Source organism: Stegostoma tigrinum, chromosome 18, assembly GCF_030684315.1.
Source record: "Stegostoma tigrinum isolate sSteTig4 chromosome 18, sSteTig4.hap1, whole genome shotgun sequence".
NCBI lineage: Eukaryota > Metazoa > Chordata > Chondrichthyes > Orectolobiformes > Stegostomatidae > Stegostoma > Stegostoma tigrinum.
Window position 1 is genome coordinate 44,033,466 of NC_081371.1, and position 285,177 is coordinate 44,318,642.

The following is a 285,177-nucleotide window of genomic DNA, read 5'->3' on the forward strand; positions in this document are numbered from 1 at the left end:
GGGCGACTGTCTGTGTGGAGTTTGCACATTCTCCCCGTGTCTGCGTGGGTTTCCTCCGGGTGCTCCAGTTTCCTTCTACAGTCCAAAGATGTGCAGGCTAGGTGGATCGGCCATGCTAGATTGCCCATAGTGTTCAGGGGTGTGTGGGCTACAGGGGGATGGGTCTGGGTGGGATGCTCCAAGGGGTGGTGTGGACTTATTGGGCCAAAGGGCCTGTTTCCACACTGTAGGGAACCTATTCTAATAGTTTCCTTACTGTTACCTCCGATTAATTCAAAAATATTTTGCATCATATTAGAATGTAGTAGGTTGTATTCTTTTATCAGTCAGTTTTAAAATTGAGTTAAGCATTTGCTCACTAATGTTCAACGCACCTTCAAATTAATACCCTGTAAATTAATTGGTGAATACTCAACTATAAAATTAATGTCTAGGAATTAAAGGTGGATATGAAAATTGGTGCCAAGTGGTTGTTTCATACCAACGTAACAGTCTGAAGAATAAATGCAGTCTGAGTCCAGAGTCAAGGTCCAATCTAACACCAAACTGAAAGCTTTTCATTCTACTTCATGCCTGCTTCTTCTGGCTCCACATTCAGATAATTTGTCAACAACAGGTTATAATAAAACAGAAATTTCCAGAAAAATTTAACATGTCTGGCAGCATCAGTGGAGAGAAAGCAGAGTTAACTTTTTGGGACCAGTGACCCTTCTTCAGAACTGATTGTAGCTAAGAATAGATTAGCACATATGCTGAAGAAGGGATGGGGGTAGGGGAGGGATTAAATGTTAGGTGGAGATCGATCCCAAAGAGAAAAAAGAAACAAATTAAGCAGACAAAGGAATAGGTAAAAAGGGATAGCAAATACCCAGTAGGACGTAGTGTTGGAAGAGAGGATGGAGTCAGAGAGAAGGGAAGGACAGAAAGGTTTGAGAAGTATGTGGATATGTCTAAGTTGTTGCATCTGTGCTCCCCAATGCCTGAAAGGAAAAGAAGATTTCTTGTTAGAATGTTGAATGAGGCAGAAGCTGAAGGGGAGTAGCAGGAGGCCAGACAGTTAAGACAGCATGAGGCAATGCTGACAGAGAGAGAGAGGTCAGGAGTGTGCATATGGCAGTGCAAGGCACTGACTGTGGATCTCGGGATACCCCGAGCACAACTGTTTGAGGACCGGGGAACAGAGTTGTGAGAGCATGGAATGCGTTGCCAGCAGCAGTTGTGGAAGCAAGGTCATTGGGGTCATTTAAGAGACTGCTGGACATGTATATGGTCACAGAAATTTGAGGGTGCATACATGAGGATCAATGGTCGGCACAACATTGTGGGCTGAAGGGCCTGTTCTGTGCTGTACTGTTCTATGTTCTATGTTCTATGTTCTATCACAGAGACACCTGCGATCCCGGGTGGATGGTGCTGGATGAAACTTGAGTTTAAGTGCACAATGGGTGAGACTGAGCCAGAGGCAGTCACTGAGGAACGTGTTGTGACTGTAGAAGCAAATTTTGGCAAATACCTTGTCAGACATCAGGAGTGACAATGAAAGCAACGACGATAAAACAAGAAAAACAGATTAGAACAGAAATTCTGTTGGACCAAGGAGCAGAACTTCTTCAAGTTGGGAATACCTGGGAGAGATATGGCAGTGAGTTAAATACAACATGGAAATGCCGATGTCAGAAATCAGAAACGAAAACAAACATTGTTGAAAAATCTCAGTAGGTCTGGCAGCATCTGTAGAGAGAAGGCAGAGCTAATGTTTTGGGTCTAGTGACCTTCAGAACTGCTCCTCTGATGCTGCTTGGCCTGCTGTGTTCATCCAGCTCTGCACCTTGTTATCTCAGATTGTCCAGCATCTGCAGTTCCTACTAGCTCTGTAGCTAGGATAAGGTTGGTTTATATTCTAAAGATGAGCTTGGGGTTGGGGGGGGGGTCGGGTTTAGGCTGGGTGGAAGGGGTAAGGAGTAAATGATAGGTGGAGACGGAGCCCAGAAATAGAGAGAAAAGCAGCTGGGAAGACAAAGGAATGGGTAAAGGTCAGCCTGGGAGAATGAATAGCTGCTAATGGGTATCATCTGTGGCTGATGATGGTTTGTTTGTGTTAGCAGTCCACGTGATAATAGGGTCTGGCATGTGGGGGTTGGGGTAAGGATATGGAAGAAGGTGCATCATGTCCTAAAATTGTCCGGCTGGATATTGAGTCCAGAAGTGTAGTGTAGTGTGCCCATGTGAAAATGTGTTGTTCTTCTAATTTCTGTCTAGATTGAGACAGTTTTTTAACACGCGTTTTGCACTCACGTTTCAGATCTACATATCGAAAACTGCTCAGAACTTTATACAAAAACAGAGGCTCTGATGAATTTCAGTAGTCTACATACATCATCAATGAGTGGAAAGCGTCTAATAATAAAAAATGTGAGGACTGCACAAAAGGTTAAAAGCAAAGTGAAGAGATATCCCTGAGAACCTTGTGCTAAATTACTTTGATAATATCCTGCAAACTATATCTAGCTAAGCTTCTCAAAAGGCAAAGACAGCAAGGCAAAATTGTGATAGTACAATTGAAAGATATGGGAGAGGAAAAGCCTTGGAGCCAGTCCAATGAAAATTGATTAATAGATTTCAGCACAGCTTAATGAGCAAACACCGTGTATAATTGTGGGTATAATTTTAAACCAAGGAGTTTTTTTTTGCTACAGTAGCTGTTGAATCTATGTAAGGTTGGAGAGGAAATGCAGAACAAAGTAAGGAGAAAGAGTTGATTTGTGGTTTGCAAGAAAATACTATTAATTTTAATATGTAAGAATTAATTTACTCTTTCAGAGACTGATATTAATGTATTTTAATGATTTAAAACAATCAAAGATTAAATTTACACAAAAATTAGAGCTTTTAGATTGAATCAAAATGATTTGCTTCTTTTTAATTTTGATATATATTTAATGGTAAATCATTAGATAAATGTAAAAGCGTAGCAATTTTAACAAAACAAATATTTCGATTAGTGCATTTTATTTATGCAAATAATCAACATATCTTTCTTTCTATTTTTAAGCTAAATCAAACACTCAGAACTCATGAGGTTTGACTCTGACAGGCTTTTATAGATGTCAGGATGATTTAAAAGATTGCTGGTGATTTGTGCAAGTAGGATATGGCTGTCTGATTAACTTGAGACCTAATTTTAGATGAATTGCCACAGGCAAATATTGAATGAAATGCGCAAATAAGCAAACAGGGGTGAGAAAAAAAAACTGTGCATTTGTGACCAGGGTCTCCTTCCTTGATAATGTCTGGAAATGAAGAAGCTTTATTATTGACACATGCAAAATATGATTTTTTTAAAGTAATTGCCTTGGGTACTTAGTGTATTTTTTTTAACAAAAGGAAACATTAAAAATGCAAAAGGGTGTTAGTTACAAATGTCTTCCAAAAAGCTGTTCAGTTTCCATCACTGAATTTTTAAACGTGTTGTAATGTCTTCTGCCAGAACACATTTGCGATTGATTTTTTTGTAGAAAATCAGTTTCAGGCTAGATACACTCACTTAGATCGCTTAACTTAATTAAATATCATGGTACAACTTATATTTAATAAAAACAGGGTTAAAGTGAATATTTGAGAAGAATAGGTAATGCACTGAATGCATATTTTCATGTGTATAGATTCGGAAAGTTAAGAATTTGAAAATGCACCTCATCACTTTGTGCTTACTTTTACAATCCATCTGAAAAGAATAGTGAGCTGTTTCTGCAGGAGGAATTTAACCTGGAGTGGTTTTCAGGCTTTTATGGGGTGCAGCAAGAGTGAAACTCCTTTGATTTCATCTAAGTGAAGCCCAGTCAATTTTAACTCCGGCACCTTAATTGCATCTGTTTGTTCAGCAACTGAATCTGGTGTGGGCGGCTTTAAAGTGGGATTTTGACGGGAGTGCCAGAAGTGTACTTAAAACATAACTGCAGTACTTCAAAGGAGTAAAATCCGAAAGAACCATTTATGCTGTAAATCAGAAACAAAAGCTGAAATTGCTGGAAAAGCTCAGCAAGTCTGGAAGCAGCTGTGGAGAGACATCAGAGTTAACACCTCAAGGTATAGTGACCTTTCCTTAGAACTCAATTCCTGGCTGGAAAATTGGTTTCTGACACTGCTGTAAAGGAATCTGAAGTTGCAAAGCAGACGCCAAACTTTCTTTGAAACAGGATCAAAAATTGCTGGAGAAACTCGGCATGTCTGGCAGCATCAGCGTAGAGAAAACATCAGTTAATGTTTCAAGTCAAGTGATCCTTCTACAGGCTCTGAAGAACCATTTTTGCTCCAGAGATGCTGTCAGATCAGATGAATTTCTCCAGCAATTTCAGCTTTGGTTTCAGATTTCCAGCACCCACAGTTTTGTCTCATTTTAGCTAGATATTTTCCATTGCCTGCCTAGAAGTCCTGATGGAAGAGGGAATGGTGAGGAGAAATGTTCTCTTTTGCCTCAAAAGGGAATACAGATTCAAAAATCAATGTCAAACAAAGCTGAGGAGAAGGGCAAGAGAAGGTCAGTTCCAAGAACATCACATCCAGGGTCCTGGATTCAATCCAAGAAATGGTTCAATAAGTTGAAGGAATAGCAATGGTGAGAACAGTCTGCATTTTACCACCAGGAAAATGTCCTTGTTTACTCTCTCTACACCTCTAAATCTTTACCTCTTCTTTGTCAAACACAAGGCTATGTTATATCATCTCATTTTTACATCAAGCACACTCTCACCTCTGATTGGTAGCCTTTACAGCATGCAGAAATAGCAATCTGAGCTCATATAAGGTAACAATTATAAAATAAGAAACTCCTTCAATGACTCCTTCCTCAGTTGACATGGCAGTTATGTTCTTCCCATACACAATTCTGGTCCTGCTTGCAACTGGCTTCTTCTCATTCACAAATGTATCCCGTCTGTGAAGAAGACGAGACCTTACATAATTCTTCTCAACAGCCATTTAATAAAACGCTCATTTTCTGTTTGCAAATGAAAACAGCTCAAGACATTTAAAGGGGAACCATGCAACATTCCAGTTCTAAATGTCAGAGAGTAGGCAGGCTTGCAGATTTAGTGGCTGTGAAATCTTTTAGAAGTGGCATGGCTGGGAGCTGAATTGAGGATGCCATCTGCCCATGGCTTGTCCAACTTCATTTACCTCAAAGAAACACATATTCAAACAGTTTGAAAATGTTGTGCTGCATGGCGAAATCTGACATTTGCTACTGTCTTACATATTTGCGTCATGCTCACCTTTCTGTAGACTCTGTTCAGCACCAATCACCAATCAAAGTCAACCACCAATACAGAGACTGGCACCCTGGGTGGACTACATAAGAAGCTAGAAGAATCTCCAACATAAAAGCAAAATATTACAGACAACGGAAATCTGAAACAAACACAGTAAATGCTAAAGTTACTCAGTACGTCTGGCAGCATCTGTGGAGAGCTAAATTTTCAAGTTCAATATGGCTCTTCTTCATAACTGGAGGAGTCTGCCCATGATAATGCACCAATATATGAGCAGGAGGTAATAAAATGGATAGTCTTAGTGACAGTTCACTGGTGAGAAAGCTCAATCCCATTTTTGTCATGGAAAACAATGTGATGAGGTCAAGAGCCCGACCTTTGAGAAAAAGCGCCATGAGGACATATGGTATGCAAAAAGGTCTGCTCAAGGTCTTGTGGTACAAGACAGTGGTGATGGAAGGTTGCCTTGCACACTGAAGGCCTGTGACCAGTAGCGTGCCATAAGGACCAGTGCTGGGTCTACTACTTTTTGTCATTTATATAAATAACTTGGATGTGAATATAGCAGGTATGGTTAGTAAGTTTGCAGATGACACCAAAATTGGTATAGTGGGCAGCCAAGAATGTTACCCCTGAGCAAAACAGGACCGTGATCAGTTGGGCTGGTGGGCCAAGGATTGGCAAATGGAGTTTAATTTAGATAAATGTGAGGTGTTGCATTTTGGAAAGGCAAATCAGGACAGGACTTTTACACTTAATCGTAAGGTCCTGGGGACTGTTGCTGAACAAAGGGGCCTTGGAGAGCAGGTTCATAGTTCCTTAAAAGTGGAGTCACAGGTAGACAGGATAGTGAAGAAGGCGTTTGGTGTGCTTGCCTTTATTGGTCAGTGCATTGAGTATAGGAGTTGGGAAGTCATGTTGCAGCTGTACAGGACATTAGTTAGGCAACTTCTGGAATACTGCATTCAATTCTGTTCTCCGTACTACAGAAAGGATGTTGTGAAACTTCAAAGGGTTCAGAAAAGATTTACAAGAATGTTGTCATGGTTGGTGTGTTTGAGCTACAGGGAGAGGCTGAATAGTTATTTTCCCTAGAGCATCGGAGGCTGAGGGCTGATCTTACAGAAGTTCATAAAATCATCTGGGGCATAGATATGATGAATAGCCAAGGTTCTTTCCCAGAATGAGGGAGTGGGGTTGAAAACTAAAAGGCATAAGTTTAAACTGAGAGGGGAAGGATTTTAAAAGAGACCTAAGGGGAAACTTTTTCATGAAGAGGGTGGTGTATGTGTGAGCTGCCAGACGAAGTGGTGGGGGCTGGTACAATGACACCATTTAAAAGGCATCTGGATGGGTATATGAATTGGAAGAGTTTAGAGGGATATGGGCTAAATGCTGGCTAATGGGACTGGATTAAATTAGAATATCTGTTCAGCATGGACAAGTTGGACCAAGGTTCTGTTTCCATGCTGTACAGCCCTACGACTCTATCTGAAGGTATGACAGAGTTGGCTTCAGGTAAAACAATGTATTTTCAAAGTCATCTACATATATTTAACTTCTAGATGGCAGAAACATATAGTTAAGAATGTATCTAGCCAGTGTAAACATAGAGCCAGAGACTGACACAAAATCCTCTGCAGGAACAATGAGTGATTTTAAAAGGGAGGAATGCTTTGTATATATTTTTGGGTACACTCCAACATTATCTTATACAGGTCCAGGATACTGCTCAGTAATGTATTTGCACAACATTGAAGAAGTTAACAGGATACATTTCTTAAAAAAAATGACAAATGATATTCACAATGCTTAATTGTACACCCTGATATGCGGAATAATTCCACAGAGGCTAGTATCCCATCACCAAGTCGCCCTTTATTTACATGTGGAGAGTTCTTGACACTGATCCAGCTCTCTCAGAGTCAGCTCTCAGAATGAATAGGATGTCTGACACTCCTGTTTCTATCTGTCAGCGATTGGACTAGGTGAACAGCCCCAGATGGGGAACTCATGTTCTATGAGGTCCATCTCACTGACCTCACTACAGTCACTACCACATGTACTCCTCCATATCATTTACAGCAATGAGAATTCCTGGTAAGAAAGGGAACACATCATAAAACTGCACACTAGCACAATCCATCAGGAAAGACAACACAATGAAAGATTTTATAGACAGATAATCCAGGCAACATTCAAAAGCAAAGTTTTGCAATCTAGAAACACGTTGTAATTTTAAAAGACAGACTCCCGAACAATGGAAAAAAATTGACCATCAAACTTAACAAAAACAGAGGAATGACTCAAGACAAATGGAAAATCAAGAACAGCCCAGTTTGTTAAGCCTGGATTCAAAGGCAATGTGATCTAAACTGTAGTAAATGGGCTAGTCATAATAAAGTAGTCAAATTCCATGCTCTATTATAACCGAGGTCTAGCCATCGCTTTGTATATGTTTACAGTTACTGCTTTGTTTTTACACTCAATCCTTCTATTCATAAAACCCCAAATGCTGAAGTCTTTTATTGGTTTATCTACCGGAACTCATATTCAATATGTTGTAGAAGTCCTTTACATTTTTTTCTCTCCAAAAACTTGAGTATTTTTCCATTGAGTATATGCTTTCCTTTCATCTGAATGATATGCTTTTGCAGATGTATTGTTAACCCATTTAAAAATAGAGACATGTCATTGCGCAGATTTGAAGCCTTAATCTGCTTTTTCACCAACAGTAATTGCAGCCTATGATGCTCATTGGCTGTCAGAGATGTTTAAATCATTACATCCTACATCATTAAAACAAAAACAAAGTGCTTCACAGACCACCAACACAGGGAACTGAAATGTATGTTCTCACAAAATTGCTTCTAGTCTGGGATTAATGCCCTATTATACTCCTACAGGTTAATGACAGTCTTCAGATTTCTCCATACATTACAGCTTGCTCTAATAAGGATGGTGTGAGTTCTGTCTATTTGTTTTAAAGCACATCCCTGGTGCAAAGATTTAATTGAGGTACTTAAGACAATTAAAAGAACTACAAGAGAGAAAATACATACCCTGTTTCTTGTGATAGGTGCAGTCCAGAGCTAACAAGTAGAAATAGTCTTAAAGTTCAAACAATTAGATAAATGTGAGGTGCAGCTTTTTGGCAAGGTAAATAAGGATAGGATTAACACACTTAATGATAAGGTCCAGGGGAGTGTTGCCAAAAAAAGAGACGTTGGAGTACAGGTTCATAGTTCATTGAAAGCGGAGCCGCAGGTAGACAGGGTAATGAAGAAGGTACAAAAATAAAATTGCTGGAAAAGCCCAGCAGGTCTGGCAGCATCTGTGAAGGAAATAACAGAGTTAATGTTTTGGGTCTAGTGACCCTTCCTCAGAGTATTCTGAGGAAGGGTCACCGGACCCAAAACATTAACTCTGTTTTTCTCTTCACAGATGTTGCCAGGCCTGTTGGGTTTTTTCTGCAACTTCATTTTTGCTCCTGATTTACAGCATCCGCAGTTCTTTTGGTTTTTATTTGTAATGAAGAAGGTGTTTGGTATGCTTGTTTTTATTGTCAGTGTATTGAATATTGGAGTTGGGAGGTCATGTTGCAGTTGTACAGGACATTGGTTAAGCCAATTTTGGAATGCTGTGTGCAATTCTGGTCTCCCTGCCATAGGACAGATGTGATACTTGAAAGGACTCAGAAAAGATTTACAAGCATGTTGCCAGGATTGGAGGGTTTGAGCCATTGGGATAGGCTGAACACGCTGGCGCTGTTTTCCATGGAGCGTCAGAGGCTGAGGGGTGACCTCAGAGATTTATAAAATCATGAGGGGCACAAATAGCGTGAAAAGGCAATTTCTTTTCCCTGGGTTAGGGGAGTCCATAACTAGAGGGCATAGGTTTAAGGTGAGAGGACAAAGATTTAAGAGAGACCTAAGGATCAATGTTTTTAAACAGAGGGTAGTGTGTGTATGGAATGAGCTGCCAGAGGAGATGATAGATTACAACATTTACAACATTTAAAAAGCATCTGGATGGGTATACAAATAGGCAAGTTTAGAGGAATATGGGCTAAATGCTGGCAAATAGGACTAGATTCATTCACAATATCTGGTCAGCATAGATGAGTTCGACTGCAGGGTCTGTTTCAGTGTTGTACATCTCTATGACATTGAGGTAATTCAGGATTAGTAAGACGTAAAGGAGAGTGGAAAAAGTGGCCCTTTATTCTCTCAAGAGGCTTTTGAGGTTAAGTCATCTGAACATTTCTGAACCATGATGTAGACATTTGCCTGATAAGGGGTAATGGCAGCCTAATGGACAGATAGAGTTGCGATAGATATTAACAGCCAATTGAATGGTAGAGCAGGCTGGAAAGGCTGAATGTCTGAGTGCTGTTTCTTGATTCCACTAACAAAGGAGTACAGACTTGCAATCGAACTGCAAATAGTATTCAAAACTGTTCCAAATACTCAGGCAGAATAGATCAATGGTCCATGAGTTTGGCAATGCTGTGGTAAAATAATAAGTATGCAGTAATAAGTTTTAGAATTAAGCCAAATTTAGTTCTTTTCCAACTCCACTCCCTTTGCTTAGTTCCCAAACCCGAACAATAAAAAAAAATGCAGTGACAAAATTGCTTATATGAAGCTAGCTAAATAAATACACCAAGGAACACCTCCCTACAGTTCAAAAATGTTGCAACATGCTCAAAGAAAACAAATCTTCATGTAGGTCAGCATTTGGTCATTTCTCATAAGATGCCTGGAGGAAAATAAATCTTTTTTTCAAAGTAACATTTTAATACCTGATTTTAATACCTGATTTGCTGTTCCAAATTCTTGGGAAAGAAATAAAGTCTAAACATCACAAAATACCAGCTCATTTAACTTTTCTGTATCATTTTTATCTGTAACTTACATTGGGAGAAAGTACCATCTGATGAATTGGGTCTGACAGCCTCAAGTTTCACATCCAACCACCTTGATTAATACTGTAATATGGTGAAAAAGTTGATTTTTCTCTTAAAATAAAAAGAAATTTACACCAGATGAAATGCTGCTTGCCTCAAGTCAATGGTCTACATACATGTGACTATTACTTACAAGCTTTTTTCACAATTCTTACAATGAGTTCTATAATTCCCAATAATGCCAGAGGATGATAGTGTAAACTGCTTTACCTTGTGATTTTGGCACTCATGATACTCCGGATGAGTAACTAAACATGTATGTGTGCATTTGCACATACTGTCCCTGTGGCTACTTGCTTCTCATCACAAATTAAGGTTCTTCAATGCATTATGGACTGTAACACTCGTTTATCTACTTCTGTGCATAAAAGTCCTCAAAAACAGCTCCTAAGTGCAACATGTAACATTTTTCTCTTTGCATGCTGCTCCTTCTAGAATGGGGTCTCCTACCTTACTGATATCAGTCATGTGATCTGTTACATCATCATGATTTCCATGAATCTCATTTTATCAGATCTTAACCCCGAACACCACCCCACCCCCACTAAATTTCTATCGATTTCTACGCTATTCCTGTAGTTTAGTTTTACTTCCTTACATAGTTCTTGTAATAATTTACTACTTTATTATCATTTTTACCATTATCATTGTTATCACTCCATTTATCAAAGTCTATATCCCATTGATCAAGATAATCTGGAACTGATTGGATATTCCAATTGGATTCGCTTGAACTCAACTTCTGAATGATGGAGTTGTACTTTATCTGGTAAACCACTTTGTACACTGCCTGATATATGTATGTGTAGGTATGGCCATCGCACATTCTGTGATAATCACACTCATGCTAATTTCGTAGCTAGAATAAGCCTAATATTTTCCTGTTCCTCCTGAATATTCCTTCAGGAATTCTGACAGCCAGAAGTCTCAAACTTCTTTCATCTAATAACTATATCTTCTGACTTCTCTTGCCTTACCAGACTTCCTGCCATGGCTGTAAGTTTGATTTTGAATTTTGAGTCTTGAGTTTTCATGCTATGTCTGCATTATTCCATCTCTTCTGCTCTTCGCTATGACTTTTGTTGTTTTACTTTCTGGCCAGCTTGAAATGTGTTGCTTGTCTTGAGTTAGTGTTCCATGACTGGTAAATCTATCCTGAATGTCTTTCCCATGAACTATTCAGCTTAAAACTACCATTATTTATAGGTACTGGTTTGTACTGAGTGGAGCTAATTCCCAGAGTTGATAAATGTGAACTAGAGAAGCACAGCAGGTCAGACAGTATCCAAGGAGCAGGGAAGTCAATGTTTTGAGCTGAAACCCTTCACCAGGACTGGTTTCAGCTCAAAACATTGACTTCCTTGTTCTTCAGATGCTGCCTGACCAGCTGTGCTTTTCCACCTCTACATTTATCAACTCTAGCTTCCAGCATCTTTCTGGCTCCAAGAAGCCATTCCCACACTGGAAACTTCATGTTGTGAGTGGCAGCCTTTATTTCAAAGTGAATGGTGTATAAAAATAGAGCACTTTTGCTCAAACAACACAAGGCACTAGACACACCAAATCTCAAATACAGTAAATGTTTTTGTCCCCCTTATCAAAGGAAAGTTATAATGGCACCGGAAAGATGTTACAGAAGGTTCACTACATAGATTCCAGGTATGGAAAGCTTTTCTTATGAGAAGAGGTTGGATAGGTTGGACTTGTATTCAATCTAGTTTAAGAGAATGAGAAATGATCTTATTGAAATACATTGGATTCTTAAGGAGCTTGACAAGATAGATGCAGTGAATTGCTCTTATTTTTGGAGATCTAGGTCCAGAGGACAAAATCTCAGGATAAAGCAGAGATGAAGAGGACTCTTTTCTCCCTCAGAGGATGTTGAATATGCAGAATTCTTCACTGCAAAGGCCAGCCAAGACTGGATGGCTAAATAAATTCAAGGCTCAGATCAACAGAATTTTAATCTGTAAGAGAGTCAAAGGTTATGGGGAAAAGCCATTGTGGTTGCAGATTATCGGATCAATGATTTCATTGAAGAGTGGAGTGAACTTGATGAGACAAATGGTCTACTTCTGCTTCCACACCTTATGGTTTTATGCTTGCAATGAAGTAACATCCTGAGCTTGTGTAATAAACGTATTCAGCAATCGTCACTCTAGGGCTCAGGGTATCTGTCAGAACCCTGTTTTGGAAGAAAAAATGTTTGTTGCCAATTCTGCCAAACTATCGCCAACAGACAAAATAGTTGGAATAAATTATTTCCCCTTAACTCCTTTGCTTAAAAGAGTGAGGTCTACACAATAACAGTCCTCCATCTATGTATTGCTGAGAAAGACACATTTTGCCAAAGCTTTTTGTTTTTTGAACACATCAACACAATTTGCAAGAATAATTTAAGGGATAGCCAATATTTATACTGCAAAGCAGGAGAGTTTGGTTGGCAAATATTCTGATTGACAAAGGCATTGCCATGGATTATACACCAATTAATGATGGTTGATAGTTAACAGCCAGACTATGTTTAATTTTAAAGCAGGCAATGTGACCCTGATTTGTCAAGGCATTGCACTGAGAAAAGAACCAGCAAATGTCTGTCACCTATTTTGTTGAGTTAAAACAAGAACGGTGCATATCTGCAATTTGTCTTGAGATTTGTCTTTGGACATTTTCCTTCCTCAGGATCTTTTGTTTGCTTTTTGCAGTGATGAAACTGCTACTAATTTACAATTTTTCCTAAGTGCCCAATTAGTCACACTAAGAGCACTCAACTTTTAGTGCTGAACATTCGATGCACTTGTGATTCTGTTTGGAAACACATCTTGTACAACCTAATATGGTCGACGATGTTTGCTCCCTCTCTTTTAGTGGGCTCTCAGGAGGATGGTGACACCTTCTTGGGGTTTAACTGTCCAAACATGTCAGAAGAATCCTAGATGATTTCTCACAGTACTGACTGATTTTAGGCCTTGAATTCTGCTTCTGTAGTGAATTGGTTTGCCTGGTTCAGTGCAAAATCCTCTTTGGATTGACGAAGGTCTGATAACATGTTATCCCTCACACCCATGATTAGATACTCTAGTCTTCAAAGTTCCATACCTGTACTAACCTGCTGGATGATAAAAATCTGTCAAAAAAGTCTATTGATTCTCCCAAATGCTGAGATCACTGATTAACTCCTGCTAGTCCATTGCTAAATTTCCTTTTGAGTTAAAGTATACATTGAATACTTTAACCAGTGCATAATCCAAGGTAGTACGGTCTTCCACACTTTGTCTTACCAGAACATCATCATATAAAAAGGTGCTGACTTGAAGGCACTGTTCCTTAGTGTACAGGTCTAATACAGTTCTATAGCACTGAAACCACTTGCACTTCTGGTCTCTCTGCACCTTCTGCTTTACAAATGGTTGAGATAATGGCAAAGTGCCATTCCTACAGAGGTTTGTGCCTAACCCACCTGGTTATGACACGGACTTTTCCTCCTCCTGTCATTTCAATCTCCACTAGTTGTCTGACAACTGTGATCTTCCCCTACTGTTTGAATAGACGTAGGAATCAAATGCCAAGGATTGGTAAGACTTAAATATGGGTTTTGTGTTTGAGGATATATCTCTGTACAGACACTGTTTAGTGTTATAAGCCAATGCAGTGACATAAGATGATTTCAAGTGACCAGGTATCGCATATAGTCAAAACATTGCATAATCAAAACTCCAGCACAGCCTGTAACCATAGCAACACTACTTTATACATCTATAGTTACAGTTGATGATCTCTTTCATTGAAATGCCTTCTATTTCACATTGCCATGCTGATTGATTTTATCTTTGCTGAATTGCCAAGAACAGACCTGCTCTGCCAAGATATTGGTTAAAAATATAAAACAAAGTCTGTCTCTGTAAGCTCGTTCCAACATGAAACAGATTGAATTCAGCTGGTGTAGCATTCCCTCTTGGGTGATGTTTTGGCATTTTCTGTTAAGTTTGGAGCTGTCCTTATTGTATGACATGAACAATATACAGTGAGATATTTTGTAACTGCATAAAGCTTTAAATAATTGCATTTGAGCTCTTGAGCAGATTGGATGGTGCACTGGTTCATCTCTGATAGCTGTAGTTGAATCCTAACCAGATTGATGACGTAGAATCCCTCTGTGATTTTTGGCTTTTGGGAAACTGAATAAAATTGATTGAATCTCAAAATATCACCCACTGGGCCCACAGCTTTAAACTACCTTGAAGGCAACTCTAATTGGCATCGTCAGTCAAATAGGCCACAAAATGGGCATTGTGACAATGGGAAATGTTGCATTAATGTAGGAAAGCTTTTCTCCTTGGTTTCATTCTGAATTTACTGTTTGGCAAATGTTAGCAAAATTTAACATCTTTTACTGTATTGATTTTAGCTTGCTATTTAACTAAAATGGGTATTGCCTGCCTAAAGATAGAATCTATATCAATGTGAAGCAATAATGTCAGCTTTGGCTGAGCTGGTACATTCATGTGGTTGCAGGTGGCTTCAACATTTACACCAGGGACACAAGCAAAAAAATCCAGTGTGACACTCTAGTGCAGGACCAAAAGAGTGCTGTGCTGTCAAAGATGCCCTTTTTCAGATGACGAATTAAAGCTTTTGAGTGGATGTAAGAGAATTTGTTGACTCTACTTCATAGCGGAGGAGAGGTGTCACTCATATCCTGGCCAACAGACATTATTCAACAAATATCAATAAGAATGGCACAATGGGTAGCATGACTACCTCACAGCGTCAGGTACCAGGGTTCCATTCCATCCTTAGGTGACTATCTGTGTGGAGTTTGCACATTCTCCCAGTGCCTGCGTGGCTTTCCTTCAGGTGCTATAGTTTCCTCCCACAGTTCAAAGATATTTAGGGTAGGTGGGTAAGCCATGGGAAATGCTGAGGTAGATCTGGGTGGGATGTTCTTTGTACTGATGGGCTGAATGGCCTGCTTCCACAGTGCAGGAATTTATAATTCAGTGGATATTCTGGTCAATATCACATTGTTATTTCAAGACATTGCTCTGTATGTTGCTGCCATGAATTGGTTACTGCATTTCCTTCAGTTGGCAACAGTGGCTACACTTCAGCAATGCTTCACTTGTTGTCAAATCCTTTGTGAAACAGACTGTATGAATGTCTTTTTTTTTATAAATAGAAGCACTTGGAATATTTGCACAAAGAGGTTTTCAAAAATAATTTTGTAGGAACACCTTCCATTTTATGGATATTCCACGGAAATAAGTTTTTGAAATAAACATAGCAACTAAAGGAGGAGTGGGACATTCAGTTTGGAGCTTTGTAAACTTGATATCAATATCATCAGCTAAATTCCTGTGCATCCTCTAATACATATTTGAGCATGTTTTTGGTAAGTAGAAATGTGTCACTTTTAATATAAAGGAAGTCTTCATATATCAGATGAATTCTGGTTTTGCCACCTACTAACAGATCTAAAATCTAACAGGATACAGATGTAGAATTAAGAAAAAAAAAACTTTGAAAACAAAATCATCCTCAAGCTTAGCATTTTAAATATTGTATAATCTCATGTTTGTTGTTGTCAAAATGTTATCATGAGAATAAAAACTGACATCTTACATTGTACTCTCTGATTCTTTTTTACTGACAAAATTAAGAATTGTACCTTGTCAAAGTTTACTTAGAAATATTCAAATAAACAAGCTCATTAATAAAACAGATCACTGGAGGCACTAGCTATAATTGAAGCTGGGTAATTAAGAACTTTCCTCCCACAGTTAAACGATGTGCCGGTTTGGTGGATTGACAATGCTATGTTACCCATAGTACCCAAGCGGTATCCAGGCTAGATGGATTAGCCATGGGAAATACAGGGTTACAGGAATGGCGATGAGTCTGGGTGGGATGCTCTTCAGAGGGCTGGTGTGGACTCAATAGGGCAAATAGCCTGCTTCCACACTGTAGAGAGTCTATTTACTGCTCAGGTTCCATTCATTTCTGACTGTGTGGTGCAAACCAGAGGATTTGGCAGATTTTTTAGATCAGTTCATGGAATGTGGGTGTTGTTGGCTAGATCAACATTTACTGTCCAAGCCAGAGGGCATTTAAGAGTCAACCTTGTGGGTTTGGAATCACATTAGGCCAGACCAGGTAAAGATGGCCGAATTCTTCCCCTGAAAGAAGGATATTAGTGAACAAAATCGGTTTGTATGACAATCAGTCGCTAGCGTTTCAGTCAAATTTCACCATCTTCCATATCGGGATTCAGACCCATTTCCCCAGAACATTAGCCAGGGCTTCTAGTCCATTAACATTACCACTATGCTACTGCCTCTCTTTAAAGGGGAGCCCAATTCAGCAGAGAGGAGTCTTGTATGTTTATAGAACTAAGGCCCCTATTTTACAATGGGATGCTGGGGCACTTTTAACCACAGCTTGAATAGGGAAGTCACTGTTGCTGTCCTATTGTATATGGGAATGTCTGCAGCTATTCTGAAGAGAAAAGTGTTTTTCCTCCGAATCAGAATGGTTGTTTTGTGAGCCAGCTAGGGTTAGCATGAGTGTCTGTCCAGGGCATCCCACATGGAAAGTGAAAGCCTCCCAAACTCCTCCCCTTCCCTCTTGGGAGATCCTCCTGAAATAATTTCACAATGGCTCAGTGGTTAACACTGCTGCCTCTCAGCACCAGGGACCAGAGTTCAATTTTGTCCTCAGGCAACTGTCTGTGTAGAGTTTGCACATTCTCCCCATGTCTGTATGGGTTTCCTTCAGATGCTCCAGTTCCGTCCCACGGTCCAAAGATGGGCAGGCTAGGTGGATTGGCCAGGCTAAATTGCCCATAGTCTTCAGGGATGTGTAGATTAAGTGGGTTATAGAGGGTTGGGATGCTCTCAGGGTCGGTGTGGACTTGTTGGGCTAAAGGGCCTGTTTCCACACTATAGGGATTCTATGATTCTATGATATATGATCTATTTTCAAGACCATGAACTGGAAGCAGGTACGTGATCTTCATCTGTCAGAAGCTGCCCATGACCCTTGTCAGCCCTGTTCTGAGCAAGAGATGGAGCAGTGGAATCTAACTGAGGCCAGGGAAGCAGTGGTCAATTGAAAAATCAACTTGTCCAAATGATTTCCCACCAGAAATCAAGTCTGAGTTAACGTCTGTTGCTCGAGTCTCCAAATACCTTGACATGGATTATTCCCTGGTAATATATTGAGCATTGAGTGCACTTCTGTAACAACTTGTCCCATTATAAATTGCAATGTCCAATTTCGCTATAGGCACTCATCACAGTGTAATTACACCTCAATTCTGCGTCTCCAGTTTCTACTGCAGATAAACTCCTGATTCAAGCTGTTCTACAATTGCTGCAAGTTTTCAAACCAATTTAAGATAAAAATATTCTATCAAAATACATTATTTAAAGTGGGGACAGGATTACATCTACCCAACACAGATCATTTCTCTGCGCCCCCCCCCCCCCCCACCCAATTCAGCTTCACTGGGCAACTAAATATGCCTCAATATGCATTCCCTGCCCCCCAACCTCTATCCCAAACATCACACCCCACGTTCCCCTGTCATGAAACGCCACAAAAGGTTATCTATACCTTTGTTGTTTTTTCTCAGGATTCAGATGTGTGGAACACTGAAACTGGCGTTAAATGTCCTCAAATCCATTTCCGCATCTTTATCTTCATCTTCAAGTTTGAAATTCAACTTTTTGATGTTTCAAAACAGGCAGTGCCAGATCAGCTGTCTGATAAACCCTATCACACTTGCCTTTTCATTGTTATAAACAGGTAGTTAAGACAAGATGCAACACTTTCTTTTAAGAGGCCTTATTTCATTGTATCTTTTGAGGCAGTTCTGTGGACCATATAAAGGTCAGTGTTCCTGCCAAGATATATGCCATTCCACTGTCTTGGTGCATTTTTGACCAATTAAGAAACCCTTTACTTTGTAATATTTAAGGTCGGCACAACATCAAGGGCCGAAGGGCCTGTACTGTGCTGTGATGTTCTATTGACCATGGCATAATGGATGGATGGTTTTACAAAGCTGGGAATTGTCTGCAACATTGCAATTAAATATTCATTTGCTCTTTGTTTCACATCTCCCAGGTGGACAAGCATCGTAGTTTATTAATCAGCAGTTTGATCACATTCTTTGTAGGAAATCAATCTAGATTTCAACTCTTTGACAAGAAATACAGCCTCACCAATGCTCATGAAGTACCAAATGATAATCAAACTTCCCAATGACAGATTCCGCAGTTAAATTTAATCTTAAATCTGTTAATGTCGATATAATTGAACAAAGTGAACGGGAAATTTCTTTTTGTGCACTGCCAGACCAATTAAAAGGTTTTGGGATGGATTTTTCAGGCAGAAGTCAGGAGCTTGAAGTTGTGACAGGGCCATATGCGGGGGTTTTGATTCTGATGGGGAATGGACGTTCCAGAGCAACATGAAGCTGGGAAGGGGGCAGGAGCCGGAGAAAATAGATGAGTTGTCATCAGGATAGATGCCTGGCTCTTTCCTGCCTCCATTCAAGTAAGTTCTGAGGGGAAGACCCACTCCACTTAAGACCCTTCACATTGTCAATGAACGACCAGTTAAGGAACATGGGCCTGTTCCTATCTGAGTTGCAATTTTCTCAGCTCCAGTTGAGACAAGGAGGAGACAACTCATTCAACTGGCAAAGCAACATGGGACATGTGTCCCTTATGTGTAGGCTGTGCTTCAATCTGCACTAATTTGTGGGCAATTGAAGTTTACAGACATTGTGCAGGGGTTGTCCACTGACAGCACCCCTGCTTACAATCCCCCTCCCTCTGTGTCATGCAATTCCCATATCCAGAAAAGCACATTATTCCCTGTGACTTGGTCATCCTGGTAGCAGTTTTCTCACTGGCGTTGGAGTGTAAGAGCTGCCAGCCTCGGACTGAGTGGCAGAAGACTTAGGCCCATCGCTGCCCTCCAAACTGTCTCATTCAAGGAAGGTCCAGTGTCTTGCTCTTAGGAGTCAGTACAAGAGTTTCACCAACTTTAGATGGTGGCAAAACACTGGATCCGTTGCAAAGTAGCCCCAAATGATACCTTTATTGCCCCTAACAGGTTCCCCGGTAACCACCTCGCCTGCATATCTTCGGACTGTGGGAGGAAACACACGCAGACTCGGAAAGAATGTGCAAACTCCACACAGACAGTCACCTGAGGGTGGAATCAAACCCAGGTCCCTAGCGCCAAGCAGTGCTAACCAATGAGTCATCATGCCACATCATGGAGTGGCGATATAATCCTGGTCCAAGCTGCAGCCACTGCACCCATCGCCCACCTCCAGACTGTCTCCATAGGTCGGACAAAATCCAGCTCATTATTTTTGTTTCTTGAAAAGAAAAATATATATCAAGCATAGTAACAAAATACTATGAGTTCTTTAGTGCTTCACCTCTTGTTTAAAACAGTGCATGCAGCTGAATAGCATCAGTACACACAATTTGTTCAATTTTCTCCACTATCCAAAGATTAATCTAATTTGACAATATTAGACTGTTTCTTACCTTGCGCACCACTTTAATCAAAACATCACTTCAATTTCGTCTGTCCTTTAGTAGAAACTTGAACAAATTTGCTCAGAGAATTTCACAGATAAGAATGACACCATATTCAAAATTTAAGGGTAGAAACTTGCTTGGGCCTATTTCTGACAGGCCTGAAGCATACCAGATGTTAGGCTTTGGGCCCAATGAGCATACTGTGTCAGCCATTGCTACCTCAGTGCATCGAAAAGTAGCGCATACATGCAATATGTCAATTGTCAGTCTATTTGCCTCGCTAACAGTGACCTGCAGTTAAGCCCCAAGCAAGGAATTACAGCAAGCAACAGTGAAGGATGGGGATGGGCTAGGGATAAAGTGAGCTAGATGACTGTGAAACATTGCTTCCCCTTGCTTCACAGCAACATTAAAACAAAACATCTTTGAGTGGGACAGTTGCTGGATAAACATAGAAACATGCAAATTCAGACTCTGAAACCTGTCTCGCTGCTAAATCTGAAAGCACGGCACATATTTGACACCCGATAAATGAACAGTTTCTACCTGTTAGTATTTGTTGAGTTGACTGATTTGAAGCGTGATGAAGGGTGCTACAAATAATTTTAACATGCTCAGTTTGAGGAGGCAACTGGTGAGGAATTTCACCGTCAGTGTTTTAATAAAATGTTTCTACCTGAAATATTAGTCTGTCTTTTCTCTTTATTGATGCAAACAGGCCTGGTGTACTTTTCCAGCACTTTTGCTTTTTCTCCTTCAGATTTCTAGCACTCAGATTATTGTTGATTTTTTTTAATTCACCCATGGGACATGAGTGTTGCTGGCTCCTCTACACTAATTGCCCACCCCAGTCACCTGAGGGTGGAATCAAACCCAGGTCCCTAGTGCCGAGCAGTGCTAACCAATGAGTCATCATGCCACATCATGGAGTGGCGATATAATCCTGGTCCAAGCTACACCCATCGCCCACCTCCTCAACAAGGTGGTGATGAACTCCCTTCTTGAACCACTGCAGTCCACATACTTTAGGTCAAATCATAATGCCCTTAGGGAAAGAAGTTCAGGGTTTTGACCCAGCGACAGAGCAAAACAGCAATATATTTTCAAGTGTCACTAGTTATCATTGCTGGACTCTTCTACTGCAGCAAGCATTTGGCTGTTCCAAGTTATTTATAAAAATGTACTTTTTTTTCATAATTTTAAACTCCTATTAATCCAGAGACCCCAGATAATGTTCAGGGGATCCAGATGCAAATCTCACCATGGCAGATGGTGGAATTTGACTTAACTAAAATATTTGGAATTAAAGAGTCTAACTAAGACCATGAATACATTGTCAATTATCAGAAAAACCCATCTGGTCCAATAATGTCTTTGAGGGAAGGAAACTGCCTTAACTTACCTGGTCTGACCTACATGTGATCCACAGCAATGTGCTTTATAGTTAACCTTCTCTGGATTGGGCTAAAATACTGACCAATCAGTGACCTCCACACCCCATGAATGAGCATATTAAAAAAGAAGTCAGGATGGTGATTCCAATTATTACACGATAATTCCATCTGATATGTGCCAACATGTATATTGAGTAAGAACATGGTTTGCCTGAGCTAGGATGCAGTCGAAAGTATATTTAAACGGTGTACAGTTCTGGTCGCCACATTACCACTGTGTACAGTTCTGGTCGCCACATTACCAAAAGGATGTGGATGCTTTGGAGAGGGTGCAGAGGAGGTTTTCCAGGATGTTGCCTGGTATGGAGGGTGCTAGCTATGAAGACAGGTTGAGTAGATTAGGATTATTTTCATTAGAAAGATGGAGATTGAGGACGGACCTAATTGAGGTCTACAAAATCCCAGAGTGGGGGTCTCAATTACTAGGGGTCATGAGTTCAAAGTGAGAGGAGGAAAGTTTAAGGGAGATATGCGTGGAAAGTTATTTACACAGAGGGTGGTGGGTGCCTGGAACGCGTTGCCAGCGGAGGTGGTAGACGCAGACACGTTAGCGTCTTTTAAGATATATTTGGACAGGTACATGGATGGGCAGGGAGCAAATGGACACAGACCGTTAGGAAATAGATGACAGGTTAGACAGAGGATCTTGATCGGCGCAGGTTTGGAGGTCCAAAGGGCCTGTTCCTGTGCTGTAATTTTCTTTGTTCTTTGTTCTTAACAAGGTTAACAAGGTGATTGAAATGGTGAACTGGGAGCTGTTGTGAAGGCATTTGTATCAATATCTAAGGCAGTTTGAAGAGCTGTGTGAGAAAAAAATGCATTTTTAAAAATAAATTGAGACAACATTACATCTGGTTACTGTACAAAATTTTATCAGACTTAAAATGCCATAATTTTTGTTTAAAATACATCAGCTATAGGTTTTCATTTAGAAAATCTACGATATCAATAACATGAAAAGGGCTAAATTAACATTAGCTTTTTACCTCTGTCAGTATCCTGTGGAAACACTTGTCAAGCTGTACTTTTTTTATTGAAAAAAGGTAAAAATTGGGTTTAACTTCCAATTATCATCGTTTTAAGCACACATGTATATCAGTAGGTTGCAAAAACTGATTCCCATGTCCAATTTTCCACATTGATTGTCCATAAGAGTCATTGTGCTTTAAAACATTTGCATAAGATCACACCATTTTGTTTCCGTACAAGAACATTGCAAAAACACAAAATTGGAAATTTTGAAAGCTAGCATGCTAGAATGCAGAAGGGACAAAATATTCATGCAGAAAATACATTTCAAATCATTCCTTTCTTCACATAGTGTTAATAACATGCACTAGTTGTAAAAACATTCTTTGTCCCACATAGCCATTTCCAAATTTAATAGCAGATCTTCTTTTCAAAGTCCTCCCAGCAGGAAGGAGTGATATAACCAATGCAAAAATCTGCACTGCATTTCTTCTTTTCCTTTCTCATAAAAGTAGAGAGAATTTTTGATTTAAATAATACAAATGCATCAAAGTACTTCATGCTATAAATATTGAAAAGTGTCACAAACTAACTGCTCAGGGATTTCCTGAGCCACTGAAACAGCTCGTCTTCAAAGAGGCCATGCCATCGAACATTTGCTTCCACAATTTCTACGGCTTGTGTGAATGAGGCATCTGCTCCCGCTCTGACATTCTTTATAAACTCCTTCAGCTGTAAAATTATGGGAGAAGAAGTATATTTTTATTTTATAAGTAAGTTGGAACTGCCAAATGCTTGCTGTGGTAGAAGTGTACAGCTGTTGCGATGTCCTTTACAGACCAGATGGATCAAATAAACAGTACCATTTGTCTCGTTTACGCCTTGCCAAGTTTGTTTGGTCCATTTTTATTTGTTATGGCATGGTCTTTTTTTAAAAAGCAGGGTATGGCATCCAGAAGGGAGGCAGATAGATGGGGAACTATCCACCAACAGCCCCACTCCCAATTGGTGAGGATGGTTCATTGTCAAGTTAGTGTCTTGGGAGACAGCTAACTCAGGCCAACTGTGCACCAACTGGAATTTTGAATGGGTCATGTCAACGGCTCACACTAGCCCAGATGACAACAAAGATGCCATGAATTCAGGGTCAGAGGTGAGGGGTTGTGGATCAGATGTGTCGATGGATCACAGAAGGAAACCCCCAGCACCATCACCAGCCAAAAACCCCCCAAACCAGCTGCTGGGGCACAGGTGCCACACCTGCCATCCCCTGGAAAGGCTGCCCCTACAGAAATACAGCCAGACATCCACAGCCATTTAAAGACAAAACAAAATGAATTTATCTGGTCTTTTCTCTCTTTTGTTGTGTGATGCTGCTAATCTCCATGCAATGGAAGGAGCATTCTTTGCCCTCCACTCCCTCGGCCTCACTGTCCTGATGAAAGGGGAGCTTGCTCCCTGGAGATCTAATTCACTGAAAACTGAAAATCCCAGTGGCCGTGCCCAAACAGGCTGTGCGGGGTCTGGAACCAGAATAAGACCCCATTTTCAGTGCTCCTCCCTGAGAAGAGAGGAAGAGATTTGGAGCTGCTCGGGTAATGGGCACAGAACTGACAAAATTGCCTGTATTACTTGCCCAAAGCCAACACTGAAGCTTGGTGCTGTTTTCAGAATGGGGACTTATTTGAAGCTGGGAGCTGCCACCACTGAATGGGTGGCCAAAGTAAAGCCGTTCCTTATAAGCCATTCTTTTAAGGATCTTGGATAGGGGTTCACCATCTGGCAGCAATACCATACTGATGGCACACTGTACCCGAAAACTACCAACTACGCCTCCTTGCAACCAGTGTAAGACCTCAATTTGTATTAATGGACAGGGCTCCTCTTCCCCCGAGCATGTGGGTGTACCGCCCATCAATTTACAAACAATTAAGAACTAAGGAACAGGCAAACTGTCCCGACTGTCAACTCCAGTTGAAACTCTCACCCATTGATGTCTGGAATCAGGGCTGCAGCATTTCAATAAACAAACCTTTTCTGGTTTAACAACAAGTTGCAAAATAGTTTGGTGCAGTGAGAAAAATTCAATCGACTTGCTTGGTTGTATCACAATTCAATTTGTTTTAACTGCTTGGAATGTTGTCAAACTGAGAAGTTCCATTGACTAAGAAGCATCTAATTGATCAATTACATGAAACATCTAATTAATATTAATCAGTCAGAAGGATTTCAGCCCCACTTGATCAAATTTATACGGTAAGTGTATTGTACAGTCACACTTAATGTGAAAGAACAGATCAATTAAAACAAATGGCTGATTATGATTAAAGCAGAAAAAAATACAACTTACGTTACAGTCATATGTTCTGCATGGAATTTCTAAGTTACAAATGTTCTGTAAAGCACTTATTATCAACAGGAAATTAAGACCCCTTTTGTATAGTGAACCACTTGACCTTTCAACAGATACATAATACCACAGTTTAAGAATTTTCATTAACATCAGTCTAGGTAATATAAAATAATAAACTTCAAGGTTCCACTAGCTTAAGGAGTGTAAAATCTTATGTAATTCAAGACGGACTTTTAAGCATCCTTCTTCAACCATCTAAATCTTAAAATTGCTCAGATTTTTTGTGGTTCAGTGTTTCAGAACTATATAATTTCATTAGATTGCTTCTGAAAATACATCAATAACTTTCATGCTTCAATGAGTCAGTAACTGTCCTGAGATGAATTAAATGCTGAGATAGTACTCTTGGGATTTTAGTCACAATATGGGAGTTGTTTATTGCTGCAGACCCTGCTATTGGAAAGCATTTATTGCTATTTTATGTTGACGTTTCTAAAAGGTGCTGCACTACAGTATCATTATAGGATTTTTGATCAATTGGAAGCCTTCATTTGCATTTCAAAGGGACTCTGTGGGTTAAGAGTTGCCCAGAATATAGAACCTCTATTATGTTCTCTCCCAAGGTCATAACAATCAATGCCAAGGAATGTTTAAGTTTGTTACGCTTTGGCCAATAATAGGTAAAACTATAATAATGATTTATGCAAACAGTTCTCTCCGTTAACTACTCATATACTCAAGGCGAATCCTTGGAGAAAAATCAAAACTTGAGAGGAAGCCTTGATAAATTGTCTGCTTGAAAACAATAAAATAAATGGGCGTTTTAACCTTGAAACGATTGGTGGTCAATTATGTTGTTATAATCATTTGAACTGGATAAATCTTTTTAACTATAGGTGTGCCTTGATCTTGCACATTTAAAATGCAGAATAAAGCATTGTTTGAAGAAATCAATAGTGTAGGAATTGGATATTGCTGCACCAATCCATATGGTCAGAAGGTACAATTTCAATGCCAGAAGTCCTGCGCTTAAATATTGTAGAAAAGAATTCCAACTTGATATCAGATTAGGCCATAATTTCAGAGTCCCTGATAAGTTCACAAAACATACGTTAACCATCTTTTATATATAAACCATGGATCAACAGAGTCATAAAGCACAGAAGAGCTTTATGGCCCATAGAGTCAGCGCTGGGCTATCTACAACAATCCCACTTCTTTGCATTTGGTCCATAGCCTGGAATGTTATAACATTTCAAGTTCACATCCATGTGGAAGGTTTCCCACCTCTGGTGCCCTGCCACGCAGTGTATTCCAGATTCCCACCACCTCTGGGTGAAAAGAAATTTCTTCAAATCGCCTCTAAACTTCCGGTCTTTCATCTTAAAATTTTGGCCCTTCATTATTGACCCTTCAAATAAGGGTCTATTCTATTCACCCTGTCCATGCCCCTCAATTTTATGCACTTCAATCAGGTCCCCTCTCGTCTTTCTCTGCTCTGAAGAAAACAAACTGAGTCTATCCAACCTCTCTTTATAATGAAAAATCTCCAAACCAGACAACATCCCGATGAATCTCTTCAGCATCTGTTCCATGCAATCACGTCCTTCCTATAAATGTGGCAACAAGAACTGCAGAGTCGTAGTTGTTACCTAAGCGAAGGTCTCTCCAGCTACAACATGACCTCCCTGCACGTATAATCTAAACCACTGCTGGTAAAGGGAAGTGTTCTGTAATGCTGTCTTAATCAGCGTACTAATCTGTCCTGCTGCTTTCAAGGATCTGTGGGCAAGCGTCCCAAGATCTCTGTCCTTCTAAGCTTTCTGGTGTCCCACCATTCGTTGATCACTCCCTTGTCCTGTTACTTCTTCCAAAGTGCATTACCTCACTATCACAGAGTTAAATTACAGGATTTGCCCATCTGACCAATCCATCTACATTCTCCAGAAACCTAAGACCTTCTTCCTCACTGTCAACTACCCAGCCAATCTTCACATCAGCTGCAAACTTACTTATCATTTCTCTCTCCCACCCTTCCCCCACCTCCACCCACATTTTTAACTATATTTTTATGTATGTGTACGTATACGTGTATGTTAACATGAGTGTTAAGGAAAGTGTATGGTACAGAGTAGGTGCTGAGTCTACTCTCCCAACTGCTCTTCAGGGACAGATCTTTTTTTGAATCTGATACTAATTGCCATGAATGGTGTAAAGGCAATCTCCACAGAATCCAAATCTGCTGCTTTCCAGCACTATCATTTGTCCCTATTATCAATCCACCTGCTCTGCTGGGACATCAGATCACTACTGATGGCACAAGCCATGTGATAATCATCGTGGTGCGTTGATACCAAATTTTCTTTAGATAGCTGAGCTGCCTATAGAGGATCAGCAGATGGCTCATACAAATCATATCTACGCAGCCTCAGGCCTAATTTTAGAACAGGCTTTAGTCTCTAGGTTAGAGTATCTACTTAGAAGGCTCCAAATTGGGTCTAAATGAATTTCAACTCCAATTTACTTTGTTTGAAAGATTTTCATCCTCTGATGTATTACACCATAATAAACAAAATATATGTAGTTTACTGCTAAACCTTGGGTTCAATATGCATGGTCAAATTAAAGTGAGGCTTTGATAAGAACTGTTCTTCTATGGATTTGTTGCCTTTTCGTATGTCACATTCTTAACGGTGATAACTGGAATCAAGCTCTAACGGAGAAATTCTTTGTGTGTTGTTGGAACCACTTACCTCTTTCAGTTCAGCTTCAGTACTGAGAAACTCGGTCACACCTTTAATTAGCTTGGAGTTCATAAACAAAGCTTCTCCATATCTGTTAAAAAATATTATAAAGCATATGTTCGGTGTCTAAATCAGACTTTTATTTTGGGCAGAACAAGTCTTGTATTTGTTTGTTCTATCAAATTGTTTTTGTTTTGTTTACCTTGATTTAAAAACACTCCATTTATCCTGGAAAAATTTCCAGGCTAAATCGCGTCCATTTGGATATTTTGCCACATGAATGATAACATCTATGGTAGTCTGGTCTGGAACCGTCTGAGAGTTTAATGACAGATTCAGAAGCCTGAAAAGAGAAATCAGTTATACTAATCCTTGAAATATTTTCATTTTATAAAAGGTTTTTTTTAAACAATAGCTTATTCACCTGTTCAACAAAATAGTATTTTTGCTGCACGCTAAAGCTTCCAGTAAAATTTTCTTCTCTGAAACAGCGGTTGAAGATTGGTATTTGGTCCAGATGAAATCCCAGACATTGTCATCCATGAGGGAAATCCCTGTGCAATAGGCAATGTCTCTAACATTTGGTGGTATTCTGAAATGCACCATTACAAAGTGTTAGTGTTTGTACAGTATCTTGTTCAATACCTTGAGCATCTGATTCCTAGCTGTTATGAGATTCCTAGGCTTCAGGTTAAGGTTATAAAGTAATAATTTATTCATAAAGGGTTATGAATGAAATACAATTTATACTAATGCACAGTAATATCTGAAGGTCTAGAAGAGTCTCAAGTTTTATAAAACTGTCTTGATTTGAACAATATTTTGTCAAATGCATAACTTACAAGAAGCTTTATAAATCTCATGTGCTTCTTGCTAGATGTGACTTTATGCATTCTAGGTTTCAGTCGTTTTCCCTATCATATATATGCAGTGTGTACAGATGTCAGTGAATGTGGTCAACATGAAGTAATTGGTTGAAACTAGAGATAGACATTGGGACAGATTTTCACTGACCTGAAGAAAAATGATGAATAGAACCCAATTCTGAGATTCTACCTCCGTTCCCAGCAAACCTCCATTTAATTGTACCCGGTGTGGCTTCCTCTACATTGGGGAAACCAAGCGGAGGCTTGGGGACCGCTTTGCAGAACACCTCCACTCGGTTCGCAATAAACAACTGCACCTCCCAGTCGCAAACCATTTCAACTCCCCCTCCCATTCTTTAGATGACATGTCCATCATGGGCCTCCTGCACTGCCACAATGATGCCACCCGAAGGTTGCAGGAACAGCAACTCATATTCCGCTTGGGAACCCTGTAGCCCAATGGTATCAATGTGGACTTCACCAGTTTCAAAATCTCCCCTTCCCCCACCACATCCCAAAACCAGCCCAGTTCGTCCCCTCCCCCCACTGCATCACACAACCAGCCCAGCCTGTCTCTGCTTCCCTAACCTGTTCTTCCTCTCACCCATCCCTTCCTCCCACCCCAAGCCGCACCTCCATCTCCTACCTACTAACCTCATCCCACCTCCTTGACCTGTCCGTCTTCCCTGGACTGACCTATCCCCTCCCTACCTCCCCACCTATACTCTAATCTCCACCTATCTTCTTTACTCTCCATCTTCGGTCCGCCTCCCCCTCTCCCTATTTATTCCAGTTCCCTCACCCCATCCCCCTCTCTGATGAAGGGTCTAGGCCCAAAACGTCAGCTTTTGTGCTCCTGAGATGCTGCTTGGCCTGCTGCATTCAGCCAGCTTCACACTTTATTATCTTGAAACCTCCCTTTAACTTTGCTGGAGCATGAAATGATCCCACACCCTGCATTCCCAATCTGGCCATTTTCATTGCGGAGATTGACAGCTCCCTCTCCCCCCTCCCTGCAATCAGGTAAGCTTCTCAAGGAATTGCGGTTCGTGGCTTCTCAAAAATCTATAGTCTGAAGCTGAAATCTTGTGTATGATAACTTCAAAAAGTTGTACCCATGTCCCTCTCACCAAGTCATGCCCCCAACCCACTCCTAACAGTACCTCAAAGCCTCCAAAGCAGCCCATGACACACTCCCACACCCAACAGCCCTCATTATTTCCATATCAAGCAAATTCCTCCACCCACAACCAACATTACATCATACCCTCCTCACACTTGCATGGCTTTTTGACAACCTATAGTATACAAACACACACTCAGCTTAGTATGGCAAGTGCTGTGCTCAAGCCCAAAAGAAATTACAGAGAGGTGTGAACGCAGCCCAGTCGATCACACAAACCAGCCATACTTCTGTTGACTCCTTTTATACTTCCCATGGCCTCAAGAAAGCAGCCAACATAATCAAAGACCCTCCCACCCTTGTTGTACTCTTTACTACCCTCTCCGAAAAGGCAGATGATACAAAAGTTTGAAAACACGCACTACCAGATTCAAGAACAGCTTCTTCCTTGCTGTTATCAGACTTTTGAATAGACCTTTCATATATTAAAGTTGATCTTCCTCTGTGTCTTCTCTGTAGCTGTAACACTATACCCTGCATTCTGTTCTATTACCCTGATGTATTAATGTAAGCTATGGTTCACCTGGATAGCACACAAATCAATACTTTTTACTGTATCTCAGTACATGTGACAATAATAGATCAAAACAAATCAAATGTTCAAAGGGACATATGACCTACTTCTGCCCTGTTATCTACATGCTTCCACAATTATAATTCAAAAGATACTTTCACCTGAAACAGAATCAACATTTTGATTTGAGATAATGGGAACTGCAGATGCTGGAAAATCCAAGATAACCAAGTGTGAAGCTGGATGAACACAGCAGGCTAAGCAGCTTTTGTGCTCCTGAGATGCTGCTTGGCCTGCTATGTTTATCCAGCTTCACACTTGCTTTTGTGCTCCTGAGATGCTGCTTGGCCTGCTGTGTTCATCCAGCCTCACACTTGGTTATCAACATTTTGATTTCATGCTTTGACAAGAGTAAGCATTCTGTGCAAAGACATTCATAGATTTATTTCAAATGAGGGTGATAGTTCCAGTTTTGAGATGTGCACCTGTTATGATCACTTGTCATCCATTCTGAAAGAAGCGACACAGCTTTCTCATGGCAGAGGGCAATGCCAAACTTACAAGCCAAGATAATGACCTTCCGACGTAGCTCTCTGCTTGAAAAGAAAACCAAGACTCAATGAAAAAGTTTTCCACTGGCGCAAAGTGCTGAAGAATTTTTAGTGGATCATTTGATAGCTGAGTTGTGTGTTCGGCAGAGATCCTGAGGTTTTAACCAACAGTAAAATTGTTTTTGCCATGGAGACATCAATTTGTGCTGCCAAACATACTCAGGCAATGTCTTTATCATAAAGCTCTTGCTGTCATCTGCACACTGCAGATGACAAGTCTGCTTATTTTAAAGATAAAATATGAATAATGTCAGCAATTTTACTTATTCTCTTTTCTATTAAAGTTGCAAATGCTTGATTCAAGCAAAACCAGCTGTACCTTTAAATAAGCTTTGTTTGCCTAGAAGTCTGTGTGGAGTTTGCACATTCTCCCAGCAATTGCATCGGCTTCCTCCCACAGTGCAAAGATGTGCAGGCTAGGTAGATTGGTCATACTAAATTGCCCATAGTGTTCAGGGACGAGTGGTCCAGGGGAATGGGTTCTGGGTGGGATGCTCTGAGGGTTGGGATACTCGGACCTGTTGGGCCAAAGGGCCTGTGTTTCCACACTATAGGGATTCTATGAAATTGACAAGGATTCATTCATTGATCAGTAGTTGCCGATAATAGAACTTCATTCCAATAGCTTATTACAGAATCTTTCCTGAACCTGAATCAGTGGAAGATGAAAACACAAAGGAAGGTCCTCAGCAAATTTTTTGAGATGGGGGAAATTCTCCAAGACACTAAGGGAGACTTTCACTCATTTGATCCAACTGGGAGAGAATCGATCTGACACTTATCTAACTTGCACCACTGAACCTCATGAGGATTCCCATTGGCAGAGTACTGATAATTTTCTTTTGGCGTGGGGCAAGATGGGAATTCATTGCTTCACTGTGCAGCAATCCTGCTTACTGCAAGTAAGATGCAGCAGAAAAGGAGTTGGAGTGAGTCAGTTTTTGTAGAGCTCCGGTTCTCAATACCTTTGAACCATAGTCTGAGCAAGGGGATCTTTTAAAGCTAAGTGCGCAAGGTCTTAGCAATGCCACCCTGGCACTCCCATCACAAACCCCACCCCACATGCCAGGCTATGCATCCCATGGCCTTATGTACCATCTAGGCCAACACACTTAAGAGAAAAATAAATGAAAATCCTGGCCATACTTTAAAATGAGAATACCTCTTCTATTGAAAAGGATTTTGACATGTCACTCTGATATCTATATGTAGTCTGGTATTTGAATGTCAGTATTTTGAAGTCCACCCTGTCATCAGATGGACAGAGATGATGTGCATTTTTTTTATCAGGAACCAAAAAAGGGTAATCTACATCAAGAGCTTCCCATTTCTTGTAGTTCTAAACAAAAATCAGGGTTGAGATTAACACTTTTCTCCCACCCTCTTGTAAAGCATTTCAAATAGTAGAGCGCAAAGTCATCTATTTTATGTGGAGTAAACAATAACCATTACATCTGGCCTCAAACTTACCTGCCGTCAATTGCAGATGTTGGAAGTTTATGGGAAATTAGGACACGGCAATCAGTACAAAGGTATCCAAACCTGAACAGATGCTGATTGAATACATTAAAGTCATTGCAAGCAAACTCAACAGGCTTCACTTCAGGTTTCAAACAAACAAAAACAGAAATTGCTAGAAAACATAACAGTTCTGGCAGTATCTGTGAAAAGAGAAACAGATTTAATGTTTGGAGTCCAGTGACCCCTCTTCAGAACTGGACTTGGTCACTAGGCTTGAAAGCTTCTCCAGCAATTGCTGCTTTGTTTGTTTCAGATCTCCAGCGTCCGTAGTTCCTTATTTTATTTATGAGTATAAAGTGAACTATTTCCCATCAGCAATGTACTGGTACAGAGGTGCTACTCATTTGAAAATGTTCACACTCATGATATTAGCAAATAGTCACTTTATTTCATACTCGGTGTTCCAGGGAGTTGTTTCATTACTGACAAATAAAACTAAAACCATTGCTAGCAAGTTCAATCCAACATGGAACCAATTTGCGAACGGACCAATAACGTTCGTCTAACCTGTTCGATATAAATTATGTCCTTCAATTTCCATTTTGTGACTCAATCAGTAAGTGTTAATGGCTCTCAGGCATTGAATACTGCAGTTGAACAGTGACAATAGTAATGGTCCATCAACAGCAGTGAAAATTGATTGAACTACATGCACTGTTGAATTTACTACCACAAGACCCTGTTTATATCAAGTCCCAGTATTTACCAAACTCTAAAAAGCCAATATATCTATAATCAGCTTATAAACTAGTCAAGTAAATGATTTAACTCAGTCTGGTATGATGCTTGAACGACAGTACTATTCACTGCGTCCTCTGGCCATCCCAATAAATTGTATGCTGGAGCAACTTGCTGCAGGACATATTGCTGAAGGAAGAAAAACAGTGAGAAGATTTGTAAGACTTTGTCAATGTAATTTCATAATTAATCTAATATTAGAAATAATATCTAACATCAGTAATGTACAAACTTGTAATACATTTTATAAACGGCATATCCCTTAGGACTTACTATCTTAAGCAATTATTGGACAAATCCACTTCTTGGCATCCAAATCCTGCATGTGAAACTATTCAGATTTTTACATGTGTACTTGGTTAGATGATTAGACTTTTTTTTCAGCAAGGCCTTAGGACCTGAAATTCTGATCAGGGTCGAAGGTAGAGAACTCAGCAAAATTCCTAGTGGGGATGGAATTGAAGCTAAAGCCAGGATTTGGCCCAGTATTTTATCTAGTTTAATACCATTGTCTGGAATGGGTAGGAAGGTATGGGATCTTCTGTCAACTGATGGCAGATATACCCTGGGAATTCAGCCCAGGTTGCATTCATACAACCTCAGTGCTGGGATTTGAAAAGGAGCTCTTTTTTTACATTAAATTGGGTTTTGTAGTTTAAAGATTGTAACTATGATCATATGCTACAGCTGTTGGGACAAAGTAGCATTTGTGATCTTAATAAAAAGGTATTCAGGACTTACCCAGAAACTATTTAGATGAATAGATAACTTGTCACTGCATTTCAGACCTCCACATCTATTACTGTGGGATGGTCCTATTCAGCTGAACTCAGTAAAAGATGTTTGCCAAGAATTTACATGTGGATGCAGTTGAATTTAGTTGCAGGCTCACTGGTGAATTACTGCATGGGGGAATAAACCTGAATATAATAGCGAGTTTTGAGAAGATTTGTAGCTCAGGTTGAGGTTCTGGATGTGAGTTTGCTCACTGAGCTGGAAGGTTAGTTTTCAGACGTTTCGTCACCATCATAGGTAACATCATCAGTGAGCCTCCGACGAAGCGCTGGTGTTATGTCCCGCTTTCTATTTATCTGCTTAGGTTTCCTAGGGTTGGTGATGTCATTTCCTGTTCTTTTCTCAGGGGATGGTAGATTGGCTCCAAATCAATGTGTTTGTTGATGGAGTTCCGGTTGGAATGCCATGCTTCTAGGAATTCTCGTGCGTGTCTCTGTTTGGCTTGTCCTAGGATGGATGTGTTGGCCCAATCAAAGTGGTGTCCTACCTCCTCTGTATGTAAGGATACGAGTAAAGATACACCCATGGGATCTCCGATATCAGGGTTCTTAGCAGAGACAGTAATGCAGAGACTCGAGCAAACAGCTCTGCCAATCATCCAACTCAAACTTTGGATCCGCTATGTGGATGACACCTTTGTCATCACTAAACAAAACAAATTAGAGGAAACATTCAAGACCATCAATAATACCCTTTACTGGCATAACATTCACAAAAGAGGAGGAAAACAGCAACAAACTGCCATTCCTAGATGTCACAGTAGAGCGAACAGTCAATGGGGAACTTCAAACCAGCGTCTACAGGAAAACAACACATACGGACCAAATACTGAACTACAGGAGCAACCATCCCAACACCCACAAACGAAGCTGCATTAGAACATTATTCCAACGAGCCACCACACACTGCAGCACAGAGGAACTACGCAGAGCAGAGGAAAATCACCTATACAGCGTATTCAAAAAGAACAGGTACCCTATGAACACAGTCCGCCGATTCCTCAGCAATAAACCCAAACAAACAGACAAAACAGGCTCAGAAACCATAACCACTCTCCCCTACATCAAAGACATTTCCGAAATGACTGCCAGACTACTCAGACCTCTTGGCATCAGGGTAGCCCACAATCCCACCAACACACTAAAACAGCAGCTAATGAACTTAAAAGACCCTATACAGACAACAAACAAAACAAACGTCATTTACAAAATACCTTGCAAGAACTGTGGCAAACACTACATTGGACAAACTGGCAGAAAGCTAGCCACCAGGATACATGAACATCAACTAGCCACAAAACGACATGACCCACTATCACTTGTATCCTTACATACAGATGAGGAAGGACACCACTTTGATTGGGACAACACATCCATCCTAGGACAAGCCAAACAGTGACACGCACGAGAATTCCTAGAAGCATGGCATTCCAACCGGAACTCCATCAACAAACACATTGATATGGAGCCAATCTACCATCCCCTGAGAAAAAGAACAGGAAATGACATCACCAATGCAGGAAATGACATCACCAACCCAAGGAAACCTAACCAGATAAGTAGAAAGCGGGACATAACACCAGCGCTTCGTCGGAGGCTCACTGATGATGTTACCTAGAATGGTGACGAAACGTCTGAAAACTAACCTTCCAGCTCAGCGAGCAAACTCACATCCAGAACCTGAAGATAATCTCAACCGTGCTACTCCTGTGGTCACAGCCAACAAGAAACAAGAGTATGTGTAGTCCAATTTGAAGTATTTTCGATAGAGGAGAAAGCAAATAGAAGGAGCTTCCTTATTAAGATAAGATTAACTGGGGTGGGGAGGGATGGTTGAATTCAGACTGGGTCCAACCAGGAACAGGAAAATGATCAAACAAATACTGGCATAGCGACATATTTCATCGCAGTATTTGTTGCAAGACATGATACTGAAACAAATCTTACGGACAAAGTGGCAGTTTCTACATTATAATTCTGTCCACATTGCAACTGCAATTTAGACAAACTAATTTATGAATTATCTTTGGGCCTCTTCCTTGGCCTACTTTTAAAGGATTAGAGAAATGCAGAAATGCAGGTACAATATCTCATGAGTTCATAAGATATTTTGGATGGGTACACCTTTCCAAGTCAGACTGACATCTAATTTGATGTTAAGAATACTCAGGCCCATTCCTAACATAAACTGCAAGGACCACTCATGGGATTTTACTTCTATCCTCCACTGAATGTCCAAGGGCTGGCTCAATAAAAATGGTCATGAGGCAGCTACATCTGTCACTTGGCAGTGATGTGGCACTGCCAGGTGGAGTTGCTGAGCCTATGTGCTCCTTGCACCACCTAGAGGTGGCGTTTCCTATGAAACACAGCCTCTCAAGTTAAGATTGTTAATCACTTGGCGAACAAAAGACTTAAATTGTCTGAATTATAGTGAGAACTTAATGTTCCATTTTAAATTGTCTTTTAGTCATGTCACTGACATTGCAGATATTTTTCCAACGAGGACACAGATTTTCCTTAACATTGAAGATTAAACTCATACACTAAAAATGTTGTACTCCTTATTCCGATCCACCAACTTGTCCAGGTGAAGTAGCACATTACTTGCAGCGTGCCATGGAAGGAACTCTTTTTCCTTATAAAGGTACCGTATAATCTCCAGGGGAATATTCTGTGGTAAATAGCCAGCTCTAAGGCAAACACAAAAAAAAAGTCAGAGACAAAAGAGGGAGGAAGGAAGGAGCTCATGAAAATCTGTGCAATATTTTCTAAGGATACTAACTGTATTAAACTAACATGGATTTGAAATCATTCTCATGCAAAAAAGGTGGTAAAGCAATAATGTAACAAAATTAGTAAACAGAGTCAATCTCAAATGCCTTGAAACTGCAGAGTTGGCCAGGGATCTTCCGCCTCCCTTGCATGACACTTATTATACCTTTTTATCTCTCACATTAGGGTGTAGAGAAGGATCGCATAGCACCGAGTATCCTGACAGTAGAACAGGAAGTATGTGGAATTTCTGCTAATGGGCAGGAAGGCTCAAGGTGGCCAGCTATCTAAATATTCATGGATGAATTGATTGCCAATTGTGCAGCAAGGGTGACTGCAGAATGGCAGCCTTGCCATTACCTCATGCAGTCAAAGGTCAAAGGTCTGCCTTTTAAAATGGGGTCCCTGCAAGCCAACAGTGGGTAAGGCTGCTACTACCTTCTGATCACACGGCCACTTTTTAAGAAGGAGCTAGATATAGTTCTTAGGGTGAAAGGGATCAAAGGGTATGGGGAGAAAGCAGGACTGGGTACTGAGATGGATGATCAACATGACCATATTGAGTGGAGGAGCTGACTCAAAGGGCCAAATAACCTGTGTCTGTTCCAGTTACTGTGTTTCTATCCCCTTTGCTCCACTTCCATTCATCCTAGAGCTGCAACTCATTCCCAATGAGCTGCATCCCACAGCACTGTGGACTTGTTTCCCACCCCACCCCCATTTTCCTTGACCTACCATTCATCATCAAACCACTGACAGTACCTATGTTAACCTCACCTCTTACCTCAACCCTTACGTGTGCAGATTATCTTCCATTCTCTGTGCCTGTCAAGCCTTCAGAGGTTCGCCACAACACATCCTCTGTCTCTCTGTCAACCACGTCCCAATCCCCTTACCTTGCCATTACCTAGTCTCAATGCATCAATGCCTGTGGAATACTATGTGGTATTTTGCTACCCATATTTAAGAAAGGATATGTTACATTGGAGACGGTAGAGTGAAGCTTCATAAAATTGGATCATCTTTAACAAGGTTCCGCATGGTAGACTGGTTAGTAAAGTTAGACCAAGTAGGTTCCAGGGAGAGCTAGCCAATTGGATACAAATTTGGCTTGATGGTAGGAGGCAGAGGGTAGTGGCACAGGATTATTTTTTCGGATTGGAGGACTGTGGCCAGTAGTATTCTGCATGAATTGATGCTTGGTCCACTGTTGTTTGTCTGACCAGTATGTCCTTGACTAGAAGTTCACACGCACTGATGGCAGAACTGATGAGATGTTAACAGCTGAACCAACCAAATCCTTTCCGAGGAGACAATAATCGGATGCTGATGACTAAATCTGTAGTCAGCTCTGTTAATCTAACCTTTTTTATGTTGACTTTAAACTCTGTAGTTTTTAAGGAAGAGTAACATATAAATGGCATAGATGACAGTGTGACGAATGGGATTAGTAAATTTGCGGAATAACGCAAAGATTGGTCAGATGGTTAACAGTGAGGTTGAGTGTTTTGGGCTACAAGAAGATATAAATAGGATGGTCAAATGGGCAGATAAGCAGCAGATGGAATTTAACCCTGTAAAGTGTGAGGTGGTACACCTTAGAAGCAGTATTCTGGCAATGAAGTATTCATGAATGGCATGAAGCTAGGAAGTTCTGTGGATCAAAGGGAACTTGCAGTGTTTGTCCATAGATCTCTGAAAACAAATGGGCAAACTAGTAGGGTGGTGAGAAAGGTATATGGGACACTTGTCTTTATCAATCAAGGTCTAGATTACAAAAGGAGGGAAGTCACGTAGAAGTTGTGCAGAACTTTGCTGAGGCCAGAGCTAGAGTAGAGTACAGTGTGCACTTCTAGTACCACATTACAGTAAGGATGTGATTGCACTGGAGGGACTGCAGAGTAGATTCACCAGGATGCTGCCTGGAATGGAAAACTTAAGTTATGACGAAAGGTTGGATAGGCTTAGGTTGTTTTCATTGGAGCCAGGGAAGGCTAAGGCGCAATCTGATTGAGGAACACAAGATGATGATTGGCATGGACAGAGAAGATAAAAAGGATCTTCTTCCCTTTGTTGAAGGGGTGGTCATGAGGGGTCAGATGTTCAAGATGAGAGGCGGTGAGGAAAAGCCTTTCTCCCCAGAGGGTGGTGACATTCTGGAATGTTCTGCCTGGGAGGATGACAGAGGCAAATTGCCTCACATTCAATAAAACGAACCCAGATGAGCACATAGTACATCATAATACTTAAGGCTACAGGTCAAGTCCTGGTAAATGGGATTAGGTTGAAAGTCAGGTGTTTTGCATGTGTCAGTGCAGACTTGATGGGCCAAAGGCCCTTTTCTGCCCTGTGTGATTCTGTGATTCTAGAGTTTTGCGCAACAAATTCCAAAGTGAAAAAGATTGAGACGCGAAGTCATCTTCTTAAAAAAGCCTTGGCAAGATTGATGTTTTGAACATGGAGGGTACCAATTCAAAGAGGTCATGCAATTAGACCATTGGGCACAAATGCAGGAACACTCAACACCATATTCTGAAATTAGGTGAACACCGAAACTGTAGCGAATCTTCAAACAAATACACTTAGTATTTCGACATCACATGGCAAAATTCAGGGTTGCAAAGTGATTCTGCAGTTCAACTGTAGTTTTCCTCCTAATAACAAGTATGTGACAACAGTATTGCGAATGATACTATGATATCTGAATTACACTTACTTGTTATATAACCCATCCTTAGTTGATATTACTCCTGAAAAGGTAGACTACAAAGTAAACCTTAGGCTAACTAATTGCTCAGTTACACTGAAAGAATTAGTACTGGCAAAACAAAAGGCTTCTAACAGCTGATTGAGATACGATATACAACATTCATGGTCAAAGCTGTAGACCCAGGGTAAAAATTGTGCTCCTGGTACAGTGGTACAGGGTTCAAGTCACACCTTGGGGTGTGTAATAACAACTCTGAACAAGTTGATTCAAAACAAAATAAAAGGTGTGTTCCAAACATCCAGTCACCATAAACATGCATAGAAGTGCAACGCCCAATGTAAGACGAGAGTTGATAGCCTAATTAGTTGCTAAAGCTTCAAATATTTATAGCATTGAACATAAAACCTAAAGGAGAAATAAGCCAGTTTATGTAAAATTGAGTCTTATATTTTAGGAAGAGTGCATGCTTCTCACATTCTAAATAATCACAGTGCTTAACATACAGGCAAGTACAATACAAAGTTCCTGCAGCAAAACAATCATTCTATTTGTTTTAACTCAGTCGTAAGTAAAATACTAATAATCCATATCGTACAGCACAACAAACAACACCAATGCAAACAATACAAAACCGACATGTTGTTTCTTGGCACACACCCCCACCCGCCATTAACAGATTTCAATTTATCGTATGTTTATGTAGTGTTTAGATTAGTATTTGTAATTCTGGTGTTTACAGAGTTCTCTGTTTTACATTAAGTGCAAAACATACCTGGCTAGATTAAAAGCATCATCAATCAGACCTGCTCGGTTGCCAACAGAGATCACCTGTCAGGTCAAACCAGAAGAAGAAACGATTTAGCGCTGAAAATCGTACCAGAAACAAAAAAAAAGCACCGGAATTCATTTTAATTTACCTCAGGATTGGTCATCAGCTGGTCAATTAACAACTTCCAATTCTTCAAATCATAGTTAACCCGAAAGTAGCCAGATTGATTAAGATTTCCGACAAGCCAACTATTGCTATCCAAGAAGCTGATTCTGTGATGTTCTACCAAATCGAAAATGAGACTCAAGATTAACTAATTCAAAAGTAGTATTCAGATATCCTTCATCTGATACTGCAATCTTGGTACTTTCAATGAAAAAGGAAGCACGAGAAAATAAACTTGTGAAGTATAATCACTGTTGTAAATAGGAAATGCAGCAAACAATTTGTATCGAGCAAGGTCCCTCAAGAGAAACCATGATCACGGTGGGGTCATCTGTTTTACGGATGTTTGTTGGTGAATAAACACTGTCCAAGACATCAGAGATAACTCCATTGCTCTTCCAGTGTCAGGGGTTCTTGTGCATTCACCTGAGAAAGCAAACACTGCAGTGGAGTATCAGGCCTGGCTTTTGTGTTCAAGTGGGTCGGAACAAACTAATGTCTTAACTCACAACAAGAGTGCAACCACCTAGCCATGACCGATGCATAAAATGTAAAAACAAAACATAGTATTCTTTATTGTTCCTTAGGACCTAGGGCAACTTAACAGCTCAGCTCTGGAACTAAATTAGTTAAAGGTCTGAAAGAATATGATTTAATAATTCATCATGGAGTATAGTCTAAATTCCAATTGTTATAGCTCATTGATAGACTGACTAAAATGATTTGAATATTCATCTTCACTTCCCAGCTGTACTTTTGGAATGATGTTGAATTAATATTTCGACATTGTTAAAGAGCGTTTAATCACTGTAATGTTAATGAGTTTTATTAAGGAGAACATTTTCACCTGAACCTAAGTGAAAGGATTTCCAACAATAATGGCAGAGTATTATGGAATGGGAGTTTAAACATAGATTGCATAATTAGAAAATAAAGAAGGAGTAATTCCATAAACTGTTAAAAGATTATGAAGTAGCTAGAGACAGGAAATAAGAACTGATTAGACATAAATAACATCTTTACATCAGCTCATTTTAAATGTTCAAAGTGGGTGGAAATAGGAGGAACTCAAGCCATTTTAACACCCAACCTTCACTTACATAAAGCAGGGTATTCACCCACCTTAAGCCATCAGCACTAATATCAAGGCTGATGGACTGAAAATGTGAAAAATTGAGAGCCAGAGGATACCAGCATGGAGAAACAGTTCGTCATATGTCAACTCAGAGTTGAGGGCTTTGGGTGCCCAAATTCAAGATGAGAGGAGGAGTCAAAACCAGGGTTGTGTAAGCCTGGACATTGCTTGCAGGCCCAATGGGAAACATTCCTCTTTGCTTCCAAGGATTCCACAGAGTGCTTATATTTTTGGAACTTCACACAACCCCTTCTGACACCATTCTGTGACCTCTGCCATGGTTTCTGTGCAAGCCACAAACTTTTCACTGTAAAACAGGCTTGTCCACTGGTTGTTCTTAGCCAAACTATGATGGTAGCAAGTGTATGAATACGTCGCTCCACCATCATTACACAAGCCATGCACAGCACTTCCAAGGGGGGAGAGAAAAGGTAAAAGTATGCTCCATTAATCTAACTTGCTGTCCAAATACATCACTGAATTAGCTCTCTCACAACTGAATACAGACGCTCATCAGCAACAATCGGTTCAGATAACCACTGGGGTTTAAGTAAATATTGCTGCACCTTACTTGTTGTCAACACAAGGTTAATCAATGCACGTATTTAATAGCTTTGATTCATGATCATATTGAGTAACATAATAGATCACAGTCTGGCATGACTATATTAATTACTATGATAAACCTCTTAAGAGTTTAGAGCTTTACAACACGACAGAAACACACTGAAGAAAAGGATCACATACAGATTTGAAGATGATGTGTTACTTGCGTGACAAAGACATAAAATGCACAATATCAGCATCAAAATTCCTTAGCAACAGTTAACAATATGCAAGCCTAAAATTCTGTCAGCTCAAAATACAGATTTGCACAGTGGAATAATACATTAGTAAATTGTAGCAATACCTGTTTTGTTATTAATCCATATCATTGTTTCTGATAAAATATGGCTTAAATTTCCTACAGCAACAGTTAGTGGTATCTCCCATAAATAGCTGGAAAATAAATACAAGAGGGTAGAAATGTTGACAATGTTATTATACAAACTCATGCCTAATTCTAATTACTGTTGTGTACAGAGGCATTGTCCCATTCACACAATAATATCACTGCCAATAATTTCTGTCCTAAGATCAGATATAGAAATCTGGAGTGCAAGACAAAAGCTATCTTCAACCGTCAAATCAAATAAAACATGGTTAAGTTTCAGTTAACTTGTTTCAAATTTGTTCACCATCTGAATATGGCTTTTAATGGCCATTTCAGGATCTTAGACAAACAGAAAACCACATAGTAGTCACTAGAAAAGAGAGACATGTGTTTTCCTTCACAGTTTGCTGTCGTGTATTTGATACTTGCTGGGAATCCAAGAATACCACACTATTCCAAACTCTAAAATGCCAACTGTAAAATTCCAATTCCTTCACAACAGAAGATAATTTGTGATCTTGCTGTGGATTTTACAAAACACATATATAGAGCAACATAACACATTATCAGCTTGTAAGACAGAAAATATTAACTGAACTGTAAGTGCTATTGATTGCTTTCTGTAGCAGAATGCAAAAAGAATTGAATCACTTTCAAACATTAAACCAAGTGCATGCTGATTTGAAGGTCAATTCATAAGACTATTAATTTTGCCATTTCAGATCATTGGATTGTGGTGTGAATTATATATACTGGCTTTCCTTGATGTTAGAAAAGCTAATATCCTTGAGAAAGTCAAATTTGTGATGGAAATGCCAATATTTATTTGTCCTTTTAATAGAGATACGTAATAGCATGTCAAAAGATGGTAAATAATTATGATGGATTATACATGTAGCCTGCTCTGTTCGGAAGGTTAGATCATTTTTCTGGAGGTACATGGGGCCCCTGCTGTATCTCTGGCCCACTACTTACAGGAGGAGAGAGAAGAGCAGAGAGGTCACAGTGTCTCAACGTTCCCTCACAGCAGTATCTATGACTATCCGAGGGATACTCCCAGGCAAATATTCCCAATTGTTTGCTCTCTCACCTGAAGGGCCTGAGGAATTAGCTGCTGGGTCCCACCAGCTGGTCTGGTGCTTCCACTTTGTGTAACTCCTTCATTCACCTCAGCAACATGCAATCATTTGCAGCAGCTGTGCTCGGTGTCCTTCACTTCAGGCACTTGCATGACCTCAGGCTGTGGTTGATATTCCTGGAAACGGCTCAGTAACTGGCCCACACTGTGAAGGCTCAACCCAAAGTCCCGCCACATGCCCACTTGGGTCCATGACCCAGGTATCAGCCTGAAGTTAGGCATGTGGCTCAAATGGGGACTGTTTAGATTATGTGGTTAAAAACATTCACTTTTACACCATGTGTCATGTTATCATCATAGTCCCCATACACAAAGTAAAATTGAAACTGTTACCTGTTATTTGAAAAAGCTGGATTGGCAGATTTTGCAGTGAGATCATAGATGAAATGTTCTTGGCTGATTGTTAAAGTATCACCATTGCTCTCATTCCTACCAATGGTGACAACCGGGTACCCCATCTGTAATGTCCAATGGTCCATAACTTCTCTGATGTTTATGGTTTCCCCAATTTTCTGCATTGTCTATATAAAAGTAAAAAGAAACTAGTTTCTGAAGCATCACAGATGTTTTTAGTTGAAAGTAATCTCAACTTCAATAGGTCAGTCAATACCCAATACAGCTGGGCTTGGATAATTGTTAAAAAGACTTTCTGCTTGGGTGACTGCAACACAACAGAAATAAGAAATCTGTTGTACTACACTGAAGCATGATACATTGACATTGACATGTAATAACTGGATTGTGCTTGAATTGACACTACCTGGTTTTACAACAACAAATTCTCACTGCAGTCATCTAGCACCTTTAACAACTGAAAGTGTTTCACAGCAGTATCATGATGCAAAAAGGATATTAGGTCCGACAGATGCAAACATGGAATACAGGGAGGTTTTACAGTGCTTGCTAGAGGAGGAGAGAGAGTAGAGAGACGAAAAGGTCCACACTAAAGTCCACGGAAATGTTACAGCAAAGAAACATGCCATTCAGCCCATCATGTATGCTTCAACTGGACAAACTAGCTGCTCCTTGTAATCCTAGTTTAGTAGCTGTAGCTTTGCAGATCACAATGCTTCCAGTGTGGATCCAGGTTCCTTTTAAATGTGCCTCAACTGGCAAACTAGGCAGCAAATTCATACCAACCATACTGTAGATGAGATAGTAGGAACTGCAGATGCTGGAGAATCAGAGATAACAAGGTGTAGAGCTGAATGAACACAGCAGGCCAAGCAGCATCAGAGGAGCAGGAAAGCTGATGTTTCGGATTTTCTTCAGAAATCATACTTTGGATGAAATGGCTTTCCCTCATGGCCCCTATAATCTTCAGCAAAGCACCTTAATTCTGCTAACTGACCTCTTGGCTGTGCCTTCCCTGAACAAGCACCTTACATAAGACACCCCCTTGGCTACTCTGTTCTAAGGCAAGGGGGTTGGTCATCTCAGTCGGCTACATGGCTGGTTTGTGGCATAGTGTGATGCTACAGTGTAGGTTCAATTCCTGCACCAGCTGAGGTTGCCATGAAGGGCTCATCTTCTCAACGTCTCCCCTTGCCTGAGGCATAATGATCCTGAGGGTAAGCCACCACTAGTCATCTCTCTCTCTCTCTCTCTCTGATGAGAGAGCAGCCCGATGGTTTGGTATGACTATGGAGACTTTACCATTCCCATTGAGGAAAACAATCCCTGGATGATCCAATCTTTTGTCAGGGCTACAATTTTCAATCGCTGGGAACATTCTTGAACATCTCCTCTGCAATTCTCTTCAGCATAATTATATCTTTCCTGTAATGTGATGACCAGAACTGTAATGAACCTCCAGGTGGTAGCCTAACCAGTGTGTTATACAATGCCAACATAACCTCCCTGCTCTTATATTGCATACCTAACCCTATGTCCCACAGCTGGGGTGGAGAGAGACCAGTTGACAATAAAGCGCATTGGCCCTGGAGGTTTGGTCAAACCCGAGGGCACTGTTTCTGGGCGGGCCAGGCTTCTTGTCAGAAGCAGGTTGCCTGTCCTTGCTTTGAATTTCCAAGCGTCAGAGGGAGGCAGGCAAAGTGGGGATGAAGGGCCTGGCCACCTCTGGAGAACTGTGTCTGTGTCTGTGTCTGTGTGTGTGTCCTCCTGGCACCGCCTGTCGCATTGTGAGGCGGGGCCACCTGGAATGTGGGTCTGGTTCTCCATTCCCCTGTCACCATGCCTTCAGTCCTGAGGCCCCTCGGCTGGAATGAGGGGATTCCAGATGCCTCTCCAGCAGATCCCGAGTGAGCTGAGCCCTGGCTCTCTCTGGCAGCTGCCAATCTGAAGGTCTTTACTTTCTTTTGGCACATGCTGGCCAATCATCTACATACTGCACTAACCGGGATGGACACCACTGAGCAGGCTGGCAGCGTCTGGTGGTATGACCTCCTCTGTAAGTGCTCCAGGAAGAGATCTTCTCTCCTTTTCATGCCCTGGTTATGGGACCTCCAGGTCCCTGATGGGGAATTGTGGTGCTATCGTCTTCTTCACTGCCAGGTTCAGATTCGGCCCATCAGTGAGCTGAGACCTTTGGAATGACAAGTCTCGCCCAGGGGCACAATGGCCTTTTAAGGTCAGGATGCCAGCCTTTCAGCAGATATCCATTGGGTGCTAAGTTGCTACAGAATGGTGCATGGTGAGATGAAACTAGAAGTGGCCATGAGGCAGGATAGGTAATTCCTGCAAAAGTTTGTCAAGTTACAGTGAGAGCTCACGATGTCACACAACAAAATCCCTCCAAAAAGAAAAAAAAAATGAAATTCGGACTTAGATGAAAAACAGCGGAAGATTCAGCCTAAACTTTTCCTTTCATTTTACAAAAAGACAAAGATGACTTTGGAAACCTTAAAACAGATTTAATCAAAAATGCAACATGAAATTGGCCATCATTGTTTATAATGATTTAATTTGACTGTGAATGAAGGTCGATGCTGACTAAGTGAATTTTACAGCAACCCAAACCATGAATCTATTAACTCAGTATAATTAGTTGTAAAGCATCCATTGTACTTTTTGCAACAACAATAGCTTGTTACTCAGAATTCACTGCTACACTTAAGATTTCTCCATCCAAATTTTCCATTGATTCTTCACTTGCCCCTTTGAGAATGCCTATTTATTACACCACCCTCTCAAATCTGCACTGCTGAGCCTTTTGACTTAATTATATAACAGTATTGTCTATCACAGTCTTTTTGACTTCCTGTGTCCACTAAGGCATGCGTTTATGTTTGTTTCCATGGCTAGATTTTCCTGGAACAAGGTGCCACCTCTCGCCAGAGGCTATCACTTAAGATGAGGCCCTGGCATTAAGCAATGTGAGCCAGGGGCCTCCCCTGCTTTTACCTTCATCCCCCTTGGAGTATTTGAAGGGCTTACAGTTTGACACATTATGAATGCATCTTCCATGGACATCAGATTCCAGAATGGAACTTAGTCCTGGAGATTTTAGAGAAACGGACATTGTGCCACAAGACATCCTGTTGACTGTAACACAGTGTTAAATTTAGTTCTTTGTCCAATTACATATTACACAGCAAAAGAACACTGCATCGAACACTGCAACAATATCAGACCCCATCGTCTAGCCAAAGTGAGATTTCAATAAAAAAACTTTCCACACTTCACGTATGAGATTAACGTACTTTAACATGGATAACTAGGTGACTAAATAGCTAACAAATTAAAGCCACATGAATCAAAAAGGTATCATGAATATGCTGGAACTTGCAAAATAATTTGTCACTGTGTAACTGATTTCACATTTGGAATCTCTTGCTGCGATCCGAGAGGTCAGCGTGTTCTGCCATCCATTAAGACTGAAAGAACTGGGAAATAAGGAACTCTGCTAAAAGAATATATAACTGTTTACGGCCAGTTAGAATGGTGTACATTATGTAAAATGACCAAGGTTAAACATTGTTTCAAAAACTACTTCCATACCAGAGTTGATTTTACATTATTTTAAATCAACTGTTTGAGCATGTTGTTATAGACCTCCAGGGCAGGTGGGGCTTCAGCTTGGACATTCTGCCCCTGTGGTATGGACCCTATCAACTGTGCTACTAAAGCCCATATCAGAATTGATGCATTGATAATAAAGTGCCTTTTGATGTAGATATGCATTATCTAATTGGCAATACCAAAGGACCCTGTGGTCATTGATACCAACGTTGTCATGCTAATGTAAATACCCAAGGAAGGCCCATAGAACATAGCACATGTAGCACAGCACAGGCCCTTCAGCCCACGATATTGTGCTGACTTATTATCCTACTAAGATCAAACTACCCTGCATACGCTACATATTACTATCATCCATGTGCCTATCCAAGAGTTGCTTAAAAGTCTAAAGTATCTGACTCCACTATCATTGCCAGCAGCGCATGCCACATGCCCACCACTCTCTGTGTAAAGAACCTATCTGACATCTCCCCTATACCTTCCTCCAATCACCTTTAAATTATGCCTCCTTGTAATAGTCATTTCCATCCTGAGAAAAGGTCTCTAACAATCCACACTATCTGTACCTCTCATCATCTTGTACACCTTTATCAGGTCACCTCTCATCCACCTTTGCTCCAATGAAAAAAGCCCTGGCTCCCTCAACCTTTCCTCATAAGACCTGCCCTCCAGTCCCTGGTAAATCTCCTTTGCACCCTCTCTAAAGCTTCCACATCTTTACTATAATGAGGTGACCAGAACTAAACACAATATTCCAAGTGTGGTCTAACCAGGGCTTTATAGAGCCGTAGCATAGTCTTGTGGCTCCGAAACTCAACCCCCTGCCAATGAAAGCCAACACACCATATGCCTTCTTAACAAACCTATCAACTTTGGTTGTAACTTTGAGGGTTCTATGGACATGGACCCCGAGATCCCTCTGTTGCTCCACACTGCCACGAATCCTGCCATTAACCCAGTATTCTGCATTCAAATTCAACCTTCCAAAAATCACTTTACACTTTTCCAGGTTGATTTCCATTTACAACTTCTTTGCCCAGCTCTGCATCCTGTCAATGCTAGGATTTATAATAATCTAGCAAGCAACAATTTGATTGGAGACAGTCAGCATGGACTTGTCAAGGGCAGGTCGTGTCTCACAAACCTCATTGAGTTTTTTGAGAAGGTGACCAAGCATGTGGATGAAGGTAGGGCAGTTGATGTGGTGTACATGGACTTCAGTAAAGCCTTTGATAAGGTTCCATATGGTAGGCTATTGGAGAAAATAGAGAGGCACGGGATTGAGGGAGATTTAGCAGTTTGGATTAGAAACTGGCTTTTTGTAAGAAGGCAACGAGTGGTGGTTGATGGAAAATATTCAGCCTGGAGGCAGGTCACTAGTGCTGTGCCTCAAGGATCTGTTTTGGGACCAGTGCTGTTAGTCATTTTTATAAATGACTTGGACGCAGGCATAGGTAGATGGGTTAGTAAGTTTGCAGATGGCACTAAAGTCGGTGGAGTGGTGGACAGTGTGGAAGAATGTTGCAGGTTGCAGGGAGACTTGGATAAATTGCAGAATTGGGCCAGAAGGTGGCAAATGGAGTTTAATACGAATAAATGTGAGGTGATTCACTTTGGGAGGAATAATAGGAAGGCAGAATACCAGGTCAATGGAAAGATTCTTGGTAGTGTGGATGTGCAGAAGTATCTTGGTGTCCATGTACATAGATCCCTGAAAGTTGCCACCCAGGTTGATAGTGCTGTAAAGAAGGCTTACGGTGTTTTAGGTTTTATTGGTAGAGGGATTGAATTCCGGAGCCATGACGTCATGTTTCATCTGTACAAAACACTAGTGCGGCCTCATTTGGGATACTGCGTGCAGTTCTGGTCGCCCCATTACAGGAAGGATGTGGAAGGATTGGAAAAGGTGCAGAGGAGATTTACGAGGATGTTGCCTCGTCTGGAGCGCAGGCCCTACGAAGAAAGGCTGAGGGACTTCGGTCTGTTCTCGTTGGAGAAAAGGATGCTAAGAGGGGATTTAATAGAGACATACAAGATGATCAGAGGATTAGATAGGGTGGACAGTGAGAGTCTTTTTCCGAGGATGATGACTTCAGCTTGTACAAGGGGGCATAGCTACAAATTGAGGGGGGTGACAGATTTAAGACAGATGTCAGAGGCAGGTTCTTTACTCAGAGAGTGGTAAGGGTGTGGATGGGCCTGCCTGCCAATGCAGTTAACTCAGCCACATTAGGGGCATTTAAACAGTCCTTGTATAAGCATATGGACAATGATGGGATAGTGTGGGCGAGGGGCTTAGATTAGTTCACAGGTCGGCGCAACATCGAGGGCCGAAGGGCCTGTTCTGCGCTGTATTGTTCTACATTCTATGTTCTAATGTCCCACTGCAACCTACAACAGCCCTCCACACTGTCCATAACTCCACAAATCTTCGTGTCATCAGCAAACTTACTAACTCACCCTTCTGCTTCCTCAACCAAGTCATTTATAATGATCACAAGGAGCACAGATAGTAGGAACTGTGAGTCTGAGATAACAAGGTGTGGAGCTGGGTGAACACAGCAGGCCAGGCAGCATCAGAGGAGCAGGAAGGCTGGCATTTTGGGTTTGACCCGAAACATCAGCTTTCCTGCTCCTCTGATGCTGCCTGGCCTGCTGCGTTCATCCAGCTCCACATTTTGTTATCACAAGGAGTAGAGCTCCCAGAATAAATACTTGCGGAACACCACTGGTCACCAAGCTCCAGACTGAATACTTTCCATCTACCACCACCTCTGTCTTCTTTTGGACAGCCAGTTTTGTATCCAGACAGCCAAATTTTCTTGAATCCCAGCCTACCATGTGGAAACTTATCAAATGCCTTGCTGAAATCCATACACACCACATCCACCGCTCTGCCTTCATCTTCAATGTGTTTTATATGTGAGATGTGTTCTCCAAAACGGGCTTTGGGAAGGGAAACAGCAATTGGATCCAACTTGCTCTACACCCACATCAGCGGTGCAGTCTCAATCAATGGGTAGGAATCCAAAAGGTTCCCGAACAGATCTGGAGTCAGGCTGGTCTGCCCAATCTCTCCGGCCTTGCTTATGCGTTGTATAAAGCCCTTTGCCAAGTCCATCAGGAATGATGTGAGCTCAAGACGGGTGAATGTTCCAGGCAGCAGAGGCCTGCAGGTCAAAGCCTTCCTGTACATGGATGACATTGCCAATTCCTGCTTGAATCCACTTTCAGTGCACAGACTCATGAGCATCTGCGACCAATTCGAACTAGCTTCAGGAACCAAGGTTAATCAAGGCAAGGGTGAGGCCATGTTCTTTGGGGACTTGGCTGACTGATCCTTCACCATCAGAACAGAATACCTGAAATTGCTGAGAATATGGTTCAGAGAGGCCAGGGTGTGCACCAAAACTAGGGTGGCACTTATCACCAAGGTGAGGCAGAGAGTAGACTTTTGGGAGCACTGTGCTCCCTCTCTCTCTCCATTGCAGATAAAAACTGGTCATCAGGTGTGAGGCATACTCTCTGAACATGATGCAGGTCTGGCCCATTCCCCAAACCTATGCTGTTGCAGTCACCCAAGCCATCTTCCACTTCACCTGAAGGACTAAAATGAACCTGACTGCACAGACACCATGTATGTAGATCTGGATAATGGTGGGAAAAAATGTACATAACGCCACCCTCTTCCTGATGGTATGTGTGGCTACGTCAAGCTGTGAGTAGACCCTCGGTATGCAAGCACCAAGTGTCACTATATACTGAAGTTCTACCTATCCTCAGCATTGTGAAGGATGGGACAAGTCTCACAAGTAGTTGGACCCTTCTATATCACATGTCTTTTGTTGAAATTTATAAAGAAAAACACCTTTGACCACAAGTACATCAGCAAGTGGTTAGCATGTAGCATCCTCAAGACCCTGCAGGAAAAGGAAAGGATGGATCTATTGAGTGGTTCCCTCAGCATGCTGTCAAAGTCATTCAGCAGAATGCCTCATCATCAGAACTTTCCAACAAATTGCAAGACATCACTTGGCAGGTGGTGTACGCCTGGGCTTTCTGCACCACGGCACAGTGCCCTTGAAGTGGCTGCAGAGGGGTGCAAGACTGTCACACATCTCCTGCTGGAACGTGCCTTTGCAAAGTAAGGCTGGAGGAAGATGCGGTCGTTTTGTCGAGGTTCATCCGAGCAGCTCCATGATACAGAGCTCCATGCTCTACAGTCTGTTCTCTGGGACACACGCCGAAACAAACATCGACTGTGCCTAGAGGACCATCAACTCAGTGAAAGACGCTCTTTCGTTTGCCATAAACTTTCTGGTCTTCCAGAGCAAGAAATTGACCTTGTTCGAGTGTTGCAGACTGGCATGTTCCAAGGTCCAGGACTATGTGCCGGGACAGACTAAAGATTGGGGCAGTTTTCGCCAAGTTGAAGTGAGGAAAGACCACCACCTAAGGTCTTTCAGGTGAACTTAAATGAGGTCCGTTTGGTTATCGGATCCTCCCGATTCCTCAAATGCATGTAAATATAATCTTGAATAATGCAGAAATATTTGGATTTTTGTTTGTTCTCAGAGTGCAAAGACTGGAAAGAATTGAACTGTTCGAATTACTGTGTATGTATATAAAGTTTTTTTAATGAATTAACTAAGTCTTTGAATTAAAAAAAAGTAGGTCATTCAAAACTTAATCTGCTGGTGTCACTACAATACATATTGCGGATAATTCCCTCAAAACACAATACTTTTCTTTTAAAAAGTTACCTCTGTAAGTTTGTTCCAAAGGTCATTTCTTCCTGCATTACCATACATGTGTTCCATCAGAAAGTCCTAGATTGAATAAAGAAAAATCTGAATTATGGGGATCTTTGGGGCACTGGTGAGCAAATAATTTACTCCAACAAAAGATGTGTTAACTCATGTACAGTTGGGAATTCAGTTTACTTATGGCCACAAACACTTCAAAATCATTCAACCAAGTCATCATATAGCTTGACACTGAAACTCTTACACAAAAAAATTTACACTGGAAATATTTACGTACATTTACCCATTAAAAGTTACATACAGTTCTGGTCACCCTGCTATAGGAAGGATATTAGTAAAAGATTTCCTAGAATGTTGCCAGCATTGGAAGGTTTGAGTTATAGGGACAGGCTGGATTTGCAAGAACATATTTCACTGAAGCACAGGAGGCTGCGGGGTGACCATATAGATGTTTATGAAATCGTGAGGGATGTAGAGAAGGTGAATAGCAATGGTCTTTTCCATCTGGTAGGGGAGGTTAAAACTAGAAGGGCATATTTTTAAGGTTAGAAGAAAATTATTTAAAAGGGACCTGAGAGGCAACTGTTTCACAAAGAGGGTGGTTCACATGTGGAATAAACTGCCAGAGGAAGAGGTAGATGCAGATACAGTTACAACATTTAAAAGAAATTTGGACAAATTGATTCACGAATAGGAAAGGTTCAGAGGGATATGGTCCAAATGCAGACAAGTGGGGACTAGTTTAGTTTGTGAAATTTGATCAGCATAGATGAGTTGGATTGAAGGTTCTGCTTCCATGCTGTATGATTCTATGAGTCTATTTAGCCAGTCCTTAAATACCTGTAATTTTTTTTTTATTCATTCACAGAATGAGAGCATTTCTAGCATGCCAACATTTATTGTCTCTCCTCAATTACCCAGAGTGTAGTAAAGCGTGAACTTCACTTCTGCTCATCTGAAGCCAAATGTAGACTGGGCCATGTAAAGATGGCAGTTTCCTTTCAGAAAGAGCATTAGATGGATTTTTACTAACAATCAGAAATTATTTCATTATCTATATTAAATTCTTAATTCCAGATTTTTACTGAATTCAAATACCATCATTTGACCTGGCGAGATTTGAACTCGTCTCTAGAACATTACCTGGGTCTCTGGATTAACAGTCTAGCAATAATATCATTATGCCATACCTCCCCCCTTTTAATATTTTTCATACCCTCAGACTGAATTAAATAATTGATGCAAAATCTCAAAGGCAAGGGCACTTTGAGGATCATAGTTCTGTAGAATATTTGGCAAAGAAGAGCTAAAGATAAGCCAATTCTACTGAACAGGACCATTTGAAATTATTTGGTGCAATAGAAAAGTAGGTTGTCCCTTCCAAATCCACAATGATCAGGAAAACAAAGAAAAGGCCGTACTCTGCAGTAGTGTATACTCAATCCAACTTTAATTGGCACTAGTAGTAAGCGCGGAGTCATCTAGGCAAGTATCAGGCTTATACCATGTTAGTTCCTCAAATGTGGCCTGACACTTAACACCAACCTCTACAGGCACTGACAGCAGGTAAGAGGCACAGTTTCTCTGGGGATAATTGCTGTCAAATCCTCTCAGCTATCACTGCCTGCACGCAAGTGCAACCATTAAATCTATGCTTAGCTAAGTACTGCTCTAGTCACCACATCTGTCAAAAGTGAATATCTATTCATAACCATGTCAGTGATATTGCAATAAATACCAACTGGAGGCAAACTTCACAATGAATTTTGCAAACTGTTACAGTTGCTTCTCAAACTAAGTTCTCCACTTGGAGATTCATGCATCCATGTATCAGTTTGTAAATTGTAGATGAGCTAATTTTGATAATAACTTTGACAATATAGAATAGCAGAATAGCACACAGTGGTGAAATATTAAGCTTTAACAAACTTCAACAGTCGCAGAAAATATGAACTTCATGTTGCCAATGTTAAATATGCTATTGTCCACTCTTTATAGTCCCAGCGAATGTTCCTTACATGAATGCTAATAGCTTCACTAAAATGTAAATTAGCACAGATAAAATTCGAAGCACATTCATGTTCAGCAGACTCCATTTTGGCATCCATAGCTGCAAAGATTTTCACAGTCAATGGTGTTCGGAGCACAGGTTACATTTCAAATGAGATTTAGTCTGCCTTGAGTAAATGTCTGTATGGCTAACATGAAATAAAATTGATAGTGGAAATCTGTAACTATGCATAGTCACAGTTCCTTAATTTTACTTGACACTCATCTTTATCATGCACATAACATCATCATTAATGCATTTTAATTAACATCTCAGTAGTTCCACGCATGCATGATCTTATGCAGGGCACACGGTTTTTATTTTATTAAAATAATCCCTACAGAGCTGGGAGAAAAGAAACAAATTGCTCACCATTATTTTAATCACGCTGCAAGTGAGCAACAATTCACTTTGGCTGATTGTTAGACATTTGGGAAAAATTAACAATTTATAAATTATATTCAGAATAGATTAGACATACCCATATTAACAATTGTGCGCTATCAACAACATTAATCACACTGAAACTTGCAATACGAGTAATAATGACACTCGCAGTACTCTCTACTATAGTAAAATAAAATCCGACAGTAACTTCTGATGTTCAGTAAGTGTAGCTAAATGCAGAAATAAATAAGTTGCTATGAGGGATAGTCTGCTCCTTATACACTCAGCATTGAAATTGCTGCAGCCCACCATGAACAAGCTTTACACTTCCACTAGATCCACACTAAATATGGCTGAACAAGTTCGGGTTGATACATTCAGAATTTGAATGACTTTTGAGCTATAATAGTGAGTGACAAATGTTGATGAACAGCCTCTCTGGCCCTGAGAATTTAAATTTACAACTGCGGAATCTTGTTTATTCATAACAAATTAATATTGCAAATTTTTATACATTTAATGTTCATCGCTTATCTCTCTTCCTTAATCCCATCTGTCTTTCCCAATCTTTATTTTGCTTTCCATACAGCATTTAAGTTTTAATGCCTGTTTTAAATTCCTATCTTTGTGTCAAAGTAAAAATTCTTCACTCCGATTAAAGAACATGACAATTATTTGCCTTGTTCACATGACAGATGTACTGTAGAGGTGAAAAGAACAGGGATTAGAAGAGGCTACCTTTGATAAATAAGCAATTGCTCCGTAGGCAGCTATCAGCAACGTAAGAGCTCGTCCACCATCTTTAAGGCACAAGCTTAAACATTCTCTCCCTCCATCAATGTCAAACACAGTGTACCAACACACAACCTCTCCCAACTAAAAGGACAAAGGCAATAACAAATGCTAATAAAAACACAAGTTGCAAATTTCCATCCAAGCAGTACATCATTCTGATTTGATCTTACATTGCAGTTCCTTATTTGTCACTGGATCAAAATCCTCGAACTCCCTAACAGCATCATTTACTGATATAGTACACTGGTGAACACCTCAATCTTTGCAAGTCATCTGGAGCTAAATCAAATGATTCCACTCTCCAGTGACAGGTCCATGATGCCAACAATCTTCAGTAAGCTGGTACCTAGGCACTCTTAATTACCTTAGAATACTGAGCACCCAATTGGCTAAAATGCAGGATGACCAAGTTTGCTGCAGACTTACTTTGAATTTCCCATTATTTGACACAATATCTTTGCGTTCTTGGATCTAGCAGAAGGTGCTGTCTTGAAGTCATGCTTTATGAACATATGTTCATATGTCTCAAGCTTGAGGGAAAGATAACCAGGCTTCCTGTTAAAAGTTGAGTTATATTGATCCTTGAGTTGACTCGAAGATCTGCATGTCCAACAGTGAGAAATTCAAAGCAATTCAACCATCTGAAGCAAATTTGTCATCCAATGACCAGTTACTGATGGTATTACGGGCTAATCACTGGGGAGTGGCATCGTCCTTACTTAACTCCAAATGACCTGCAAGGATTCAAATGTTCAACAGTACACTGTATTAGTAAACAACAAAATATTCTAAACAAAATATTAACGATTTAATCTCCTGTGCAACATACTCTTATCAATCTCTCATTCAATTTTCTTGGCTCAGGCAAGTTCCATATACGTCTCTGGAAAAAGATTATACATTTCAAGCGAAACAGGGCACTCAGTTGAGAGCATAATTCCATCACATTTTGTTAACTCAAAATTATTATAATTGTGCAGATCTTCCTTGAGATATTTCCATGTGCTGTGTAACTACAAAACTGAAAACTAAAATCTTTTCAACAAGACTTTCCATCCCATTGAGAAGGCTCCAGTCCTACCCATGTCCAAAAATCCACTTCAAAAACTCCGTTCATAATTTGACAGCTATGCCAAATGCAACCAAATCAGCCAAGGCAGCCCACGACATACTACAATTATCAAAAACATACTCAACACAATCCACAACATACTAAAGTAATTAATAATATAAACATCCTACATCCCAATGTTAATAGTAATTTGAATAATTCAAGAATCCAAAAAAATGAATCAGCTCTTCCTTGGGCCGTTACCTATCTGTGCTTCACATCTGTGCTGTCATATTGAAATTCACCAATTAGTTTTTAAATATATTGATTATGACACACAGATAAGCAAATTAATTGATGAAAACATTACCTCCATGCACCTTCAGTGGCAGAAGTAAAAATGGAAATACTATTGATTTCCTCAGTAGTTTGGTTTGGAGATTCTTAAAGATAGTGGTGTGCTCCAAGAAATTTCTGAAATGTAGCTGACTAAAATCGATCATATGATAGGTTTTAGCTAGTATCTCTACATGAATACAACCTGTACGGCAATATTAGTTTGGAAACGCCAGAGAGAGTTCATAACCAGTGCTAGTGTAGCGCAGAATTTGTTAAACAGCTTGACAGCAGTACAGAGTGTCGAGTTCATAAAAGTGAGAGAGTGGTGGAGAATCCATTAAACAGCGAGAGAGTGACGGGGCGTTCACTAAACAATAAGAAACTTATATTAGTAACATCGCCATAACATTGTAAGATGATCATAGGTAGCCAGACATAACTCTATCCCTTTTCAACACTTTTACTCACCTGTAATCCTATTTGAAATACATGCTGTCCCATAAAGTTAGCTACCATTCGAATCAGTGCAGCACCCTAGGATTTAAAAACAAAGACGATTTTCTTTGAAATAAATTACTAGGCATTACAAGTTCAAATAAGAATCACCTCAAGTATATTTTTATGCATCTGTATTCTTTAAACGAAAAACAACTGCCTGATACTGGAACATAAAATCTCTAATATTTTAATCTGCCCTCTTTCACTGTAAATTTCCATTTGTTCTTGGACTACCGACTGATCTAGTTTTAGGGCTCAGAGAAAACAATGCTATTTGTGATCAATCTATACTACCGTGCATCTCTGAGGATCCAACAATAGGAAGTCCTGGTGCTCTGTCTTCCGCTCATCAGCGTCTATGAGGAAGCCAATGGCCTTACGACTCGTTATGAAAAATGCATAAGTGCAATAGTGACTTGCCAAATCAGTGTGAATGCAGAAAACTGACTGATGTCACTGATGTCAACAGAAGCAGTTCATAAGGCAGAGGGAAAGGTGATAAGAGCATTGTTATCCTAAGTAACCAGCAAGCAAGCCCTGCTTGGGCTCTAAATTCTCACTTCACCAAGTGGCACAGGTAAGTGTTTGTCGCTCTCTGTTGAAGTATAGGGAAGTTCAGATATGATATTCTATTTCTGAAGGCCCACATGTTGTACAATCTCTTTTCTGTAGCCTATGCTTTTGCTGGCTTCCTTGCTCGTGCACATCCTTCTGATGACGCTGTCTCAAGAATTAGCCCACGTTTAGCAACTTCACAGCAATCACGTTTTAGAGAAATCACGGTCTTAAAGCCTCCTGGGAACACGCACTAATTAACAACTGCTTCAGGGTCTCACCCAGCAATGTCTTGCCTCTGGCAGGGGGTGAATAGCTGGGGTCCACGCATTGATTCATGCAAAATCCCACCAGTAACACTCTCCCACTTGGTAAAAGATACATTTATTTGATTCAGCCTCCTATCTGGCAATCAGTTCTCAATCCATGTCATTACATTACTCCCTATGCACCATCCTATGCACATTAATTTTACTTTAATCTTTTATCCCAGAATTTTCAAAATTCTTCTCAAAGCCAATGTAATCCACATCCACTCGTACCCCTCATCAATTCTAGTGCTTTAATCTTCAAAAAAAACCCAATAGATTGGTCAGGTATGGTTTCCCTTTCGTAAATTCGTGCTGACTCTGTCTGATCCTGCCAATGTTTTCCAAGTAGTTTGCTACAAAATCTTTTATAATAATATTTAGCACTTTCCCAAATGCCAATGTCAGATAACTGATCTGCAATTCCTTCTTTTCTCTTTATCTCCGTTTTTTTTTAATTGAAGTAAAATTAGCTACCCTCCAATCAATGGGAACTGTTCCATGTCTATAGAATTTGAATAATGGCCATCAATGCATTCATTATTTCTAAGGTCACTTCCTTAAGTGCTCTATAATATCAATTATTGGGCCCTGGGGATTCATCACCTTTTAAAGCCATCAATTTTCCTTCTAAGATAACAAAGTGTGGAGCTGGATGAACACAGCAGGCCAAGCAGCATCTCAGGAGCACAAAAGCTGACATTTCGGGCCTAGACCCTTCATCTGATGAAGGGTCTAGGCCCGAAACGTCAGCTTTTGTGCTCCTGAGATGCTGCTTGGCCTGCTGTGTTCATCCAGCTCCACACTTTGTTATCTCGGATTCTCCAGCATCTGCTGTTCCCATTATCTCTGATACAATTTCCCTTCTAATGCTGATTTCTTTCAGCTCCTCCCTCTCACTAGACCATGAGTAGCCCAATGTTTTATTTGTGTCCTCTATTGTGAAGACAGAACCAAAGTATGTATTTATTTGGTCTGCCATCTCTTTGTTCCCCATTATAGCTTGTCCTGTTTCTGACTATATTTATGCAAACTAACCTTTTTCTCTTCACTGTACAAACTGATTGTAAAAGCTTCTATAGATATTTCCTCACAAGATCTCTCTTGTAAACTGTTTCCCCCTTTTAATCATCTCGTTTTCCCCCTTTGCTGAAATCTAAAATGCTCCCACTCCTCAAGTCTGCTTTTTTATTGACGAATTTGTATCTTATACCTTGGATCTTATACTATCTCTAATTTCCCTTGTTATCCATGGTCTGGCCAACAATCCCGTTTCATTTTTGTGCCTGACAGGAATGAACAATGATTGCAGTTCCTCCATGCGCTTCTTAAATGTTTCCCGTTACCTATCCATCTTTGTCCCTTTAAGTAGAATTCTCCAAGTAAACAGCTGAGACTATAGAACTGCCAACCATCCAGCTGGCCAGCAAGCTCTCGAAAGCAAGACTTGTTCCTGAGGAAAGGTGGAACTCTCACCTTAAATTAAAACTGGTCCCCACATTAATTGCTTCAGGACTGCCTTTAGGACATTCGGTGGGTTGCCCCTGACATTTTTAGGCTGGCAGGAACCATGCTGCCATGTAAAATACAATACATCAAATACTACAGAAGGAGGCCTTTCGGCCTACTGAATCTCTGCTGGCTCTTTTGAAGAACTATACCATAACCCCACGCCCCGTCTCTTTCCAGAAACCTACATACTTTTTTCTCTCTCTAGTATTTTCTAATTCCTTGTTCAAGGATACCACTGAATCCATATTCATCATTTTATGAAGCAGTGGCTCCCTTGCAAATCCTAACTAGTAATACAGAGGAAAAAAAATTCTCATGATACTTTCAGTTCTCCCTTCAATCATATTAAATCTGCATCTTTTTGGATATCAATACATCAAACATTGCAATCAATCAATCACCTCTAGAACCTTTCTAGTACATCTCTTCCATATCCTGTCCAAAGCCTCTATATCTAAAGCAGGGTGTCCAGAAATGGACATATTATTGCAACTGGAACCTACATAGCGTTTGCAGTTTCCTGGCCCTCCATATCTCCACGCATTCAACAGAAGCTGAGTAAAAAATAACGTGAAGTTTGGGTTCAACATCCAGAAAAGACAATTTCAAATTGACAAGAAATATTAATCCCTAGCCTTGCAAAAACAAAATCGTGAAATAGTCTTCTGCTGCTCAAACAGAGTCAGCCACAGTACCTTCTTGTAAGCGATCCAGTCAAAAACTCTATCAATATCTGTGGCTTGCAGGACCTCCTGGGATATTGGGTGAGAGCTTGCCAGGCCATCAAGTAGCATCACTGCGTGAAGGTCATCTGTCAGAAATCGCTGTTTCTCCTGAGATGTTCACACAAATACAAATCAACTCTTTGTGGATTCACAGTCAATTGAACGAGACTTAGCAGCTTTTAAAAACAAATGTAGATCCTTGTCAAAATTATTTATATTGTTAAAGTAAAAGCATATTTTTTTTTAAAAAAACTGGCTAGAAATACCTAGTGAGTGGACTACAAGTGCATAAATTTGTTACTCTAACTCAAGGATCATTATCTAGTGAATGCCTTTGTTAACTAGAAATTACATAACAAGAAGCTCTCTACTTTGATAACATAAAAAAAGCAAAATTTAAAAAAATACTGAAGAGAAGATTCCAAATCTTATTGCAAAAGTTTAATATGGATGAATTTTAAGGTTAACAGTAAATTTCAACAAATCAAGGAATATAATGTCCATAATTATTCCAGCTGATGGTAATACTGGACAAGTTGTATCCCAGAATGAAACCTAGTTTGAGGGGTTATATGTTTAATTTCTGCAGTTGATTACCATGATGGTTAGTCTTTGGATACATTCACATAAGGCTGCCTTTAACACAAGAACATGAGTTTAATACACAAATGAGAAATAAAAGCCAAATATATGTGACAGTTTAGAAAGATTTAATCATAAATAGCAAAACAAGATTTCAACCATTTGCCCTGCAATGTCCATTACAGGTACTTAGTCCCAGAGAATTAGCATTTCAATTGCAACACTTAATTCCTTAATAAACTGTCTCATTCTAGTTCTCCTTCAATGGTAACTGAAACAATTTTGACTTACTTCCAATTCCTGCTGGCCAGCATCTCTTTTCTGTTCTGCTGACCTAAACATCTTTTTCAGTTTGACAACTTGAAAACATCTGTACAAACTCTCACAGATTGGAAGCTTTGCAGTAAAAAAAAGTCCTCTAGCTAGAGCAAAAACTGTTACCCTGAACCAAAGGTATCATTCTTCAGAACTGAAATCAGAATTAAACCCAGTGATAATAAAATGTGAGGCTGGATGAACACAGCAGGCCAAGCAGCATCTCAGGAGCACAAAAGCTGACGTTTCGGGCCTAGACCCTTCATCTGATGAAGGGTCTAGGCCCGAAACATCAGCTTTTGTGCTCCTGAGATGCTGCTTGGCCTGCTGTGTTCATCCAGCCTCACATTTTATTATCTTGGAATTCTCCAGCATCTGCAGTTCCCATTATCTCTTAAACCCAGTGACTCCTGTTCTGTTTTCTCTGTACGTCATAAAAGTCAGGAATGTGAATCATTCATCAACTAACACCACAGATATCCTGCTATGCACTTGACTAAATCACATGTTTTCATGCAAACAATGTTTTACACCACTGCCCCAAATGACTTTCAGACCTGCTAAACAAAAATACCTTCACAGACTTAAATGAAAATCCATCTGACTTTATCTTATGAATTCAAAATTTTTAAAAGGTAATAATATACATTAAACACCTTTATTACTATCTTTATTAAATAATGCTGTAAATACCCAGCAGGTCTGGCAGCTTCTGAGGTAAAAGAAACTGAGTTAACATTTCTGGTCAGTAATCTTTCATGCGTACTGAAAAACGTGTTGGCAGGCCATTTTAAAACATGCAACATTTTAATACAATGCTTTCCTTTCAAAAGGTACTCTTCCCACTCATGTTATGTGGGATGTTACGATACACTTCCATGGCAGGTGACTTGAACTCACACCTTCTGGTCAAGTCAATAAAATGTGAGGCTGGATGAACACAGCAGGCCAAGCAGCATCTCAGGAGCACAAAAGCTGACGTTTCGGGCCTAGACCCTTCATCAGAGAGGGGGATGGGGAGAGGGAACTGGAATAAATAGGGAGAGAGGGGGAGGCGGACCGAAGATGGAGAGTAAAGAAGATAGGTGGAGAGAGTATAGGTGGGGAGGTAGGGAGGGGATAGGTCAGTCCAGGGAAGACGGACAGGTCAAGGAGGTGGGATGAGGTTAGTAGGTAGATGGGGGTGCGGCTTGGGGTGGGAGGAAGGGATGGGTGAGAGGAAGAACCGGTTAGGGAGGCAGAGACAGGTTGGACTGGTTTTGGGATGCAGTGGGTGGGGGGGAAGAGCTGGGCTGGTTGTGTGGTGCAGTGGGGGGAGGGGACGAACTGGGCTGGTTTAGGGATGCAGTAGGGCAAGGGGAGATTTTGAAACTGGTGAAGTCCACATTGATACCATTAGGCTGCAGGGTTCCCAGGCGGAATATGAGCTGCTGTTCCTGCAACCTTCGGGTGGCATCATTGTGGCACTGCAGGAGGCCCATGATGGACATGTCATCTAGAGAATGGGAGGGGGAGTTGAAATGGTTTGCGACTGGGAGGTGCAGTTGTTTGTTGCGAACTGAGCGGAGGTGTTCTGCAAAGCGGTCCCCAAGCCTCCGCTTGGTTTCCCCAATGTAGAGGAAGCCGCACCGGGTACAATGGATGCAGTGTACCACATTGGCAGATGTGCAGGTGAACCTCTACTTAATGTGGAATGTCATCTTGGGGCCTGGGATAGGGGTGAGGGAGTAGGTGTGGGGGCAAGTGTAGCATTTCCTGCGGTTGCAGGGGAAGGTGCCGGGTGTGGTGGGGTTGGAGGGCAGTGTGGAGCGAACAAGGGAGTCACGGAGAGAGTGGTCTCTCCGGAAAGCAGACAGGGGTGGGAATGGAAAAATGTCTTGGGTGGTGGGGTCGGATTGTAAATGGCGGAAGTGTCGGAGGATGATGCGTTGTATCCGGAGGTTGGTAGGGTGGTGTGTGAGAACGAGGGGGATCCTCTTGGGGCGGTTGTGGCGGGGGCGGGGTGTGAGGGATGTGTTGCGGGAAATACGGGAGACGCGGTCAAGGGCGTTCTCGATCACTGTGGGGGGAAAGTTGCGGTCCTTAAAGAACTTGGACATCTGGGATGTGCGGGAGTGGAATGTCTTATCATGGGAGCAGATGAGGCGGAGGCGGAGGAATTGGGAATAGGGGATGGAATTTTTGCAGGAGGGTGGGTGGGAGGAGGTGTATTCTAGGTAGCTGTGGGAGTCGGTGGGCTTGAAATGGACATCAGTTACAAGCTGGTTGCCTGAGATGGAGACTGAGAGATCCAGGAAGGTGAGGGATGCGCTGGAGATGGCCCAGGTGAACTGAAGGTTGGGGTGGAAGGTGTTGGTGAAGTGGATGAACTGTTCGAGCTCCTCTGGGGAGCAAGAGGCGGCGCCAATACAGTCATCAATGTACCGGAGGAAGAGGTGGGGTTTGGGGCCTGTGTAGGTGCGGAAGAGGGGCTGTTCCACGTAACCTACAAAGAGGCAGGCATAGCTGGGGCCCATGCGGGTGCCCATGGCCACTTCTGATCAAGTGATGTACACTACCACAGCACCTCAAGATCTAAATGAGCGAATGATCTTCATCATCAATTTTACGTCAAACTGAATCGGGTGCAAACATTACAAAACCTATCCCATCCAATTTTTTTTACATATAGTATAGTGCAAAAGTTTCTATATTTTAATATATTTATCTTACATTTAAAAACTTTTAACTGTGAGCTGGAAATACAGCTTTCAGGATAAATGCTGGTACTATAATTTGCTTTGGGATTTAAAAATTAATAAGGCATCTCTTAAACATTATGTTTGTGCCAACAAAAAAGCACACTAATGTAATGTCTTTGAGAACAAATTTCACACTTGATGGTTTAAGTGATTAGAGGATAATACGTAGCAACACTTACATGCACAGCAGATTATACATTGGAGTAATGTTATAAATAGAGTGCACTTTGATTCTGACAGAATTATAGTTAATCAGTGAGGTGTGTAATAGCTCACAAAAACATTGGCTATGAACTTACCATGTTGAAGTCTGGGTAAAGGAAATCGGTGCCAACATATTCAAAATAGTGAGCAAATCCTTCCTTTAACCACACATCTTCCCACCAAATTGGAGTCACAAGGTCACCGAACCACTGAGAGTAAATAAAAGACATTTAGGTACAAAACAGGTCCAAAATTAGGATGCCCAAAAATCTCCACAAGGTTGGAAAGCAAACTTAATATTGTGATGACAAAATTGTAAGCCATTATTGTTTTGACTCAGCTTATGTACCTGATGGCAGATTTCATGTACCACAACCATGGTAACATCCAGTAAGTAGGGAATGGATGAAACTCCAGGATCTAGTAATAACCTTTGTTCTACAAACACACTCAGTCCCCAGTTTTCCATGGCAGCATATGGATATTTCGGTACCGCTAACAGATCTGTCATGAAAAAAAACAAACAATTTGTTTTTCTCTCCTCAGCTGAATTTTATTTTGCCAGGAATTATTAATGTCTGTGTTCTTACAAGTTGTTTCCAGTACATTGGTAGGACCAACATTAACACACGTCAAGTGTATTGGATTTAAGGCAGGATTGGTACCTCCTAGAAATTAGTGTGACAGGAGGTTGAAATGCACAATCTGTGGATGATACATTATCCAGTGGATAAGAGTAAGCACTAAAGCACTTCAATCTACTTTCTCACTCTTCTCGACAACTGCAGTTACTGCAATAAATGCCCAAGTTTTGAAGCTCCCCTCCTTCTAAGGTTAGTTTCCTCTCTTTACCTTCCTTGAGTTTATCTATCATGCTGCCTGACAAGATGGAAACCTCAGTTCCAACTCCAAACCAGCTCTATTGCAAAACCAGCTGCAGGGAGGTACATGAATGCTGTCAATTAACTTCTGTGTAACTTTGGACAGGATTGAAAAAAGCAGCATTCACTTCCATCCTGCCAATCCGTCCCCATCATGTTCATTTAAAAATTCAAACAATCAACTCTTCAGCCTTGCAAGTAACGAAATAACAAGAGACCTTATGAAGGTATCTGAGATGCTAATTAGAACACAAAATGCTCATTCTGAGCCAAAAACAGAAGTTGCTGGAAAAGCTCAGCAGGTCTGGCAGCACCCGCGAAGGAAGAAACGGAGTTAATGTTTCAGGTCCAGTGACCCTTCCTCAGGCCCGGACCCGAAACATTAACTCTGTTTCCTCCCTGGCGTGCTTAGCTTTTCTAGCAACTTTGTTTTTGTCCCTGATTTACAGCATTTGCAGTTCTTTCAGTTTTTATTTTGTTAATTCTGAGCGCTTTTACAATTCTCCCTGTGACTGTAGAGCAAAAGGACATAGGTACAAACTAGCAATACTGGCATCAAGAAGAACATCTTTAAACAAAGAATGATCAAGAGCTGGAGAAGACCTTTGGTTACAGCTGTAGAGGGCTTTAATACAGCGCAAAAATAAGCGGCAGCTGTGTGTTGCGATGGTAAGGAAGGGTTAGCATGGTCATCTTTGGGAGTGTGACATTTATGAGCCAAATGACTTCACTCAGCTTTGTGACCTTTGTTTTCATCCCAAGGTAAAGCGCTCCCAGTTTGTAACATCTCATAGGAGCATGACCGAGACAGGGAACTCCGCCTATAAAAAACTGCAAGAGTTATATTGGTATTCTAGCACCCTATGCTGCCATCTGGTCTTGCAGCACATTTTAGTCTAACTACGGAATCAGCAAATGGAAGGAAATCTCCCATTATTTGCAAATTTGCATGAGGACAAGTGTTTAGTGAAGCAGAGATTTCTACAGGTACATTGGTAAAATAACCAAAATGCCAGAGAAACTGAGCAGGTGTGGCAGCATCTGTGAAGACAGGAACAGAGTTGATTGATAAACTTCTACGTCATGTCACCATGGTGACAAGTTACCAGAGAGCAATTATTAGTCATTTAGACAAAGCTAACTCCACTCCCTCGAGATGAGGAGTTCAGCAGTTAACAAATCCTGTGCAATTTGCAAAGTTATGACCATAAAACTTGGCAATTCTTGCTGGAAATGTTTCACAATGCTGCCAGGTATGGAAGGTGAGTTATAAAGAAAGACTAAATAGGCTGGGACATTTTCCACAGTAACAAAGGAGGCTGAAAGGAGACCACATAGAACTTTATAAAATAATGAGGGCTATTGTTAAAGTTAATGGGAGTTGTCTTTTCCCTAAGATGAGGAATTTCAATTTTTAAGGTGAGAGAAGAGCGATTTAAGAAAGGCATGAGGAGCAAGTTGTTTACATGGAACTTCCAGAGGAAGTGGTGGATGTGAGTACAATTATAACATTTGGATGAGTACATGAATACAAAAGGTTTGGAGGGATATGGGCCAGGAGCTGGCAAGTGAGACTAGTTTAGTTTGGAATTATGTTTGGTATGGAAAGGTTAGACTGAACGGTCTGTTTCTGCGTTGAATGACTCTATGACTATGAATTTATGAAATCCTTTAAGTTACAAATGGCAAAGCCATGTTGTTTTTAAATTAGGAGGTCACGTTCCGTACTTTTCAGTTATAAAAGGAATTTTAAGCCCATATGTTATGTGGGTGACTTCTAGCTGCACTTTTGTTTTAGCAAATGTTCTAATTGCTGAGGCAGAGGGTAGATAATTTGCTAATCCACCCACATTCTCCAATATAGTCTCAGTGCACCTCAGAGCTGATGTCAACGATAAAATTAAAAATGCAACTGAGTTTACATGACAGCTATTAAAATATCACGAAATGATGCATGAACAATGTTAGGAAGAGACAGAGCTGCTTTCTTATCTAGAGTTTGCTCATTACAATTTCTCACAAATTATGCAAGAAACCTCCTCAGTGCTTTTTTCAAATGTACTCAGTTCACTCTTTCAGTGTACAGGTCTTTTCAAAAAACAGGAACGGTTGGAAGCTCTTCAGTTCCTTGAGTCAGGTCCATTACACAAGGAGACATGACAAATACAATTCTTAACTCCATCTACTCATGTTATTCATAACCACTGTCCAACAAAAATCTATCAAAATCAAATCTGACAACTATTTCAGGAAGAGAGAGATCCACATTTCCACAGAATCTTAATGGCCTGTCAATTGATATAAGTCATATGGAATTGATAAAGTTTGAATGGGGAGGATAATCTTAGACCCTGTGGGTGATGGATGTGACAGTTTCTCCAGAGGGTAGTGTTCAGCTTGTTGTATTTACCTTTTTGCATGAAGTTGGTTAGGGTTGGGTCCCAGTCCATCTGTATGGCAAGAAAGAGATGGACAGATAGAAAGTGCGTTCATGAGACAAGAGAAATCTCAGGCTTCAAAGCTCTGAGTCTGCCTTCCCAGGCACCAACTATACATCCTTACCTCACTCAGGGAGCACCTTCTGGCAGTGGCAGACTCAGAATCAGAGCAGATTATTGGCACAAAGGATACTATGATAACAAGCTACAAAGACATGGAGAATGCAATTTACAGGCACTTTATGGTGAATGCAGTTATTTAAACTAAAGTCAGCTTGATCACAAAGACCTACCATTGGCATGGAAAGTAGGGCTTTATGTCCCTCCCCATCATGGGGCACGGTTTGAGCAGAGACGCACGGGTCAGTTACAATTACAAGGGTTATTAGTTGGGATGGTATCCACAAGCTTGCCAACCCTTAGGCCTATAGGGAGCTTCAAATGCCATAATATATTGACTACTGGCAGACTGTGAGAAAGGCAAGGCCTTTGTTTTTAAACAACTATATCTGAAAGGTAGGAAGGGGTGGAGATGGGGAGGCACAGGAATCCAGGAGCTCCCACTGCACATTAAGGGCACCCCAACCAACATGTTTGTGTCACCCCATCTGGTTTCCAAAACCTGCCACCTCGTAACCCCTGGTATAAGATGCCCACCCTGAAACTCAGTACAAACCCAACTCTGGTATCTATCCTCAATCTCGTTGGGCCTCCTGGCAGACTCAGCAGTGCCCACGACTGAGTGTAGGTGCTGCCAGAACAGCTGGAGCTACTGGATAATCTCATTTGGAGTGGGGAGATGGGGAGATGGGGGGGTGTGGGAGATGGATTTCCTTCTGGGTGGAGTGTGGTAACAAACATCCAACTCCCATAGTGTCCAAGCTGCCCAGGCAGCTTCATCACAGGGCTGCCTTGTTTAAAATCGCTCGGCTTCAAACTCTGAAGAAGGGTCTGGGCCCGAAACGTCATTTTATGTGCTCCTGAGATGCTGCTTGGCCTGCTGTGTTCATCCAGCTTCACACTTTGCTATCTCGGCTTCAAACTAACTTTGCTTGTGGTGGGGGCAGGGATAGTAATTAAAAGATCCACCCCATCCCACCCCCAGTAATATCCAGCCTGTTATTCTGTCTCAGCACACATGCCATCTGAGTGCCTGAGCATTTCTAACATTTTCTATTTCTATATCAGACTTCCAGCATCCAGAGTTGTTTATGTTTGCACGTTAATTGTGAAGAATTCAAAGCCGTGTTTAGCCAGCTTTATGTATTTCCTAACCAACTTGCTCAGTGATGTTACTACACACTTCTGGAACAAGTGGATCTTGAATCTGGGCCTCCCGCGATCCAGGTGTAGGGACACTGCCACTGCACCATAAGAACCCTTCTAGCCAGCAATATACTGACAGGATAAGCAACACAATTGCGTGATAATAAGAGGCAGTACACCAAGTCCTTTCACTGTCTCCTTGTAATGCAGCCACTTCTGGAGTTCCCCAGCATCACAGATTCCAGTCTTCAGCCAATTCGATTCAGACTAAGCGCTATCAATAAACAGCTGAAAACACTGGAAATTGGAAAGCCTATATGCCCTGACCACATTCCAGTTGCAGTACCAAAGACCTGTGCTCCAGATTTAGCTGCAACCCAGCCAGGCTTTCCCAGTACAACTGTACCATGTGCATCCATCCAGGTAGGTGCTGTACACCAAGTAGAATAAATCCAACTCAGACAATCACCGCCCCATCAGTCTAATCCCAATCATAAGCAAAGTGATGGAAGAGGTCATTCACAGTTGTATGAAGCTGCACTTGATAATTCCAGGCTCTTTGCTGCCATTTGAACAAACAGATCATGTACAAAGACAGACTTTTGGTTTTCATGGGTGCTTAACTTCTCACTTTGAAGTAATTGCCGCTGCACTTCAGCAAAAGACTACTCACTGATGCTCACTTTGTTACTCAGCACCTGACCTCAAACAGGGGGAATAAATGTAAAATGAAAAAGGGTTAGCGTTAAAGAAAGTGCCTTGGCATGAAGGCCAGGAAAGAGTCTGGAAGATAAAGGTAAAAATTTATGTTTGCATTACACTGCAGATTTACAATCATGTCTACACGCCTTCTGCCGCCTGATTCAACATATCAATATTGCAGTGTAAACCGTGGTAGCAGAGGATTAACATTGATCTCTTCAGGTGGTAAGAAATAGAAAGTGGAAGGTTATTCCCATTTCCAGCAGAAGCAAAGCTTTTTAAAATGCGTCATACTGCAGGATCATAAATTATGATTTTCGACTGTACGTTTCCAGAATTAGAACTATATGAGCAGGGGAGGAATGTGGTAGACATAGGGATTCCATCCAAGAAGCAGGAAGGAATGGGCTTGGGAATTAGTATGGTGTGCTGCCAATTAAACTATTAGATCGTGCACACAGCCAGATGTTTAGTTTTGAAGAGTATTTAATTTCCCTCTTTGTACTAATGGCTGCTGCACTACAACAAAACTAAACATGTAGAAAGACTATTGTTTCCAGCTACCTTTGCAGGACACGTTGGGAGCTCTACAGCAGCACAGCGGATGGAAAATCACATTCCCTCTAATCTTCCCAGCCGCCTTACAAACATCCAAGGTCCTTCCGGAGCAGCGGCTGGAGAAACCAGAAATGAATGGGACTTTGGATGGAAGACTCTATTTTTAATCTGCTCTCAAAGTCAAAAGGTATTTGAGTTACAGGCGCATCTATTAGGAAAAAATTACTGAAAGACAATATGAGAGAAGAGGGGGAGCTTTAATAGAGTTCCAAACCAAGAAAAATGCAGGATTGGGGTGAAACCTCAACACAAATTAATCTCAGAAAATCACAGGGAATAATTCCAAGATGATTCCAGTATAACACTAAATAGCCTGCTTCAGGAATTAACCAACAATTATGAGTCAACTATCTGATACAATTCATGAAATGGATAGATTTGAGCCCTTTATTCCTTTATTCATTAACAGGATGAGGGTGTTGCTGGCTAGGCAGCATTTACTGTCCATCCCTAATTGCCCACAGGGCAGTTTGGAGTCACCATGTTTGTTGTGGGTCTGGAGTCACGTGTAGGCCAGACTAGGTAAGGATGGCAGTTTCCTTCCCTAAAGGGCGTTAGTGAACCAGATGGGTTTTCCACAGGCAATTAGTAATGAATTCATGGTCATCATTATAGTTCTAATTCCAGGTTTTTTTTATTGAATTCAAATTCCACCATCTGCCATGATGGGACTCAAACTCAGGTCCCCAGAACGTTATCTAGGTCTTTGGAGTAACAGGCCAGCGATAATACCACTGGGCCATTGCCTCTCCTATGCCTGGGTCTGCATATGGCAAGGAGGACAGCAAGAAAATATTGCATCAGCTACAGAAACTTAAGTCAGTCCTCGAGTGTCTCAGTTTCTGATACATTCAGTTGTGCCCTGCTAGATCGTGCCTGTATCACAGCAATGAGAATCATCGATTAGCTGGACTGGATATTTCCGTGCCCTGGACAAAGCAGACAAAAATAGGGGCATGTCTTTGAAAGCGTTGCTTACTTTTGATTCAGGGATGATAATTCATTATGCTTTTTTAAAAAAAGAGTAAATTTACTCTGTGAAATTTCATAAACACTGATGTCATGCTCATGACATACCATGTAACAACATCTCTGAACGGGTCAATTAGAAAAACAGAAGATCAGCTCTTGTGGCACAGTGGTAATATCCTTACCTCAGGAATAGACTGAATTCATGTCCCAGCTGCTCCAGAGAGTATCACAGCATTTCTGAACAAGTTGATTTTTAAAAAATGCTGAGCCCATAATGCACAGTGCCACCAAGTCTTGGACATCGACCCAGGTGCAGTAATATATGACTGCACTGCACTTGCATTCTACCATACAATGCATGGGAAACTATTCCTCCTCCTGGAGTCAGGATTTAGTTTAGATATATCAGAAAATAATAGGTTACCATAGTGTAAATATTTTAGTTGAAAGTTATACACCAGAAGAATTTGGTTGGAACCTTGAAGGAATTACTTGAAGCTGAGAAAGTCTAAGCTCAATTGTTGAGACCATTCAAGAAAAAGGCCCCCAAACTCATAAGACTAGGAATTGAAAGAAACAGATAAGTCAAACTGGTAGATGTGATTGAAAAGACAACTCTTCCCAGGGTTTTAAAATGTGAGGCTGGATGAACACAGCAGGCCAAGCAGCATCTCAGGAGCACATGAGATGCTGCTTGGCCTGCTGTGTTCATCCAGCCTCACATTTTATTATCTTGGAATCTCCAGCATCTGCAGTTCCCATTATCTCTTCCCAGGGTTTGAACTGTAAAGTGATGTTGCTGAGATAGATGAAGTGTGCTTTAAAATTTTTCAAATTAGGTTATACATAAAGTATTTGGTATATTTTTTTTTCATTTCTGTTGCATAAAAATTACTTGTATTATTAAAACCAACCTGCATCATTGCATGATCATGTTTAATTGAAAGATCTTCTCATTAAATTTAAAAAAGATATCTTTCAAGCCAGATTTTAGTGTGGGTTCTGACGTATCCAATTGTAACATCAGGTGGGATCATAACAGTAATTTCCTATAAATTTAAAATAAAACCTTTACAAATTTTTGAAAGTCTTTTGCCGTCTAAGTTGACAAATGGATATTGGTGTGTAGAACACTGACACAGCTGAGGAAATGGTGTAGAAGCAAGGCTTAAAGAAATAAATTGCCCTTGGATTATAATCGATGCACTTCTTTCGTTTTCATCTGAAAAGTTAAATCAGTCTAATAAAACAGGCTAATGCCACATCCTAGCTAAAACTGCACAGAGAGGGGTTTTTGATGACTATGTTAACTATCTGAAACTCAGTATTACCTGGCATGTTTTCATTGCCATTGTTTATTCAATACTTTCTATTGAATCAAAAAACTACCAAGCAGACACATTACTTTCCAGAAAGTAGTGTGATCATTAGAGTTTCCAATTTGACACTACCAGATTAGCACTATGGGATACGCCTCAGCTGCTCTTCTCATTTCAGTCAGTCACATTATATAATAGATGGGCAGTCAGAAAGTATCCATTTTACACTGGGCAAAGTTGAAAGTTCTGATATCTTTGAAAATCACTTAATAAAAGAGGACATTTTACCTCAGGTCACATACACAGCATTGGGCCTCACAGGACTGGAATCCTCAAATGAGAGAGAAGTCTAAAACACCAGGGGGTAGATTCTGCTGTCTGCTTTGCCAGGCTGCACATCATGGGCATAGATTTACAAAAACTTCAATAGTCATATACATAGTGATTTGATGCGTAGATTTAGGGTTCTGGCTGCAATAGTTGGTGTCATAAATTTATAATGCTATAAGTCACTCTTTCCTAAAGAGGCAGCTAAGTATAGATGAATCGATGAGTACAGCAGTGGTTGCCATGTCAACTGGGAAATAAACTGAAAGGTCATTATTTAGCAGTAGAATGAGACCGGGTAGAAAACATACTAAAGTACACACTGTGCAGCTGCAACGTATTTAAGTGTGAATATTTGCCTGCAAAGCTTGAGCATGGCAAATTCTCAAGAAACTGTCACAGCAGAAAACAGCCTGAAGGTATCTTATGGTAAACAAATGGAGCAGCATTCGAGTATAACAGCCACTAGGCTCTTTGGATGGGCGACAGCATTATGTTGGCTGAGCATCGAGTTCTCATTACATTTCTGACTTATTCAAATTGATGTTATTATAATGCAATGGCATAAAGCTTACTTTCACAATTTCAAGTATTCAAATATTGGCTGAATAAGCATGTTGACATTTTTTTTTAATTTTAGCATAGTCAATATCTCTTTCCAGAAGACCAGGAATCGATACTTACAACAAAGACTGGTTCATTGCCTATTCTACACCCACAACACTCACCTCCCCTCCAACATCCCACCAACATTTTACTTTCCCATTTAGCAAATTGAAAAGACAATTGCAGCATCTTTGCAGTCCCTGATCAATGTGGGCAATGGCAAGATCGGAAAAATGAAATTCTCAATGTTAAGACAATAAGTTTGATTTAACATTCAAGGTTTCAATGGAGAGATGAGATTTTCACTCATAAGCAGCTAAAGGCCTACTGACACCTCACTGTTACCTAATCTCACCTCATTTATGAAGCGTTTGTTATTTTACGGAAGAAATAGCAAGACATCTGGATACAAATTAGCCCATTGGGAACACCTAGAATGGGTTCATGAAGAGTAGGTCATGTTTAACAAATTTGGTGGAATTCTTTGAGGACATTACTTGCATGGTGGACAATGGGGAACCTGTGGATGTATCTGGATTCCCAGAAGGCAATTGATAAGGTGCCACACCAAGGGCTGCTACATAAGATAAAGTTGCATGGTATCACAGGTAATGTATCAGCATAGACAGAGGATTGGTTGACCAGTAGAAAGCAAACAGTAGGGGTAGATGGGTGTTTTTCCGGTTGGCGGTCAGTGTCTCGTGGTGTGCCTCAGGCATCAGTGTTGGGACTGCAATTGTTTACAATAGACATAAATGATTTGCAGTTAGGGACTAAGCGTGGTGTGTCAAAATTTGCAGATGACACTAAGATCAGTGGTAGAGCAAAGTGTGCAGAAGACACTGAAACCCTGCAAAGGTCTGGCAGATGAAGTACAATGTTGATAAATGTGAGATCATCCATTTTGATAGGAATAACAACAAAATGGACTATGTTTTAAATGGTAAAAAATTGAAGCGCGCTGCTGTGCAGAGGGACTTAAGTGTCCTTGTGCATGAATTGCTAAAAGTAGGATTGCAGGTACAGCAGGTAATTAAAAAGGCAAATGGAATTTTGTCTGTCATTGCTCGAGGGATGGAGTTTAAAAACAGGGAGGCTTTCGAGGCTATGTAGCTGTACAGAGTCCTGGTGAGGCCAGACCTGGAGTTGTGTGTGCAGTTTTGATCTCCTTACCTGAAAAGGGATCTACTAGCAGTGGAGGGGGTGCAGAGGAGGTTCACTCGGTTGATTCCAGAGTTGAAAGGGATGGATTATGAGGAGAGACTGAGTAGACTGGGATTATATTCATTGGAATTCAGAAGAATGAGGGGAGATCTTATAGAAACATATAAGATTATGGAGGGAATAGATAAGGTGGAGGCAGGGAGGTTGTTTCCGCTAGCAGGTGAAACTAGGACTAGGGGGCATAGCCTCAAAATAAAGGGAAGCAGATGTAGGACTGAGGTCAGGAGGAACGTCTTCACCTAAAGGGTTGTGAATCTGTGGAATTCCCTGCCCAGTGAAGCGTTTGAAGCTACCTCGTTGAATGTGTTTAAGGCAAGGCTAGATAAATTTTTGAACTGTAAAGGAATTAAGGGTTATGGTGAGTGGGTGAGTAACTGGAGCTGAATCTCAAAAAATCAGCCATGATCTTATTCAATGGCGGGGCAGGCTGGAGGGGCCAGATGGCCTGCTGCTGCTCCTAGTTCTTATGTTCTTGCCATGCAGTGGAAACTAGACAGCATCAATTCCCAAGAGGGTACCCGGCTACTCCAGCTTGTTTGCTTGCCCCCCCACACCTCCACATCCCAGGTTGTACTCCATGAGTGGGACTGCATGTATCCTCCACCTAAGGAGGTCAAACAAGCACCAGCCTCATCATATCATCTTGGCCCAACTCCAAACCACTTGTAACAGAGTTTGCCTTTTCACTACTGCACTGTGGAGTACAGCAATACCTGTCATCATACTGCTGCTGCTAGCCACTTTGTACACAGAGACAGGCACCAACCTCCTGTATTGAAACAGGGTGCATCTCAGGGCTCTGTGCTTGTTGTCTTCACGCTCGCTCACCTACTTGGATGCTCACTGCATCTCTGCCTTCCTTTGCAATTTTGTGCATTCCTACATTATTCAAAATCAACAGCCATCTTCGTATTTACATCATTCCTTACTTATGAGCACACACAGACTGCCAGGCAGCTGTCATGGTTTCAAGCAATGTCAATCATTGGGGCAAACATCGCTATGCTATGTCAGTCTCACACCTGTGACATGTACCAGTAGCCTACCTGGTAAACACACAAAGCACTTTAACCAAATAACTACGTTTCAAAGTTTAAGAGGAGTAATCCACAGCCAAGTCAAGTTGACTATTGTCTATCATAGGGTCCAACATAGCCAGTCAAGAGCATTGTCTGATCTCAGTATAGGGGCTTGGGCACATTCGATCAGCTGCATGGGATGTTTCAGGTTAGGGGATCTGTATCAGTGCAGTTCCTGGTGTGGGTCCTGGGCAATCCTACAGGGCCAGTGCATCAGGTTTAGTATTAAGTCAGTCAGCGAGCTGCACAGCAATCATTCCAGGGCTCTAGTCAGTCATCAGTGGAGGCTGTCATTCCAAGTCAGCTGGGGGACGTTCCACAGTCAGTCCTGGTGTTCCGTACAAGGAGGCTTCTCAGGGGTCACTGCTATCGTGTGAGAAGTCAGAATTGTGGGAGTTGGAAGCTGGATGCAGAGGGGACAATAACAATCAAGGAACACAACTCTAAATATAAGGCGAGACATAACACTGCCTTGGAGGACATGGATTACATAGCATGTGAGTGTTTGGGGGGTAGTTAGCAAGTCACCACCATCCTGGGTTCAACGTGGGACAGTTCATCAGGATGATCGGCATAACTAAGCTGCAGACCTGGGAGTCAGAGAGTAATGTGGGGAGATATGAAGATTTAAATTTTAAAAAAAGGGGTAAGAACATGGGGAAGCACAGAACTGATGGGGTTGACAGGACTACAAGGAAGAAAGAAAAATAAACATTTGGGTGGGGTGGAAGTGTCACACAGATGATCAGGCTGAGACTGTAACTTAATCTGCAAAATGCTTCCTGTGTTGCCTTCCACCCTCATCAAAACTGCAAATGCAAAGTGGAAATGAAAAGTGGTTGCCATCGTGCCCAGGGTGAAGTTGAGTATTTCTTTTCCCCAAGGAAGGGGGCTATGCTTGTCAACAGTGGAGGCCCATTAATTGCATTAATTAGCCACTTGCACGGTACTGGTTAAAGACACAAGAAGCATAGGATTCTCCATGTGGAACACATGCAGTGACCAACTACATTGAATCAAATCCTGGTCACAAGCAATCTTGACCATGTCATTGGTCATTACAGTTTGAGGACAGTCATCTCTGTGAATCCACAGTAATGAAAGATGACCTTAAAAGTTTCATCTGCGAGCCCCAATTCACAAAGTCAATCCAAGATCTCTAGGCTGTTCAAGGGCATAGATCTGATTTCCTCTCAACTGGAATTATTCACAATATTCATAACATGCTCTTGTACACAAAGCTACCTTTTTTGGGTGAGTTGTATGGGTGGGGTGGGACGCTGAGGTCAAAGTTTCACCAATCAGACCCTAATTACAACTTCCTGCTGTTTTTGTACTAAATGACCTGTGCTGCATACAACAATATAAGGGCCGATGGTGTCAAAGATCCATGTGGAGGTCCCTCCTTATTGGAATCCATCATGCCCACTGTATGCAGATCTATGCTAAACTACCACACTGTTTGTTTTGTGAATGCTGAATGCTCATTATATTAAGAGGTTGTTTTGTTTCGGACATTGCCATATTACTTGCCACATGAAACTGTGACAAATGAACCCAGCATAACAGCAATTTATCTTTAGTGTGGCTGCTGTGTGCAGAGAAATGGAGGATGTTCAAATGTACCAGAAAGACAGCAGCAACCTCCAGTGGCTACTGAACAGCCTCTACATGGAGAGGCCACAGTAAAATATGAAGGATGTACCGTAGGCCCAGAGGCTATCATCCAGAATGAGTGAGACAGTTTGCTGAAAAAGACCAAGGATGTCCCAAAACACCGTCACTGAACTGTGTCATTGGCTGCAGCAGGTTGAAGGGGTGGGGCTGCCCTATCCCAGGGGCTGTCACTACGATTACAACTGTGCTAAACATTTATACATTTGGCTGCTTCTTGAGGATCCACTGAGGTCGTGTGCACGATCTCTCAATCCTCCACACATCAAAGTATCAAGGCTCTGCTGGCACGGAAAGGAGGGTGGGGTCCACAGTGGGGTAGTGGGTTGAATCCAGTGAAGGGGGCAGGGATGTTACATTCCAAGTTTGGAGATGGGTGTCAGGTCCCAATAGACGACGAGAGGAGGGTGCTGGATTTGGTGTGTGTGAACATGTTGATATACTGGGAGTTGGTGGAGGTGGGAAGGGAATGAGGTAAGGTCAGGGGCTAGGGTCTCTAGGAGGTGTAGTTGAGGATATGTGGTTAGTTGCAAGTTAGTTTGGTAGTTATCCAGGAGTTATGTTTGATTTTTAGTAGTTTAACAAATGGATACCTTTGAAATGTTTTGGGCGAAGGACAATTGGCGAAAAGAATCACCAATTTGCCAGCAATCCCTTCAGAGTCTGCTACAATGCAGGTTCCACTAGCCTTGTGTATGCCTCTTCCATCTACTCTGCAAAAACAATAACCTGGTCATTGGAAATGTGGGTCTATTTCCACCATAGTACAACCTGCACCATGTAGTGGCTTGGCTCTCAGAAGCTATTCATCATTTCTTCCTCACATTTACTGTAAATGATAGTTCCTGGCTATACTTTTTTTATTCATTCACAGGATGTTGGCATTGCTGGCTAGGCCATCATTTATTGCCCATTCTTAATTGCCCAAAGGACAGATAAGAGACAGCCACACTGCTGTGGGTCTGGAGTCACGTTGTTGTTCAAACCAGTTGAGGATGGCAGATTGCGTTCCCTAAAGGACACTGGTGAAGCAGACTTGTTTTTGCAATAATTGACAGTGTTTGCATGGTTGATATTAGGCTAGCTTTTACTTCCAGATTTTTATTGAATTCAATTCAATTGAAAAATTCAAACTTCACCATTAGCCAGGGTAGTATTTGAACACATATCCCCAGAACATTAACCTAGGCTTCTGGATTACTATCCCAGTAGCATTAACACTACACCATTCCCCTGCATTTGATCTGATGCATGGCCAAGCTTTAAATATGGCACTGGCAGCACAAAGCCAGAAGTAGCTTTGCCACTCGTGAGCACACTGATGGCATGAACATGGTGTGGTAAGGGCATGGGACACATGAAATCAATTGACTAACTCAAACTCACTGACAGAAACCCTCCTGAAACTCATTGAAATTGACACTTAATTTTTGGTAAAACTCAACGCATTTGACAACTGAGTGCTGTTGTTGCATTTTTAATCAGTTGATATACCACTGTGCTGGAATTTGCATAGTGCTTGATGCTATTATCAGGGCTTCCATCCCACACATCCTGTAATATTAGCAGTGAGTATTAAAGTGGATTGTAACTTTGCTGTTTGAGCTTTTCCATGTCAATGCCGTTGATATTAGTGCATCACAGTTACAAAGTCGATCAGGAAATACACTGCTCCAATGTGCACCATTATAAATGAATATATTGCCTGCATTTCTGGTGGTGAAAGATAAAGCAATTGATATTAGTTGCATTTCCTCACTGATTTCATAGAAAATGTTAACATTCTGAAACACGAAAAGTGAGCAACTCTGATATTATTTCCAACTTTACAGGACTGAGCCTTACGTGTGAATGCATACAAGCATATCAATTAGAGGAGAAGTAAGCAACTTAGCCTCACAAATCTTCTCTGCCATTCAATAAGATCATGACTGATCTGAAGACTCCACATTCCAGTGCTCTCACTGATAGCCTTTCATCCCCTCTATTATCAAGAACGTGAACACCTCTGCCTTAAAAATCTTCCACCACATCTTGAAGAAGATGAGGTCCAAGGACTCACAACCTTCTCTGATAAAAAATTTCTTCTTATCTTTGTCTTAAATGGATGAGCCCTGATTTTTAAATAGGATGAGGTCATGCATCTCCTTGTGCCTCGTGCTACATCATAGACTCCGATAGAATGGAAACAGACCCTGCCATCTAACCAATCTATGCCGAACATAATCCCAAACTAAACTAGTCCCACTTGCCTGCATTTGGCCCATATCCCTCTAAACTCTTCCTATCCATGTACTTGTCCGAATGTCTTTTAATTATTGTAATTATACTTGCCTCTACCATTTCCTTTGGCAGATTATTCCATATATATGGACCACCCTCTGTGTGAAAGAGCTGCCCCTCAGGTCCTGTTTAAATATTTCCCTGTCATCTTAAACCCATGCCCTCTAATTATTGACGCCCCTAACCTGAGGAAATGACCTTTGCTATTCACCTTATTCATGCCCCTCATGATTTAATAAAGGTCACCCCACAGTGTCCAGTGCTCCATGAAAATATGTCCCAGCCTAAACAGACTCGGACTTATACTTAAACCCTGCAGGCTCAGTAACATCCTTGTAAATCTTTTCTGCACCCTTCCCAGTTTAATAACATCCTTCCTGTAGCAGGGCGACCGGAATTGTATGCAGTGCTCCAAAGGTGGCCTCTTCAACATCCTGTACAACCATAACATTATGTCCCAACTTCTGTATTCAATGCTCTGGCCAATGAAGGCAAGCATGCCAAATGCCTTCTTCACCACTGTCTACCTGTGAACTTTTTGGAAGAGCTATCCAATTAATCCATTGACTCCCCTTAGTGCTGCGACTTTTCTTTTCCATATAACCAAACAGAGGTCCAATGGTGTGTTCTAAAAGTTCCAAGCTCTCTGCATCCTGCTCCATCCATCTCCAACATGCCTGCAAAATTATGTGACTCACATTGCAGTATAGTTACATAAGTAGCTCCGCAACACCATATCATCAAAATGAATTCGCATTTATACAGCATTTTTACCATAACAAGATGTCCAAAGGTGCATTCGCTAGAGCATTTTGAAACAAAATTGTGCACAATACCCACAGAAGACAATATTAGGACCCAAACATCAAAGCATGGTCAAAAATATAGGCATTAGGCAGTGGCAGAAAGGAAGAAAGAGGAAGAGAGGTAGAGGCTATTGGGGAGAAAATTCCAAAGCCCAAAAATTGAAGGCTCCCCATCCTTTCCCATAACCTGTTCAGCACAGAATGAATCCAAGTTCCTGGTTTGCAAGTCTCAGCACCAGGTATTCGGCATTTCCTTCCAAAACTCAAAAGAGATTGTATAAGACTTTCCGTCATCAACAATTGAAGAAAAGGCATTAGCTTCTGAATATTTACACTTCAAATCCACCACCCCACAGCCTTATTCCAACTTAAAGCGTTTAAGCAGAAAATGTATTTTTTAAAAAATCATATTAGAATGAATGTAGCACCACTCACAGATGAATCAGTTGTTTTGATTCCTACATAAAATGTCAAACCCCTTCACCACTCCAAATTTAACCCAAATTTATTAAATGTTCAGCCCTCATTTGGATGATAAATCCTAGTGATAAAACTGAAGCAATAACCTTTGGTGGTGCTTGAATTGATGCTTATCAAGTGACACAATCTATTCCTTCTTTCCATTGAAATGTCACTCCATTACTGTTCTTATCACCTAATTAGGGCAGTGAAAGCTCTCCGAAACCCTGTGTCAGAACTTTCCAACTAAAATATCTGCTGCTCACTTCTTGATGGGTGAGATTAATTGATTTACAACTTCTTAAATATTATTCCAAACACTGTTTAGAGTTTGGCAAACAATTTATAAGGTGTATACAGAAATGTTATTCTGCTCAGAGGCAACATGGAAAACATCAGGAATATACTCAGAAATAAAGTGCCTTTCCACAAGATACAAGCAGGATTAATAGTTTCAAGTGCCACAGATGATGGTTAGTTTTGGCAGCAGATGGATTGTCTGCTGGTGCTGGTAACAATTAATAGTTCAGAATGCTGTCCCTTGTCTATACTAGCCCTTTCTCTTCTGTGATGCTGAGACAGCTGAGTGAGAGGATTCACAATCATTGCTCAGTAGAGATTACAATGAGAATTTTAAGGTTAAGTATTAATAAGGAGAAGTCAATTTATCACCTTGCATCCCACACTAATCAACACTGCAGACAAAGGCCAGCTTCCATAGGGCCAAAGGCTCTCAGTAGACAGCCAGAGTCAGACATAGTTAGTTTTCTTGTATCTGAACACCTGCACATTCTGCTGCTCTGTTACATGGCTTCATGTGACAGTATGAGTTCACCATCAGAACAAATTCAGATTCAAAACTTCCCTCGTGAGCGTTCACACTTCAAACTCAAATAGTCGTGTTTTCAGCACTTGTCTCAGGACTGAGATTAATATTTCTGCAGTTTCCCCTCAGCCTGTGCCATTTATCTCTTCTGCCCTTACCTCTTAACCCTTCAGCTCTTGCAAGGGAATTCTCACACTATTGAGAATTGTGCAGCAGTGTTCCGGGGGATGAGTTTAATCAAGTTGTTCCAGTACAATTACAACACTGGCATCTCCCTGACAAGGTGGAAAGTTGCCTGAGTATATCTTGTCCATAAAAAGCATGACAGATACAACCCAGTCAATTACTGTCTGATTGGTTTACTCTTGATCATCAGTAAAGTGATGTAAAAGGTCATCAATGGTACTATCAAGCAGCACTTGCTTAGTAATAATCTGCTTGCTGATGCTCATTTTAGTTTCTGCCAGAGCCACTGAATTCCTGACCTCATTACAGCCTTCATCCAAACATGGAGAAGAAAGGTGAACTTCCAGAGATGAGGTGAGAGAGAGAGCCCTTAACATCAAGACAATATTTGACCAAGTATGACATCATGAAACCCTTTAAAGTGTTGGCAAAGATGTGTCGCTAGGGTTGCGGGTGAGGTTGTTGACTTGCTCGCCGAGCTGGCTTGTTTTTTTTAAAAAAGACATTTCATCACCATGCTAGGTGATGTCATCAGCTGAGCCTCTGATGAAGCGAAGTTATTCTACTCCACTTGGAATTTATACTGTCCAGTCCATTATGGAGAGTACTGTCATTTCTGGTTTTGTGTATGGTATACAAACTCAGGCAAATCGAAACCGGAAATGAAGTACTCACCATAACAGACTGGACAGTATAAACTCCAAGTGCAGTAGAATAACATCACTTCATCATTGACGCCACTGATGATGTCACCTGGCATGGTGATGAAACGTCTGAACAAAAACGAGCCAGCTTAGCCAGCAAGTCAACAGCCTCCTCATGGAGCCTGAGCTAAACTGAAGTCAATTTCCATCAAGGAGGAAAAAAAACCTCCACTGCTGGAATCACAACCAACACAAATTAAGATGGTTTTTGTTGCTGGAGGCCCAGCACCTCAGTCCCAGGACATTATTGCACAGTTCCTCAGACAACTTTACTGTTTCTGCAACAATCTTCCCAAAAACATAATGTCAAGTGCACTGTCCTCTGATGACTGCACAGCATTCAGAACCATTTGTGATTCTTCTGGTGCTGAAGATGTCTATGTCCACATACAGCAAGACCTGGCTGGCGCTGATAACTCGCAAGTCACATTCTCGCCAGACAAATGCCAAGCAGTGACCACCTTAACTAATCAAACATTGACATCCAATAGTATTATCAATGCCGAATTCCTCCATGATAAACATTCTAGGGATTACCGTTGTCAGAAAACAAACTGAGCCAGCCATATAAGTAATGAACAAGAGCAGGCGAGAGGCTGGTAATTCTGCAGCAAGTAATTCATCTTGTGTTTCCCCAAAACATATCCACCATCTACAAGGCAGTGGTCAGAATCCGCTTGGCTAAATGAGTACAACTCCAATAACACAGATGAAGCTCAACACCAACCAGGGCAAACGGTCTGCTTGATCAGTTCAGTACCTACATTCACTCCTCCTACTACCAACACACAGTGGCAAGACTGTGTTTAATTAAAAGATCCATTACAGCCACTCACCAAAAAATCCTCCAAAAGCGCCTTCCAAGCTTGCCACCTAAAATTTCAGCAGAGGCATGCGGCCACCAACATCAACTAGTTCCCCTCCAACCATCCTGTCACGGATCTATTGCCATTCCTTCACTGTCACTAGGTCAAAATCCTGAACCTCTCCTTCCTAACAGTACTGTGAGTGCACTTGCATCACACGGACTGTAGCAGCTCAAGAACACAGTTTGCCACCACCTTCTTAACACAATTTGGGATGGGAAACAATTGCTGGACTAGACAGCAACACCCAAATCCCATGAAAGAATAAAACAAATGATCTGGAAACGTGGTCATGTTCATCTTTCAATCAGCGAAGTCGACATAACACAAGTAAATGATACCAGTCCAGCACCTACCAACATACCTTGGTCCAAATGATCTTTCAAAGTGTTTTTGTTGAGAAATCTAAAGGCTAGTCAGTGAACATTCTAACATACAGGAATTTAAATATAAATTATTAAATTAAAATATGCATTCAGAATTTGCAGATTTTGCTGGAGACTGAAAATTATTCAATGGGTGAATATAACTTGCTGAGCCCTGAACATGTCTTTCCGGATGGACCGTACTCTAAACAGCAGAGGTAGTAAATTCAGCATCATTACTTTAAATAACATCCTCAAATCTTCTTTGGAGAGCTACCAAGTTCAACATCAAAAAGCAATTACTGTTGTGCAAAATATCATGAAATTATCAAATTTGTTTTCAAGCTTTCTCAACGCTTTTGGTATAGATATATAGAACAAAAATAAGTAGAAATTCACTGAATTTTTATTTAACATTATAGCTATCTAACACCTTATCAGAAAAAAATCATAAACCCTTATTACATCCTAGTGTCATGTCAAATAATTTTTAAAAATGAGAAAAAAAGGGAGATGAGAGAGAAGGAAAGACAAGGAGAGGGATTATTTACAAGCAACATGATCGATGTCATGACAAAGAGTTACTTATTTTACTGTAAATTGGAACTATTTTCAAGGGAAAGTATTATATTTTTGTACTTTACTAAAATATATGTATACTTAAGGATAATGGATATGGAAATTTAAATACAGATGCACTTGTCAGCACACAATATTGACAAGCAAATGTACCTCACCTCAGTACTCCATAGCAAGACGTTAGTGCATTCATAATGCTTTTTATTGTCCAACATCTGAGAGAAAGACAGACTAATGAATGCCAGTTAGTGCAAAACGCCAGCCAATTTTACGCCCTGTGTTCACAGTTGAGAGCCACCAAAAAAATACTTGGCCTCTATGAAAAGTTGAATAAACTCCTGTGAAAGGAAGGGGCATCCCTTTTGGATTCAGAAACCAGTAGATGACACAGGGTCTGATTGGATAAGACAGCATCCAATATTCTGGGTCTCCCCTACAGCTGTTTGCAATCAACCGAGTTCTCAATACACATTCTAGCACAAGCTGATAGTTTGGGTTTCTTGTCAGATGTGTTTTTTTTTCCAATAATTCTAATTGGGCCTACAAAGTAGTGCACCACAGAAAGATCTAACAGCTGTTTTCAACTACAGTCAGAATAATGTCTACTAGGTGGGCATAAATGCATAGTAGCTGCTAGTTGAGTTTTCAAACCATTATGCTCAACTCTCTATGAATATATTCTGGTGAATGTATGACTTCTGTGCATCTCATACCTGAGAATTAATTGATCGAATGATTTAGCCATTCAAATTAATAGATTTGGCAAAGATGTGTCCTTGGCCGAAGGGTAAGGCCTTTCAATACAAAATACGAAAGATGTACTGAACATTCTTTTTTCTCTCTCTAATTCAACTTCAGTTAACGTGGATTCCCTAGGTCCCTGAAATTATGAATCAGTAGTTTTGATAAAAGTGCACCCATGTACTTAGTAAAAACCTTTTTGCCTCAGTGCAGGGTCTGTAATGACATGCTGAATATGATTACTTTGATTTTGCCCCTTCAAAGGAAGAAATGAATCAGCAATGTTGAATGGAAACACCTGTAATAGCAGGGCAATGGAACACAGGCATAGGAGGAGGATGGTTAATGGGAAGCAGAAAGCTAGAGGGGGAATGAATGACAACATTGCAGGTGACCAAGTCCAGGAACACACAACAAACATTGTTGGGACATGTCGATAGGAAAAATTCACAGCATTTGCAGAAATTATTACTCTGTCCATCTCACCTGTACCAGCTTTATTATCCAGTGCCAATCTCCTGTCTTTACCCCATAACTTTGCACATAATTACTATCCAGAAAAGCATTCAGAATAAAGTCTAAATCAGAAGCTATTTGACAACAATATAGCCTTGAGAACACTACTGACGACAGCATTCTGTAGCATATGAAATCATGTGGTACAGATTTAATGTAATATAGATCAAGAGAATCTCTTCCCCATGGCAGACACATCTAAGACCACAGGCCATATGTTTAAGGTGAGGAGCAAGTGGTTTAGAAGAGTTCTAAAGAAAAAAAAATCATTAAATCCAGAGGGTGGCGGAGATATGGAACATGCTGCCTGTCAGGGTGGTGCAGACAGGTACTCTAACAATATTTAAGAGCATTTGGATGATAATTTAAAATCCCAGGGCATTGTAGGCTATGGACCAAGTACACATAAATGGGATTATTATAGTTTAGCATTCGTCAGTTGGCACGGACATGGATTCTATGCTACAACAATATAGCAGAATAGGATTCCTTGTGTAAAACATGTGTTAGCTTTGAAGCATAGACCAAAAGGATAAGTTCACAAATGTGAGGACTGTGGTATTTTTCTTTATTAAGCTGCTCAGAAGCACCATCAGATTTCATAAGGTCAAATTTCACGTCTGGCATTTCCATCATAGCTGCAGCATTTTACAGCCAGTGGTCAGTAAAAATAACTCCCTTGTGATTTATACTTTGACAGCAATGACTGTCTCGATGAAGGAATTTTCTAGAGGCAGTACAAATTGTCTGCTTAAACTTCAGCACCCCCATTCCTGCAGCATTCTTGAGCTGGACAATCTGCAGCAAAAGTCATGATTTTAAATCGAACAGAATAGCAGCAGCAGCAGTATTTAAGAATACAGTGCTAGGAGCTTTATTTTAAGCAATGTAACATTGTGGTATGTCACCAGACTAGTCATCCAGAAGCCCAGGTTAATGTCTGGAGGCAGGGTTTGAAACCCATCACTGCAGAGAGTGAAGTTGGAATTTAATAAAAGCTGAAATTAAATCCAGTTAACGACAACCATGTAATCATTGCTCACCATCGTAAAAAGCCACGTGGTTTCCTCCATGTTGCTCCTTACTTGGGATGGCCTTCCTGTGACTCCAGACCCACAGCAATGTGGATGACACTCACCTGGCCTTTGAAATGGCATAGCAAGCCAATAACTTGTATGGAAACCACTGCATAGTCTACAGAAAGGAATAAAACTGAACAAACTACTTACCATTGAGCTAGTCATCAGAAATGAAAATGACAGACCCATCTCTGACACCCCTCTCAGGTTGTCCTCACTATCATCTGGGGAGGCTGCACTACTGTTAAAGTAACATATTGTGGAGGTGCTGGTGTTGGACTGGGGTGGACAAGGTCAGAAGTCACACAACACCAGGTTATAGTCCAACGGGTTTATTTGATATCACAAGTTTTCAGGGAGCTGCTCCTTCATCAGGTGGGGTGACGAAGGAGCAGCACTCCAAAAGCTGGTGATTTCAGATAAACTTTTTGGATTATAACCTGGTATTGTGTGACCTCTGACATTAAAGTAACAGTTCAACATAGTCATACTCATTGAATCATACTTGAAATACAAGATCCCAGTCACCACCACCACTATCTGTCTCTGTCATGTCCCATCAGCAGGACAGACCCAAAAGTGGCGGCAGCACAGTGGTATGTAGTCAGGAGGGAGCTGCCCTGGGAGCCCACAACATTATCTCTGGACCCAAAGAAGTCTCATCGTACCAAGTCAAACATGAAAAGGAAACCTCCTGTAGATTTCCACCTCACCTTCACCCCACCCACAGGCTGATGTTATCAGTTCTCTTCAATATTGAAAACGACTTGGAGGAAGCAGTGAGGGAATGTCCTCTGGATGAATGACTTCAATATGCGTCACCCAAGACTGCCTCAGGAGCACTGCTACTGACTGACCTAGCCAAGTCCTAAAGAACACTGCTGCTAGATTGGGCCTGTATCTGTCCACGACAGTGTCAACAGGAGTGACCACTGCACAGTCCTGTGGAGACAAAGTCCTAATCTCATGCTGAGTGACAGTACCACTGTGCAAAATAGGAAAAACTTTGAACAGATATAGCAAATCAAAACTGGACAATCATGGCACTCAGGGTTATCAGCAGCACAGAAATGCATTCAATTAGAATCTATAACCTCATGGTCTAACATAACTCTATTCAAACATTAGCACCAAGCCAGATGATCAATGCTGGTTGAGTGAAGAGTGTGGGAGGGCATGCTAGAAGTAGCACCAAGCAAGTTTAAACTTAAAGTGTCAGTCTGGGAAGCTACAATGATGGGAGTCCGGCAGTGTAAAAGTCAAAGCTAATCTATTTACATCTGCCATCAGCCCACAGTACTGTGTAGAATCCAATGCCTTCTCCTGGGGTCCCAACATCGCGATGACAGTCTTCAGTCAATTTGACCTGAACTAGATATACTCCTAGCCAAGTTATCCCAACACAGCTATAACGCTTCCACCTACCCAGAAATGTGGAAAATTGTCCGGGTAAGTCCTATTCAGAAAAAAAAGTGTACAAATGGAGACCAGCCAATTACTGCCCCAAAAGTCCAGTCTGGATCATCATCAACAGTACTTCTCACAACACTTGCTCAACAATAACTTGGCTAGGGGTATACATAGTTCTGGAGCTAAAGTCTTTAAGACTGTTTCTATAACATTGTCAGGTCCTTTTCAGTATCCAGTGCCATCAGCTGTTTCTAAATATCATGTGGAGTGCATTGAATTGACAGATGCTCAGTTGGGGTTCCACCAGGATCACATAGCTCCTGAGCCCATTACAGCCTTGATTCAAACATGGACAAAACAACTGAACTCCGAGGTAAGGGCAGAGTAATTACATTTAATATCAGGGCTACATTTAATCAAGGAGCCCAAGCAAAACTGGAGGTAATGGGAATTGGGGAAAAACCCTCTACTGTTGGAACCACACCCAGCACAAAGGAAGATGGTTGTGGTTGTTACAGATCATTCATTTCGGTTCCAGGATATCACTGCAGGAGTTCTTCAGGGTAGTGTCCTATGCCCATCCATATTCTGCTGCTTGATTAATGATCTTCTCTCCATCATGAGGTCAGAAGTCCAGATGTTTGCCAATGATGCACAATTTTCAGCCTAATTTGTGACTGTTCAGATAATGAAGCAGTCTGAGTTCAAATACAACCAGACTTGAAAACACTGCTGCCATTGCAGTTTGCACAATCCACAAGATGCACTGCAGAAATTCACCAAGGCTCCACACACAGCATCTTCCAATGCCCAGAATTTCTACCATCTAGAAGGAAAATGGCAGCAGAGGTAGGAAGTATCGACACCTACAAGATTCCCTAAGCCACACATCATTCTCACACTATATCACTTTTCCTTCAGTATTGTTAGGTCAAATCTTTGGAACTTTCTTTCCTGTGGTAATATGAGTGCTCCTACACCCCAAGAACTGCAGCAGTTTGAGAAGGCAACTCACCACCACTTTCTCAGGTCAATTAGGAATGGACAATGAATGCTGGCCCAGTCAGCAATGGCCATATTGCATGAGCAAATAGAAAAGAACTACATGGACACAGAACACAGTGATCTTGCTCAGTGTTTAATGAAGGTGGAACAGGGCTTGCCAGAAGTCCCACATCGCCTCATTTTGGGGAGGCCTGACGAGCAAAGCGCCATTCAGGAACTTAGCTGGCCAACACGAGGCTTACCTGGGACCTCAGACTTCAGTGGTTGTCTACTCACTGAAAGCCTCTAGCCATTCAGAGGCTAGGTTCTCTGTCCTGTTGTCAAGCCCTTCATTCAGGTAATGAGTGCCTGACAGCATGGGGCACACCCTGGAAGTCCAACAGCAAATTTGGCAGGGTTTAACTTTTGGCCTTCCCACAATGAGTCCCTGTAGGCCACAGGACAAATGAGACCTTCAGGAGGGCATTATTTGCCTGATTAGATGCCTTAATTTTCAAGGGGACGGGAAATCTCTCCATGTACCCTCTCACTAGGCCACTGCTACGACCACATCTGTAACCCTGAGCAATACTGGTAACCTTATTTAAGGAACAATGTAAATGCATCGGAAGCGGTTCAGAGAAGGTTTACCAAACTAATATCTGGAAATGGGTAGGTTGTCTTATGAGGAAAGACTGAACAGACTAAGCTTATATTTGTTGGAGTTTGGAAGTGTAAGAGATGACTTGATTGAAACATAGAACATAGAACATAGAACATAGAACATAGAACAGTACAGCACAGAACAGGCCCTTCAGCCCACAATGTTGTGCCGAACATTGATCCTCATGGATGCACCCTCAAATTTCTGTGACCATATGCATGTCCAGCAGTCTCTTAAATGACCCCAATGACCTTGCTTCCACAACTGCTGCTGGCAACGCATTCCATGCTCTCACAACTCTCTGCGTAAAGAACCTGCCTCTGACATCCCCTCTATACTTTCCACCAACCAGCTTAAAACTATGACCCCTCGTGCTAGCCATTTCTGCCCTGGGAAATAGTCTCTGGCTATCGACTCTATCTATGCCTCTCATTATCTTGTATACCTCAATTAGGTCCCCTCTCCTCCTCCTTTTCTCCAATGAAAAGAGACCGAGCTCAGTCAACCTCTCTTCATAAGATAAGCCCTCCAGTCCAGGCAGCATCCTGGTAAACCTCCTCTGAACCCTCTCCAAAGCATCCACATCTTTCCTATAATAGGGCGCCCAGAACTGGACGCAGTATTCCAAGTGCGGTCTAACCAAAGTTTTATAGAGCTGCAACAAGATCTCACGACTCTTAAACTCAATCCCCCTGTTAATGAAAGCCAAAACACCATATGCTTTCTTAACAACCCTGTCCACTTGGGTGGCCATTTTAAGGGATCTATGTATCTGCACACCAAGATCCCTCTGTTCCTCCACGCTGCCAAGAATCCTATCCTTAATCCTGTACTCAGCTTTCAAATTCGACCTTCCAAAATGCATCACCTCGCATTTATCCAGGTTGAACTCCATCTGCCACCTCTCAGCCCATCTCTGCATCCTGTCAATGTCCCGCTGCAGCCTACAACAGCCCTCTACACTGTCAACGACACCTCCGACCTTTGTGTCGTCTGCAAACTTGCTGACCCATCCTTCAATTCCCTCGTCCAAGTCATTAATAAAAATTACAAACAGTAGAGGCCCAAGGACAGAGCCCTGTGGAACCCCACTCACCACTGACTTCCAGGCAGAATATTTTCCTTCTACTACCACTCGCTGTCTTCTGTTGGCCAGCCAATTCTGTATCCAAGCAGCTAAGTTCCCCTGTATCCCATTCCTCCTGACCTTCTGAATGAGCCTTCCATGGGGAACCTTATCAAATGCCTTACTGAAGTCCATATACACCACATCCACAGCTTGACCCTCATCAACCTTACTAGTCACATCCTCAAAAAACTCGATAAGGTTTGTAAGGCATGACCTACCCCTCACAAAACATATAAAGGTCCTGTGGGCTCTCCTGTGGAGAGGTTATTTCCTCCTCTCAGAGAATCGAGAACTAGTGGTCACTACTTAAAAGTAAATCAGATATGAGGTAATTTTCTTTCTCTCAGAGGGTCATGAGTCGTTGGAACTCCCTTCCTAATAAGGCAGTGGAAACAGAGTCTTTGAGTAGTTTTAACACAGAGGTTTCTTGGTAAAAAAGGAGGTAGAGTTTATCGGGGTAATCAGGCATGTGAATTTGAGGTTACAATCAGACGATCCAAGATGTTATTGAGTGTAGGCGGCTCGAAGGGCTGAAAGGCCTCCTCCTGTTTTGTGTTTGCCTGTTTGTGTATTAAATGCACTCTCCTCCACACCCCCACCCCCACTGCTGCCTCCATCAAGAGCATTAGAGGAGGGCCCCAAACTCTCTAACTCCTTCGAGGAAACTTTAAGAAAGAGACAAAGTATCAACTAAGACACAGGTTGGTAAAGGAAAAGATTGTGCAATGATAGAACAGTGTGTGATCATCTGCAGCTACCTATTTAGTTTCTGAGTGGATAAAAAGACAAAATGTTAGTATAATTTTATAGTTGACCCAGCAGCAAACAGAGCTTCTACTGTAAGATGTCTTAAGACCATAAGACCATGAGACATAGGAGTGGAAGTAAGGCCATTCGGCCCATCGAGTCCATTCCGCCATTTAAATCATGTCTGATGGGCATTTCAACTCCACTTCCCTGCACTCTCCCCGTAGCCCTTGATTCCTCGTGAGATCAAGAATTTATCGATCTCTGCCTTAAAGGCATCTAATGTCCCGAATTTGTATTTCAACAAGGTCAGAAATCACATGACACCAGGTTATAGTCCAACAGGCTCATCCAACAACACAAGCTTTTGGAGCCTCAGGCTTTCTTCAGGTGTTAGTGAGAGGGGTAGTATCAGATCCAGAATTTCTACATATAGGATCTAAGGTTCGCACCATTGATGAGGATGTACTAAACAAACCTAAGATGTTGTTAAATCTTTAATGAGTTAGAAGGTTTTAATTAATTAATGTATATCTAAATCACCAAAAATCTTTCAAGTCACAGTCCTGAGAGAACTAAAGGTTTTATCAGTGTGAAGAAGAGGTGACATTTTAGGTCAGACATCCATGTTAGGGGTGAGGCCTTAGTTAGACTCTGTGTCTTAGTTTGAGACCTTGTTTAGAATCTGTTTGCGTTTTAGTTTGGAGTCAGGCTGGTTGTATTTCTGAAATAGCTGCTCTTGGCTGTCCTCAGCACATTCATCTGATCAAGGACTGAGTTGATTCCTTTGTGACCTCTTCTAGACCATGCAAAAAATTAAGTCAAACTGAAACTCACTGACTTCTTATGTAACTACAACTTAGCATCTTTAGTCACCTCTATGTGTTAAACATTCCCTGGTGAATTAACACATAGCAAGCCACATTTGTAGATTAACACTACGTGCTCATGTGAGGAAAAATGCATTGGATGAGGCTACAATGGATAGTTCCGTTTAAAAGACATCTTAATTTAGTGAATAGTCATGTTTATATTTCTCCTAGCTCTGGAGCTGTAGAATGTTTTTATTTATTAAATAATTAATAATAATAATACAATTGAGAGAGACGATGTGTTAACACTGTGCTCTCTCCAGTTCAATTTGCTTTGAAGTACAGTTTTCCCAAGAGGGTAGTTCAATCTACAGCAGGAATACTATTTAAAACATAAACAAGCCAGCATAAAATATCCCACCGAGCCCACAGTTTACGTCGTAGCTTGGAACCTGGTCTCCGGACCTCACGAATGAAGCACACAAGAGTATCATTAATCTGCATCATGAGAATAATAATCTACACTGCTCTGTTGGATCGCCAAATCATAATACAGGGAATAAAATAAAAACAAGCAAAGTATGAACCCCTCGAGTTACTGAGACAATACAGATTCACATTCAAACCTTTTTCAGAGTTAAAAAGAGATGATCAAAGTGCAATACACAGTCATCAGTAATGAAACACATCTATTTCTAAGCGACGCTTTTTTATTTATAGAACAATGAAGGCGTATTTGAGAATAAATTATCATCTGTTTATTGGTCTCCTATGATGTTGCACCTGGTAAATCTGAGAGAATGATCACTCTGTTGAAAGTCTGACAGCTTTCTGTTGCCATTGATTTCACCTTTCTAATTTCCTGTCTGTCTTGGGCTTCTCTCCCCATATAAATTCACCCTCACACCTTCCTCTATTTTCATCTTATTTTTGGGTGGGTAATATAACATGGGAAAGCAGAGAAAGGAGCAGCAGTGCAATCGGCTGCCTTTGGGGTAATGTTGTGTTCCAAATGAGGTTGCTCAAATCCTTCTTCCAAAACCCTGTTAATCCTGTCCCTCTCTCCCATCATGTCCTTTTCACCTTCCCACCATCTCGGTTTCCTAAATTCCCCTCACCAACTATTAATCCCCAAACCCCACCCGACTCTACCGACCGTACTGAAATACAGCTCAATAGTGAGAATTAAAGTGACATAGTTGAGTATGAGTCCAAACTTTTGGGAGAGGCAAAACTCTGAAAGCAAAGATGCAAAAGACAGTTTAATGAGTGAATTTGAACACGTATTGCTGAATGATTATTAGGTTTTGTCTAAACGCTTATTGTAAATATTAAAATTTTCTATGGTCTTGAAAATAAAATTCTATCAGCATTTTGAGAAGCTTGTTGAAACCAAACTAGCAAATTGAACAAAAAATCTGAATCTCATTACAAATTGAAAGAAGAGTTAAGAACTGTTCACTTTTCATCTAATTTTTACAAGTTCACTTCTTTATATTAATAACAATTGTGCTTTAAAGTTAAGGTTTTGACAGAGTTAAATCTGAATTAAAGGGACAGGCAGACATTTTGCTGCATCATACCTCAAATTGATTCACATAGGTTGCATGCTAAAGAATGGCGACTGAAAATATTAAAAACATCTACATCCCTGAATTCATCAAAAGTAGCTAAAGATATTTATTCAGAGCCAAACTTCTCTACTTCCCTACCTGCTCCAGCTTACCCATTAAAATGTTACTTAAATTGATTTGACCATGTCTCAATTTTCAACATATCTCTCTTGCTTTGGAAGCAGGTGAGGTGAGGTGAAAGTGACAGCCTTTGATATCAAGGCTGTATTCGACCGAGTGTGGCATCAAGGAGCCCTGGCAAAACTGGAATCATGGGTATCAGGGGGCAAACTCTCCGGTGGTTGGAGTCCTACCTGACACATGGGAAGATGGTCGTGGTTGTTGGAGCTCAGTCGTCTCAGATCCAGAACATCTCTGCAGTAATTCTTCAGGGTAATGTTCTAGGCCCAACCACCTTCAATTGCTTCATCCATAAGGTCAAATATGGGGATGCTTGCCGATGATTGCACAATGTTGAGCAACATTCGATGACTCCTCAGATACTGAAGCAGTCCATGTTCACATGCAACGAGATCTAGACAATATTCAGACTTGGGCTGACAAGCGGCAAGTGACATTTGCGCCACACAAATGCCAGGCTGTGACCATCAACAATAAGAGACAATCTGACCACCAGCCCTTAACATTCAATGGTGTTACCATCACTGAATCCCCTACTATCAACGCCCTGGGGGTTACCATTGACCAGAAACTCAACTGGACTCATCACATAAACATAGTAGCTACAAGAGCAGGCAGAAGCTAAGAATACTGCAGCGAGTAACACACCTCCTGACTCCCCAAAGCCTGGCCACCATCTACAAGTCAGGAGTGTGGTGGAACATCCCCCACTTGCCTGGATGAATGCAGCCCCAACGACACTCAAAAAGCTTGACACCATCCAAGACAAAGCAGCCTGCTTGATTAGCATTACATCCACAAGCATCCACTCCCTCCACCACTGACGCTCTATAGCAGCAGTGTGTACCATCTACAAGATGCACCGCAAAAATTCACCAAAGATCCTCAGGTAATACCTTCTAAACCCACGACCATTTCCATCTAGAGGACAAGGACAGTATACATCTAGGAACACCATCACCTCCAAGTTCCCCTCAAAGCCACTCACCATCCTGACTTGGAAATATATTGCCATTTCTCCACTGTCGCTGGGTCAAAATCCTGGAATTCCCTCCCTTATAGCACTGGGGGTCAACATACAGCAGGTGGACTGTAGCAGTTCAAGAAGGCAGCTCACCACCACCTTCTCAAGGGCAACTAGGGATGGGCAAGAAATGCTGGCCAGCCAGCAAAGCCCGCATCCCACAAATGAATAGAAAAACAGAATTATTTTAAGAATAGTCTATAAATACAAGTTGTTAGTGTTGCTGCAGCTTTAAATAGGAAGGTGAGAAATTCGAGCAAGAAAATTTCTTACCAACACTCTTGATCTTCCATACCAGCCAAAAGAATTCTCACCATGGATGAGGTTGTGAGAATATTTGAGCAAATGCTGCCGTGATGGCAACTGGCTGTTCTAAGTGTGCCAAAAATCAAGCATCAAGGAGTAAAAGGACGTAATTACAGAGTCAGAACTTTCTGTCAAATGTTCTCCCATTACATTGTCTGATTTGTCCAAGGATTCATCTGGTTCTGGGTAAATTAATTTCACTTTGTTAAGGAGAGAAAACATTCATCTCACCAGTCTAGGCCAGACTGGATGGGCTGAAATTTACATATGCTAACATTACAGATATAAGTTACAATTGCTTAATCAATAAAATGTGTACCACATGACAAAAATATTAGTTTCGAGGCTCTTAATTAGTTCCAGCATGTTAACTTCGTCTCCAGAGGATTTCAGTTATAAAGTGGTTATCTTTGGTACCATGGCATATGGTGGAACTTTACTGACACCTACAACTCAACAACAAACCTCAACATTTTCTTTCTCCAATAAAAAAATGTCAAAACTATAATTCAAAAAATGGAAAAATGGTTTCCACGCAAACATTCTCTCACAACGAGTGCTCTGAGTAGCAACCTCTCATTCAACCACTTTTCAGTTTCACTATGCAAACTCTTCCCAACCTGTCCCATTCACTCAGGAAGCATACATCGTTGTGGGGAGTGGCTGGCAGTTCAGAAAATAGGTCCACACTCTATTCTGCTTCTTTAACATACAACTTAATGTATTTCTGAATATCTTTATTGCTTACCTGGCAGGCGTATGGAGGTTGTCCCTGTTCACCTTCAAACCTGCCCAGTTAGATATGGAAAAAGGTGATATGCTTTTGGAGTTCTAACCGCACCCCCCCAGCCTAACTTTGAGGGGAGTTAAATCCCCGCGCACACCCAAAACAGCTCCTCTGTGCCTGGGAAAATCCCCCAATATCTATTCACATTTAGGATTTTGTAACACATACAGAAACCTGGAAGTCTGTTCACTTCAAAAAGTTGGTAAAGGTGCATGTAATTGATGAGTTTTGTGTCAGTAGGCACTTTTTCACATTTGTAGCAGTCAATATTAATGACTGACCTTCCTATTCCATGTTTTAACACATGGTTGGACTGGGTCTGTATTTGGTCTATTCAAACATTCAGACTCTGCCAGCCAATATGATGGAATCCAGTGTACAGATTGTTCTAGGAATTGTGTATGGCAGAAGCATCCAAACAGATGACAACATAGTTAACTAGCCCATACAATGGCCTCACAATTACGTACGTAGATGCCATGTCCCAAACTTGTTTTAACCCACTGTTGGAAAACAGAATTACTGCCTCCAGCCCAACGAAATTCTCCACCCGTCCTTCTGAAAGGCTGCATGTTATTTCGTTACAATGTTCGTAAAGAGGTAGGAACTGATCATTTTGAGCAAGTGCATTCAGGATGCCATGTTTTAATGTTGTACCGCGGTCAGGTGTTGCAAACAATAGAAGTCCACCAGGTAGATTCAGGGAACAGCAAGAAATCCACTCAATGAAGCTTCAGCATGTTGTGTCAAACAATGTGACTATTTTAAACTTCTGGGAATTACATGACAGAATAAGGGACTTTCAACTCCAAATTTCTTCTTTAGCTGCAAAAGCACATTGGAACATTCTGCGATCATGAAAGGTGCTACGTAAATACAACTTCTATTCCAGGTGACTTCCCTTTGTATCTAAGACCTAGTCCCTTCAGCTTCTGTCTTTTCTTGACTGCATTGCTCACTATCTCCTGCTTTGCACTTGTTGCTCTCTCTGTTCTGTGAGATTTACTTTTCACTCTCTTCCTCTCCTCACTTTTCTTCCCATCTTCCTCCATTTCTCTGTCTCTCGCTTCACTTTATGCGCTCTTTTTAACTTCTTGCTTTTCTCTTGTACCTCTCCATCCCCCTTTTTCCTTTGCTGCTCTCTTCCCCCTTTTTCAATCCTTCATCTGTCAGCATTTGCTCCTGCACCCCGTTGCCCTGGATCCTCATGTGTACCTATGTGTCATGTCAGCAACATGGTATCCCAAGACAAATAAAAGTGTTAAAACATTCCCCTGGCTTGCAACAGCAGAAACTGAAATTTGGAAAGAATTAACATCTTACAAAAGATACAGTTATTCAGATCGCCACTGCCAAACCGGATGAATATCTCATGCAGAACTACATCAGAAGTGAGGCTATCAATGTATGGATTTTTAAGCTCAGTCAGCGAATAAATTAATCATAGAACCCTACAGTCCTGAAGGAGGCCATTCAGCCCATTGGGTCCACACCAACCCTCTGAAGACCATCCCACCCAAACCCAGCCCCCTAGCCTATCCCTATAACTCTACATTTCCTATAGCTAATCCACCTAGCCTACACATCCTTGGGCACTAAAGGAGCAACTTAGCATGGCCAATCCATTGAAACTGCATATCTTTGAGCTATGGGCAGAAACCAGAGTATCTGGAGGAAACCCAGTAGATACGGGAAGAATGTGCAAATTCCCCACAGATAGTCATCCAAGCTTGGAATCAAACCTGGGTCCCTAGCACAGCTCCATTCTCCTATTAAAATAATACAATTCTGAGCACTTGAAAAGACCAGAGACTTGTACATCATCACAATGACACAGTGCATTAGTACTATCACGATGTTTGTGTAATACAATTCTACATCTCCGTCAGACTTAAATCACTTGAGATTAAAACATGTACTGGAAGCTTTTTACCAAAGGCAGTCTTTTAACAGACACAGAATATATTCTACTGACTCTAGTGTTATAATTGAAGAAGTTTAATTGTGCAACATACCTAACTTTGGTAGAGAATAGCTGACATTAAAGTAATCTTCATAAAATTCCAGCAGCCGCTTTGTTATATTTAAAGCATAGTCTCCAGATCCTCTTTGAATAGCATCCGGCCTGGCATATAGTCTCACCTTTAGAAAAGAGCAATAACTAATAAAATTAGTCAGAATAATCGTACTGCAAGAATATTGAACAAAATGTTAATCCACATAAAACCATTCCTTGGCCATTCATGCAGACACAGTAAAATAGACAGATAGAGATGGAATGTTTCGGGTGAATATTTGAGATAACAACTAAAGGATATAATTACTGATGATGCAGCTGGAGTCTGTCCAATGTCCAGTTAACTGGTCTGGTTATCATCCACTGTTTCAAGTTCAATTTAAAAGACATGATCTAAGATGATAAGAAAAGGCTGCAATCCTGTCGACGGGAATTGCACAGATGAGAACGCAAAAAGGAGGAATTGGTAGAAAGTGTAAATAGGACAAGAGTGATATTGCAATTAAAAATCTATCATCAGTCAATACAATTCCATATGGATTCAGGACTCCGTAGAAATTTGGATCCAAATAACCAGGAAGTGATATAAACTAATCCTCTAACTGATAGAAATCTACTTCAAATACAAAACTCCTCAGAATGCTCTGGATCACCTCCGGTTCCAGAGATATGAAGGTACAACAGTGTGAGGACAGAAAAAAAGGTCATGTGAATGGGGCATCAGAGAACTGTACTTCTTTTTCTTGCTAAAGTCAGGGCACAGTATTTCTTCCAAAGCACGAAGGACTCAAAACACAGTCTGTGTTATTTAATCTTTAAAGCTACACCTTTGTTGCCTTAAGTACAAGAGTATCCCATGTGACTGATGGAGAAGTGAAAATTAGCTGATTATTTATACATCAAACAGGAGAATAAAATTGATGTTGTTACTCTATCTTTACTGTATCACTGGACTTAACCATTTGTCCTGTCAAAATGGGAAATGGTGGGGGAAAGCAGCAGCAAAAATAAGAAGTTGGCTAATGAACTGGTATAAAGAAAGTGACAAAGCCTCATATTCTCAATGGAACAGGCCAAGTGCACAATGATTCCAATCCCTCAATCACCACTATTTCAATATAGGTCACATTTACACAGAGAGTTGAGAGAGCATGGAATGCATTGCCAGCAGTAGTTGTGGAAGCAAGGTCATTGGGGTCATTTAAGAGACTGCTGGACATGCATATGGTCACAGAAATTTGAGGGTGCATATATGAGGATCAATGGTCGGCACAACATTGTGGGCTGAAGGGCCTGTTCTGTGCTGTACTGTTCTATGTTCTATGTTCTATGTTCTATTTCCAGCTAAGGGAAATACCGGACATTAACATGCAGCTTCATGCCAAGTGAGTCATATTTCGACAGTTCAATCTGTTCCTCTCTTAAACCAATCTAAATAAGCTCCAATTTTCAGTAAAAAAACTTAGATGAAAAATCTTATTTTTTTCTAGATTTCCAATAAACTAGCACATTATGATACTTCCATTTTTTTCTTCAATTTTACACTTTCAATGGCAAACTCAAATCACCAACATAGAAAATACTGCAATTGAAGTGTATGCTGGAACACCTACGTTTTTCTGTAAGGTTGATGTCTGTGCTATGACATAGCCAGAACCAATTTCACAGAAGGGATGTGATATTTCATTAAAACTATCACACACCAAGCAGAACTTTCCATGACTGTCTTTCCAAGACTAGCTGTCACTGAACTGATGTTGGATCTTTCTCCTGCTAAGAAGACAGCACAGAGAAATGCCCCAGGTGTTTCTTGACCACTCCCAGTTACCAAAAGACACAGCAATTAAAAGTAAGGGACAAATAAAAGCCAAAGAAAATTCCCATTTAGCTCCTCGAGTATTTCCTTTTCATTATCTGCCTCTCTTGGAGAAAATTCACACATATAATTGAGCATGATTGTCCTTTACAACTTCGCTCTATGCTTTAATCAAGCTGGTGCAATCCTCTATTTGGTTGTAATGAGCGTTAAAGTCGCTCCAGGATTCCACAGGGGCATCACAGCTCATGATTAAAAAGAATCAGATTGCTTATTCAATCACTCTATAGACTGACAAAGTAGTGGGAAGCAGTTTGAAAAACAAGACAGATGTTGGAGATAGAAATAAAATGCAATAATTGGGAGGTTGGATGGTGCTTGTTCAGTTGCTGATGGACAGCTTTTCCTCTTGGTTAGTATTTGGAAGTGGTTTACAGTTACCCTGTATTGGGTCAGTAAGATATTTCAGCCAGCCAGCAGTTTTGTTATATATAACAACAGTGAGATGGAAAATCTTTGAGTCATGATGACAATGTTACAATGTAATGTTCCATACACACATGCTTTACGCAAGACATTTATACAGATGCATAATGGAATGAAACCTCCTCAAGCTCAATGGCAGATTCCTGGAAAAGGTTAGACACAAGGAGCCCAACAAAAGATGAAAATCCATGGAACATGGAAACTTTGGGATTCTGGCACCAGGACACCACATTCATACAATGATTTGGAACAAGCAGAACTTCAATCCAACTCAAGTAGGGTCATTTATGTCGACAAGACAGAATAATTGGAAAGATTGCCCATGCTAGATGTTTACTTAGCTCCAGCATTTGCACTGCTGGGCTTGCAGGCCAGGTAAAGGGCGAGGGTGGGGCCCCATCAGTATCTCCATACTGGAACACTCTCAAACTTTGGAGCTGAATCTTCGATCTGGGAAACAGGAGCCAGGAGAGTTTCTGAGTCCAAAACTGACCCTTAGGGTAAACAGTAACTTATTTTGATTTTGCCTGGGACCCCTCTCGATTAGTATGGTGACAGGAATTCCCATCCATTTAAGGGCAAATTAAGGCCAATCGACTATAATCAGCCAACAGCCTACAGTAGAGGGTAAGTAGCTGAGAGGATGCTTTAACATTTAAGTTGCCCACTCACTCACTTCTTTAAACAATCCAATAGAGGTATGTAAAGAGGCTAAGCCACCCCTGTGGTGGGTGAATGCAAAATCCCTCTCCTGTGTGACATAGGGCTGCACCAGCACCCCGGCAAATCTACAGCACATGGAAAAACCAATTCAGCCTCTTTTAAGTGGCTTTTAACAATCCTTTAATAAAGCTAACTTGCTGCACATCTCCACAAAATGGGCAGCTGGGCCTCAAACCCAATTTGCCCAGAACAGCTAGCTCCCGAATGGTGACAGGAAACTAATAATACCAGACAAGTGCCTATATTTACAAGTTCTGTCTGCATTGCTAACCAACTTCAGCAGAAAAATCCACTTCTCTGGTGTCTAACTATGCCCATTGGTCTTCCTCTAAAGTATCTGAACTACTAATCCATTGGCACTTATTAATGAAGCTCATCATGCATCTAAAGCAGCTGTTTCCCATCCATTGCACCAGCATTGGCAGAGGTATTTCTCCATCATATGATCACATGTTGATCCTGCACTAATCCAGAATACTATGGCATGATCACAGATCTCAACAGATCTCACTAACATGTCAGTTTGAGTCCAAGTAATTTCATTGCTAATATTCATTATCCTCCCCCCAAAAAAATCAAAACACAAGAAAAACGGTTTTGAAGAGAATAACTAAAATTGAAATGAAACCAATCAAATTGTTCATGGTGTAAAGTGGGATTATTTTCCATCAAAAGACAGGCATGAAACGAAATTCATCAGTATCTGGCAATCAAATAATTTTGGTTTGAGTTCAGGTCTTCCATCAAAACTTAACTCGCTAAGTTAAACATTTCTCCTTTTCCAATGCTGTTAGGAATACTGAATAATTTTAGTATTTTTGTTTAGTTTTTTATCGCAAAAGGTACATGATTGGAGTGTTTAAAGTTATGAGGGGCATAAATAGGGTAGACAGGAAGAGACATCTTTTCCCCCTTGATGGAGGAATCAATGACCAGAGGGGATAGATTTACAGTAATGGGCAGAAGGGTTAGAGGAGACTAGGAGAAAAGCTTTTTCATCCAGAGGATGGTGAGTATCTGAAACCCTGTAAGTGTGGGCGGGGACACTTAAATAGTGTTTAGGTGTACAGTTGCAATGCCAGGACATGCATGGCTATGGGCCAAGTGCTGGAAAATGGAATTGGAATACTTAAATGAATGATTTTGAACAGTGCAGACAGGATGGGGTGAAGAGCATTTTTCTGTTCTTTATTATTTTATGCCTGTATTTTCAGCAAGCTGTTTTTTCATCTCCATACACCATCACATATTATGACATTTTATATTTCTGTTTTTATTACAGATTTTCAGCATTCTTCATCTCTATAATACTATCACATATTTTGTTATTTAATGGCGATACCAGCTCTGTTGAAGTGCTAACACAAACTTACAGTAATGTCACTTTCAGTAACTGTCTCCTTATAGGTGAAGTTGCAAATTGCCCAGGCCAGATAGTACGTGGACATTCGAGGTGTTGGTGAAAACTGTTCTATGATCCATCCATCCTCCTCACGTATTACGGCATCGACTGGCATGTTAGATAGTGCCAAGTAAGGCTCTTGGTGTTTGATGGTGATTTTAAATGTGGCTTTGTATACTGGTTCATCCAAACATGGAAAAGTCTTACGGGCATGCGTCGGAGAAAACTGTGTCACCGCAAGGTAGCTGGAAAGAAGTGGAATAAGTTAATTAGGCACCTCCTGTGGGATTTAACAGCACAACCAAGCTGAAGGTTTATTTAAAAAGGAATTGGCACACAGCGATTTTTAAAAGGTTCTGATTCTAAAGTCAAGAGATCACAAACAGACTGATTAACCTAGCATGAAAAAATGCACTTACAATGAAACTGCTCACAATGTGGTCTCCTCTACATTGGGGAAGCGAAGCATAGACTGGACACCTACGTTCTGCTGGCAAAAAAAGACCCTGAGCTTCCAGTTGCCTGCCACTTTAACACACCAACCCTGTTCCCTGGTCAACATCTCTGTCGCTGGCTTACAGCAGTGTTCCAGCAAAGCTCAGTACACCTCATTTTCCACCTACAGCCCTCCGGATTCAATATTGAGTTCAATAATTTTAAGACCTAAACTCTCCCATGTCCCAGCCCCCCACCCCACACACCAGGCCTTGTTACCACATAGCCTGCCATTACACACCTGTTGTTAGTCACTAACAGTCCCCACTAACAATCTGGTAAGGAGGGTGAATAGATGTTATCAACTCCTTTGTCTGTCCAACTTCCAGCTCTATCCTTTATCCTATCGTTTACTCCCTACCCCTTTCCCCTCCCTATTTTCTGCATGTAAACTGATGTTTTCCCAGCTACCATCAGTTCTGAGGAAGGGTCACCAGACCCAAAACATTAACTCTGATTTTTTTCTTCACAGATACTGCCAGACTTTGAGCTTTTCCAGCAACTTCTGTTTTAGCACTTAGAATAAAACTGATTTACTCTTTAGCCTGTGAAGAGAGATTGGAAATCCAAATGCATCAAAATTCAAAGATAATCAAGATTAATAATTAAAAATATTAGCATTAATAAGGGAAAACAGGATGCTTACAGGAGAAGAAATAATCTACCTGGATCATGTAAATTTGCAGCGCGTGGCATATGTATCATGTGTCTCAATTTGTAAAGGTTACTTCACTGTAAGTGAAGAAAAGCCTTGTGACATTTATTTAGAATATTGCTTCAATAACAGTGATCTTGTACAGATTTTATTGATTCTGTGACGTTCTGGTTACTGATGATATAATTGGATGTATGCCTTACTGGTAGCAGAACACAGAGCAGCCAAATTGCATAGCCCCAGAAAACTGGTTGAGGGGATTACAGTGATCACAATGCAAACTACAGGACTGCTTCATGCTGCATGTTCAATATGCATTACCTCTCTGAGTCTGGCTAGCACTGCCCACAGTGTCCAATATTCAGAGTGGCTAGCAGAAGGTCCTCCCAGCCCCTGCCACATCATTCCTTGCAAACATTGTTATTTCACATAGAAACAAATCACTGAAAGCACCAAACTCCTGTTGAATTGTATCAATAAGTAACTGGTAAATAATGATCAGAGATAATGGGAACTGCAGATGCTGAAGAATCCAAGATAATAAAGTGTGGAGGTGGATGAACACAGCAGGCCAAGCAGCATCTCAGGAGCACAAAGTAAATAATGATGATCACTTTAAGTGGCACTTGTCAGGAGCATTCTTGCTGCTGAATGTCTGGTCAGTTGTGTGAAATTAAGGGATTGGCTAAAAGCTTTTTGCTCCAAAATGGTGTTGCTATTGTCAAATGAGCTTTGCACACACACAGCAACTGCATCAATAAAAAAAACTTGCTGGAAAAGCTCAGCAGGTCTGGCTGCATCTGTGGAGGAGAAAACAGAGTTAACGTTTCGGGTCCGGTGACCCTTCCTCAGAACTGATGGTGGCTGGGAAAATGTCAGTTTATATGCAGCAAATAGGGAGGTGGGTGGGGCAGGGAGTAAACGTTAGGATACAGCCCAAAGAGAGAGAAAGACAGTTGGACAGACAAAGAAGTCACTAACGATCAGGCTGGGAGGGTGAATAGTCATTAACGGGGACTGTTAGTGACTAACAACAGGGGACGTGCAGTGGCAGACTATGTGGCAACAAGGCCTGGTGTGTGGGGTGGGAGACTGGGACATGGGAGAGTTTAGGCCCTAAAATTATTGAACTCAATATTGAGTCCAGAGGGTTGTAGGGCCCCCAAGTGGAAAATGAGGTGTTGTTCCTCCAGCTTGCGCTGGGCTTCACAGGAACACTATAACAAGCCAGAGACAGAGATATTGGCCAGGGAGCAGGGTGGTGCATTGAAATGGTAGGAAACAGGTAGTCCAGGGTCGTTTTTGCGAGTAGAATGTAGATGGTCTGCAAAGCGGTCGCCAAGTCTACGCTTTGCTTCCTCAATGTAGAGGAGACCACACTGTGAGCAACGAATGCAGTAACTAGATTCTTGAAAGTGCAGGTGAACTGTTGCTTCACCTGGAAGATACGTTTGGGCCCTTGGATTCTGGGGAGGGAGGAGGTAAATGGGCAGGTGTTGCACCTTCGCTGGTTACAGGGGAAGGTGCCGTAGGGAGGTGTTGGGGGTGAAGGAAGTGTGGACCAGGGTGTCCCGGAGGGAACAGTCCCTGCGGAAGGTGGACAAGGGAGGGGAGGGGAATATGTGTCTGGTGGTGGCATCTTGCTGGAGGTGGTATAAATCGTGTCTGATGATCTTCTGGATGTGGATGCTGGTGGGATGGTAGGTGAGGATAAGGGGAACCCTATCCCTGTTGAGGGAGGGAAGAGAAGGGGTGAAGGCAGAAGTGCGGGAGATGGGTCAGACCCGATTGAGGGCCCTGTCAATTACGGAGCTGTGGAATCCTTAGTTGAGGAAGAATGTAGACATTTTGGAGGCTCCCTTGTCGAAGTTGGCATCATCTGAACATGTGTGACGGAGGCAGAGGAACTGAGAGAATAAGCTTTGCACACAGATTGATGTTTGGGTCTGCCTGCTCTACATACTGGTACACACCTATGATGTGCAGACTCACGCCTGCACCACGTGATATATCCAATGCAATTTAGCAGTTAAGTGTGCCAGCTCACTGTGGACCATAGCATCGGAAATCTAAGGGTATTGCTAAGCACCTAGAAACAAATGATAACAAGCTGTGTCCCTTGCCCAGATTCCTGCAGCACCTCCTTACAGCCTTGGACCTAAACTAGGAGTACCCACATGAATCACAAATTCTCAACATAAATATAGTTATACTTTTACTTCACTGAGAATACCATAGACACTATCCTAGTATCTTCAACTTACAAATAATTGTATGAATATTGTTCTTTCTCTACTCCACTGTTCACAGTAACTATTCTATAACCCAGTCATTCTAACTCCTCTTTGGACAACCACCGCCTTCAACTACCTTGTATGATCACATCTAATCCTATCATCCATCTCACAAGAACCTGTGTCCTCCAAACAGAGAGACAGCTTCAACAAACAGGCCAAGTGGCCTTACACATGCCGCATTTAGTTTAGCGCCCACTATTGGTTGTTAAAAAATATACCATTACACTCTCCTGCCTCATACAAGACTGTAAGACTAATGTGTTCCGGCTAAAAAAATACTTGGCCAGATTTGCTTACATGTTAAAAAGATGCATAGAATTAAGAATAAAGGAAAAATCAAGATATTTCAAACAAACGAGCTAAAGCCAATATGAAAATCTGTTCCAAATCCAATAAAAGGATCTAAAATCCTTGAGATCCTTTAAGACATTTCTAAGTTTCTGATGAAGTTGAGTGGGGGGAATACTCAAATCAAATTCACTTTCACACCATTCCTATGCCTTTCAAGCGACTCTATTTCCATTTAGGTTTAGAGAAACTCCATGAAACTGTTCTGAGTTAACATGGGGTCAATTAGTTGGATAACTGGTTTGCAATGCAAATGGATACCTACAATTGGAGTTCAATTCCCTATAGTATCTTTGACATTGTCCCTTAGGTACTTGTTTAAATCTTTCTCCTCTCACCTTAAACCTATGCCCTCTAGTTTTGGACTCCCCCACCCCTAGGTAAAGGCCTTCGATATTTACCCTATCCATGCCCCTCATGCAAAAACCTCTATAAAGTCACCCGTCAGCCTCCGATGCCCCAGCCTATTCAACCTGTCCTTATAGCTCAAACCCTCCAACCCTGGCATCATTCATGGAAAGCTTTTCTGAGCCCTTTCATGTTTCACAACATCTAAACTGCCTTCTTGGAGCTGAATTGTCACCAGCCAGTTATGGACATATCGAAGGTCGGTTTAGATTGAGAATCTGATTTTTCAGATCACAGCTTCCACCGAAACCCTAGCTCAACTACAAACTGCCCATTCTGGTTAAGGTTTTCGCCTTTCTGTATTCAAAGAATAACAAACTCTAGTTTCCCAATGCAGCAAGGAACAGGGATAAATAATGATGTGGTGGTCAAAATAATATGTCTGAAATGTAATAATAGTTTCTCAATTGAACAATGACAGAACTAATTCTCAGAGTATAACCACAGGTTTGTATAAATGAGGTAGATCTGTACATTTACTGCAAACATTGCCAATTATGAATGAGCATGTTTCACCCCCATCTAGCCGAGAGTAGTAAAGACACTCCAATCTCTTCTCAGTCAATTAACTGAATGAGAATGTTTTATGAATCCCCAGACGGGAAAAAGAATCAATCCTGTCCTTTCATTCTAATGTGCAAAGTAGAAAAGAAAGAGCAACCTTTCCTGACCTCAGGCGCACCAGAAATCTTTAGAACTACAGTTACAGTTTCAGCACAGGGAACATAGAACCCAATTTGTGAATTGCTAAATCCCACAAAAATTAGTGATAATAACCAAAATAACTTTATTTACGTTAAGAAAAGAAACATTGTGTTACGACCAAGGTTGGAAAGGTGCACCAAGACCTTTCTAGCTCCTCTCCTCCATTGTATGTATCAAATTTCAAACTTTAGCAGAGTGATTATGCAGAAAATATTAGATTCTGCCTGGTACTGTATTAGAGTCAATTTAGCCAGGCTTCTAATGTTAACAAAGAATTATTGATTTTGCTCTGATTTGTTGTTGTTACATGTACAAAGATATAGCAAAAAGTACTGTTTTGTGTGCTAACCAAATTAAACCTTACATAAGTACATCAGGGGAAACAGAACAGAATGCAGAATATAATGGTACAGCCTAGAGAAGGTACAGAGAAATATTAACTCTAATATTGAGAGGTCCTAGTGTTAAGTCTCATATCAACACATTCAAGAACAGCTTGTTAAGAGGTTTCAAACTTCCACATCTTCTGCCCAATAGAAGAGGGTGGAAAGAAAAGATAACCGTGGTGGGAGGGGCTTTGATAATGTTAGCTGCTTTCTCAAGGCAGCGGGAAGTATAAACAGAGTCAATGGAAGGAAGGCTGGTTTTTGTGATGGACTGGGCTGCATTCACAACTCTCTGTGGCATTTCTTGTGGGTCTGAGGCAGAGCGGTTGCCATACCAAGCTGTGATACAACCAGATAGGATGCTACCTATAAAAATAATTAGTAAGTTTATTGAAAAGAAAATTGTCTCACAGGGTTTTGACTTTACTGAATTCCCTTCTTCAAAAAGCAGAGGATTCAGAATCTTTAAATATGTTTAGGCAGTGGGAGATAAGATACTTGATTATCAATGGAATGAAAGATTATTAGGGCTTTACAGCAATGTAGTGGTATGGTTAAAATAAGATCAGCCATGGTTTTATTGAGTGGAGGGAGCAAGCTCAAAGGATGGAGTAGTATACTCTTGTTCCTTGTTCATATTACAAGTTTTGATATGACTCTTCTTCAAAACAGGAGATTGATAGAATCTTCCCAGCCTATGAACAATGAGGACACTGGCAAGTCATTTAGGAATATGTAATGAGAACAGCAGAAATGAGATTGCCAACATCAAATTCCAACTCAGCAACCAGGTTTTGAAAGTAAGATAAGAATCTCACAAGTGACGATCAAGAGGTCTACTTCCATGCATTAACATTGTTCTATTACTTAATCTCATAGCCTCATGGATATGTAATTTCCAATTCTCATACACACTGGAGAGAAACTAGACACTGACAATTCCAGACATAAAAGGCAGAGAGGGTGCCGGAAAACTCTGGCTTGCTGCTTGCTCCTCCAGCACTCCAGATTGGTCAGCAATCCTCAACGTCTTAGGGCACACTCCCTGGTCAGTGACTGCCCACATGCCCATGCATAGGTCATTGTATTGGACACAGACCAGCCTCTTCATACCCTCATAGTATATCTTCAATCCACTTACAATCCAATTCTCCACTTCAGCGCTGCAGTGTGGAGCACGTTTCAATGTAATGCTGTTTCCACGTTACATTGTGCACAAGGACAAGCCCCATCTTATGGATTGGACTTGGGAGCATCTCAGCACTCCTTATTTGATTGGATAACGCCATCAATGGGTGCCCTTTGCAACTTGATTCTAATAGGTGCAGTTCCTATGACTGTCGATCAGACAGGTGGTGATGTGAAGTATCTTTACAACTGTGCACTAGCATCTGCAATGAAGTGTCAGCTGTTCCACCGATGTGTGCTCAGAAATGTTTCCTTTTCACTCTCTTCGCACTGTGAAGGTCGGCTCCTGGCAGCAGCATGCGACTTGGCATGTGACCAGGCTTTAAAATGGCACCAGTACTGGGAATTCAGAGCAGTCTCACCAGTGGAGTGTGTTTCCACCATTGCTGGGCATAAGATAGTGCAAGTAAGGTGCCTGTAAAGGTGTGGTACACAGCTAATGAGGCAAAGAAATAACAGAGGGACACCCTTGCATAACTTGCTGAAATAGATAATTAGCTGATGTCTGATAAAATTCATCCCTTCAGTTCTCGCCTCAGACACTGTCAGACCTCTATTTTTCCAGCAATCTGTTTTTAATAAAGTGAGGTAAACATTGATCGCAGATAAACAATGGTTAAACAGCCCAAAGGCCAATAAATAGTAAATGTGATCAAACAGATCCCTGGGATTTCTCAGCAATCCCCTAAATGTTAGTGTCACTACAGAGTCACCAAATCTCATTCAAATTTAAAGGATGACAGTTCTTTACTTTTGATGATCTGACTAAAAGTCATTCCATTATGCACTGTCTTAACAACTTATCATACTGGTGCTCCAGTTGCTCTGATGAAGGGTCTAGGCCCAAAACGTCAGCTTTTGTGCTCCTGAGATGCTGCTTGGCCTGCTGTGTTCATCCAGCCTCACATTTTATTATCTTGGAATTCTCCAGCATCTGCAGTTCCCATTATCTCTGATACTGGTGCTCCACCTTGCTTTCCTAGGAATATCCCACCCTACACCATCCCCCACCCTCCCCCCACCCCACCACTCCTGTGGATTGTTGAAAACTGAACTCCAGCACTTACTCACAGGCACAATTCCAGCTTTTTCATAGACAGCTAGCTTCACCAAGCCAATACTGCCCTGAATTTGTCTCCTGATCTCAGTTGCACCAAGCAATTAATTTCTATGGGCTTTCAACACCCATTCTCTGCTGTGCTGAAGCATCAGTGACATACGGCCTCTTGAGACCCAATGGCTCTCAGGCTTTGTCCGATTCCTCACTACTCAGAGCTAATCAATTGCTCTACGATCTCCCTTAGCCCCAATAATTAACTTCTTTCAAGTCATTCACAGCTCGTCAGACTTTCCCAAGTCCTCACAACACAGAGCTATTCAACTGCTCCAGGACTTCTGAGCCCCAAACAGGCAAAATTTGGGTAGTTCAGTTGCCTTTAGCAACGCAGCCAATACCAGTCCTGTCTAACATAGTATGTGCACCTCTCTGTCTCTCTCCCTCCCCCTCTCTCTCTCTCTCACACACACAAATGCATGATCGTCTAATTTCATTACATGTCAACTTTGAGCTCTATAGTGATGCCTGAACTGTCTTGTGTGACTTATTTGCAATAGATCCCGACGCTGTTGCAAGATGTGGACAACAAATGCTGGCCTAGTCAGCATAGCTACATTGGAAAACTGAATTTTAGAAATAACAAATATTTTGAACCAGTCAAATATAGAACCCTTAGAACTGTCTGTACTTCTGAATGTTATGATGTTCACTGCATGTTAGCTCTTGCAGCACAAATTGATACAATGAATAATAAGTTGAGCGCAGTTGGCCAAAAGATAGATATCAACCACAAGTCCAAAAAGAATGGTCCTGTTTCTCTCTGCTCATAATGTATACAGGCAGGCACAGAGACCGACATAGTTTGCAATTTCATCTCAAAGACAGTTTCTCTCATAGTGCTGCACTCCCTCACTACTGCACCGATGTGTCAATTCATTTTATACAGTCATTTCCAAAATGGATTAGGAACACACTACCTTTTGCCAAGAGATGACTGTAGTGATTATAACAAGGTCAGCCAAGTGGATCTCAGATTATGAGATTCTTGATTGGGACAGTTAATCTGGTTTAATCAGGGAGCCCTGGCTGACAGATAAGAATAAGAATGTCAGACATCTTGCTCACTGAGCGCTGGCTTTGGAGGGAGCTGGATCAGTGTCAAGGGCTCTCCACGTGTAAATAAAGGGTGACTTGGTAACAGGATGCCAACCTCTGTGGAGTTATTTCATTGGCAGTAGAACCTCTCACCCAAGCTGACATCAACAGAAATTAAAATCCGGACACACAAAACTGCAGCTGAACTGATACTGCCAATTCTAAATAATCACTCAAAGTCAAAATTTCACAAGTTACCTCAAATTAATTCCTCTCTTCCAAAGCATGATAAAAAGACATTTTGGATTATATTCAGAGATAATGGGAACTGTAGATGCTGGAGAATCCAAGATAACAAAGTGTGGGGCTGGATGAACACAGCAGGCCAAGCAGCATCTTAGGAGCACAAAAGCTGATGTTTCAGGCCTAGACCCTTCATTAGAAAAGCATCATATTCATCATTTTCTTGTCAAACTACTTTCCAAATTATTTTTAAACATGGTGAACTTATCAGTGATTTCACAATTTCCAAAAAGCCTATTCCTGAGATACCAAATAGCCAGATTTGGTTAGGCCTCGTGGAATTATCACTGGACTGTTAATCCAGGGACTCAGATATCGTTTGGGGGGGTTCTGGGTTCGAATCCCACCACAGCAGATGCTAGAGTCTGATTTCAAAAAATATTTGGAATTAAGAATCTAAACATGACCTTAAATGCATTGTTGATTATCAGGAAAAACCCATCTAGTTCACTAATGTCCTTCAGAGAAGGAAATCTGCCACCCTCACCTGGTGTGGCCTACATGTGACTCCAGACCCACAGCAATGTGGTTGATTCTCAACTACCCTCTAGGCAATTAGGGATGGGAAATAAATGCTGCCTAGCCAATGATGCCCTCATCCTATGAATGAATAAAGAAAGAAAAAAAATTAACCTTAATAATCTCTATACTCAGACTAAAGCTGGGTCCAGGAAAACGTTTGGTAAACACCAAAGGAATCTTTTGATGTTGGGTTGAACATTACCTTTTTATTTAAACATTGTAAATATTAGCCATATACAGACGAAAGAATTGCCTCTGCAGCAGGACTACAAGATAGAAGCATCTCCTAGTAGTTATGTGATCGCACATCACTTCCCAATGATTTTTCAAAACTTTATGGCCATTGCTGGCTCAGTGATGTAAACATCATATACTCTCATTCAACCTTTACATTACAGTACATGAACAGCTTTGTAAGAATTCCTTAATGTCTACATTCTGATAGAGGGAGAAAGAATGGGATGATCTTTCCAAGTGCCAAGATTGGGGATGGGTGACTCAGAAATAACAGGGAGATGCATTACAACGGCTCTTCGCCACAGTACCAACAAAGGCAACCTTTCCCAGGGACATGAAGTGGGTCAGTTTCCTGATCTAAGGAGGCACCTGGTTTGCTTAGATAAAGCATCTATAGGGGCAATTTTTCAGCCTGTCCACTATTTCACCATGAGCAGCGTGCCTATCAAAGACCACCATTTCAGTGGAGGTGGCCACCGTATAACAGGCCAGAGGTCACAAAGAGGACCCGAACCAACGAGAGACTACAATAACAACCAAAACCAACCTATTGCTGGGGATTTTCTTCCATCAGAAATCACTTCCTGTCTGATGTCTCAGCTTTTTAAGTAGGATGGGCACACCAGCAAAGGGCACTAAGTGGGCAGGCAGTCACGGACCTGCATCAGTTGCCTCCAACTGCATCTCCCCCCATCTCCATCCCCAATTGGGGCTGCTGTGTCTCTAGAGCAGCCTGTACTCAGGTTGAACTGGCAGAGTCAACAATTTGCCTGCTGTCCTCATTAGGATGGGAAGTTAGGAGGCAACCATACACAGCAAGTTATGGAAAACTGCAACGCCTGCCTCGCTATTGGCAATTGCTGGCTCAGCATCCACCCTGCCATGTAGAAATAACAATGGGGTTCAAAGACCCATGGAAACATTCTGAGCGAAAAGACAGGGAACCGGAAAGCAAAACAAAGAAAGAAATATTGGCTGAAGCAATCAGGAGAAGGAAGTATCTAATTTCCAAGTCAGGGATAGAAAAGATTTACGATGCTAAATGGGCAATTGATCTGATTATCTGTGATTCGTTGTCAAACCAACACTGGGAATTTTGACGATTTAAAAAGTGACAAAAACATGGCAAATATAGTATTTTTTAGTTACTAAGTATCAGGAACTTCAGAGAAGGAAAAGCATTTGGGTGCCCAAGTATAACTCATTAAAAGTTACCACAACGGTAGAAAATATAATTGAAATGGTTAATGAAAGACTGGTCTCTCAATCAAGGGGGCTTGGATACAATGGAGAGGAAGTTTGGCTTCAGTAGTACAGAATCTTATTAAGACCCCATCTGGGATATAATGTTGCTTTCAAATCTGGGCACACATTTCAGGATGGAAGAGCACAATACACAAAGCTTAGGTCACCCAAAGCATGAAAATAATGAACGTGAATCAACACAATTCTGCAGGGAATACATTGCCAGTTGATACCAAAAAGGACTAAACTTTCAACTAAATTCTGGCGTGGGATTAGAACCTTGATAATACTCCCTGGTGCTTAATCCATTCAATTACACTTCGCTGGACACAGAGCTCCACTTTATCTAAGCATGAAGTCATTTGCATGAAAATATTGATGACTGTTATAGAATTCTTGAGAGTATATTGCATTATTTACATGTAATTTGGCTAGTATGGGTCATAGGCTGACCACTCCTGAGCATTTATCATTTTGAAGCCAACACATTTTGGCTGAAAAATGACAGACAGCACACAAATTGATAAATTAATAAAATCTAACAAAAGTAAAAGAAAAGAAAACTTAAGTCATTTTAGTCATGAAAATGCAGCCATGTTAAAGCACTGCATGATTCTGGAGAGGATTACTTTCAATACAAGTTAGCACCCTGGGAATCTGTGAGAAGTTGGCCAGTCAGGATCTCTAACAATTGACATAAAAAAAAGCTAAGAATTTTGGCATTGAAACAAAACAAAACAGAGAAGTGTCAGAATTGCAGAGCCAGAATATCAGCATTCAGAACGAAACCAGTAAATGCTTGAGATAATCCTTTGTCAAATCAAGTCCCACTATTGCCAGAGTCATCATAAAAGTTAACATTTTTTAAAAGAAATTTGCAGAACCCCAAACAGTTTTTCAGATTCAGATTGATAGAAAGCATGGATCCTGTACTTAGCAACAAGCACCATTTTTTTTTCAGATAATCATATTAAGCTAAATCAAGTAAACTTTACAAAGTGAAACTCTAAACCGTTTATAAACTTCCCCTTACACATGGGTGCACGTGTGTGCACACACACACACACACACACACACAACTGTTCACAAGATCAGTTGGTTGGTTCTTATTGATCTGAACAGCTCAATCCTCCAATTCCCAAATGCTTCCGCTGCTTGCAAGAGACACAGGATGGCTGTTTCATTTCTGAAAGATCTCTGAATTATCCTAATCTCTCCTTATCTAAATTCATCATTTGCAGCTTCTGTTGAAAAGGTATTCAAATTTTCTTCAAGTTTAAAGTGGCTTATTGCAGTGAACTAAGCAGCAGAATTTCTGGCTGCTGCAAACCTCTTCTGATTCAACGATGTTTTGTTTGCAGCCCAAGCTGTTCAACTAATTGACAAACAATCATGTTGCTGTTGGAAGGTAGTGGACCAAGGTCATTGATAATTGGTCACGAGTCCACAAACCAATGGGCTTCATTTCTAAACAATCCCTTGCTCCAGTTCGTCTGCACATTGGTATCACATGCAGGTCAGGATGGGCTAGGACTGCAGATTTTCTTCACTAAAAAGAGAACTATTGAACCACACAGGTTTTTTCAACTGTTAGTGATAATAGTTAGGGTTACTTCAACTAGGTCTCTATCCAGAGTGGATAATTAAATATAAATTCCACCAACTGCTGTGATGGAATTTGAAGTAAGGTTCCCAGAACACGAATTCAAGCAAATAAAAACCAAAATAACTGCTGATGCTGTAAATGAGAAACAAAAGCAGAAATTGCTAGAAAAGCTCACCAGGCCCAGCAGTGCTTGTGGAGAGAAATCAGAATTAACATCTTGGGTTGAGTGACCCTTGCTCAGAACGTTCTGACAAAGGGTCACTTAACCCAAAACGCTACCTCTGATTCCTCTCCACAGATGCTGCAAGACCTGCTCAGATTTTCCAGCAATTTCTATTTTTGCCTCTGGGTTACCAATCCAGTAACATTACTGCTACCACCACTTGAAATTTTTACTCCTATCATTATTCCAAGATCAGAATTTAAAACAAGGAAGATTACCTTGACCCATTAGTAACAATAAGTTGAAAATGGGGCCATGACGTAGGCATTTATCGAGGCCAGGAAGTTGCCTGAAGCCACTGTTATTCCATCAGTAGTGAGCAGTAATCAAGTTCAAACGTATAAATAGATTTCTGCCACACATGTCAAAGATATGGTGATAGTGTAAAAACGGGCTCAGGGAACCTCTGAGCCCAAATCCTCTTTCATTAATATGATCTGAAATGTAGGTCCACAGATAAATGAATTTTTTTTTACTCTCAATCTGCCTCAGTTCGTTGCACTCTTAACTTTGACACAGACAAGTTTTGGGTTCAAGTCCCATTCCAGGGTTCAAGCATAAAAATCAACACTGATATTCTATTACAGTATTGTGGGAGTTGTGCACTAAAAAAAGCCTCTCTTTCAGTGAGGTGTTGAATCAAGGCCATGCAGCTATCAGGAAAAATAAGTGGAGAATGGTTCCAGCTGGATTCCATAACACATGAATAACGAATGTTATAAAATGCATAACATGCATGATAAAGATGTTGAGGCATCATGCAGAGCTCAAGAACGAAAGCAAACAGTTCTAAATTGTGCTTTGAAAAGAATTCAGCAGTATTAATTAGTTATTTTATCTACTTAGACTGAAGATGAAAAGAAAGGAAACAAAAATTGAAGATGGCATCAAAGGAGCCTGAGAACTGGCACTAGACTGGGCCATTTTGATGTAGGCAGGTTGTTGGAGTGAAGTCTATATGCCACCAAAATTCCATTGATATTCACTCGCCCTAGTCCAAAATTTGTATCTTTCCCTTGTTCCCCTCTAATCTCTTCTGATGTCCTCTGAGCTCATCCTGTCGATAATCCCCTTAATTATCAAAGGAATCAAGGGTTATGGGGAGAAAGCGGGAGAATGGGGTTGAGGAACTTATCAGCCATGACTGAATGGTGGAGCAGACTCGATGGGCCAAATGGCCTAATTTCTGCTCCGATATCTTCTCTTATAAGACCCATTTCCTTATGAGCAATCCCATTCCTGCTGCTTGTCCCTAAAGTAGTCCATATTCTGAACAGTGATCTCTCTCTCTTCAGGTGCAATCCTGCCCTCCTTTAAATCTGCCATCATTTTCCCAGTCCTTAAGAAACTACACACTGTATGCACCATCCTTGCAAATTACTATTCAGTCTCCATCCACCTAATTTTCAGTAGACATAGTCTAGAGCCTCAGGTTATACTGCACTTGTGGTAAAGCTACATTAGCACAGCCAGACCAAATCAAAGGCAACTTACAGCCACTTACTTCACAGCACATTGTCCTGGAATATCAGAGGCCAAAATCAGAAACAAGAGGAAATTTGAAAACTTCAATGATGTGACCTGCACATTAACTCTGAATGCTATAGAAAGAGTTGTCATGGAGCAGGGAGAAAGTAACAGTTTAATCCATTTTGTCCCTTTTATTGGACTGATCTAAATGAGCATAAATAGTTGGCTTCATAAATTCTTGAAATGGAAAATATAATTTAGTAAATGACATGGTAAGTTATAATGCCTATCCAGTTTGCTCAATGGGTGATTTGATTAGAGATATCTAGAATATGTTCTTCATACACTACAGGTTTTATTTGTTGTCTTTAAAATTAAACAATTGATTTTTCTTTCTTACACACTCATTTGTTAGTATGTGTACTCAGTGTAGCCGGAGCCCCTACTCCATTTGTTTTAAATAATAAGCGCAGGTAACATACATTTTTACATGTTTACAAATTCAGGCTTTCACAGGCACATTCTTAACGTCAGTCACTCATGCCATAAATCCATCTTTCAGTTAAATAACAATGTAACTTATAGATTTGGTTGACTCAGTTGGTTGGATGACAGGTGTATGATGCCAACTGTGTGAACTCAGTTTCTGCACTGGCTATGAAGGGCTCTCCTTCTCAAACTTTCCCTGCCTGAGTGTGATAACCCTGAGGTTAAGCCACCACTAGGCATCTCTCTCCATAATGACTGGGCAATCCTACAGTCTGGCAGGAATCTAGCGACTTATACGCTTATACACCAGATTCCGTGGTGACTTTTCAGAGGTTAGTTGACAAATTTGATATGAGAAGGCCATATTTTGAATAAGTAAACAGTCTAATTTTATAGCAAGCGAACATTTAGACATGACCATACATTCTGTTTATATGCCACCAAAATTCCTTTGATATTCACTCATCCTAGTCCTCAATTTGTGTCTTTCCCTTGTTTCCCTCTAATGTCTTTTGAAGTCCTCTGAGCTCATCCTGTTTGCATAACACAGAATGAGCATTGGATCACAATTGTCTATTTAGACAAAGCAACTACTGGCATTCTCCTTCCGAGCCTGAAGTATGTTGAAAATGCAGTACTTCCTTCTCTGGTTTTTCATAACACTAAAAGAGTAGAAATATAGTATCCCAATACATTGGGTGTAAATCGATTGCTAACACATTGTTTTCATTAAAATAAAGTTTATGTGGGAATGAAATCAAACATTAGCTCATTAGCATGTATTTGCATGAATGTCATCAATTATCACTGGCCAGACCAGGATTCATTGATCATCCCTGATTTCCATTGAGAAGGCGATGGTGATCTTCCTCTTTGAATCACAGCACATGGTATAAGTAGACCTGTTAAGGAGGATTTTGTCCCAGTGGCATTGAAGTCAGTGTGAGAATTCCTTGACAGGATGGTGTTTGGCTCACAATCTGTAAGTGGTGGTTGTCCTGTATTTCTACTGCCCTGCCCTTCTAGGTGGTAGAGGTCACAGATTGGAAAGTGCTGTATAATGTCAAAAACAGATGGGGAATGGAAGTAAATTTAAATTAAAATTGATTTTCCAATACTTAAACCCAACTGTTCCATCTCACTTAATTGCGCCTTTCAGGCTTTGAGGATGCAGGAAGTAAGTTTCTTGCTGCAAACTTTCAAGTCTATAACTTGCTTTCTGAGCTACAGCATTTAAAGCTGGTCCAGCTCAGTTCCTATCAATAGTGACCACCTCCTGACATAGATAAATGAGGATTCAACAATGGTAATGCCACTGAATGTCAAGGATCGCAGGTAGGATTCTCTCATTTTGGAAACTATCATTGTCCGGTATTTGTTTGGCCCGAATGTTTTTGGCACCATGAGCCCAAGCCTGAACATCGTCCACCACTTGCTGCACTCAGGCACGGACTACTTCAGTAATTGACAACTCACTTGCACTTGAAAGATCAACTGTTTCTCTCTCCATGGATGACACCAGACCTGAAAATTTCTGTTCATATTTTCGATCAGGATACATCAATATATTGATCTTTGATGAAAATTAATACTTTACTTGCTCATCACCATTCAATTCCTCAATTGTCATTCCACGTGTCATTTGTGAAACAGAACGATAATAGAACTGTTCATCTAATTACTGTTAGCAAATTGATTTAAAACCACAATATTTTCCATTGCAGTGAACAGAAGCACACTTAATTGAGTGATGTCCTTAATAGTCCAGTTAAGTACATCAGTTACAAAAAGTGCAATGAACAATGTAAGTATTTGTTGAGAGCACAAATAGGACGGTTCAATTGCAGAATTGTTGGAATCACATTCAGTTCCAGTGGATGAGAAACAGAACGTATGACTTCTTCAGCAATGTCTAATTTTTTTTCATTCTTTCATGGGATGTGAGTGTTTCAGCAAGATCAGCATTTATTTCCTATACCGCTTCCTTCTAAAATTCACAAATAGCACTGTACGTTTCTGCCTGTTTCAACCCAACTGAACTTACATCTTCCTGTCTTTACCTATTTCTTTCTCCCCTTGTCCTGTCTCTTCTAACAACCTGTTACTTCACTAATTTCTGCTTCCCTTGGTCTAACTGCTTCCTTCTCATTATGATTATCAAATCTCTCTCATCTGGTTAATCTGTATGCTCTCTACTGCTTCCTTGAACAAAGGCCCATCTACTACCACTCTCCTTTGCCTGGTTGAACTTGTTATCTTGCCTCCTGGCCCAGTGGTAGGGATGCTAACATTGCACCACAGAATTAAAGACAGTTGTTAACAGCCAATCCTCATCACCCATTGGTTTAGATTTCAACTGCCTCTCTTTTCTCCTCTTAAGGATCAGGCAACACAGAGTCAAGCTGATTATTAATTACACACATGTGCTGATCACATGATCCTTTCTCCATACTCACTCCATCGAACCTACTCAGAAATTATTAATTCTGAAGGGTCTAGGCCAGAAATGTCAGCCTTCCTGCTCCTCCGATGCTGCTTGGCCTGCTGTGTTCATCCAGCTCCACACCTTGTTATTTCTGAATGCTGACTGGCTGCTTTCAGGTGTGCTAAGCGTATAGGAGCAAAGGAATATGGGCCATTCAGCCCATCATGGCTGCTCCACAAATTACCATGATCGTGGTTGATCAAACGCTTCAATGCTTTTTACCCACACTATCCTTATAACCAGTTATGCTATTGATAATCAGAAATCGTTAACCTCTACTTCAAGCATACTTTAAGACTGAGCTGAGAAAGCCCTTTAGATTGTGAATTTTGGAATTCTCTACCTTCTAACTAAATGATTTCTCCTCATCTCAGTCCTACGTGTTATCACCCCAATTAGGAAGCGTGATCACTTCCTAATTGCATCCCCTGGTTACAGACTCCCCGATCTTCTCTGGATCTGCTCAGTCTAACCCTTAGCTATTTGTTGATTCCAATGAAGTCACCTCTCACTCTTCAAAACTCTGGAGAACACAAGCCTAGATTTTCCAGACTTGTTACAGGACACTAGTGATGCCAAGAATAAGTCTGGTGCACTTGCATTGCATGGTGATAATATCCTTCCTGATATAAGGAACCAAAACTGCACACATTGCTCCAGGTGTGGTCTAACCAAACTTCTGTACAATAGAAGCAAGATTTCACTACTCCTTTACTCAAATCCTGTTGCAATTAATGTTACATTAGTATTCCTAATTGCTTGTCATTACCTGCATGTTAGCTTTCAACGAGGACACTTATGTTTCTCTGTACATCTACACTCCTCAAACTCTTAACATTGAAGAAATACTTTTCACATCTGTTTTTCCTAACAATGTGAATAATTTCACATCAGACAGGTCAAAAGTCTCAAGTATCTGTGTCCAATAATAGAGGGCTATTACATGCTGTTGTATTATCAGCCCAATAGAATTATGTCATGAATGTCATGGAAAATGTATCATTAATGCATCAAGGTAAAATGAGGTGTTGAAATCAAGACATGCAGTAGGAACACAGACATTGGTGACTTGTCCTTTCAGATGAAGTGAGAATAAAATGCTTCCCAAAAAGCTATACGGCTTAGTTTTGCTTTTACCATAGACAACAATGATAATTCATACCTGCACCAACATTAATTCAAACATGTTTAAATAATACAAGCATTGGTCCGAGTGAAAAATATACCTTTTTTGTCAGTGTTAACCAAAATAATATTTTATCCCATACTTAGGTATTACAGAAAACGAGGCAGAGAAATCATTGCCTTGTCTAATATAGACAGTGCTGAGAAATACAAAGTGTTCATCATAAGTTGTCAAAGGAAATTCAATTATTTTCTCACAGCAGATCTGACAGTAATGCTGAGGATAAGAAAGATATCAAAACCTGACCAAATGGTGGAAAGTGGCAGACCCAGGAAAGACGCTTCATGGTGGCCATGTCCCTACCGGTAACCCGCCTCCTATTAAAAACAGGAGCTGAAACTAACCCAGCCTCAATGTTGCTGAAGGTCTCTCTCAGTCTTTGCATTGTTGACTCTAATCAGATAGATCAAAGCAACCTAAATCTCATCACTGAGGCAGCTCACAATCAGATCTGGATAAAGTTATATCTAAACAGTAGAATTAAAGTGCATTCTGAAACAAAAATAGGAAAATGTTGAGCATATTCATCAGGACAGGCAGTATCTGTGAAACAAGAAGCAGAACGAAAATTTCAGGTTTGATGACCATACACTACTGAAACATTAACTTGCTACCCTTTCACTGACTCTGCATGAGCAATTGAATATTTTCAGAATTTTTTTTCTATTTCAGATGTGCAGCATTCACATTATTCTTCTGTTAAATGTATTCATTTGATTGTACAATTTGTTTTTCACTCACTCTTGCACAACAAATAATTTCTGCTTAATCTCCATCAAACAAACATTGATCTAGGCTTTGTACATTTGGCACTGCTGCACAACTCGGGCGCTGTGTTTCGCACAAAGAGTCACAAAATCTTTTAACTCACTTAACTGACATTTTGCCAGCTTATATATTTTTTAAAAAACCATTATTACAGTATCTTATGCATTGGCTACTTCACTTTTCTGATGCATGCAAATTTAGAAAAATCACATAGATCAGAGTACTGTTTTCACTGCATCAGTGCATTTTTCCATGAATAATATAGAAGATCAGTTAATAGCCCATTCCATGAAAAGGGAAACAATTGGGGCTAATGCTACATGGCTGAAAGAAACAGCTTCAATATTTACAGTGAATTTAACTTCCTCAAGGTGTCCCAAAGTTTTTCAAAACCAAACTGATTTTTTTAAAAATATGGTCTCTGCTCTTTTATAGTCATACACTGCAGCAAAGTCCCAACAACAGAAAATGAGACAACCAGTTAATCACTTCTGGTAGCAATGCGAGTGATTAATTTGACCCAAACACTGACAATGCTGAAGAACTCAGGTCTGGCAGCTCCTGTTGTGTCAGAAATAGCTCCTGGACCTGCTGAATGTCTCCAACTATCTCTGTGCTTGTTTCAGGTATCCAGCGTTTAGAGTATTTGGTCTTATAACGGACATTGAGCAAACCATTGACTCTTCTTGAAAAAAACAGTCTCCTCAGATACTGCACAATGTCATGCATCTTTTATATAAAGTAATTGGGAAGTAAACCTTTTTTTCATTTTTGGCATTATTAATTACAACTAAAATAATATTACTCATACCTACTCCCAGGTCTACTATGTCATAATCTGCTATATAGTAAAACTCCCTCAATTCTATTCACCCTCAAAGTATTGCTATCTTCTAACATGTTTAGGAAAGCTACCATGAGATTGTTCATTAAAGCACAACTTTATGCTGGCTTTGGGGCTTCTTGTGTATTAACATTAGAGTGCAAACAAGGACCTATTGAAGTGAGTTTGTCTTATTTTAAAGTAAAATATTGAAGTGCCAGAATTCTTCATAGGTCTGTGCTCCAGCCCAACAGAATTAGAATACAATATTATTGTTATTTAGCATTGCTTTCTGGAGAATTTTATGTTTTGATCCACAAGGAAGGGAGATGACATCAAACCCTATTCCAGGCATCTCAGTGCCACCAGAAAAATGAGTTTTTCACTCTGTCAAACTGAAGCGAAATAAAAATCTCAACCATCTTTGCGAAAGAGGTCAGCACAATTCAGCTCGACCTACAACGCTCTATTTCCTCATTATCATGAAGTGACTTATTTCCTGGAAAGAATGGACCTTTTCTTCTGCATTCAGAAGATGTAAACTTTGTTGGCTGGGCCAGCATTTACTGTCCATCTGTAGTTGCTCCTAAGAAGTTGACAATGACCTGCCTTCTTAGACTACTGCAATCCATTTGCTTCAGGGACACCCATAATGCCATTACAGAGGGAATTCCATGATGTTGACCGAGTAACACACAAGGGTCAATGATACACTCCCAGGTCAGGATAGGAGTGACTTGGAGGGGAACTTGCAAGTAGTGGTGTCCCCAAATGTCTGCTAATTTTGTCCTACAGGATGGTAGTGGCCATGGGTTTGGAAGGTACTGTCCTGCTGAATTTCTACAATGCAACTTGTAGGTGGTACACACAGTTGCTGCTGTATGTTGGTGGTGGGCATAGTGAATGTTTGTTGATGTTGTGCTAAGCAAGTGGGCTGTTTTGTCCTGGATGATTATTTACCAAATTTGTACTTCTCTTGTAGCTGTAACAATTGCAGAATAAATTGGAACTTGGTAATAATCCATGTTTAAACCATTTGAATGGAAGCTAACCTAATAATTTAGCAACTTTTTAATATAAACACTAGCCTGCCAGCACACTTTGTGCACTTGCAGTTTGTTGTACAGAACTGCCACATCCGAAGCAGAAAGAGCTGATTTTACATCTATATATTAATTGCCAGTTTAACTACGTTTTCTATCAATACTTCTTAAAAGATTTTCATGGCTCCAAGATTACTCCTGAATCTAATTTTAAATCAGCCTCAGAGAGCACAATGCATTTCTAGTTATGCTGTACATTTGGCATGTGAGAAATGTGAACCTTCACACCATTATTAATGTCAAATGCGCAGCGGAATACTGCTGTTTATTTCGTAGATATGAAAATCTGGTATCAATAGCAGGGCCACGCAGACAGGACACTGTTTCCCCATTAGCTCCACATTCAACGCACAGCGTTATGATTTTAAAAAAGTTTTTAAATGGATTTTGGTTCAATTGTCCCATTAATTCTGTCCAATAATTAGAAGTATTACCAGGAGAATGAGCCTACATAAAGAGTTCTGTGGATCTGTGCAAATTTAGTTACCTCATGTTCCTTGGTATGTGCAGACATGATTACAGCAGCCCCTACTGGCACTATGTTAACAAACTATATACAGGGAGCACGGGAATTATTAGCTGAAAGATCCAAAGTCCTTCTAGTTTGTCTTTTTATAGTCATATATGTGCACGGTACAGTGGTTATGGATGCTTCACTAACCATAACCATTCCTCTCTATTAGTTCATCTTCAACAGATCTACATGTGATCTTGTTGTAGCACCATTAGCACACAATAAGTCTGAATGTGGGACATTTCTCCTTGGTGCAGAGAGACTAATAGAATGTGTTGGAAGTCTATATCCAGCAACTGATAATGAGTATAAAACTACACTTGCCATTAACAACAGCAATTCAAAATTACATTAACTTTTAAATAGTTGAAGAGTGATAGTTAAACATCCGATGTGTTGCCAATTAGGATCATTGGTACATCTACAACTTTCCCTTTAAATTTTGTACTCAATGACACTGAGAAAATGGGTCATCCCGTAATATTCCAAAAGATGTTTTCGGTTAGCGCATATATTCCAGCTGCACTTTTGAGCTTTTCTGTGACTTTACAATCATCCGGTACAATTACTACTTTTCATATAAAGAGCAATGAAATTGCTCAATAATTTAATTCACATTTATGTTACTATTTTCTAATAACCTAAATTGCTCGTTAACCAGTCAACTTTTGGCAAACTTACCTTCTCTCTCCATTTGCCACATAGGAGCTCCGAAAGAAGCCAAGTAGTTCATCTGCTATTTTGGCGCTGTATTTTATTTTTGCGGTGTAGTGTTTCTGTGCTTTCAGCTCCCTGGTCAACATAATCACTAAAACTTGGTTCTGTGGATATAGGAAATATTTTCTAATTCCAAGATAGTCAGAGGTGTTTGCAACAGTGACCTCCACCCCTTCAACTGGCAGCTTGTCTGCATGCAGCACAATGTGTTTTGTAGGTTTTACACAGTACATCCAAATGCAGACTTCTCCAGTGAAAGTAAAGTTGTCCATGAAAGCAGTTATGTTCAGATCATAATGATAGGGTTTTATTGAAGTGGGCAGTCTCAGCTGTGTCCATGGCTTTCCAGCAGTTTTACTAGGATTGGGATTACTGAGGACCTCTCGAGTCTGGTTGAACTTGACCCCGCTATACACAGTGGCATTCCCTAACCTGTTGCCTCCATCATTAGAACACTCATCAAACTTGACACTCAGAAGCACAGCTATAATTGTGACTATGATGAGACCCAAGATAGAAATGGCAAAGCCCAGCACAAGCCTCCTGTGCACCGTGATGTGTCTTTCAGTGGTCCTTGGTCGTACCATCACAGAGTCAGCCCATTGATCTGACAGACCCCGTCCATTCCTCATGGAGTCCTCTTCGATTACCATCTGTGTGAAAGACATGCTTTTGTCTCGTTTATCCTCTAAGGCCATCACATACACTGCTGCTAGTCTTTAAAAAGGTGCTGGTTACAAGAAAGAAAATGGAGAAAAGAGTGCTTCCTTGGTTCACAATCTAATTCAGTCACACAGAAGGAGAGTTGATCTTTGCACTGATTAAGAGTAAAATCCAATTTTCTGTCAATGAGGGTTTTGTTCGATTGCATCTAATATTGGTCCGTAAATCAATAACAGAAAAGGGGGTTTAAAGAGATGCTGTTTGCCAAGCAACAGATTACATTCCACTTGTCTCCTTCACGTTCATGTTTTCTAATATTTCTGTCTCAGTGTTTTAAACTGAACGACCTGGCTGTTGCAGTGGATAGAGATGAGGGGTCTTGGCACTGGCAAATCACCATGTCGGGTCACTGAATAATCAAAATGTCATAGTCCTCGGGGCTCCTGGCCAAGCCTCCCACAGAAGTGCAGACCACCAAAGGGACAGCTGTCACATCTCTGCAACCTGTCAGAGAAAAGGCATTCAGTTAAGAGGATGAATGTGAAACTCTGGCAGAAGACCCTGGATTACCAGAGAATTGGACTGACGATCATCTTGCTACAGGTTGGTATTGGTCACGCCCATGTTTAATAGTAAATCAACGATTCTCCCTTTAACTTCAATCAGCACTCCTTCAGCCCTGACTCCTAAAACATAACTGAAGGGAAATAGTAAATAGTTGATGAATAGTCACGATGACGATTCACATTTGAACCAGCCAAGACCACAGTGATAGTATTGACTGCCGTATCTGATTAAAATGCACATCTAAAATAAATCGTAACAGCAATGAAATCACGGAAAACCTTGTCGCTATTATTAAGTCCTGTGCACATTAACACACTGGTGAGAAGGATGGCTCTACCAAACAGCCAAGATGTAGCAAAGTAAGCAAGAGATACCGTCCCAGGATCGTGTCCTCGGGATTCCAAAGTCTGCTCCCAGTGTCTCTCAATTTGCTACTTGCTTTGCAGACACCAAAACATAAATTTAACAACAACCCTGAGACCAAAAATCAAAATATATGGAAAATAGACGTTGCACATACTTTTGTCCCCCTTTAGAAAACTCTCATGCCAAACCGTTGCCCATGGCTGCGTGGTGGTCTCCGCACAATTGGAAGGAAGCGAGGCGTGCGGCTGGATGTGAGGGGACTGGACGCAGCAGGCTGTAACAGCAAGTTTGCCGGTAGCTGCTGGCAGCGCCGACTGCTCCGCTCAGTGTTCGCTGCTGCCGTCTGCCGTCCAGCGTCACTGATCCGCCGCTCCCTCCTCCTGCATTCAGGGCTCATTCCCTCTTCCCACATCCCCCAACGTTCTCCACTTGTCCCATTTGTTACAAACCTACTGTCGCTTGTGTATCTTCAGACAACTGCCGTCCCCCAGCAAAAGGCGGATGCAAGCTTCTCGAAAGGAAAGACTTCAAAAGAAACTGAAAATGTCACTCAATTTATTTAGTTTACAAATTGGTCTCGATGTGGTAAAATATTTATCAAAACATATAGAGAGAATAGAACTGAAGAGGTAAGTTACACAGAGCTTTGCAAACTACCTTATTTATTGATATTTTTGTAGTTTTCCTCTAGTAATGCATTGATAATACGAATATTTATGAATTTCGTCGCCTGCACCTCACACAGAAGTCAGTTTCATGGGGGTGCTCCAAGATCTCTCTTCTGTTCTGATATTTTCCTATCAACCCGTTCAGAGATGGTACTACAGACCTCTATTAGTAGGTGGGTCTTAAACCCAGCCCTCTGGCTCAGAGATAGGGTTCGCCGGAGCCTTTGATTCTCTTTTTGAGTTCTGCGTCGAAGAAGCTTCATTGGCCCTTCCTGTTGAGGGTCACTAACCACACAGCTTTAAAACGATGGGATATCTGGCCGGGTGTAGGAAATCAAAGCTGTTTGATAAGAGAAAAAGAAACGTAAAATTGTCTGTGAAATGCATGGTGGTTCAACTGTGTACAAGCCATTAGTCCATGTAGACTAATTTTAGCAAAACATTGACTAACGAGTTCCAAAGGAATGCAGCACATTCAATTCCTACTTACGCAAGTTTCGAAGTTATATGAGAAAAGATTTTCCAATGGCGGCACTTTTTTTGAAAAATCATTCATCGTGAGCAGCACAGTTGTCCACCTCATCATCTCTAGATTATGCTACAAGACAGTGAAAAATAACAAGGATGGTTCAGAATCAAAAAGGAAATCCAAAATATTAAATATTTATCATAATGCTGGCTTACAATGTGGGACTATTGTTAGGTGGGATTGTCTTGTTTTATCTTAATCAGAGGTGTCATTGCAGCAGGTTTGCGATGCAAGTTGAGACATGATTGCAGATTGAATAAGAATTTCTATGAAACAAAATGGGCGGAATTTAAAGTCAGCTTTGCTCTTTGAATGCTGCTTTCCCCATAGCCTACATACTCCCATAGAGCTATTTCAGAGTTTGACCCAGAGAGAGTGCAGGAACTGCGATATGTTTCTACATCAGTACAGTGTGTGATCTGGAAGGGGAACTTAGTGGTGGTGGATTTGCCATATGCTTGTTATTTGACTGGGAAAAAGTGGTTTCCGATTTGAGAAGGACTGTTGACAAAACATTGGTGAGTTGCTTCAATTTATCTTGATGATATATGTATCATGTATATATACTGCAGTCCTGAATGGTATTAAGCTTCAAGACATAGCGTGGAAACAGATCCTTTGTTTCAACTTGTCCACACTGAGCTAGTCACGTTTGCCAGTATGTGACCAATATCCCTTTAGACCCCTCCTATTCATATACTCATTCAGATGCCTTTTAAATATTGTAATTGTACCAGCCTCCACCACACTTGGTCTGGCAGCTTGTTCTAAACAGGCACCACTCTCATGTGTAAAAGTTACCCCCAGGTGCTTTTTAAATCTTTTCCCTGTCACTTTAAATGTATGCCTTCCAGTTTTGGACTCCCCAACCCTAGGAAAAAGATCTTGACTATTCACCCTATCCATGCCCCTCATGATTTAATAAACCTCTATAAGATCTCCCTTCAGACTCCAACGTTCAAGGGATAAAAAAAACCTCTGCTTATTCAGCCCTTCCCTATAGCTCAAACCCTACGATCCTGGCAACATCCGTGTCAACTTTTTCTGCACTCTCTCAAGTTTAACAACATCCTTCCGATAGAATTGTACCAATATTCTAACAGTGACTTCACCAATGTCCTATACAGCCACAACATGATGTCCCAACTCCAATACTCAATGTATGTTCAACGAAGGCAAATGTGCCAAATGCCTTTTTCACCACCCTGTCTAACCTTGACTCCATTTTCAAGGAATTACACATTTGCACCCCTAGGTCTCTTTGTTTGGCAACACACCCCAGGCCCTATCATTAATTGCATAAGTCTGCCTGAGATGCCTGACCAAAATTCAATATCTCACATTTATCCAAATTAAACTCCATCTTCCATTCCTCAACCTATTGGCTTGATTGATCAAGATCCCATTGTAGTCCAAAATAATCTTGTTCATTGTCCACTACACCACCTATTTGGTGTCATCTCCAAATTTATTAACTATCCCTCCTACACTCACCTCCAAATTGTTTATATAAATGATGAAAATCAGTGGACCCAACACTGATCCTTGTGGCACACCGCTGGTTACAGGCCTCCAGTCCAAAAGGCAACCTTTTACCGTTACCCTCTGTGTCCTGCCTTCAAGCTAATTTTTAATCCAACTGACTGGCTCCCTCTAGATCTCATGTGATTTAAACTTACTAGCCAGCCTACCATGCGGAGCCTTCACCAATACTTTGTTTCCTCTTTGCTACCTCTTCAAAAAACTCAGTCAAGTTAGTGAGACAGAATTTCCCATGCACAAAGCCATGTTGACTATCCCTAATTAGTCCTCGCCTTTCCAATTGCAGCAAAGCCCTGTCCTTCAGAATCCCCTCCAGCAAATTTAGGATGGCATGGTGGCTCGGTGGTTAGCAGTGCTGCCTCGCAGTACCACGGACTAGGGTTCAATTCCACCCTTGGGCTACTGTCTGTATGGAGTTTGCGCATTATCCCTATGTCTGTGCAGGTTTCCTCTGACTGCTCCAGCTTCCTCCCACAGTCTAAAGATGTGCAGGCTAGGTGGATCAGCCATGCTAAATTGCCTGTAATGTTCAAGGAAGTGTAGATGGGGGGATGGGTCTGGGTGGGATGATCTGTGTGTTGGTGTGGACTTGTTGGGCCAAAGGGTCTGTTTCCACACTGTAGGGATTCTATGAGCTTACCCATCAATGACATTAAGTGCAATAGGAATTTCCTTTTGTCAGACAGGCATTGACCATTGCAGCTGTGGCTTATGTCTTGCAGATTGGAAAGGCACTGGGAAGTCAAGAAGTGAGTTAGGGCAGTTTAGCATATTCTTCTGGCAAACGTTCTCCAAGAGCAGAAATCCTGTTTTCTTAAGATTCCCATCACAACCTTTCAATTGAAAAATAAAGGCAATGTGGAATGTGCTAGTACAATTCGGGTATTTCTTTCAAAAAGCAGCAGTAAAACTATGATGTGGAAAAGACTGACTTCTTTGCAGCATGATTCTAAGATGTAAAATTTGGTTGTTAGTCTTCCAATATGACTCTTAGATTTGCCTTGCCTTTTTTTTATAGATTTTAGTTCTCCACCTATGTTTGCCAATAGGGAAATGATCAAGGGGTCCAGATCATGAGATTAGCTGCAAGCATAAAACTCTGGTTAAGACTTGAGTTATGTGATTCCACAATATGGCTCAGAGGCTTTGGGCTTGAATTTTACAAATAATTAGCTCGGAGCACTTAAAATGCTCAGATGTATTTTCTTTGCCTGTTTTGTAACAGAATTATTAGTCTGATTAAAATGAAAGAAATGTTAACCTTTTGCCACAAGATTTTTAAAAAAGAACATTTTAGTGGATTAATGTCATTGGAGGCAAGTGCCAGGAAAAGGACTCAAAATATGGATGGTACAATCTTTATCCTGACACCTTCAGATTAAAATACTTTGCATTTTTGGACCTCAGCTCTGCTTCAGCAAGATGAAGTTTGTTTTATTGCACTATGTACCATGAAATGTCGTCACATTCACACAGTATTGTTTCAAGATCAAAGTCTTGTCAGGAGCTTCACTGTTATGCATTACCTTCACTGAAAAATGAGTGATTTTCGTGAAACAATTGGCAACTTATTGAGAAATGGGTAACAGCTGACTATGCAGAAACATTTCATTTATGTAAAGAATTATAGCAGATAGTGTGTGTGTGTGTGTGTGTGTGTGTTGTATGTGACGTTTTGTTAATTTTTTAAATTGTTGTTTATTTGCAGAAAACTATCATTACACCCCATCAGTTGTTATTTTATTTTATATGACAGCAGGGTTGCAAAAATTTATGGATTAATATAGAATATTGACTCAGATCAAATGATGTATCACATTGAGTACAGAGGTAAAGATATCCTACTGCAGTTATGCAGAGCACTGGTGAGAACACACATAGAGTAGTGTGTGCAGTTTTGGTCTCCCTACCTAAGAGTGGCCATAGAGGGCATGTGTTCACTAGATTGATACTGGGGATGGCAGGACCCTAGGGTGAAGAGAGACTAGTTCAAATAGGCTTGTATTCACTGTAGTTTAGAAGAACAAGAGGGATTATGCCTGAAACATAAAAGATTGTAACAGGGATAGACAGAGTAAATGCGGGGAGGATGTTTACCCCGGTTGGGGAGTCTACAAACAAGAGTCACAGCCTCAGGATGTGGGAAAGACATTTAGGACTGAGATAAGGAAACATTTCTTCACTGAGAGAGTGATCAATCTGTGGAACTCATTACCACAGAAAGACTGTGGAGGCTGGGTCTCTGAGTATAATTTTTAGAGATCAAAGGTATCAGGGGGTATAGGGAGAAAGCAAAAATATGATTTTGAGATAGAGGATTTACCATGGTCATACTGAAAGATGGAGCAGGTTCAGTGGGTCCAATGGTCATCTCCTGCTCCTATGTTTCTATTATGTATTTATATGTTTATGCATAAAATATATTCCTTGAAATATAAGCAAAATATGGCAAGACGGGGTTTATTACTCTTCTCTACTTGCCCTGAGACACTATCAATCAAAATATTGGACTGGGGTTATCTGTAATTCAGGAGCCAGGGGTGGAGGATTCTTTTCCTGAAGGTCTGTTTGACAGCTTCATTGCCATTTTTTTTTGGAGCTAGCTGTCAAATTACCCAATTACCCAAGTTCCCTTTACCATGTGTCGGCTACCCGAATCACCATACTTGGCTGCCATACTTCTCTGCATTTAGCAAAATAAATTTATAGAGTCCAACAACGGATCATCTTTTAAAGCAACTTACTTTAAAATAGGATAAACATTTTGAGCATTTCATCATAAAAGTTGTATTTAACAGAAACTAAAATTGAAACTTAACAGAACTGACCACAATGAAAGTTGAATGTAGATTGCTAGAGGAAGTTAACCAAATAAATCAAACCAACTTGCCACCCTGAAGAAGAGTCACACTGGACTCAGAACATTAACTCTGTTTCTTTCTCTACAGATGCCAGACTTGCTGAGTTTCTCCAGCAATCTTTGTGTTTGTTTCAGACTTCCAACATCCACAGTCTTGTTTCAAATAAGCCAAATAATAAGTACATCCAAAAATGCAAGTTTGGTTAAAAGAGGAAGAAGATTATTCAAATATGAAATTTGGAGAAGAATTAAATGTCAAATGTAAGGAATGTGTAGTATGTAGACTCAATCTTGCACTGCCAGAGTGCACGTGCTGAGGAGGCTGATGTTTTTATTTTTTTTGTGGGTGCAGATACAAAGAGTTCCAGAAATAGGTTGAGATTGAAATAGAAGCAGAAATGAATGGACTGAAAAGCTGGTATGCATGTCAGAATCTCGAGACTACGGTAATAGATCTGTGCACTCCATACATAAAGGAAGTCAAGATTCACAACACACAAATCTTTATTGAATAGGACTGAATAAGTACTACAGAGATTGATGCATTAAATAGCACTAGGAGGTAAGTTGAGATGTTGAACTGGCAAGACAAATGGATAAATAAGTATAAAGACGAGCTCAGCTCCAAATGCATATGTAATATATGACACAAGCCTGAGACATGAGTTGGATTGATCTAATCGGTGGCTCAGTGGTTAGCACTATTGCCTCACAGCGCCAGGGACCCAGATTCGATTCCACCCATGGGCAACTGTCTATGTGGAGTTTGCACCTTCTCCCCATGTCAGCATGGGTTTCCTCTCACAGTCCAAAGATGTGCAGGTTAGGTGGATTACCTATGCTAAATTGCCTGTAGTGTTCAGGGATGTGTAGATTAGGTGGGTTACAGGGGGATGGGTCTGGTTGGATGCTCTGTGGATCAGTGTGGACTTGTTGAGCCAAAGGCCCTGTTTCCACACTATAGGGATTCTACGATTTTCAGAATCTACTAAAGACTTCTCAGGTCACAGAGAGCAACTGGGAATAAATGTAGCTCTGCCACCATCTCCTCACATCCAGACTGCCTGAGTACTGCTTTTGACTGGCCAGCTGACTTCCACAACCTTGCCTTCTCTGCAGGACCTCATGAAGAAGCAGCACAACAACACTGCTTCATTTATTCAGGTTTTGCTGCAATGATTCTAACTGATCAGCAACTGGAACCTTCAGTTGTGACAACAAGTACATTAAAATAAAACATCTCAGGACTGTCAAAAAACAAGGAACATCACCAAACCATTTAAACAGATATAAAGTCTGTCAATCTAAAACTTAGTTCAAGAAATAGGTTTTAAGGAACATCTGACAGGACGAAAACAAGGTAGAGAGGCAGAGAAGGAATTCCAGAGCTTGGGACACATGCAACTGGCCACCAATAATGGTGCAATTAAAACTGGGAGTGTATAATAGCCAACAATTAGAGAATTAAGTGCAACACCAAGGTTGCAAATGGACTGGCTTAATCTCAGACTACTGTCAGGGAAAGTAAGCATCCTTTTAAGAGCTCAGGAAGGACAGTGCACTCTGCCTACTTCCTGGACTATGTACCAGGAGACAAGCTAAATTATGCAACTGGACTGAAGCTTAAGTATTGCAAGTTCACGCAACGATCAAGGAGACCCATCCAACCAATATAGTGCTGGACTAAATTATCAACCCTTAGAAATAATGAAAGGTATCAATTAATGCAGTGTTAGGTTTTTTGAAAAAAACATACATTTTATGGACAGCCATCCATTTAACAAACGAATGAATGCCGATTGAAAATAAAAGGTTTGAAACAGGACAATACATGGGTAATTCCAGTGTTAGTTATATAATATATACAAGAAGGATTTGGCCTGAAAAGCAGATAACAGAGTAATAATTTTTAAATTCATTCATGGGATGGAAGCATCACTGACAAGGCTCATGATTACCTCACATCACTAAGTGTCCTCAACAAGGTGGAGTTCAGTGACTGTGCTGTGCTTTTAGAGAATCCCTGGACTTTCACCCAGCAACAATGAAGTACTGGCAAAATAACTGCAAGTCAAAGTGGCAAGTGACCTGAAAAGGAACTTGCGAGTGTTAATGTTCCCAAGTGCCTGCTACGTTTGTTCTTCCAGATGGCAAATTTGCAGGTTTGGAGGGAATGTCAAGACTGACAAGTCCAGGACTTGTTGCCCATTCCTCATTGCCTATGACCTTGAGTGACCTGCTATATCATTCAGAGGGCAGCCAACAGTCAACAACAATTTTTGGGTCTGGAAATCTATATAGGCCAGACCAGGTTGACGATGACGGAGGGGCATTAACTATCAACAATGATTACAACATTACCATTTGACAAGCTCTAAATTCCAGGTACGTATTGAATTCCAATTTCATTAATTGCTCTAATGAGATTTGCAACTATATTTCCAGACCATTAGTTTCAGGTTCTGGATTACAAGTCTGGTGATATGACTATTAGGCCACCATCTCCCTTCCTTCCAAATTCATCACTGAGTTCAATAATTTCAGATCATAACCTTTGACCCTGTTTATTCAGATGATAACTTCTAATGATTCTGCTCTTCTCAATTATACTTTCTTTCAAACCTTGTTATGCCTTTTTATTTCATTTTATTTTTCTGCATTATTGATCAAGGGCTGAAATGGGAAAAGAATTACTTTCAAAACTGAGGATCATGGATGTAATAGCTGCACTTTTCTTAAAAAAAAGCATGCTCCCTGACACTCATTGTAAGATTTGTTTACACTGCTGTTTGTTCAAGCTGTGGAGAAGGTTGCTACAAATGAGGTGGAGCAAGGGGTGCGTGCACAAAGGGTGATTCAGCCAGCAAGAAGTCACTGATTGGTCTTGGGAATGGTAACCACTAATCGATAACAAAGGCTTTCTGCCTACCAACATTTACATGATCAGTTCCCAGGTGATTGAACAGCTTACAGGTGTGAATATTTGGTGAGAAGCCATTGGACATCCGAAAAGGAAGGTGCAAACTTAGTTTCTCCAGTAAACCAACTTAAAAACCTGAAGAAGGCCAATCTACACTCTCTTATCAGTTGCTGTAAGCTGTGGGTTTTAAACAATCAGTCAAGGACCTTATAATTTGTGAACCTGCTGCTCTGTGTCTCCTGTCAGTGAAAGTACTTGAAGAGAAAGACAGAGCAATGAACAGCTTAGTCTTGGCCAAACAAAAAGATCTTAGAAGCATAGAAAATATGAGCAGGTGTGCACCATTCAGCCCTTCGAGCCTGTTCCATTATTGAATTACAATCATGGCTGATTATCCAACTCATCTTAGCAAACCCTATGGATAGGAACTACTGAACTTCTTCGCTATCTTTCCCTCCACCTATAACACCTATGCTTTTTTTGGTAGATGTCTATATGTGAGAGTTGGGGAAGTTTCACAATTGGATTAAAGTTTTGACTGGAACAATTATATGTCGATGGTTCATAATGGTTTCTTTGCAGCTAGTGTCTGCTTATTTGTAATAATTAGTCATTGGTTAAGTTAGATAGTTTTACAGGACCATAAGGCTGCTGTCTCATTATAGAGAGATGACTGCTGGTGTTTACTGATTAATATTCCTAAGGAATGGTAGTGGCTGTGAATGGAATGTGCCCTTAAATAATCAATGTGGGGGTCCACACCACACCTCGGATGAGGGGAGATGTTGTGAAGGAGAGTCCTTCATGGTAATGTCAGATAATGCAGAAGCTGAACTGTTGCAGTTGGCATCACTCTGCACTACACAGCAGCTGCTCCCCAATCTCTTCTGTAGAAACCTGGTCCATGTTTTCTGTCAATCTAGATCTAAAAAGTGGATAAAATGGGAGAATTTTGTGTACTTTTATAATATGTTTAACTTTTATGATGACATCAGAAATAGTGGGCTTAATTTCCAGCATGCTACCCGAGTGAAGCATAATATTGTTACCGTCTCCGTCTGCTTTACACCATCATCCCTTATGATATTTAATCTTTCCTGCCTATCATTCTGTCACTGATCCTCACTCCTTTCTTTCCTCTATCACTTTTCCCTGCCTCTGACTTTACTGAAACCTGTTACATTGCTAACTTTTTCCAGTTCTGACAGAAGGCTGTCGATCTAAAGCATTAACTCAGTTTCCCTCTGCCTGAGAGCTGCCTGACTTTCTCCACGTTCCCAACAAGAGGTGATGCTGGGAGGACTGGAAGATGCATTGATCTGTCTATTCAAGTTAAGTATTAATGATCAGAAGCAAAATTACAAATGTGCCAATGTGAGACCATTTGGTCCTCAAGTTTACTCTGCTACTCAATAAGATCGTAACTGATCCGATTGTTGCCTGAACTTACAGTCCTGCCTACCCTGATAACTTCTGAGTTCTTTGTTAGTCAATAACCTTTGCCTTTAAAATGCTCAATGGGATCCTGTGTGGCCCACCATGGGATCCATACAGTGACCTATGGAGAGATCGTGTGTAGTCCATTGTAGTCCTGTGTGGCCCCCTGGGAGATCTTGAATCGCCCTCCAAGCTGCTTTTCAAAATATATCCAGATGTAACTGCAAGATTTCACCAAGACCAATGACAGAGTTTGGCCATGCAGAGGAGGAGGGGAGTATGGGTTCAAATCAAGCGGAAAATGAACCTTTCCTCCTCAAACACCTTTGACATTATTCAAGTTTTCACTATCTCATTGGTTCACCTTCCAGCACCCTCTTGTTGGCCATTCTGTCAGGACACTCAGATTGGTTATTCAAGGATTCAGGGAGACGTTCCATTCACAGCCACTACCAATCCTCAGCAATGTTAATCAGTAAACCTCCCCAGCCAGGGACACTGACTGAGGGGGGAGGAACAGTGCAGGGATGTGGCAGGGATGCTGGGGGCTTGGTAAGTAGAAAGGTGAGTGTGTTATGGGAGGTTGGCGTGGGTGAGTGACTGAGCGATGATTGACTGAAAGAGTGAGCAGGTGACTGGAGATGGGGTGGGTTGGTGACTAGGCAGATGGGTGTGAATGAAAATGGGACACATTATCCATGTTTTATGGGCGTAAAATGGGCACCTGAATGTCCAATGTGGCAAGAAGTATGCACCTGTTTATTCAGCACTGAAACTGTGCCATATTGCCAAAGATTCCTTCATTAGTTATGCAAGAGGTATGCCTAAAACAAACATTAAGCTCTTTGCATCTCTAAATGTAGAAGCTTATATCTGTATAAGCAATGTTTAAGAAGCATCTTATCTGATACATGAATATGCAGGGAATAGAGAGTTACAGACCGCACAGAGGCAAAAGATTTTCAGTTTCGAAAGGCATCATGTGTCGACACAGTCTTAGTGGGCTGAAGGGCCTGTTCCTGTGCTGTACTGTTCCATGTTCCTGTTACTATCCTGAAGACTTTGATCGGATCTCGCGTAACCTTCTAAATTTTTAAGCACCTGTTTGTGACCTTTTGAGTATCGATGCACCTGAACCTCAAGTCTCTTTGTGCAGCCGCTGTATTTAACCTCATACAATCTGGAACGTACCCTGATTTATCTGCATGATGCTACTTTAAGACTGTGGTATGCCACCAGTTGCATTTGACCCTGCACCTCATTTACACCAACCTCAAACCCTCCTCATGGCGCACAACTGGTTCTGCCCTAAGATGTTCACTGCTTCCTCAGGTCAAGGCCTGGTGAGCTGTCTCTGGGGTACGAATTGGCACAATCCACTTACTGTTAATAGGTAAATGAAACTAGCAGACTAATGTGCAGTGGGCCGGGCTGCAGCCTCTTTAGTCTCTCTCAACATCTCACTCAAATTTTGACATCAGACATCCTGCTACAAAGAAATCTCATTGGCAACTGTGTTTTGTCAAAGGCAACAAGAACATTCTTTTATCTCACAATGCATTCCAAAATGAATGGCTGTCTTGCAGCCAATATGCTGTCCAGTTTTCCTATAGCATTTCAAACAATGCTTATAGAACAATTTGTAATGGAAAAGCAAAATGTCCTATAGCATTCACATTGTATGTTGGATGTCTTCCTTCTTGGAAGTGCAAGATATGAATAAATTGTTGCAAGTCATCATTTTGGTCAGAATAGAGTTCTTCTTCTTTGTGTCTTGAGTTCTAATATTGAACAATATTGCCGTCAGTGCCTCACATCAAAATCAGATCCAAATGAAACAATAGCATTGAGAACAATGCAAGTCTGCTGTTTGTATTATGAAGGATTTCATCATTGGGAAGTTATCTCAAGATAAACATAAAGACCATGATTTTTATTGTTTCTAGACAAAGCATCATCATGATGTATCGATGACCATCACCAAGAAGTATTGTCATTTACAACCAAAACAAAGGAATTGACTGCAGTCACAAGCAGGTTGGATAATGTTATTTTAATTTTCACTTTTAAGTTTTATGCTGAGCTGCAGTTATACTTCTGATGTTAACACGCTGCTAATAAAAAAAGACTGTTTCTCACAGAAAGGACAAAGGAATATTCTGTCAGAGGTGTGATTACTTGAGCTCCTGTCACAATAAAGCAGTTTAAAGCAGGCAGTGTTAGGAATGCAAGTGGCTAAAACACAGATAAGTGAGCAATAAGAAGACACATCATGGTTGTGATCAGAAAAGAGCAAATGTAATAGAGAACCCATGTCATAGCAATTCTGCACATTTGGATCAACCATCTGTTTTGTACATTTTGATCATCTTAGCGCCAGGACTTATGAGGATCCTTTTGGTTTAGTGGTGTCGAGTTTGTTATTTATGACCCATGGATTCATGCCGTTGTTTGAGATAGATGAGGAGGAGTTGGTTAGCTTGGATGGCTGGTTTGCAATGCAGAGTGATATCAACAGCTGAGGTTCAATTCCTACACCTGCAGAGGACACCATTGTCCTTCTAATCTCATCCCTCGCCCAAGGTGCGGTGACCTTCCCGGTTAAACTCACTACCAGTCGTCTGTCTGATGAGAGAGCAGCCCCATAATGCCCTATGGGACTGTGGTGACTACAAATTGGTCAGCCAACAATGAGGCAGGAATATTCTGTTCAATTGATTCCCATTGTTTGATAAGTCAATTGCAGCATAGCTCAAGTTGCACCAAGTATCTGTTCTGAGGGCTTGATTTTGAATTTTCATCCTCAATTATCATTCATATTTGTTTGTTTCTTTGAACCAATGTCTGGAATAATGTAAACTGAGAGGTGGAGCAGAGAGAAATTAGCTATGCAGAGGAAAATTTCAAAGTGCAAAAGTAAAACAACGTGGATCCTAGAAATCCAAAATAAAACAAATACACTTGAAATCCACAGCATCTGTGGTTAGAAAAGTAGAATTAGCAGCGTTTCTGATGAAAGATCATTCCTGAAACATTTAACTGGTTTTCTCCTCTCTACAAATGGTGCTAGATCTACTGAGTGTTTCCAGCACTTTCCATTTTTGTTTCAGATTTCCAGAATCTGTAGTAGTTTCCTTTATACATCAAAAATATCGCCTTCATCATATAGGAAAGTTTCACATTAGTGACATTAGGAAATACAGTTCTAGAGTGCCACAGTCCATCTGTGCATGTACTGGGGAAGCAGTAACAAATAATTTGGGATTACACAGTGGCTCAATGTTTAGTACTGCTGCCTGGCAGTGTCAGGGACCCAGGTTCAGTTCTAGCCCATGCCGAGTTTGCAATATTCTCCCCATGTCTGTGTGGGTTTCCTCCGGGTGCTCTGGTTTCCTCCCACTGTCCAAAATTATGCAGGTTAGGTGGATTGGTCATGCTAAATTGCCCATCGTGGTCAGGGATGTGCAGGCTATGCGGATCAGCCATGGGAAATGCAGGGAGAGGGTGGGATGCTCTTCAGAGGATCAGTGTGGAATTGATGAGGTGAATGGCCTGCTTCCACAATGAGAATGCTATGAAATATAACTATGTTTATTTGAAAATAATTCATATTTCATAAATAGTGACAATCTAAGAAAGGTTTGATCATACCCTCAAACGATGTGTGATCGTTTACAATCATATAGGTTCAATTACGAGAATAAGTTTCGAGTGGGACATCCTTTATATTAAAGATTAACTTGAAAATATTCAAAGCCTACTTGTCTCATAGGTTAGAGATCATCAGTTATTACTGACATCACTTTAAATTTACATTGTTCAGTTGGTTACTTCTGCTAGTTTTCACAGAGAAATCGTCAGGTCAATGGATTTGTAACTTTCCCTTTCAAACTAGAGCCAGCCATTGATACTGAGATCATGCCCTGAACAGTCAGATTAGTCTCTTATTTTGGGCACTTCACTGTCAAGTTCATGCAGAATTGCCTGGGTTTTCCATCACACTCTTTGTGTCGTAAGGCAGTGGAGCACACCCAAGAGCAGCATAAGCTTTACTGAAACATCCAAGTAAGTTATTAATTACTCAGAGCAGGTTACATCACAGTATTTAGTGCCATTTCTGCAAGCAGCTTGTACACCAATATCAGCATTAGATCTATGTGCAGACAGTCAAATTCCTGAGTGTTTGTTCATTTTAGATAAAGCATCGCACACTGTGCCAAGATTACCCTGGATGTCTCGAACAACTTTTTCAATGCTTTTGGTATCCTTGAGGATTTCAACACTTTGGGTATACGGGTTGTAGAGTACAGAATATGGGCGTTTGACTGTCTTGGAAAATTCTCTGAAAGAATAAAAACGTACGACTTGTAACAAAGTTCAGACAGAATTGCATCTAAAACAGTTTCACAACAGAATATCGGATAACAGGAACGCGGGAAGTTAGGAACCACAGAGCGAGAAAAATGTAACATGTCCCATAAAGCCTAGTCCTTTCACAGACCATCCACAATCTATTCTATTGTGGACACTTTCCTCACCTGCTTAATCTTCTGAAAAAAGTCCCCAATTCCTGAAGATAATTTGACAAAAATCTACTATATATGCTTATTTGTATTAAATATATTTATTCACAGGATGTGGCAGGATTTATTACCAATCCCTGGTGACCGACTAGAAGGAGAAAGTGAGCTTCCTCCTTGAACAGCTGCATCCGTGTGAAATAAGCAAGGGAAAGTCTCGCCATTCCAGGAGGTGATGTCCTTGAACAACCTTGCAAATTTGAAATGCAAGCCAAAAACTTATATTGGGAGTCATCTGGATGGGTTCAAACCATCCTAAGATTTGATACAACAGTTAAAAAACGATGAAAACAATGTAAAATACAATTTTTAAAAATGTCCTGACAATGGAAAAATTGTTCAATAAAATAAGCATATACAAATAGCCACACATAAAACGACCAATGAAATGACAATGAACACTCACACGCAACTACTTCAGCACAGACATTGCACATACACTGTGTCCAGGTACTACAGCACAGTACATCATGCATATCGGTCCAATTTTAGGTTCTTTATTTGAGTTGGGCACTTTCATTTGTCTGATATTTACAGTTGTTTTTCTTCTGAAAACTGCAGATAAGTGGATTTTTGGTAAGTGTATAATTGGATCCTCGATGGACAAAATGCTGTGTAAATTGTTTTGAGAGTTCACAAATCGACATGGCTTCACTGTGTGCTATTTGAAAGGGACTTCCCAGGAATTTATTCAGCAAAGGTGAACATTCAATTGCTCTCCAATTCACCCTTCAAGGATACGAGATCCTTTGCCACAGGAGAGGGCAGTTGTGTCCCACAGAATGTTAACTTACCTCAGTCCTGAAACGCTACACCGTCTCAATTCTAAACAGGAAAATATCTACCCAAGGACCCTATCTTCCCAATAACTTAAAAACTATGCACAAACATAATATTAAGGAGATCTGTGGCATAGTCATTAGACTTGGAATCCAGAACCCCAGATGAACAATCTGGGGACATGGTTTGGATGCCTCCATAGCCAGCAATGAAATCTGAATTCAAGATAAACCCTGGAATATAAACGCTTGACTAATGGTGACCATGTAAACATTGTTGATTGCTGCAAAAAAAATCTGGTTCACTAATCTCTTTTAAAGGATCCATACCTTGTCCAGTCTTGTTATGAGCCCAAATCTGTAGGAATGTGATTGACACTTAAATGCCCTCTGGGCAATTAAATATAGACAATAAATACTGACCTAACCAATGACACCTTGATCCCATGAGCAATTAAAAAACAGCTACTCGAGGTCAAAAGCAATTGAAAGCCTTTCCTCCTCCCAAAAGACCATACCTTGACCACAGATTTTCCCCGATAGTGAGACGCTTTCTTTGCAAGCTACATTTTGCGAGCTGAAGATCACTGCTGTGTACCTTATGTCTGTACACATAAAGGGATGAGAGAGAAAACGTCAAGGAAAGAGTTGAATGAACACAGCAGGCCAAGCAGCATCAGAGGAGCAGGAAGGCTGACGTTTCAGGCCTAGGTACTTCTTCAGAAATAGGGAAGGGGAAGGGGGTTCTGAAATAAATAGAGGGGGGGGGGGAGGCGGCGGACAGAAGATGGATAGAGGAGAAGATAGGTGGTGAAGAGACAGACAGGTCAAAAGAGGTGGGGATGGAGCCAGTAAAAGGTGAGTGTAGGTGGGGAGGTAGGGAGGGGATAGGTCAGTCCAGGGAGGACAGAGGGGTCAAGGGGGCGGGATGATGCTAGTAGGTAGGAAATGGGGGTGGGGCTTGGGATGAGAGGAAGGACAAGTAAGGGAGGCGGAGACGAGCGGAGCTGGTTTTGGGATGCGGTGGGGGAGGGGAGATTTTGAAGCTTGTCAAGTCCACATTCATATCATTGGGCTGCAGGATTCCCAAGCAGAATATGATTTGCTGTTCCTGCAACATTCGGGTGGCATCATTGTGGCACTGCAGGAGGCCCAGGATGGACATGTCATCTGAGGAATGGGAGGCGAGTTAAAATGGTTCGCGATTGGGAGGTGCAGTTGTTTATTGCAAACCGAGCAGAGGTGTTCTGCAAAGCGGTCTCCAAGCCTCCGCTTGGTTTCCCCAATGTAGAGGAGGCCACAACGGGAACAGTGGACGCAGTATACCACATTAGCAGATGTGCAGGGGAGGTGTAGGGGCAGGTGTAGCACTTCCTGCAGTTGCAAGAAAAACTGCCGGGTGACGTAGGGCTGGAAGGGGGTGTGGAGTGGACAAGGGAGTCCCAGAGAAAGTGGTCCCTACGGAAAGCAGATAAAAGTGGGGAGGGAAAAATATCTTTGGTGGTGGAGTCAGATTGCAGATGGTGCAAGTGTCAGAGGAATCCACCTTGTCCTCACGTACCACTCCACCAACCTCCAGATCCAATACATCATCCTCCGACACTTCCGCCATCTGCAATCTGACCCCACCACCAAAAGCATTTTTCCCTCCCCACCCTTTATCTGCTTTCCGGAAGGACCACTCTCTCCGGGACTTCCTTGTCTGCTCCATGCTCCCCTCCAGCACCACACCTGGCACTTTTCCCTGAAACCACAGGAAGTGCTACAACTACCCCTACACCTTCCCTCCTCATCCCCATCCCCAAGACGACTTTCCACATCAAGCAAACGTTCACTTGCACATCTGCTAATGTGGTATACTGCATCCGCTGTTCCTATTGTGGCCTCCTCTACATCAGGGAAACCAAGTGGAAGCTTGGGGACCACTTTACAGAACACCCACACTCAATTCACACTAAAAAAAACTGCACGTCCCAGTTGTGAACCATTTCAACTCCCTCTCCCATTCCTCAGATGACATGTCCATCCTGGGCCTCCTGCAGTGCCACAATAATGCCATCCAAAGGCTGCAGGAACAGCAACTCATACTCCGCTTGGGAATCCTGCAGCCCAATGGTATCAATGTGGACTTGACAAGCTTCAAAATCTCCCCTCCCGCTACCGCATCCCAAAACAATAGACAATAGGTGCTGGAGTAGGCCATTCGGCCCTTCAAGCCAGCACCACCATTCATTATGATCATGGCTGATCATCCACAATCAGTATCCTGTTCCTGCCTGATCCCCATAACCCTTGATTCCACTATTGTTAAGAGCTCTATCCATCTCTTTCTTGAAAGTATCCAGAGAGTTGGCCTCCACTACCTTCTGGGGCAGAGCATTCCATATATCCACCACTCTCTGGGTGAAGAAGTTTTTCCTCAACTCTGTCCTAAATAGCCTACCGTTATTTTTAAACTGTGCAAGTACTGGGCTAATGGTAAGATTCTTAGTATTGTAGATGAGCAGAGAGATCTCAGTGTCCATGTACACAGATCCTTGAAAGTTGCCACCCAGGTTGGCAGGGCTGTTAAGAAGGCATACAGTGTTTTAGCTTTTATTAATAGAGGGATTCAGTTCGGGAACCAAGAGGTTATGCTGCAGCTGTACAAAACTCTGGTGCGGCCGCACTTGGAGTACTGTGTGCAGTTCTGGTCACCGCATTATAAGAAGGATGTGGAAGCTTTGGAAAGGGTGCAGAGGAGATTTACTAGGATGTTGCCTGGTCTGGAGGGAAGGTCTTATGAGGAAAGGCTGAGGGACTTGAGGCTGCTTTCATTAGAGAGAAGATGATTGAGAGGTGACTTAATTGAAACATATAAAATAATCAGAGGGTTAGATAGGATGGATAGGGAGAGCCTTTTTCCTAGCATGGTGACGGCGAGCACGAGGGGGCATAGCTTTAAATTGAGGGGTGAAAGATATAGGACAGATGTCAGAGGTAGTTTCTTTACTCAGAGAGTAGTAAGGGAATGGAACGCTTTGCCTGCAATGGTAGTAGATTCACCAACTTTAGGTACATTTAAGTCGTCATTGAATGAGCATATGGACGTACATGGAATAGTGTAGGTTAGATGGGCTTGAGATCGGTATGACAGGTCGGCACAACATCGAGGGCCAAAGGGCCCGAACTGTGCTGTAATGTTCTATGTTCTATGTGTCCTCCGGTTCTGGTCTCACCCATCAGCAGAAACATGCTCCCTGCCTCCAGAGTGTCCAATCTCTTAATAATCTTGCACATCTCTATCAGATCCCCTCTCATCCTTCTAAACTCAAGTGTTTCCAAGCCCAGTCGTTCCAATCTTTCAACATATGATAGTCCCACCATTCCGGGAATTGACCTTGTGAACCTACGCTGCACTCCCTCAATGGCAAGAATGTCCTTCCTCAAAATTTGGAGACTAAAACTGCACTCAATACTCCAGGTGCAGTCTCACCAGGGCCCTGTACAGCTGCAGAAGGACCTCTCTGCTCCTAGACTCAATTCCTCTTGTTATGAAGGCCAGCACGCCATTAGCTTTCTTCACTGCCTGCTGTACCTGCATGCTTGCTTTCATTGATGTGCAAGAACACCTAGATCTCCTTGTACTTCCCCTTTACCTAACTTGACTCCATTGAGATAGTAATCTGCCTTCCTGTTCCTACCACCAAAGTGGATAACCACACATTTATCCACATTAAACTGCATCTGCCATGCATCCGTCCACTCATCTAGCCTGTCCAAGACACCCTGTATTCTCATAACATCCTCCTCACATTTCACACTGCCACCCAGCTTTGTGTCATCAGCAAATTTGCTAATATTACTTCTAATGCCTTTGTCTATGTCATTAATGTACATTATAAACTGCTGCGGTCCCAGCACCGAACTTTGCAGTACCCCACTGGTCACTGCCTGCCACTCCGAAAGGGACCCGTTTATCACTACTCTTTGCTTCCTGTCAGCCAGCCAATTTTCAATCCAACTCAGTATTTTGCCCCCAATATCATGTGCCCTAATTTTGAACCAGCCCAGCCCAGGCCAGCTCATCCCCACCTCCCTAACTCGTCCTTCCTCCCACCTATCCCCTCCTCCCACCTCAAGCCCCACCCCCATCTCCTACCTACTAACCTCATCCCGCCCCCTTGACCTGTCCGTCCTCCCAAGACTGACCTATCCCCTCCCTACCTACACTCACCTTTACTGGCTCCATTCCCACCTCTTTGACCTGTGTCTCCTCTCCACCTATCTTCCGCTCTATCCATCTTCTATTCGCCTCCCCCCTCTCTCCCCGTTTATTTCAGACAACCCTTCCCCTCCCCCATTTCTGAAGAAGGGTCTAGGCCCGAAAAGTCAGCCTTCCTGCTCCTCTGATGCTGCTTGGCCTGCTGTGTTCATCCAGTTCCACACCTTGTTATCTCACATTTCTCAGTCACAGAAATTTAAGGAACAAGCTGATGGTCAACAAGACGACAGATCACAAACCCATTCAAACAAACTTGCATGTTTAACTTTAGTTGTGGGATATCAATTTCAAATAAAAACAAAATAGATTTGACTCCAAATGGTTTGTCAGATCTGTAACCACACCACCTGGTGGATTAAAAGGAAAGTAGCACATCAGTATCCACGAGAATAATTACACACCAGAACAATCCTTTCCCTCAGTGCAAAGATCCTGCTATTAGGAATAACCTCCGCTGGAGGAAGGAGAAAAATATATAAAAAAAACATAATTTTAATGATTAAATGAGCAGTTCCACAAAAAAAATTACACTTTTTCTTTAGCTGAGAAGTAATTTTCTTAAGTTTGAGTTGATCGGCCTGGTTATTTTTGCTGAATAGCTGATAATAAAATGTTTGCATTCTGAGACAAACAACACAGGAACCGAAATGGGTCATTTAGCTCCTCAGAACTGTTCAATTAAATCTTGCCTTTGGGCAGCACAACGGCTCAGTGGTTAGCACTGCAGCCTCACAACGCCAGGGACCCAGGTTCGATTCCAGCCTTGGGTAACTGTCTGTGTGGAGTTTGCACATTCGCCCCATGTCTGTATGGGTTTTCTCCGGTTTCCTCCCACAGTTCAAAGATGTGTGGGCTAGGTGGATTGGCCATGTTAAATTGCCCGTAGTGTTCAGGGGTGTGTGGGTTATAGGGGGATGGGTCTGTGTGGGATGCTCCAAGGGACAGTGTGGACTTGTTGGGCTGAAGGGCCTGTTTCCACACTGTAGGGAATCTAATCTAACTCCAGAGACCTATCTTTACTCCATATCCTTTAAGGACTGTGGATAACAAAATTCTCGGTCACAATTTTAAAATTAACAATTAATCTGACATCAATTGCCATTTGTGAAAATGAATTATAAACATGGATTGAGGCTTCCCAACCTGCTTTCTCCATGTTCTGTTTGTTTCCATTAATGTCTTGAATATTTGCCCCTTGATCTTTTCAATTCTGGAGAACATAAGCCTAATGAATATGCAATCTCTCCTTACTGTTCACCCCTGAAGCCTGGGTATCATTGTCATTAATCACTGCTGCATTCCCTCTGAAGGCCAATATAGTTTTTCTAATGGAAGGTGCTCAGAACTGCTCACATATTTAGCACAGGGTATATAAAACTGAAGAGTAACTCCTATCCCCTTATTTTGTACTTCTCTAAATATAAAGGACACCAATCCATCAGCGTTTTGAATTTTCTTTTAGAACGTGTTCACGCCATTGTAGCAATCGATGTACCTCAACTCCCAAGTCTCTTTGCAGTTCCACTATTTCTAGCTTTGGCCATTTTAGGGAGTACACCATTCTACCCATTTTAGGGCCAACTCACATTGGTTTACATTAAAATCCATTTGTCCCCAGTTTGCTCATTTACTTAAAGTACCGGTAGCTTTTTTGTAATTTAAGGCTGAGAGGTTTTTTTTTAAGTCTTGATCAGTCACTGAGTTTAATCAGGCTGGATATTTTCCATAATTCTATCTACAGTGACACTTATCTCAGTGTTTTCTGTAAACTTCGACATACGGCTTTTTCTTCCCCACCTTAGCCATTAGCAAAAACGCTGCTAATTGAGGCTACACACAGATCCACAAGAGCCGCACTAATCAGATCATGCTAATTATTTTACAATCCTTTTATACCTATTAATTTATACATACTCTGTCTCCATCTACTCAACCAATTTCCTGATCAGGTCAACAATTTGCTTTCAACTCCAAGGGCTTTAACTTTAGCTTTAAAAAGCAGGTGACCCATGTAACTAAAACCAAATCCATTAGCATTCCCCTCTTCCCAATAAAGGAGTCTCTTCAAAACATTCAATGAGGTTTGTCTTGAATTCGACCATTCTTTGACATGAAGCAACCATGTTACTTACTGTGTACAGGGTAAACAGGACTGAGTAGAAAAGTAATTATTGTCTGGAGTAGGGTGGCAGAAATGATATACAAAGATGTTGTCAGGGTTGGAGCATTTGAGTATTAGGGAGAGGCTGATTAAGCCTGGGCTATTTTCCCCGGAGAGTTGAAGGCTGAGGGGTGACCTTGTGGAGGTTTATAAAATCATGAGGGGCATGAGTACAGTGCATAGCCAAGTTTTTTTTCTCCCCAGGGTACGGGAGTCCAAAACTATTAGGCAAGTTTTAAGGTGAGAGGGGAAAAGATTTTTAAAAACGGACCTAAGGGGCAATTTTTTCATGCAGAGAGAGGTGCGTGTATAGAATGAGCTGCCAGAGGAAGCAGTGGAAGCTGGTACAATGATAACATTTAAAAAGGTGTCTAGATGAGTATACGAATAGGAAGGGTCTAGACAGATATGGGGCAAATACTGGTAAATGGGACTACGTTTATATAGGATATCTGGTCGGCGTGGTCAAGTTGGGCCAAAAGGTTTGTTTCCATGCATTACATCTCTATGGCTCTATGAACAGTGGCTCATCACTGCTTAATGATTAAAAAACAGCCCAGCAAATTCTCCAGTTACTACTACGCAGAGATGGCAAAAACACTTGGTAAACGCATAATTTCCAAAGGACACATAGCTAATCAATTGTTACATTAAGATGTGAAAACTCAGCTGTTCATCGGACTATTACAAATTCTCAGGTATATTAGACATAGACTTTTACACAAAGTATACAGAACGCAAGTTCTAAGTGTGCACATTGAAAATTCCAGCAAAGTCAAAGCATCCCATAAGATTTTTCAGATATGAATCATGTACAGATTCCTGATGTGTACTCCCAACATCCTAAACTCTGCGTCAAGAACTTACTTCAGAGTGCATATACCATTATGCAAGTGAGAGATCGTACTCTCATTTCATAAGTAAGGGAGGAAAATCTCTTCAAGTTGCTTCAAACAACAAAAGGATGCTCAAACAATTTCTCAGCTCATTTCAATTCTTATTCCTATGTATCATGATTAAACTGTTTCGTAGGGTTTTATGATTCTGGCTGTGAGTTTGCTCGCTGAGCTGGAAGGTTAGTTTTCAGATGTTTCGTCACCGTTCTAGGTAACATCTAGGTAACATCAGTGAGCCTCCGACGAAGCGCTAACCAGATAAATAGTAACATCAGTGAGCCTCCGACGAACCTAACCAGATGTCCCGCTATTTATCTGGTTAGGTTTTGTTGGGTTGGTGATGTCATTTCCTGCATCGGTGATGTCATTTCCTGTTCTTTTTCTCAGGAGATGGTAGATTGGCTCCAAGTCAATGTGTTTGTTGATGGAGTTCCGGTTGGAATGCCATGCTTCTAGGTTTTATGGTTATTATTGTAGAAGGAGAAAACAGTAAAAACATGTGAATGACACATACTGCTCCAAATCATCTTGTATGCTTCGAATTGGAACTTCAGCGTGACCAGTGTATTCATTTCCAAGTATGCGTGGTTTTTCACCAGCCTTCCCCTGGCGATAATGCTGAAACTGCAAGACTATGAAACACGTTTAGCAAGTAGCAAAACTTACAATGAGTCCATATCCAGGGATTGTCCAGACTGCATTGTTAATTATTCACAGGAAATTCCCAACGCAGTCTGGAGCTGGCTGAAGGTGCAAACTCATTGGAATAGAGATAAAAGCCTGATTTTACGACTGTTCCAAAAAAAAAGTGCAGAGACAAAATTCTGACTAAACAGAGAATCAGCACCTCAAAAGTACCTCTAGGTCAGCTTTGTTATACTAATTCCAGGAGCACCTACAAAGCAGGAACAAAAATAGAAGTTGCTGGAAAAGCTCAGCAGGTCTGGCAGCATCTGTGAAGAAAAAAAAAATCAAAGAGTTAATGTTTTGGGTCTGTTGAACCTTCCCCCTTCCTCAGAACAGTTCTGAATAAAGGTGACCAGACCCGAAACATTCACCCTGATTTTTTTTCTTCACAGATGCTGCCAGACCTGCTGAGCTTTTCCAGCAACTTCTGTTCTTGTTCCTGATTTACAGCATCTGCAGTTCTTTTGGTTTTTACAACAAAGGAGGGTTTTCCCTGATATTCTAGGAAACGTACTCTGCCTTGAGATATTACTGCAACAACTACACGCCAAAAGTAATTTATTGTATGACTGTTGGTGGCTGTGGAAAGTGTCAGATAAATCCAAGTCTTGCTTTCATTTTAGGCAAGTGATGGCCATCAATGAGAGCTAACCTCCTGACCTCCCCATCCCACCATTTTGATGCAAGAGTGACTCCTGCAGTCCTTCAGTGGATTAGTACCTGTGCAGGAGGGTGAGAGACTATATCAGCTAGAAAGCACACAAGCAAAAAACATGGCCACACATGGGCTCTTGATCCAATAAACTCTTAAAATACAGAACTCTCTATTCTTGTGTGCACGAGTGTACCGAACAGGTGCAAGGTGAGGCAGCTAATGGCCAAGAGAAGGTGGTGCTGTTGGTGTAGGCAAAGCTGCAAGTTGAGCCTGTGCCCTGACATTCTCATACACCACCATCACCAGCCCACAGAATACACCAAACCAGCGTTCAGACATAGTGTACTCTTCTCTCTCAGGATTTGCTTGGAGCCACACTTATCCTAGCAGACGGAAAGCAATGTATCACACTCTGTACTGGTGCCTTATACATGGTGAACAAATCAGTTATTCACTGCAGAGACCCCAGCTCTTGCAGTCAGTGTTTATATGGTTTGTATAGTTAAGCTTCTAATCAGTGGCATATCCTGTAGTATAAATATTACTTACCATTTCTCAGTCCGAGCCCAAATGTTATTCAGATCTTGTTAAATATAGTCAGAATATGGGGAGGTGTGAATGGCATTGAACACTGCGATAATCAGCTAACATGCCTCACTTCTGAATTTATGCTAAAGGCAATGTTACTAATTAAGCATTTGATAATGTTTGGGCCTTGGACATTACCAGAAAAGAAGTCCTCCAGAAATGTCCCAGGACTGAGACTGATGACCAACCATGTCAACCATCTTACTCTGTGCGCCGAATAAATCCAAGCAATGGAGAGTTCTCCCCAAATTCCAATTGACTGGCATGTTGCCAGGGCGCTTTGATGTCAAATTGTGTCAAATGCTATCTTAGAAGTGAGCATGAGTCAGACATTGGACTTACCATTCAATAGGTTCCTGAATCCAGACCATGATTCATGACTTCTGAGGAGCCATGAATCACAAGTCAAGGAGAAGCTGGCCTGACCCTATGAAAATTGGGGGAGGGTAGCAAATGCCTGACACTAGAATGGAACTGACTAGCTCAAGAGTGCTACCTGCAGCCTTATCATACAACAGTGATAATTGCTGGTGTCAGGAATGGAAGGAGAATCCTAAAGTCTGGAACTGCTCGCCATGTTTGGCTTTGGAGCTATTCCTGACTCGAAATCTGGCCATGTGTCTTTCACTAGTATTTTCATGTGAAATTTTCCAATCAATTCTGAAGATAAACTGAAATGCTTGGAGGTCAGAATAAATAATTAAACTGTGCAATTTAAAGGTTAACAAATAAACAAAAATAGGAACAGCCAAGCAACCTTTCATTTACTTACTCAAATCACACTTTCACTGTTTGAAAAATAACAAACCATATTGTCTGTCCTTCACATAGGCTGACTTCCTTGTATTTTGCCAGTATCTTAATTTACAATTTCTCACTGCAAAAAAAAAACTGACTTCCTTAAATTTAGCTTTGCACTGTGGGGTCCCTGTGGACACCTCAGTCTCTTGTTCAACATCTGACTGTCCAATGTTTCACTTTGTCCTGTTCTCTGTATCCAGGAGGATAGTAATGGCGACAACTTCCTTCCTGTTCAACTATTCACCAGTAGCTTTGTCAATAATTAAAACCAGCTTGCACCCTTCCCTTTAGAGATATTTTAAAATGGATATGGCTCACGGTTCTCCAAAAATACAGAGCCATTTAGGTGATGGGACCTGATGTAATAATACGCATTCCTGTTTTTTTTAAATTAGGCTATAGACTATAACAAACAGATTTGTTTGGTTTTATCTTCAAGACCAGTCTGAGCTTTTCTGACATTTGTATGAACTCACATTACTTTCAAGCACTATACTTATAAATATAATTCCAATCCAAACCCTTCACAAAAAAGGGAAAAGTAATCAAAAAAAAACAAAACATAACCAAATTGGATACACAGAATGTACTCCCCGTTCTATTAAGCAGAAATAGAATTCTACAAATGAACTTTCAATTAAATATCTCAATTAAGTATCTCTCCCAGTCATAATTCCCAAAATTGCTTACTCTCTCAAAGCCACACAAAGTAGTAACAGCTAATTTTAGTGTATTTTTTGTGTTTATGGTTTCTATTCTGAATTTCTAATATTCACAACTTTTTCCTTTTCAGTCATAATTGGCAGCCCTTGAAGTGCTCTGTGGGTGTTCTCACAGTATCTCTTTTTTGACATCCACTCAAAAGAGTCCACTAATTGTACCAAATTGTGGTTTGCCTAGCATCACTGAAAACTGTGTTTTCAGAAAATGAAATAAAACTGTGATTTCACAACAAATGTTTGGCAATCTTCAATGTCATTTTTAATCACATTGTGATCATGCCAAATAACTTTCAAGCCAAGTTTGCAATTGTGTAACATGTTGCAAACAAATGAAGGGCAATGGTTTTTGAAACTAACACAGAAAGCGCTGGAAAAGCTCAGCAAGTGTGGCAATGTCTCTGGACACAGAAAGAGTTAACATTTCAAGTCTGGTATGACTCTTCAGAGATTCTTGTTTTGTGTGAAGTTACATCCCTAAGAATAACAATTAGATTCAAGAAACTAAGGAGGTGCTAGCTAAAACTTATTGACAGAACTACAGTACCAACCATTTATATCATGCATACTTACTGAGGCCAGCCATCTAAATTATACAGTTAGCATAAATAATTTTCAAATAACACATATCAGTTACAAAGAAATCACATACTACATGATGAATAAAACAGATTTTTCAAGCAGTGGTGAATCTAATCATTCTGATATTGCAACTATAAAATGTATCCAGCTGACTCACTTCATGTTCATCACTCCAATATATTCTTAGACTTCAGTTGTAATTGCTTTCAGTCTGATTACCTTATACCACGTTAGCACCCAAATCCTTTGGTGGGCAAATTGTATTAATAGCAAAAATTGCTAGCAATGAGCATTAGAGTCTATGATAACAGACAATGTTCAACAGGTTTTATTGATATTGCTGCTGTTGTTAATCTAATGAATACTGATGAGTTTATTTTATCACCCTATTAATATAACAAAGGAAAGACCATATTAAATGCAGGTGTTGAGCATTTGTCTATTGATGCCGCTTAGTCAGTTGTAGATTTTATAAGGGCGATAAAAAAATGACTTGCCTCATTTTGTTTTTGGCCTCCTCAAAACTTTCTGACAAAAAATAAGCTTCCTGGAAGGTGGTGATGAGGCATTCCTGTGTGCAGGTTGTCTTTGGATCAAAGGGTTTCACTATTGCTTTGTCCGAAAGTGCGTGCTGTGACAGAGAGTTACAAATAAAAGTCAGTTGATTATCAGCTGCAAGCACATCTCACTGGAAATGGGAGAAAACATTTAAAAACAATTCTTTGCCTTTAGTTCTCCAATTGAAGACAGAAGTCCTGCGCCATAAGCTCGCAGTTGTCCATCTTGCTTACAAAGCCCGAACTCCACTGTGAAGAAGTAGCACTGCAGAACGACATGGTGACACATCAATGATATAGACTGCTGTGAATGCTTATAATTCCTGTTTAATCCATTAAAAAATTACTCTTGCATTCAGTAGTCCATCAACCACCTAATGAGTACTTCACTAGATTGTTTCTTAATATACTGCATAACATGAGAAGTACATAGTTTAACCTGCAGGCTGTTGTTGCGACTTAAGCAACTGGACATTGTGAAGTACATCACTATCCCACTGCTAGGTAACAGTAACTGTGGCAACAACATTCTCTGTCACCAACCAGCCTAATTATGAAACACCTGAACTGAAGCAGTTGATCAGAAGCCAGGATAATTATCAAGTTCTTTTAAAATCAAGCAAATTTGCAAATGCAGAGCAGTCAGACCTAAATTAACCACATCAGTTTATTAATAGGCAAGGATTATCAAGAAAACTATTAAAAATGCTATTATGAAGAGATTGTCTTGTAAACTAATTTATTGAGTCATGGCTTTTCAAAGTTATAATGCATTTTTCATTATTGATCTTAAAAATAGCAGCATGCAATAATCTTACTTGAATTCTTAATAATGGTTCGCAGAATCACAGAATTGCACTGTATAGAAAAAGGCCATTTGGTCTATCAACTCTGCATTAACTTTTTCCAAAAGGAATTCAGTTAGTCTCACATCCCTCCTTACAACTTGTTTTTACATATATTCACAGGAGCCGGGCATCTCTGACAGAGTGAGTATTTATTGTTATTGAGAAGGTGGTGGTGAGCTGACATCTTGAACCATTGCAGTTCATGTGGCATAGGGCCACCTATGATGCTGTTAGGAAGGTATATGACATAGACAGACCAGAACAGAAGCAACCCTTTATCTCAAATAACAAAGTGTGTAGCTGGATGAACACAGCAGGCCGAGCAGCATCTCAGGAGCACAAAAGCTGACGTTTCGGGCCCAGACCCTTCATCAGAGAGGGGAATGGGAAGAGGGTTCTGGAATAAATAGGGAGAGAGGGGGAGGCGGACCGAAGATGGAGAGAAAAGAAGATAGATGGAGAGGAGAGTATAGGTGGGGAGGGGATAGGTCAGTCTGGGGAGGACGGACCAGGTCAAGGAGGCGGGATGGAGGTGCGGCTTGAGGTGGGAGGCGGGGATAGGTGAGAGGAAGAACAGGTTAGGGAGGCGGGGACGAGCTGGGCTACCGCTACTGCAGTCACCGCCTCCACTTCCAGAACTAACTCCACATACATCACCCTCACCGCTGCTGCTGCCGCTCACCCCACTCCTCCCACCGCTGACGCCGCACCGCCCACTGCCGACAGAACCCCACCCACTGCTGGTGCCGACGGAACTCCGCCCACCAAAGACAGCGGCACTCTGCCCACCACTGACGGAACTCCGCCCACCACCGAAGACAGCAGGACTCCGCCCACCACCGACAGAACCCCACCCATAGCTGACAACCTCATCACTCCGCCCACAGCCTCCACAGCCAGCAACCCCAGAGAAATCAGCCACACCGAGCCCTGCCACATCTTCACCATCCCCCCCAGACCTCCCACGGACTGAGGACAGACAGTCAGTCCTAAGCAACGGGTTCACTTCTGTCCCCCTCCACCCACACATCAACGAATACCAGTCACGTTTGGACATCGAGCAGTTTTTCCACCACCTTCGCCTCCACACTTACTTCCTAAACCGGGAGCCTAACCCTCCCTCCACTGACCCCTTCACCAGCCTCCAACACAAGTCCTCCTCCTGGACACCACCCCCAGGCCTCCTACCCTCCCTCAACCTCTTCATCTCCAACTGCTGTCGAGACATTAACCACCTCAACATCTCCACCCCTCTCACCCACTCCAACCTCTCCCCTGCAGAACGGGCAGCGCTCCGCTCCCTCCGCTCCAACCCCAACCTCACCATCAAACCCGCAGACAAGGGAGGCGCAGTGGTAGTATGGCGCACTGACCTCTACATCGCTGAGGCCAGACGCCAACTCTCCGACACCACCTCCTATCGCCCCCTGATCATGACCCCATCCCCGAGCACCAAACCATCATCTCCCAAACCATCCACAACCTCATCTCCTCAGGTGACCTCCCACCCACAGCCTCCAACCTCATTGTTCCCCAACCCCGCACCACCCGCTTCTATCTCCTTCCCAAAATCCACAAACTCGCCTGCCCTGGCCGACCTATTGTCTCCGCCTGCTCCTGCCCCACCGAACTCATCTCCACCTATCTGGACTCCATTCTCTCCCCCTTGGTCCAGGAACTCCCCACCTACGTCCGTGACACCACCCACGCCCTCCACCTCCTCCAGAACTTCCAATTCCCTGGCCCCCAACACCTCATTTTCATCATGGACGCCCAGTCCCTATACATCTGCATTCCTCATGCAGATGGCCTTAAGGGTCTCTGCTTCTTCCTGTCCCGCAGGCCCAACCAGTCCCCCTCCACCAACACCCTCATCCGCCTAGCTGAACTCGTCCTCACCCTCAACAACTTCTCTTTCGATTCCTCCCATTTCCTACAGGCAAAGGGGGTGGCCACAGGCACCCACATGGGCCCAAGCTATGCCTGCCTCTTTGTAGGTTATGTGGAACAGTCCCTCTTCCGCACCTACACCGGCCCCAAACCCCACCTCTTCCTCCGTTACATTGATGACTGTATCGGGGCCGCCTCTTGCTCCCAAGAGGAGCTCGAGCAGTTCATCCACTTTACCAACACCTTCCACCCTAACCTTCAGTTCACCTGGGCCATCTCCAACACATCCCTCGCCTTCCTGGACCTCTCAGTCTCCATCTCAGGCAACCAGCTAGAAACTGATGTCCACTTCAAGCCCACCTACTCCCACAGCTACCCAGAATACACCTCCTCCCACCCACCCCCCTGCAAAAATTCCATCCCCTATTCCTTCGCCTCCGTCGCATCTGCTCCCACGATGAGGCATTCCACTCCCGCACATCCCAGATGTCCGCGTTCTTCAAGGACCGCAACTTCCCCACCCCTCGCAGGTCAAGAACGCCCTTGACTGTGTCTCCCACATTTCCCGCAACACATCCCTCACACCCCGCCCCCGCCACAACCGCCCCAAGAGGATCCCCCTCGTTCTCACACACCACGCCACCAACCTCGCTTCCCCAACGCATCATCCTCCGACACTTCCGCCATCTACAATTCAACCCCACCACCCAAGCCATTTTTCCATCCCCACCCTTGTCTGCCCTCTGGAGAGACCACTCTCTCCGTGACTCCCTTGTCTGCTCTACACTCCCTTCCAACCCCACCACACCCAGCACCTTCCCCTGCAACCGCAGGAAGTGCTGCACTTGCCCCCACACCAGGCCCCAAGATGACTTTCCATATTAAACAGATGTTCACCTGCACATCTGCCAATGTAGAACATTGTATCCATTGTGGCTTCCTCTACATTGGAGAAACCAAGCAGAGGCTTTGCAGAACACCTCCACTCGGTTCGCAATAAACAACTGCCCCTCCCAGTTGCGAACCATTTTAACTCCCCCTTCCATTCCTTAGACGACATGTTCATCATGGGCCTCCTGCAGTGCCACGATGATGCCACCCGAAGGTTGCAGGAACAGCAACTCATATTCCGCTTGGCAACCCTTTGTACATCTTGCAAGTTTCATAAGACATCCTCATTGAAGCAAGGCATTGTTGAAGAAAAATGAAGATTTCCAGATCACACTCTCAAAGCTACCAAACTACACCATTACAAGGTGGACTAGAACCATCAGCACTGTTAATGGGAAGCAAGCAAGAATACTACTTCCCATTCTACCCAAAAAGATCACATCCAAGGCTAAAGATCCAGTAGTATCAAACAGCTCAAAAGAGAGAGAAGTCTTCTCAAAAAGCAATAAACATAACTATAGCAGTAGGTCTCAGGCCAAGAACGAACCCAGCTGATCAAGGGATCGCAGATAAAGATATAGAGAAGTGTTCATTCAGACAAATGGTAATTAGTGGAGATTTAGTTAGTACATAAGTCAGAAGGTGTTACAAGAAGAAATGTGAGATTTTACTTCAAAGACATCACACAGCCACACATCTAAGTTGAACCTAAAATTCATGTTAAAACAGATCTTACAAACTTCAATAAATGCAATCCATTCAAGAAACAAGCCCATTTCAAATCTGGAAACAAATCAAATATGTGGCACTGATAATGGGAACTGCAGATGCTGGAGAATCCAAGATAATAAAGTATGAAGCTAGATGAACACAGCAGGCCCAGCAGCATCTCAGGAGCACAAAAGCTGATGTTCTGGGCCTAGACCCTTCATCAGATACAAATATGTGGCACTGTTTGACTACCTTTTCAAAGTTAGTGTACTCATCAACTACCCAGCTTGAAAGAAGCTCTCCGCAATTCTAATCTTAATGTTGCAGTCACAAGTGATTTAAACCTATCAAGGTGTTAAATACAGGAATGCAAGTGTGAGTATATGAGTGATGTTTTGGATATTGTACTAATGGTATGTTGGGTACTGTAGAAAAACAGTTTTGTTCATTTCAATTTATAAAGGAATGCTTTGGAATTAATTGGATTATACTTTTTCTGAGATTTTTAAAAATCTTTGAACTTATAGTGTAAGTAGACAGTTTTATTTATTCTATTTTATCTTTGTTTCTTTTCTAATGAAGTTGTGTTTTAATGTTAAAGCTAAACCTGCAGCATTGGGTGCTTAAGTTTTAGCAAAAGACCATTTTGTTTAAGCCAAAATAAATAAAAATATGATATGCCAAGCTATGTTCCTGTGTGGGATCTGACTTATCTGGTAATAACACCAACTGGGATCATAACACTTCCAAACCTGCAAACTCTACCACCTAGAACACATAGGAACAAGTTATCCTGACTTGCAACAATACAACTTTTCGTCCCTTCACTGCACAGAGATAAAATCTCAGAATTCCCTCCTCAACAGTACATACAACAGATAAACAAGAGTGGTTGAAGAAGGCTGCTCATCACTTCCTTCTCAAAGGCAATTAGATATAGGCAATAAATGCTGGCCTTGTAACCAATACTCACATTCCATGAATGTATAAGAGATAAAAATTAGATGAACTTTTCATACAAGCCGCCAATCTCACTGGGCATGGGGATGGGGAAAAGTCAGCCTTAACTAAATGGAGGTCACCTCACGATAACTCATTGGCAAAAGTCTTTCACTTGGTCAGAAATGGCAAGGAGTGATTAGTAGATGTGGTAGTAGCCCACAAAAATCTGAAGTGTAAAAGGAAGATTAACAGAAAAGAAAAACACAGCCTTTCATGTTATAGAAATGATCATATTGTTTGGCTTCAATCAATCCAAATCCAAAATGGTTTCCAGGCTAGACTTTAAGATTTTATTAAATATTACGTAAATTTATATCTGTTCTTTTTCATGTGTGTTGACATCACCAAGTTCTATATTGTTATTGTTCCACTGACCCAAATATTGTCGTCAAATTGTTGAAATCCTAATACCAGGATTTGAATGAGGCACAAGTTTCCTCCAATAGATCTATTGAGGCCACGTTCATCTACTCCAAGTCTCAGGCTGTAAACCCTGGATACTCAATACAAACTTAAGGCATTTTTGTTCATCTGTCACTCCCTGTACTTCATTTGCATGTAGCTACATTGCTGATCTTGTTTCCAAATCTGTGGAATGAATTTGATCTTATTTCCCTGAGTAGTGGTGGCCCTTGGTAGGGCAGCAATGAATAAAGGAGAGTTGGCACTGGGATAGAAGCAAGATCACAATGCAAAACAGGACAAATTCCAATCCACACAATTCGATACGGATAAATGAAAGTCACACGACCTCAATGAATGCAGCTGAACTGGCAATAAAGCTTGGTCTTGGGAAAGTGAGGGCAATAAGCTTTGGATGATATGGGCTCCGCACCCCAAAATGTTTGGGTGAATTAGACCATAGGTAACTTACAGTGGCTAACTTGTGAACATCTTCATCCGTTGCAGCGAGAGAGACAAGGCCAAGCTCTTGTGAAAACTCTGCAAAACTTGGTTCTGCCAGAAGAGGCACATGTCCAAGCAGTTCATGACATGTATCACTGAAAAATATATTTGAAAAGAGAATTACTTTGAAAAGGTATAATAGCTAAATAAATATATATGTAGGCCCCACCAGATATATGTGCACAATTATACACTGTACATAGACATATCAAGAAAGTTTTAAAAATTGTTCAACTACAATTTTATAAATGTAACACCATTATTTATGTTAGTTTTATTCCCTGTACAATAATTTTAATGGGGAGATGACCAAAAGACACGGCAGCTTAAAACACTGCCCCTTTGGGGCACGCTTCATCTTTTGATCCATTGGAAACAGGAATGCTTCAGAAGCACATAGGAAACTCAGAAGACCGCCAATTGATGTGGAGGAGAGGTTTGCATGCTCTAACCATCCTTTGAACAAAACTGTTGGGAGCACCCACATTCTAGTCAAAAATCCTGTAGCAACATGGTCAGGAGTAGGTGCTAAGCATTGTATAATCCATGAAGTCCTCAATAGCAAAACAGCGAGACTGTCAATCACAGCCTACAAAAATGGAAGAAGACCGCTGCAAGTCAGGTGGTTCTAGTAATTACAATTCGACAAATCACAGGAATTTGACCACCGACCCATCAGGACTATGTGGACAGAATGGTGCACCATGATCCTCGTGTTAAACTAATAAACATACAGCTGTCTACCAGGGTCCCTTTGCCAAGTCGAGTGGTGATGGTGAATTGGTGACAGGGAAAGGAGAGTACTGGTCAAGCCAACAGATAAATAAAATGGTCATTGGATATCTGTTTTGAGGGTGAAGGTTTGAAAGTCAAAATTGATATAGGTGTTAGCACCAACAAATTTACTGCTATGCATTCTTTAACAATTTTGCTCCAACAAATGGCAGTCCATTGTATAACCAACAAAAGACTATAGTATACCATATAACAGATCATAATTCTGTGCAGTGGTACAATCACAATGCAATGGCAGTGTGCAGGAAACATAAGTTGCACACCATGAACAGACTGAGTTTATACAGAAATGGCACCTCCCTCAGACTGCACATTTGCACTTCAGAGGATATAGTTACTGCAAGTTTGACTCACCGCATGGAATTCCACACTGCTGACCCACTTTCTACTATCTTTAGATACTGTCTACTCAACCTATTCTGAGATTTTACGATGCACATCTGGAGCAGGTGGGACTTGAACCCTTGTCCCTTGATCCAGAGGTAGGGACAATACCACTGTACAGCAGTACTCTCTGTAAGAAAGCTTGGCTTATTGGATTCAGTCCTGCAACAATCAAGAATGGTCAGGAATGGCAGACTCCTTTGTACCTTAGGAGACCAACTGTTACGTCTGTGCTCTCAGGCAGAGGCATCCAACCAAGGCCTGCAGCTGAGGACTAAATGGAGGGAATAAACATAAAGGTCTGTCACTCCAGCTCACTCTTTAAAACCTCCCAGAGGCTTATTTAGACAATGAACTCCCTAGAAAGTGAGAGATATGTGAAGTGCACAGCAACTGCTTATCCCCCTAATCAAGGGGTTCTTATATTAAAAGGTTCAAAAGTAGGGATAACACAGTGTGGAGTGGAGGAACACAGCAGGCCAGGCAGCATCAGAAGAGCAGGAAAGTTGACATTTTGAGTCAGGACTCTTCTTCAGAAATAAAACTATGTATTTATTTTATCATCAACATAGGATTATGTTGCTTTACGTTACTACTTTATTGCAGTGCTGGTATCAAATGATCTGTCCTACAACTACCAGTTGTAAATCCAACACCAGGACAGAACCTAACTCCAAGGAAGTCAAGTGAAAGTCCCCAAAGGAGGGATCTGGGAGCATTTGCCATACATTGTGCGACGTTAAAACACTTTTTATCAATCCTCCAATCGTAACCCATGATTTAATATTAGTCCTTGATTTAGAAGTGCAGCTGGAAATCAGATGATACTGGTCTCTAGGGTAAGACTGATATTTCTGTTCCTCCAATAGGAACTTGTTTCCCCCATGAATAGACGTACAGCTCTTTGAGGGCAATATAATAATGAGCAGAATCTGATCAGCTGTCTGCAGGAAGTGGAACAAATACCAGAAAAAAATCATTTCTTCAGCAATAGATACAGGACCGGCCTCGGAATATCAGATAAAGACAAGTTAAGGTTACAAACGAACGTGTAGTTGTAAAATTCCATATGCGTGTTAAATCAGAATCAAACTAACGAATACTTAAGAGATAGTAGGAACTGCTGATGCTGGGAGAGACTTTCTGAAGAAGGGTCCAGAGCCGAAACGTCAGCTTTCCTGCTCCTCTGATGCTGTTTGGCTTGCTGTGTTCATCTAGCTCTACACCTTATTATATCGAATACTTAGTATTTGCAAAATTGATGATGCATTGCAGTAATATTTATAGTTTACTACATGTTTTCATTGGAAAATGACTGAAACGTATTAATTCATAAAATAGCTACAAATTAAATTGCAGGTAAGTTTTAGAATGACCAAAGAGAGAGGCTTGAGTCTGGGAAACAGAAACTTACGGTTCTGGTGTGTAAAAAGGATCCGAACTGTGACGCACGTACTGAGTGCAATGGAAAACTCGAAAAGCCAAGCCAGCTAAAAAATCCCGAGGGGACAAATATCCAGCCACCGGTCGGACCACAAACCCTGATCGTTCTGAAACACGAAGCAAACGCATTTTCACTTGAATTCACTCTCTCTTTATGGAGGAGGGAAAACAAAAGGCATTTTAGTGTGCAATGGTCGTCATCTCAAATACCTTTCAAAAACACAGAGACGTCTTCCAGTTGGGGGATGTTATCCTCTCTGTAGCCGCAATGCTTTGTCAGAAGAGGGAAGTTTTTAAGGTACTCTCGACATGCGTGAGTTGGGTAAAGTTTTGTCAACTCTCGGAACACCGTTCCCCAGGTCTTAATTTCTTCTTCAGTGTACTCCACTCTGGGAATGGGTTGGCCACTAGAGAGCAGCAACAGGTTACATTATTGAACAATGAGATTAATTTCTGCTGCAATCTTTCACCGTCTGATTATTCGGAATATTAAGTTAAGTTTTTTGTTTTAAACACAGTCAACTGATTGTTAAATACTTCTGTGGTGACCCACATCTCACCCGTTAATCGGCCTTTAAAAAGACGTTGCGCAGTTTGGGAATCAGCTGTCTGCAGGCTTTAATACTGCTGGAATAAAGTCAGTCCTCATACTTCGGTAAAGTTTACTCCATCCTGAAACCTTTAAACTGACGCATCGACATAAACTGCTGCACTTTCAAACCAACAATAGGACGCGGAAAACAAAATTGAAGTGTGAAAATGATGGAAAGTTCCGGATTTAGTAAAAGGCATAACAATGCCAACATTAAGATTCTGTGATATATGGGATTTATGTACTGTTCACTTGACTGAAACACCTGTCCGAGAGAGATCTCAGACACAACACTACAGACCAATATTTGGTAACCTACTGTGCACAGATATAACTGAAGGCATGCCACTGGGTAACTGAAAAGGAGCACATTGTTGTCAGGGGACAGTGACTGTGCAGACACCCACATTTCAGAGAGACTCCAGAACAGTATGTCAATGTGTAGGTTACAATATTGGCTTAGACACAAGATAAAGCAAATACTGCAAAGTTGCAGAGACATTTTCAAATTCCCACCGGCCATTGGTCAGATAGCTCTGCTTAGTCAGGTACACGGTATCACTAAGTATGACAAGCAAACCCAAGACTTAAGGAGGACCAGTTTTTGTTTTCCATAAATGATCAAACGATAAATGAGCCCCCCATGAAAACGCTGCACGGTATGCATATTTCCCAGCAGGGTGCACATGATGTTTTCACTATTTGACAATTAAAGCGATACAGGTTCTATGTGGATTACTGGCTGGCTTCCAAAATGTATTGATTCTGCCACATACAGGAACTATTGCCAAGGACTAATTATTTTCAACTTGCTAATAACAGAGAGAAGCTGCAAGGAAAGTCCAAGGATCTCATTGGGTAAAATGTAGGGTGCTGAAGCAACCCTTTTAGGTCAGTCAACAGGGCCTTCAATTCTGCCCAGACAGGGTGCACAAAATTAAAATTATACCCTTTTGAATTCTGTAGGTATTTTGATTGTTACACGCCTGGCAAAGATTTCCCTGTGTACATTCAGGGTTTTCGCACAGATGTTTCATTCTCATTCCACATATATCCTCTGTTGTTACATCAACAGCCACCTGATTATTTTAGGGCTATTCTCCCACATCAGAATGGCTCTCATATATCTTAATTAAGTGATTCATTAACCATTAGGTAAATTGCCCTGTAGTGTCCAGGGATGCGCAAGCTTGACGGGTTTATAAAATCATGAGGCGTATAGATAAAGTTAAATAGACAAGGTCTTTTCCCCTGTTTGGGGAGTCTAAAACTATAGAGGCCATAGGTTTAAGATGAGGGGGGAAAAGATTTGAAATGGACCTAAGGAGCAACTTTTGTTTTTACACTGGGGATGGTGCATGCATGGAATGAGCTGCCAGAGGATGTGGTGGAGGCTGGTACAATTACAACGTTTAAAAGGCATCTGGATGGGTTTATGAATAGGAAGGCTTTAGAGGGATATGGGCCAAATGCTGGCAAATGGGACTACATTTATCTAGGATAGCTGGTTGGCACGGATGATTTGGACCAAAGGGTTTGTTTCCATGCTGTATATCTCTCTGACTCATTGCCCTGAGAAAATCAAATTAGACTGTCTCTTCTCATGGAGACGGAGTTTCTGAGTTCTGGTATTGGGATTGAAAGAGCTGCAGCAACAAAGGGCATGATTATTTACTTATTTGCAATAACACATTCAGTGTTAAAGTGCAGGAAATGGAGGGGTGAGCTAGCATGCCCTCATGAACACATCATCCATCCGTAATGATAGAAATTCTTACACATTTCACGCAACAACAAAAAGGAAGCTGGGCAACTCGAGGTGGAAAGCAAAGTGATGTACTTAGAATTTGAGAGTTGAATGACTCTCTGCTCGCCCATTATCCAATATCAAGCTTTCTCCCATCTCTGCTCAATGCATCTTATCAACTGCAGTGTAACAATTAACACTAATTTCCTGAAATCAGATTTGTGGAGCTTTCCTTGTAAGAAACCTATTGATTGTAGACCAATAGGGTAATGCTTTTGTAGCAGGCTTACAGCTTACGATGGTAAAGCTAGTAATACATGAAATGAGCTTTAAGGCAGTAATGGCTACAAAAAAATCATGGCTTATTGGAAACAACCCAATTCACAGAATTTTTATGGCAGAAATTCTCTTGTTACCTGGCAACACGTACATTTTGTAATTCATGGCAACATCCACAAAGTACTTCCTTCGACTTCGGTACACATCATCTTTAAAGCCCTGAGAAGAGGGAGATTACACCTGTGAAATAGCAACCCTAAACTGTTTTGCACTGACAGTGCTGTTAAAGTGTAAATGCAATCTAAGACAAAGGTATTTTAAAAGATTATTGTACAACATTGAATTGTTGTCAGAGCAGATAGCATGCCTATGCTAAAGAAAACAGAGCGCAAATTTATTTTACACACTGAAAACATTTTCAATTGCTCATGCATTAACTGCTTCATGGAGAAAGTCCAGATCACATGGAACATAGCAATGTAGCAACAGAAAACAGAAGTATCACAGATTTAAATTTTTTAAGCTATAAAAGTATTTTTGTTGCATAATTTCTCTGAAACTTTATAATTTTCCTGTGCTTCCCAAGTATATTTGAGCTTCATGTTTAGGTACACTCATAATTGAACACGATACTTACAACTGGAGCACCTTTGGAACTTCTTTTTAAAACCGATTATTTGAATGATCAGAAGCTTATGAGTAGCTCATGCTCAAATGACAGGCGAGTCCCTCCCCTCACAATAGAACAAAATCAGAAAAATTACTGTGAATTGACTCTTGATTTTGTTTATATTATGAGGCGTTTGAGATGCAATGTCCACAGGGGTTCCAGATCTCTCACCCAAAATATCAATGAAAGCTTGGTAGAAATTCTGTAAAATCTAGTGATCGTTCACCAAAATTACAGTGAGTTTGGAAAACACCTATTGAAATTCTACCTGTTGTATGATCTCTCATAGAATCATACAAAGAATTGCTGATTAGTTCCCATTCCCTGCTCTTTCCCTGTACCCCTGCACAGTTCTGAAAAGATTGGAGGACATTTATGTTTTAAAGTTAATTTTCTCTTCGTCTTTAGAAGCCTGCATTCATCACATCAATTTTATCCTTTTGTTTTCTTTCCTTCCCTTCATGAAATGTGAGCATCACTGATAAGACCACAATTATTGACATCTTTAACTTTCCCTGAAGTGATTTCTGCTGAGTCTATTCAGAGAGATGAGACACCCGTAATGATATGCAAGCAGAGTCACACATGGGCCAGACCAGAGAAGGATGACTGATCTCCTTCCCTCTGCAACAAGAGTGAACCAGGGATTTTTACAGTAAGCAATGTTATGGTCACAAATTTGGAGAGTAGCTTTATATTGCAGCTTTAATTTTATATTTAATTCATACCAATATTACTTTCCATGTCCCAGAGTGTGACTTCTATGTTACTTGTTCAGTGATATTCTGACAACATTCTGCCTCCCTTGCATTGTTGACCTGGAGAGGTAGGCAAGACCTCTGAATCTTAACACCTTCACGGCAATTTGTACCGATCATAGCCAAAGAATTTTTTTTTTGCAAAAGCTAATTTTTAAAATTCTGCAGGGAATTTGGTCCTGACTGTCAAAGTCAGTATTTATTGTCCAACCCCAACAGGCCTTAAGAAGTTTGAGGTGACAACTGAGAGTTTTGTTAGGCTGAGAGGGTAGTTAGGTTCTGCTATGTTGTTTACGGGTCTGGAGTCACACTTAAGCTAGACCAGGCCAGGACAGCAATGTCCTTCCCTAAAAGACATCTGTTGGGTTTTGACTGTGATCTGATCATTTCATGGGCACCAATACTAGTGTCAGTTTGTTCCAAATTTATTTAATTCGTTAAGATTAAATTCCCCATCTGGCATGGGACTGTTTAAATTCACATTCGAGCAGGTTACTAGTCAAGGCTTCCAAAATTCTACTCCATTAAATAATCACAGGAATACTGCTCATTGGAATCAAGGTGGGGTAGATTTTTGTTTTCTAACTGAGCTAAGCTAATTATAAAAGATTAACTAGACTTATTCTGTTAATCTTTACGATTTTGGACACAATTGCATTTAATTGCACAATACAGAATTGCATTTTTATCAATGCTATCACAAAGGCTAGCCTGAGATTAGTGGCAACTCCATTCTCCATATTGCTGTTTAAATGTAGACTCATTTTTGGTACTCACTGGGTGATCTGCATCAAGATCTGATCCATACATCAGGACTCTTTGGGAACTTTTATCCAGTTCAGAAATCTTTCTTGGAAACCAAGGGATGTCATCCCAATCTACACATTTAAAAGTACAAACACAGATCAACCATCAGCCAATTCTACATGCTACATAATTAAAATGAACAGAGTAATTTTCTAAAATGGGATAATTTTCCCAGGATTGGACCTGAAAATCTATGAATTAGTAATCCCAAAGTAATGCTGGGTTCACAATTTCTCTACAGTTCCTGGTCTGAGGTCACAGGAGGCTCTCCCCTTTGTATATTGGGCATCATAAGCTACTTGAAAGGTCTTCTTCAAACTGCATCTTTCTGCTTCCAAAATGTCTGGAAAGCATGTTACTTGATTATGCGGAGATATCATTTGGACATGATTGAGAGTAGGATGTCATCAACAGTGCTATCAAGTAGCACTTAGTCAGCAATAACCTCCTCAGTGATGCCAGTTTGGGCACTTCCACGACTGCTCAGTTCCTGATCTCATTACAGCCTTGGTTCAAGAGTGGCCCATCTCAGATATTCATTCATACCAAATAAAGTCTGAAAACATCTGACCATTGAGTTTCTGGGCAGGTTGTTATCCCTTTCTGGGATTTACATAAATTTATTCCTATAGTCCCTTTTGTAAAGTGGCTTTCTTTACAGAAGAACAATCAATCAATCTTTTACATCTTGCAAATTTGTTAGAATGGTATGTTCTTTCACAATATTGATTATAACTACATGGTAAGGACAATGCCATAATGTAATGTGTGTGTATATCTCACATAGTATTTGTACGCTAATAGAATTTGCATAATAATTGTATTGGTCAGCATGGCCCAAGAAGGACTGATAGCTAAACAATGACTGGACAGTTTCCTCTTTGTTGAAGTGGGCTCATTGCTACATTAAGTTTGGGTGACAAAATGAAGGAGCTTGTCATAATGACCACTTTAAAGTTTAGGTGAGCTGCACAAAACAGGAGTGGCCTGCAAAATAGAGGAACTCCAATTTTAACCAGGATAACTGTATCAACAATTTGGAACTAATTGTTCCAAATTAGTTTCAAATTTCATAACATCTTTCCCATAGCAGGGAGACCAGAATTGCACACAGTATTCCAAAAGTGGCCTAACCAATGTTCTGTACAGTTGCAGCATGACCTGCCAACTCCCATACTCAGTGCACTGACCAACAGAGGCAAGCACATCAAACACCTTCTTCACAGTCCTGTCTACCTGTGACTCCAGTTTCAATGAACTATGAACCTGCATTCCAAAGTCTCTTTGTTCAGCAACACTTCACAGATCCTTATGATTTAGGTGTAAAAGTCCTGCCATGATTTGACTTCCCTCACATGTATCTAAATTAAAATTTTAAGCTTTCATGTGTGGTGGAAACTGGAATTCACACAAGAGATAAAATTAATCCTCATGGGAATGAGTCAGTAATAATAGTAATAGTCATCACAGCTGATAAGTCACACATTAGACCACAAGAGTCAAGATAGCTGAGTGGTGACGCCATTAATGCAAGATAGAGTATCTGTCAAAAAAAAGGAACATATCTACAAGGTTAGATTCTCTCTTGGTAATAGTCTGGCACTTGTGTGGCACTTACCACTTGTCTGCCCAAATGTGGATATTGCTGCATTTGGACATGGGCTGCTTCTGCATCTGAGGAGTCTTGGATAGACTGGGCATTATGAAAACAAAAATCAGCAAACATCCCCACTTCTAACCTCCAATTGGAGGGAAAGCCATTGATGAAGAAGTAGTTGAAGATGTTTGGGGCCAAATAACTGACAGCAATAGCCACAACCATCTTCCTTTTTATCAGGAATGACTCCAATCAGAGTGTTTTCCCCTTGATTGCCATTGACTGTAACTTTGCTAAGGCTGCTTCTTGCTTCATTCAACTAACGTGGCCTTCATGTCAAGTCACCTCACCTCTGGAATTCAACTGTTTTGTCCTTGTTTGAACCAAGGCTGTAATGAGATCAGGAACTGAGCAGTCGTGGAAGTGCCCAAACTGGCATCACTGAGGAGGTTATTGCTGACTAAGTGCTACTTGATAGCACTGTTGATGACATCCTACTCTCAATCATGTCCAAATGATATCTCCACATAATCAAGTAACATGCTTTCCAGACGTTTTGGAAGCAGAAAGATGCAGTTTGAAGAAGACCTTTCAAGTAGCTTATGATCAGGCTCCACTGCTACTTTTTAACTCCCAAACAGATACTGACTAAAATGTGCACAAGCAAGGGCACCACAAAGCACTCTTTATATATCTGGGTCTAACATGTGTAGTTTGTGTGAAAAAGCCCTAGGAGCAAATGCAACAGGTAGTCCTTGATGAACAAGAATTGCTCCACCGCTCGTCTCACTGACATCTCACTGTAAAGGTGCCACTTCCCTTGGCACTGTAGTACAGCACTAGTATGTCATCATTACTTGTTTGGTGTCACTGAAGCCTACTACTTATTCTCTGTCCAATTTCACTGCACCTTCTTGGAAATGCAATTGAAGAGAGGTTCACACTGATGACAAATTAAGCAAGTATTTTGATAAGCAGTTCTCAAATCAACAGATCACTGCACTGCTTTCACACCATTACTTGCTGCAGCTCTCACATTACCTGGATCCAGGTAAAGTCCTTCCAGGGATCGTATATGCTTGACTTCAGGATCTTCAATTGCATCTTCTTGTTCAGTTTCATGTTCATCTGGTGAGCTGTCTCCAGCAGCCACATAAGATGCTAATCATGTTCTGTGATGCCTTCTTCCATCATGTTTCCACACCCATAGACCAGAACAACAGCTTCTGATTTGAGAAGATAGCTGACCATCTCATGCTGTCTGTATTGATACGCTTCTCGAGCAGTGGAAATGTCAAACAGCATGAGCAATCATCTGTACCTCCCAAATGGTGTTCAGAATGTAATTAGAAAGCTACATTTCATCCAGCTTCATGGTCAATAATCACCCTTCATATCAGGGGTAAGAATAGACGTTGCCTTATCAAGTTATAGTAAGGTACTTCAATAATTAGCATGGGGGTTACTTCAAACCTTAATTGAGATCCTTTGAATCTATGCACACTCTCAGTTTTCCCAAGTATTTTTGAGTGCTATTATGCTGCAATGTTTGAGGGGATTTGTGTCTGACTAATTTGATTGAGTTTTTTAAATGGAGGAGAACAAAGTGATGGATGTGATCTATTTGGACTTCAGTAAGGTTCCTCATGGTAGACTGGATAGCAAGGTTAGGTCACAGGAAATACAGAGAGAGCTAGCTATTTGGATACACAACTGGCTTGAAGGTTGAAGACAGAGAGTGACATTGGAGGAATACTTTTCAGACTGGAGGTCTGTAACCAGCAATGAGCCACAAGGATCAGTGCTGAGTCCACTGCTTTTCGTCATTTACATAAATACGAGGTGTGGCTAGTAAGTTTGTAGATGACACCAAAATTGGGTGTGTAGAGAACAGAGAAGAAGGTTACCTTAGAGTTCAACTGGATCTTGATCACATGGGCCAGTGGGCTGAGGAGTGGCAGTTGGAGTTTAATTTAGATAAATATGAGGTGCTGCATTTTGGAAAGTCAAATCATGGCAGGACTTAAACACTTAAATCATAAGGATCTGGGGAGTGTTGCTGAAGAAAGAGACCTTGGAGTGCAGGCTCATAGTTCCTTGAGAGTGGAGTCAAAGGTAGACAGGATAGTGAAGAAGGTGTTTGATATGTTTGCCTTTATGCGACAGTGCAATGAGTACTAGAAGGTCATGTTGTGGCTGTACAGGACATTGGTTAGGCCACTTTTGGAATACTGCATGCAATTCTGGTCTCCCTGCTATAGGAAGGATGTTGTGAAACTTGAAAGGGTTCAGAAAAGATTTATAAAGGGTGTTGCCAAGGTTGGAATGTTTGAGCTATTGGGAGAGGCTGAATAGGCTGGGGTTATTTTCCCTGGATCGTCAGAGGCTGAGGGGTGACCTTATAGAGGTTTATAAAATCACGAGGGGCAGGGATAGGGTGAATAGACAAGGTTCCCCCCAGAGGGCATAGGTATAAGGTGGGAGGGGAAGGATTTTGAAAGGGGCCTAAGGGGAAACATTTTCAAGCTGAGGATGGTGCGTGTATTGAATGAACTGCTACAGGAAATGATAGAGGCTGGTACAATTACAACATTTAAACAGCATCTGGGTTGGTATATGAATAGGTTTAGAATGAAGTGGGCCAAATGCTGGCAAATGAGACCAGATTTATTTAGGATATCTGAGCGAGTTGGACTGAAGGGTCTGTTCAATGCTGTGCAACTCTATGACAAAATGGGCCAGGAACAGGACAAGTGGGACTAATTTAGTTTGTGATTACTTTCAGTTCTTTAGAAAACAATTTATTTTGGATCTGGGAGAAACATATCCACAAGGGAAGGGATCATTTGTAAGTTAATCTTGTTGTAACCCCCAAAAGGAGGGGATGAATAAAGAAGGGCAGCCAGTTTGTCCCTTCTTACCCTGGACTTTAACAGTTTGAGGGATCCCATCTGGAATTGTAATGAATTGTGGAACCTCTCCTGGGATGTGGTGATAACAAGTCACTTACTGATCAATAGTCTCTCTTTCCCCTTGTGCTGATGTTGAACAAACACTTATTATGTAACATTAACGTGGAGTTCAAAGTGTATTTTCAAAGCTTTCAAAATTTCTGCAGTCTGACATTTCTGCTGTCATTGACATCTAGGCTGCAGTTTGGCGTGTAATAGTTTTTTTTAAACCCTAGCACTAATGGCAGATTTGCAACTTTTATACTTCGTTAAAAAATTAATTCTGTAGCTATTTTGTAATTTTTCCATTGAGAATAAAAAATAAATCCAATTCTGTTTCACATCTCCTTTCATTTCCACACCAGCATGGAGTAGAAAGTCTGTAGCCATTTTTACTCAATTAAACGTGCAACATTACTGACTGACGTTAGTTTCTCTCTCTCTTTAGGTCATTAGGTGTCTTCCAGCTCTGAAAATCTACACATGTTCACCTGGACATTCCTTGATGTCTTTTCCATAGAATCTGGCTCTTGTGCAGCTCTGAAAATCCAGTTATTCAACTGCTCCTCAGGAATACCATGCTCCAAGTAATGTGTGTTCAAAAGCTGTCACAGATTGCACACAAAGCTACAGCAGAGGTCACAAGACTACAGTAAACCAGCCACTATACTAAAGGCACAGTGGTATTTTTCTTTCGACACCCACTATGAATTTCAAAATAAATTTATCTTTCTGTTCTATAACTTCCAACATGAAATTCGTGCAATTTCATCCCTGTTATGTAAGGAAAGTTCGGAAGCATAATTCTTTTCCACCTGTTCATTCAATGACAAGTGTAAAGTATCCCAGAGCAATTTTGCTTAGCGCCCTCAAATCTAATAGAAATGGTCAATATGCAACAACTTCTCGTTATCGATCTGAACTGAAACAGAGAACTGCAGATGCTGAAGATTTGAAACTAAAACAGAAATTGCTGGAGGAACACAGCTGATCTGACAGCTCCTATGGAGAGGAAAGAGAGTTAATGTTTTGAGTCCAGCATCGCTTCTTCCAAGGTCCTGCCAGCCCTGCTGAGTTTCTACAGCAATTTCTGGTTGTCTTGTTGACATACATGCCACAGCCACTGACTGTGCTTTGGGTCCCAGAGTGTAAGGATTCATTTCTTACCACCATGCCCATTACAGAACAAGGTGTGGATTGTGACTCATACCTTCTTCCTCTGTCCAGTTGCTGGCCAGTGGATTCAGCGAAATAATGTTTGTGTTGACTCTTAGTAACTGAATCAGTTCATTAAAATCTTCTTTTGTGCTGCTGCAATCCACAAATATCTCAACTTCTGAAGCTCTCCTCTTTGATTTCCTGGACTCTATATGAACTAGGTTGATGTGTTTGTCCTGATAAAACAAATTAATTCAAAATTTTGGAACTTGCACAGGGAGACTCAAAATGAAGCGTGTGTTAAGCAAAAATGGTGTTAGAGTTGAGGCAGAATTAGACTAGGTTCAGTCATACTGTCTTCATTTTGAACAAACACTCAATGATTTAAGTTTAGGGTTAACTAGCAAATGTTGGCAAATATGGGTTACAGAGATGGGGTGTTCTCTGAAGAAAGATCATTGACTTGAACCTTTAAATGCTACAAATGCCACCAAACCTGTTGATTATTCTCAGCAATTTCTGATTTTATTTAAGATTTCCAGAAGAATTTTGCTTTCAAATTTGGGTTTCTCAAAAGTAACAGGGAATGGAGCTAAAGGGCAAAGTTACAGTACTACATTACTATCACAGACAGGATGGTGGAATTTTAAGCAAGACATTTTCACTTAAACAGTTTCCATTGCAAATGTGGGCATAGGAATTTATTGTTATGAGCATGTTAGCAAAAATGAAAAGGTGAATGCAATTAATTTTCAGTAGGTAAACGTGATATCTTCAGTTGTTTCTCTGAACAATATAAATCTTACCTGAAATATTTGAAGTGCTTTCACAAGCCCACCAACTTCATTTTTCAAGGCAAACAGAATTGTTGTCCTGGTAGTTTCATTCTTGCCATTTTCTTTGCTAACTTTCTTCTCATCGTATTTATTGAACCATCCTTTATGTACCTGTAAGAAATGTTTCAAACACAGTTTTCCTTTAAAAATTGGTTATCAGATCAGAAGAATGTTTTTTAAGCAGTAATAACTATGTTCAACAGTGAAAATGAGAGGGCTGTGCTTGGATTTTACACCATGAAGTGATGATAATTTGTTGAATCTGAAGGGGAGATGTTTGGGCTTCCTCTTACTGGAAATGGTCATTACTTGGCTCTTGTGCGATGCGAATGATATTTGCCACTTAACAGCACAAGACTGGATGTTTCCCAGGTCTTGATGATTGCGGTTTGGGACTGTCACTATCAGAGGAATTGTAATAGAACTGATGCCTGTGCATTCTTCAGTCCCAGTTCTGATCTTATCTGATGTAAGAACAATCATTGACAAAGCATCGGCAGATTCAATGGGCTTTGACAGAAGAACCTCGAGCAAGGGATCATCCATCTAAGACAGATATTTCTAAGTTTCAAGGAAATGAATCTCTTCAGCAAAAGGCAGTGGAAGCAGAGTCTTTAAGTAGTTATAAGGCAGAGGTGGATAGATTCATGATAAGCAAGGAGGTAAACATTAATTGGGGCTAGGTAGAAATGTGGATCAGCCGTGGTCTTAGAGAATTGCAGAGCATGTTCAAGGGGCCGAATAGCCTATCCTTTCTCCTAACTCAGTTGATATTCAGTGAAATGCTGGGTTGATCTCAAAGGCAGTCTTCATACCTTGTTTCTACAATCCAGCTCTGAGACATTACTTGGCTTTTAGTGGATTGAATTGGCTGAAGGTTAATGCACATGATATTGGGGGCCGCAAGAGAAAGACTATTGGTTAGTAAGGGTGATGCATTTTAAAAATCTCAATTTGTAACTTCCCAAGTTTCTGATCATTCTTAGTTTTGGGTATTGCTCCACCCACCCCCAGGCATTACTTTCTGGGTAGCTTGGGTTTATTATGCTGTGAGATAATCCATATTGTTTCAGCAGCATATCAAAAGCCAGAACTGAAATTGTGGTCCTGAAATCACCTGTACTGGTTTAACATGATATTCTATCATCAATTTGAATTATGCAGCAAACCATTGCATATTACAGATTTATTTTTCCTCCACCTTTTACCTCCTTCAGCAGGAAACCCCAGAGCTGGTCAGGTATAATTATGTCCTGCTTGATAGAGGAATTTAGTTTGTTTCTATCGTGACAAGTCCTGAAAAGTAATCATTAACTTTTCAACTACTGAGGCTCCAAAGGCTTGTCAGAAACTGTCCTGCATAGATCTGGAAATTAGTTTCACATTTCATAATGGACAGACTGAAAATCCAGGTGTTTAAACCCTCTGTTGTGTTTAACCAGGAATGTATTTCTTGTTTTCTCCCTTGACTATCTGGCGTAATAATTGCAAGTTTCTTTTCCCCTGAAATGTATAGCACTTTGCAATTTCAACAAAGGACATCCACAGTTCTGGTAATCTTTTACTTTTCTGCCCCTACATAGAACAAAGAACAGTACAGCCCACAATGTTGCACCAAACATGATGCCAAATTAAACTAATCCCTTCTGCCTGCCCTCAGTCCATGTGCCCCCATTCCTTGCATATTCATGTGTTTATCCAAAAGTACCTTAAACACCCCTATGATATTTGCCTCCAACATCATTCTGTGCTCCAGACTCCTAGCACTCTGCAAAACCCTTACCCCTCACATCTCCTTTGAACTTTCCTCCTCTCACCTTAAATGCATGCACCCTAATATTAGACATTTAAACTCTGGGAAAAAGATTCTGACCATCAACAGCATCTCATAATTTATAGACTTCTATCAAGTCTCTACTTGTGGCTTTGCTTTTGATTGGGGTACAACTGTAAGCTCATGGATGTCGCCTATTTTATTTCATCTACATTTCCTTTCCCATCAGGTTAGTTTCAAATGATTTATTGTGTTTTAATGACTTCACTTTTTCCTGTTGTTTTCTATTATCGCAAACGTAGGGACAAGAATATACAGAAACTTTGCTGACTGTCAAACACAATCAGAGATCACTTCTTCAAGCAAGCACAATTCACATGATACTTTATCAAACACTGTAAAGCTGTGAGTAAATCATCTGCATTTTTCCCTTTTGTAAAATCTCTCAAGAAATATCTTTACCGTGTCGCAAAATCATTTCCAAGTTTTCCATCATCATTTCTTTGTATCCCTATACAGTATCCAGAAATGTATGCTTAAGGACACCTAGTAAAATAAATGATTACTAATGTAAGAAGTATTTAGTTAGTAACATTAATTATAAAGAAAAATGTGCATTCATCTAAATATTTTCGGAAGTCACATGTTTTATGAGGTCAGTTTGAATAGTGTTTGTTGTGAAGTGCATTTGCTTTGTTGATCAGACAAATACAATGTTTTCTTCACTGATAGACCAAACTGACCCCATAAAACGTGTATACAATGACTTCCTAAAATGTTTATGTGAATGTAAATTTCTCTTTTTAATTAAAGTTATCATCGCTGTAATGGTTGATCAATTCATCACTAATATTACATCCATTGTAAAGTATCATTGCCCAGGCTCTGTCAGTTATTCTGCTGACTGCAAAGGCCAAAACGAGAAAAATCATATATCTGCTATCACTTATCATATCATAGTATCCCTACAGTGTGGAAACAGGCCCATCGGCCCAACATGTCCTCACCAACACATTCCCCTATAACCCATCTAATCTCCACATCCCTGAATATTATGAGCAATCCTCTTAGCTTGCACATCTTTGGACTGTGGGACAAAACCAGAGCACCCGGAGGAAACCCATGCAGACACAGGGAGAATGTGCAAACTCTACACAGACAGTCACCCGAGGCTGGAATTGAACCCGGGTCCCTAGTGCTGTGAGGTAGCAGTACTGACCACTGAGGCACCGTGATTATTCTGACTGATTATTCAGTCATTCCCCAACCTGAGCTATATTGTGCAGTGTTTAATCATAATTGCTTTAATTTGTCATCTTTCTCTAAATTGTGTAAGGCTTTTATTGCTAACAATTATTATATTGTAGAAGGCTGCACACCCAGTATACCATTGCAGCTTCTGCTAGGGAAAAAAAAGTTAACCAAATTGAATTTTTCTGCATTGTATAAAATAATGAATTTGCGTTCAATTAAGGAATACTATATTATATTGTTGTGCAATGTTTAATTTATTATTAAAATAATGCGTATTTTTCTGAAGGTGGTCTAGGTCCAAAATGTCAGCCTTCCTACTCCTCTGATGCTATTTGGCCTGCTGTGTCCATCCAGCTCTACACCTTGTTATTCACAGAGTAGGTGGCTTTAAGGCTCCTTATAATGCTGATCAGTTGATTCTTTTCATCCTGATGTTCAATGAATGTATTCCAGTTTATAGCAAACTGAGTATCTCAACAAAGATAAACATATCTACCCTCAGTCTTGAGCTCAGTTATGCTGGCTTTGAGGTTATGATGCAATTATTTTGTTCTGGGCAGGGGATTCAGCGCAAATCTTTTTCAGAAGCTTAAGTGGCACAGCTGGTATTTCTGCTGCCACTGTGCGAAAAGGCCCAAGGTTTGAGCCCCATTATAGGACTTACTAGCCATAGAGGAATTCAGCAGTTGGTGCAGGAAAGCCAGTATGCATCAGTATCAATCCCCAACCCAGAAACATGGAAAGAGTTAACTGCAGAATGGACACCTGCCTATGAAGCCAAATCCCAAATGACATGCTTAATATTAAACGATGACAAACCAGCATTGTGCTGGGAAAAGCCACAATAGGTACCTTCAGTCAGTTCAGCTGAGGTAATTATGATATTATACATATAAAATGACCTAACTGCTGTACTGCAAATTTACTTATATACAGTAATGGGAAACTAAATTCACAGCCAAATAAATATGAGCTAATTTGCCTCAAGCTGTTTATGATCGGGCACCCGACCTGAAGTCAGTGAATTAAACTGGTTAATTTATGTTGTGAAATCAATACATGTTGCTTTTTATGTCCATATCGAATATAAAACTGGGATTTTGTTGCAATATTTTCACAATATAAGCACAGAGAAAATATCAAGCAAAATAATTACAAAAGATTGAAATAAGGAAGTCAAAAGCTGGCTAATGAAAATGTTCTTAATTTTGAAAAAATGCTTAAAATGTATACAAATCTACAAATATTTTGACAAATTAGCTAAATAACAACAGTTGTAAAATATTTATCAGCATGAAAACCGCAACAAACACATATTACTGGCTTCATACTCTGCTAGCAACTCAAACTTCAAAATACTAGTATTGTATGATTTTATCATTACAAAGAGCAAATTAATTCTGGACACCACAATGAGTTGAAAGAATCCTGAGTATTGATGTCTACTGTAACTGATGAACATTATTTTTAATTAAAATTTGTGTTGCATAAGTTATAAAATTTACTCAGGTAAGTGGCATTCACTGCAGTGACAAAAGCCATAACTGAGACTTCGATCTGAATAACTATATAATCACAAAGTCCGAAGTCACACAACACCAGGTTATGGTCCAACAGGTTTATTTGGAATCACAAGCTTTTAGAGTGCTGTCCCTTCATCAGGACTATAACTTGGTGTCTTGTGACTTTGACTTATTCCACCCCAGTCCAACACTGGCACCTCCACATCATATATAATCACAAAGCATTGTCCACCTTTAAATTTCTGGGTAAGTGCTATTGCCCATTCTGTCTGCAACTCCCAGATATCAGATTAAAATTTAACAAGAGGTAAACATTTTTACCTGCTATAGTCTGAACTCCAAATTGAATGCCATAGTTAATTATTATTTAATAATTTTATTCAATATTAGGTTATTGGTAACAAAAACTTTCTTCAAATCTTATATCAATTCCGGAACTGCACAAAGTAGCAAGTTTTGAGAAATTTGTAGCTCAGGTTGAGGTTCTGGATCTGAGTTTGCTCCAGCTCAGCGAGCAAACTCACATCCAGAGTAATAGATAGTGTTTAGTCAATAATCCAACAAGAACTTGTTGCAAACGTAAGTTCTATTTTTTAAAAAAATCTGGATATCTAATGTTATCATCAGGTGAGCTGACTGTGAAGCTATCAAACTGAAATAAAATCCCAATTGATTCACTAATGTCCTTTAGGGAAAGAAAGCTGCTTTCCTTACCCAGTCTGGTATACATGTGACTCCAGTCCCACATAAACATGGTTGACTCAACTGCTCTGTTAAGTAGCCTAGCAAGTTATTCAGGTGCCCAACCACCACCTTCTCAGGGGAACACATGCTGGCTTTGGAGGGATGCCAAATCTGAGAATAATAAAAAAGGAAAGGAAATATCGGAAGTATGTGAAATTTCACATTAAAAACATGTGGCCACTATCTCATAAGATACATTTATTTGTGGAATTCACAGGCAAGTTTTTTTACTGTGTGCCAAATATAATGTCTTCAACTTGATATCACTATTATTCAGACCCAAAAAACTCGATCTTCAAATAGAACATTAAACAGGTTTGGCCCAAGAATTTAGTCTTCACAACAACATTTAAAAAAATGTAAATATATGTTTCAGAGATAGTAGGAACTGCAGATATTGGAGAATCTGAGATAACAAGGCGTAGAGCTGGATGAACACAGCAGGCCAAGCAACATCAGAGGAGCAGGAAAGCTGACGTTTCATCTAGGCCCAAAACGTCAGCCTTCCTGCTTCTCTGATGCTGCTTGGCCTGCTGTGTTCATCCAGCTCTACACCTTGTTATCTAAGTAAGTACATGTGCTTTATTTATGTGCCAATGCAATAGTTTTCAATGTGACAAGAAGTAAGCTATGAAAGTCTTATCAGCTGTAACATGTATAATGGAGCATTACTGACCCATTTAAAACTTGTGATTAGTTAAAACAAATGCGACTTTCCTTTTCTCACTGTTATCCTCCCTGAACTTCTGACTTCCCTCAGCCTCAGCATTTCTATTGTCAAGCTGTGCTAGGGAATTTACCTTCAAGCGTTTGTTAACTTCAAGCAAGTACTCAATCCGTATTTGAGCTCGAGCTACTATATTCACTCAAAGGTTTTAATCTTCAATAAGCTTCATTGTGTTCCAGAATACATCAACTTTCCTAAGTATACACTTTTCTCATTGTTTATTTGAATTTCTCCATCAGTAAAACCATTTACAGATAGCATTCTAAATGTGTGAGATTCTGGTTCATAGGACGAGTCAATTCACAGAAATTCTATGATTCAACGAGCTCGTGCAAATCCTAAATACAAAATATTTCCTAATTTCAGCAAATAGTATATAAAACCTAGATCTACTGCTACCAGTTTAACAAAGTGTAAATTAGGTGCCTTTTAATGGAACTTAATATAAATCTTGTCAAGGACAACAAGGGGTGTTTAATAAATGTTAGCGGTGCCTGCATCTCTGGAACAATTGAAAAACCTGTTCTTTGACATTTATCTTGAAATGGTTTATTAGACTATTGCTATAATAGAAGAGTTTTAAGGATTGTTAAATAAGAAAAAGCTAAGAAACCGAAACCAACTAATAGCAACAATATGTTCTAAATCAGGGGACTTTCTGAACTCCCATGTGAATATAATTAAGTAATCAGTTATGAAAGGTAGTTATAATTAAATGCTTGGTGTTCAATTCATTACAGGAACCTTACAACATACAAATGACTTAAGTGGTTCAACAAGTCCAACTTGGTGTTAACTCGCCATCAGCAATTCGCACTGACCAGCTCTGTGCTCAATTGCCTTCAGTCCCCTTTAACCCCCATCCCATTTCACGTTCACTGATATCATTTCTGCCTCAGTCGTCAATCCTGGTTGTGGATTTCACCCTGAAAGTCAAGTCTATGTTAAATGGCCTCCTCTGTCTTCTGTTCTAAATTTCTCACTTTTAATCCGGAATCTATTATCCCCTACCATCAATTCTGTCAAGACCAGGACAAAGCCCAACTGTGAACCCACCTGGTCGCTTACACGGTGTTGCCTCGGCAAGCCTGAATCCAGCGACATTCCTCGCTTTGCCCAGTATTTATTTCCAATCATCATCTTGGCAACGTTTTTAGGGCCAAGGCTTTAGAGGACTGGAAAGGTAGGAGTGTGTTCTTCGCTCCGACTGCGAATCAGCCTGGGTGATGGTCTGAGGCGGTTCAGGGGTCTTTAAATACACTGCCGAGCTGATGGGAGGAGCATCGCTTACTCACTAACCTGCACTCTGGGCTCCTTCAGGCTCTGGTTGCACAGTTTGATATCTAGGGCGAACTTCGGAAAACTTCCTTGCGCCTCACCAAAGGCAATGAACTCCAGCTGTAAGGTTATTGATTTACATTTCAGCCTCTTGTTCCCATCGCAATGTTGAGAGCCAGTTGATAAAAAGGGGGGTTTTACACAACCGTTTTGAGAAGGATGCGTTGAAATATCCGACCGTTGATGCATCTAATCTGATATTATTTTCATGAAATGGGATTAAAGTAAAAATGAAACTATATTTTTCTTTGTACAGAGTGTAATTAAATGCAAGTTGCCATTAGACTAAAATAATAAACTGCCCTTCCTATTGGTAGCCAAATATTTCATTGCAGAGAGGGTTTTCTGACTCTTAACACATGCATCATATATTAATAATGTGCTCGACAGTTATCTCGCTCCTTCTCCTTTCGCTGGTTCTTCCCAGCTTTAAGAGGCCGCCCAAATCCTTGGTTTGATGATGAATCGTTGTTTGAAAAAAAAAACTTCCAACGCTACCAAACACAAGAATGAAAGGTACGACCTCTCAATTAAATGCACAGACAGTATCTCCTTGTCAGAATCCTCAACAGTAAATGTATCAGGGAGAAATATTTGTTTTCTCTCCCTCCGGTTCAATATGCACTAGTCTTAAATAACCCAAAGGATTTGCTTTATCGATTTCATTGCCAGTTGGCTCCTCTTCCTACAAGATTTTCCCAATATGTTTTCTGCAATGGCTTCTGTGACAAAGATGAAATTCCCATCAGAGGACTGAACATTACAATATGAGACAAAGGGGTTAATGAGCTTATATCATGCTGACGGCTAACGCTAAGAGCGTTAATTAAAAGCGAAATACAGCCGATCCTGGAGGTCGGAAATTGAACCAGAAAAAGTGCTGAAGAAACTCAGCACGTCTGGCAGCAGTGGCAGAGCGAGAATCCTTTTGTAACCTCATTATGCCCTCTTGGCAACTTACTTTTCTACTTTGTCATCTGCAAAGTCAGCAACCATATATTCTGACCTCTGATTCAAATCGTTCACACAAATTGTACACACAAATTGTACACACAAATTGTACACACAAATTGTACACACAAATTGTACACACAAATTGTACACACAAATTGTAAATCTTATTTCCCCGCCCCACGGTACATCACTCGTTACATCTTGCCAACCAGCCGGAAGAGCAATTTATTCCGATTGTTTACTGTCCGATAGCCAATCTTCCACCTACATTAATGTCACCTCCTCCTATTCTATGAGCTTTTACTTTCTGTAATAATCTTTGATCTCGCATCTTATCAAATGCCTTCCAGATCCCTTCAATCCACACACCTCCTTAATCAAAAACCCTAATAATTGGTTAAACATAATCTCCTTTTCAGAAAACCATGTCAACTCTGCCTGGTCACCTTGATTTTTTTTTCTTTAAGTTCCCTGCTATAACATATTTAATCATAGTTTCTGAACATGTTTCCTATGACAATTGTTAAACTAACTGGTCCGTCACTAACTGATTTCTATTTGTTTCCACTATTTTCAAAATTAACAGAATATTCTCTGAATCTAGGAACATTGGGAAAATTCAAACCAATGCATCAACTATCACACCAGCTTTTTTTTTAAAAAAAAGACTCTACAACGGAGTCTATCAACATCCATTTGGCACATTATTTGCCTCTTGCCCAATTAAGTTCAACCACTGCTAATACGTCAAGGACAGGTGTATGAGAGTCACTCTAACTGATTAGATGAAATTGCATTAAATTACACTTTCACATAAAGTAGCATAGGATCAGAGAATGTTTCAGCACAGAAAGAGACTATTCAGCTTATCATGTTTGTGCTCACTCTTGAAGGAGAAATTCACCTACTTCCACTGTCCTGCCCTTTCCGCAGAACCTCGCAAGTTTTTATTTTTCAGATACTAAATAAAATTCCCTTTTAAATGCTTCAGTTGATCCAGACTTCTTCATACTCTCAGACAATGCATTCTCAATCCTAACCACTTGCTGTGCAACAAGGGTTTTCCACATGGTGCCTTCACTTTTGCCAATTATCTTCAATACTTAGATAACAGTGTGGAGCTGGGGGCACGCAGCAGGCCAGGCAGCATCAGAGGAGCAGAAAAGTTCACCCTTCTTCAGACCCAAACTGACCCGACCCAAAATGTCAGCTTTCCTGCTCCTCTGATGCTGCCTGGCCTGCTGTGTTCCTCCAGCTCCACACTGTGTTATTTCAGATGCCAGCATCAGTAGTTCTTACTATCTCTACCTTATATACCTTCTGGTCTTGAAAATTCCATTAATGGAAGCAGTTTCTCCTGATCTACCCTATCCAGATTCATCATGATTGCACATACTTCTAGCAAATGACCTCGATCTTCTTTTCCAGGAAAACAGTCCCAACTTCTCCAGTCTTTCTGTATAACTGGTGTTCCTCATCGCTGGAACCATTCTCATGAATTGTTTCTGCACTGTTTCTAATGTAGTCACATCCTACATAAAATGTGCTAACCAGAAATGCTGCAGTTGAGATCAAATCAGTGTTTTGTGTAGGGATAACAACCTTCCTTGCTTTGTAGTCAGTGTTGCTACTGATAAGTCCAGGCCATTTGCTTTGTTAACCACTCCGGCTGAGGTAATGAATCATTACATTGTAGACAATCAGATCCTACCTCAAGACACCATCCCTTAGCTAGCAGAAAGATAATGTACAAAAAGTAATTTCAACTCTCTAGATCTAATAATTACAACAGCATAATTTTGCTCAAACAAAACAAAAATGAGAAAACTGAGGGTATCATCATTGCCCAAGGCTCCAAATTCTACATTAAATGTCAAAAATATGGATGGTCCCACTGATGATTGCACAATGCTCAGAACCCCTCAGATGTGAAATCATTCCATCTGACATTCAGCAAGACCTGGACAACATCTTGTGGGAAAAGTTAAATAACAGTCATGCCATACAAAGTGCCAGGCAATGACCTACAAGAGAGACACTAATTGAAATTCAATGGCATTACTATTGCTGAATCTCCAACCATCAATATCTTGGGGATTTCCATAGGTGAGACAGAACTGGATAGCCATATAAATAATGTGGCTACAAGACCAGGTCTGAATCTAGGAAACCCATGGTGAATAACAGACTTCCTGACTCCCCATATCCTGTCTACCATCTACAAGTCAGAAATGTAGCGGAATACTCCTCAATGGGTTAGATGAGTGCAGATCTAAAAACACAACAAAATTGAGAAGCTCACCAGCATCCTGAGAGAAGCTGCCCATTTAACTCATCACTACCAACTTAGAAAAATCACCCTCTCTGTCTCTGATAAAGTGACAGTATAGTATACAATGGACTATAGTTTAGCAATGTCATAGTCCTAGCACATAGTCACCCAACCCCAGGCTAAAATGTTGGAGTGTGACACGAGTAAGTCAAGATCTTAATCAGCCGCTCTGCAGCAATCCTAAGCTGGGAGAAGTTTTCATGCTCTAAGATGGGAGTTTTGGTCTACTCTCAGTCGGACATCTCCCCTTAGAGAGCTTCTAGTCAATTGGATCAGTGGCAGTTGTGCTGGTATGGCTGAGTGTTTGGGAGTGTTGACCAATACTGGAACTGCAGACAGTCCCACCAAACTGAGAATGCAGTTTGCCTAGGATCAGAGGTCTTCCTGGGTCAAGACTGGCAATGGGAGGACTAAAAAGGTGGGTGGGAGATGACCATTTATCAGCCACTTAAGAGCCTCAAAAGTTTCACCTGTATGCCGATTTCATGACAACATCTTCCTGCAGACAGTTAGGTAACATATAGGCTACACGGCCTTCAGAACCAAATGCAGGGGAGCATGAAATCTTTGATAACACACTGATAATCTTTCTAAACCAACAACCTTCACAAGGACCAGTCAAGAAAGCTCCACTTTATCTAAACCTGGAAGTTGTCCTCTGTGCCACATGCCAATTTGACTTGGAACTATATCATTGTTCTTCTACTGTCACTGGGTCTAAATCCTAGAGTTCCCTTGATAACAGCATTGTTTATCTAACCAGGTTGATCACAGTTCAAGAAGTTAGCTCATCACCAAAATCAGATAGGGATAGCCAATAACGGCTGGCCTTGCCATCGTTGCTCAAATCCCATGAAAGAATGATGAAGAAGGAAAACATAGCATCAAACAAATGTTTACCAGACAGACAACAAAATTATGATCAAAACAGTTGAGAACCTCACCAAGGTATTAATTGTGGACTGCTTACCAAAAGATCAGTTTTGGTCAGAAGGAAAGGTCTCCCATGAGCACAGCAGTGACAGGCTACCAGTCTCTGTGTTTGCCTCAAAGTTATTGGTGAGAATGAGAGGGAGCACGTATGCAGCAAGAAAGGAAGTTAACTTTTTAGGCCAATGATTCTTGGCCAGAATAGGTGATTGAACCAGGTAGCTTGAGGTACATTGGGGTCACATTGCAAAGTAAGTGGCTAAATAGCAGGGGAGTGGTGAATAGTTCTGGGGTTTGCAGCAACAAGAAGGTATGTCCTGGAATTGAGGAGCATATGATGCTCTGGGGTTTGACAGATCTGAAATTATAACTCTTCAAACTGACACATTTTGATAAAAGACTACCTGACTTCTGGTCACCAATTCCAATTGCATAGATTATTTGCATTCACTTGCAAATTCATACACCAAATATTTCAGCAAGACTCATATTCCGATGCGATAGATAAATATTTTTATTAGACATATAAACATTTTTGATACCATGTAACAACTGATAATATCTTAAATAAGCATTTATTTTAATACTTTGCAGAGGCAATTACAGGATGCAATATCAACCCCACTGAATTAGCAATAAAAGAGAAAGCATGACTCATTCCTGCAATACCTGAGACCAAAATTCTGCCTGCTTTGTATAAGAGAGAAAAATGAGTAAGTGTTGCACAAGTGAATGAGGTAAAATTATAACCTTGTCAATCCAATTCTGGATGAGCAAATGTTTAATTACTTACTTTTCATATTAACCCCCTTATCAGAAAATATATATATAAGTGCTAGCTGTATGTGATTCTGAATAAAATCAGATTACAAATATTGAAAAAAGGTTTGAATACCTGAGATAACACGGTGTGAAGCTGGATGAACACAGCAGAAATTTCTGAAGAAGGGTCCTGACCTGAAACGTCAGCTTTCCTGCTCCTCTGGTGCTGCTTGGCCTGCTGTGTTCATCCCCCTTCACACCGTGTTATCTCAGATTCTTCAGCATCTGTAGTTCCTACTATCTCTGCATTGAATACCTGTTTTGTTTTGCAAAACATGCAAAGTGCAACAACAACATTAAAGAAAGAAGTGTCTTAGAGAGTAAGTGGTTAAGATTTTGGACATATTGTCTGATTATTGGATAGAGGCAAGCTGAACGTAGGCCCTCAAAATAGAGTTGAATAATTAGCTGATGAGAAATAGGTTGCAGGGCTGTGGGGCAAGGGCATGATTTTAGCACTAGCTGAATTGAGCTTATAGTGAACTGGCATGGACATGATAGGCCAAACAATATCCTTTATATGCTGTAACTTTCTATGATTCTTACCTGGCAATTTACAGAAAGTACAAGAAAAATACAACATCAAAATCAACAGTTCTCATGACTTCAGGTGATTTCTTTATCATTCATTCATTCTCATCCAAGTTACTGCGTCAGATTTCTCTATTTCAGATCCAAGAGAGGGTGGGTAACAGTTTTACCATACATAGAACATTTTGTTCTTTGCTACCAATTCCAAAGAAAACCTTGGATCAATACAATGTCTTCAACAGGATCAAACATTGTGCCCTTTTAAACACATTATGTGCTGCTTGATGGCTCAATGGTTAGCATTGCCTCCTCAAAGCATGAGAAGACCCAGATTCAATTCCAGCCCCAGGTGACTAAATGTGGAGTTTGCACATTCTCCTTGGATCTGTTTGGGTTTCTTCTGGGTGCTCTGGTTACCTCCCACAGTCCAAAGATATGCAGGTTACGTGGATTAGCCATAGTAAATGCAAGATTATAGGGTAAGGGAGTGGGTCTGGGTGGGATGCTCTTCAGAGAGTTGGTGTGAATTCAGTGGGGTGAATAGCCTGTTTCCACACCGTAGAGTTTCTATTGTATAAGTTCTCAAAAAGGCTGTGTTCAAAGCAACACATTTTCCTTGGGCAGTTATGGTCTTAAAATCGACCCCATGAGAACAGCAGCAACAATTGCAACAAGGCAAATTAAATCAACATCAGATCCAGTTTCACGATCTTTGACTAAGGCTAAAGTGAGGGTTAGTGGTTTAATTGAACATTGAAGTAAAAGCAGGATCTTGTATGGATGTTATGCTTCATGTAATTAACCATTACTTAAAATTGAAAGGAAGGACCCAGAAAATATGATGTCAAGAATGGAATTAGCTAGAATGCAGTTAGAAACAGGTGAAAAAAAACTTGTATTGGGGAAACAGGTATAGAGTTAAGATAATTTAAAATGGAAAGGGAAGAAGAGGACAAATAGAAGAATTTGGAAATGAAACACGAGCAACAAAGGGAGAACTTAGAGAATGAGTTGTCCAAAGGAAAACTTAGAGTAAAGGCATAAGGAAGAAATAATGCCTTGGAGATAGCAGGAACTGCTGATGCTGGAGTTTGACATAACAAGGTGTGGAGCTCGATGAACACAGCAGGCCAAGCAGCAGAGAAGCAGGAAGGCTGGGCCCTTCTTCAGAAAATACCTTGGAGGATATTTCTGATTCTAACGTGGGATACGATTGAACTAAATCTACATTCAGTGCTAAAATTTGCTAAAAATTGAGTCATTAGGTATTTCACCTCATTTGAGAAGGTAACTGGACAAATAGAAAAGGTCAATTGTTACTTTAATGTTACAGATCATTTTGACAAGTGTGGCAATGACTGAGTACACCGGCTTGTCAGAAGAGATAGTAAGATCTGCCGATGTTGGAGTCTAAGACAACAGTGTGGAGCTGGAGGAACACAATAGGCCAAGCAGCATCAGAGGAGCAGGAAAGTTGATGTTTCAGGTCGGGGACCCTTCTTCAGAAATGAGGAAGGGGAAGGGGGCTCTGAAGTAAATGAAGGAGGTTTGGTTGGGTTGAGGAAGGTAGGCGGGATGGTGATTGGTGAGTGCAGGTAGGTAGTGTTGGGGACTGGTCGGTGACGTGGGAGGAGCGGATAGGTGGGAAAGATGATGGACAGGTCACGGAGGTGGGGTGAGAGGGAGGGTTGGTCTTGGGATAAGGCCGAGGGTGGGGAGATTTTGAAGCAGGTAAAGTCCACATTGAGACCATTGGGTTGTAGACTCCCAAGGCGGAATATGAGGTGCTACTCCTCCAGTTTCCACGTGATGTCTTTGTGACACTGGAGGCGGCTCAGGATGGACATGTCGTCCGGGCACAAGTTTAAGATGAGAGGGGCAAAGATAAAGAAGGGATCTAAAGAGGCAACTTTTGCGTGCAGTGGGTGGTGCCTGTATGGTGCCTGTATTGTACCAGAGGTGGTACAATTACATTTAAAGGTAGTTGGATGGGTACGTGAATAGGAAGGGTTTAGAGGGGCAAGGGCCAAATGCTGGCAAATGGGACTAGATCAGTTTATATTTCAGTGGCGATCAGTTTATATTTCAGTGGCACAGACGAGTTGGGCCAAAAGGTCAGTTTCCATGCTGTACAACTTTATGACTAATGTAAAACATGGTAGCACTGTAACCAATTTTATGTTTAATTTCAATGTCACTTAGTGTTAATGTGAACACTGCAGTAATGTTAAGATAATTTTAGATTAGTAATGAAAACATTCATTTTCATCCCTTCCTGGGGGTACAAGCAACATAAGGCATGCAATTTATCTATATTTTAATACCATTTATTGCAAAGTTCAGATTTGAGCTATTGGAATATGGTTTTGGTTTGTGTCTGAAGGGGCTCAATGATTAACTAAGGTATTTCTCTTGCCATTTTCTTTTAAAACCGTCTGACCATTATAGTTTTTGGAGATTCTAAGAGCTAACAAGTAAAAGTACATCAGGATTTCAGTTCAGAAGGTGAAAGATTATTATTTTCTTTTTACTTTTGATTAGGGCAACACCGATGGCTTGGGAATAAACTTTTGGATTTCAGTTTGGTTGTTTCGCAGAAATCTTGGTTGAAGCTGAATGTACAATTTAATTTCTTCTGATTAATGGAGATGGTTTTGAATTCTTAATATGTTACCTCAGTGTAAGTAATTTCATTTGAAAGTTCCAGAGCAGAAGTATTTGACTTCAACCTGAAGGAATCATTTGAAGTTGAGAAATTCTAAACTCGGTTATATGAAGGCTCCAGGATGAGGTTATTGGATTCTCAAAGTGGTGAGTTAAAACCACAGTTAAATTACGCCTGTGGTACAAAAGAGAAAAGAATTCTCTCTGCCGAGTCCCATAAATGTGCAATTTTGGGATCAAAGTGTCTTGCACACAGTTTCAAAATCTTTAAATGTAAGTTACACACAAATAGCTTGGTTTATCCTTAATTTTAATAGCCTAATAAATTTCTGTTTTATCATTCAGCCAAACCTGCAGCAAAGCATATTTGTATTGCAGTGAAAGACCAGTATCAAGCTCAATATCAGTCTGGAATCTGACTCAAGTATTAACATCAGCTAGAAGCTTAATATTTGCTACTATCAAAAAAAAAGAGCTATTTTGAACTTTCTTCTCCCCCCTCACTTAATAGTTGACAGTGACAACATTCACAGTCAGCTTCCAGTATTAATAACGAAACAAAATTAAGTGGTACAGGTGTGCTGCCCAGAATTATCTATAATTGATAATGGATGAGAATCTACGGATGCAGGCAAGCTCATAAACAGTTAAATTTTATAACCCACAAATTAATAGATGCACTCCCAGGAAGGCATATATTTCTTTCTCTACAAAAGAACACAAGGTACTTACAAATGTCTGCAGAGGTTCTCTTTGTGAGAAGTCTTTACTTGTCATAAAATGAAGAAATACCTTCTAGGAGATAGGAGTTCCCACGTGTAATCATAAATCAGTAAGTAAAACCAATTCACAAATACTGTACCTTTATTAGTTCTGAAGTAAAAGTTTGAGGTTTCAACTGAACAGCATGAGGTTATTGTGAAACTCTGTTTTTTGCAATGGCAGATACAACTGATCATTTTAGTCTACAATATTATCAATTCACATTTTACAATGTGTGAAACAATAAATTGTTGAGATAAATGCAATTTTATGTACATAACTAAAAGGACAGCATCCTACAGAGACAAAATATTCCATGTCAAGAATTTATGGCACATTTTTAATAAAAGCAGTTTCCTTATAAATGGCAGAAAATGTATGTCATAGCTATTGAAATACTGCACAATAAATCTTTTTAAACCAATAAGAAATTTGGAGAAAGCAAATATCACCAACAGAAGAACAAATGTGAGGCATAAACTGAACAAAAGATGAAGTTGATATGTGCTAATTTCCTGGGCAACAGGAAATTAAAGCCTTCAAAGCATGCTAGTACTCTTCTTGAACTCCCTATAATTGTGTAAACTAAATAAAATTTCGGCAAGTGTTTAAATGTTTTCTCTTAGCACAAGGAAAACTTTCATTAAAAAGCTTTAACAAAAAATAAGCTTTAAACAGTGTACCTATAAATGGAAATGGATTTAATTTTCAATGTAATAACTTGGTTTAATGCAATTTCAAGAAAACAATGCTGGGGAATCAGTCTTAAAAAAAGTTTAGTTGGACCAACTAAGGATTTATAAATCAATAATAGACATTTTTTTTCCATGAGGAAGGAAACTATTTGGTCTGTAGTGCCAGTTCCTCTGACAGTTATCCATTTAGTTCCTTTAACCTCTTCTGCATATACATTTTAAAAAAGGAAAGAAATAAAGTATCTTTTGTGTTTCATATCTCCATATCATTCCAAATAAATTCATATTAGTTAAGTGAACCAGTCCAAACCTTAGCCAGATTTAATGCTTTGGCTAAAGAAGAGAGAACGAACAGCATTTTATAACATTCAATCAAGTCTAAGATTACAGCAATTGTAATATCATTCATCCACAGAACATGAAATTTTCCATACAGGGATAATTTTGCTTCAAGATTAGAAGGAGACAAGATCTACCTTCAGGAACAATTGTGAAGTAACTGAGAAGAACCGTTTCCAGTATTTACCTGTCATAATGTCTACTGTATGGGTATCCTAACAGACTGGCAGGCAGTCGCCACATCCTGGGAGGGGCAGATTCGTTCCAGCATGGTGGTCACCATGTCCCAGAGGGGTGGTCTCGGTTTGGCAGTCTTGTCCCAACATGGAGGTCTTCTTCAGTGGCAACATCCAGGTATTCCATCATTCATCATTTCAATTGGCCTTTCCTGTACTGAAATGGATCCGATATGAACTTGGCCTTAATTTTTGCTTTATTTTGCTTATCCGTGATTTATGTCATGAATACAGGTGCTGTGGCATGGCACCTCATAAAACTTTTCACGACATTTTTGTAAAAATACATAGGACAAAAAACTGCTCTTATCTATGTATGGCCTTCACATGGAAAATATTATATTATGTCTCATTATTGTGAATGATGTACAACACCAAGATATGCTGAGTGGAAGCAGCAGGCAATAAAGAAAACACCATCACTCATGCTCCTCAAATGCAGGTCAAGATCTTAACTGATGAATACCCTCAGAAAAGGTGTTAGATGCTTCTCCAACCTGCCTTACTATATTGTCCCAATCCATGGTAAATCACTTTATGTACTAAACAAGGCATATTACGCACAGAAAAATATATAGAGTATATTCTAAGAAAGTATAGATTTTAAATATTTTAAGCATCAAGGATGTTGCAATGGTTACCAATGTTCTAAGTTTAACTCAAAATAAGTAGAGCTAGTACCAGAGCTGAAGCACCAAGTAGTGTCTGCTCAGTCAACGGCATTATTATTGTTTAAGTCAGAGCTTTTTAGTCTGTGAGATATCATAGTAACATTTTCCAGAAACTCAGTTTGAACTAAACTCTTCAAGAATGTTTATTTCAATTTAAAAGTTCCTGTGTTACATTTATATTATTGGGTAACGTACAAACTTATGTAATTTTAAGCCTTTCTTCCATGTACTTGACTTTAATGCCTTTGTAAAGTAAAATGATCGAGTCTTCTGTAATAAAAAGCAGTGCAAACAGGGATTTCCTTTGCAACAAAACATATTTGTACTAAAAATAGTCCCTTGTGAACACACAGTACATTTGTTAGAAAGGAGAGTTATATATTACATTTACTTTTGTACACAGTCAAAATACAAAATTTCAGGCTTTATACAACTGTTAGAAATCGTGCCTCTGTACATTTCTTCTTGTAGTAAAAATCAAAGTAAATCAAGTTATACATTTATTGAACAAGCTTTAATTATTAACCATACATTAGAGTATGGATGGGAGATGCAGTAGCTTAAAAATATGCTTTTCAACATATATTCTCAGTTGATTAGAAGATTATATAATTTTTTGTTTTGCATTTTGATCAGGGATATTTGTCCACTAAGCATTCCATTAAATGCAATAAAAATACCTTACTTGGCAGTTCTGACAATCTCTAGCAGAGCTAAACCTTTACAGAATCCCTGAAAAGAACGCTCCTGCCATCAACTAACTTCAGGTTTTGTACTCTCAGATTTAATGTAATAATGTGGTGAATATTCTTTAATTAATACTGCATATAATCACGTATCACAGCAGCGAAATTTGTAAGCAACTTCTTCCTCTAGAGCACTGTACAATACAATATTCGGTTGCTGAAGTCTCATTTGCAATATTCACAGGTCATTTTACAAATACTTGCAATCAATTTTGTTAGCGCTATGAAAATCTGTAGAGTAGCTCTAAAACATTAGATTTCTTTCAAGAATAAATTTGTCTGGTGAAGCTTTGTGAAGACTTAACCAATAGCTGACCATTATCCAAAACCCTCCACCCACAATGTTTGTTTTCCTAAATCTTGATCAAGATGAAATATAACATCAAGTGCTCATTTTAGACAGGCATTAAGCACCTATTTGGATTGGACAAGCTAATTATAAATTTTATTCAGACCACAAAAATTTCTTTGATTTCAGAAGCAATTTTTGAGAGAAAACCCTCTTTCAATAAAATCACAGATACTAATTAGATATGCATTCATGAATTAACAAAGTAATTGTTATTTTCTTAAAATGAAACAAAACCTCATTACCATTCTTCAACATTCATGCTTGACATGAGGAAGTATGAAAAATGCATTTCCATATGAAGGCCCTCATGGTTTTAAGTAAATAGAAAAAGTACACTTTCTTTGCATTCGTTTTGTAAAAACATTTGGAATTACAACAGGGGAATTTCCCCATACTAATCTTGCACTTTCTTGTCTTAAATATATCAAGACCCACTGATCGTTCCAAATACTGATATGTTATCTACGAAGACTTTTGCAAAAAAGTAAACAAATTGTGGCATGTCACTTGGCTGGGGTTACAAAATTTCAGATTTCAGCTTCAATCTACAGCGGTTGTCTTGTGCCCATTCTGAGCAGCGTCCGTATGTTCAGCTAAGTTTTCGTTTGTCTGCGTAAAGGAAGCCACTGCAAAATCTGAATGGTTTGCCCGCCAGGAATTTTTGGGAACCCCTGTATCAGATGCACTAATTTCCAAATCAGGGGTTATAACTGTGCTATCCTTTAGGCCAAGAATTTCTCCAACAGCCTGCGGCAAATCCTACACAATACACAGAATAATTTAATTAGAAAGAAAGTTAAGTTTATTTTCAAGTTATTTCTATTCTACATAAAATACACTCATGGCTTTGTAATTTTAAGCTGTGACCTTGGCAACGACAGCATACAGGAAATTGGAATGTGACAGTCAAAGGTTGCCATGGAAAACCTTTTGTTACTTTGCATTTTCTCCATATTAACTGATAAGTCTATGCAACAGCAAAGATGATTAAGTGAGTTTTTAAAGTATGCATTCAGAACTGACATGAGTATTTGAAACTGAGCTGATATGCATTCATGAGTGAATTGTACATATAATTTCAATTAGATGGTACAGACACAACATAACACTAGTAAAATTAAACAGATGTTTTTAAATATGTTTGTTTAAACAAATGTACTACACAATCTAATTAAACTGTATTGATAGTTTGAATCATTTATGACAACATATTACAGCTACTTTCACTGGTCAAAATTATAAACACTAATGAATAACTTGAGAAGATCAACTTTATTATAATATTATCTACATTAACATTTCTCTATGCAATAAAGGCATGTATACTTGAATTAACAGCTGGCATAAAATGCACCTGGTGATCCAAAAGGCTTGTCATATTGACAAGCATAGTTAATTACTGAGGTTAAACACTTCATGGCACACTCACCTTACATTTCATCATTTGACAGTAAATTGCCTCTGCTTTACAAAGTACTTCTTCTACATCCAACTTCAAAGAAAGTTCATTGATGTGCTAAGAATACACAAAATAAGAAGTCCTCAATGTAGATTTCAGGAGCGGGGGGGGGAGCCAAATCCTGCAGTATATAAAGTGTAAGGACGATTAAGCCTGCCTGTGTGCCTAAAAGGTTCAGGAGAATGACATTTCTCATCCCGAGGTATGAAGAAAGAATGTTTTCCTTGAAGGAGGTTGGGAAGAGATCGGATAGAGATATTCAAAATCATAAAATTGTCTGGATGTATTACATGGGGTTGGGGGGAGAAACTGTGCCCATTGGTAGACGGATTAAGAATTAGAGCCTGGATTTTCCATTTACCAGGGATTCATTATTCCAGGCTGTATTGGAATTGCTTATGGGGACTCTGAGGAAACCCCATCATAGCAGATTCTAAATTAATTGTCTGGAAAATTGTAGGTTTCACTGGGCAGCTTCTCTGAGCTTGAAAATCTCCAAAAGGCTCCATTTAAATCCAATACTTCAGAGGGTTTCAATGAAATTAAATGAATAACCACTCCGGAAAAGTTAGTCTATTATAGTCTTACTCCCAAGTAACTATTTAACTGACCCCAATGTGACCACAGACCCACCTCCATCTCTGCCCCTCCCAGACCAACCCAACTCCAAACACGCCACTGCCGGATCTAACACACATCCTTGTCAACCTATCCCAAACACTGCATCATTTACATGGTTCACTTGCCAACTTGCACCTACCAAATGAACACCCTGTTCCCTACCTCTTGGCAGCTACTTCATCTGGCAGCCTACCTTCCCAACATCTTACCCTCTTGGAAGCCGAAAATCACACTTACCTCGTGAACTTAATTTTTAACACCAGCTGTCAACATGCTCTCTCGACCTTTACATTTCAGAATACAGCAGCTGACCGTTGTGAAATAGGGGCATGGCTTGCCTTCTGCTGACTGGTCTACATTATCAAAGAATTGTCAGAATAGAAGTAAGATCTGCACTTCTGGAGAAGCCTTGATTAGAATCTCCATTCATAACTGAGGAGCCCTGTTCTTCTGTAAAACCTGGAGCAGTAACCTGTGAGATTGCTAGTCCCCAGAAAATCCAGGCACAGATGGCACAGATTTAAGGTAATGACAAAAGAAGCAACAGCAACAACGAGGAAAAATATTTTCACTGACTGCATGGTTAAGATTTGTAATGCAGAGCTTGACTGCTTCAATCAAGGGATTCAAGTGGGAATTCAATCATTACTTGAAAAGGGAGAGGGTTCCGGTGTAGGGAGTTAACACAGGAAACGGCAACCAGGTGAACAGCTCCTTTGGAGACTCAGCACTGACATAATGGCTGAATGGCCTCCATCTGTGCTGTAACTAACTGCTTGATTCTGATCTGAAATATTGACAAAACATGCAAATCTACATCTGATCATTTAGTGTATAAATAATTAAGTACCTTTAGAATTTCATTAAAGCCATAATGGTCTTCCATTATCTTCTGTTTTTCAGAGTCTAGTATAGCACAGCATATCAACAGATGAAAATTCTGGCAAGGTAATCCAGTCCACATAACCTAGAAAACAAAGAGGATATTTTCCACCCCCACAAATGTTAGTCAGAATTTAATTTCCTCCATTCTTGTGATTTGATTATTACTGTGATTCTTTCCAGAAACAGGAAGATATTAATATACTTGGTAACAGTTCTGGTGTCAGCACTTCCAAAAATTAATCTTCAAATATCTTCACAATTTAACTTTTTTTTTGTTTTTTCCCCCACCTGGTTATGTTATAATTGTTCCATTTATTCTTTTTTAGGTGGTGTATCCAGCTGAACATGTAGATGAAGGCACATTTTTAAAAAATATAAATACTATTCACTTAGTATTGTCAGGGGAAACTAGAACCCCATTCTCTAAGTTACTCAACTCAAAAAATACCAAATGGGGGAGAACCAAATGATGGATACCTAGACAAAATTTCTAGCCCTCCTTCTAGGAGCTACAAATCAAGTTTAGATATGTTCCGAAAGACTCTGCTTTGAGTATATTAATGCAGTAATACTTGTTCTTTTTCCCAATGGCAGCAAGGGCCTAATATTGTTCAGACAAATATAACAAAGAGATGTAGATTTTGAGAAGACTTTCAATAGAACTCTATATTTGAAACTCCTAGATTACGCATCACTTTTTCTGGCTTGCATTTATAAGTTTGTATCTTGGAATATGAAGTAAACTTTCAAAATTAGCTGATGATACCAAACTTAGAGGAATGGCACACAAATTATTACAAATTGCCTGCATGGGAAATCTATACCCAAGTAGAATAGGCAGACAGGTAGCAGAAGGTACTTAATATGGAGAGTGAAGCGTGAGGTGATGTGTTTCCTAACCAGCTGCTATTTCTTCCCCATGACGGTGGTGAATGCAGAAACAACCAATGATTTTAAGGGAAATTTCTACTTGCCAAGTACAGCAATTAAGATTTAGATCTGAGGGTACAGACAGCCCTACTATATATCAGTGAACATTCGTTCCATATTCTTCTAATGGAAAAGGCTTTTGCCCCTTTTGTATGACAGGGTTATGCATTCCACATTCCTTAACTTAAGCTTCCGATTCAGTACTTTTATTCCTTGTTTCAAACAAAGAGATTTCTTTATCATAATTAGAGTTTTCCTCTGAATTGACAGGCACCTTTGTTCCATCAATCAAAATTTCCTTCCAGAGATCGCTGCTGACTTTATTATTACAATAACTCCTTGAACGGGTCTCTAAGTCCTCAAAAGGAACATCCCCTGGAAATCAGGTTGTGATGTGCATGATTGAGGGGATAGACTGGTGCCTCACTTTTACTTTCAGTATTGGTCCTACCCATTGTACAAAGACCGTACTAAATGGCTCTTCAAAATCTGGTACAGGTATTAAAGGTACCAGTTTGATGACACGTTGAGGTTTACGAACTACCTGACATTTATGACATGTTTTATGGGACTGCATCATAACCTTATATTTTATTATCCTCTTCCAGTTGTTTGAAAAAGGAAGAGTACAAACCAAATTCAAAACAAAAATGGAAAATATAACAAAATATCTATGGGTAAATATGATTCTGCAGTTGGGCAGAATTTGCTGAACAGTCCTGAATACACCAAGAGCAATAGTAACAACCAAATTAAGATACCCAGTTGAGCTTATAGCATTTGGACATTGTAGTGATTAGAACCATGGCCAGGTAGGTTCAATACAATGTTCCATAGAATCCCTACGGTGTGGAAACAGGCTATTCAGCCCATTGAGTCCACACTGGCCCTCCAAACAGCACCCCACCCAGCCCTATCCACCTTCTCTATCCCTGTAACCCTGCAATTCCCATGGCTAAAGCACCTAACCTACACATCCCTGAACACTATGGGTAATTTGGCACAGCCAATCCACCTAACCTGTGCGTCTTTGGACTGTGGGAGGAAACTGGAGCACCCAGTGGAAATCCACGCAAAGCTGGGGAGAACATCCAAACTCCACACAGCCAGTCGCCCAAGAGTGGAACTGAACCTGGGTCCCTGACGCTGTAAGGCAGTAGTGCTAACCACTGAGCCACCATGCTGCCCTAGTATTACCTATGAGATCCTTCACTGGGGTTGTTAACCTGGGCCAATCAGGGAGCCCTGGCTGACAGATGTCAACAGAAGATTCAGAAGGCCTCTTCACACTATCTTTACACTGGCTGGTCACAATCCATGTATCGTGCACATGTAAAGAAAGGGTGACTTGATAACAGGATACCAGCTTCTGCACAGTTATTTCAAATACATTCTCTGCAAACAGAAGAAACACGTTCAAGGCTTATGTCATTTTCAAATTTCCCAGAAACATTGGGAATGTATAGTTCTTTGTTGTTTTCCCCCTAGCATTCCATCAACCAGACTCAACTTCCCAGCCAATTTTTCTTGTAGGATAAATTGTTATTGGTTGAAATTTGGCATTCTGGCACCTGCCCTGTTGAGGGCAAGATGAAAATTTTCAGCAACATGTCTTCTAAATCAGCAATATTTTGTTCCTTTAACTATTAGCAGAGTTATTGCAAAGTAATTCTCCCAACTTTTCTTAAGGATCAACCAAAAATCAAAAACACATTCATCTGTACAATATGCATGAAATGATTCTAACCTCCCAGAGTCTAAGAGTATCTTGAAAGCTGAACTCTCTTTTGAACCGAATCAGAAGCCATCTGAAGCAGAAGTACAGATATCCAGATTCTTGAGATTCTAGGAAAACAACTTATCTTGTTAAAAATCCTCTTATCCAGTTGAGTAGGGCTGTCTAAAATACTCTGCAGCATAGTTATTTTGCTCATATTTATATTTAAATATCAAAGCTTAGATTTCTGAAATGACTTGAAACAAAAGTTTCTTTTATTTAAAACTAATAACATTTGCAGGGGAGTGCAAAGCATTTTACAGTTCTTAACATTTTTAACATGTAACATGTATGGTTATTTAAAGAAATGTGAAGAAACAGCTACAGTAATTATGTCCAACAACACCTTTCAATAGAAAAAGATAAATGGCTAGCAAGTCTGTTTTCAGTGCTGAGTGACATTAGTGAAGGCATCTGAAGAATTCCATTGCTCCTCTTTGAAGCAGCACTTTTACATTCACTTAAGATGATAGTTGGGGCTTCAGATTTAGTTTGCTTTCATAAGGCAGATGAGAATGAAAAAAGCATTCTGTGAACAAGTAGAAACTGAACATTTTAAACTTGTTTCCAAATGGGATGCAACCAAATTAAAAATTTCAGAACACCACCACACATGCTTCTTATAGCCTTTCAAATTAATAACAAATAAAAATATTGTATATTCAATTTATTAATTGCAAAAACTGATTAAATATCTGTTTTATGATCCTGCAATTACCCTTTTAGTTTTTTCTTTAAATGTAGTTCTCTGTTTAAAATATGTTTTCACTCTGCAAATCAAAAAATTCTGACTTCCCATCACAACTGTGTTTTTACAGAAAGCATGGGGACAGTTGTCAAGTTGGTATTTAGTAATGTGGAAAAAACAGCACCTAACAATTTGCACAACAGTTTCCAAGACTGTCTATGCTGATTCATTCAATCGGCACGCAACAATTATTAATGGTGCCCACAATCATAAAACCAATTACCTTACAGGAACATGAATAGAGCGCAAAATCTAGTATTTTAGATGGACACTTACAAAGTAAACTTACCAAGATAATTCCAGAACCCAAGGTCAAGCAACTTTAATAATGTACTAAGCTGGGATAATTCTGTTTTCATGCCTTGCATTTGCTCCTCAAAATTGCAATGCTAAAATAAAGGTATTACACAAACTATATTAGAACTTTACGAAAACCAAAAATAATCATTTTGATACTTTTCATTTGATTGTGAATGCAAAGTTGTACTTAATCGCAAACTAGTTAATCCATGTCAAGAATCCACCAATTAATACTGTTCATCTGTTTTCCTTCTGCTGATCAGTATCAGACAGTTAAAAGGTTCTGAATTCCCATATTCACTCTCAAACTCTTCCGAATTGTGAGATAAGCAATTAAACACAGCAAAATAGAAACATTAAATACAAGACGAGAAATAGACCACAAAAGGGAAGGGGGAAAGAAATATACAAAGAAAGGAAACAGATGAAGAAAAATAAAAAAAAAGCAAAGGAAGAAGGTAGATCTAGAAGAATTATGGCAAATAAAAGGATGCAATGATTACATAGGAAAAGAAATCAGATGCAAATACACATAGGAAGGTAGGTAGACAAATAGATGGAATTGAAAGATCAAAATCAGAATTGAACTGACTCAAAAAAGATTAATACTTCAAGCGTTGGAAAATTATTTTTGGTTATATCAGACACAAAGTAACTTTTCTATTCTTAAATAAGATTTATATAATCATGAAACATGCAACTAACACAAATTCATCAATTTTTAAAATTAGGGTAAGTTTGATTACTCAACAACATGTAGTTATATCCAGTGTTACGTGAAGGGAGTAACATTGTAATGTGGCACTGTCAATTGAAAATCCCTCAACTGCTGGACATTATGAATAATGGCATGAGGATACATATTTGTTTTCAAAGATGGCTTGTTTACATTCCTAGCTTTAAGATTTCTTAAGGAAAGAAAACAGTAATCGCTTCATCACTATTAACAATAAACCATCCTAAACTCAACAGACCTTTGGGATTTTGGGTGGCACCCTCATCAGTACTTTGTCTTAGGATCAAAATTGCACTCAAACAACAATCATTACATCACTTAAAATTGTGAAACTATGATATTATGTAGGCAATAAGAGACATCATCTGGCAATTAGATGATATAAATGGAGTGTCTATTTAAATCTCAAAGGAACTTACACATTGTAAGTGCACTGTAGAGAAATTTAGTTCCTTTTCCTTGTGAACTAAATTCTGAACTCAGTACTCTATGGATGTATAACTTTTAAGAAAGATTGGGAGATCATTTGAGGTGCTTGCAAAACTTAAAATTCAATATTAGCTCATTTTAATTCTTACCATTTGTTCTATGAAAGCAACAAAGCACCAAAACGCATCCACTTCATTTTCCATGACATACAGTATGGGAGAAAGCAAGTCACTCATTCCTTGAACGTACCCTAAAGGTTAAACAGTGCCTAATTAATAAATAATAAAGTCACCTATTTGACAAGCAACTGCAATAACTATTAAACTTAATTCAAATTAGTAACTTAATAGCAAATGTTTATTTGCTGTCACTATCTATATACACACATCTTTGCAATACTTTTATTAAAGCTTAAATTAATGTTACAAAAATACAATATTGTATCATAATTTATTCGTACAGTTAAAGCTAGAGATTTACAAAATAATAAACATTTGCCTAAGTAAAACTGAACATGGTTTTCACAGATCATCATACTTACCAAGATCAAAATCATACATGCAGTAGGTCATTAATATGTCATGCAATAAAATCAATCCAGGATTTTCATGCCCTTCATAAAAAGGATTTGTTCTATCTGTTCTGTTGACGTCTTTCTCTAAAAGAGATATTTGTTTTCAAACAAATTAAAATTTTCAAATAATTTTCTGAAATTAAAGAGAAATTACAGCATTTGTTCTTTTCAAAGATTACATTTCTGTATTTGAACTAAGTTTCAACCAATGTCTTCATGCATGGTTTTCTTTCATTGCTCTTGGTCTTTAGTGGATTACTTCTTCCCCTCCCAAGATGAAACACATTAAATCCACAATGAAATACCACGATCTTTAAACTGTCAAGGTGCTGCACTGAAATCCCTTATCAGAATGAATAATTTATATACTGACATTTCAGTAAGGATCAAATAAAGCAACATCAAAGAACAAAAAATAGTAAGCAAAATAATTTCAAGACGTCTGCAGTTTAATAAATGAATAATTGTCTTAACATTTAAAAGACTGACTCATTTAAAGAAAGACTGATTTAACAACACAAAAGAAAAAGGAGCATGAGTAGGCAATTCAGCCCTTCAAGATTTCCGTGCTATTCAGTACAATCATGGCTAATCTCATCCTGGCCTCAACTCCACTTTCCTGCCCGCTCCCCATAATCCTTTAACTCATTACTAATTAAAAATCTGTCTGTCTATCTCCTCCTTACATTTATTCAACGTTCCACTGAACTTTGAGATAGTGAATTCCAAAGATTCATGACACTTTGAGAGAAGTAGTTCCTCTTCAACTCTCTTTTAAGTCTGACACCCCTTATTCTAAAATTATGATCTGTTGTTCTAAATTGCCCCACAAGGTGAAACATCCAGTCTACATCAAATTTGTCAAACCCCTTTAGCATCTTATCTATCTTAGTTACATCTCCTCACATCCTTCTAATCTTTAGCAAGTGTGGGCCTAAACTGCTGAATCTCTCCTCATAAGAAAAATGTTTCACTGCTGGAATTAATTCAGAGAGCGTTCTCTGAACTGCCTCCAATATAACTGCATTCTTCCTCAAGGGGACCAAACCTGTATGCTGTACTTTTGATGCAGTCTCATTAATACCTTGTAATTTGTGCGCAATTTAACTGCTTGACACTACAACTCAGGTTTTAAGATGAAAACTTTAAGGTGAATGTGATGATAAAAGTAGCAATGTAATTTGAGATTCAAGCTAACAGTCTGGCTTCTAAGTATACCACAACAAGGTTTGGGAGAGAATGTATCTAACCAATGAGTAGCATTACCTAAGTTTACTGCGAAACTGCATCTTATAAATTTCCAAGTTGTCTGAAGATTTTGAAAACTTCCTATGTGCTTGTTTAATGTTATGACAGAAGAGCCATCCATTCTCTCAAAAAGTTAGATATGAACATCAACATAGCAACTAAGATTACATGAGAGCACTCCTTTGTTCATGTGGTGAATGCAATTTAGAGTAGTAAATATGACCCAAGATGAGCCTGCTACATACAAGGTATGGATACTGGTCTGAGACTAGAGCCCATTATAATAATGGCAGTCCTTGAAAAGTCTATAATTTACATTTTAAAAGGATGTCAACAGTTGTCAAGACAAGGCAAATTTAACTTTTTCAATTCTACATGAAAAGCCAAGATGGTTAAATGAAAATTTAAGACTACAAAATGAATATGATAAATTCTGGACCTGACAGTTAACAGTTTTACTGCTTTCTATCATTAAGCCATACCTTAAAATATGCCTCACTCTAAAAAAACAACAAATAATAGCTTGAAAAGCTTCATCTAAAAATATCTTAAGTGGAAAAAGTGTTAAGAATGGCCAAAACAGTGAAACAATTTATTAAGGTGACAGGTTTTTCCATATGGTTGCAATTACAATATTTTTCTGCGTAATAATTTCTTCAGGGGTAACTAAGAAAATAAGAACATGTCCCATGAATTTGGTATTGCTATGAGATGCAGGATTTGGAAGAATTGCACAAAGAAAACAGCCAAGTCAGAAACATTATACAGCCTAGACCCAACAATAGCTTGTCTGGATATTCTTAATTGTTTCAGCCCCATGCGAACCATACAAATCACATACAATTACCAAGCGAGGAAGCTGAAAGCTGACAACTGAAAACTTTTACTTAATACAAAAGAGGTACTTAGACAGCACAATAATCACTGAACAATTTAAACATTTTAAGAAACAACAAACAAAAACCGTTTTTGTGAAGACACAGACCAAGCATAGAGTTCAGTGATAAGATATGCATTCAACTTTTACAATAAAAGACTCGAAGATCAGTTCAGCAATGATAAAAGGTAAAGTATGAAGGGAGCCAACTCCTTCGGCTTAAGCAGTTGCATAAGGTAGTAGGCTCGATGTGAAGTCTCCAGGTCAGCTCAGAAATACGGGGCAAAGATTGGAGAGTGCTACATAACTGATTACTCAAATTCAACAATTTAATCATACATAACATAAATAAGCAATGAGAGATTGTTCATGTCACATCAACTTTACACAATTTGTTAATGAACTGGTAATGGCCTGTGTTAGAATCCACCCTCAACTGATGAGAAGGTTCAGAGCTGATGAATATTTTCACTCTTTGATGGTTGCAGAGTTGTGAACTGAAACTGTTTTGAAAGTCTTTGATCAGAACAAAACTACTCAGAGCTCTGCATCTAGAGTTAACAATCTTACTCTGAGGACAAGTGGATGGCAGGAAATGAATTTTAGTGTTTTTGACTGACAAAGACAGAACATTTTTCCAATGCTGAGGCAAAAATGTGGGAGGTGGAGAGAAGCACAGAAGGGTTAATTTCTCATCTAGCCTAGTATGTATTTTACATAGGTAAAGAGGACCAGAAGTAATTAAAAACATTATTCTTATCTTAGTCAGAATGAAATTTCAGATTCAAAGAACAAGTAGAATTTCAATTTGAATGTACGCTTTTACTACACTCAAAATTTTTTAAAAAGACTTGTTTACCTATAAGACTCTTGTAATCTTTCAATCTGGTATTTCTTTTCTCTTGTTCTTTGCTGACTGATTTCCATTGAAGCTTCATCCTGAAGTACTCATCTCTACACAAGTGAAAAATCAGCAAAGTCTAAAATGGATTGTTTGGTGCCTTAGCCACTGCAACCAGATGTACTGTTTATTTAACATCACAACAAAATCAATTCTAAACACATTAAGCTGGTAAATGCTTTATTAAAAAAGTTATTTTTAAATATTGCATAAAATCAACTACAACAAATAACATACAGATTTCCTTAATTCCGATTGATATGCCAAACTCTGGGTATTAACCATGAACTCACTTCCCTGCTCATTACAACAAAACAAAGTAGGACACTGGGTATTAACAGAAATCATAATATTCTTGCATAGTCCTTGTAAGAGAACAGTAAAGGTCTAGAAAAATGACACAGTAGCAACTGCTTTCTCAAATCTATGATACCTGTAGAAGAACAAAAAGAACTCACGTTTTTCTTTTGGCTAACAATCTTCTATCTTCTTTTGAACTATCCCATGGGAAATAATTTAGAAGAAATTTCCAGGTCAATCTTCTTACTGCATGGCAAAGACCCTAACAGAAGAAAATATTTAATACTTGAACTAAATTCCACAATTGTGAAAGGAACCAATCCTTGTGACAATTTAACATTGGTTCACCTTTCAATTTGATTTATAGTTCAGCAGAAAATAATCAAGGCTAAATTTTATACATATACATACCCCTTTCTCTGTTCGGCATGTATCTTTTATGATTCCTAAAAGGTGCTGAAATTGGTTTGCAGTGAGGATTTCTATTTAGAACCTCCCCAAAAAGTCAAGCTCTTCATCATTTGATTATTTGTTTTCTGAACAGACACAGCTGTTAAGATGTTTTTATGTGCGTTAGCATCTGCCAGCATCGTTCCATTTACGTGTGATAACAGACACACAGCAAATCCACTGGCAATGGAATAGTTTTACCAGGTGCACTTTTCACTGATGCTCTGAAGTGATCAATCTGAGATAAGGTGCTATCACAAGTGTTGCCCAAAAGGTTATCAGATGTCATTGTGGGACATTGTTGTTGGCATAGGAGCCCGCTGTCAAGTTCCCAAAGACACAGATTGAAATGGTGGCACATACCAGCCCAGAGTTAATGTTGTCTTTTCCTTCCACTGTTGATTAGTGTCTCCCATGTGTGAAAATCAATGTTTAGGGCTTCATCTCATACATGCATGAATTGTCATGGAGTTTTTAGTTCTGGCTTTCTCCCCATATCCTTCAGAATCCATCAATCTTCATCCTGTAAACATCCTCAAGCCAGGAGTTGCCTCTGCTGAGGAATGTAAACATACTTTGGGAGAATTGCTTCTGACAGGATTCCTATATTTGTGATTTTCTTTTTCCTGGAGACACTGAAAATCACTGCTGACAAAAATGACAATTGTCCCTTCCCAAAAGCTGCAAGTTGGCCTTGCTGCACAACCACATAAGGTGATGAGACATGGGTCCTCATCATCCGACTCATGGGTCACAAGAGTCAGATTGTTATTTTGAGAACCAGATTGGGTACCTGCTCTTTGTGCATCAGTGTTTTAGGCCAAGAGTCATATTCTCTGCCACCACTGATCCAAGGTAGTAGAATTTGCCAGCCAATTCCAGTGGCGTGTTGTTTACATAAGAATAGTAAGCCATTCAGCTGGTTGAGCCTGCCCCACTATTCATATGATCGTAGCTAAATGAGCATTTCAATGCCTCTTATCCACACTTTCCCCATAACACTGGACGCCACTAGGTGAAATCAATCAATTTCCACTTTAAACATACTCAAGACCTAGAATTTCCCAGCTCCCAAAGTTTTCAATCCTCTGAGTAAACAAATTTCTCATTTCAGACCAAAGAGATATGAACGTTATTTCTAGATTATGCCTCCTTATTCCGGACTCCCTTACCTACATCTACTCTGTCTATCCCTTTAAGTATTTTGTAATTTTCAATGAATCACCCATCGTTCGTCAAAACTCTAGAGAATACAAGCCCAGTTTGCCAACCTTCTTTTAATAGGACAGTCCCGCCATGCCAGGAAAACATCTGGTGAATCTTTCTTGTATTGTCTCCCTAGGTAAATAATATTAATATCCTGAGATAAGGAGACCAAAACAGCACATAGTACTCCAGGTGTGGTCAAACCAAGCTCCTATTTGATGAAGCAAGACTTCATTACTCACATTGACAAATCTACCTGCAGTAAATTCTAACATTCCATGAGCTTTCCTAATGGCTTGCTATCCCTTACTGACAGGACACATAGGTTTCTCTGTACATTTACAATTTTCAACCTCCCACCATTTAAGAAATACCTGCTCATCTGTTTCTCCTACCAAAGGGGACAACCTCACACTTTTACACATTATCTTCCATATTCTTGCCCATTCACTTATCCAAATCTCCTGAAGCCGCTTTACGTCCTCCTCACGACATACATGCCCACTTAGCTTTGTTTCACCTGAAAATTTTAGACTATAATTGGTCCCAAAGTCCAAATCATTGATATATACGTGAATAGCTCGGCCCCAAATTTTCAATGTTGCAACAGCCCACTTGTCACAGTTCCAACACAAGAACGACTCATTTATTCTTACTCTGTGTTTACTGGCTGATAGCCAATCATCAATCATTGCTAGTACATTATCTCCTGTCTCATGTTTTTTAATTTTTCTGACCAGCCTCCTGTTGGGAACTTTATCAAAAGCCTTCTAAAAATTGATGTATACTACACCCAATGATTTTGCATTATCAATCTTGTTTGTAACATACTCAAAGAAAGCTCCAAAAAATTCAAACACAATTTTCTATTTGCAAATTCATGTAGGCTATAATGAAAGCAACATATTGCAGATGCCAGAAATCTGAAATAAAACCACCAAGTGAAAACTATTTTAAAGGAATGCATTTACCCCCTTGAATATCATTTTTTTCACATTGTCTGGATCTAGGACTTTTCCTTCTGCGTCCATGCATTGTGACCACCTCTCAATGGAAACTGGTTCTCCTCTTTGAATTTCAGGCCTTGTTCCAAGATCAATCTGAAATAGATGAAATTGAAATGAATGATTTTAACTTAGTTCTACTCAATACCACCTTTACAAGCAAACAACAGGATTACTAAAATACACATTAAAAGCTGAAAATTCTATAAAATACCCTTAACAAACACAGGTTTAAAGGCATTAAGATAACTCACTCGTGTGATGACTTCAAAACCTGGCTCCTCCTGATGGTTAATTTCCAGGCCCGAAATAGATTCAGTGAGATCTATTTCAGATGCAGGTCTTTGTTGGGATGTGACATCATAACCTCGAAATGCATACATAAGGTAGTTTGTAACTTTTGAAAAGCCTCCTAATGTTGTTGTATATGGATCCTTCTTGAATTTCTGTAAGATAAACCCCAAGAGAGTTAGCCATGCTATACTGCTACATAAACATTCCAGAAAAGATGCATTGCTTACCATTTACAACAAGTCAAATCCACTAATTTCCATTGCATCCTAGGCAACAATAACAAAGTGATGCTTTAACCGTACAAAGATCCTCAAATTAGGATCAACTACATAAAATGATTACCTTTGGAGAATATTAATAAACAAATTTTGTGCATTCATAATACTATGATGGTGGATTCTCCAATCAATGAATGTTCATTTTTAAATATGTTAGAAAGAGGATGAGAGACATTTTAACATTATGGAAATGTTCAATACAGTAGATGCAGAAAGAAATTTTTGAATTGTGGGGAAAAAAATCCAAAACCGGGCACTTTAAATACAAGACAGCCACCAAGAAATCCAGGGGAAATTACTTTACTCAAGACTATAGTGAATGTGGAACTCACTATCACAAACAATGGTTGCAACTAATAGCATAGAAATGAATAGCATTTGAGGTGAGTTAGACAAATATACAAAGGAGAAACCAATAGCAAAAGGTGCTGAGAAGATGAGATAAGAAAACACAGAGGAGATTCTGTGCACAGTGTGAGCAGTTGCATATACCTGTTGCCCTAAATCTGTTGGGCCCAGTTCTGCCGTAAAACACGATGTAATTCTATCTAATTTCAAACTACACCAAATAGAAGCCAAAACACATCTATTCTGGTTGTTCAGCGCCACCAATCAGATCATTAGAAAATAATTTAAATTCAATTCAATCACTTTGAAAGTTCCCCAACGCCTCTACTGTTTATTTAGTTTATCCTACTTTCATAGCATCCCAAATTGCTCCTCCTCTATGTGATTCTACTTCCTGGAATTCACTCCCTATCCGATTCACTCAAAATGTTCTTGTTCTGTTCACTGATGGTGAAGCCTGCTCCATGTTCCAGCCATGTCCAGTCCATTCTGCTGCCACAGCTGTAGTAGCATACAGTTTGACAGTTGTTTCCTACAGTCCTGCCATTAAATTTTTCCCTACTTCTACACAGTAATTTTCATCACATACTTTTGTGGAATATGGCCATGCCTCATAAAAGGATAGAGGATAATTAAAAGAATCTATGATAATCAATTTCATGACATATCTGGAAGAAGGGCAAATGTGGTGCAATGTCTACATGCATACAGGAGATCAGATTTTGAAAAATATTGTCTTAATAATGCTTGGGTCCTCCTATTAGGCTTAAAGATTCTCACTTGGTCATGTTCTAAAGTAGCATGTCACATATGTTTTTCAGTGCTGGCTAAAGAAATAATCTCAGCAAAATATTTAGTAATAGTAGCAAATACTACAGCACAATTTGAGACCTAGAAAATTGAAGAACATTTGGAAGTCCTCAAAATTAAAGGTCTAAACTAGTGATTTTTTGGGTTTGAATTTGATATTCATAGAGAAAACGGATATTACTAGTCCTGATTACTATTCAGAATTCATTTAAATATGTATGGTTGCACATCTGCACATTCTTAATTACCCTAAGCAATTGCTTTTACAACTGTGGCTTAAGAGGAATTCATTATTTCATCGCAGATAATCAACAAATTATTTCATTCATTGCAATCCAATTGTACTGTTCATATGGACAAAACATGGGTGTTCAGGAATCAATGAGTTTTTTTTGGCTTGAAACCAGTGTTGGAACTTAGAGTCCACAAGGTCAGCTTTTAGTATTGGAGGTTGTTCAAGTAATGTTTTCTCTCCTTAATAATGGGGTAAGTGAGATACAGTGAAGTGATCAAAATTGGTTTTAACTGTTACTTTGGTACATTCGTTACTTACGCATACAAACCTAATAATTAATTTCTGATATAATCTAAGATTTGACTCATTCTGTAAGTACTGGACAGCTACACACCGAAACATGATATCAATTCTGACCAAGTGGGTTCTATCCAAGCTATACCTCGAGAGTATACTATGGTCCAATTAAATATTAGGAATGATCGGCATAGTCTTATGTCAAAGACGTTCAAAACAAAAAGAAAATGACAATTTAAAATTGTACATCTTAAATATATCATGCACTTACTTGCACCAAGCCAACTGCGTTCTCTTCAAACAAGTTTTCAAAAGACTGAGAGAGTGCCTTACTATTGTATGCAACAAGGAGTACTCTGTCATCATGAGATGATCTATAGGAAAAGATCAAAAAGGATGATCACATATCGCAGAATTCTTTTAGTGTGGGTGGCTGTGTTCATTTGGTTCAAAGACCCATGTTTCTAAATCAAGTAGCCAAAAAAACTCTATCAATATTTATTTTTCATTTCAAAGACTATAATAATTATTTGACGTTCAAATGATCGGTACTGATATTAGTGCCGGTGAATGTTATACTTTTTCAGTATAAACATTAGGTACACGCAACATCAAATTCAGCGCATCTGGACACAAAGATCTTCCCAAACATCAGAAAACCCCTTTCCATTGAATCGGTGTGGCATTTTCTTCTACTTCCTAAAATACTAATCTAAATCATTCTGACTGACATTATGAATTAGCAACAGTTCTACACAAATGCTCACTGGGTTAGACTGGCCAGAATAATTTTTGCACAGCATGTGAACTGAAGAGACTTTTATGCTGTCAGTTTAGAGAGAAATTGAAGTGAGAAGAGTAAAAGGACAGAGTCTGTCTTATGCATGATCTAGGATACATTTTACAAAACAATACATAAAGCTTAAAGCTATTTTAGCATTCACCTAAATTATTCCTTTGAGCAAAAACCTGTATGACTAGAAAACTCAATTATTAATAGGTTTTAGTTATACAAAAAACCAAATAATCTGGATGCTGGAAAACTGAAATAAGAACGACAGTGTCACCATTTTAAGTCACTGACCTGTATCTGTTTTCAGCGCTTCTAATGAAAAGGTCATTGACCTGAAACATTAATTCTGTTTCTCACCCTGCCACAGATGCTCCAAGTTTTAACTACAACCTTATTTGAATACTGCAGAAGTCTTGGAAAAATCTCATTTTTGCAGTTTCATCATTATGTTTAACAGAAAGATTCCAAACTGATCAATTTGTGTTTTATTTGTAGCTAACTATGCTAATCCACACACTGCTCCAATTTATTTGTTTTTTGTTTTACTGTAGCTGAACAGTTATACATTAGGTTATCTCATCTCAGTTAGACCTAATCCACACATTTGTATTATTGAAATAGTGATAAGAACTTTAATAACTGAAAACCGTTGGCTAACAGGATGCGCTGGCTTGAAATGAAAAATGTGACAAGGTATTTCATTTGAGAGACAATCTGCTGCAGTGCATATGAGAAGGGGCAGCAATTCCAAAAAAAATCAATTTATAACAGACAGCTGGAGTCAAAGATGCAAACTGAAAAAATGAAGATGCTTTGTTAATCATTAGCACTTAATTGCTCTGCTGCTATTGAGTAAAAGCTCACAATTCACTCGAAAGCTTTAAGACTACAGTAAATGTAGCAGTAAGCTTCATAAGGAGCTGTCACTCGCATACTACAAACTGAAGAACATGTACAAGATTAACATTGATACTGATGATTTAAACTCAAATAATGTTCATCCTCACTTAAAGTTGAGAGTTTTAGGAGAACCACAACTTTAAGTCAATCACAAATTTCCATAGCGATCAATAATAAAAATGAAGTTTGGTTCCTTTGGACATTTTCTTGCCCAGAAAAAACAACATACAAGCTAAACACATGCTCACTCTGCATTCCCACTTGAAACAGTTTCCAAAATTAAGTATATCATTAAATATGATAGAAATAAGATATTCAAATTTATTTGAAAAATTTATGCAAGGGTTGTTTGATTTTTGTCATCACTACCAATTCTCTTGTGTCGTAGAAGGCAGTCCGAGCAGCCTTTCAATATTAACTGCTCATTCTCCACAGCCAGGATACTTTTATACATTCAATTTCACTACTAGGCTGATAGTTTCCCTTGCTCTCTTTGCAGCAGCAGGCTCACAAACACCTTTTGCTGAGTGTTTCAGGCTGACTACTAAATACTTTTTAAAGTATTTATATGCCTCAAGTAGCAAAAACATTAATGTCTTCAGTCACTCAGCCAAATCAGTGCTAAAACTCAGCCCAAGATAATAAAGTGTGAAGCTGGATGAACACAGCAGGCCAAGCAGCATCTCAGGAGCACAAAAGCTGACGTTTTGGTCTAGGCCCGAAACGTCAGCTTTTGTGCTCCCGAGATGCTGCTTGGCCTGTTGTGTTCATCCAGCTTCACACTTTATTATCTTGGATTCTCCAGCATCTGCAGTTCCCATTATCTCTAAAACTCAGCCCTAGCTTTGTCTCTTTCCTTTCCATCCCGATTCTATCATGCTTTCACATTACCGACTGTTACCCTTGCAAGAAAACACTTGATTCAATTTCCTGAGTTCCTCAACATGATGCCAATAGATCCCAATGTCAAAATGACTCTGGCCTGCAATGACTTGAAGCAAAATTACATAAAACTGGAAATGCCAACATATTTTGAACGAACAGGCCCTAAAACCAAAACGATATTCAAATAAAATGACATTAAAAGGAGGTCTTGTAAATAAGGACTACCTGTAATTAGAAACTTTGGCCAGTTCCATATTCTCAAGATATTAACATTTCTCTTCTCCCTTCCACAGCTGGTACATAAACCTCAACATACATTTGTTTATGGGGCATGGAAGGAGTGAATGAAAAGCCATAAGGATTAATTAATTGATGCTTTAAACTAAAACACTATTTTTCAAAAATAAGGAAAAGCGTCAATTCTCTGGTCACATCAGAGTCAAGATTAGAAGATGTGCATTAGGTGGAACAGAGAATCCATAGCCAATTCAATCCTCAACCTAAGATCACATTTTCCAACTTTTCTTTGTATATCTTGATATATTATTTGTATGTGAACAGTAAATGTGTATCTCTTGTACAGTAGCAACTGAAGCTGCAGTTTCTATTCATTATAAACAGACACTCCCAAGTCATCATAAATGGGGTGTAAAACTGCAGGACAGTTTACAATGGCAGGTTTCCATAAAAAAAAATGAACGTATGAAAAGCATGATAAAGGAATAACAAAGCACAGAAAGATGCAAAATATTTAAATATATTACAATTAATACAGATCCAGATTATCTACACAAGCATGTCATAGTGGTCTATAATGCTAGCCTCAGATAATTACAATATTCAATCAAAAGACTTCCTAACACCAGGACGAAAAGAGTCAAATATACAATTTCCTACATCAAAATAATTCAATAAATGTCATTAATGTTTATGTGCAAATGTTAAGATCACCCTCAAGAGCAAATTATGGCACGGGAAAATCTATTAAGCTTGATTTACATTCTAAATTTTACAAAAAAATTCTTATTTTGTTAAACTCAGTAATTAATATTTTAATGAAACCTCAATTTCTTGATTTATTTATTTTAATTTTTATTCCTAGATCACTGGCATCAAAACAGAGCCACACAAAATGTTCCTGGATCAGGCTCCTTTCTGCTCCCAACATGATCTAAAACATCAAATACTTTATTCTTAGCAGATTCTCTCTGATCTAGTGAGCAAGTCCTGCATTTTCTGTTTCTATTGATGAATTTTCTCCCCATCTTTAGTGACAGCACAATATGAAATCAAGACCTGCAGAGCTTGTTGAATCAAATCTGAATGGAAACTAACAAAGGAAATATAAAGAATGACTGTGTGCAAATTGGCTATAGACTGAAAGAAAATAAACAGCACAATATATTAAGAAAGTCAAACAATTAAAATGGTGCAACAAGGATGATAAACTACTTAGCTGATTGATAGACAGACAGATAGAGGAAATGACATACACAGATCAACAACGATCAAATCAAAAGGCTTTCACAGTGGCACAGAAAATACTGTACAAAGGAAAGATCTGTAAATAAAAATAATCTCAATTACAGGAACTGCAAGTAAGCACACAAAGCACAAAGAATCAGTGAGCCACAAGCAACAATGACAAGGAGTACATATAAAATACACAAATATTTACATCCTTACTGGGAAATGGAGATCATTTAGCATATTTGCAAGCTTAAGTTAATTATTAATGGCAAATATTTTAATAACTTACAGATAATTCGAAGTAACAACCACCTAAAATATTCATTTACAATTTGAATTTTACCCCAAGTATCATAACTTCCCATCTCTTACGGGTTAATTCCATCATTGGGCAACTGAATGGAGTTTGCACATTCTCCCTGTGTCCATGTGGGTTTCCTCTGGGTGCTCCGGTTTCCTCCCATAGTCCAAAGATGTGCAAGTTAGGTGGATTGGCCACACTAAATTATCCATAGTGTTCAGGGACATGCAGGCTAGGTGGGTTAGCCATGCAAAATACAGTGACAGGGTACGGTGGTCAATGTGAACTTGATGGGCCAAATGGCCTGCTTTCACATAGCGACTTTATGCTAGGAATAAGTTCAAAGGGGCAAAAACACTGACGTATTATGCCACATACAAGAAAACACAGTGCAGACAACAGTAAGAAGAAAGAGGATTGCCCAGCATGCACAGCCAAAGGGACATGACTCTCATCTCCCTTTCTGTCAACCCTGACATTATCAATAGTAAAGCAAACATGTGCAATATCAATTTTGATTTGGAAAACATTTCTGACAGCTAGTTAGATTGCTGATCACATTTTGAGATTACTTTAAATGAAAAACTGCCTTTCAGAACAAAATGTATTAACTATTGCTGATGGTGGGGAGATAAACAATGAAATACATGCATAAGCAGCATTTATTAAAACTAGAACAGTATAAGAAAACAAAATAATTCATATGAAATATTAGTAGCCACACGTCTTTTAATTGATGATGTTAAATAGAATCATTCTTCTGGTGCATGGGTGTGTTTTATTTTATTTGAATTAACATTTTGTAATTGAATTTTGTTTTAAAACCAGGTATTTAATTACAATTATTAATTGTAGCCTGGGGACTCAAACACTTCAAAAATTAACACTTGCAATCCCTCGTTAGAGATAATCAAGGCAAATTTTAAAACCAAAAGCAAGATTTCAAAGCACCCAAGAAATTTTTTCAAGTTAGTTTACAATACCAGTTCAAGAATGGTGACAACAGAATTAGTGTGCAGCCCAAGTTGTAAGCATGCACTCCCACGAAGATGAAAATGTGCGGGGTATTTGACCATATTTGTGCAGATTCCTCTTCATATGATAGAAAAACTATTTGTCATATGACTGTATCTGATGATAAACCAACTCCAGAGCTATACTGATACAAACACACCAATAACGTTATAGGCACAATGTCACTTTTGTCACAAACCATTTGCGCTAGACTTTTTAAAAGACCTACTAGATCCCTGAGATTTTGTAATTATTTTAAAATTTTATTTTCAACAGAATTTCAGTTCTGAAGGAGGAACATATTGGCCTTGAAAGTTAATTCTGTTTCTCTCTCCAGATGCTGCCTGGCTTGCTGAGTTTCTCCAAAATTGTTTTTGTGTGTTTTGGTACTTTGATGCTATTTGGTTAAAAGGACATTGACAGCCTCGAGTGAACAGTTCAGTGACTGACCACCATGATAACCAAACTGCAAAAATAAAACTTCTGGTACATCAAGCCAGGCCTCATTCTGGAATCTGACTTGACCATTATTACCATCAGCTGGGACCATAACAGCTGAGACAAGAACTTCTCAGCAACCATTATGTGCAAACTCCATATTAGAGCATTTAAAAGCAATGTAATAAATAGAGGCATCAAACCATATTCAATGATAATGGGAACTGCAGATGCTGGAGAATCCAAGATAACAAAGTGTGGAGCTGGATGAACATAGCAGGCCAAGCAGCATCTCAGGAGCACAAAAGCTGACATTTTGGGCCTAGACCCTTCATCAGAGAGGGGGATGGGGGAGGGGGAACTGGAATAAATAGGGAGAGAAGGGGAGGCGGACCGAAGATGGAGAGAAAACAAGATAGGTAGAGAGGAGAGTATAGGTGGGGAGGTAGGGAGGGGATAGGTCAGTCCAGGGAAGACGGACAGGTCAAGGAGGTGGGATGAGGTGGCAGGTAGGAAATGGAAGTGCGGCTTGAGGTGGGAGGAAGGAATGAGTGAGAGGAAGAACAGGTTAGCCAAGCGGAGACAGGCTGGACTGGTTTTGGGATGCAGTGGGGGAAGGGTCGAGCTGGACTGGTTTTGGGATGCAGTGGGGGAAGGGTCGAGCTGGGCTGGTTTTGTGATGCAGTGGGGGGAGGGGAAGAACTGAGCTGGTTTTGGGATGCAGTGGGGGAAAGGGAGATTTTGAAGCTTGTGAAGTCCACATTGCTACTATTGGGTTGTAGGATGCTCAGGCGGAATATGAGGTGATGTTCTTGCAAAACTTCACAAGCGTCAAAATCTCCCCTTCCCCCACTGCATCCCAAAACCAGCCCAGTTCTTCCCCTCCCCCCACTGCATCACAAAACCAGCCCAGCTCAACCCTTCCCCCCCCCACTGCATCCCAAAACCAGTCCAGCCTGTCTCCGCTTCCCTAACCTGTTCTTCCTCTCACCCATTCCTTCCTCCTACCTCAAGCCGCACCTCCATTTCCTACCTGCCAACTCATCCCGTCTCCTTGACCTGTCCATCTTGCCTGGACTGACCTATTCCCTCCCTACCTCCCCACCTATACTCTCCTCTCTACCTATCTTGTTTTCCCTCCATCTTCGGTCTGCCTCCCCCTCTCTCCCTATTTATTCCAGTTCCCTCTCCCCATCCCCCTCTCTGAAGAAGGGTCTTGGCCCGAAACATCAGCTTTTGTGCTCCTGAGATGCTACTTGGCCTGCTATGTTCATCCAGCTCCACACTTTGTTAACCATATTCAATGATGTTTCTGGCTTTCCAGTATGAAGATCGTCAGTACAAACCAACAGAGTTATAGAATCATACGCCATGGAAACTCAACCAAGACAAATGAAATAATTCTCTCACCAAACAGGAGACCTTCTAGGCCACAAATAAGTTGCTGCAAAATGAGAAAAATTCCTAAAATGTGAGCTGTCTTAACAGAATCACAGGACTGAATTTTACAGTGCACTGGATTCCCTAGGCCATGTCCTCCTCCTTTCCTAGCCCAGATACATTTACTAGCCAGATGGAGAAAGATGAAGCATTTTGTTAACTATTTTACAATTTTTTAGTTTGTGCAATTGGCCTGAAGTAAATGAAGAGCTGTGATTTTTCACATGCAAATGGTGAACATTTCTTTCCAAAAGAGATAGAGGCTATTTGACCTATCTAACAAATATTTCAATGGAAAACAAAATTTGTCAGCCACCTCCATAGCATACAGTTGTTTGAATGATGATTTGCTTATATGTCAGATTTGTTAATTTTGTATGCATATAGATTAAAATGTCACTCAATGGCAGTCACAATGTAATTTAACAAAATAACATAACTAATATCAGCCTTATGGTTTAATCCATTCTCTGAATCTCAAACAACCTTACAAGCTGGATCAAGGATCAGTCATGATCAATTTGAAAGGTGGAACATGCTCAATGGACTAAAAAGCCCGGCATTTGTGCCTAAGTACCATTTTCTAACTACCCCAGTAACAAGCAGAAAATAATAACAGTGCACTCATAACATTTAAGTCAATATCATAGACACATGGGATTCTATTCATTTGAACCTGTCGTTTCAGATTCATTCCATCCTACTTCAATAATTTATTCACTTTATATAAAACTATGAAAAGACATTTATTCACTTGACTGCCTAAACATATAATTTAAGGCATCCAAAATACTTTTAGAATTCGTCTATGATTTTAATGTAATCTACAAACTAACATACCAAACACCATAATTAATGTAGTGCTAGCACAACAATATTTTTAGAATTTGCTTTTATCATTTTTGCACAATCAATTTGTGATAACAAGAGCAAGTTAAAAAGATTCTGATACGAGAGTGATGTTCATATAGTTTATTAATTCATGTGAATGGTTTTGTGACATGCTGAAGCATTTCATAAAGAAAATCTGATTACTGGACAAACAACTTAGAAACATGAAAGATAAAAAAGGACCCAAATTGTGTGCCAAACAAAGACCAATTACTCGATTTGATTTCACTTGATTTATTATTGTCACATGTACTTAGGTACAGTGAAAAGTTTTATTTTATGTGCAGTACGGGCAGATCATAACATACAAAGATCACAGGGTGACTGATAACAGGGAGGAATACAAAGTTATGGTTGTAAAGAAGGTGTACAAAAAGCAAGTTCACCATTAGCTTTGAAATTTGAGAGATCGATTCAGAAGTTTAAAAACGAGGAAGAAGCTGCTCTTGAACCTGTTGGTATGTGCTTAAGGTTTTGTAACTTCTGCCTGACGGATGAGGTCGGAAGATATTCTGACCAGGATGGGATGAGTCTTTGATGTTGTTGGCTGCTTTTCCAAGGCAGCAAAATGTGTGGATGGAGCGAACTGTTGTAAGGTTGGCTTGCGTGATAAACTGGGCTGTTGTAGTTTTTTTTTAAAAAACGGTCCTAGACAGAGCAGTTGTTATGCCAAGCTATGATGCATTCAGACAGAATGCTTGCTATGGTATATTGGTAAAAGTTGGAGGGGGTCTTTATGGGCATGCCAAATTTCCTTAGCTGCCTCCTTTATGGTGCTTCTGGACTGTCGCATCAACGTGGGTGTTCTAGAACAGATTGCTGGTGATCGTCACTCCTAGGAACTTGATGCTCTCGACCATCTCCACCTCAGCCCCTCGAGGTGAATAGGGACTTGCCTTCCTCCTTGCTTCTCGAAGTCAATGATCAGCTCTTCGGCTTTGCTGACATCGAGGAAGAGATTGTTATTTTTACACCACGCCACCAAGCACACACTGCCCTGTATTCTGTCTCATCTTTGTTTGATATCCGGCCTACAACAGTAGTGTCAGCAGACTTTTTAAAAAAGTGTTATACTACAAAACGTAATTAGCTTTGCACTCATTGCTGGAGAAAGATGACAATTGAGCTTCTAATCTAATTTGTCACATTAAACACACAGAGATCAGTTTTTGGTTAGCTATCGAAGATTAAATTATAACCACATGCCATCTAGTGGCAGTACATTGCACAACTACCAGTTGACCATTTTTCCAGTATTTACTAATTTGTTTGAATTGTGGAATTTTAAGTTTGTTTTTCTTTGTGATTGCACCATAATAAATACTTTAAAATCAATTACAATTATCTCCTGGCAAGAGTGCATTGGGACTAATAACAGATTTAAAGTACAAATTAAGAATTCTCACACCTCTTTCAGTTATGGTCAGTTTCAGCCACAAAGTAGTACCTTGACACCAGAACATAACCTTCTGCAGAAATGCAGAATTGTTACTCATTGCCCAAAAACTATAAAAGCATCACCTGCATAGAGTGGGAGAAAGATCAATTTTTTTTGGATATCAACTAAAGATTTCAATCTGGATTAAATCCAGATTTTATTCACAAGTTTAAATGATACTGCACTCAGGTAGCTGCCTATTCCAAATTTGTCTTGGCTATGTCACCATGAGTGGTCATTGCTTTCCCTTACTTCAGGTGCAGTCCCAGCAATGTATAAATGTCACTCTCACAAATCAGGTCTCCCTGACCTATGGGCAAGGACTGGAATACTTGATGAGAACAGGAGATGGGGCTTGCTATGGGAATGGTCAACGGTATCACGTGGGCCTACAATTAGCATGTCACAAATCAGAACAGTCACAGAATTCCAAACATTCTCTTGAGAAAAATACTGTGTGTTACTTCAGCAGGAAAGAGTATGAAGTAATTTGTAACATGGGGAAATAAATGAACATAAATCAGAAAGATGAATTTAAAGTGCTGCCACAGAAATTACAGTAGTAAAACTGAATTTTATGCAAGCATTCTTCAATTACTCACTCACTAAGAAGAACATATCTCTTAAGGCACTGCAGCAGAATCGTGCTGCCTCCATGATGGAAATGAAGAGCTGGCAGAAAGGTATCATCCCAAAGACAAAACACCATGAATGACCAGCCCATGCCTTCTGAATTTTTTTTAATGGATTTCAGGTCAGTCAGATTGAAGGAGAATGCCCATTTACTTCTCTTATTCATGTTATATGTTGAATCATCTAAAAATGTAAAAATCAAACAGAAAAGAAATTTAGTTCTTAACTTAAAATGCATCCAAGTATCACAACAAGGTCTACTTAAACCTGGAACAATAAAATTCATTACCACTTGAAAAACAATTACAGAAAGATCAATGCAATGGACAACACTGAATAAATAACTAGAAACAATAGGTCCAGTTAACATTATATTTTTGTTTTATTATGGGATTTATTATTAGCATGGGACCTTACGGTTTCTGGTTAGGCCAGCATTAACTGCTCATCTTAATTGCCTAGAAGGCAGTTGAGTTAACCACACTTCTGTGGGTCTGGAGTCATGTGTTGCCAGACCAGGCAAGGATGCAAGATTAGCTCCCTAAATGACATGAGAAAACCAGGTGGGTTTTTCAGACAAAATGACAACGTCTATGTAATTGTATTGGACTAGGTTTTATACTGAATTTAACTTTTACCATCCATCATGGTGGAATATGAATCCATGTCCCCATAACATCAGCCCGGATTTCCTATTACCAGTCCAGTAACATTGCACTATGCCAATATCTCTCCAAACATGCATTGATAAATAAATCTAACAATGAAAGACAAATCATCACTGAGAACCTCACTCCAGAGTACTCTAAAGTTACTTGTGTCACCAATGACAACTTTCTATTTATTACTCTAAAGCAATGAGATTTCCAAACCCTAAGCACCTCTTTGCACCAAAATTATAGGAGGAAGTAATTCTTGAACAGAATTGCAAGTTTTTTTAAACTGTAGTAAGATGGCAAAGTGGCCGGCGATCATTACCATTTCAACTTTCATTAGATTTCGGAAGTTGCTGTCAGTATCAATCACTTTAAACATACAAATTCACACACTGATGCCTATAACTTCTTTTGTGCTATTCACCACAGCTGAAATTTTTAGACATCACATCAACTAATGGGTACATCCAGGTTATATGTAAAAACTCCAAAAAAAATTATGCCCTCCTGAATGAGGCATCCCTGGGTTTGTAAACAGCTAAGTCTTAATCATTGATTATTGCCTTTTCCGACCCAGAAAAATTAATTGCTTTATGTAACAACAAAATCCACCATCAGGATTTTTTTTATATTGAAAAATCTGATTTATAATTTGTTCTAATTTGCTGATTTTTTTTCCATGCAAACTTCCCAATGTTTATTTTGCTTCCTGTAAATTGACTATAAAATGAAGGATCATTCATTTTACCTTATGATGTTCTGAGAACTTGTTAATGTGATTGGTTGATTAGTCTGCCTGATGACATCACTGGAGCTAGAGACCAAGCATTCCTATCATTCCTGCCAGAACTGAGTTAACATTTATGAAGGGGAAATCCACGTCAAAGAGATTGCATATCTTTGTGGACAGTTTTCGTCCTGATCAGCAATGACCATCAACACTGCTGCTGACTCAATCTCAGGTCAAAGTAGAGATACAGTACATTTTTGTTTCTAAACAATCAGTTCAAACTTTTTCTGGTACTTGGAGCACTTCATCTACACATTTCATAACTGGCTGTAAAAGTAAACCTAACCCAAGCATTGCTGACACAGAGAAACTAACCTTTTATTAAACAGCCTTATTGCAAGGCTTTGAAAACTGAACAGAGGCCTGGGTTTTCTTACTATTCATCCCAATATTTCCCAACATCGTACTTGAAGTTTCATCACAGTTATACCAGGTTTAAATGCCTTATAATACATTGCTGAAATGTACTATGATGGGATCCATCAGGGTCAGTGAAGCCACAGAGCAAGTCTCAAATAATTTTTAAAAATCTTTTAAAGTCAACATTTTTATTGTCATTACCTACTGTCAAACACCTACTTTCTCTCTTCATAACTTACAGTTTTGAAAGGCAAATCTCTCCTACAAGTACCATTCTCTAGTTTCTTCCCACACACCTGCCAAATTCACCACTGAACTTGGTGCCAAAGTGGAAAGAATAGTTTGTCTTGACTATCGTGAAAGGGCCTTGACTCCACTCAACACTAAAAGTAAAGATCACACCTTACTGTCTAAAGAATATTTATAAACAAATCTTAAATATTTATGACACACAATTATGAGAACACTATTACCAGAATGCTACTTTAAATTTCATTCAATATGATTAATGATTTAATTGTAATATTTGGCTCATGCAGTGGCTTATGATATAAAAACAATCAATAATTTAGTCTATGTTTGATGCATTAGAATAAGAACACTCATCTTCATTTTAATAGCATTAAAAATATCAAGTACAGCAGCCGTGCCTTAAATTTATGAAGTAATGTTATAAATCACAATTAAGAATTTTACAATTCGAATTGCACTTGGTGCTGCTGGATGCATAAAATACCAGTTTCAAAACATGCACTCTTTAAAGTAATGAATTTATTGTAAACATTCCATTTAGTATATGTTACATACCATCACCATTTATAAAGGGTTTCTTTTTGAAAGTAACTGTATTAACCATGTCCCATTCAGCTTCACAACTGTTTTGGCGCATAGTACTCCTGGAAGATTTTTCTTTTGGACATTGGCTCCATTCAACAACTGAACTGGAATCCTAAGATAAAAGTTTCCCATAAAAAAAGTGTCAATTTGACATTTATTTGTAGTATTAAACAACAGGAAACTAGCACTCAATAAATCTAAGACGTAAACAAGGCAAATATTTCAGAACATGGCAAGTATGGTGTATCAGATGTTCAATGCAAAAAATTAGTCAAATAATGAGGATTGTATAATATTTTTCTCAAATATTTCAGCACCTATATTACTATTGAAGCCATATTTTTCAATGTGCAGATTTACTTTGTTCTCATGCTAGCTAATATTGAAAATGGTGAGATGTCCTCAGGTATTGTCTTCCCCACCCAACTGTCATCACCCCTCCCTCTAAGTATGCATTCTCTACCACTCAAGTCCTGCAAATCAAACTCCAACTTCAATTTCCTCTCCAAATGCCTTCAATGTTATTGATCTCCACACCAACTGCCAACTTTTCTATTCTCAAATCTCTACAAACAAATTTCTACACTTTGCACTAAAGTAGTCATTACCTTCTGTGACTGCTGTCTCAGCACAAACTGTTTAATCCTGCCACCATGACTGGCAACTCATTCAGGTCTTGATATTTTTTAAATCTGTTCGGACATGTTATGATGCACCTCTACAGCAGGTGAGACTTGAAGTTAAGTCTTCTGGTCCAGAGGCAAAAACGTGACCATTTTGCCACGAGTTCATTTTGTGGATTTACTCTAGCAAAAGCTTGTCATTTACACCACAGTAAAAGATCTACAATTCATAGAATCATAGCGGGCTACAGCATGGAAACAGGCCCTTTGGCCCATCTTTCCATGCCGCCCAGTTTTCACAATTTATACTAGTTCCATTTGCCTGCTTTTGGTCCATATCCCTTTTTCCCTCTGTCTGTCCAAATATTTCTTAAATGACAAAATTGTATTCACTTCCATCACAACCTCTGGCAGCCCGTTCCAGACATACACCACCCTGTGCCAAAAAAATTACCCCTCTTTCCCTTCTCACCTTAAACCTATGCTCTCTAGTTTTAGATTCCACTATCATGGGGAAAAGCTGTTGGCTATCTACCTTATCTGTGCCTCTCATGACTTTATAGACCTCTATAAAGGTCACGATTCAGAGATGAAAGAAAACTAAACACCCAAAATGGTGATCATCTAATTAAGACAGTGTTTCTTTGAAAAACTGTTTACATTGATCTCCCTACCAAAGTAAATTTAACTGGGATCCATTGTGGGGCCCCAAAGATGAGCTCCAAGCATTTTAAAAATACAGTTAACTTTAAATTAATTGCAAGGAGACCCGTTGGTAAAGCTAGAATTTTGGTGTGTCAGGTTTTGACAAAACAAAGTGCACCAGTAAACTATATCATGAAACACACACGCAGAAAATAACATACAATTAGGGTGCACATCACTTTTTAAACCGCTGCAAACATGTGAGGGCGCATGGATAGATATTAGCTACCCTCACTATCACATTGCACAAGTATACACCACAAAAAAGGTCACTATGCGTAAAAACAACAACATTGTCTGGTTACAGTTCCTGTCAATCTGCTCACATCATCAAAAATGTATTGAAATCTAACTACTCCATTTAGTTGTGGGATAAATTACCTTGCCTGCACAAAAAATGTTTGAAAGATCCAGAGAGTCATCCACTGGTGACCAATCCACAACAGCTCCTGTACCCTGAAAGACAAAGAATACAATATAACCACCATCAACCAGTTAACCAATATCAAAACTTTAGCACAAAAATGACTTTAAATTTGAATAAAGGTAATGGTAGAACATCCTGACAGAAATATTTTATGAACTCATTTATGCCAAAATTGATTGTCAATTCATTCAGTAATTAATTGTATTGTAGATTCAGTCTAATACAAGTATTCAGTTTAGATGATAGGAAAGCAATTCTACCATGAAAGAATCCTCTCAATTTCGACACTCATTAAGTAAAGCCAGCAAGTTAGTTAAGAGAAGCTGCTCAAGCAAGCCATTAATGATATTGTTCACAGGGAATCAGAGAGCACACACTATTTTATAACAATATAAATGTTTATATAGGACATAATATTAGTGCCACTGATTTGCTGACAAATACGTTAAATAATTTTTTTGTGAAAGAGTAACAGGCTTTCAAATATGTTGGTGTTTTGGCAAATTTCATTCCACAACAATCCATTATTTTGTAACAACGGTGAGTGGCTTGTGGTCTAAAATTGCCAGCTTTAGAAGACAAACAGCAAACTGATGTTATCAATATTAACTGTTAGGTGGTACCTCTCAGTGCTGTGCTGTGGGAGCAGGTTTAACTGTCCACCACATCAAGTCACCCATCAGTTATTCTTGCTGACCTACACTTGCCCAAATTCCAAAAATGAACAATTTCAAATTTTACATGCTGGGGTTTCAAATCCCTCCATGGCCTTACAGCTGCCAGGTCCAGGACCCTGAGATCCCTGCAGTCCTCCAAATCTTGCCACTTTTTCATCCCTGCTTTGAGTAAGCATATCAAGACCTTGCCTAGGCTTTTGGGAAAGGTTGAGGCTTTCAAGTTAAAGTCATAATAAAGATTTTGCAGGGCACAACAGATTAAATTTAATGACTTATGCTGTGAAATATGTATTTGTTTAAAAACTTAATTCCAATTACTGTGAAAATCTGCAAACAAAATACCTTTTGACCAATTCACAGGCTTTACATGGCTTTCCAACATAAATGGGTTTATATAACTTTACAAAGTACTATAATGACTACACAGGAAGTTTCTATGTTAAATATAAATTACAGGAAGTGCAGATATGAAATGGTTGCATATGGTTCCTCTTGTTCACTTTAACTTCTGCAAGTTCTTATTGCACCTCAATTCTGTAACTGTTGAATTTACCCAAGAATTGTAATTACTTCAGGATTGAAATCTCCAAGGCAAATTAACATTTACCTTATAGATCACCCAGCTGGGTTTTCAAGACACTGACTGCTATTTTTCAAAGATACTAGAAGGAAGCCACCGTCTTACTGTTGCTTGCCCCTTCCCTATTGCAATGAGTGTCAGATGGAAGCAAATCTGAACTGAATTTACTTAAAAATGCTCCCCTTGACATGACCTTTGGAAACTTATAGTATATTTAAATATTAAGCTATATTTTTAACTACACAGGTTTCCTCAAATCTCACTTCAAGATTACTTTGTACGAATTTAATCTTTCTGGGCACAACTACTGTATTCAAATAAACCACATCCCAAATAGATCTACATCAATCACCATCATCACATATCACTCCCAAACCCAACCACATCCTGTACATCCATGTCTGCCACATCACTGATGATCCAATGGTAAAGAAAATCCACCTGCTGATTCTTAGAATACTTCAAGCTATCTTGTTGTCTAAGTAATCCAAAATAACACAAACAACATTAAAAGGATCTAAATATTTAAACTAGGAATCACTGACAGATTGAACTGAATTGGAGACAGTAGGAAACAATCAGCAATAAGTGGAGTATCTTTTTAAATAAAAACCGAAATCTATGAAGGCAGAAGTTGTGAAACAGCCTAGCAGATCTGAAATTTCAGTGTAATGCCAATAAGGTGCACGATAAAGCTTGTGACAAATTCTTGTTATCAAAAGCTATCAAAAATTTTGCATCAAAGGAAAGTATACAGGGCTGGTCCATAGAGTAGCTACAATCTGACTCAATGGATGAATGATTCTATGTACAGTCCCACATATTTCCACAGCCAAATCCTTTGCCAGTTTTCACGTCAGCTTACACTTTGGCAGAATTAACAGTTGTTACTTGACTAAAATGGTGAAAGGCAACAAACTAAGGTTGAAATTCAGTTCTCGAATACTGTCCTTGGATTGTTTGGACACAGTCACGAAGATGAATCAAACCTTGGGGTGCACAAAGCCTCCCTTAGATTAAATATTTACATAGTATCGAGTACTCATTGCAATCTTTCAGAATAGACAAAATATGTTCAGATAAAAGCTCCACTCTCTTCCAGAGAATGCAAAAAAACAATGTATGGGAAATGTAATTTAATTCCAGGGAACGTTCCAAATGGATGTGACTTTCTAGCTAAAAACGTGTGACTTTTTTGCAGCATATCTATACCAAGATTGATTTAGCCAAAAATCATTTGCATGGTGGCAGAGACAGTACATGTCAAGTGCATGAATTCATGAATAATCACTGATTGAAGAAAAATCAATCTGGACTGTCAAGAGCCACAACCACCTCCAAGGATATTGGCGTTTAAGAGGAATAACAGTCAGTGGCAGTCTAGGGCTGGCAAGATGCAAGGGTATAATGTCACATTACATGGGTTCAGATTTCAGCAGTTTTCTCATCAAGTATACAGGTTACTCAGTGAAAATAATGAACTGGTTCTTGATGACTCTGATTGAAAGCTGCATAAAAAGAGTGAAAATTTAAAAAAAGATGGAAAACAAAATTTTGGAATTATTACAATCAGCACTATTGGATTTGGCATTGTGGAACGAAACTTAATGTATTCAAGATTTGTAAAGTTGCACAATTTCACCCAATTATTGTAACTGTCTTCCATTGTAAGGATGTGCAATAATTAGAAAACCAAATTCATTGGCTAAAATACCTTATCAATCAACCTCAGTATTCCCGGAAGTGTATCTTGTTCACCAATTCTTTCAGAGCACAAATGAATAAATACTCCATCTTGTTCATACACAACCTGAAATAACAAAGGTGGAACAGGTTTTACTTTAAAGTCTGGATTTGATTGCATGAATAGCATACAAATGAAAGGTTGCCCTTCAACTCCGCTGCTGTAAAAATGTCCAGAATTAAGCCAAATGTGAGTTTGATGAGATTATCAGCAACGTTGGTGGGAAATTAAACTAATATACTATTTGCCTGTCCAGAAACTCATAAAAGATGATATTGCAATATTCAAAGAGGGGAACAAGAATTCTTCCAACATTGTGGACAAAACACACCCCTCATCCACATCTCACAAAACAAATTAAATCATTATTGTTGTTTATGGAACCTTGCTGTTTGCAAACTCTTTACTGAATTTGCCTGCATAACAAAAACCACTACAATTCAAACTAAGATAACAAAGTGTGAGGCTGGATGAACACAGCAGGCCAAGCAGCACCTTAGGAGCACAAAAGCTGACGTTTCAGGCCTAGACCCTTCATCAATTCAAACTAAATTGCTTTGAAGTATTTTAGGATATCCATGGGCAGGTCCGTGGTTACCTGCTCACAAGTTGTAAATGTTAATTTATTTGGTTCATGTGAAACCTATTTCATATACTGATACATCAGCACTACAAATTACAACCATAGTCAAATTATATATTAATGTAATCGGTACTATTACACAACTGAAGTGGTTAAAGTACTAAAAGCAAATTACTGACTCCTTCCAATACAGCACTCAAACTACATTTCAAATAAGAAAAGGTGACTCCATATGAATGTAGCATACTAATCAGTTCACTTACAAATCACTAAGTATACCAAACAAATTCAGAAGAAATTTAAAATATTTTGAAAAGTACATTCAACTACATTACATATCCACTTATAAACAAAACTGAATTTGCATTATATTTAATCTAAACAGCTACATGTATAGAGATAGCTCTCCAGACTCTAAATGTTCAGTCCTTCTTTGCACAAAATCAAGCACAGCACTAACTTTGCAAATAATTCAATATCCAGCAAAAAAAAATGGAGCTCCTCATCATAATTCGAACTACCAACCGTAGAAATTAGAAATTTACAAAATTTCTACTGTCATAAGTCAGTAAAGATTGCCTTCCTCCAGTAAAAATAACAAAAATAGCGCAATTTAAAATTAATGATAATGGGAACTGCAGATGCTGGAGAATCCAAGATAATAAAATGTGAGGCTGGATGAACACAGCAGGCCCAGCAGCATCTCAGGAGCACAAAAGCTGACGTTTTGGGCCTAGACCCTTCATCATTTACATAGCACCTTTAACATTGTAGAATGTCCCACAGTAGTGCTAAATCAAAATGTAGCTGATCACAAAGGAGACATTACTGTAGATGAGATTAAACAGGTAGATTTTGTAGAATGCGTAGAGAGGCATGGAAGCAAAGAGATTTAAGAATGGAGTTCCAGAGCTTACATCCTTGGCAGCTGAAGAAATAGTCAACAGTTGTGGAAGAATTAAAGTTGAGGATGCTCAGGGAGCCAGAAATAGAGCAGCACAGGTTTCTGAGAGAGTTTGGAGGCTAGGGAGATTTCAGAGATAGGAGGGACCATGGCACTCGAGGGTTTCGAAAACACGTACGAGAGTTTTTACATTTTGATATTCTTTAACATGGACCCAATGTCAGCAAATGAGCACAGAGGTGACAAAGTTATCAGAAATTGTATAAGTCGAGATATTGGTAGCAGTGCTTTGGGTAACCATAAATCTATGGAGGGTACAATGTGGAAGACAAGCCTGGGATTAGGCCAGTCAAACATAGGGTAAACAACGGGTTTCAGTGGCAAAAACAGGAGTTGCTGAAAATATTCAGCAGGTATGGCAGCATCTGTGAAGAGAAATTAGAGTTAACATTTTGTTAACTGATTTCTACCACAACCTTAGGCAGCATGGTAGCTCAGAGGTTAACACTGGTGCTTCACAGCACCAGGCACCTGGGTTTGATTGCACTCTTGGGCAACTGTCTGTGTGGAGTTTGCACATTCTCCCCATGTCTGCATGGATATTCTCCGGGTGCTCCGGTTTCCGGAGGTGTGCAGGCTAGGTGGATTGGCCGTGCTAAATTGCCCATAGTGTTCAGGGATGTATAGATCTGGTGGGTTATTTTGGGGGGGTGGGGGGGGGGGGGGTGCCGCCAAAGGACCTGTTTCTACACCGTAGGGATCCTACGATTTGTGATATCACGTCAATGTGGGTAAATGCTTAAGGTGGCAGTCCTGGCAAAGCAGGCAGCGTTCAGGCTCCAGAGCCTGTCCACTCCAGGCAGGTATTTCCTCCCTTCTTCCCTTACCCTCTGTCTTTTTTTTCCCCTTCTTCTTGTTAGCAGCAGAATAGGGACATCACAGACAGGAGCAGACGGAGCGCGAGTCTTGGCAATGCGGCAGCCTGGCCTGGGCAGCAGAGCTCGGGACTCCAGACTGTGGTAAGCCTGGACTGGGGACTCCAGGTAATGGCAAGGTAGCTGCAACAGCAGAGTTGCAATGGACCCAGAGTGGGGACTTCAGGCATCAGCGAAACGGTGGCAGTGGTGGAGCCAGGAACACCTGGTTGTGGTACCCCCCGGAACAGGGACAGTGCTATGGCGGCAGCAGCTCCTCGTTGTGGTAGGCCCGGAGCTGGGTTCTCCTGGTCGTCGGCAAGACAGCAGCAGCAGCAATCTAGGGTCTCCTGGTTGTGGGGCGAGTTTAGGTCCAGCATGTGACCCAGCAACAACAGTTGGCGCCTTTAGGTTGGTGGCTCCTTTGTGGGTGGATCCAACTTGGGTATCATTGATTGGCCAACTCACATCTCAGGACTCATGATGGAGGCGGTGCAGCGAAATTGCGACTCACTTTCAGTTTTATATTTTTATTCCTGAAGTATTTGAATGGTACCAGGTTGCGGTAATAGTCATAGCTTTTCACTGTATTTTCCTGTGTTGCTCATTGTAGAGTACAAGTGACGGTAAATTATCGTTCATTCATTCACAAGAAGGACCAAAGGGTTTCTATGCTGTATAACTCTCTGACTCTACAAGGTGAGACAGTGTTGATACGATGGTTGAACTAGGCAATCTTAGTGATGGCATATAAAAGGTAATTCATAGCTCGTTTTAGGATTAAATACAACAAAAATCAAACCAATAGTTTAGCCCAGAATGTTCTTGGGAGGATAGAATGTAGGTCCATTTTTGGGAAGAGAGGTCCAAAGTCTTGCGTCCCGCAGGAAAAAAAAGTCTTCTATTTTAAATGGGTGACCCCTGATTTTTTTTTAGTGACTCCTCGTTCTAGATTGCCCCAGTAAGTGGAAACACCTCTCCAAATCTACTCCGTCAAGACCCCACAGGACTGCATATGTTTCAGTCATCACGCCTTACGCTTCCAAACTGCACTAGAGAAAAGACTAGTTTGATCAACTTTTCCTCTTACGATAACCCAATCATTCCAGGTTACAGTACAGGAAACTTTACTTGAATTGATTCCAACACTTTTGCATCCTTCCCCAAATAAAGAAATCAATGCTGTGGACAGTACTCCAGATGGGGTCTCATCAATGCCTTTTACAACTTAGTGATAAACTTTCGTAACCAATTCCCCTTGTGATAGATGATAACATTTGATTAGTTTTCCTGATCACTTCTGTGCCTGCCTACTAACCTTTTGTGATCCGTGCACAAGGACATTCAGATGGATCTGCAACTCAGAGCTCTACAATCTCTCACCATTTAGATAATGCACTTCCTTTTGTCAAATGGGCAATTGCACATTTTACCACATTATATTCCATTTGCCAGATCTTTACCCACTCAATCTATCTATATCACTTTGCAGCCCATCCTTACGGTCTGCTCATGACTTACTTTCCACCTATCTTTGCAATATCAGCAAAATTTAGCAGACACACCTTCTGTCCCATCATCCATTCTGTTTATGTAAATTGCAAGCAGTTAAGATTCCAGCACCAAACCCTGAGAAAAATCACCCGTTACTTTTTGCCAACTCAAAAAGACTCATTTATTCCTACTCTCCGCTCCATCTTAGCCAGCAAATCTTCTAGCCATGCCAATATGTTACTTTCTCCACCATGAACATTTATTTTCTACAATAACCTTTGTTTTGGCAGTTTATTTAATGTGTTCTGCAAAGCTAAGGACAATATAACCACCAATTCCCCTTCATTCACAGCCTGTGTTACCTCCGCAAAAGATTCCAACAGTTCAAACCTGACTTATCCTCACAGAAGTTGACTGTGACTTAAGTTATTCAAATACTTTAAGAACAACTTCTAACATTTCCCAATCTCAACTGTTATGCCATCTGTCTTGTTGTTTTCCACTTGACCTTTTTGTTTTAAAAAAAGGATTTTCATTAACTAGCTTCCAACATATTGGGGGCTTTCTTCAAATCAAGGAATACCACAAAATTACATCCAATGTATCATCTACCTCACTTCTTTTAAGACCCTAGAATGATTTCCATCAGGGCCAGACAGTTGTCAGCCCACAGTTCAAGTTAGTGAAGAAGCAGTGTATTTGCAGACTGAGAAGAAGATAATTCAGTCTTCGAGATGTAGCACATAGATGTGAAATAGTGGGGAGCAAAGGACACCAGGGGCATCAATATGAATGGGATCAGGTAACTGCAGTCCCAAACAGCCAGACAGCAATGGAGATGTTGGAGAAGCGACTGTATCAAAGGCTGCGAACACGTTAAAATGGACAAGGAGGGATTATTCACCTTTGTCACAGTTAATCGCGACTCCAATAAGAGCCACTTCAGGGTTATGACTGGGCAGAATCCAACTGAAATGATTCTGGATTCTGTAAAGTCACTAGGATTTTACAGACAACATGTTGAAGGGTTTGGAAAGAGATAAATGGTTGAAGATGGGATGGTAGCCTGTAAGACAGAGGTCAATGTTTGGGTTTAAGGAAAGGAGTGAAAGGAGAGTAATACCTGAAGACAGAGAACCATTAATATTAACTAAGGCAGGAGTCAAGATGTGAATGTAGTTGGTTGATAAGTTAGCAGGAATACGATTCAAGTATCAGAAGACCGATCTGGTGTAAAATTCCTGCTAGGCTGTGTGGATGTTTCGTCACTCAGCAAATTTGACGTTAATATGCAAACAAAGCTCCATGATAAATAACATGGTGCATTGTTTTGCCAAAATTTTAAAGGAAGTACACAAAAATTTGTGACCGACAAAAATTTAAAAGAAACAACAGAGTTTTGAGAAGGCACAAGGCAGTGAGGAGAGAAAGTAGAGAATGATACAAATCAGAACTAAGGGAGGTCCAAGTACAGAAAGAGCATCTAAGGGGAGATCCAGTGTGGTAGATTAGTGGTAGGAAGAGAAGTGGCACAGGCAGCAGAATTCGGGCAAGACCAAGTTTGCTGTATTTTAGCTTGTATGGTGCATACCAAGGACTATATGGCAGCATATATAAAACTTCCAATAACATACTAAAACCTTAACATCTCTAAACTTAACACATTTTACTGCTCTCTTTTAGAATTTATCAATTAGGAAACAGTTTAAAACTAATCATGTCCACAAATGTAAACAATACAAACAAGCTAATGTGATACATATGCAAAGTTTTCCATCAATCCATCAGTTAAATGAGCAGGATAATCTAACTTGGTAAATGAAATTATTGTGATCTTCATTGACCAGATTGTCAGATTTCAGGGCTCATTGTAGACAACAAGTAACAGTTTGAGTCCTCCAATCTAACCACATAACGTAGATATCATTAAAAACAGTTTGATAGAATTGTACCATAGTTATGTGACTGCAGGTCACCGCACAAAAAAAAAGTTTCCTGTTTCACATCATTCATGTCACTCTCATATTTATATATAGGGCAAGTCAATTCTCAAGTTTCTTCCAAACAATTTCTTGTGACTGTCATCCTGTAGCAAAAACAAATATAGTCATTCTGCTTTGCTGGTTATAGTTCTTACTAATTTTCAAAGCAGATTTTAATAGCTAATACCTTCTGAGAAGTTTACCATTTGAATATTTTAGCTATACCCTTGATTCAACCTATTTACCAGACAGTGGGTCTCTCCTTCCCTTTCTCAGACCTTGTAGTCCTATATACTTTATCCATTCACGGGATGAGGGCACGGTGGCTAGGCAACATTTATTGTCCATCCCTAATTGCCCAGAGGGCAATTAAGAGTCAACCACGTTGCTGTGGGTCTGGAGGCACATGTAGACCAAATCAGGTAAGGATGGCAGTTTCCTTCTCTACAGGACATTAGTGAGCCAGATAGGTTTTTCCGACAATCGACAATGAATTCACGGTCATCATTAGACTTCTAATTCCAGACATTTATTGAATTCAAATTCCACCAACTGCCATGCAGGATTCTAATCCAGGTCCCCAGAACATTATGTGAGTCTCTGGATTAATAGTCCAGTGATAATATCACTAAGGGAGCTAGGGTTTTTTCACTGCAGCGTAGAAGGCTGGGAGGTGACTAGAAAGAGGTTTAGAAGATCTTGAGAGGCATGGATAGAATGAGTCATCAGAGACTTTTTCCCAGGGTGGAAATGACTATCACAAGGGTGCATTATTTTAAGGCAAGTGAAGGAAGGTACAGAGGAGATGTCAGAGGTAGGTTCTTTACACAGAGTGTGGTGGGCATGTAGAATGCAGTGCTGGCAGCGGTAGCGGAGTCAAATACTTTAGAGACTTTTAAGCGACTCCTAGATAGGCACACGGAGGATAGTAAAATGTAGGGTAGGCAGCGTAGTTTGATCTTAGTAGGATAACAGGTCAGCACAACATCATGGGCCAAAGGGCCTGTACTGTTCTATGCTCTTAAACTACGATCCCACCGTACTTCATCTTACCCAAATAACTTGTGCTTTCTCTTTAACTTACCAATGCAAAACCTACATTTTCGATATAACTAGAGATACCAACAAAACATTCTAGAAAGTGAATGATCACTGACAAGAGAATGCACGGTCACAGTGGTGAGCTCCTCTCAAATGATGAAGCTCCAGCTTCATTCCTCCATCAGAGGGGCAAACAGTTCCCACTGTCGGTGCAGAAGAAGCACTGAGAACGATGGTAGTAAACGAGTCAGAGATAGTAGAAATTGCAGATGCTGGAGAATCTGCGATAACAAGGCGCAGAGATAGATGAACACAGAAGGCCGAGCAGCAAAGGTGACGTTTCGGGTCGGGACCAGAGTTAGGAGTGAGTGCCAGCCAGCCAGCTTTAAGCTGCAGTCAGGCCAGCAGCAGGTGCCGCACTCGTGGCACTTTCCCAACTGACAAGTTGTCAACACAGCCCAACCTCCTCTCATCTTTAAAGTCCAAACATTAATTTAAAAGAAAACCACAAACACTCACTAACCAAAAGAAGTGGAGACAGCACCACCTCCCCAAAAAAAAAACCCCAGAACGGTGTTGAAGACAAAGAACTGTCGGTTACAAGGCGGGTTTTAATGAAGTGGCCTCGGAGCTACCCATAAACCGACGAAACACAGACAACTTACCTTGGGCGCTGCCGCCATGTTGTCGCCGGTGACGTCGGCGCGGTCACGTGCGGCGAGAAGGGAAACAGTAAGGCTGCGCCCGCCGTCTACCAACGATCATCGCCAATGCAAGATGGGAGGGCCCGTGCTCCACAACAAGGAAGACCGGCCATATCGACGCGCCCTCTGTGGACGGCGGTGGCAGTACAGCTGGCTGAAGCGTAGTCCCCGGTCGGGGTAGAGTGATGAAGGGTCTAGGCCCGAAACGTCAGCTTTTGTGCTCCTGAGATGCTGCTGGGCCTGCTGTGTTCATCCAGCCTCACATTTTATTATGTTGAGGTCTGTTGGAGTCGCTGCATTTTGGGCGGTCAATCCGCTTTCTCTTTCCACTGGAGCTGTTCGACCTGCCGAGTTTTTGTCCGTTTTGGTGAAGAGTCGCTGGACTCGAAACGTTAATTCTTGTTTTCTCTCCACTAGAACTCCGTCCCCAATGGCACCGCGGGTCGACCTACAACAGATGGACTGCAGCAGTTGAAGAAAGCAGCTCACCATCAAGAGAAATAAAGATGGTCAATAAATACTGGCCAGCAATCCCCAAGTACCACGAATGAATTTAAAAAGCTGCCAGGCCTATGTTTCTCTAGTTATTTCTGATCTTGTTTCATATGGAGTCATACAGCACGAAAACAGCCCCTTTGGTCCATATATCCAGCACCTTAGAGATAGTAGGAACTGCAGATGCTGGAGAATCTGAGATAACAAGGTGTAGAGCTGGATGAACACAGCAGGCCAAGCAGCATCAGAGGAGCAGGAAAGCTGACGTTTTGGATCTTGACCCTTCTTTCTTTTCTTTCCAGCTTTCCTGCTCCTCTGATGCTGCTTGGCCGGCTGTGTTTATCCAGCTCTACGCCTTGTTAACTGCTGTTCTTAGTGTTTTTTTTATTAAAGTTAGAGCTTGGAGGCCATTCATCTTGTCTGGTCCACGTGAGTAACTCGTCTCCTTTCTCCCCTCCATTCATTAAAGCACAAGTCAGAAGTGTGATGGAATATTCTCTCCACTTAATGGACAAATGGAGCTCAAGAGGTTTACCATCGTCCAGCAAGACGCAGTTCACCTGATTGGCCCCACATCCTCCACCTTCAACTTATGGTCTCTTCACTGCCAATGGGCGGTGGCTCAGTGGTTAGCACTGCAGCCTCACAGTGCCAGGGACCTGGGTTCGATTCCAGCCTCGGGCGACTGTCTGTGCGGAGTTTGCACATTGTCTGCGTGGGTTTCCTCCAGGTGCTCCGGTTTCCTCCCACCGTCCAAAGATGTGCAAGCTTGGTGGAGTGGCCATGCTGAATTGCCCGTAGTTTCAGGGGTGTGTGGGTCACAGGGGCATGGGACAGTGTGGACTTGTTGGGCCGAAAGGCCTGTTCCCACACTGTAGGGAATCTAATCTAATACACAGGGTTAGTAGTGCACAATCAAACTAATCTTGATCACCAGTAAAGTGATGGAAGCTGTCATCAACAGTGCTATCAAGCAGCACCTGCTCAACAATAACCTGCATATTGATGCCCAGTTTGAATTCCATCAGGGCCAAACAGCTCCTACCTCATTACACCCTTGGTTCAAATATGGACAAAAGAGCTGAGATGAGAGTGACAGCCTTTGACATCAAGGCCATATTCAACTGAGTCAGGCCGCATTAAGGAGCCTGAGCAAAACCAGAATCAGTGGGTATCAGATGGCAAATTCTCCTTTTGTTGGAGTCATGCCTGGCACATAGGAAGACGGTTGTGGCTGTTGGAGGTGAATCATCGCAGCTCCAGGACAGCTCTGCAGGCGTTTCTCAGGGTAGTATCCTAAGCCTAACCGTCTCCAGCTGCTTCAACTTCCTTCTGTCATGAGATCAGAAGTGGAGATGTTCACTGTTGATTACAAGATGTTCAGCAACTGTTCAGATACTGAAGCAGTCCATGTGCAAATGCAGCAAGATCTAGAGAATATCCAGGCATGAGCTGACAACTAGCCAGTGACATTCATACCACACAAATACCAGGCAATGACCATCTCAAATAAGGGGCAATCCAATCACCATCCCTATTACATTCAATAATGCTACTATCACTGAATTCCCCACGATCAAAATCCTTGAGGTTACCATTGACTAGAAATTCATCTGGACTTGCCACAATAATACAATGTTTAGAGGTTTGGAACATTGCAATGAGTAACTCACTTCCAGACTTCCAAAAGCCTATTTACCATTTCTTGATTTCCCTTGTTAGGTTGGTGACAATGGTGACCTGTCATCTTGAACCATTGAAGTCCATCTGGTGCAAGTACATTAAGAGTGCTGAATGGAAGTGCTATGATTTTGACCTACTGACAGTAAAGGAACAATGATATACTTCCAAATCAGGATGTCTTTTGGCTTGGAGCGCATCTTATGAGTGATAATGTTCCTATGTATTTACTACTCTTGATCTTCTAGGTGTTGGAGGTTCTGAGTTTGGAAAAAGCTGTCAAGAGAGCATTGTTGAGTTTCTGGAGTGCATCTTGTAAATTGTACATACTGCTGTTAATGTACATTTGTGTTGAAGGAAGTGAATGTTTAGGTAGAGGGAAGGGGTTCTGATCAAGAGGGGTGCTTTGACTTGGCTGGTGTCAAGCTTCTTGAGCATTGTCGGAAATAGAGAATCACTCCTGATTTGTGCCTTGGAGATGGTGGACCAGCAATGGGATACAGGAGGTGGGTAACTCGCTGCAGGATTCCTAGCCTCTGGCCTGTTAATGTAACCACGATGCAGGTATGACTGATCCAGTTTAGTTTCTGGTCAATATTAACCCTTAGGATGTTGATAGTATTAGATTAAGTCATGGTAATGCTATTGGATGTCAAGGGGCAGTGATTAGATTTTCATTTGTTGGTGATGTCATTGCCTGAGCTTGTACAACACAAACATTAACTTGCCACTTATCAGCCCAAGCAGGATGTTGTACGTCTTGCTGCACATGAGCATGCACTGTTTTAATATTAAATGGCACTGAATATGATGAAATCAACCAACATCCCCCTTCTGATTTGATGATAGAGGGAGAGCCATTGATGAAGGTGCTAAAGATGGTTGGGCATAGGACACTTCCCTAAGGAACCCATGCACCAATGCCTTAAGGCTGAGATGATTGACCTTTAACAATCACTGTGCTATCTATGATTCCAGTGGAAAATTTTCCTCAATTCCAGTTGACTTCACATTTGCTAAGGTTTCTTGATAACTCTGGACTAGAGAGGGATTTGCAGAGGGGAAGGATGCAAATGTTGTTGTCAAAAGAAGATACCAAGTGACATAGGCAGAACTAAAACAAGTTTCTGTTGAGAAAGTAGGAGGAATTAGGACTAAATTAAAAATCAAAACCTCAAAATCAATAACCTCTGTATTAGCCATGTGCAAATTGGGTATGGTAAATAGGATTAGACATTTAAATGTGTGGCTTAAAGAATGATATGGGAGAAACAGGCTATGATTCCTGGGACACTAGCATTAGTACTAGGAATATTGGCAAAGTCTTCAACCGAACTGTGTGAGGACTGGTGTTCTCACAACTCATAATAATTAGAGTGGTATAGAGAGCTTTAAACTAATATTGGGGATGAAGGACCATGTGACAGAATATGTACTAAATTAGAAAGAGAAGACAAACAAGGGAACAAATCAGTCATAAGAGAAATTGTCATCAGAGTATACCAATAATCTTTTGGTGGTACAGAACTAGAGTATAGCTGAAGAAAGACATTTCATCAAATATTTTGTCTAACACTCATCAGGACAGTTTGCAAGAAATGCCAGTATAAAGGGAATCAACATCTGTATTGTATGAACGGCGAGCGCTGATTGGTTCACAAGTATACTACAATATAAAAGTTATTTCCTTTCATATGTTAGTTAAGTTAAAGATTATATTAGATCAAGAGAGGTTTCTTAAAAAGTTGTCAAACAAAGCAATAAGCCTGGGGATTTGGAGCAATTTAGGATTTAGCAAGAGAAGACCAAGAAACTCATAAAAAGAACAGATGACAAAATGGGCAAGTATTGGCATGTTACTTTGACATAATAGAGTAAATGCTATAATCTGTCATTGTTACAACCAGACCTCAATTCACTGTGAACCCAGATTAGGAAAAAGGAACTGGCCCGTTTTAACTTTTCAGTCCTGTGCCTCTGTTGATCATGACAAGTTTAACTTAAAACAAAAGTTCTTTTCTCTCATGGATGACTTTCCTCATTCCAGATAATTTATCTTTTTGTAAATGAAGAAACTAGCATCAAGTGAACACACAAATATGTGCAGAAAAGGAAACTGATTGCCAGCTGAACATCGAATTTCAACATGGAGCTTAGGGGTGACGCTTCACTGAGATTTAAGTATCTATATAGTTATCGGTAGGCTAAAATGTTTCAGACCTTTGTTCTAACGTTATACTAAATTTCAAATTGTTATATAGTGTAATATCATTCATGTTTTTCTTTTCTGTTATACGTTTTTGGGCCAAGTGTGTGGCAGTCTGTTCTGAATGTATTGAGTCACTGAACTTCACAGTAAACAAAAAGGGAAAAAAGAAAACATATGGTCTGTCAAGCCAGGTCTTGCTGTGGGATCTGACTTTTCCAGTATTACCGTCAGCTGAGTTCATATGGAAATGAAGAGTCTTTCTTACATGGAGGGATATTGGAAATGCTGATGTCCAACAGAGTCTAGAAGACCTTGTTCTTAATTCATTGAAAGCTAACATGTAATTGCAGCAACCAATTGTGAAGGTTGATGATACGTTAGCCTTCATTACAAGAGGATTTGATAACTGCAGTGAAGAAGTCTTGCTGAAATTGAATAGAGCTTTTTTTAATACCAAACACTGAGTATTGTATGTAGGTTTGGTCTCTTTTCCCAAGGTTGGATGAGGAAACTGAGCTTATATTCCCTAGAGTTCAAAAGAATGAGGGTTCATTAAATTATATAAAATTCCTACAGAGTTTGAAGTGTAAATACAGGAAAGAAATTTCCCCTGTCTGTGTTGTCTGGAACTAGAAAGGACAGTTTAAGAACAAGAGATAAGCATTTAGGACTGAGATAAGGAAAGAACTCTCCACTCAAAGGGTGATGCTTCTTTGTAATTCTCTCTGCCAGAGAGTTTTGTGGGCTAAGTCATTGAGTGTATTTGATAAAGAGATTGATTGTTCTCTAAGTTAAACATATTAAATGGTATGCAATGGTGCAGTAAAAGATCAATTGAGTAGAAGATCAGTTGAAGGCTTATTGGAGTCCCTATGCTGAATGGGCTATTCGTGTTCCCATTACCTACATTCCTATACAGGTGTCTTCAGCTATTTTCACAAAAACAAGATTTTCAAAAAATAATCAATCCAGTCATAAAAGAAACTGGAATATACAAGCTAACACTCAAGCAAGAAAACTGTTGTCATGACAAAGAAGACATTCCAGTTTGCAACAGCACAGTAAGAAAGCAAGTTGGAACATGTCAATCAATTCAACCATTTAGGAAACACTAACATCTGATGTTAAAAGCAGCGCAGAAATACAGAAGAAGGATTGGACAAAACAAAGGTGTTTTACAAAATTAAGCAAAAAAGAAATGTCAGTTTGAGTCTTGAGACATGAATCCATGTACAAGAATTTAATCCTTGATGGTACAATGAGTAGGGGTGAACCAGCTTCCATTTTTCTAACCTCTTCAATGAGTCACAACATAGGCTTAAGTTCTTTTTAGCACGAGCCACTCCTCTCCTCAACTAAAAATATTGTTGACTTTTACTGCAGCAGTAAGGAGCCAATTGCGACCTTTTCCTGAGATAAAAATAGGAATAAGTTTATTAACTGCTAGCCCCAAAAATAATAATAAAGATGTGATACAGCCTTTGTGCAGTCACTTCAGCCTTCATCCACACACATGGATAAAAAGGGATAGCGTCCACTACAAAGACAAAAGAATATATAGTTTAGAGTCCTTTGAGTGACCTTGAAATGTATGGTTTTAACCTGAGTTCATGATTGATTTGTTGGATTCTTGGACTGCTTGCAGTAGCAAATACCGCCGTTATCTTTCAAGTCCTTGTTTTCTGATGGTCTTTTACAGTCAGAGCTGTAACGAGTGCTTTTCTTGTTGACAGAGAGAGAGAGAAAGAGAGAGTCCTTTCCAGCTCTACAATGTCTCCTGTTCTGTCAAAGGATCTCCTCAAAATCTAAAAATATTGTCCTTTGGTAGAAATGTTAATATCAGCTCAGACTGACTTGTCTGATCCATGTTAGTTTTGTGAAGGCTTTTCTCACAGAACTAAACAGTATTGAAATAAAAATTCAGCTTGACTCTTGAATCTGTGTTCTAAAATGTGTTTAGTGTCATGATCAACTATAGTAATTCTCAGAATAACCAGGTTATGGCTGACATGGGATGGGGGAGGGTAGGTCATGGTGTCAGGTGATGGTTGTCGTCATTTAAGTAAATAATTTTGACTCCTTTTTAAAATCAAATCAGTCCACAATGCCTGGTCAACAGAATTCAAAGATCTGTAGTCTGTGTTTCATATCATTGTGTCACTTTCCTAACATAAGGAAATGGATGCAATCAATATTGCAAAAAAGGGTCAGTTTTGAGGAAGGGTCACTGGACCTGGCACATTAACTCTGATTTTCTCTTCACAAGATACTGCCAGATCTACTGAGCTTTTCCAACAACTCCTGCTATTGTTGCAATAAAAGGGGTCAGAATGAACGAACAGGGAAGTCTGTAGAATAGTTATATTGTTTCTGGACTAATAATGCAGAACTCACTGCTCATGTTCTGAGGATATTGGTTCAAATCCCACCATAGCAGATGGTGAACATAGAACAGGACAGGACAGGCACTTCAGCCCACCATGTCTGTGCTGACCATGATGCCATTTTAAATCAATCTGATTTGCCTGTGCATGGTCCGTATCCCTCTATTCCCTGTCTGTCGATGTGTCTGTCTAAATGCCTCTTAAATGTTGCTATCATATCTACTCCTATCACCTCTCCTGGCAGTATGTTCCACCCTCCATTTAAAAACATTGCCTCGCACATATTTAAACATGCCCCCTCTCACTTTAAATGTAGGCCCCCTTTGATTTGACATTTCCATTGCGGAAAGAGGAATCTATCTGCTTTGTCCATGTTTTTTGTAATTTAATGTATTTCTATTAAGTCACCTCTCAGTCTCTGACAATCTGGCAAAAACAATCCAAGTTTGTCCAATCTCTCCTTATTACTAATACACTCTAGTTCATGCAACCTCCTGTTAACAAAAACAGAAATTGGTAGAAAAGCTTAGGGTCTAGCTGTATCTGTGGAGAGAAATGAGAGTTAACATTTCAGGTCCAGTGACCCTTCAGAAAAGGTAAACCCTTTTGCATCCTCTGTAATGCCTCTGAATCTTTCCAGTAGTGTGGTGATCACAATGCTCCAAATGTGGCCAAACTAAAGTCTTGTAAGCTGTAAAATGACTTACCAACTTTTGTGCTCAATGTCCCAACCAATCAAGGCAAACATGCTTTATGCCTTTTTTACCACCTGATACCCCAAGATCCCTCTATATCAATGCCGCTGTGTCCTGCCATTTACTGTATATTTTCTTTTTGCATTTGACGTCCTAAAGTGCATCACCTCACACTTGTCTAGATTGAACCCCATCTGCCATTTTTCCAGGCAACTTTCCAACTGATCTATATCCTGCAGTATCTTGTCACAACATTTGCCACTATACACAACTCTACCAATTTTTGTGTCATCTGCAAACATACTAATCAGACCACCTCATATATATACAGTCCCAGCACTCATCCTTGTGGAACATCACTGGTCACAGACCGCCAGTCAGAAAAAAGCACCACCCCCACCATAAATACGCTCTAACTATTTTGGCAAGATAGTAGCAGAGTAAAATAACTCCAGTCGGAGCTGTACCTGTTCTTTTATTCCCATTGAATGGAGGATCTAGCAAGCCCCAGTGGTGAGTCCTGGAGCAGTGGCCGGTGTGGGGAAGCCGTCCTAGTGCAGCAGCTGGCGCATGCAAGCGGCGGTCCCAGTGCAACGGCCGGCATGGGCGAAGCAGATCTTGTGCAGTGGCTGGTGTGGGGAAGCAGTCCTGGAGCAGCGGCTGATGCAAGAAGTGAGTCCCAGGTGGAGGCCGGCAAGAGGAAGCAGGCCCAGAGAAAATGTACCTTGAAGCAGCTGAGAACCAGTGCAGAGTGTACTGGAGGCTTGGAGTGGAGCAAGGACAGTTGTTGGACTGGGGCCTGGTGTGGGCAGTCAGACCACGGATCGAAGCCCCTGCGCTCAGCAACTGTAATGTAAAGTTCATTTGAAGTTTTGTTATCTGACTGTTATTCAATCCTTTAACTATGTCTTATTTCTAACCTATTCATTAAACACTGTAATTTTTATTCCGGTTTTGTATCTAAGATTTTTACCGAATATGGCGCAATAAGCAGCAACATTGTAAAACTTTTCACTGTACTCCTGTACTTAAGTACAGGTGACAATAAAGGATATTCGATCTTCTATGACAAAGCTGACTTTGTATCCAATGTACCGTCACACCGTAGATACCATGTGACTTAATCTTTTGGACCTTCTGAAATGGTATGGATATCCCTAGTTGCCCTAAAGAAGGTGTGGTGAGCCATTTTCTTTAATGATTGCTTTCCTAGTGTATAGGATCACCCACAGTGCTATTAGGAAGGGAGATCCAGAATTTGGACTCAGTGACAGTTAAGGAACAGTGATATATTTTCCAAGTCAGAATTGTATATTTCAGGAGGAAAACTTGCTGGCGGTGGCATTGACTCATGCATCTGCTGTTCTTGTCCTTCTAGATGGTAAGAGGCCTTGGTGAGATTTTGCAGTGCATCTTGTAGGTGGCACATACTGCTCCTGCTGTATTTTGGTGCTAGGTGAAGTGAGTATTGAATTTTATGGATGCAGTGCCAATCAAGTGGGCTTTTTTGTCCTGGATAGTGTAAAGCTTGAGTTGTTTAGAACTGAACTCAACCTGCCAATTGGAGAATATTCCATCATACTTGTAGATGGTAGATAGGCATTGTGAAGGCAAGAGATGACTTTATTTGTTATAGAATTACGAGCCACTGACCTGCTCTTGTAGCCACAGTATTTTTTTTAATTTGTGGGATGTGGGTATTGTTGACTGGCTTGCATTTATTGCCCATGCCTCGGTGACCTTGAGAAGATGGCGGTGTATTTAAATGGTTTGTTATTATTTATATAGGTTGTACAGTTCAGTTTCTGGTTAATGATACCCACCAGGATGTTTAATATGGAGATTTAGCAATGGGAATGCGATTGAATGACAAGGAGCTATGGTTGGATTCTGTCTTGTTAGAGATTGTCATTACCTGGCACATATGCCACAAATGTTACCTGCCAGTTATCAGCCAAAGCCTGGATATTGTCCAAGTCTCATTGCATATGGACACAGTCTAAGTCAGTATCCGAAGAGTCACAAATGGTGTTGAACATTGCGTACTCATCAGTGAACTGAACTTCTGACTCATAATGGAGGGGAAATCATTTATGAAACAGTTTAAGATGATTGTGCCTAGGACATGCCTCTGAGGAACTCCCACAGAGATGTCCTAGAGCTGAAATAACTGGATAATTGATCTCCGACGATCACAACCAACTTTCTCTGTGGTGTGTTTAATAATAAGCAGTGGAGGCTACTCCCTGATTCCCATTGACTCCAGTTTTGTTTGCATTCCTTAAAGTCACACCTGGTCAAATACTGCCTTGATAGCAAGGGCAATCACTCTCACTTCAACTTTGTAGATCATTTCTTTTGTGCATGTTTGGACTGAGGCTGCAATGAGGTTAGAAGCCACGTGGCCCTGATGGAACCCAAATGGAGTGTCATGAGCAGATCATTACTTTACACATATGTTTGATAGCACTGTTGATGATCCCTTCCATCACTTTGTTGATGATCAAGAATAGAGTGATTCAGGTATTAAACATCTTTGTGAGATTTGTCCTGGCTTTTGTACACAGGACATACCTGGGAAAATTTCACATTATTAAATATACTCAAACAGCTTGTCTAGGGATGTGGATTGTTACAGAACTGCAGTCTTAAGCATAAGCAGTCGTGTACTATTGCTAGAGTGTTGTCAGAGCCCATTGTCTTTGAAGTATTTAGTACCTCCAGTCATTTCTTGGGGTGAATTGAGTTGGCTAAAAGACTGGGTCAGTGATGCTGGGGTTTCAAGAGGAAGCTGAGATAGATCATCCACTCAGCACTTCTGGCGAAAAGTAGATGCAAATACTGCAGCCTTGTCATTTAATCTGATGTGCTTTGCTTCCATATTGTTGCACTTACGATGTGGACATTTGTGGATATATAATCGACAGTGAAGTCCTCAACATTGACTCTGGGTCCCATGAGCTGAGGTCATGAGGTGGTGGTGGTCTGGTGGTATTATTGCTGGAATGTTAATCCAGAGATTCAGGTAATGTTTTGGGAACCCAAGTTTGAGTCTCACAATGGCAAATGGTGGAATTTGAATTCAATAAAAATCGCAGCCAAGGAAACATCTTGCTAGACTACCTACTGAAATCTCCACTCTCTCCCCATAGCTGATACGCATTCCTCCATGCCAACACCACTTGGAGGATGCACTGAGAGTGCTAAGGGTGAGGGATTTATGTAGGTATCAGTGAGACGCTCACATGCACCACTGCTGGGGCATATGGTGGTTCGGTGGTTAGCACTGCTGCCTCACAGCACCAGGAACCCAGGTTCGATTCCACCTTCAGGTGACTGTCTACATGGGTTTCCTCTGGGTGCTTCAGTTTCCTCCCACAGTCCAAAGATGTGCAGGCTAGATGAAATGGGCATGTTAAATTGCCCACAGTGTCCACGGATGTATAGATTAGATGGGTTATGGGGAATGGGTCTAGGTGGAATGCTCTGAGGGTCAGGGTGGACTTGTTGGGCCGAAGGGCCTGTTTCCACACTGTGGGGATTCTATGACAATCTATGACTGAACTTGACAAATTTTAAGTGGTGTAGCTGTTTTTCAGTGGAAGATGAAGGAACTAACAATAAGGAAAGAAAATCCTCACCAATCTATCTTTCGTATGTGTCTGTTCATCACAATATTGGTTGCAGTAACCACGTTGCAATCTTTGTGGAGAACCAAGTCCAACCTTTACATTGAATAATCATGTGGTTTGGCAGTATCACCTTGCCATATGGGAGAGACTGTAACAGATCTAGTAAGTCAAAACAATGCATCCATAAGGCACTATCGGCCATCAGGAGCAGCAGAATTACATTCAGCCACAATCTATAACCTCATGGCCCATAAACGATAACCCAATCCACGACCTTAACACATAAAGCTATATCAATAAAAAGTGCAGAAGGGCAAGCCGGGAGCAGCAGTAGGCATACCCAAAAATGAGGTATTAACCTCTTGAAGCTACAACACTAGACAATCTTTTTTACAGACATAAGATAAGTAGGGAAGCTAACGTATGAAACTAACATACTATGATTGATTTAGTTCCGTTATAATTCCAGTCAATATATGCATTGTTTAATCTGATATTATAGGGTATGCTTAAGTATAGACAATAGGTTAATCAGGAATTTAGGTTCATTTGACAAAGAAATGAAATATGGGGTTGTGAACAACACGAAGACAATAATCCAATGATTAACAGCTGTGAAGCTGAGAAGCATCTTTTTAGTTACAGATCCAGACTTTCAAGATTAGAGAGAGATAGGGCAGACCCAAGCTTGTTAGCCCTTATCAAGGAATCGTGAGCACAGCTATGCCTTTATACTAGAATATTAAAATATACCGTAATCGACTAAATGTAACCTTTGTCTTAATTAACTGTATAAAAATGCAAATTTGTAATTGAACATTCTTAGATTTTAACTCAATTTGTAGAAATTAGCATACTGTATTAACTTCTGTATTAAAGTAACAAAGTGTTTCCGAGTATTCAATAAAGCATAATTAAACCAGAAAAAAACAAACTAGTAGTCATAAGTAAGTATCTGATGTAATAGAAATCTCACCAGGTAAGTGAGGACAGAGACATGAGCTCAGCATATGAATCATTGAATCCAGATTACATATGCCTTCCTTTTCCCTTAAGGAAAGAAGCAAAGAATATTTATCTCAGTAAAGTCACAATAACAAATTTAATGAAGAGGATGGGCCCTTCAGTCTCGGTTAGGAGTGGCTCCCACACTGGAGGTACCATCAATTGATTTCCCCTCCTGGTTTGAGCTGTTTCAATTTAAACTTCCTTCCTTTTTCCTGGAATTCTCTTTTTTTGACTGATGAGATCCTAGTTCTAATCTCTGCTACTCCAATTCTAATTTCTCTCAGTGTCTGCACTTTTTAATTTCAGATGGTTTTCCACTCATTTTACAATTTCTGTTTTCCTGACTATTCAGTGTAACTTGACCATAAGTGCCTTCCAACATCTTTTAAGTATTAAAAGGTCAGTACCGGTAATTTTTTATCAGCTACCTTATTCTGTTCCATGAATGCATTGACATAAAATGTGGACTTCTTTGGCACTACGGTTTTATAGATCCAAAAAAATGCTTTTCACAGTGCATTGTATCATAGCTTTTGAAGAAATATTTTATCTTTCCACTCCGATTCTTTCAAATGACTTGTACAAACAATCCTGAACAACGATCTTCCAATGTAACAAGCAAGTGAAAGGGGGTAAACCAGCTTTCCACTTTCTAATCTTCTTAGTCAGTCAAAATAACTGTTTAGTTCTTCGTGGTCTCAGGCTATACCTTCTCCAGTTAAAAATGTCATTAACTTGGGAGCAATCACAGAGCTTTCAGAAGTTAAAAAAGAACAATTACCCACTAACCCCAACAATAAGCAACATCAAGCATACGCCTTTTGTGCTGTTATTTGGGCCAGAGAGAAAACAGGATGGTGTCAAGTGTCAAAGAAAGATAACATACACTTTATATTTCTTTCGGTGTTCTTGAGATGTAAGGTTTTAACCCAAGATCACATTTGGTTATTGGATTTTTGCAGCCACAAATATTGCAATAATTCTTTAAGTTCTTGGTTTCTTGATGTTTCCTTCCAAGCAGCGCTGTAATCCGGCAAATTTCATTTCAAGAGGCGGAGACAACACCTTGACTATCGTTTGATCAGTTCTGCAGCCCATAATCAAACTCTCCTGCTTTTCTAAAGAAAGCGCATTGATATATAATCAAGTTGCATATTCTGTCCTTGCAGAAGTTATGAGTTCAAGCTTAATTGCAGATGAGGCTTCATCTCCGGTATGTAAAATTTCAAACAGTGGTGTAAATCAAAATAGGAGGGCTTTTTCCATACCTTTCATGGAGCTGATTCATCTAATTCTTATTGATAAAATGTCAGTTTCAGCTCAGATTAACCTTTCTCTAATCCAAGTTCGATTCATCAAACTTGGCCATCTTGTGGGAGTCAGGTGAAACCAAGTGGCTGCTTAGGTCAGTGTTCTTTTTGGTTATTTTTAATAACTTTCAGACCATCAAAATCCTAAGTATTAAATCAGCTGATGGAATTCAAAGGTCAACAGTTCATATTTTATATCAAGACATTAGTCATTAATGAATTACAGATGTGGAGTTTGAAGCATTGGGATAAAGAAGTAAAATAAAATCAGAGATCTTCAGAACTGCCAATGTTGGAGTCAGAGCTAACACAGCAGGCCAGGCAGCACCAGAGGAGCAGGAAAGTCGACATTTTGGGTTGGGACACTTCTTCAGAAATGGGGTTGGGGAAAGGCGGCTCAGAAATAAATAGAAAGGAAGGGTGCGGCTGGGGAAGATAGGTGGGATGGTGTGAGGTGAGTGCAGGTATGCAGTGGTGGGGATTAGTCAGTGAGCTGGGAGAAGGAGATAGGTGGGAAAGAAGATGGACAGATTGTGTCAGGTCAAGGAGGCTGGGATGAGAGGGAGGGTTAGTCAGAGGATGAGACCGGGGGTGGGGAGATTTGGAACCGGTAATATCCACAGTTAGGGCAATGGACTATAGGCTCCTAGGCGGAATGTGAGGTGCTACTCCTCCAGTTTCCAGGCAGCATCATTGTGAGACCGGAGGCGGCCCAGGATGGACATGTTGCCGAGGGAGAGGCTGGAGGAGTTGAAATGGTTTGTGACTGGTTGTCATATGTCACAAACAGAGTGCAGGTGCTCTACAAAGCATTGTCCGAGCTTCCACTTGATCTCACGTACGTAGAGGAGGCCACAGCGGGAGCAGCGGATGCAATAGACTGCATTAGAAAATGTGCAGGTGAACATCTGTCTGATGTAGAAGGCTTTTTTGGGGCCTGGGATGGAAGTGAGGGGCCGGTGTAGAGGGCAGGTGTAGCACTTGCTGTGGCTGCAGGGAAAGGTGCCAGGGACGGAGAGTTATGTTGGATACGGATTAGTGGGGTGATATGTGAGGATGTGGGGGTTTCAGTCTTTGTTTTTGTTGGGGACAGGGGATGGGAGGGCATTAGTGTGGGAAGCGCAAAAGATGCAGGTGAGAATATTTTCAACCACCAAAAGGAGTAAGTTGCAGTCCTTGAAATAAGAAAACATCTGGGATGTTCGGGGGCAGAATGGCCCATCTTGGGAGCTGATGTCGCACAGGCAGAGGAATTAAGAGTAAGGGATTGCATTCCTCTAGAAAGACGGGTGAGGGGGTGTAGTCTAGGTAGCTGTGGGAGTCAGGGGGATTTGATGCTGTCACCAGAGATGGAGAAAGAGGGGTCCTGGAAGGAGACGGGTTGTCAGAGATGGTCCAGGTGAACTTAAGGTTGGGGTGAAAGGTATGAGTTAAGTTGATGACTTGTTCAAGCACCTTGTGGAAACGCGAGGCAGTTCCCATACAGTCATCAACGTAGCAGAGGAAGGGATAAGGGATAGTGTCAATGTGGCTGCGGAAGAGGGAGTATTCCACGTATCCTTTGAAGAGGCAGGTATAGCTTGGGCTCATGCGAGTTCCCATGGCCACCCCCTTAGTCTGCAGGAAGGAAAAGTTAAAGGAGAAGTTATTAACGGTAAGGATGAGTTCAGTTAAGCGGATAAGGGTGGTGGTGGAGGGGGACTGATTAGGCCTGCAGAAGAGGAAGAAGTGGAGGGCTTTTATGCCATCCACATGGGGAATGCAAGTATACAGGGATTGGACATCCATAGTGAAGTTGAGGTGTGTGGCGAAGGAATTGGAAGTCTTGGAGGGTGTGGATGGTGTCCCGGACACAGGTGGTGGGAGTTCCTGGATCGGGATGGGGGAAGAAAACAGAGTCAAGGTAAGCAGTAATAAGTTTGGTGGGGCAGGGGCAGGCAGAGACACTGGTTTGGCTGGGTTCAGTCAGGTTGGTGGAAGGGGATAGAAAAGGGCAGTGTGGGGTTGGGGAAGGATGAGGTTAGAGCCTGTGGGTGGGATGTCACCTGAGGTGAGGAGGTTGTGAGTGATTTGAGAGATTATGTTTTGGTGGCCAGGGGTGGGGTCATAATGGAGGGGGTGGTAGGAAAATGCATCAGAGATTTGGCACCTGACCTTAGCGATGTAAAGGTCAGTGTGCCATACCATTACTGTGCCTCCTTTATCTGCGGGTTTGATAGTGATGTTAGGATTGGAGCAGAGGAAGTGGAGGGCTGCGCCCTCCATGTGGGGGAGGTTGGAATGAATGAGGGGATGGAGAGATTAAGATGATCAATTTTGCGATGGCAGCTGGAAATGAAGAGGTCAAGTGAGGGTAGGGGTGGTATCCAGGAGAATGGGGTGTGTTGGAGGCAGTAGAGGGTGGGTTAGACTCACGGTTAAAGAAGTGGGCATGGAGGCGGAAGTGGTGGAAAATGTGTTTGACAACCAAGTGTTAACGAATTCATTGATGTGTGGGTGCAGGGGAATGAAGGTGAGTTCTATACTGAGGACTGACCGTTCGTTGGTGGCCTGGGGTGGGGGGGGGGGGGGGGGGAGGTGAGTGGTGAATACCCAGCAGGACTTGGGGCTGGGGTTGAGTATAGATCTGGTGGCTGGGTTGGAATTGGCTGTGGGGATGGAGTTAGTGACGTTGTCAGCCATATCGGTGTTGGGTGGGGCGGAAGTGGAAGAGACATCGTCCTTGATGGAGGTGGCACTCTCCTACAGACTAAGGGGGTGGCCATAGTAATCCGTACGGGCCCAAGGTATGACTGCCTCTTCACAGAATACGTGAAACAGTCCCTCTTCCTCTGTGACCCTGTACCGCCTTGCCTCGTGTTCCTGTGAAGAGCTTGAATAGCTCTTCAACTTTACTCATACCTTTCAGCCCAACCTTAAGTTCACCTAGACTATCCCAGATGCCTCCCTCTCCTTTTGAGACCTGTCTCCATCTTTGGTGACTGCCTCAAAATCGACATCAATTTCAAACCCATTGACTCCCACAGCTACCTAGACTATGCTTCCTCTCAGCACCTTCCTGCAAGAATGCGATCCCCTACTCCCAATTCCTCTGCTTCCACCATGTCTGCTCCCAAGATGGGGCATTCCACTCTCAAACATCCCCAATGTCCTAATTTTTCAAGGACTGCAACAACCACCTTTGGTGGTTGAAATTGCATCTCATGTTTCCAGCATCTCTACTCCCAACAAAAACAAAGACAGGATCCGCACCAACCTCCGTATCCAATGTATCATTCTCCGCCACTGCCCACACCTACAATCTGATCCCAGAACCAAAGATATATTCCCCGCCCCACCTATATCTGCCTTTCACAGGGATCACTCTCTGTGCGACTCCCTTGTCTGCTCCACATTCCCCAACAACCCCACCAACCCCAGCCCATTTCCCTGCAACTGCAGGATGGGAGACACCTTCCCCCACACTGCCCCCCGCCCCCACCTCCATTCAAGACACCAAACCTTTCACATCAGCGGTTCACCTGCACATCCATCAATGTGGTCTATTACATCCTCTGCTCCGGATGTGGCCTCCTCGGTGAAACCAAACAGCAGCTCGGAGACAACTTTGTATAGCACCTGTGCTCTGTTCATGACAAACAATACCACCTTCCGGTCACAAACCATTTCAATTCCACCTCGTCCCAATCCCACTCCCACATGGGTGACATGTCCAGCCTGGGCCTCCTCCAGTGTTACACTTATGACACCTGGAAACTGGAGGAGCAGTATCTCATATTCCGCCTTCGGAGCCTACAGTGGCCCAACTGTGGACTTTACCAGTTTCAAAATGTCCCCACCCCCGGGGACAAGTTCTCATGATCAACCCTCCCTCTCATGCCCGCCTCCTTGACTTGACACAACCTGTCCAACTTCTCTCCCACCTATCCACTCCTCCCACCTCACTGACTAATCCCCATCACTCCCTACTTGCTCTCACCTATCAACATCCCACCTACTCTCCCCTGCCCCAACCCTCCCCTCTATTTATTTCTGGCTCCCATCCCCCCACCCTCCTAATTTCTGAAGAATGAAAATAAAATCAATGGTTTAAAGTTTGGTGCTTAAGAAGGAATTCAAAAGTGAATTGATTTGAGTAAAGAATTGACATAGTATTAAATGAGGCTGAAGAACAAGAAGAATCTTAAAAACCAAACAGGAGAAAAATAAAGATAATAAAATGTGAGGCTGTATGAACAGAGCAGGCCAAGCAGCATCTCAGGAGCACAAAAGCTGACGTTTCGGGCCTAGACCCTTCATCAGAGAGGGAACTGGAATAAATAGGGAGAGAGAGGGAGGCGGACCGAAGATGGACAGAAGATAGGTGGAGACAGTATAGGTGGGGAGGGGATAGGTCAGTCCAGGGAAGACGGACAGGTCAAGGAGGTGGGATGAGGTTAGTAGGTAGATGGGGGTGCGGCTTGGGGTGGGAGGAAGGGATGGGTGAGAGGAAGAACCGGTTAGGGAGGCAGAGACAGGTTGGACTGGTTTTGGGATGCAGTGGGTGGGGGGGGGGGGGGGGGGAAGAGCTGGGCTGGTTGTGTGGTGCAGTGGGGGGAGGGCACGAACTGGGCTGGTTTAGGGATGCAGTAGGGGAAGGGGAGATTTTGAAACTGGTGAAGTCCACATTGATACCATTAGGCTGCAGGGTTCCCAGGCGGAATATGAGTTGCTGTTCCTGCAACCTTCGGGTGGCATCATTGTGGCACTGCAGGAGGCCCATGACGGACATGTCATCCAGAGAATGGGAGGGGGAGTGGAAATGGTTTGCGACTGGGAGGTGCAGTTGCTTGTTGCGAACTGAGTGGAGGTGTTCTGCAAAGCCGTCTCCAAGCCTCCGCTTGGTTTCCCCAATGTAGAGGAAGCCACACCGGGTACAGTGGATGCAGTGTACCACATTGGCAGATGTGCAGGTGAACCTCTGCTTAATGTGGAATGTCATCTTGGGGCCTGGGATAGGGGTGAGGGAGGAGGTGTGGGGGCAAGTGTAGCATTTCCTGCGGTTGCAGGGGAAGGTGCCGGGTGTGGTGGGGTCGGAGGGCAGTGTGGAGCGAACAAGGGAGTCACGGAGAGAGTGGTCTCTCCCCCTCGTTCTCACACACCACCCTACCAACCTCCAGATACAACGCATTATCCTCCGACACTTCCGCCATTTACAATCCGACCCCACCACCCAAGACATTTTTCCATCCCCACCCCTGTCTGCTTTCCGGAGAGACCACTCTCTCCGCGACTCCCTTGTTCGCTCCACACTGCCCTCCAACCCCACCACACCCGGCACCTTCCCCTGCAACCGCAGGAAATGCTACACTTGTCCCCACACCTCCTCCCTCACCCCCATCCCAGGCCCCAAGATGACATTCCACATTAAGCAGAGGTTCACCTGCACATCTGCCAATGTGGTATACTGCATCCACTGTACCCAGTGTGGCTTCCTCTACATTGGGGAAACCAAGCGGAGGCTTGGAGACCGCTTTGCAGAACACCTCCGCTCAGTTTGCAACAAACAACTGCACCTCCCAGTCGCAAACCATTTCCACTCCCTCTCCCATTCTCTAGATGACATGTCCGTCATGGGCCTCCTGCAGTGCCACAATGATGCCACCCGAAGGTTGCAGGAACAGCAACTCATATTCCGCCTGGGAACCCTGCAGCCTAATGGTATCAATGTGGACTTCACCAGTTTCAAAATCTCCCCTTCCCCTACTGCATCCCTAAACCAGCCCAGTTCGTCCCCTCCCCCCACTGCACCACACAACCAGCCCAGCTCTTCCCCCCCACCCACTGCATCCCAAAACCAGTCCAACCTGTCTCTGCCTCCCTAACCGGTTCTTCCTCTCACCCATCCCTTTCTCCCACCCAAGCCGCACCCCCATCTACCTACTAACCTCATCCCACCTCCTTGACCTGTCCGTCTTCCCTGGACTGACCTATCCCCTCCCTACCTACACTCTCTCCACCTATCTTCTTTTCTCTCCATCTTCGGTACGCCTCCCCCTCTATCCCTATTTATTCCAGTTCCCTCTCCCCGTCCCCCTCTCTGATGAAGGGTCTAGGCCCGAAACGTCAGCTTTTGTGCTCCTGAGCTGCTGCTTGGCCTGCTGTGTTCATCCAGCCTCACATTTTATTATCTTGGAATTCTCCAGCATCTGCAGTTCCCATTATCTCTGATACTAGGAGAAAAATAAAGTTCTTTGGATGTTATACAAAAAGTTTGACTGCCTAATCACTATCAGTAGGATTGACGGAAGAACAGACAGCTGGCAGCAAAGAGAGCAGCTGGACAACTTTAGAATCAGGCTTAAAAAGAGCTCCAGTGAGGTCAATCAATTGTTGCCATGAAGACCATAGTGGCTTCCATCCCTTGGCATGGCACTTAGACAATAAACACATTAAAGAATGTTTTAAAATAGATCCATGATTTTTGACTAATTTGATCTCTTGATGAAAAATTTTGCATTAATTTCCAAATTTATATTGGGGGTTAATTGTAATGGATAAACACTCACCAGATGTCAAAATTGTTCACTTTATACAACTAAGTACCTTTTATGATTTGACTTTGTGTTCCCTTCTACTATTCTTACTTTATTCCAGATTAAAGTTTCCTAAATTATTTATTATCTTACACCAGTCTAAGATTATTTTCTGGGTTTAGAGATCAGACACAAAACCCCCAAGCAAAGAATGAGCTTTTAATATTTGAACATCATCCTTGTTTTTTGGCATCCTCAATCACATGCATTACCCGAGTCACTGCCTGACCATAACACACTTCAACTGGACACATTCTTGCCTCCCAAAATTGCGGCCACCTTTCCCAGCATAATATATCTGAACCTCTACAGAGAGATCTCTGTCCTGCCACAGTACCAAAAGATCTCTTATTGAAATCACAAATGATTACTTAGAACATCTTGATGTGTATGCAGCTGTTTCTCCCCCATAAACCCCTCCAGTCATGCAATCATTGGAGGAATCTGCACTTGTCCAACTCCAGACTCTCAAGCCTCCCCGATTTTAATAACAACCTATTAGTGGACATGCCTTCAGTGGCCTATAACCAAGCTCTGGAATTCCCTACCTACACCTCTCCAACCCACACTTGCCCTTTCAGGAAATCCTTAAAATCACCACTATGACCAAGATTTCTAGCTTCTGACTGTATGTCTTATTTAACTTTACAGATCTCACGTGAAATACATTGGAACATGTTATTGTCTAAGTTTGCTGTTCAGGCACAGGTAGATATTCTAGACAAACAAGAGAGTCAAAAGTTATCATGGATAGGTGGGAAAGTGGAGTTAAGGCTACAATCATATCTTATTGAATGGCAGATCAGTGGTTGAAAAAGTTTACTTCACCCCACATTTGCCTGTCATATAAACAAGTGTTGCTCTGTTCATTTGGTTATTTTTGATGTGATAATGCTAAAGCTAAGTAAAAACAGAAAGAACTGCTGATGCTGAGAAGTTAATGTTTTGGGTCCTGTGACCCTTCCAGGACTCTTTTTCTGAGGAAAGGTCACCAAACCTAAAATGTTAACTTTGATTTCTCTTCACAGAATCTGCCAGAACTGCTGAGCTTTTCCAGAAACATGTTTTTGATGCTAATGTTAAGTACTGATAATCAATACTATTATTACACAGAACCAAAGAGATGCTGTAAATAGCCATGTTTATCACGCTTTTTGAAATAGATGCTCATACACGAGCCATTGTGCAAAGAAGTCATAATTACAATATTCATTAATTTTCTAATGATTGTTTGTCTTTTGAAACCCTCTGTCAGACTTCAAAGTTTTACCATCGAATTCATCTCAAAATTCAAAATTTTGACTGGATGCTTTTCAGCTGTAAAATCATTACTTGTATTTTCCCTTGCGATGATGCAATGAAATTTACTATTACATACTCATGAATTTCAAACCCTCTACAGCTTTTAAACATCTAAATACATTTTCTGCCACTGCTCTAATACATTAAAATGATGTTGTATTGTTGTAATTTGTTGATATGGATGCACATTTTTCTCAGTTTCCTTGGCTCCTCTGATCAACAGTTAAATCTAGTGTTAGTATAATATTGTATTCATTTAATGAGCCCCTTTTACATGATAAGGACCAAAAGAACTGTGGCTGCTGGAAATCTGAAACAAAACCAGAAATTGCTGAACTGCTCAGCACGTCATTTCTGAGGAAGGATCACTGGATCCACGAAGTTAACTGATTTCTCTCCACAGACGCACCCAGACCTGCTGGGCTGTTCCAGCAATTTCTGGTTTTTAAGGCTCTTTTTACCTTGATAATCTGTAAATATATTTTTCCTTTCTTATTCCAATAATTCACTAAATTCCTTTCAATTTCTTTGACAATCATTCAAGATCAAATTTGTCTGATCTGAAGCAGGTCCAGGATTATTCTTTTAAGAATGCTGCATTTGTTTTCCATGGAAGTATTGGTAAGCCATCCCTCCCCAATGCAATCATTTTAATACTTCCCTCGTCTCTTCTAATTTAGCCTGTGAAATTTATAAATCACACTTATGATCTTGGGTTTAATGGAGTGTCAAGTTTTTTTTGGTTAAATTTGATGGTTCTTTGGTTGGTTTGAAGCAATTAAATGGTTTCACAGGTTCCAAACATATCTACCTAAAAAAAAACACACAAGATTTAGTAGTAAAATGCTCAACTTCACTATAATTGGTTTTAACACTGGTCATAAAGATCAACGCTTACACTATAGCCATTGCACTTACCATGTTAACATTCATGTGTTCAAAACAGGTTAAAATACACTACAGTTCCTTAAAATGATATATTTATGAGAAAGGAAGCCAAAGTAAGGAAACACCCAGCACGGCTTTAACACAAATGGCTCTTTAGTGCATTTATTACATTGATTTAGATTTACAGGTAAGAAATTTTGCATTGCACTTTTAAACCATAATCCAAAAAAAAATTACATTCCTCCTCACATACACTGCACAAAAAACCCCAATAAATTGTACTTTTTCTCAGACCTTCGTTGTCAATTTGCAAGGCCTACTTCAGTTCCAAAATGTTGGTGGGGATATGGTCTCTGGGTGGTTTCGTTATCACTCTTTTCACACTACTAAAGACCAATTTTGCCCCTTTATTTCAAATTTTGTCAAGATAAATGTACTTTAATAGAAACAATGGCCCAGATTTTACTGTCAAAGTAACAGACTAAATAATTCTTCTCATTATTTAAGCACACAGATCAGACAACAAATTCAGTTGAGAAGCATATTCATCGTCAACGTCAATATCTTAAAATTGCTGTCCAAGTTAGTTTCGTAAAGTCTTTCACAATTGAGATGCTATGAACGTGCTTATTTGCACAGTGGATACAAACTAAAATTTGTCATGAAGTTAATTATTGTTATTACAAATGTAAGTATCTCTTAAAATATCTAATAACAGTCAAAAATTGCCATCCAAGATCCCAGCATTGAAAATTAACACTTAGGTGTGGAATTGTATTGTTTTGGGTACTAATTGAAGGTTGTAAAAATATAAAATTTTATTTTTAAAAAATGTATTTTTCCTTGGTTTCGCTTCTCTCTATATCCAATATTATTTTGCTCCAGTTAATTTACATCAAGTTCATCCAGTAATTTACACTTCTTTTTCCATTGTTCTTTTTTACTCCTCAATCCTTCAGCTTCATAAATTAAGAGACAGCTGCTGGTCTTGTTCACTTGAGGGCCAGGTGCCATACGTCCCTCATCCACAGCATTATCAACTACAAATTCCAGCAACTTGCCCTTCAAAATGGAAAATGTAAACATTGAGGAGTAAGTCTATTCAACAGTCAATGCCATTAGAACATCTGTTACAGCAAAAGCCGGGCCATTATTTAAATGCTTTCAACCCTCATTCACACTGGCTCTTATAAAAACTAAAGTTTATAAGATGTACGCCCTATAAAGTGGATAAAATATTTAGCATGACATTTCTATGCATGTTTTCACCATACTAAGAAATAGATGAATAAACTCATAATAGGGAGAGCCTTGTGCAAAACCCTGCTCAAACTAGAAAATAATTGACTGAATTTGCACATTTAATAATGTTCAAAAATAGTCAAATGTGTACTATTCAACATGTACATAAGTTATTAAATAATAGAGATTTGATTTTAAAAGGACAATACAACTGGAGCTTCTACATGCTAAAATGCTTCATGCAAATTATACAGCTTTCCAATTTAAAAAAAGGCAATTCTGAATAAGGTTCATGACAAAGGCCATTGATCATTGCTGTTCAGACAAGTGTAAAAAAAAAGGAAAAGCAAAACCTTCTGGTCACACATTCCACTTTGTTTTGCACTTTTAGTCCTTTAAAAGTGAGTTTTATCTTAACACACAACATTCGGCTGATAAGAAACGTGATGTGACGCATGGCAGTCTCCATGTCAAAAACAAAGCTCAACAGTTTTGGTTGGTTAAGAACAGCATCCTCCACTGCTCTGTTGTTGGGGATCATCATCAACTATCTGTACACCTCTTCTTGTGTTTGCAGATTGGCCATTGCCATTACCTTTTGCCTTTTCTTCGGCTTGAGCCGTTTCTATCATTCCTGAAAACAGGTCAAAAATAAAATTTATTTAGTTTAAAAAAAGTGGAGGGATAACATTCAGCCTATATTTAAAAAAAGGTTAAGTAACGTACACTTCTTGCACCTTGATTTAGAATTCTCATGAAAGCTCCGGAGAAGGTACAGAAGGGACTGAGTATTGCTAGCAAAGCCTTACGTCTTGCACTCATCAGGATAGATACATAAAAATACCAAATCTCAAAGGGAATAATAATTAACCTTGCATGAGGAGAGGGTGCAAATTACTTGGTAATTGGCACCAATTAGCAAAAACATTGCCATACAGAATGCATTGAGGAACAGTGAACTACCAAGCGTTTGTTTAACTTCTAAGCAGGCACATCAACTAATTGGTCCAGACATGAAAGAGGTTAGGAGAATGTTTTTTTTGCAGAGTAATGATATAGCAGATATTGATTGAAGTAGAATTCATATGAAAGGGTACTGGATATGAAGAAAACATATCTTAAAAGGTAATAGGACTAAACAGATTGAATTGTGAAGTTAACAGACTGAAAACATTTAATGGAAACAAACTGTCAAAATGGCGAAGGGAATGTGTCAAAACTTTGTTGCCATGTTTAAAACTGGTTGCAGTCATTCAACATTTCTGTATGTCTACTTAGACTTGCTAAAATAACATGAAATTAGGGAAATAACTCGAGTGATATTTCTGGACATTCAATTAAATTGAATTGCTTCCAAGAACAACATCTCTTTCCATTTTGTAACGGATTTTGAATCACTGATGATACATGTGAAATGTCGAGTCCTTTATTACTTCTAACAGTTAAATAGAATTTTAATACTTTTAACCAAATATTTAACATCCACTACATTTCACAAATAACAGACAAAATTTCACCCACTTTTACAAAGGTCAAGAAATAGTTCTTCAATTCCCTTGTTCAACTTAGCCGACGTATGGAAGTGTTTTGCTCCAACTGATTCAGCATACCTGTACAAATATCAGTTAATATCAACATAATTAAATTAAGGATGATTTTACAAGAGAAAAACAGAATTTTAGTGTACTTACACCTCTGCTTCTTCAACTGATACATGACGATCCTTTTCAAGATCTAATTTATTACCTGATGGAGAGCACAAAAACGTTAGAAACGGAGGTACAAGGCTTTCAAATTGGTTAGAATACATGAAAAGCCCACTAATCCTTATCATTATGCTCAATGACTTTCAAATCAGGATTAAATTCTATTTAATGCATGGTTCTGCGATTTCCACCATTCCTTCAATTTTTTTTTTAGAAACTGAAAACGAAAAACGTTCCCAATAAACCAAATATATATATAGGTGTAATCTCTGAGCATTAATTAAAATCCCACATTCTTAGATATCCAAGCTCTGGAAATAATACAGTACTTAGACGTTTTGGAAATTCAAAATTCTAAAGCAATCTGAGGTTTCCAACTATCTTGGTTTATGTTTAGACCAGTTACATGAAATTTTAAAGTTCCCTAAATCAACAACAAAACAAAGCATTCTCTGGTCAGTATCTAAGTTTTGTTTCAGGGCGTAGCTACCGCATTTCCGACACTATAGCGATGACTACAGTTCAAAAGTAATTTATTAATCGTAACATGCCAGGGGTCAGCTGGTGGTTGTGATAGGTACTATGTACATGTCTTTTATAGCATTCAATTAAAACACACATGCTTTTTAAAGGCAGATGCTGACTGATTTAAGTGTCTAAACCCAGGTGCGACAGTGTCAGAAAAAGGGTGGGGCCATTTAGTACTGTGATGAAGAGAAACTTCATGATTTCAAGGGTTGTGAATATTTGGAATTCTCTATCCAGAGAGCAGTGGATGCTCAGTCATAGGAGTATATTCAAAATTGAGATAATTGGATTTTTAGTTATTAAAAGATTCAGGGATAATCTAAGAATATGAAGTTGAAATTGAAGTAGATGATCAGTCATGACCAGAATAAATGGTGGGGCAGGCTGAAAGGGAAGAACAGCCTGCCCATGACCGTGATTAAGATGATGTATGTTTACAGTGGCCCATCAAGTTTTATGCTGGCTGTTTCTGAGAACAGTGAAAACTAAGCCTACTGCCTTTCTCTAATCCCCCCTGAGCTCAATATCATGTTCTACTTCAAATATTTCTCCACGTTTTTTTGTTAAAAGATGCATTAGCACAGTGGTTTCTACTTCAAACATTACCTGTGACAAAGCACCCAGCATTCTAACAATCCTCTATGTGAAGATATTTCTGCGAACCTCCTTTCTTACTCTTTTGCAACAATTTAAAAAGGCAGCTTCTTGAATTTAAGACGTCTTCTTGTCACCTCCTCTACCCTAAGAAATATGATCCCATCAAAACAGCTAACTTTAAGAACATCAATTTTTCTCCAAGCAACTTCTAGTGAATATTTTCTATCTCACCAAGATGAACGACAACAAAGCAGCAATGCAAGCTTCCCATCCAAGACAATGTCCCTTACAGGCAAAACTACAAACTTTAGGTTTGCATTAGCAGCATAACTGAATTTTAAACAGCCATCTTACTCTTCAACATTACATCCAATAAGCTAAACCATTGCAACAGGCTGATATTTTTGTTTTAAATCACTTGACCACTGAAATTATCCCACGGTATCATTTTCCAAACTGGATGTTTTGATTTATTTGTTCAAGCTAATGAGAAATTTAAAGAATTATTTGCTATTTGGACTCAGGCTTGGTGAGGTCAACGAACAACTTGACTGAAGACAACTGCAATATATGTATCAGTGATAATGGGAACTGCAGATGCTGGAGAATCCAAGATAATAAAATGTGAGGCTGGATGAACACAGCAGGCCCAGCAGCATCTCAGGAGCACAAAAGCTGCTGGTCCTGCTGTGTTCATCCAGCCTCACATTTTATTATCTTGCAATATATGTATAGATATCTTTATAAATAGACAGAATATTACTTTATTATACTCGATGTCTGAGACAGTTACCGTAAATCACTCCATATTACACTGCAGTATCAAATAGGTTTTGGCTGAAATGAGAAACAAACTCACCGAGGACATATCATGAAACGGCTGATCAAAATCTTGTGACTAAGTTGAAGTTCATAAACTGAATTTTTTCCTGGCCTTTTGCAAAATACAAATCTCATGATCATATTGGAATTCTATCGCTTGGACATTAGTGACACGCATTGAAAAGACGGAACTCATGACAGTAATCATTGTTTTGGGAACTTAATTTATAATAACTGTGACAAATTACTAGAAAAATAAGGCCAGAACTGTTTCCCTTGGATTAAACAGAAAAACATTACAGTATTAGACAATAACCTAATCTCCAAGCCTAGGAAAAATAACTAAATTCTGACCTTGCCATTCTTTGGATTTGATTTACTGTTGACATTTGATTTTATAAGAAAGACTACAACAAGAAAGACTACAACTCTTAAAGTATTATTAAAATATTAATCTCAAAGATTAAGGAAGTTTGAAAAGAACACGTTTATTAGTTTACTCACCTTTTCTTGAAAATAAAGGCATCACAGAAAGATGTCCTAGCCATAACATCAAATAACCTTTAAACCACTAAATTCCAATTTGAACTCATTACCTTTATCCAACCAAGTTTCAGACATTATTAATAATAATGGATAACAATTTTCAGCTCAAAATTGCACTAAAATTGAGAAAGAGGAACTTTTGTTTCATGTAAGTAGCATTTTGTTTGAAGGTCTGTCTCCTTGTCTTCCCACAGAGCTAAAAAGTGAAGAGGTGCCCCTCAAGCTTTGTAAATCAACTCTCTCTATACTGGAGAGTTTTTCATTGACTACAGCTAGTTACCAAATTACTAATACTTCTGCAGGTGTTACCTGGGTGATCAAAAAAAAATTCAATTTTATGTGGCATGAATATCAAGCTTAGCTTTTTTGTCTTTTTGTTTTGAAAAAGATCACTAAACCAATGGTGCTGAAAAATCTACATAGAGTCGAGTTGTACAGCACAGAAACTGACCCTTCGGTCTAACTCCTCCGGGCCAACCAGATATCCTAAACTGATCTGGTCTCATTTGTCAGCATTTCGCCAATATCCCTCTAAACCTTTCCTATTCATGCATCCATCTAGTGCCTTTTAAATGTTGACATTGTACCCAGCTTCACCACCATCTCTTGCAGTTTATTCCAAACACACACCACCTTGTGTGAAAACATTTCCCCTTCGCTCCATTTTATATGTTTTTCCATTCACATTATACGTATGCCCTCTAATTTTGGGCTCCCCTAACCTGGAAAAATAAACGACCTTGGCTATTCACCCTATCCATGCCCCTCATGATTTTATGAACCTCTACAGGATCAATCATCAAAGCCCCCGACTCTCCAGGGTAAAATGTCCCAGCCTATTAACCTCTCCCATTAGTTCAAATCCTCCAATCCCAGCAACGTCCTTGTGAATCTTTTCTGAACCCTTTCAAATTTAACAGCTTTCCTACAGCAGGGAGACCAGAATTGAACACAATATTCTAAAAGTGGCCTTAAAAATATACTGTACAGCTGCAATATGCATCCTCAATCTATCACAAACACATCCTTCCACAATAGTAGTGGTAAGAATAAACACTGAACAGTCCTTGCAAAGTCCTATTCCCTCACATTGAGAATATCCTTTATCATTCTGAGTGATCTTATCAACCTGCTAATTAGGACAGTTTTCAAACAGATCCACCAACTCAAAACAGGGCACTGGTGGTTATCAGCAGGAGTACTGCATTCAACCACAATCTACAACTTCATGACTTGATGTATTCCCCATTCCACCATTACCAGCAAGTTTGAAATCAAGCCTAACTCGAGAGTGCAGGAAAGCATGCAGGAGCAACATCAGTCATACCTCAAAATTGGGTGTCAATCTGGTGAAACTACAATACAAGGACTACTTGAATACGATACAGAGGGCTAAGTAATCCCATATATAACAGATCAGATCTAAGCTCTGCAGTGCTGCCACGTTTGGTCACAAATTGTAATTAACTGGCAGGAGTTGGAGATTCCACAAATAGTCCTAACCTCAATAATGGGGATCCCAGCATTTCATTACATACGATAGGTCTGAAGTATCTGCATGCATCTTTCATCAGAAGCGCCCAGTGGATGACCCATCTCAGCATTCTCCAACAACAGTACTGCAGAATTGTACTCCTGAACTTGCTGCACTCATGGCCAAGTTGTTCCAGTACTGCTATACTATGATCTGACAATGTGATTGTTGCCCAACTATGTCCTGTGCACAAAAAGGTCAAATACAACCTTGCCAATCACCACCCTATCAGTGTACTCTTGAATAAAGTCATGGAAGGACTTTTTATAGTTCAATCAAGCATACTTTCAAAGAGTCACCTGCTCATTGATGTTCAGTTTAGGTTGCGCCAAGGCCACTTCACTCCTAACCTCATTACAGCCCCACTCCAAACATGAACAAAAGGACCTGAATACTAGAGATAAAATGAGGGTGACATAATTTGACATCAAACCAGCATCAGACCAAGTAGGTCATCAAGGAATACTATTAAAACTAAAGTAAATGGAAATCAGTGAGAAACTCCACTGATTGGATTCATATTTAGTACAAAGGGTGATTGCTATGTTTTTGAAGGTCAATTGTCTCAGGCCCAGGATATCACTAGAAGAGTTCGACAGGAAAGTGTCCTGAGCCCAACAATCTTCAATGACCTTCTCTTCATTCTAAGGTCAGAAGTGGGGATGTTTGCTAACGATTGCGCAATGCTCAGCAGTATGCACAACACCCAAGACTTAAATGGTCTTGCTGCAGATGTATGTAGACCAAGACAACATTCAAGCCTGAGCTAATAGTGGCAAGTAATATTCATGTCACTCAACTGCAGGATATAAACATCTCTAGCAGCACGAACATAACCCCTTGATGTCCAATGGAATTACCATCACTGAATACCCCATGATCAATGCCCTGGGAAGTTAGCATAGATCAGAAATTGACTTGGGCCAACTATATAAATAATGTGGTTACACATGCAAATCACAGGCTCAGTAAATTACTCAAGTCCTGTCTCCCCAGTCCCTGTTCACCATCTATACAGCAGAAGTCAGGAGCGAAAGACAATAGCCTCCATATGCCTAGATGCGTGCAGGTCCAAAAACACATGATGCTTGATACAAATCAGTACAAGGCAATCTGCTTGACTCTGCCATAACTGCCACATTCAACAACCATTCCCTTCATCATTAATGCACAGTGGCAGTAAGGGTGCACACTGTTTACCAGATGAATTGCAGTAATGCGCCTTGGCTCTCCTGATAGCAATTTCTAAACCTGTGGCCTCTACTACCTAGGAAGATAAATGCAACAGATTCATAGACATGCCACAACTGCAAGTTCTCCTCCAAGCCACATAACATCCTGGCTTGGAATGGGCTAATAAATTTAAGGCATTTGATAGAAGGGAAATATGTATTCTCTATAGTACACTTGACAAGTTCATAAACACAGCTGTAAAAATTATTTCAAATTTCACTAAAAATATCACATATAAGAAATCTTCCTTACCGACTTTTAAAATACAAGATGTTTCTAAGTGTTTGGGGAAAAATATTTCGCTGACATAAAACAGAATCTTTAACCATTTCTTAACTTAGATGCTTCAGAATAATCTTATCTCACATATTCCCAAACAACCCTCCTCCGCCTTCATGATTCTTCAGTCCCATACCACCTCCTCTCCAATCACTATGAATCCTCCCCTCACTTACAACATTTTTCTCCCTCCATAAGTTAGACCTACCAGAGCATATCAGCTGCAGTCTTGTGGTTTAGGCTTTCCATCAAACAGACTGTCAGGTTGGTTGTGGGTGGGAAACTTAGAGAAAGAATTCAACATCTTGGAAACCTATAACATTTCCTGATCTCCAGTCAGCACAACTATCCTTGCGCCACCTCATGGGGATGTAATATGCTTCCAAGCTAATATTCAGATCATTACTTTAGAACGATATCAAATTCTGTAACAACATTATTCAACTCAGAAAATTACCTAAAAACACATCATTTATTTGTTGACAACAAGATGAATACTTACCTACAATACATAAAGAAATATCATTTCCTAACATTTTTCGCAATTCTTTCACCCAATTCTTCACCTAAAAAAGCATTAGATTTTGTAAATATTAACATATAGTTGAACATTCACTCATAATTTCACTATGTATTTCAAAACAAATCCAAGTGTCAGCTACGGTATGCTTTCCAAATTTGAAGATTAAGTTCCACCCAAGAATTTTAACACAGAACTCCGGTCTAAAGCTCAATGCAGCACTGAGGAAGTGCCACACTGTTAGAGCTATCATATTTTGGATTAGACATTAAGCAACATCCTCACCTGTCCTTTTAGTTGGACACAGGAAATTCCTCTGTACTATTTTGATGAACAGCAAGGGATTTATTTTAATGTCCTGGACAACTGTTCACTCTCAATGAATATCAGACCACTCTTGAACTCTGGTTACCATATTGCTGTTTGAGAAGCTGCCATGTATAAATTGACTGTTCAATTTCATAAATTACAATACTTCAAGAAATAAAGCACTCAAGAACATCTGGAAGTTGTGAAAGGTGTTAAATGAATACAGTTTATTCCTTTTCCATGATTCCTATAAATAAATTACAGATAGTTTCAGGGCAATATTAGTACGAGGAAGAGACTCACTGTTCTGAAGTATTCGTCACAGAGTATTTAATTCGTATGCCAAGTATCGCCCTATTATTTCTCTCACAAATCTTCACAGATCAAAGGAAAGGGTTTAGGAAACCTAACTCTTCAAGATACCTTACAGAAAAATTCAATTAGCCAAATTGATTTCTGGATTTTAGTCCATTTTCAGGGTAAATACAATCATAGGAAAAGGGGATAACAAAAAAGCTCGATCTAGGTCCCAATGATTTACGGAATTGCGTAAGAAGAGTGTTTATAAAGTGAGCACAGGTTAAGGTGAGAGGGGAAAGATTTAAAAGGCATCCGAAGGCTTTTTCACATAGAAGGTGGTGGGCATAAGGAGCAAGCTGCCAGAGGATGCGGTGGCGGCAGGTAAATTGTGTCATTTAAAGGCATCTAGATAGGTACATGAATAGGAAGGGCTGAGAAGGATATGAGCCAAATTGAGCTGGATCAGTTTACGATACTGGTTGGCATGGACAAGTTAAACGGAAAGGTCTGTTTCTATGCTTTATGACTCTTCAGACCAAATGATCAGCAATGCTATTTCCTTTAGACTCACCACTTATTACTGCATGAGCCAATTTGTAATAAGGACTACAAAATTTCACAAAACTTAAATGGAAGTTACGCCTTTCCATTTCTCTTCTGCATACTTGTCATTATGGAAAGCCGTGGAATCATGCAGTTTTAAGCTCAATTGTATCTCTAAACCCGAATTCTTTAAGAACTCACCTTCTGAAATGAGTCTTCATCTGTGATATCATATACTAATATGGCTCCATTAGAATCTCTGTAATATATCGGACCCAAAGCATGGAACCTCTCCTGACCTGCGGTATCCTGATTCAGAACACAAACGTTTGTTTTCATAATTACTTCTGTTGTATGTTCTACTACTTTCAAACCAATTTCTATTTATATGGGACTATTAAACTTAAAAAGTCCTAATTCTTCACAGATGGGCAAATAAAAATGCATGCCGAGTCAAGAAGGTGACTCAGCAGTTAGCACTGCTGCCTCACAGCACCTGGGACTTGGGATCAATTTCCACCTCGGGAAACTGTCGGTGCGAAGTTTACACATCCTCCTCGTGTCAGCGTGTGTTCCTGCTGGGTGGTCCAGTTTCCTCCCACAGTCCAAAGATGTGCAGGTTAGGTGGATTGGCCACACTAACTTGCCCACAATGTCCAGGGATGTGTAATTAGGTGGGTTACAGGAAAAACGATAGGGGTATGGGTCTGGGTCTGGCTGGGGTGCTCTTAGGCAGATCGGTGTGGATTTGTTGGGCCAAAGGATGTGTTTCCACACTGTAGGGATTCTAAGTCAAGAGACTGCCTCTCAGTAATGGATTTGGAGGAGGCTTAAAACAGAGAAAGTTGTAGAGACAAAGAGTTGCAACGAAGAGCACAAAGATAACTGAAGGCACTGACAATTGCAGGGCGTTAGAACTTGGAACATTCTGAGAGTATGGGAATGAGTACAGGTTTTTCACAAAAATACCAAGAAAACTACGGTCCTCCTCCAAGCAGTTCCTGCAGCCAAACACCTTCCCCCATCAATTAAGATCAACAGCAATGTCCAGGAAAACGTGGACCATTTTCTATACATTGAAATCCTCCTCTTGATAAGGGGAGTCATAAATAATGAAGTTAATCATTGCCTCTAACAAGCCAGTTCAGCCAACTGTTTAATAGACTAGTTGAGGATCAGGATCTCAAACCCAAGACTAAGGATATGGTTTACCAAGCAGCAGGGACACCACCCCCATTCCTGATTGAATGCAATGGACACTTTAAAAACCTACAACAAGTATCTCAAAACTCGACAGAAATACTGCCAGATAACGAAGTGTGGAGCTGGACGAACACAGCAGGCCAAGCAGCATCTTATGAGCCACAGCAGGCCAAGCAGCATCTTATGAGCACAAAAGCTGACGTTTTGGGCCTAGACCCATACTGCCACTGTTGCCTTCACAAAATCCTCAATTACAGGGACAGGAAACGGGATCCTCCAACAACACCCCTTCAAAGCCAGCACACACCCACCACTCAGGCACTAATCATTCAAGGCCAATTTCATTTGGCAGGACATGTCATCCTTATATCTGACTTCAGATTTCTTAAACAACTGTCTTACTCTGAATACAGTTGTGGCAGAAGACGCTTTGGAGAAGAGCGGAAACGCTTTCTAGAGATGTCCTCATTAAAGATGTCCCTGACTTGTAACCAACCAAAATGCAGAAAGTTTATTTGGAAAGGTGCTGGACACGAAAAGACTTTGACAAAAGCACACAAATGGTCAAGCCATTGGATAAAGTACAAAACAGGAAAACACTCATTAGCCCCAACCCTTCAAGCACCACCTGCCCTGCATGTGGCAGTGCCTGAGGATCATCCATCAGCCACCTGAGAACTCACTAAACCAGAGTGAGAACTCGTCATCCTCAAGCCCAAAAGACTGCTCAAGAAGAAGGCATGTCTGTATGAGAAAGGACAGAAACAGTAGACGTTCAGATGTGGGTCTGGCAGATGGTGGAGGATGGAAAGTCAGCAAAAAGAAATAATTGTTAAACCTGTAAATGGTAAAGGCGTGAATAGTGTGAGCAGTTAAAGAGGCCAGAAATGCAGTGTAAGGAAACTAGCATGATGAAATTTGAAATTCAATCACACTTGGCCACATCAAGATATTAAACTTTACCATGTGCCAGACAGTAACCAGGAGTTCATAGGGGTAAAGTTTGTGGTAAAAAGTTAAAAGTTATAAGTGATGGCTTTCATCTTTGTGACACTGGGTTAGTGGAAGAAGAAATTCATCAAGCCTCACTAACACAGTGACAGCCACAGAGGTCGAAAAATGCAGCTGGAAAGCATTTGCTGATGACAAAGCAGCTCTTTGGCTTACATATAGTGTTGCCAAGACACATTATATATGTAAGACAGAGAAGGCTGAGTGCAGATCCTTAAGGCACCCTGAAGGTAAACCTTTGGAGAAACAAACAGAAGCTATGGGTGGAAATGCACTGGCTTATGGTGTTCTATTAGGTGGGCATGGAACCATACAAAGGCTCAATTAGATCAATATTTTGGAAATAATTACAATGAAGTACTTTTCAAATAGCTTGTAAAAAGGACAAAAATGAGGATGACTATCACAACTAAAACAATTCATTACATTATTTAATTTTTTAAGTGAGAAAGGTGAAGAAAATTAATTTATACATAATATTCAACTGTTTTCAGGACACGTATAATTTTACAAATTTTTAAAAAATTTATGGTACAGTTCTAGCTTCATTACAGAATCAGTTCTGTTTATACAGACTTTGCATTTATCACATAGATTCAATGTGAATCTTGAATAAAAGCTAAATATGACAGTAACATGAAGTGGAGCAAAAACTTCCTCTTCACTGGGATTAGTCCATGTTTCAACAACTATTTTACAATCTACATGTTAGTGAAAAACAGGGATTATATCACATCAACACTAGCATCGATGTACCTCATAAAATGTTTATTACCAAATTAATTTAACAAATCTGGATACTTACCCAAATTGCAATATTCACTCTTTTGCCTCCGATATTCAGTTTTTTAGTCAAGAATGATGCCTAAAAATGGACAAAGACAACTTGTGGAACAGCAGATCTTTGGTGCAAAAGCTATTACACAAAGAATAAAAAAGAAATAAAGCAATAAGATCATGTTTATTTGAAATAAGTGGAGCATATCTGATGTTTTAAGTTTTGCAGTCTTTAATAATTAGCTCAATAACAATAAACATATACCTGAATTTACAGGCAACAAAACTGGTCAGCAAGAGAGAGAAAAAACACTGCACAGAGATGAAGCTGGCTTGAAGAGGGCCCACCTGAAATACTGGTAGCGCTTTAAGAAGGTCTATCAGCAAAGAACATTTGTTATAAAAGCAAGTTATATTTCAATTATTTGGTCCACTATTTCGTACTACCCACATTTGGTCCTCAAGTCGAAAACGGAGCAGTTGCCAAGTCCCAAGATTAGCAATTGCAGCATGTGGAGGGTAGCATCTAATTTAACAAATTCTAATCTCAGCCAAAAGGTATTACAATCTTAATTTTAGTATTCTAATCCCTTTGCTCTGTTCAATGACCTACACAGAGTCAGAGTCAGAGTCATAGAGATGTACAGCATGGAAACAGACCCTTCAGTCCACTTGTCCATGCCAACCAAATATCCTAAATTAACCTAGTCCCATTTGCCAGCATTTGACTCATTTCCCTCTAAACACTTCCTCTTCATAAAGCTACTCAGATGCCGTTTAAACGTTGTAATTATACCAGCCTCCATCACTTCCTATGTGTAAAAAAGTTGCCCCATAGGTTCCTTTTAAATCTTTCCCCTCTCACCTTAAACTTGTGCCCCCTAGTTTTGGACTCACCTACCCTGGGGGAAAAGGCTTTGGCTAATAACCTATTCATGTAACTCAGACAAAGACTCCATTTTATCATTTTTATTCTTATTTTGAAATCGCTCTACAAGCTCATCCTTCCAACTTCTGCTAGCCTATCAAGTTTTGATGTTTTCTGCATTACTCAAATTCTCACCTTTGCACATTCCCAATTTTCATTGCTCCACTTTGGTTGCCATTTCTTCCGTTGTCTGGGCAGTAAGCTCTGGAATTTTCTCCCTTTTTAAATTCAATATTTCAGCTGTTGTTCACCACTCCTTCAAATCTTCTGCCTTCATACCTCTTACAAGAAGAACCCTTAAGACTAGAGACCTAGAAGTAGTCTATACAACTCATCAAGTCTGCTTCACAATTCAATCATGGCTAATCTGACGGTGCTCAACTCCACATTCCCGCTTATTCCCCACAACTCTTGATTGAAATCTCTTGATTTATCTCAGCTTTAAACATACTTAAGAACTTTTTGTGGTAAACATTCCTGTTTCAATATGGCCACAGCTCATTCTTCCAAATTCTAATGAGTATAGACCCAACCACTCATAAGAAAATCCCTCCATACCCAGGATAAACCTAATGAACCTTGTCTGGATTACCTCCAATGTGAGTACATTGTTCCTTAGTAAAGGAGGTCAAGCTGTTCACAGTATTTCTGGAATGGTTTAAATAGTTCCTTGGACAGTAGGAACTGCAGATGTTGGAGAATCTGAGATAACAAAGTGTAGAGCTGGATGAACACAGCAAGCCAAGCAGCAGAGGAGCAGGAAGGCCGATATTTCAGGCCTAGGCCCTTCTTCGCAAAAAATAAAACTACTTTCTAAATAGTTCCTTGTATAGTTTTAGCAAGACTTCTCTATTTTTATACTCAATCGTCGACCTTGGAAATTACTGTTCCACTGACAACCTTCCTCTACTCTCAATCGTCCTTTAGCATGTTGTCACTTTCCAGTCCTGAACTTACCTTTCCCAGAACTCCACATCTAAATCACACCAATCAGGTTTCCACTACAGTTATTGTATCAAACAGCTCTTAACTTCACAACAACTAATCTTATGAAATGCCATCTTTGTCTTTCTCAAGCTTGCTGCAGCCTGGACATTTGACTACACCATCGCCCTGCTGTCACCCAGCTGACTGCTATCACTGCAAAACTTTTTTTGACTGTCTAATCAACACCACAGAGTTACTTGCAATGACTTCTCTTCCAGCTTCTATGTTACATCTGATGTCTCCAAAGGATCTATGCTTGGCTCCATCTTGTTTCTCTTCTATATATTGCTTCTTGGCAGTATCATCCAAAACCACGCTGTCAGTTTCCACATACATGCAGGTCTACCACAGCACCAGCACTCAACTTTTCCATTGCTGCTAAATCATCAGTGTTTACCTGACAGCAAATACTAGATTGGCTAGAATTTCCTCTAATTGAATTTTCAGAAGACTAAAACCATAACTGCCACTTTGCTTTCCATTCCCTGGTTACTGACTCCATTCCTTTCAATGGAAAAAGTAGGACATTAAGCCAGTATACTTGCAATCTTAGTGTCATGTTTGATTCTAAGATGAGTTTCTGACTTCTTAGTCTTGTGATCAGCAAAATTACCCATCCCAACCTCTATAACAATGTGCAACTTCACCCACTTCATTTATTGATGAAAACTCCATTCCTGTCTTCACTATCTCTCGAACTGCACTATTCCAGTTGCACTTCTGGCTTTATTTCCCCAAATTCCACCCTAATTTGAAGATGTCCAAAATTGTGCTTCCTGTGTCTTAGCTTGCTCAAAACCCCTGTTTCCCTTTCATCCCTGAGCTCACTAACTTAAACTGACTCTCAGTCAAGTAATGTCTTCATTTTAAAATTTTCAACATTGCTTCCAAATCCTTTCACAGCCTCATCCTTCCCTATACTTGTAACCTGCTCCAGTTCCACAATCCTTCCAAATGCCTATGGCTCTTTTTCTTATTCTAGTCTCTTTTATTTCTCACATCTAAATGCTGCACCACTGGTAGACATGTCCTCAATTGCTGGCTGCCAAGTCTAGAAGCAGAGGGCTTTCTTCGCTTTACTTAAAAACCAAAAGAACTACGGATGCAGTAAATTGGGAACAAAAAGTTGCTGGAAAAGCTCAGCAGGTCTGGCAGCATCTGTGGAAGAGAAAACAGAGTTAACGTTTCGGGTCTGGTGACCCTTCCTCAGTTCTGTTTTGTCCTCCACAGATGCTGCCAGACCTGCTGAGCTTTTCCAGCAACTTTGTTTTTGTTCTTTGCTTTACTTTCCTCCTTAAAGATACTCTTTAAAAGGCTCTAACTAAACTTCTGACTGTCTCACTTAACATCTTACGTGGCTGGATTTCATATTTTGTTTTAAAATGTTTCTGTGGATTGTCAATCACGTTTCATTCCTTTAAGGGCACCATATAAGTTAATGTTGTCACAAACTACTGCTTACTCCACTGCTCCAAGATACATGCATCTTTGGTTGCCTGTTCTAATAGCTACAAATGTGGCTAAACATATGGTAAGCATTGCAGTGAAGTACCTTGGGATACCTTACTATATTAAAGACATTACACTTTGGTTCATGAGAAGTGAATCATGAATACGCAAACTGGAAGAGGTTTCAAAACTCTCAAATTCAGAGCACTTGTGAATTGAGTTATTGATATGACATTGAAATTAAGTATACTGTCAATGCATATTCAAATCTTTTGTTTTTTTTTGTGAAAGTGTTACGAAGACAAAGAAATTTAACCTAAATTTAACAAGCGAACAAAGTAGCAATTATTTTGACTAAAAGTGTAAAAAAATTGGGAATCAATTAACCATTGGGATAAGGTGAACGCACCATCTCAACTTGGAACTACAGAGCTATTCATTCACTGTTACTGGGTAAAAATCTTGTAATTCTCTTCAAAATAGCATTGTGCTTCAAGAAAGCAACTCACTATCACCTTTGCGGGGGCCAATGCAGATGGGCAAGAAATAAAACCAGTGACACCCACATCCCTTGATTGAATAAGGAAAGCCAATAAAGTGCAGGAACCTGTTCTCTGCGTATATTTCTTTTGCACAAGCTCAATAAAATAAATCCAATGAATTTAAAGATTCTTAATCTTTTACTACATAACTGACAAAGGCTATGGCCAAAGTAGATCACTCTACAAGTCATAATTTACAGAAAACAGGAAGTTGCATTTTTAACATCAAATTTGAATGAACAGCAAAAAGATTGCAAGAACAGCTGTGTCTTCTAATAAATTGTAGTAAGGTTAATAACATTAAAACCGAGCATCTAAAATGAATGTTACTTCTGTTGATACACTCAAATACCAGCCAAACTACATATTTACCAACATTCTTTATGCTGTCTTTCTTGATTCTGAAACAACCATTTGTAAAATCTATTCTTTTGATTTTAATTAGTTAATAGATTTATTTAAAAGTGGTCCATAATCTTTCAAGAATTAGTATTCCAGAAATATAACTGTGTCATTAGTACAGAGCAGTATTTTCATTTTATTCCCCAAATAGGGCTCAAAGATCAAGTCATTTTCAGATATTCTGTAGAACATGAGCAGTTAAAGAAAAATTCAGTGATTACAAAATCCCCTGACTAAGCTCTGTCATGTGAAACATGCTTTATTTCACAACCAAAAACAATGCAACGATGTAATGCCACGAAATCAAATAACATACTTTCGTTTCAATTAAAAAACGTCAAACTTCCAATGCCCCCCCATTACAAATATTAGTTGCGGAAGTTCTGACTTTAATGAAGTTGTAAAAAACCTTAAAAAAGATGGTCTTGCATGTAGGAAGTGAAATGATCCATAGACTCCGCTAACGTTAAAATCTAAAAAGTATTACTCAAGACATCTCGACAACAAAACTTGGCCAACCTGTGATTGAATGTGATACGCGTCCCACAAATTTTAATGACAACCGATCATTCGTGAGCGTATTTTTGTTGTTTTAAGAACCCTTTCTTACAAACGTAACCATGAAAGGCGAAACATTTCACCTCCTTCCATCTCCCAAAAAATTACCGATCACTGGCAAAAGCAACAAAAAAGGCAATCTGGCAAAGGAAATACTGATAATTAGGGGGTCACACAACTTACAGTCAGTTGGTTGGCACAAACATGCAATAGGAAATGATTTTCACATTTCGGCAGCAGGGCCTCCTCTCTGCCAGGAGCACTGACCGCCTGGCCCGCACTATGGTGAGGCAATGATCCAAACCCACGGGTGGCCGAGGGAAATGGAAACTGAAGTGAAACAGGAATGAGGAATAGGAACGACGAACCTGAAGTGTAGTGATGTGCTTATCGTTGAATTTGTTCTCACAATATCTCAACACCAGGGATGTCTTTCCCACACATCCTTCCCCCAGCAGGACAACTTTAAACGAATAGGTTTTACCGCCTCCAGTGCCGGCACTCGCCATGATCAGCAGAGAAAGAGAGCCCAACAAAAATTCGAGAACAATCGCATGAGACCGCGGCGAGCTAAGAGCTGCTGTAATTGGGAAGCCAATCAGTCAGCCAGCCACAGTAAACAAGCCGCTGCCCTCTAGTCTAATGGCGTCTCCTTCCTCCTGCGTCACCCCCTCCAGGGAACTGATCTGATTGACAGCTGTGGAAAGGGGCGGGGCCTTTGTGGGTAGGGCCAAGCGGAGGCTGCGGAAAAAGGGAAGTCTGCACCTTCTGTGCATTTGGCTGGAAAATTTCAACCTTACGTCTTCCACTCCCCCCACCTTCCCCTCCACAAAATAACATCTGTGAAGGTTCATGATCAGCTTCCCTGCCCTTATTAGACTTCTAAATGGACTTCCTGAATTTCAGGTTGAAGAACAGCTTTTGCCCCAAAGTTATTAGACTTGTGAATGGATTTCTCAAAGTTCAAATCTAATGTTGACCTTTTTGCCACCTTTTTTGCAACTGTAACTTTGTATTCCTCGTTCTGTGCAATCATCCTATGATCTTTGTATGTTATGATCTGTCTGTACCACTTGCAAAACAAAACTTTTCACTGTACTCAGAGATAACGGGAACTGCAGATGCTGGAGATTCCAAGATAATAAAATGTGAGGCTGGATGAACACAGCAGGCCAAGCAGCATCTCAGGAGCACAAAAGCTGACGTTTCGGGCCTAGACCCTTCATCAGAGAGGGGGATGGGGGGAGGGAACTGGAATAAATAGGGAGAGAGGGGGAGGCAGACCGAAGATGGAGAGTAAAGAAGATAGGTGGAGAGAGTGTAGGTGGGGAGGTAGGGAGGGGATAGGTCAGTCCAGGGAAGACGGACAGGTCAAGGAGGTGGGATGAGGTTAGTAGGGAGCTGGGGGTGCGGCTTGGGGTGGGAGGAGGGGATGGGTGAGAGGAGGACCCGGTTAGGGAGGCAGAGACAGGTTGGACTGGTTTTGGGATGCAGTGGGTGGGGGGGATGAGCTGGGCTGGTTGTGTGGTGCAGTGGGGGGAGGGGATGAACTGGGCTGGTTTAGGGATGCAGTAGGGGAAGGGGAGATTTTGAAACTGGTGAAGTCCACATTGATACCATATGGCTGCAGGGTTCCCAGGCGGAATATGAGTTGCTGTTCCTGCAACCTTCGGGTGGCATCATTGTGGCAGTGCAGGAGGCCCATGATGGACATGTCATCAAGAGAATGGGAGGGGGAGTGGAAATGGTTTGCGACTGGGAGGTGCAGTTGTTTGTTGCGAACTGAGCGGAGGTGTTCTGCAAAGCGGTCCCCAAGCCTCCGCTTGGTTTCCCCAATGTAGAGGAAGCCGCACCGGGTACAGTGGATGCAGTATACCACATTGGCAGATGTGCAGGTGAACCTCTGCTTAATGTGGAATGTCATCTTGGGGCCTGGGATAGGGGTGAGGGAGGAGGTGTGGGGACAAGTGTAGCATTTCCTGCGGTTGCAGGGAAAGGTGCCGGGTGTGGTGGGGTTGGAGGGCAGTGTGGAGCGAACAAGGGAGTCACGGAGAGAGTGGTCTCTCCGGAAAGCAGACAGGGGAGGGGATGGAAAAATGTCTTGGGTGGTGGGGTCGGATTGTAAATGGCGGAAGTGTCGGAGGATAATGCGTTGTATCCGGAGGTTGGTAGGGTGGTGTGTGAGAACGAGGGGGATCCTCTTGGGGCGGTTGTGGCGGGGGCGGGGTGTGAGGGATGTGTCGCGGGAAATGCGGGAGACGCGGTCAAGGGCGTTCTCGATCACCGTGGGGGGAAAGTTGCGGTCCTTAAAGAACTTGGACATCTGGGATGTGCGGGAGTGGAATGTCTTATCGTGGGAGCAGATGCGGCGGAGGCGGAGGAATTGGGAATAGGGGATGGAATGTTTGCAGGAGGGTGGGTGGGAGGAGGTGTATTCTAGGTAGCTGTGGGAGTCGGTGGGCTTGAAATGGACATCAGTTACAAGCTGGTTGCCTGAGATGGAGACTGAGAGGTCCAGGAAGGTGAGGGATGTGCTGGAGATGGCCCAGGTGAACTGAAGGTTGGGGTGGAAGGTGTTGGTGAAGTGGATGAACTGTTCGAGCTCCTCTGGGGAGCAAGAGGCGGCGCCGACACAGTCATCAATGTACCGGAGGAAGAGGTGGGGTTTGGGGCCTGTGTAGGTGCGGAAGAGGGACTGTTCCACGTAACCTACAAAGAGGCAGGCATAGCTGGGGCCCATGTGGGTGCCCATGGCCACCCACTTAGTCTGTAGGAAGTGGGAGGAGTCAAAAGAGAAGTTGTTGAGTGTGACTACAGACTAAGGGGGTGGCCATGGGCACCCACATGGGCCCCAGCTATGCCTGCCTCTTTGTAGGTTACGTGGAACAGTCCCTCTTCCGCACCTACACAGGCCCCAAACCCCACCTCTTCCTCCGGTACATTGATGACTGTATCGGCGCCGCCTCTTGCTCCCCAGAGGAGCTCGAACAGTTCATCCACTTCACCAACACCTTCCACCCCAACCTTCAGTTCACCTGGGCCATCTCCAGCACATCCCTCACCTTCCTGGACCTCTCAGTCTCCATCTCAGGCAACCAGCTTGTAACTGATGTCCATTTCAAGCCCACCGACTCCCACAGCTACCTAGAATACACCTCCTCCCACCCACCCTCCTGCAAAAATTCCATCCCCTATTCCCAATTCCTCCGCCTCCGCCGCATCTGCTCCCACAATAAGACATTCCACTCCCGCACATCCCAGATGTCCAAGTTCTTTAAGGACCGCAACTTTCCCCCCACGGTGATCGAGAACGCCCTTGACCGCGTCTCCCGCATTTCCCGCGACACATCCCTCACACCCCGCCCCCGCCACAACCGCCCCAAGAGGATCCCCCTCGTTCTCACACACCACCCTACCAACCTCCGGATACAACGCATTATCCTCCGACACTTCCGCCATTTACAATCCGACCCCACCACCCAAGACATTTTTCCATCCCCTCCCCTGTCTGCTTTCCGGAGAGACCACTCTCTCCGTGACTCCCTTGTTCGCTCCACACTGCCCTCCAACCCCACCACACCCGGCACCTTCCCCTGCAACCGCAGGAAATGCTACACTTGTCCCCACACCTCCTCCCTCACCCCCATCCCAGGCCCCAAGATGACATTCCACATTAAGCAGAGGTTCACCTGCACATCTGCCAATGTGGTATACTGCATCCACTGTACCCGGTGCGGCTTCCTCTACATTGGGGAAACCAAGCGGAGGCTTGGGGACCGCTTTGCAGAACACCTCCGCTCAGTTCGCAACAAACAACTGCACCTCCCAGTCGCAAACCATTTCCACTCCCCCGCCCATTCTCTTGATGACATGTCCATCATGGGCCTCCTGCACTGCCACAATGATGCCACCCGAAGGTTGCAGGAACAGCAACTCATATTCCGCCTGGGAACCCTGCAGCCATATGGTATCAATGTGGACTTCACCAGTTTCAAAATCTCCCCTTCCCCTACTGCATCCCTAAACCAGCCCAGTTCATCCCCTCCCCCCACTGCACCACACAACCAGCCCAGCTCTTCCCCCCCACCCACTGCATCCCAAAACCAGTCCAACCTGTCTCTGCCTCCCTAACCGGTTCTTCCTCTCACCCATCCCTTCCTCCCACCCCAAGCCGCACCCCCAGCTCCCTACTAACCTCATCCCACCTCCTTGACCTGTCCGTCTTCCCTGGACTGACCTATCCCCTCCCTACCTCCCCACCTACACTCTCTCCACCTATCTTCTTTACTCTCCATCTTCGGTCCGCCTCCCCCTCTCTCCCTATTTATTCCAGTTCCCTCCCCCCATCCCCCTCTCTGATGAAGGGTCTCGGCCCGAAACGTCAGCTTTTGTGCTCCTGAGATGCTGCTTGGCCTGCTGTGTTCATCCAGCCTCACATTTTATTATCTTTTCACTGTACTTAGGTATGTGTGACAACAATAAATCAAATTAGATCAGAATCTAAATCAACACCACCAAGATTCTACAGGCAAGCTAACATTTCCAACCCTTCAGATAAATGACAAAATTTGCCAAATACCCTGATTTGCCAAATAAGTAGTTTCAGCAAAACTCAGTTGCCCACTTCCTAATGTGCATTGAGCCTCTCAAAGTCACTCTTATCCCAACTTGTATTAAGACTTGTCAACTTATATTGGTTCCATGCCCATAGGACCTCAGTTTGAAAAATTAGATTCCTCCATGACCTTTCTCATAACCTCCTCCAGTCCCACAACCAACAAAGAAATTTGCAATCCTCAAATGCTACTCCCCTTGAACATCATGATTTTAATCACTCAGCGCTGTAGACCACACTTTCAGCTGCCTAGACCAAGAACTTTGGTATTCCTTCCATAAATCACAGGGGATCTCCTTCCTACTTTAAGATGTTCCTGAAAATTTATCTCTGACCGTGCTTTAGATCATGACCCTCATACCTCATTCATCTCAGTATGTTGTTTGATATTATTCTTATGAAGTACTCTGATGCACTTTATTATAAAATGCTACTGTTTTCTGGTAGTTTTTACCTATGGTGGTTTGAAATTACCTTCCCCCCTCTGAAGCAGGTTGAGAATGCAGGAATGTTAAAGCTTTTGTAGAATGCATACACAGGTTGTTGTAGCATTAAGGCTCAGTGCCCATTTATGTTTAGTAGATTTTCTGTAAAGCACTCAGAAAGAAGCCTCTTGCCTCATTATGGACGTGCTGGGGCTTGAGTAGTACTATCTGATTCAGTCTTCATAATCTTGTGCAAATTTGTTTGTTTCAATTATTTATGTTTTTGAAGGCTGCTATTGATTCTACCTTTGTTACTGTTTCAGATAATGCTTCCAGATCATAATTCTGTAAATAAATGATTCCTTATGTCACCCTAGTTGTTTTGATAATTAATTTAGATGTTATTCTTGAAGGAAAATGACCTGACTCCTCTGCACAACCAAAACCTGTTAAGCTTAACTACTAGCTATTCATGACTAAAACTAAATTCTAATGGTATGCTGTTCTAACAGATACAACTCTCACTTATATAAACAAAATTAATAAAAAAATTAAAACTTAAGCTCTCAAAATTACAGTCAGGATGAGTCTCCTGGAATGTTGTTTGCCTTCTCTATTGTTGTCCAGTCAGGAGTGCCTTCCTCAGTTGGATTCTTGTGTCAGGAATATGAGGTAAGAGTGCCATAGTACCTTTATTTAGATGGTGCTTACTCTAACAGCTTAGAGATTTGTGAGAGCCCGTGAGTTTCTCTTCAGATGGCAATTCTCTATCATACCTATTTTCAAATTACCTCTGCTTTTATACCCTTGAAGACCTATTTATTTCTTACAATAGGATTGGTCCTATGTTGTTAGAACCATCTGATTTAAATTTAATTGGATTTTGATATCTATGGCCTGGTTTAAATTAATTGGCAAAATTGAAAAACCTGTTGTCTTGGCAAAAATGCTGTTTTGTCGTACCTATTTACAGTATAGCTTTTTGATACAACGTTTCAATTTCAAAAATTCTCTGTGCATGTGCTGGTGCCTGCTGACCATTTTTTATCAACACTCTCTTTTAAAGGCATCACACACATTTCCCCCTATCATTTTACAAACATCTAATTCTACCCAACATTGCAATGCCTCCCCACTTAAAAGAAAAGAACCATCATGAATGAAAAGATGGCTTCATTTCTTCCTCTAAATCTTAATACCATTATTACTGCATTAAAGGCACAGTGGCTCAGTGGTTAGCACTGCAGCCTCACAGTGCCAGGGACCCAGGTTCGATTCCAGCCTCGGGTAACTGTGTGGAGTTTGCACATTCTCCCTGTGTCTCCTCTGGGTGTTCCGGTTTCCTCCCACAGTCCAAAGATGTGCAGGCTAGGTGGATTGGCCATGCTAAATTGCGTCTAGTGTTCAGGGGTGTTTGGGTAATAGCAGGATGGGTCTGGGTGGAAAGCTTCAAGGGGCGGTGTGGATTTGTTGGGCCGAAGGGCCTGTTTCCACACTGTAGGGAATCTAATCTAATCTACATCCCTGGGTCATTAATCTAGAGTTACACATTTCGTATTAATTCTATATGCATATATAACAGAACACTACAGTGTCTATCCTATATACACATTTTCCTTTTAAATCTGTAATAACGCATCTGCAATAACATTTTCACAACACGGTACATGTACAATGTGTAAATTAAATGCCTGTAACATAACACTCTGATGAAATAGTCTGGTGTTCTTGTATTTAAATCTTTCCAAAAAATGTCAGCTGGTTGTGATCAGTGTACACAACCGTTTCTGATACGTTGTTTGCAACATAAACATTAAAATGTTGTAAGGCCAGTACCAAACTCTTAACTCTTTTTCAACAGTTGAATTTTTTTTCTGGTGGATATTGAGTTTCTTTGAGAAATAACTGATTGGCCTTTCAATGGCACAATCATCCTCCTGTAAAAACACAGCTCCAAGCCCTACATCACTTGCATCGATGGTGAGTTTAAAGGGTTTCAGTTTGGTCTGGCTAGAACTGGTGTGGTGGTTAACACTACTTTAAAATTCTCAAGTGTCTTCTGGTATTGATCTGTCCACTGAAATTTCATGTTTTTTAGCAAATCCATCAGCAGTACCACCACGCTACTAAAGTTTGGTACAAATTTCCTGTAGAATCTGCTCAGTCTCAAAAATCGTAGCACTTCTTTCTTCAAGGATGGTTTTGGAAATTGCATGATGGCCTTCATGCTCCCTGGTGTCATCCATCCATGTCCTATGTTGTGTCCTAAGAATGTCACTTCCACCTTCACGAATTCTGTTTATGCCAAATTTATGACCATCTTTGACATCCATAGTGTCACAAAAAGCTCTTCCAAATGTGCCATGTGATCTGCCCACGAATGGCTAAAAATCACAAAGTCATCTACGTAGATGGCACAATTAGTCAACCTTGCCGGAATTTTGCTCATAAATCTTTGAAATGTGGCTGGTGCATTCTTCATTCCAAAGGGCACTACTTTAAATTGATGCAGCCCATTTGTGGTTACGAATGCAGAAACTTCTTTCACTCTCTCTGACATAGGTACTTGCCAGTAATCACAAAGTAAGCCCAACATTGTTTTTGCCTTGACATTCTATAATGGACTTGCCTCCAGAAATCTGGTAGAAACTCCATTACGGTTAGCAGGATACTTTTTCCACTCAGTCCTCCAGCCTTAGAATTGGGTATGAGTCTGATTTAGTCACAGTGTTGACCTTCCAATAATCTATGCAGAATTGTTGAATAATATCAGGTTTGGAAATCAACACAATTGGTGAACTCCACTCACTTTGACTTAGCTTGATGATGTCTTCTTGGCACATCACTTCCAATGCCTTCTGTACCTGCACTGCTTCAAGATGATTAAGCCTATAGGGGTATTGTTTTATAGGAACAGCATTCACATCGACTAGAGTATTATTCCTCCCCATTCTATTTCTACGTATGTCCTCACAGGACATGCACAAGCCTTTCAATTCAGTTCTCTGTTCCTGAGACAGATAGCTTACCACCCTATGCCATTCTTTAAGGACTTCCTCATTATTCAATTTATTCTGAGGCACATCAAAATCTAAATCATTTGGATTTGATTCCTCACAATGAGTGGCAGTAACTGTTACTTGTTTCTCTGGATCCCTTTCCCTATCATAGTAATGTTTTAGCATGTTCACATGACATACCAGTGATATTCCCCCCCTCCCCATCTGATATCCTCACCAGATAATTCACTCAATTTAACTTCTGAATCTGATAAGAACCACTAAACTTTGCTATGACGGCAATCTCCTACCACTGGTAACAATACCAATACTTTATCCCCATGAGCAAATGTACAAATTTTAGGTTTAACTGCTTCTTGCTTGTGTTGTGCTATCTTTAAATATTGTCTAGTTAATTCACCTACTCTGCTTAAACATTCCCTCATGTCAGATACATAATCCATCTGAGAGGTCTTGGACTTCAGACCAATAAACCTTTCCTGGATTAATTTTAAAGGCCCTCTTACTTTGTGTCTGAATATCACTTCAGATGTCATAAACGGACCCGATCATTTGGGGCATCTCTAATAGCAAACAATATAAATGGCGTACCGTTATCCCAAGTATTTGGGTAATCCTGGCAATAAACCCTCAGCATGGTCTGATGCCACCTGTCCAGTGGTCCCTAGGCTTCAGGATAGTACACACTCGATTTAAAGTGTTGAATGCCAAAACTATCCATGACTTCTTTAAATAATTAGGCAGTAAAATTGGGCCCTTGGTCTGACTGAATCTCCCTGGATATCCAAAATGGGTGAAGAAAGCAAGCAGAACTCTGTTCCCATCCCCCTCTCTAATGAAGGGTCTAGGCCCGAAACGTCAGCTTTTGTGCTCCTGAGATGCTGCTTGGCCTGCTGTGTTCATCCAGCTTCACACTTTATTACCTCCGATTCTCCAGCATCTGGAGTTCCCATTATCTCTGATCACAACTCCTCCACAGATAATAAAATGTGAGGCTGGATGAACACAGCAGGCCAAGCAGCATCTCAGGAGCACAAAAGCTGACGTTTCGGGCCTAGACCCTTCTTCAGAGAGGGGGATGGGGGGAGGGAACTGGAATAAATAGGGAGAGAGGGGGAGGCGGACCGAAGATGGAGAGCAAAGAAGATAGGTGGAGAGGGTGTAGGTGGGGAGGTAGGGAGGGGATAGGTCAGTCCAGGGAAGACGGACAGGTCAAGGAGGTGGGATGAGGTTAGTAGGTAGCTGGGGGTGCGGCTGGGGGTGGGAGGAAGGGATGGGTGAGAGGAAGAACCGGTTAGGGAGGCAGAGACAGGTTGGACTGGTTTTGGGATGCAGTGGGTGGGGGGGAAGAGCTGGGCTGGTTGTGTGGTGCAGTGGGGGGAGGGGATGAACTGGGCTGGTTTAGGGATGCAGTGGGGGAAGGGGAGATTTTGAAACTGGTGAAGTCCACATTGATACCATATGGCTGCAGGGTTCCCAGGCGGAATATGAGTTGCTGTTCCTGCAACCTTCGGGTGGCATCATTGTGGCAGTGCAGGAGGCCCATGATGGACATGTCATCAAGAGAATGGGAGGGGGAGTGGAAATGGTTTGCGACTGGGAGGTGCAGTTGTTTGTTGCGAACTGAGC

General features: G+C 40.5%; 4 protein-coding genes and 1 long non-coding RNA gene across 8 annotated transcripts; 1 reads left to right on the forward strand and 4 right to left on the reverse strand.

Moving 5' to 3' along the window:
- Nucleotides 1-22,110: 22,110 nt before the first annotated feature.
- On the reverse strand, nt 22,111-127,724 carry LOC125460815 (thyrotropin-releasing hormone-degrading ectoenzyme-like). Of its 3 annotated transcripts, XM_048548819.2 has the most exons (21): nt 127,638-127,724; nt 127,137-127,487; nt 124,848-126,050; nt 102,530-102,803; nt 98,130-98,256; nt 64,331-64,485; nt 64,077-64,190; nt 60,110-60,247; nt 57,010-57,075; nt 51,917-51,982; nt 43,506-43,693; nt 42,011-42,099; nt 39,949-40,082; nt 39,804-39,859; nt 36,092-36,239; nt 32,784-32,881; nt 30,368-30,475; nt 27,744-27,911; nt 27,522-27,662; nt 27,329-27,410; nt 22,111-22,954 (listed from the first exon to the last, which is right to left on the reverse strand). In XM_048548819.2, the coding sequence occupies exons 3-21, from the start codon at nt 125,579-125,581 to the stop codon at nt 22,811-22,813; spliced, it is 3,030 nt and encodes a 1,009-aa protein (XP_048404776.2). In that variant the 5' UTR covers nt 125,582-126,050; nt 127,137-127,487; nt 127,638-127,724; the 3' UTR covers nt 22,111-22,810. The 3 variants fall into 3 exon arrangements, with proteins under 3 accessions (XP_048404776.2, XP_059508461.1, XP_048404775.2); XM_059652478.1 differs by lacking the exons at nt 127,137-127,487; nt 127,638-127,724 and adding an exon at nt 126,929-126,948; XM_048548818.2 differs by lacking the exons at nt 127,137-127,487; nt 127,638-127,724 and adding an exon at nt 126,634-126,879.
- Nucleotides 126,856-141,354, forward strand: LOC125460817 (uncharacterized). The gene is made up of 3 exons (XR_007249345.2): nt 126,856-127,108; nt 138,382-138,472; nt 141,070-141,354. It is a non-coding gene; the product is annotated as an uncharacterized LOC125460817 (long non-coding RNA).
- Nucleotides 138,121-181,200, reverse strand: LOC125460816 (tryptophan 5-hydroxylase 2-like). 2 transcript variants are annotated; one of them, XM_048548821.2, is made up of 12 exons: nt 181,048-181,200; nt 173,940-174,080; nt 173,186-173,369; nt 167,398-167,498; nt 165,344-165,411; nt 162,785-162,981; nt 162,546-162,681; nt 159,921-160,047; nt 153,874-153,969; nt 153,645-153,778; nt 140,662-140,777; nt 138,121-138,216 (listed from the first exon to the last, which is right to left on the reverse strand). In XM_048548821.2, the coding sequence occupies exons 1-12, from the start codon at nt 181,129-181,131 to the stop codon at nt 138,182-138,184; spliced, it is 1,419 nt and encodes a 472-aa protein (XP_048404778.1). In that variant the 5' UTR covers nt 181,132-181,200; the 3' UTR covers nt 138,121-138,181. The 2 variants fall into 2 exon arrangements, with proteins under 2 accessions (XP_048404778.1, XP_048404777.1); XM_048548820.2 differs by lacking the exon at nt 138,121-138,216 and having other exon boundaries at nt 138,504-140,777.
- Nucleotides 181,201-190,432: 9,232 nt separating this feature from the next.
- On the reverse strand, nt 190,433-235,344 carry tbc1d15 (TBC1 domain family, member 15). The gene is made up of 17 exons (XM_048548890.2): nt 235,256-235,344; nt 227,643-227,738; nt 224,626-224,700; nt 222,887-223,028; nt 220,243-220,456; nt 210,342-210,444; nt 208,063-208,254; nt 207,776-207,904; nt 205,307-205,410; nt 204,807-204,901; nt 201,790-201,906; nt 201,398-201,498; nt 200,073-200,172; nt 199,006-199,103; nt 196,294-196,410; nt 194,793-194,879; nt 190,433-194,122 (listed from the first exon to the last, which is right to left on the reverse strand). Exons 1-17 carry the CDS (start codon nt 235,271-235,273, stop codon nt 193,904-193,906), a joined length of 2,007 nt encoding a protein of 668 aa, XP_048404847.1. The 5' UTR covers nt 235,274-235,344; the 3' UTR covers nt 190,433-193,903.
- A 22,071-nt stretch (nt 235,345-257,415) lies between these two features.
- On the reverse strand, nt 257,416-276,164 carry LOC125460813 (ras-related protein Rab-21). The gene is made up of 7 exons (XM_048548813.1): nt 275,857-276,164; nt 270,651-270,710; nt 267,833-267,940; nt 266,462-266,525; nt 260,406-260,460; nt 260,236-260,324; nt 257,416-259,348 (listed from the first exon to the last, which is right to left on the reverse strand). The coding sequence occupies exons 1-7, from the start codon at nt 275,995-275,997 to the stop codon at nt 259,215-259,217; spliced, it is 651 nt and encodes a 216-aa protein (XP_048404770.1). The 5' UTR covers nt 275,998-276,164; the 3' UTR covers nt 257,416-259,214.
- Between the last annotated feature and the right edge of the window lie 9,013 nt (nt 276,165-285,177).

What these genes read in the sequence shown, in the direction of transcription:
- LOC125460815 (XM_048548819.2), bottom strand. Translation starts at nt 125,581, where the DNA reads ATGGCCTTAGAGGATAAACGAGACAAAAGCATGTCTTTCACACAGATG. An exon ending in CCAGCTTTTTCAAATAACAG is followed by an intron (nt 42,100 to 43,505) that starts GTAACAGTTTCA and finishes TTTATTTTCCAG; the next exon opens with CTATTTATGGGAGATACCAC. An exon ending in ATGACAAGTGATCATAACAG is followed by an intron (nt 27,912 to 30,367) that starts GTGCACATCTCA and finishes GGTGCATTTCAG; the next exon opens with AATACCACCAAATGTTAGAG.
- LOC125460813 (XM_048548813.1), bottom strand. Translation starts at nt 275,997, where the DNA reads ATGGCGAGTGCCGGCACTGGAGGCGGTAAAACCTATTCGTTTAAAGTT. An exon ending in GAGTGAATATTGCAATTTGG is followed by an intron (nt 267,941 to 270,650) that starts GTAAGTATCCAG and finishes GTTCTGAATCAG; the next exon opens with GATACCGCAGGTCAGGAGAG. An exon ending in TATTTCTTTATGTATTGTAG is followed by an intron (nt 260,461 to 266,461) that starts GTAAGTATTCAT and finishes GCTCTCCATCAG; the next exon opens with GTAATAAATTAGATCTTGAA.
- LOC125460816 (XM_048548820.2), bottom strand. Translation starts at nt 181,131, where the DNA reads ATGATGATTGGAAATAAATACTGGGCAAAGCGAGGAATGTCGCTGGAT. An exon ending in AAGCACTTCAAATATTTCAG is followed by an intron (nt 173,370 to 173,939) that starts GTAAGATTTATA and finishes TTGTTTTATCAG; the next exon opens with GACAAACACATCAACCTAGT. An exon ending in CGTCTCTGTGTTTTTGAAAG is followed by an intron (nt 162,682 to 162,784) that starts GTATTTGAGATG and finishes TTCGTGTTTCAG; the next exon opens with AACGATCAGGGTTTGTGGTC.
- tbc1d15 (XM_048548890.2), bottom strand. An exon ending in GTTTTGAAGTCATCACACGA is followed by an intron (nt 207,905 to 208,062) that starts GTGAGTTATCTT and finishes CATCTATTTCAG; the next exon opens with ATTGATCTTGGAACAAGGCC. An exon ending in GTCAAATGATGAAATGTAAG is followed by an intron (nt 194,123 to 194,792) that starts GTGAGTGTGCCA and finishes TGTATTGTGTAG; the next exon opens with GATTTGCCGCAGGCTGTTGG.